Genomic DNA, 279,720 nt, shown 5'->3' with positions numbered 1-279,720 from the left:
ATATTTACATAAGTAACCTTTTCAGTGTGGCCTTTTACTTGTAAAGGAATAATTTTACAGTGTGGATCTGAATACTTCCTCCAACCTTGCTCATAGTAAGAAACATCTTTACTGCTGTTATTTTGCTTCTGCAGAGTCAGAGAATTGTTACTGAGATGTTGCAGTAATTGTTAGTGGCCTCCAGATGTCATACTAAACTGAAGCAGGGGACGACAGTGAGCCTACACACACACACACACACACACACACACACACACACACACACACACACACACACACACACACACACACACACATTTTTAAATATTCTTGTTAAATTCAGCAGTTGCATTAAAAGTATACTGAATGAGTCAAACAGTTTTTCACTTCATGAACATGCTTAGGGCTCACTGATACAACATATTTACATCCAGGGACTTCATTGATTTATCAGAAAAAGATTCATGTGCAGCTCGACATATCCCGCCATTACAATTAAAAAGTCAGATTACGTTTACAAAGACAACAAGGAGTGTTTGAGATGTTACAGGGGCAGGGGATATAATAAAATATCCTTGCCTTGCAGGGGGACATGTTGTTATCACTCTTACAGGTAGCAGCAACAATTAAATCAACAACACAGTAGAAGAGTTACAACTATTCATAATGTGTGCAGCTGATTCAGAGCTGTTCAGTCAGAATGCATCAAACAGTGTGAACAGTGGTGTGCAGGGTACCTAACTTGGGGACAAAAAGTAGAGCCTGATGTAAAATTTGATTAGAGTCGAGGTGTGTGTTGGTATGTGTCGTCTTCCTGAGTGTGTTACCAGATGTTTGGCCCCACAGAGTGATAAATGCAGGCACTAATAGAAAGGCCATATGAGTCAGACAAACGCACTGATAGCTATGCTGATATTTAACAAACGTGACAAAACAGGACAATAATGATGACAAAAATATACAATGAGTGATTCAATAATTTGTTAGTCACATTTCAGATGTTGAACTCAGATTATAGTATAATACAGTGTATGGGGGTGAAAGGGTGTGACATTAAGATGCTCCCATAACACAAACATGATGACACCTTCTATGAAGAGCAGATTATTTTACCCAACAGTCTCCGATCTGAATTAAATTTCATTATTCTCGCCCTCTTATGTACTGAATGAAGATTTCCACATTGTGATGGTCTTTTTGCAGATCCTTTCAAGACTGTTGATACAGTTGTTCATAAGAATTTCTTCAAATCAAGTCCTCAGACAGTTTCAAAAGGTGACTTACATGGAACATCACTAGGAAGCCTGGTATTTACTCTATACATAAATTATATGTATTTTCAACTAAATATTGCAATGTCTATTTTTATGCTGATGAAATCATCTTGACTGAACACTGAATCAGGCCTTCTCTGTAGGCCTCAGTCTGTTTTTTATGACCTTCAGAGCTGTTTTATAGATTTAAAACCTAATCTAAACTCCAAATAGATCATAGCATTTCACAAATTCATGGAGATTTGATGTTCTTACGTCAATCTTTGCTCTTAACCCTCCCGTTGTCCTTGGGTCAAAATGACCCGCAGCTGTGTTCAACCAAGTTCTATTTTATTTTGATATTTTTTTGGGATCATTGGTGACAAGGAGGCTGTGAAGAAACCCTCACAGCCTCCTATACAAATAAAAATATAAAAATAAAATAAAATAGAACTTGGTTGAACACAGCTGCGGGTCATTTTGACCCAAGGACAACGGGAGGGTTGAAACAGTTGGTTTTGGTTTGTTTCTGTAGATTTTAATGTGAAAACAGTAAAGTTGTGCAGCTGCATGAAACCTCGGTGCTACAAGGATTGGGCTGAAGACATTATTCAAACTAAAATAATGGCAGTTTATCCCACTTAGCAGAAATACGTCAACCTGCGCACGGCCTTAGTGAGTACATACTGTAGTGACCACAATCATTTGCTGGTTGACTGAGAGGTTAAACAGTCGGCGGGCAGCAACAATGTAGATGTAAAGGTTGTGTGGAAAAGCTCGATGAGAGACTGATTATTACAATAATAAAGCTTTGTCCTCTTATCTTTAGCTTTTGTGGCTCATTCTTTGTTTTAGACCTTTATGTTTTACTCCATATTACGTCAAAAACATCCCCCTCTTCCTCTGCTGAAACACAGCACAATAAGGACCCGAGGACAGACTGCAGTCCCCACACAGATTCTTCAGCTGGGCAGAAATTAAAACGTTTGATCAGAACTCTGAAGCTGTTTGTTTGGCCGGGGTAAAAGAGGCTATTGTATGCAAATTCTTTGCACAGAAGCATATGACCTCGCCAGTGCAGGGCAGTGGCTAGTGTGAGAGAAATCATTAGCAATGCAAAGTCATGGTGCTCTGATACTCTTGTTCACAGTCATAAACTGAAAAAAAAAAAAAATCTGCCAATGTCGACGTAAATGTTTCTGGATGTACTGTATTCAAAGCTGCAGCTGAAGGTGAGTTGCTGTTATTTCTCACTTTGTTTACAGATCATGTAGCAGAAAGGTTGGATAGTTTGTTTTCAGTGTGTTCAGCAAGTTTTTTTTCTGTGCTACGGTTAATCTGTGCTTTACTGTTGCTTTGCTTGAAGGGGAGTCTGGATAATAGGCAGGAAGAAATGTCATGGATAATCAATTCAACTAATTTATATGCAGTCGGTGTTACTTATTTTTATATGCAGCCATACACCTGGTTACTAAATAAAGACTGACCAATCACATTGCTTGAATTCTTGTAAGTTAAGGACCACATGAGTCTTTCTTTATTGATCATCAAGACAATTTTGGAGCCCAAAAATATTTTCTTGCCAAAAAGTGTTGCAGACGTTACGTTGGGCATGGGTGCCCACTTTGCATGCTCCACCATGGCAACTGGTGAAAGCATGTCACATGGCACATGGTGCCAGACCTCAGTATTGCACTCTTAAGTGGCCTGCCAGCAGCAGAGGGGGGCAGAGAGGCTTCCTTCTTCTCTGGACTCACATCCATGCCAAACCAGCGGGCCAACATCGTCCTTCACGCTGCCTCCTATGCCTCTTACACCTCCAGCTGAGCCCGGTAACATCTCTGACATTTGTACTTGACCAAGAATTTAAACATGTTGGGAGGTCACAGAGCTATCACAGGAGATAAAACACACATCACTTTTAAAGCTTGAAATCAATTCTGGACTCAGAAATTTGGGGGTTTATTCATTTAAGATGAAAAACTAAAACGCGTGATTGCACAAAGTGCTCTAACTTAAGGTCATTTTGTGATAATTTCTCGACTAAACTGTCCCATTGACACAGGTACAGTATTATGTGATTTAATATTTAAGTACTAATTTAGACTGAAGTTGTGCATTTAAGTTTGCTTCTAAATATTTGAATATAATCCTTTTTCAGGATTGCAGGTGCAACTACTATTTATATATTCATTTATTATTATCATTTTTAATTAATCTTCAGATTATTATCCTATGTGTATTTCATGACACTATAGTGTCATAAAATATTCAAAAATAGCCATCATAAATTCTTTATAAACGATGATGTCTTGCGTACTTGGTCTGACTGACAGTTCAAAACCCAAATATATTCAGTTTTATGTCACAGAAGACAAAGAAAAGTAGCAAATCCAAACATTAAATAGAAGCTGGAACTAGAAAAAGTTTAGCATTTGTAATTCAAAAATAATTTATTTCTGTTACCTAACTGATTAATCGTCTAATCGTCATTTCAGCTTTAATTTTTTTTTAAACTGTTCAATTAAATCTGCTGTAACTAAGGATGCTGGTTTGAGCATAAAAGGACTGAAAGCACAATTATATAATATAATGCAAATTATAGCACAATGTCATTATAGAGATACATGGAGATAACCTAATAATTCATGTTAAATAACTTTTTTCTTCTCTTGTAAAATAATCACAGTCATACAGTCAAAGTAATCATTGTGTCCGTCATATCAAAAAATATTTGCTAGTGATTTGTTCTGAGCGCGTCAGTCTTTTCAGGAGCTTTAAGATGGGTTTTGGCTAAACGAGCAAGAGTGAGCTCTGCTGGTACCTATGAATGAGTACCGAGTGTAACGAAGAATAAATGATATGTATTTATGTACCTTCAAGGGCACACTCAGTCTTAGTTTTGGTGATTGTAAAAAATAAGTAAAGGTGAACCAGGTACTTTAGTGCATTTAATGACCGATTGCTCTTCTGTATTTCTTTTTTGGAAGTGAATAAAGTAGTGCTTGAATGCCACTTCTAGCTGTCTAATCTTAAGAAGTTTTCTGAGCCTCTAAATTATTGAGCGAGCTGCCTGAGGAAATCATGTCAGCAGAGTCTGTGATAGCTCGTCAACATATTTCTATTGGAGAGCCTTTCCTGATTTTAGTTCATTTTAGTGATCTATTTTTACCCCGTTTTATCGCTACTTCTGGGATTATATGTTATTCTATACTGTCACTATTTTACTTTTTAAATGGTTATCGCACAAGGTCATTTACTTTATACGATTATTTTGTCACTGGATGTTACAGCTTATTGAATTTAATGGTTTGTTTTTGTGTGAAGCACTTTGAAGATGAAGATGATCGTGATGATGATGATTATTTTAATTTGGTCAATTTTTTTTTACACATTTAAAAGTAAATATTTTTTTTATAACTTTTGCTTGTATTTGGTAATGTTATATTCTGAAAAAAAAATTATGTTTTATGTTTATTTTGTGTTTATTGTGTCGCCTGTTATTCGATGATTTATTGGAGGTTTGTTATGTTTTTAATGTGTTGAAAAAAAACTTAAACTCTAAAGACAGAAAATCATATCCAGCAGTGTCCTCACGGTTGTTGCCCCTTTTGTATGTGTTGTTCGCTTCAGACCCGGAACCAAAGATGAACTGGGCATCGTTTTATGCTGTCATCAGCGGTGTGAACCGACACTCCACCGGCATCGGTCGCATCTGGCTCTCTGTCCTCTTCATTTTCCGCATCCTGGTCCTGGTGGTTGCAGCCGAGAGCGTGTGGGGCGACGAGAAGTCTGGCTTCACCTGCAACACCCAGCAGCCGGGCTGCAACAGCGTCTGCTACGACCACTTCTTCCCCATCTCCCACATCCGCCTCTGGGCGCTGCAGCTCATCCTGGTCTCCACTCCCGCCCTGCTGGTGGCAATGCACGTGGCCCACCGACGCCATGTTGACAAAAGGCTCTACAAACTGTCAGGCAGGACCAATCCCAAAGACCTAGAGCAGATAAAGACGCAGAAGATGAAAATCACAGGGGCCCTGTGGTGGACGTACGTCATAAGCCTGTTGTTCCGCATTATCTTAGAGGTCACCTTCATGTATGTGTTTTATATGATCTACCCTGGTTACAAAATGATCCGGCTGGTGAAGTGTGACTCGTACCCCTGTCCCAACACGGTGGACTGCTTTGTGTCTAGGCCCACAGAGAAAACTGTCTTCACCGTGTTCATGCTGACTGCGTCAGGGGTTTGTATTCTGCTCAACATCGCAGAGGTGGTCTTCTTGGTAGGGAAGGCCTGCAGTAAGCATTTGCACAATGCTGGAGACTCAAGCATGGTAGCCTGGATCCAACAAAAGCTTTGCTAGTACTAACAACACACACAGGGTTCATACAAAGGGACATATAGGTGACAAGAAGCATCCCATTCCAGTGTTCAGAGATTAATGCAGCAGTCCAGGAGTCAGTATCTACTTATAGAACCAAAACACTGTACAAAGCAGCACTTTGCACTTACATGATATAATAGCTTGGTATTTGACCAACTAAACATCACAAGTAACTTTTTATGAAAAAATATCAGTGTTGAGCAAATTGTAGCCTTATACATTTTTTATCCTAAAATGACAGTATTAAATTAGGACACATGCTATTTTATATTATACAAGAAAAGTGTGACAATGTTGTAATTGGGTTTTTTTGGGGCGGGGGTGGAGGGGTGGGGGTGGGTTGAGGGAATTAAAATTAATATTTTATATTTTACTTCAAATATAATCACAAACATGATGCTTCTGTTTAAATGTCTATGAATCTAATGGACTGGAGGATTTATTCCTTTTCATCAGCTGTTATTTGCGAGATGTTTTACTAACATATTGTAAACTTATTACATTTCATAAATGTTATATGTAACTTTAATTTACACATTTTTACTTAGATAAGTAAATATACTGAGACATAAACAAAAGAGCGACTTGAACAAACTTTTTTTCTGAAGTTTACTACTGATTGCTAAACATGTGGTTTAAATGTATTTATTTTAAAGCTGGATATATTGTCTGTGCACAACAGAATAAAATCAACCAGAGTTTGTTTAATTGTGTTATTTTTAATTAATGCTAAAGTAACTTGTGAAATATTTACAGCCTCATATATCCGGTTGACTGTAGTGAAATTTATTAGAGCACATTAGTTTGAAACTGTTTTAGTGTCTTTTAGCATGATTTTCTGAATTCTATGTGATAAATTAGAGCAGAGCTGCAGTCATTAAACCGCAGTCCCCACGGTGCCACTTTGTGATTCTTCTCAGCTGCCGTCAATGAGACTGAGAGAAAAACAACAGGAAAATTCATCAGTCATTTCGTCACCATCTTCAGACGTGAGAGCCCGTGTCGCCACTTGTGACGAAACGTCTCAGGCCAATTAAGTTTGTCTTGTAAAGGCCAGAGTGCAGAGTTTTAGGGTTATCAATAGCATCGTCACGTAAAGGGGTCAGTGTAAGGGTGACAATAACTGACCCAGAGGACAGCTGGACCTGCCATGGCTGAGCACTGAGGGCGCTTCTCTTTTTATGGAACATTCACCATCAGTAGAGAAAAGACTGATGAGCAGTGTACCAACAACAAATTCATGCTACCTCTCATTCCACTTTATGATTGGTATTAATGGTGAGTGTGTTTCCAAAGTCCAGATAATTTGTGGTGCATTTTAGCCCCTCTCAAACATTGAAAGGTTGATTTTGGAGGTTGGTCTAAACACCCTTGTAGCAAATTATCAATAGCTAGGCCGTAATAATGAGGTCAGCCATAACACTGCTTGGCTTTTTCATTAAAAGCTGTCAAATGAATTTACGGGTGTTCAGGTATAAAGCTACTGTAATTGGAAACCACAAAATTCCACGCGTGTACAGGTCAGTAAATATAGTCACTGTTCTGTGATTTGCACCAGAGCTACAAGAAACTTGGATTTGCCACAACAAACAGAGGAATTTCAGATGAAAGCCAAAATGTGATTTGGTTTTGTATAGCTATAATACCACCATACATATGGCCTGTGTGTTACTCACTGAGCAGTATCCCTCACTGGAGCACCGAGGACCAGCTCTTCGGTGTCTGAAGCTCCTCCACACAGTCAAGGGTCAGATCACCATAAAAGTGACAACAAAGCCACTCCCTTAGCAGTGAATTATATTTAGAGCACACTGACATGTAAGCTTAACCTGCATCCTCACTGGACTCCTCAGCTGCCACTCAGTCGAACAGAAACACCTCTTGGGAGAGGGGTTTTAGATTTTTCCCCAGATGGGAATGTTTTCATCTGCGCTCACACTGAGAGACAAGACAGGGGCTTGGCTGCGGTGGCTTGTTGAACACTGGCCATTGATAAGGTCAGAGAGGGAGGGAGGGCACCAGGCAGGATCATAGTCTCAAACTATCTGAGAGAGAAGTTTATCTTGGAGCTGCAGTTTTTTCAGTGGCTCAGGGAACAAGGCCTGTCACCGAGAGACTCTGAAGGAGATGATCATTATCAGGTAGGTCTTTCTTAATGAAAATACAAAGAGAAAGATCTACGATGTCTTACTTAAAAATGTTAAATTCATACTATAGTTAGAAATACTAACAGTTCCAACTTGTTATTACATAGTTATCTTACAGTACTTATTGTATTGCTTCACTGAATGTAACGATATGAATGAGGTCAATTTTAAGATCATTTTTTAACGATTACAACTGTATGAAAAGTGTTTCTTTCAGTCCTGGTTTACAGTCTGTATACATGTTTCAAACAGGTGCTCAGATTCCCAGTTAGTCTACTTCCGATCACTGATCACCCCGTTACTGAAAGGACAAGTACAACTACTTGTAATTTGTTTTTCTTTCTATGCTGTAACAAATAGGCCCTGAAATGTAAACGAGAAACCTAATTCTGGAGTTGGGTGGTAATGTTGGGTACTGTGTCACAAGACCCATGCTGAGGCCGGGAGTCTCGCAGACCCTGCTCCAGGCTTTCTCTCACACACAGTCAGCTGTGTCCTGTGTCTTTATCAGCACACACTGGATAGGACACAACCTTTAAGAATACAAACGGTGGATTCATGATGGATCAATGTTTCTATTGGTAAGTTTCCGATTGGGTTGTCAGAAGTACAGTAGCCTTTGGTTGAGGGGTGCTTAAAAACTTCCAGCAGTAAAAATAAATACTGTATTATAATGATGTGCATGCAAGGAATGTCCTGAGGTCATGACACAACTGACTTGACCTGTTTATTGGATTGAATGTGACTATAATACGTGAAGAGTTTCACTTTATTATGAAGAAGATTTCGATGAATTATTGCACTTGACTGAATTTATGTCATAGTTCCTACATTTAAGTTTGTGGCACAGTTATAGGGCATAAAAAGTCTAGCCTAATCATTCAAACAGATATCATTTAATTCATTTAAGCTCAATTAGAACCAAAGAATCTGTTCACTGCCTTTGTATAAAACTCTTAGTAACCATGTTGGGAGATTAAGTGACATGACATCCTGAACTTTGTGCTTGCTAGCCGAAACACAAGTGTCACTATTAATTACAGAGGTGTATTTGTGTGTCAATTACTTATTCACAATGGCATTATTACTCACCCTGACTTATGACATGTTGTCTCAGTGTCCCGATGGAAAGCTGTGTGCCAACTATAGCCAGACTTGGGGAGGTCAGTTTGGATGCCGACATGTTTGAAGGGGACGGACTGCTGTGATGTACCCTAAAAAATACTTCTCTCATCAAATTTTCAGTCAATAAAATTTCTCCATGCTACACACAGTATAATATATATTACATATTCGTAGTTCATTTATGGGTTGCTGATTTTTAATTGGTCCAAGCAACGTGATCTGTAACTTCTTCACAAAACTGAGATTATATTGAGGCAGATTGAGGAGGAAGCAGCCAGCGCTGAAATGAGCCAAGCAGGCTGTCACGTTTGGACTAAATGACTGCGGTATTTCTGAAAAAATAAACTTAAGCTTCTGGTCTTTTAAATTACTGTCCTTTGGCAGGCTGTGCTGTGGCAATTTATCTTCTGTACATCCAACAACGGAGCAGAATTTCCCTGACATTTTGGTCGTTCTTGCAGCTTGCTGGGTCCGGATGTTAGGTCTGGTTGCTTGGTCCGGTTGCTAAGGTGATGCGAGGACTCGGCGGTTTCTTCCATAGCAGTGTAGGTGTAAGGGGGGTGGGGCTTAGTTATGTACTTCCGTCACGATATGATTTCATAAAGTTACGGAAGTACAAACGACACGCTGAGAGGGCACATATACTGGATTAGCGCTGTGTGCATTAATGAGCTTATTAATAGTTTTGACATTTTCACAGTGTTTACCCAGCACCCATACCCTCGTTACTATGTAAATTGCAAAGAAAAGTTGAATGTATACAATATGGGGCCTTTAAGTCAATTGAAAAAGGTCAGAAAACCCAGAGTACACCACAAACTACAGGCAACATTTGAGATTAGCAGGCCAACATAGTGTTGCAAGCTGCATTTAGGGGCTGAAGGACAGACATTTCTTTGGGGAATTGACTCCAAAAGCACAGCTTAAAGAATAGTGAATATTTACATTCAAACCAGGCTGACAGGTATATCTACTTAAAAGGTCCTAAATAATTCCCTGCAGGTTAAACTTCTTATATGTTATTATGTAGTGATTTTTGGAGTGTTCAGCGAATTAGAAAATATACAAAGACATGACTAGACCAGAGTCTGCCACATTAGTTGTATATTTCATTCAACTAAAAATACATGTCCCCTCTCCTTGCAGGCTTTTCTCCTGGTTTTGCCGATAAAGCTGAGGGTATATTCGTGAGCCAGCATGGGAGACTGGAACTTGTTGGGGAAGCTGCTGGAGAGTGCCCAGGAACACTCCACTGTTGTGGGCAAAGTCTGGCTCACTGTGCTGTTCATCTTCCGCATCCTGGTGCTGGGAACCGCCGCCGAGAAGGTGTGGGGCGATGAGCAGTCCGGCTTTACCTGTGACACCAAACAACCCGGTTGTCAGAACGTCTGCTATGACAAGACCTTCCCCATCTCGCACATCCGTTTCTGGGTGATGCAGATCATCTTCGTCTCCACGCCCACTCTCATTTACCTGGGCCACATCCTTCATCTGGTCCGCATGGAGGAGAAGCAGAAAGAGAAGGACCTTGCCTTGCAGAATGAAAACCACCATAGCAACAAGGCCAAGAAGGCCCCAGTTAAAGACAACCAGGGCCACGTGTGTTTGCATGGAGCCCTGCTGCGAACCTACATCCTCAACATTATTTTTAAGACCCTGTTTGAAGTAGCATTTATTGTAGCTCAGTACTTCCTTTATGGCTTTGAGCTCAAGCCGATGTACACCTGCAACCGCTGGCCTTGCCCAAACGTGGTGAACTGTTACATCTCCCGACCCACTGAGAAGACAATCTTCATCATTTTCATGCTGGCCGTGGCCTCTGTCTCCCTTCTGCTCAACCTGGTGGAAATGTACCATCTGGGTTTCACAAAATGCCACAAGGGTCTTCGCTACCGGCGATCAAAGGCAATGACTGAGGCTACCAAGGCCCTACCTGAAGCGGTCATGCCCTTTGTCCCGAGCTACAGCTACTGCGCTGGCCATCCTGCAGTGCCTGAACCTTTCCCGACGGACTCAAAGTACAGCATGGCAGAGCCCAGCTCTGCTTACAGCCCCTACAACAGCAAGGCGGCTTACAAGCAGAACAGAGACAATATGGCCGTGGAGAGGAAAGGTAAAGCAGAGGGCGATGATTATAAGGAGAGGAAAACGTCCAGTTCGGCCTTTGAGATGCCCGTTGAAAATCAGCGCAGAAACAGTCAGTCAAGCAAGCACAGCAACACCAAGAGCAGGCTGGATGACCTGAAGATCTAGGAACCAGCTGTGTTTTAACCCAAGACTCTGGATCAACAGGAGAGGCCGCTATGCATGAAGAGTTTTGGGTATGGGAGACATTAGGGACAAAAAAAACCTACTGAGCAAACAAAAATCAGACTGTAGATTTGAGTGAAGATTTGAGAGAACACAGGGACACATTTGTGAAGGCAGAATAAGTGCTGAATAGACTTTTATAAGAACTCACCAGCTCACAGGACTTTTTATTGTGAGAGTTCATAACCAATGGGCGTCAGCAGAATCTACCTAGAAACTGGGCCATTACTTAATCATATCAACCTCCTTTTTATAATCACAAGTGAACCTGAAAGATCAAGTATTATTTAGAGGCCAGGGTTATGAAATTGAATCTGCTCTCGCGATGAGTTTGCATGTGACAGTGAATTTTTCCCTCATAAAAACCACATGAATTTCACATGTGCAAAAACTCATGTGGCCACATACACATGTGATTGTGTTGTCTTGTTGTCCATATCCATTGTAATTTGTAACCAGAATACTGTAGTTTTGTTTGTTTGTCGGTTGTTTACAAGTGTTTACTTGAAAAAAATTTTTTGTTTGACCAATGTGTTTCAGAAAGCAAAATCTTACCTGTTTTATTGCCATATTACTGTTTGTTGCTTTCATCTATCAAATATTGGCAATAAATGTCAACATTAATTTAAATATCCAACAAATATCACAGACAAAAACATCCAGTTCTCATACTTACTTATTTGTGACTGGGTACTTTGATTAAACTGATGTGCAGCAAAGGAGTGTTTCCTGTGTTGATCGCTTCAAATATCAGATATCCTGTGATCCTTGAGAGGCTACAAATAATTCCCATCTCTTTCCCACCTGCGATGTAGATGTCACAGATACTCTGGAGGTATTTATTCTGCTCCCAAATGGAGCGCTCCACACTCCCATGCAGCTAATTTGCTATTTATCCACTGCTCAGGGCAAAGAGATGATCGTGTGATTTAAATAAAAACTGCAGCCTTTAAAAAGTGATTCATCCCAGCAAATATCCCAGCTCCAGAGCCAAACTAAAGCAAGTAGATATTCACATAAGTCTCTTAGAAGACAAACTATGTGTATAATACTTAGGTTTCAGGTGGCTTCAATATGGCTTCAATATGATCTGCCAGTGTCTGAGTGCAGACCTGCTATTTTAACCCAGAATCTGCCATGTTAGCTGCTCGGCTTCCACCAGCTGCAGCAGACACACACAGAGATTGAGTATGGATGGTGTGGATGGTCCCATTTCCAAAACACATGCCATGAAACGCTGGTGAGAGCTGTGCTTCAAAGGCTTCCTCTCTGCAGCCTATAAATAGCACTCATACACACTTGGAGGAGCATTGTAGGAAAAATGGGGGTAGGGGACCAAAAGTTTCTTCTGCATCAGTAACACAGTGTCTACTAGTTTGGATCATATTCAGCATGTGGAACATGAAACCTGGTTCTTTACCTGCATAGATCATTACATTATGCAGGTTTTGGATAATCTGTGTACAGTTGTGTGTAACTTCTCACCATCTCAGCCACGATGTTGTCCAGCAGCAGAGTTCAGAAACCTGGATCAAGTGTTTACATGTCACACAGTCCCGGTTTCCATTGGAGCACTCCTGGTAGCACATCCAGGCCTCTCAAAAACAGGACATCTGAAAGTAAAATAAGATGTTTACATGAGCAAACAATTCAAATCCAGTCATAACCAAGGTACTAGTGTGCATGTAAACACTCTCATTAATAAGCTGTTGTCAGCAATTTTTCCTCAATAATAAAAAGGTGGCTTGAAGTTTATCAAATCATGAAGCAGCACTAATATTTGGGAAATTATGTCACACAAACACCCCAAAAAATGATTGGACATCAGTGCAGTGCATCATCTTGATTAATCTTGACGGGGTGAAAACCGAACAGGTGATGGGGGTTTAGGGTTGTGAACTCTGGGTTCCAACCATATGCAACCAAATCTCCGAGCCAGAATAGTATGAGTGACACGCAGAGGCCATTCGTCAGTGGGTCCCACTGCACCTCATAAATCGGACAGACAGAGTTAAGCTATAGGCCAAGTCAGAGAGAGGACATTAGTGATGAATTACTGTGATCCCATGTTTTTGTCATTTCATAGAGGTTATTTTTGTAACTGCTGTGTTGCAGTGAATTTTAAAGTGTCCATTATGAAGCTTGTTTTCCAGGTAAAATCGTAGCCTACTAATGAACGAGACTGATTTGTGCTTCTCTTTCTAATAAGTACAATTTTGTCTTTAGTACAGACTTCCAGCATAATTCATTGATCTCTGTCTTCATGTTCTACTACTCATTTACATGTAAACTTACAAAAAAGGAAGTTTTGGTTTGACATCCAGCTCTTACATACATGCCATATAAAGCCTCATTTACTGGCCATGTTATGTATAATGTTATATAAATCCATATAACATAACCATTGAAACATCTATGTGAGTATTTTGCTTTTCAACCGTTACACTTACTGTAGGTTCAGTGACCACATGAAGTGGTAAACCTTCAAGGCTTTTGTTGGGGACCAGATCTGGAGGGGAACATGCCAGGAACTGTAGGTATTTATTGTTTGTTGTTGGTGGGGAAGTCAGCTGTTGAGGGGCGGTTGAGAATTTCCAGACCTGTGGGTGAAGCCTGAAGTCCAGCCTGCACCGGCTGTGACACATACAATATGCATATACTGTGGTTGGTATGGTGCTGAGCATACAGTTTTTGAATAGTAACATGGGTCAGTCAGTCCATCGCTCTGATACAAACTAAAATATCTCAACAGCTATTGGATGGATTGTTGTGACATTTAGTCGACATTCATGGTCTGCTCCACTCGGCACGCAGCTGGGCCACGTCTCATCTAATTAGGCAGGTAGCAGTTGTTTAGTGCAGGTCGTGATCATTTGGGCTACTTTTCATGACACTGGTGCTATTGGAAGTAGTTTGATTGAGATTGTATGCTCAGCTAAAAAGCAGTGACGCACGACTGATGATCATTAAAACCAAATTTGAGTTTAGTTTATTACAACTTTTAACTTTTTTTACTTATCATAGCTCTGCGATGAAATAGTTTTAAAACTTTACAATGGAAGTTCATGGACGTGAAATAATAGACCCTCTTCCTCACCATTTGATTCTCTAATAAGCAATACTACGACGGTTTGACTGTTACACAATAAAATACACAGAACTTTACCCACATAGTAACATGCAGACGAATATAAATGTGACAACCCAATCAGATTCAAGCCAACATGTCATGAGTCTCATTTCCAATTAATGCTGGTGTGTGTAAATACAGTGAGCAAGCTCATAATTTAAAGACACTATAAGTAAGAATGACCTAAACTGTGTCATTCATAGAGGCATCGATCTTTATTCTGGTACATTTTTAATGAAATAAAAACAAAATCAGAATCAAGCAAGTAAACAAATATCTGTGCTTCACATATTCAGTCAAACAAGCGTTCAATCAAAAGCCAGAGAGTTTAAAATCTGTTGACTGGGAGGATTTGATTAACCATAAAGTGCTGCTGCAGCTGCAGCATTATCCATGGCTACTGTAAACACTCTGATGTTTACTGGCAGAGCTGCCAGCGTGCCAGGGGGATAAAGGGTTCCAACCCTCTGACTTCTTCTGTTCCTACAAAGTCATCTCCTTTTCATTTATTTCCCCACCGAGAGGAAACCGCAAACTATAAAAATCCCTGTCGTCCCCGAATGCCACTTTCCTGAAGCTGTGCCTGAAGACATACAGTGAAGATACACTGTATTGCGCATCAAACGGTTTCATCTTGACCACCCTTTGAAATGTTTTGGATCAACAAATTAATTATTGAAAGCGAACAACTTTTTTTTTAATGAACGCTAATCTTATAAGATCATCAAATAAGAAACTGGCCAAGCATGCAGTAACTCAAAAGCAAAACGTCTTCTGAGATTAGAGGTTTTACATCGTATTTCCTTGTAACGTCTTGAAGTCATGAGGAGTTACAAATGCAGTGTGAAACTGTGGGCAAACAGTTGTCGTGAAATAGTCAAACCACAGTCGGATGTGACGGTTTTAAATCATGAAAACAGCTGATTTAAAAGATTGCCGTATGATGATCTACTCAGATCCTGAAGCCCCAGGCTGAGCTCTCCTTGTTGAATCTCTGTGCTGTTTCATCATCACGTTCAGCAGAGAGGTGATGTCACCGCTCAGGCTTTGGGTTGAAGGAGTCAGAACATATCAAAGATGAGATTTTTTTTTTTAATTTTTTTTTTTACATTAGCTATCTAAGAAATGGCAGATTTTTTTTCAGCTCCAATAACAAATCCTTATTCTCAGTAAGTTTGTACAACTTACTTCAACAAAATATCTCAAATTGACCCAATAATTACCGTTTCTAAACTTCTGATTGGTCTTACAGTCCTATAGGTGAAAAATAAGTACTTCAAGAAAATAAATCATTCCCAGCAATGGCAAAATAATAAAAAATACAGTGAACAGAGTTGCAGTTGCATTTAACAAATATTTAAAGCACTTGTTTCCCAACACAAGCGGAGATAAAGCTTTGTACATGTGCGAATTTGGCCCCTGGAGACGACAAGCTGCAGCTGAAGTAGTCGTGACCTTTTGGAATCCAACGCCTCTGAGATCTGGCCGAGATACAGGCATATCCAGAGCTTGTGAATCTCAAACAATTGTGCAAATTACTCAGAGATGGTAGCAAGAAGAGAGAAAAGAAGCAAAAGAACAACAAAAACAAACAAAACATAATAAAAACAAAACTGAAATACTGTCAAATCTGTCTTTCTGTAGCAAGCTGTCGTATCTGTTCCTGATCCTATAACTATGCCACACATGCTCTTTATTTTAGCGTTACAGGTAAGATGTAACCTATCATATACTTTATATGTCCCAGGTTGAAAAATATCCCTTTACTCCCTTTCATTTTACACAAATGTCACCCTGAGATTGAATTTAAACTAAATGTCCTTCTAAAAAGGTTGAAGTTGTCCACAACAGTCCACAAGCTCATATATTACATTTTTCAATACAGGCCTCTTAAATACAATAATCAAACGTCTACAGAGCTGACCTTAAATGTACAAAATACTGCACGAGAGCGGGACATTCTATATGTACAGTAAGACGGACGTAAGCAGACGAAACATGGACCAATCGCACGGTGAAGGTCACGCACACACACACACACTCACGCACACAGCACTTATAGACAATGCAGGTGATCTACCTACGGCAGCAGTGTGGATTCTTATCATATGTTTCAAGTATAACACACGTCATGCTATAATGTGGTTACCATGTGCTCCAATGAGTGTGCTGTGGCAGTACGGCCTCCTCTGCATGTAGATTACTGCAAACGAATCTTTTATACTCCCATTAAAATGCGTCTGACATCTTCACTCAGATAAATTTCTCAGCTGAATTTATGGCTTTCAGGGGCAACATTACACCTCGTCCTTAACTTCACTGTACTGTTTGCTGTGTGCCTGTACGAACTTAAAAGCTGGTGTTTCTCACAATAAGTTGATGTTCAGAGGGTAACACACACCATAAGACACCGAAGTCACAGGACATACGAGCACTTACAGTAAGTTTCACTTTAAAGCAGTGACTGTTAATCAGAGAGAGAATATACATCAAGATATGCAGATGGAGGATCCTCCTGTGGACTCTCAGTCACCTTGTCCAAGTCATTCTTCATGGAGTTGGACCTCACCGTGACATCAGACTCTTCCGTCATGTTTCTGCAAGGTGCCTTATACAATACAAAACTACTCTGTTTAAATTGAACTTGAAATCTGACGAAACTGCAGCTACATGAGTGAATGAATTTCATCATCGAAGTTGAGAATGCATAGTCCGGTTTGAGGAAAGACAGCCAAAATGCCTGAAACAGGACGAAACATGGAAATGCACCGAAGGTCAGCGGACTCATACAGAACAGTGGTTATAGTGTCTTAAAGATGCTGCGTCTCTAATGTTTCATCAGCCTGATGCACTGGTGTCTCCTCTTCATTCATGGCATCAGTCATCTTCCTGTCTGCCTCGGAACATCCGCAGCCCTGTCCGAGTGGAGACAGGAAATTCATGGCGACCTCTGAGGTATCAGTTCACTTCTGCACCCGTTCACTTACTTGCCTTCAGCTTCAGCTGGGCGACCCTAGCTTGTCCCAGTTTAGTGTGAACATCGACAGGCCTTTCGAAGAAGGTGACTATGGATGGCTCGTTGAGCAGAGACGCCAGGACCTGCTCGAACGAAAACGACCAATCCGTCTCCGAGAGGTCGGCTCCCGCGTCCTGACTGTTGTGGGAGCTGGCGGTGTCAGAGCTCTCTGGGGTGGTGGAGGCCTCTTCAGTTGAAGACTCCGCAGCGGCGGCGGCGGTGCTGCTGCTGCTGCTGCTGCTGGCAGGCTTTTTAGACTCAGACGGGCTACTCGGCTCCTGCAGCCTCCGTCCCACCTCCTCCATCCTCAGGAGGAGGCTGGTCACGTGGGCCACGGCTCGGTACAGCGTCTCCTCCTCTGGATCACCGTGAAAAATGTTGTACAGGGTCTTGGAGAACTGGATGAACTGAGTCTGAAATATATAAAATGGGTAATTATTGTGAGAATGTGATGTTAGATTCTCTCTTAGGTAAATAAACATGGATTAAATTACCTGATTAATTCTGGGTAAGTCCTTGATGGTTTCCTCTTTCTTCAGTATTTCATTTTGCCACTGTTTCAGGTAGGCCTGAAGATCAACCTTTCCTCTCCCTGTCAAAGTCATAGTTAAAATGTGCACTGTCATACAAAACTAAAACATGGACAGTAATGTTGTGCAATAAATGTGGGTGTAATATTACCTCTTTCAGGGCTCTTTCTTATCACGCCATCTTCTGGAAGATCAAAAGCTGAAAAATACAAGAAATATGTGAATAAAACTGCACAGAGAAATTCTTCCAAGCAAGTGTCAAGACAGAAGTATTACAGAATGTAAGTAGAAAGGGGGAAAGTTAAATCTGAGTTTTAAAAGTAAAGGAGGAGTAAAGAGGCTAACCAGCGAGTCTACTCAAGTGAGAAGAGTCTTCAGTCACTGGAATAAAGTGCTGGATTCTTTGCTCCTTTACGTGCAAAGGACTACCTGTGAAAGCTAAAAGATACTGACTGTTAAGAGCACTGAAAGGAAAGAAGAAGAAGAGACAGAGGTGACAGAGTAGCACATGAACAATGGAGACAAAAGTTTTGTTAGAAAGTTTGATTAGGGAAATCACAGACATGGAACAATATCAGTTTATTAGATACAGTCTAATGCAATCATATCCAACTCTTTCAATACGCTCACAATGACACAGCTTTTTGTTAACACTGGTAGAGACTAAGCTCTAACTAGTGATGATGCATTTAACATCACACATTAAATGCGTTTCTAAAATTGAACACACGAGGGTGATAAACTCGTAAAGTACGGGATCATTACACGTACATAGAAACAGTCCTATAATTTTCCATGTAATTTCCATTTTAAATAAGGCATTCACACCAGCAGGACTATATTTCGTGATACAAACAAGAACCCTCCACCTGCTGGTAGGTCACCTTCAACGTCCAAGTTCACCCTGGCAAACATGCGTCATGACACAACTGGAACCAACGCAGTCAAGTACTCGGGTATAATTTAGAAAGGGGACTTTCAGTGTACAGACCATTTTAGATCTATAATGACGACTTGTCAATGCTTCACACATTCTAATGATTGTAATGGGTTCATTTACCACCTTCTGCACTTATGCCTTTTTCATGTATGCATGGAGGTATTTTAATTTGTGTTCATTGAAATGTTCTGAAACTGCATTTTGTTTTCTAAATTTTTTTTTTTTTTTTTTTTTTTAATTAAACCTACTTCTGCCTATTTAAAATAGTTGCTTTATCCTCAAAAGTTACAAAGGAAGGCGGTATGCTGGGAAATTTGAGGGGAGGAGCCTAACAAATCTATGCATATGGGCCAATCAGAATTACTTGACTCCTGTATGTAGCACATCTATGTCTACTAAGCAGGCAAGTAAAAGAACAAGAGCGTCTGATTCATTTTCTTTTGCGCAAAAGTGAACGGACACAACACGCACCATAAAGCTCTGGTTAGCCTGTTTACCAAATTCAAAAAAAAAATCATTTAACAAAATGTACACAGGATTACGGCTGCCAACACCACTGACCTGCATCATAATAATGTCTCATTCTGTTATTTGAGATGTGCTATACTTCTATGCTCCAACCCCCACGAATAACCACATGTGGGTGCATGCATGCGCGTTGGTTTACATGCCTGGATTAGACAATTACCCTCACAAGCCAGTGGTGTCATTGTATTTGCCTGAAAGCTTTGCACTGCATTAGCCTCTGAACAACCCTAAATGTCAAACGCTCACCTTGGTACACAAGGTAACTAATGATCAGCTGTGAAAATGTTCATATTAAATTTCGCGTGATAATATTTAATCACGTGATGAAATAGTCTATTTGCCTGGGGATAATTGTGTTCCTTCTCCAGGAGAAATCCTCAGCATGTTTATCCAACATTTCATACATTAGAGCAATGCAGACTTCAGCAGGGCTGTGACCAAGTTGAAAGCTGTGAGACATGTTGCCGCCTCTTCAACCAATCACAGCACAGGTGATGTAACGAGGCAGTCGCTGCTCTCTGATTGAAGCGTTTAAGTGAATACAGCTGCTGCTCTGTGTTTGGAAGGAAAAACCTGCAGACTTTCAGCTCTAAATAGCACACGATTTCATTTCTCTGATCGATGGGGTGTTTGGCTCAGTCCCAGCGCCTTTTGAAGCATACGACATGACAGCGCTTAGTGCCTCGGAGATGGATTGGAACCGAGCCTCTGCCGTCTTGTTTGCACTGTGGCACCAGGATGTGACCTGTCCTTGGTGCTGATGCAATGTGCGCTCTCCATGAGACATAAAGCACGCTTTGCTGCTTGACATTCACTGGCCTGGTATTTCACAAACGGTGATTCAGTGGTCGTCTGCTGCTAAGCTATCAGTTGTAATTCGAGCAGTTCTTCCTCGGCACAGATCCTCCTTTTTAGAAACTAGCCCACTGCAAAATGCCCTTACAGCACCTCACAGCCATCGTTGCCATGGCGAGTTCTCACCCAGCATACACTATTCTTACCCCTGCCTTCAAGCAGTGCCACATAATGCAGATAAGAGCCACGCTTTCAAGGACAGCTTCTTCCCCCAGGCAAAGTGCTCACTCAACAAATGCCGAGTTATGAACCGGATTATTGAAATGACAACTCATAAATGTTTTTTAAGCCCTGTGGACCACAGACTGATGTAACTATATTTGTCCGTGTGTTTTACTTTGGGCTGCTTCTCGATGTCTGCTGCTGTAAGGTGAGTACATTTGGCAGAATATGATATGAGATATGTTGTGAAAGAAATGGGTCAGAGGCTGGAGATACTCGTATAGTTTACAAGAGACTGACGCCCCTGAGACAACATAATGTGTTAGGGGGTAAAATCATCATGTCAGACATGTTAATAATTTTCTTTAGATTCGCTACTTTTGGCTTTATCAGTTGTTCGTTACTAACCTGGTGGCAGGTGTAGCTTGAAGAGAAACTTCAGCTTATTTGTGAAAGATCCGCTGTATAAAGTATCTGTGGGAGAAGCAATATGCAGTTATAGCAGCAGGGACGCTGAATGTGAAAAGCCGCATTAGTGGAGAGGGACGAAGGACCTCACCGAGGGCACAGCAGAACTCTTTAAAGTTGACAAGGCCATCCTGGTTCTCGTCTATCAGGCGGGATATCCAGAGGGAGAGGGTGCTCTTGGTGGTGCAAAAAGCCCAGGGCTCCAGCAGCGAGAAGAGCACGCTGAACTGCTGGAAACCCAACTGGTACTGCTCCAAATAGGCCAGACTGGGGTCGTGATGGAGCAGAGCTGGACTTTTCATTGTCCCGTAACAGCTGAGGAAATGTTGCCTCTGAAATGAGAGAAAGAAAAAAAAAAAGTAGCAGAACCTTTAGATTTTTCTTGTTTTCTTATTTTAACTGGCATTTATTTAAGATGACAATAAAGAAGCTGTATTATGTTTTGAACTCACTTTGAACAAATTATAAAGCTCGTCGAGCTGCGAGACATTGAATCTGACTTCTTGGGACACCACCCGGATCTGAAAACAGATTTTACATTAACTTTAAAAGCCTTAGTAACGATAGAAATATACAAATAACTCTGAACTCACTTACAACATTCTGCTTGGTTGTATCCTCCAGTGTCTGAATCACGTAGAGTTTGTTTCTTTTCCGTGAGCTCTCGACTTCCTCTGAACGGATGTTTCCATATTTCTGTAAAAAGACACAAATGAGTTAAATCAACCACAACGCTGTCCTCGCTGACTAAAACCGACGTGGGAAAGTCTTGTAATACCTCGTAGGCCTCTCGGATCAGTTCACTGATATCCACACTGATGTGGGATGCTTTATCATTATTGCTCACTGAAGCTTGCTGCACTGTGGGAGGCAACGGGCTGTCTTTGTTTGTCACATTGTCAAAAAACCTGAAACGCCATCAGGAAAAGACAGACAGCAATTTACAGAGAGATAACGTTTAAAATATGTCAGTCCTGGTTTGTTTGTATGAACACAGACTTGTTGAGGATGGTGACGGCCTCGGCGTCGTCACTGCAGCTGATCAGAGCCTCCATGTTGTAGTCCAGCACAGCCAGGCCAAGCTGCAGAATAGCTTTAATGCCGTCGTAAAAGAAGCAGTCCACCACGTTCACGGCACTCTCTATGGGCAGGACGCTGATGAAAAGAGTGAGAAACCAGGACAAGGACACGGACGAGAAGAAACTCAGGTCCGTCATGTGCTCCACCAGCTGGGGCAGGTTTTCTCTGATCAGATCCTCAAAAACAGCCTGGTCAACCAAAGCACCTGAAAAAGTATTGGCAAACATGTCAGGGTGAGGTTGTTGTTGTTTTTTTCCAGAAATCATTAAAATGTTTTTTTTTTACCAGCAGAGACAGCATTAAAATCCAGTCTCACCAATAATCCGACGGTTAAAGTAATCGGGCAGCATCCGTTCACAGACGGCTACTAGCAGCCAGAAAGCCTCCTCTTCTTTTGCGTACAGCAGCAGAACTGAGGTGAGGATGTTCATGGCCTAAACAGGAAGAGAAGGAAACACTAATGTTTTCAATGAGCCTTTGTAAAAAGCCTCCACCTCGGAGCCAGCTGACACACTTCCCAAGCAGTGGAGAAATGAAACACACCTAGCTAAAAGAAACGCCTCCCTCAGCTGCAATCAGTCCACTCAGGAGACTACACACTCTGCCTTCCATCCTCTATTCTTCCTTTTGGACTTCAGCCATTTGTTTTGTTTGTCATGCAAGTTAATCATGATTTGATTTATCTAACACAAAATTTATGCTCGACTTTGTTGATGTAATAATACTTTTGTTCTCTTTGCAGAGCTTAAACCACATAAACACAAACCAAAAACTTCAAAGAAAAATGAAAGTACTCTGCATGGTATCCCTGGAGTTTGCTTCATCTTTCTGCCATCAGTTTCTCAGTCACTTCAGGCTACTCAAAAGTTTTAAAATATGACAGCTTTTCTCTTTCAAAAGTACGAAAAAAGTGCTGCGATTCTCAATGTCACAAAATGACAAATAGAGGAGACTGTCTGGGTTAAATCTTAGCCTCGTGGTAATTGTGTTTTTATTTGCATATTCATCATATGTTTTTCTGTGATAAACATCTCCTGGCAGCACACAGTAATTGGCTGCATTTTAATCACAGAGTCTTAAGATCTTCTCAGTGTTTGTTATCAGCGTCAATCAGTGCATTCTCGCCACTAACCAACAAGCCTGAAGAAATCCAAGTACCTGGCAGTATCCGATTTTAGGGTTTCTGTAGGCATAGGCGGTGAGGACTCTGCGAAGAGCTGAGATTCCCGTGTCACTCTGAAAGGCTGGGTGCTCGGGTAGGGAGCGGTGCAGGTCTCTTTCGATCTCATCTGTAGCCAGAGTGCTGGTGCCCAGGGACTGCTCCACCAGCTCAGTGTAATAGCCAGGGTGAGTGGCCATGTCGTTCACAGCTCCTGCAGAGTCAGAACCACAGTCAGTCCAAAAACAGCCACCTTTTACTTATTTACATTGAGTGGGGCAAGAAGGACGTTTGATGTACCTGAAAAAAGCATCCACAGCTCTCCCCTCAAGGCCTCCGGGACACCACGAACAATCAAGTCTCGTGTCTTTTTGGTGAAGAACATACTCGTGCCGCGTCCATATTCAGAGAAATGGATGTTCCACGACTGCTCCTTCATCTTCTCTTTAAGCTGTTCCAACATACGGATATACCACACAACACAGTGATACAATAATGCAACTCTATCCAACCTTGTTGTAATTTCTAAACTGATGCTTGCTTCATTGTTATTCATGTTAGTGCTTTGAACCGGATACTTGCACACTGCAGTGCATAAGAAGGTTCTGGTAAATTATAGCTACATTAAGGTAATCCCTTCAGATTGGGTTGTTTTGTGGAAAATGCTGGTGAAAACAGGCTTTAATTTGAACTGAACTCTGGTGTTTACCATTTTGGGATCCAAGTTTTCAACATCTTGGGGATGGAAAACAGTCATGAGGGCCTCGGTGCTGACAGCCTTGCTGCTGTCCTTCTGTCCCACCATGAGAGTTACGTCCTCTGGATTGTCATCGAAATGGTTTATGAGTGACTGACATTCGCCTCGTATGCCCTTGGTGACAAAAGCATGTATAAATTTCACCGTCAGAAACCACTGCAAAATACAGGATGAGCAGGGAAGAGAAGTAATGAGCACACTGGCACAAATGAAACAGTCAGCACACGTTACCTCTGAAGAAGCAGAGTGCTGTGGGCTGGCACTAATACCACATCGGCTACGGATCGTGTTGGCCAGCCGCTGGTAGTCCCGCACCTCAGAGAACCGCAGCGCCCTCTTGCCACGCACACACACGGTTAAAGCCCTGCTGCTCGAGTCTGGCTTCTCAACATTAACAACCTGGAGGAACGTTGGAATACCAGACAGTCACACATGGAGTTTTTCTGCTCATCAGTACACAGGGTTCTGTTTGAAACTGTCAATTATTATTAATTAAACTGTGTTTTGAATCGATCCAAACTTTACCTCTCGCATTGGAATGATGACGTGGCATTGGCTGCCATCCTGACTGGCGAAACACAGGTAGTTCTCCGACAGGCAGATCTTGCCAAGCGTGTTAAAATGGCAGAAGGGCACCCACAGGAAGCTCTCATGCACCTCCAGCAGGTTTTCCTCTTTGGGAAGCCTGAAAAATGTCCGGAATTGCTCACTCCTTGCATGAGCCTCGAGGCCTCTGTGGGGAGAGTAAAGCAGAAAATCCCATTTTCAATCTGTAATTTAGGTTTATATATATATATATGTATTTATATTTATATTTATATAAACCTAAATTACAGATTTTAAAATTATCTCAAATTACAATATGATTCTAGCAGATTAACATCAAGTCAGAAGCTGGAATATTTATTCACAGTACTCAGGTATGTGGCAGATTAAAACAAACACAAACACTAATTGACTTAAGCCAGACTTAATGTTTACTCAGGCTCTTCAAGCTGGCAGCCAGCCCTAACAGGCTCATGTGAATCTATGCAGTGCAGCAGACAGTCAGACAGCACCTCTTGGTGATTTGCAGAGGGTCAGAGAGTGCCGGTTCTCGCTCGAAGGACTCTTTATCAAAAAGACGCTTGATGGAGTAGTCGGCCAGCTGCTCCATGATGACAAATGTCTCATTAAGGTGCAATAGCATGGAGAAGTAATGGTCCTCTCTATGAGCCAGAACGTGGATGCTCTCAGTGAGAATAACATTAGAGGTCTTCTCCAGCCGCCAGACCTCGTCCCAGGAGATGACCAGTTTCACTGCAGAGTGAACACAGTAAATTAAGATGAAAACAGTGATTAAAACAAATAACTGACAAAAAAAAAAAAAAAAAAGAAAAAATGTTAATGGCATCATTGTGCAGTTATGAGGTCAGTTGTAATGGCTTTTTCACAATTTCTGAAGCTGTCATTACCAAGAGCTATTTTCGATTGGAAAAAAAATAAAGAAAAAAACAAACCTCAAAGAACAGTCTTTTCAGGCCATAACAGCCCACTATGAAGGCCATTAGGAGCTGCCACCCTCTTTGTTACCAGCAATCAATATTATCAAGACAAGTGGCGGCATGTGTTAATAAATGGGGCAGAAGTGACTGGCTTACCCTCAGCTCCCAGAAAGTATGAATAGAAGCACATGAAGTTTGTGCTGAGGTAGAGCCAGCCTTGGCAGGGCACTTTGCCTTTCCAGTAGCTGCATGAGTAATACGTGACCAGCTTTTCCTCCGGCGGCAGCTCAAACCACTTCTCAAACCTCAAGAGCGCTTCTCTGAACTTCTCAGGATCGTCCTCCAGCACCAGAGACGTCTTTCCCTCCTCAGCAATAAGACCCTGACACATGACACACACACAGGGCAGATACAGAGCGATACAGCATGTTCAATAAAGCAGCTGTAATCAATGTCTGCATTTAAATAAAAAGATTTTCATAAATTCTTACTCTTATCTTGCCCTGCACAAAACTGGTGATGTCTTCGCTCGAGTCGAAAACAGAGAGCGTCCTCATGATGTTCTTCTGCAGCCAATCCCAATGCTGAACAATCTCCTCTTTGGTGACACCTGACCAACATCGAGGGTGAAAAAGTGATAACAACTCAGGTCAGTTATCATGTTTAGATTTTGTACCCTTATTTTATAGCTATAAGCATCTTAGGTGACCACAAAAACAACAACTATTTACTGCAACATTTTTAACTTGAATTTGGGAAACCTAGCTTCATTGTAGTTCTGTATTTAATTTTGTTGCACTTCAGCACATTAACAGTGAATGTTTTTATGCAGTTTCATGTGTTTATTATGCACTTAATCAAAGAAATGTTGGAATCTATAATCCTTAAACACCCTATTGAAATGTTTACCAGACTGAGAAGAACATGCAGTGACCTACCGCATGCTATTGACCAGGACACTTGCGAGTCCGGTGTGTGGTGCAGAATGCGGAACGGAGCCACTTTGGATGTGGAGTCCAGCACAGTATCCAGAGTTCCCACAAGGAGACCTGTAACATACAGGACATTCATATATTTTTTAACTTGTACTGTTACACTTGATCTTCAACCATGGAACACCTCTGAAAACCAGAAAGACAAACATCAGATTTATCTAAGACATACATTTGGACTTCCTGATTCAAAACAAACATTATGTGTGTTGGGTCATTAAACAGCATTCAAGTTAATCTGCTGGTGTTACTCGGTGCGGGAGCGCAGGCTGTGCGTCTATACTCATACTGACAGTGGAAATGAATGATCCCCCAGGTCCATGTCGGCACTAAAATTAGCCAAATCTGTTACCTCTACAACTTCTCTCTGACGTGCCCTCCGTGAATAATTAACAAGGTCGCAGTGAAACCACTCTCTCATGCACTGCATCAGCATTATACGGGCCTGTCTGCTGCTCAGCTCTCCACATGTTCGAACAGTGAGCCAAGTAGTAACGCACTCAGCGGATCAAATGTGGTTCACATCATTTATGTTGTCGTCAGTACAGAACAGCAGTAGCACACAGGAGAGAAAAGGAGCAGAAAAGCTGCTTCAGATAGAAAAAGGCTCTCGTGCTGGATGGGTCTTCAGTTGCAGCATGCTGTGTACCACCACGTAGTATTTAACCTCCACTATCATTACACCAACCAGACAGGCCATCGCTACTTTTGTCTTCATGTGGAACACCATTCATTATCAATAATGATCTATTAATGACCTTACAGCTGTCACACTGATGTGTGGTTAGTAATCTACAATGACTGGCTGCATTACGAGCTCTACTTTTATGTTGTCAGGTGACAACGGGTCTCAAAGATCGTAGTTGCATGTTGCATCTAAATCAAAAACTCAATGGGTGTTCAAGCTGGAGTCGAGGACCTCAGGGGATGCATGTATAATTTAAAAAGTGCTGCTATTATCCAGAAATTCTCATATTACCCGTGTTAAAAGTATTTCTGACAGGTCAGCTAGCTATGATAAATATGCAGCACCAATACATTAAGTTCTATTACTAAAATGTAATTGTTTTCAGTCTGTTTAGCTTATGACCTTTATCACTGTAAATTCAATAACTTTGGGTCTTTAAAACAATTAGAACTGCAACAACTAGTCAATTAATAGATTTGTTGATTGACAGAAAACTAATCGCCAGGTATTTTGATTATTGATTGATTGTTTTGAGTCATGAAAATTATTGGGGGAAAAAAAATTCAAAAAAAAAATATTTGATTCCAGCTCCTTAGATGTGAATATTTTCTGGTTCCTTTAGTCCTCCATAATAATAATCTGCATATATTTTGTTTGTGGTCTGTTGGTCGGGGAAAAACAAGACATTTTAGGCTGCACCCTGGACCCCGACACTGGTCGGTTGAGATCTTATGCCGACGACACCACTGTGGTGGGACTCCTCACTAACAACGACGAGACACACAACAGACAGGAGGTCACACATCTGGCTGAGTGGTGCTCGTATAACAATCTTGTCCTCAACACCACCAAAACAAAAGAGATCATAGTTGACTTCAGGAGAACCAGGAAGACCACACCCTGGTGGACAAGGGTGGACAACATCAAATTCCTGGGACTCCACATAACTGAAGACCTAACATGGTCCCTGAACACATCCCACCTGGTGAAGAAAGCCCAGCAGAGGCTTTTCTTCCTTAAGAAGCTGAAACACTGTGTGGTATGCCAGCTGCACGGCAGAGACCTGGAGGGACCTGGCCTGGGTTGTAAGAACGGCACAGAGGATTGTGGGAGTTGCACTCCCTGACTTTGACACTGTGTAAGCTGGCCGCCTACAGAAGAGAGCCAGAAACATCAGCAGAGATATTAAACAGCCGGGTCATTCTCTGTTAGTTCCCCTGCCATCAGGAAAAAGATACTGAACAATCAAAACCCAGACTAACAGGCTGAGGAACAGCTTTTTCGCCAGAGCTGTTTCCTCCATCAACCCCCCACCCTCCCCAACACACACCTCTACACACACCTGACAATGCTGCTGAGGACTATAATAGGCAAGAAAACGTTCACACTTTGACACTGACTTGCACTTTAAAGTCAGCGATGCCCATTTAATCTTTTAAATATTTATTACACTTATTTCTATGTCTATTGTTCAATACCATGGCGATGTCTTGTTATCGGTTTTTAAAAAAAAAAAATTATATCCGTTACCTTGCTCATTGCTGCTGAACTGACGAGTTGTCAACTTAATGTTGTATTTTTTACAATGACAATAAACTGCCTTATGTCCTTAAGGACCTAGCAATTATTTGATTACTTAATTATTCAACAGATTAGTCAGTGATGAAAATAATCTTTAATTGCAGCCCTATTATTGTTAAATAAAAAGACAACAAAGATTAATCAACCCTAAAAACAACAAGTAGTTGCAACCCTAATCTGTGGAAACAACAGTTGTCTTGCCCAGCTAAAAAATATGCCATCTCATTTCAGCAAAGCTATGATATAACCTGATTTACAGGGTGACAACTCCAATGAGCATCATCGCTTCCCCCAAAGTAGCTGATCCAATATTATCCAAGGGGACAGACACTGACATTGCAGTGACATTACAAATGCAAGGCTTGTGTCTGTGGCCTGTGGGAGAAAGTGGTGCAAATATTCACAAACTGACTGAACCGTCCTCTGTCAGCTTTCAGAGCCAAATGTAAAAAGGGGTGGGATGTCCCAATTTAAATGTCCAGCCCTTTGACATAAAATGCTTGATCGTGTGTCCGTTTTTATAAAAAATAAATAAATTTTAAAAAAAAAGGTGGTAAACTATCACTTGGGTGTAAATATGACACAGTGGCGTACATTTTTGCAGCATAACCTCAGGCGGGAGTGAATTCAGTGAAACGTGTAGAGGACAGACTTATTCCGCCTTTCGCCTCCTCTTGGTCAACTCTGAGCTCTGACAAACATGAAACCAAAACAAATTAGCCAGTGTGCCGACAGGACCAGCGAGAGACACCACCTCCCTCCTGCAGACGAGCTTGAAAACCAGCTGTTCAGCACCTGAACTCCCTCGTGTCGTTACGACACTTGGCTCGTACCTGTTGCAACGAGGCTATTTTCCTCCAGACGGGTGTAAGGAAGCGTCACCCGCCCCGGACACGGTCGGCACGTCAGCTGAAGCAGTTATTGGGGGCGTTAACCCGTTAATGACGAAAACTGTTTTAATGTGGTCTGAGAAAGCTGCAGCTGCAGTCCCGGAACATTTGATGAAGCGATAAGAAAACCGCTGACGTTACCTGTCAACCCGCCGCCACCTTCCCCGTACCCTCGTCTCCTTTGCAGTACGAAGTACTCATTATCCTTCTCCGTGACCCACAATTTAAACGCGTTTTTCAGCAGAACCTCTTCGGGTTTGAGCCACATGTTTCCAATGTCATGAAGTTATCTGTTAAATCCAGCAGACATGTCACGGTTATGTGCAACGAGCTCCGGCAGAAAACCCGTGGACGTTTGTTTGTGTCCGAGTCCCTCCCTTCCCACGTCGACAAGAAAAGCTGCCAGAACCGCGGGGCATTGTGGGATTGTAGTTTCTGTTAGAGGAGGCGGGCCCGCAGGAGCTTCATTCTTAAAAACACACCAAAAAAAACAACCGAAAAGGAAAAGAAAAAATGCTGAATAATTGACGAATGTTTTCATTATAGTTACCTCATTTTAAATTAAGAAAATTAGTTTTTCCCCCAAGCTGTAATAATTTTCAAATGTGTTAACAGAATTGATTAGATTTGCTTTTCTGATCAATTTGTAAAATTACTTTCACATCCTATAGCTGAAACACTGTATTCGTACAGCAAGACTATATAGTATGGCCACGTATATATAACAAGTGCCAACAAACCAAACAGTCCCCACCTTTTCTAATCATGTTTAACCTTGGCATAAAATGGGATTTATAAAAAGAAAAGTATAAGAATATTACTATTTGCCATCTCAAAGACTAATGATTATAATTATCAAAAAGTTGACAAGACATGAGGAAGAGTATTGCTTTATCAGCACATCTCTGTAGTACCACAGTCTTTATCTAAATGCCTATACACCCACCATCCAAACATCCTCAGCAACCTTGGAGGAGCAAATTAAGAGTATAAGAGGCAGAGATGATCATAGACGAGAAGGGAAATCAGAGGCAGTAAAAAAATATAGATTTAGAAGTATTGCACAAAGGATTGCGCATTGTCAGCACCTTTGATCTGGTGACTGTTAAGTTGTAGGCCTGCAGGAACAACGCCCACCTAAACTTACAGATCTGATCTGTGAAGAAACACAACAGTGAGTACGGTCAACCTCCCACTTTCCAAGTACTTATCAAAACGTGGATCCCGGACGAGAACAGTGTCACAAACTGGCTCCGAGAATGTGACAAGTAGGGAGTCCACGCAAGATGGTCACTTAAAACTAGTTAAATTTATTAAAAATAAAATAACACAAACCAAGAATGCAGAGTGTGAAAATCAGTACCGTCAGTAATGCAAGCAATGAGTGGATGTGTGTCATATGGGCTGTGGAGCTGTTGACTGTATAAATAGAAAATAATGCTGATGCCAAAGGAAGGAGGAGAGAGAGTTTAATCACATGATCCAGCTTTTATAGCCTGGAAGGCCCAGGTGAACGGCATCAGCTGACAATGATGCTTAAATGAGAACATTTACTTACAAAGTATGTAAAAAAAAACATGAACATAACTTATGGCTGAACTCCACACAGTCTGTAAAAATTTGGCCCATTTTAGAGTTTGTAAAATGTAATACCAGCAGCGATAGATGTCTGTTGCTTCACTCAAGGAATGAATGATGCCATGACGCCTGATTCACTTGCCAGGAAGTTGCAACAGGGATTTTTTTTTTAAACAGGTCAGCAGTACAAAGAACTGTAAATCCTCTTTGCCACTTAATATTGATGGTGAGAGTGGCACAGATTAATGCCAACACAGGAATGCCTTAATCAGCTCCTATTCAGCCATGAAATAATTAGGGAAGTTGGCCATTGGTTTGGGTCACAAGTTTTTGTTTCTATTCATCCCAAAGGTGCAGGCCAGTCAAGGTCTTCTACACAAAACTCAGAATTTCTTTATGGGCCTTAATTTGTGGGGATATTGTCACTCTGAGAAAAGAAATGGTCTTCTGCAAACTGCTGCCTCTAAATTAAAAGTACAATGTTCAAATATCATTTTATGTTGTAACAAAAGATTTTCCTTAATTGGGACAAAGCAGGAAAGTCCAAACAAGGAAAAATATCCAGAGAACATGAATACAAAAAAAATACAAAAAAATTGCAGACATGTTGACCTTACACCACACAGTATAAGATGTTAAAAACCTCCCTTCCTGTCCAAAGAGTTTGGTTTGCAATAACTCAATTTGGACAACAGAGGATGTGTTTGAGCTCTTGGAGCACTGATGATTTTGCAACAGTGAGGGAAAGTCCTCCCCCTGCTGGCATCACAAATCGCAAAAAAATACCTTCACAGCATCAAATATGACATTGTAAGAGTATGTGCCATACAGCGCAAGCTAAAAATGTATAAATAAATGTGACACAAAATGAGGCGTATCAATACTTTCAGGCAATTGTTCAAATGAGTAAAAAGTAATCATCGATACGTTTGCTTTTTTAAAATGTAAGTTTTTAAAGGGGGGTCATCTTCAGGATGTTTCCTTCAAAACAAAGGCTCAAGAGTTTTTGATAAATTGTCAAAGTCAAATATCTGGATGATCCAAATCAGCTCTGTGATATCAGGATGTTTCTAAGAAGTTTACTTCTATGCCTCATTTGGCCAAAGCAGCCAAACTACATACAGCATTTACAGTAGTGGCAGTATAGTACATGACATATAAATGTGACCAAATGCAACAATCTGAATGCAACAACTTTAACAATTGATTTTGAAAGGAGAAACACATTTTAGTACAACAACTGGTAGCCCAAAGATGAAAAAAAAAAAAAATGAAGTTGTCATTGAAAGCAGATTTGACATTCTGTGGATACGGCGTGTTGGAAACTCACATTTGGGTTTTAGTATAACATTTAAAACAGTATTTGGTGAGGAATAGTAAATAGGATTTCCTGAAAATAAACCTGACTTCATAATAAAATAGTGGTTTTACTGATAATCTGGTTGTGGTTCTGGGTCACTGCGGCTGTTAGCAATAGTTGATCATATTGATTAAATCTAAAGAATAATATGTGTTTTTGATGACCATATTATTTGAATTCAAAGACAATTTTAATTATCAGATCAAGATTCATTCCCCATGAGTTACAAGCTTTTTGTACCAGATTGCAAAGTGTTATACCGTTTAATTAATTCAGCTTTTACGAGTCATTCCTGATTCATTCCTCTCTGATTGTAACTACTAACAATTTTGCTTCTGTATTATAAAGCGTTCAGCCAACAACCAAAGGTGTTTCCTCACGTCATTAATGTGTAAATGTTTACACAATAAATTAATTTGAAAAAGATAAAAGATCAAATTAAATTTAAAATATACTATATAATATAACATTTTAAATGATATATTTAAATTGATAATTTGATATACTGTATTTAAAAAAAAATGTGTTGTTTTTTTTAAATACTGTACGCTGCCCACAATGCACTCGTCGCCTTGATGACGTCAGGTCAACTGGTCCTCTCCTCACTCTGCTCAGCTCAGCGCGGTTTTTAAAAACAGGAATTACCCGAGTACATCCACGGACTCTTTTTGAGGTCAGAGTAAAAATAATTGTTTAAACGCGTGAATTCAGTGCGTATCAGCTGATCTTCTTTCCCTTCGTGCGCGTATTGTTATTCGGGCAGATAGTGACGTAATCAAACAGCACCGCCGTTGTTTGTATCGCGGAAACTGTAATTTAGCGAGTAAAAACTAAAAACTACAAAAAAAAAAACAAAAAAAAAATATGCATGGAGGATAACTCGTCCTATTCCTCGATGGTGGCTGGTCTCGGTCCGGCGTCTTTCCTCCAGAGGACGTTGGAGCGACTATCGCAGTGCTCGAGAGTCCAAACAGAGCAGGCGGCTCCGGTCGCTGTAATCGCGCTCCAGAGGTATTTATCTGAGCAAAGTGACGAGCAGCAGCAGCAGATCCTCCTCGACAGCTACAGCTACGACGTGACGATCACCGACGGAGTCTGGCGAGCTAAATGTTTGGTTCATCCCAGTTTAAACCCGCTGGTGCACAGAAACGTCCTGCGGACCGGGACCGACATCAGCATCGCGCAGTGCTCCTTTGTTTACAACGAGAGGAGACTGGGACACGGGTACATCTGCATCGAGAAGATCAGATGTACCGGAGAGAGGTCGGCCGTCCTGCTCCGCATGCGCGATGTCAGTTCACTGCCCATGCTGGTCAAGCACGGCATGGAGAGGAGCGTGTTGCTGCAGAGTGATGTACCTCTTCAGGTGAGCCGCAAACACTACCTGTCTCTGTGGAACAACGACGACCCGGAGGGAGACGTCTGGACCTCGGGCTCTCCCTCATCCGACGCCGTGCTGGACGGTGAGATGCTGCGCTCTGATCCCACCCTAACACACCCAGAGACACATGTCTTTCACATTTTACCTGCCTTGTCTGCAATAATTAGAGCTCGGCTGATGCTGCATTTTTTTTTTTTTTTTTTTAGCACGGAGATGTAGATTTGTAAGTATGTTTAACAGACAAATGTAGGAAATCCACACATTTTGCAAATCTACAACTACTAAATGTCAGGCTTTTTTTTGAAAAAATTTTTTTTTGCCTTATATTAATTTAAAATGACTAAACTGTTGTCAGTTTTGTCTTTAACTTTTCTATCGATTGATTACCACAAGTATGAGAACCAAGCAGGCAAGAGACATTATTGTTCACACAACAATCTTGCATATTTAGACAATCATCAAATTAATTCAGGTTTCAAAACATTTCACTTCATGTCTCCCCTTTGTAAAATTATTTTTATTTCATTATTATTTTTTATTTTGTAAGAGAGAATTGAACTGGCTTTGGCTGATTCTCAACAGTGTCCAAGGTGACTCTTCTCAGCAGTCTGGAGTCCTCCTTTAAAAACACATGGAAACCTCTCCCGCTCCTGGTTAAGATAATCCACAAATCCAGATTAAGGTACTATGGGAAATTTGGGCTCAAGATTGATTACCCCTACCAGGTGAGTTTGACCTTCTCATAAATGTTGTGCATTAGTAACAAGATGTGAACAGGATCTCACTTTCATATTTCCTGTGAACGTTTCTTTCTCCTGTTGTGACAGAGTGCAGTTCACACGCGTTCATCTCAGACTTTGTCATATTTCAGGCGTACTTTGAAGTTGCCGACCAGAGTGGCACAATGTCCCTCGTGCTTTGGAACGACCTCTGTCCCGAGTTTTACCAGACACTGAATGTCGGCACGGTGTTGTACCTCCAAAAATACACCCTGAAGCAGAGTTACGTGAACCGATCACGGCCGCAAATAGACCATCGCCGAATGAAGACCTTTGACTCTGTAGGTACGTACAGAACTACTGATCACTGTCGCACTTTCATATTTAGTGTTAAAACTGGAGAGCATCATTGTCAGAAAGAATCATAGTGTACTTGTCTATACAATCTTTGCATAGTCAAAGTATACATCAACAATTCATCTACTCTGCTGTCTATTTATATAAATTTCCCTGTTTTAAGAAGATTAATGTACTTCCATCATCTCTTCCACTGATTTATTTGTACTGTATCTGAAAGGTCTGATGAACTCGAACTTACACTTTGTTATGTGCATGTGTTTTTCTAAGAAATCTGCCTGAACCCTCACAACCCAGCTTCAATCATCACTGTGGTCTCACCGAAGACTGTTCGGCCTCAGTGGGGACTCCCTGAGGTCTCCTACCAGTTCACCACCAGGTGATGATGACTCATCATTTTATTACTCCACAGTCTTACATTTGTCTCTCTTTTATCTCTTACATGCCATGCTATTTTTGGTTAATACGAATATGAAAGTCTCTTTCAAAATATTTTGTTTTATGCTGCTCTTTGCTCTGTGATCCATGTGTTATTCTGATTTTAGTTTGGTTAAAAAAACAGCTCCATGTTATTGTGCCATAATTCACCCAGGTCAGAGCTGGAGAAACTGTCCAACAACGCTGCATGTGACATCATTGGTTTGGTGACGTTTGTTGGCCGTGTTGAAAGAGTGAAGAGTAAAGGGAACAAGGGTAAAACCCGTTCATATTTTATCTATCAGCCGAAATTTGTTTTGAAAACTGAAGTAAAGCTGCTGGCTTGTGTGACTGACCTAGCTCACCTTTCAGGTCCAGAAAAATTTTGGACGTATCGCTGGATCCACGCTTTGGATGGAACATCAAATCAACCTTTTATTCTGGAGCTTTTCTCCTCGTCTCATGCAGAAACCTTCAGTCAAATTTGTCCAAGTAAGTCTGCTGCATCAGCTCATGTCTGATATCTCTCTGGACACTTTTTTCTAATACATCATCCTCTCCTCTGTAGTGACCTACCTGGTGTGCACTCAGATGAGGGTTTGTCATGTGGAGGGCTCACTGCCGTACCTCACGAGCAGCTGCGAGACCCAGACGTTCATCACAGGTTAGCAACAAGTACCTGATGATATGAGGTGATTTTACTGGTGGCTGAAGGCGGAAGTGACCTGCGTGTCATCTGTGTCCACAACAGGCTGCCATAAAGGTCAGCCATATGTGAGTGACCCCAGCGTGAAGAGCTTCATCCAGTGGACCAAGAAGCTGAAGGACAACGTGGTCCTCCAGAGGACTGCTGTCGGTGGCCATTACTGCTACCCTCCTCCCCCACAGATGTTTACTCAGTCGATGGCAGATGCTTCAGGTGAGAGGAAAAAAATCTGAATAGTTTACAGTTTTTGTAGTATTAATAAATCATGTGTACTGTGCACCTTCCCAGTGTGTAATTTTACTCCACGGTAAAAGTGATTAGACGTCATTTAAAATTTTAACTCTTTACCCTTCATCTTAAGCGCAAGTTCCTCTGGTTGCTGCGGCTGACTTGAAGAAGGAGTTGGAGACCCTGCAATACAGGGAACATAAGAAACTTGCAATTCAAGGACAGATCACAGCGGTGCGCTACATGCAAAGCCCACAGACCAGCGAGTCACAAGGAACAGAGGAGGAGGAGGAGGAGGTAACTGACATTATTTCAGAGCATCTTTCCAAGACTAGTGATCATTTCAGATGTAAAACAAGTCAGTTGGTCTTTCTGAAGGTTTCCACTGGTGAGTGTAAACAAGCTGTACCAGACACGCACCTCTTGACAGCTGAGAGGACTTTGGCCGACAGTTTAACGTCTCCCTCTGCTGACAAAAGCTCAGCGAGCAGAAGGAAAAGAAGAATTCAAACGAGGTGTGATTTGACTGACAGATTTAAGTGTGTGATATAAAATCATGAATTGTAGTTTTGTGAGTTTAATGCTGCAGTTTACTGGTTAAAATAAATGTGATGTGTTTTTCAGTGAAGCCACGCAGTCGTCCCTGAGTTGTAGAAACACTCCAGCTAAAAGGTAGTTAAGATTCATCTGGTAGTTTTTGTCAGTAAACCATTTGAACTCGTCTCAGCTCATTTGTCTCTGCTCCTGCAGGACGTCTGGACATAAAAACACAGACGAAGGAGAGCAGGAGGAAGAAGAGAGCGACTCTGCATCTGAGGAAGTTCAACATAAGGAAGTCAGCCGACCAAATCCGAGTGGTGAGTAACTGGAGTGTCACCTTCACTGCAGCGCATCTTAACTGTCCTGTCACACACTGATGTGTTTGTCCTCTACACAGACTCTCATGCTTCCTCTTGGGAGAGCAGCAGCTGGCTGACGCAGCGGCAGGAAGTGTCCGAACATCTGTGTCGAGGTGGTCTGTACCAGGACAGCATCTCCCGGAGGTTCACGTTCGACGAGAAGAGCATCCTCCTGCAGTGGAGCAACCTTCAGCCAACACGGTGGACATCAGAGCACAATGCAAACACTATCCCACCGGCGCCGTGCCCAGGATACTACCAAGTGACAATCCTAGGTAAAGGACGATCACTGACCTCGGATGCACAAGAGGGTCTCGCACTCTGTCGGTCCTGTCAGAACGTCCTCTTGTTACATAATACATATCTAATATTCTGTTTGAGTTATTCAGCCAGTGTAGGTCGCTGCCTTCTTTCTTCTGAGTACGTGTCACACAAATCTCTGTCCCGAATAATCATGACTAACTGAGCTTTTACGTTTTTTTTATTATATTACCTTTACGTCATCAATGAGTCACTGTGAGGTGGAGACCTGCTGTCAGCGGTCACAGTCAGAGGGCTGAGTCACCTTTAGAAAACACCAGAATTCATGTGACGCTGTAGTATTTAGGTGGAGCTGCTTCTTTAAATGTTTGCTCTGTGACTTCTGCTCCATTTCCAACAAGACGGGTAGTTTAACATGTCTGAACAACAGCTTATAGGATGAATGCAACATAAACCTATGAGCCCACACAAATGGTCAAGAGGGCCGGCCTTCAGTCACGGCGGAAAAAATTACCCAAATCATCTTAAAACTCTTTTAAAGGCCTGTGTTTCAACGTCAGAGGAATAACAAATATTTAATTTTTTTTTTTTTTTTAATTTTTTTTATCTTCCCGACAGGCATCAACAAGCAGATAGCCGTCGACGCTGCGTATTCTCCCGTGGTGAGCTGCGATGAGCCCCGGGCTGTCGGCCTTCCTCAGGATCCCCACGGCAACACGCTGCTGTCCTGCCTCTCGTCAGGTTTTCTCTGCCCTCTCAGCGATTCAGCCAACCACAGTGAGACAACTCTTCCTGAGCCAGGTAGCCACCACCACACTAAACCAACTCAGGAAGCTGCTTTCCCAGCAGTCACTCACACATTTTATTTAACATGCTTTTTTTTGTCTTGCAGATGAGATCTTGGCGACTGCCAGTGAGCTGGAGGACACTCATGTTGTGTGCATCTTGGATCTTTGTCATCTGGGTGGAAATAAGGCGGAAATCCTGATCAACAAGGTGTACAGAGTGACAGAGGTTTCTCTCGAGTAGAAGATAAAATGAAAACATTATCAGCATCAATCATGTTATTGAACAGTTATTTTGGAGGATACTCCAGGCAGTTGTTTTAGACTAAGCCTCACTTTCATACTTGTAAATTCTCTGGTTACTTATGTGCAGTAAATGTCACAATATTTTTGCTGCAAACATTTGAGAAGACTAACTTTTCTTGTAAAAAAAACTGAAATACATAAAACTGCATCTTCAATTACCATCAGCCTTCAACTGTATGTTTACTGCGTGACAGAAGTTGTAATATAATATAAATGTCTTGATGCCCAGAGGCCTTATTAATCTTTTTTTTTACTGAGAAATACAATCCCAGCTTTCTGATGTGAAGATGGAAATGTCCATAAATAACTTTCAAAGTAAAAGATCTTGCTCAGAATAACAATACATATGTTTAAAAATATTTATTTTCAAATATTTCACAATATCCAGGTTGATTTTTTTTAATATATAAATAATTCAATATATAATTAATATCAAGATATTTTTGAATGTAAACTTAATTTGTTAATTTCTTTTCAAACAATGTTAACAATATTTTTTAAAGCTTATTTTGATGGTAAATACAGAAAGAAAACAAGCCATACAAGTGACTGTGCAACACCAACTTGAACACAAAAAAGCCTCACCTCCTCTAATAAGACACTTCATTATCTGTTACAAAATTACTTTAATTTTAAAATCATGTAACATACATATGTAATCTATTAGACATATAAAATAAACAACTATGTAGCCTAAAGGTTTTTTGTTTTTTTTTGTACATTCTATTATACAATATATTCAATGTTTGTTTCTGCACTGAAACTGCAGAAATAGCTGTATACCAGGTTTGTTTTGTTCAGGTCCTGGCAAATATCTCACAGAAAGCATTGATCTGACCTCCCACGCTAACACTTCAGGTGTCAGTCGGTATTTTACAAATCAGAAAAAATAGAAAAGAAGTATGGGATTAAATTCACATACCTTCAAAAAGAACAGTGACACTCAATGAAAAAAAAACTCATAAAGAGAAAGAAAAGCATTCTGAAGGTTGAAGAAGAAAATAATAAAAGGTGCAGCGACTACGGTTGAGGAGAGCAAAGAAAAACGGTACCGACTGAGCGGCACGATTATTTACAACAACTTCTGTGAAGCAAAGCAAAACACACCTAAAAAAGAAAAAAAAAAAAAAAAAAAAATCATCTTAGATCCAAAGCAAAAATAATTTAGGGTGGAGCAGAGTGGAGTTTAATGAGCAGAATTTCCCTCAACCACCTTTACAAGGCAAACAACATAAAAGCAGTTATTCTGTGTACAGAGAAATAGACTGAGATCTGAATGATGTGTTTCTATGGAGTTTTACTACCACTACTTGAAAGGTTGATATTTGGCTAAATCAGATTATTTTCAATGATTTTTTTTTTTGTCAGTAGTTGAAATAATATTGATTAATAAAGGAAACGTAGTTGTCTATGGCACCTCTGAGTTACTGGCTGAACTGAACCTTTATGAACCATTTTACTTGTGAAAGCACAGAGTCAAACAAACGCAGGGAGACTTGCTATAGTCATGTAAAAAACAAAGAATGTTTTGATGATGATGTACAATTGCACTTTTTTCTGTTGACTTCTTTCAGTTTTGGCTGAATAACTTTACTATGACTGGACAGCTGTTGCTGTCATAAAGGATTCATCTTTATTTAATCTTTTTTTTTTCATCATCATGCTGAACATACAGTATGATCCTTTACTCCAGAGTTTCTGTGTTCCATGTTTCATCTTGGGAGGAACTAACACTGCACCACAAAGTCCTGTGTAATCATAAATCTTCAGTGGACAAATCTTGTACCTTTAAAAAAAAAAAAAAAAAAAAAGTACTGCTGCTATCAACAGCTGAAGGAATGTCAGGACATTTTCATTAAAAAAATACTTCCATATAATTTACATGGTACAACGGCTTATTATACACCTCTATACACATCTGTTCTGAGACATTTAAAACAGTATAAATTAACATTCTTCTCTTCAAATTGACATTGCACATAGAAAAGTGTAAAACGGCACTGAACGTACATGCTCCATGTGTTCTGACGGTTGCGTCGTGTCGTCCAGTATGAACAGCACCAGTCTTGAATGGGACTGTGACAACTATTTTAATAATGTGTCCAGATTGAGAATTTTAGGAAACACAGAGTCATGATGCCGTTTCTATTGCTGTTGTTCACCATCTGTCTGATTGTCATTAACAAAAGAGAGATGCACACATGTTTCTTTAGTTTGAATTCTTCCTGCACATTGTTCATCTGCTAATCTGGCTTCACAAACACACTCCAATCCTCTTTCTGTTACAACTGTCATTGCACGATTAACACAGTGCTGCAATCTGACAACGCTGTCTGCAAAGAACACACCACGCTGCATCACAATGAATATGTTTGTGTCTGACTGTTTGAGAGGAGCGCAGCTGCTGGAGCTGATTAGTAGTTGCACACATCGCAGCAAGATTTCCTTCACCAAACAAACATACGATAGTGTCTCCCAAAAAAATATAGTGAACATCAAAGATTGGCATATGAAAAGTTAAAATTAGCACAGCGTGACCTTGACATAGTGGCAGGACTGACTTCAATAGGAAGGAACAATCAAATATAATGTTGTCCTCATCACTGCAGCTGTATAATACTTAATGCAGTGGAGACAACCATGTTTCCAAGGTAAATTAAATATCTGCTTCCATGATTTTTGTTTTTGATGATATCCATAATAGAGCTCACTTGGTCATGGTTGGAGTCTATCTTTATCTGCTAAAATGTTCAAATAATCACAATAAATAATTCCTTGAATAACAATAGGGCTTTTGCACCTTTGGTGCTCGGGCCCTAAAAAAACACTGAGCAGACTAGAATAGAAACTGTTATTTTGTTCAGGTTACAGGCTCCCAAATATATTGTCACATTTCCAAGATATTAAAATCATCATGACCTTTTATTTTTACCATTGTGTTAAACTACAATTAGCCACATCCAAGATCAGTGGTGTCATATTGAGAACAGTTTGTATTAAAACATGATAGGGAAAGACATAAGGACCAGTGTTGACCTTCCAATGTCTAAATGAACACACACAAAAAATCAATTATAACTTTAGTGTATAAAACTTGTTCCTTAATCCCATATTGTTTTGAATATATATATGTAATAAATAAACATCAAATTATTTAATTAGGGTTTAAGTAAATAGATCAATGATGGATTACTATCATTAGAGAAAGTGTTTAAAAAGTCGGGACTTACTGGACATGTAAAGGTTGCAAAAACCATCCATTTGTAATATATCCAATACAAATCTAGATGTCTTTTTGTTTAAGTCTTGATGCGGAAAAACTTAGGACCTTATGAAAATAGAACTTTGTATCCCAAATGGACCTGAGCTGGATTTTTAAAGCCATAATCAGACGAAACCATCAAACCGCACCATGGACACGCCATGGTTAAAGGCACAATTTTTTTACTCCCCCCGCCTCTCTGGTAGCTGTTTATCTCTCTCTCGAGAACTCATCGTGCAGCACGATGCAGCATCAGAAGCACCTGAAATTACAACTTCAGAGTTTCGTTGTTGTCCTCTGTGAGAAGTGGTGGGACAGTAGCAGCAACCCTTCTTCAGTCCCAGATTGAGGCTTTAAAAATCTAGATAGACCTTTTCTAATATTTGGAGAAATCCCCTCCCCCAGCTTTAAATTCTTACCACACCTGATTTTTGATATGATGGTCATCTCACTGCATGTTTCACAACGAAACGCCTCTCTAGTGACTCGACAACCAACACACTTGCAAATACATGTTGTTTTCTGGACAAAATAGGAGCCATCTGATCTCTGCCAGCTGAAATATCAAGTTCTCATGTCCTCAAATGTTCTCAAATCCCTTTTAAGAGATGAACCATTTTCATCGGAGATACAAATCTTACCAGGGGTCATGATGTTTTATCACTGGGGAGGGGTGTTAAGTTGTAGATTTGAAAAGCAACCTCACTAATGAGCTGTTATTAGGGGACAAAATAGAACATTGACTCATGGGCAAAAATAAATATTCTACTTTTAGGTAGGAGGTGGTTCCAAAGTGCAAACAGACACTTAGAAGGAAACTGTCAAATGAAAACTTCCACATGTAAACATGTAAAATTGTCTCCTTAAGAGCTTTGATAATCCACTCGTTCCAGCAGTCTCACTGATGGCCACAGTGGGATGACGGCCCAGCAGCTCTTCTGATCCTGCACCTGACATCAGGTCAGTGCCGTCTCCGCTCGTGGTTTCACTCCGGTGACGTCCGGGCCGGCTCCTTCTGACCCGGCAGCTTCACGTCAAAAGTAAATTCACTATAAGCATTTTTTTTTTCCCCACTTCCAAGCATTCCCGCTGCGGAACTTGTCGTCAAGTTTTTGGACTTTTTAAATGCCGCATCGCTGCTGCCTCCTACACGACTACGTCACAGACGCAGATCTCAGCACTCTCCGACAAAGTCCACAGCGCTACCGGGTCAGCAAATTTCGGAAGTCTGAAACGCTGCCAGTCTGGTTTTGGGAATGTTGGTACTGCCGTTGTTGCTGCTGCTGCTGCTGTTGCTGTGATTGCGGCTGCTGCTGAATGTATCCCACAGTGTTCTGCTGTGGGACATTAGTGGTGTGTAAGAAAGCTGGAGTAGATCCACCGTGTACAAGTCCTTGAGTCATCTGTGGACACATAAGAGAATATGAATGTACAAAGCTCATTTCATTAGAATTTAATTGTGAAATGTAACCTACTCCTGAACTGAGATGCATATAAAATAGTGTAAACAGTACACGAGGGCCATCTCCGAATATTAAGACAAACTCTGCAGGAAGTAAAGATGCTTATAAACACATAAAAGCGTCAATATAAACTGTAGTTTTAAAATAAAACATGAATTTAGGTTCTCATTTTAAGGCTTTAAAACCTTTGGGAATTGCACAGTAGCTTGTTGTTGTGGTATAAAGTATTCAGATGTAGTGTAATACCTACAATGGTCATAAATTAATAAATAGAAAATTATGGATAACTACACTGTGCAGCATAATGTAACAATCCATCACAGATTACTGACATTTAAGTCAAAAAATATGTTTCTAGAAACACTGTTTTATACGTGCTGAGTGATACTGCTGCATCACGACATGGCCGTCGTACCTGAAAGAACTGCTGCGGCTGCTGGAGCTGCAGTGAGGGATGCGAGGCCTGAGGCTGAGGTTGGTAGGTCGACTGGGACGGCGGCGTGATGAAGCTGTTGTGTGGGATCATTATCGGGGATGTGAATACCGGCGAGGGCACGAGGACGGCGTTGCAGTTGACCTGCTGCATTGAGAACGAGGGGGCGATGATCTGCTGCTCCAACGTGTATCTGTACGGAGGGCACGGAGACGAGCTCAGGCATCACGCCACGCAAACAGACAGGTGTGTGTGTGTGTGTGTGTGTGTGTGTGTGTGTGTGTGTGTGTGTGTGTGTGTGTGTGTGTGTGTGTGTGTGTGTGTGTGTGTGTGTGTGTGTGTGTGTGTGTGTGTGTGTGTGTGTGTGTGGGTGATTACTCACATGGTTTGCGAGAGGCCCATGTTGCACTGGGAAGGCTGCGAGGTGACGCTGCTGGTGGGAACCAGCGTCTGCATTGGTTGGTTGAGGAGCATTCTGCTACAAATGACACGTGTCAGTGGGAGAGTTCAGTCTGTGCAGTGGAAAAAACCTCAAAGCTTCATCAAACAGCAACTCCTTACAATCAATACACGTATCCCATTAAAACATTTTAGAAATTTGATATTAAACTTCCTAACCTCTACTTTTACATAAATGCTTAACTGCAACATTTTAAGGCTTTTTATACAACTGTATTTCATTTTATTATTTTGTTTATTTTGTGGTAAACTTTGGGTTATCGTCCTTAATCTAAACGTTAAATGGCTTTTTATAAGCTAAACTGTGGTAAAGCCTCATCTCTGTAAGTACGCTTATTGTTATGTTTCCCATTTTCTTTGTTTTGTAATTGAATCAACTTGTTTTTTGTTTTTTTATTGATTTACCTTTTATTGATTTATTGTTTGTTTTATTTTCCTGTTGTATTTTATTCTAATATTTAATTTGTTTTGCCTATTGTGTTTTAAATGTATGTAAAGCACTTTGTAACCTGTTTTTGAAAAGCACTGTATAAAAAAACATATTATTATTATTGTAAACAAGGGTGACGCTCAAGGACCTCTTGAAAGGTTGAACGAATGAATAAATTATGTAAAGGAGCATGATGAGTGTACCTTAATATATTTTTTGTCCAACTGTTTAATACATGCAAAATTTATTTCGACCAGTTGAACCAGTTTTTCCTGCTAATACACTGCTCTGCTATTCTTAACCCTGTCTGTATATGTGGTCTGCCATGCTGCCATTGTCGATTGTGGTTCTGACTACCGTGCATCTTTTTTCGGGGCTCTCACCGTAGTCCGTCTGGGCTGAACTGGTTGTCTGTGTGTCTTTGGTTTACTTCCTGCTGAGGCCTCGTGTTGGTCTGGGAGAACATCATGGGGTTGCTGTAGAAGGGCATCGTCAGACTCGTGTTCGTCTGGACGGGCAAACTCACCGACTGTGACTGCGCGCTCTGTGCGATCCTCTGCTGGACCTATGATGCAACACAAGGAACACAGGCTGATCAGAGACACTGTCCACCTTTTAATAACTTATAAAACAACATGATCCAACGGTCTACTTAACATCAAAACCAATTTGCCCGTGAAAATAGAGTATAATGAGGAGGAAGCAGAATAAAACCCTGTGGTTATTAAATCCTTTTCATCTCCTAAAACGTCAATAATCTTGACAATGAGGGTTTCAGGTTTCTGTGTCTTGTGGTTAAGAAACTGAAAACCAATCTATGTTTCAGTAATGTACTGACATTTATGGCTGAATCCAAACCTTCTCTTGTATTGCTAGTTGCTAATGACTGAAAGTAATTTCACCCTCTTGAAATTAGCGCACGGTTTTCCAAACAGCTGTGTTTGACTTTGTTGTTTCAGATTTGGGTTTTGCGCTCTTGCTCCGTACCTGCGTTGACGGTGAGCCGTTCTCTCTCAGGAGTGAGTGAGGAGATGAACTGTGAGCCCCGCACGACGGTGGTTTAGGGTGGGCTGAGAGCTGCCTGATGACCCCTGCCTGGCTCTGCTGGGCCGGCCTGCCTGGGCCCTGCTGCTGAGGCGGCTGCTGCTGCGCCTGGCCAAAGTCATTGTGGACAGGCTGCTGTAACAACATCTAACATACAAACATACAAATGAACTCACTAAAGAAACATATTCCTTTCACAAACAACGTTTGCTTCCAGAGTGATTGTTCTTGAATATTGCTGTGTTATTTTATAAATAAAAGATAAAATATAGCAAAAAAAACATTATTTAAATGCTGGGTTGCTCATCATATAGAAATATTTGAGTTTTTCTGTTTCAAGGTCTGCATTGCCTCAGATTTACTCCTGAACACCCACAGTCTTTTTGCATGTTATGTGGGTCATCTAGGGGCAGAGCTGACCACTAGGTGGGGCTATTCCGTTACTGCCATGGATTAAGTAATATAAATTTAAAACCTGATGTTGACTTCTTTTAACAGCCTTTATGTAGATGTCAAGTATATTCTAAATATCTAAATGAAATTCAGTGTTTTCCCAGTACACTCTATGTCTTCTGTCTTCCAATAAAAAGATCCAAGCGTTGTAGATAACACTACTTAATCCACATTCAACCGAAGAAAAGTGGGACTGCTACCTGTAGGTTAGCCAGATGAAGCTTCTCCTTAATGTCGTGCAGCTCCTGCTGCTGCGTCTTAATGTCAGCTTGCAGAATGCGCGTCCTCTCCTCCAGCTGCTCCTTCAGCTGGTTCATCACACCGAGCTGAGGCTGCGGCAGCTGATACATGGACGACGACGACGGCTGCTGCTGCTGCTGCTGTGTCTGCTGTTGCTGGAAAGAGAGCAGTGGGGAACAGGCGTAAGAAAAATCTCTTCAGTACTTCACTTATGTTTTTTTTTTTCCCCAGAACTCCCAAATGTGATTAAAATAAGTTAGCGTGAGTCATGGTGGTGACAGCACATCAATCTTGCAACTTTTCCTACAAAATAGATTTTAGCAAATTAATACATTATAGAGATGACTAATTTCCTCTGAAACATACACGTAATACGTGGAAAGCGCCAACCAAATTTTTTTTTTAGATAAAATCTTTCCTACTGTTTTTTTTTTTTTTAACACAATCTTATAAGTGGGCTGAGAGGCACTGTACACAAAAAGCAGATCAAATAAACACATACAGTAGCAACAGTCATAACAGTAACATATTGTACACAAACAAGGGAGAGGAAGGTAACCGGCACGAGAGGAAGTCTAAACACTAACCATTGCGGAGTGCTTGCTGCTGGTAGGAGAAAGGGGGAGGCTCATTTGGGGAACAAGGTCAAAGGAATTTTGTCTTTGAGCCAAATTCTACAGGGGAAAAAGGGAAAAAGTTTCACAAAACAGCCCAAGGTTCAACATGATATTGTGTCATCTTTGTTTCCTACTGGCCATTTTATTTCCAAAGACACAGAGGCTGACGTAAGCGCTGTGTAAACTGACCTTTGAACCACTAGGTTGGAGTCTGGCAGACGTCTTCTCGGGCCCGATGGAAGCAGACTGCCACGATGGTGTGCAGGCCTCTGTGTAGGAGTTAGCTGCTGCAGAAGAGACAGATCACATCTAAACACAAGGTACACTGAGGATCTGTTCAGTTACTGTTTTTCTCTGTCGACTGAGAACTGCGGGAAGGGTTAGTACATCAAGGTCTCGATGCTCTGCTCATTTCTGTGTCAGCAAAAGCTTTGGAAGCATCAGCTGCATTTCCAGACCTTCAGTCATTTGTTAGAAATGAATAAAGATCACTCCTGACCTGCCTTCAAAGTCCTAATGAGTCAATCAAGGCTTGATGAGTAAATGTTTTAATGAAGTTCTGAGGGTTTTACAAATAGATGGATGCCGAACATTTGCAGAGGCCATTATTGCGATATCTTTTAAAGCTCAAGGAAGAAAGATTGCCAGTACATTTGAGAAAAAGGCTCCTTTTGATCTCCGTTTGCGGCAGGCATTAAGACATTCTTTTCACCTAAAAAAAAACAGTATCAATATTAATAAAGCACAGCAAGACATATCTTCTTTATAAGTTATTTTTCCTTGTCAAAGCTTGCTGCCTATATTACCCACAATGTACCTCGGACAATTTGGTCAGAGATTCATGTATGACATGCTAATTTTACCTCAAAGCTGAGCTCAGTAGCTGGAATGGAGCAGTGGTCTACTTATTTTTTTATTTTTTTAAACTCAGAACCAGCTTCTGCTGACTCAGATGATATCACTTCATCACAGTTCCTACTGGAGCCACAAAGCCCCTTTATACAACTCTTTTTCATATAGCTGCATCACTCCCCAGGACCTGCAAACAGACTTAGCTCTGTTCCCTTTAAATGTGACTAACTTAAATAAAAATAGGTGCAGTTCTCCCTCTTTAAAAGGGAGATACTTGTGATATTTATTTTCCGAAATAGAGTAACTATAGCCTTTCGAAGAGAAAGGCGAAACAACTTATGAAATGCATTTCTTTCTTTTTTTTGGTTGTATAACAATAAGGCTGATTCACAAGCACTTGATTGCCACCTCATTCTGCCACTGACTTAAACCCACAAACTGTTATGCATTCACTGGATGTTTTTTACTGCAACCAACATAAAATGACAACGCAATTGACAGAAGCAGTTTTATGAATGCCTTAAAAATAATGAGTGTGGGCTGTTTACTTTTTATAAACAGGAACTGTAATGAACCTGCCACTGCTGCTGCTGTGTGTTCTTCATATTCATATATATGCAGACAGAGTCTGATCACTATTAGATAGATGGTGGGTGGAACAGCAGCAAGGCAGAGAGAATGGGGGCTCAAACAAACAGGGCGTGCTAAAGTAAGCCTTGGAGAGCTTTCGTCAGAGATACGTCGTCACCCACATATTTTAAGGTGGGCGTCGTCATAACACCTGGTCTGCTTAGTTGCTGGAGTTTTCACCACAGATCAAAAAGTCTGCTCAGATTACATAAAAACAACAATTGTAGGATTTTCACAAAAACTGAAAAAAATTGAGGATGATCGACTATTTCCATTTTTATTAAGAAATTTGTTAAATACAGTAAATGAGCATCATCATCGGCGTTGCATTGTTTGTTGCCATATCAGCAACTTTTTGAAGCTAAATTTAAATAACAGGTGCTCCAGTCATACAGGAGCAGGATTTCTGTACATAATGACCTGCTGTTGAGTGAGTTAGCACTTTAGGGGAGCAGACGATGACTCACATGCAGAGTCCGACAGCGCTGTGTGGGAGGACTTCCGGGAGCTATGGGAGGACACCGAACGTGCACCGCTGTTTCTGTCCCGCGGAGCGTCCAGCGTGGAGCAGATGTCCAAGTACAACTCCTGAGCCTGGAACATGGAGTAATGTTCACCACAGTAGGTCAGATCTGAAGCTGACCTGAAGACTGACGTTGTAGACTTCACATAATTGCCGTAATAGGGCTCTCAACTCTTACCTTCACAGAGGAGGGTGCTATCTCAGGTGGAGACAGCTCTTCAAGGCCAAACTCTCTCCTCCTTTCAGCACGCACTTCAGCATAACTGAATAACAACAGGCACAAAGAGGTATGTGAGGTATGTGGCAAGAGGTATATGTCAGCACAGTGGCAAAGTCTCCACATCATTGCATGGACAGACAATAGAAAACCTTACCTGACAACAGTGTGAGTGCAAACAATGAACTCAGGTTTGGAGTTCCACTGGTGGTAAGTAATGTAGTAGTGAGTCTGCAACCAAATCCACTGCTGACCTTTGGTCAGGAAGCGATAATAGCAGGATTTACCCTTTCCAAACTGCATTACTAAGGAGAGGGAAAAAATGAGTACATCAGTGCTGCGTTCAGGTATCACTGAAATGTTTTGTGCCCTGGCAAAGTTTACACATTAATCAGAGTTGGATTCTTGGACCTGGTGGTGGTGATGATGAGTTACTTACATTGCTTGTGACACTGGGCTATGAGCTCCAAGTCATCCACATGATAGTAATCATAGCCAGAAGTTCCAAGAACCTCAAAGGGTAAATAGCCTATGATTGGCGAAGCCCTGAAACATAAAAGATGATCAACATGTAAGAAATACTTTTATTTTCTGATAAAAAAAATAAAAAAAAATAATCAACACTGATGATTCTCATGATCATAAAAATCTTTTACCTGTGATCCAAAAACAAGAACTTCCATTCAAGGCTGTGTCTGGAAGTGAACTCATCACAAGGATCTTCCACATTACACAAATCCTAAACCAAAACAAAGTCACACCGTGAGAAAGTCTCCATGAAGATTTCACAGCAAGCAAAGTTTGGCTATATATTATTTTGCCTCAGCTAATGTTCTCAGATAATCAATTGTATTCATACACAGTTAAACTCCTAATTTCCAGGTTGTTAAATTGCTTACATCATGAAAGACATCACAAAATGTACAGTGTGCGGCTCTAGCATCAAGCACTTAGCAATAGTTTCTGACAGTTTTATCATCTTGTGATCCTAATTATGTGTCACAGCTGAACAGTTTGTATTTTCTGAATACTTCCTGAGACCTGCAACCTTAAACATATAAGTGTACTATAACAAAAGCATGCAACAGCTGAGATAACTCAGTGAAATGATAACTAAACTAGGATCTCTAAAGGATTCGTCTCGAGTCTGAGATTCCGAAGGGGAAAAAATATCACATGTCATTTGCTCCAGAAGTTATTGTTACAGTCTTTCCATCTGGTGAATCAGTGTAATCAGTGTCTTTTTCATTTTGGAGTACGTCTGTCCGATGGATCTGGTTCTTCTGAGTGAGAGAGAATTTAATGGCACTTGTCCACGGTGTACACAGTATTATTTGTACTCTTGGAAATGCTGGAAATGCTACAGAAGTTAATCCTGCCTCAGCATTTACTGAATATGTGCCAGTTTATCACTTTCCTCTTTGGAAATGGAAGCAGTAAGTATAACATCAATTGTGATCTGAGTTGATCTCAGAAAGGTTACAGGAGTACAAAAGTGACTTTAATTTACTCCTAGCAACTGAAAAATGTCCAGGTTTAAACTCATAGAGCAGTTTTGGGTTCATATGTATCCTCATGAAGTCATCAGCTGGAAGGTACATAATGTCAAACACTGGGCCTGTGTGCTACAACAAACTTCCAGACAGTGTGTGACACAATGGAGTGCCATTGTGCCTGCTTTCAGTGCCACATGTTTTATTCCTTTGGCGGTAATGGCACCAGACATGAAACACAAACTGAGAAACTACGACACAGATGTTGTTCAGATCCAAGCTGCTCTTACCTTTAGAAACTGTGGAGTGACTAATCGTACAGTAGCAATGAGGCAGACCTGCTCCTCCAGCGTTGACTGCAGACTTCTTGGTAACGTCAGTTCAAGCCCGTTACAAGAAGATGTAGGCACTGTGTTGAGAGGGATGATGGACATTTAATTCCATGAAGTTTCATAAATTAATGCTAAATTTAGAGGATTCAGAGAACTTAATTTACATGAAATAAAACCATCATTAAACAAGAAAAACAGAAAAAATTCTTACCATTGTTATGAAACTTGAAATCTCCAACAAACTTGACATACTCATACACAGGTGGCTCCTTTGGGTCCATGTTACCTCTGGCTAGATGACAGCAAAATTCAATATGTGCCTCACCTAAAAACAGAAGATTCTCATGGTTAACAACCTACACAACACGGTATACATGCATTTTTGTAACACAGTCTCACACTTGATAATGAGGTCCCACTTTAGTTTTTTTATGACTCTGACAATACAGCATTTACAGATATGAACTTTCTCTTTTTAATGTCACACAGTATAATCCATGAGGGATCTCGTATTCTTTATACTTCACACTGTTACAGTAGATATTGTTCACTATGAAGCATTAAAACAGTCTGAGAAGGAAGAAAAGATTCACACCAACAAAAGTATTAAGACATACTGCTCATGTAATATTTTAATAGTCATTCGTGTATTTCTTAAATCCACTGGAAGAGTCAAAAGAGCGGATTTTAGGTTTGACAGCACATCAGGCGCACTTTACACTTCATATGATTTCCAATATGTACTCAATGAAATATTTGAATTGTCTGATTCTGATTATTTATTTACCAGAAAAGATCAAAATAAAATGTTTTTGGGAGGACAGGCCAAGTAGTTTGGGCAACGCTTAAAGTTATCTTTTGTTTAGCCTGTGGAGGAAAATAAAGAATAAAAATCCTGTTTTATCCAACTAGATTCTGCATATTTTTCAAAATAAGGCAGTGATGTTGTTAAAGAGCAAGGAATCCTTTGCCCAAGAGATAATGATCACTCCAGACATGACTTCGTGACAGTTTGCTATTTAGGCTTCTGAAAATAGACAGAGACACTAGTAACTCAATCTCTCTTCCCCAGAAAAGCCCAATAGTAACACAGGATTAAGGTCAGTGTCTTAAACCTACCATACTACATTGCTTTGGATTACCGTGCTAACATAACAGTGATTTAAAGTCTTAACTATGATACAAAGCTAGCACCTATTATTAGCTAAAAGTCTAACATAGAAACCCCTTAATCAGCAATCCAATAAACTACAGACCCCGATTCAGTGTCCTGTTCTATATATAATGAGTTTAGTCGGAACAATCTTCTGAGATGTCCTGAAACAACCGCGTGCAAAACTCGACAAGACTGATATCAAGAATCAGGTGAGTTGTTCCACTTCCATTGTGCTTCAACACGCTGACCCAGACACAATGTGTGCAGTGTGCAGGCTCAGCAGGATACTCACTGTCAAGGAAGTCAGCAGCAACGGGGTCAGTCATCAGCATGTGGGATGATAGCAGCTTATACACCTCCCCATGTTCCCGCTCCGGGAGGAAATTCAAGATATTTTGGTCCACCATATCTGACTGGTGCAAAAGGAAAGACGAATGATGGTCAGCCTTTTGATGAGAGCGTCATGTGCAACATCATCATTATACACTGGGGAATATCTCAGTTACTGAACTGTTCATTTTAATGAGTGGTCTTGGCCACTTTTTTTCATTTAATAGCACTTCTTACTTGGAAGCGATGGCTAGTTGTAATGTCAAACTTGTGTTCTGTTGAACACTTTTAAAATTAAGTCTCTTCATCAATCTGTAATAGAAATACTAATAGGAGCATCAAACAAGTGCTTTTTCAGTCGTTTACAACTGGAGAGACTCCAGCGGTTCACAGCAGTCAGTCATCAACCAAAACATACAGAAATTGATGTCACTTATTTTAATTCATTATAACAAAATTGTTTTAAAAGCCATAAACTGAAATATCAATGCCATGATTGTAAGATTTGAATTTGTCATAATAATTCAATTAATAGATTGGATGTGAATTTATCAGTCCAGGTCAGATATTGGCCACAAATTAACATGTACTGTAACTGGTGTGTTTCTAATACGGAGACATTTAGACTTAAGTGGCAATGCGATGTAAACAGAGAAATGTGTTTGGCTGTTTGGATGAGAATGAGCCTGAAGCTGAAGCTACCAAAAGAAAAAAAACATAAAAAGGACAACAACAAAACAATGCAGTGTTAGTGAGAGAGTGAAAGTAATGTAAAGTTATTTAAGCTCTCTTGACTTACCGGTAAATGGCCAATAAGAGAAGACACACTGTCAGATACGTATATGATGTTTCCATCTGTAGTTAATGCAACCAGGAAACCATCCAGGGCCTGTAAGAAGAGGGAGAGCATTTACAATTTGACAGTAAGGTTAGAAGGTGTGACAGTGTGCTGAAAAGTAGACTTTATATTGCCCCATATCTGTGGAGGTAAAATGTATTATAAGATTATATTTACATGTTGTGGATGCGCTGTAATTTATTCTGTTTGTGCAACTTATTCAACTCAAACTTATGAGTGCTTCCTTCTCCAGCCATGTTTTCATAATAAATCGGAAAAATATGTTAACTTGAACAACAGTGAAAATGTAATTTAGATGAATGTATATACCTCATCATATATCATTTTGCGCAGCTCTCAGTGGCCATTTAAGCGAGTGTGTTTCTTTGTTGTTTATTTACAATATTAGTCAATGTCAGATAAATCGCCTGCTCGACAGACTCATCCTCCCGAGCTTTACCTCCAGCATTAGCTGAGTGAACTCCTCATTGCTGAGGAACGAAGGCTTCCAGTCCTGCCTCACATCACACGTTTCATTCTGTGCAGTAATGTCTGAAAAAGACAGCAGGTTGATTAAAAGATGAGGATTAAGTCGGCTGAATGACTCCAACTAAATGTTGAGATTAAGAACAAATGCAGTACACGGACCTTTCTGTTTCTGCAAGAAGTCAATAGTCCTCTGCAATATGGTGGATTTATCCATCTTGCGCGGATGGCCTTGACCCTGCAGCATGGTGCATAGCTCCTTGATGAGCACATTGAATTGGTCTCTTCTTTTCTTTTCAGATTTGTTACGGGATGCCCTGCAGCAGTCAGCAGATGAAAACAATTACAAATCAGTGGACGTGCTCGAGCAAACTCCGCCAATGAAGCAACTTTAGTTTAACTTTTATTTATCCTGTTGTCACTGGAGATGGAAGAAGGACAGCTCAGAATAAACAATCGCAGCACAGCAGCACAGTCCTGAAAACTAGTCTGAATTTGTTTGAATCTGTAGGGAAACTATGTCATAAAGACAAAGAATTAAACCAAATTTAACTCTAATTGCAGACTAATCTTATAGAAAATACAAATTAATGTTAACAAACAGTGGTGGATTTTCTACAAATGAATAAATCCTGTTCATCAGCTGACATTGATTTCTACAGCCGACGTCTGTATTTTTCCATCTTTCCATACTAATTTGCACGATCTATGTTTTCTTCTTTCACGGCTGACATCTAAAACATTAAGTTAGCAATCAGGTTTTTTAAAATACATGACCATAACTCTTCCCCGGTCAGAGATCAGATACTGTAAGTAGTAAGGAATTAATTCTCCTCTAAACAGTATTAAACTAAAAAGAGAAAATCTAGCAGTGTGCAAAAATACAGAATATTAGAGAGACAAAAGAGAACAGCGATAACAGGTGACAAAAAAGTAATCATCACTTGAGAATGATTCTCAGGTTAAGTTGAAATTGGAGCTTCAAGTTTCATTTTTATTGATTAACCACAAGAAATGCATATTTTTTCATCCTGATTACAATTAATCAGTTTAGGTAAATTGCAGCTAAATGAGTAAAAATGCACTGTTGATATAGTCCACACTGACAAACACAAACATATAGTCAGGACTGGGTACCTTTTTGCCCTGTCTTTCTCATCTTCATCCATTAAATCGTCCACGCAGCTGTTGGTGCTTAAAACAGAGGGAGACCAATTAAAATGTGAAGTTTCTTTGATCATTTTTAATCAAACATGGCTAACATTGACAATGACAACAGCATTTCCATTCCAGCACTGCTGCTGCCTTTACATTAGACATTTTACATAGTAGAAATTTTGACATTTCATAGTAGGTGTTGCTAATAAAGTCAACAATGGCTCTGCTCTGTTTAGGTGTCCCATTAAGACCTGACAGTGTGACAGTGAGCCAGCATGCTCAATGCCAGGAGCCTGAAACCAAAGCAAATAATTGAAATCTAGACCATGTTTATTCTATCATTTAGCCCTGTGCTTTTCCTACTGTGACTTGTCAATGTGTACCCTGTAAAAAAAAAAAAGGCATGTGAGCTTTAACTTGGATCCTGAGTTCCAGGATATGTGAGGGGAAAGAGAGAAAGAGAGATTGCCGAAGGAAAACGTTGCACTTTCCACTCTCAATGCCATGATTCTGTTAGCATAACCTGGTGACCCAGTTGAAGCTGCTGACTTTCTCCAATATTTAACAGGTCACTGTGGCATGTAAACAACTCCATATTCATATTTTTGGTTTACACTGCGAGCACGCGCGTGCACACACACACTCACACACACACACACACACACACACACACACACACACACACACACACACACACACACACACACACACACACACACACACACACACACTGAAAAGCGGGCTCGCATGGTTTGATGTTTAATGGCGGAAAGTTTAACATGCAGAGTCACCGTTTCTGTCCCTCGTCAGTAAGCAGGGGGACGGCTTAGCCGGCAGCTAGTGTTATCTTTACTATTGGTAGATATTTACTACTTACGATCACAACAAGTTGAGTGGATATATATACTATAACTGGTTCATCAATGGCAACAGAGATAATCAGTCATAAAGCATTGCGTTATGTGTCAACAACCACACCCAAGTAAGACTTTAACCTGAGTATGGCAAGTGGCAAGTTGTCAGGGTCGTGTTCAGGGTTTGGTTTTCCAAAATGTAATTTATCTTGAAATGTACCTCTTTCTCTCACTGAGGGTGAGACTGTAGCAGTACTTTATTGAGCTAACTGTCAATAATGCATACAAAAAAGCTGAAATATACAGTAGCTTCCCCCAAACAAATCTTCAAATTTCACTTTTAAAGAAAGCAACACGAACACTAATGCACCGTTGCACTGGCAGGTATATGCACAGGTATATTAATGGCCGGCCGTATATTTTGCAACCATTTTTCATTTTTTTTTATCTGTTCGAGAGAACCACGTCGTCCGTGATGGATGAACTAGTGGACAATCTCCCCTCACGGTACCCTTCTCGTACCTGTTCGTTCTGCTATCTTGAGGCGTTTGGGGTCGCTGTTTTCAAACTATTTTGTCCACACACAAATTTTGTGTGGACTACAATTCAATTCAATTTTATTTATAGAGCGCCAAGTCACAACACAACAGGCTTCTCTGTGCACAAAACTTCCACCATCAGCCTGCATGTGAGCTGTTAAGGGGACATCTGTAAATTGTAGTAAGAGAAAACAACTTGGGTCTCTCACTCCCCCTTAAAACTGCATGAGTCTCTACATGCACATCGGCCACATGCTGCACCACTGACCACCACAAGTAAGTTCTCACCCTGTGGGAAACATGTTATGATAATGTGCTAATTTAGTAACAACGTAAGCATTCCCTTTACAATGGGCACACAACAGGGAGGGAATGTACTGCTTGCACAGTACATCATAGAGAATAATAAGCAACCACTGGAGAAAGTTTAACCCAGAAATAAGATGCACGCTTGTTCTCCAAAACTCCAGATTCTGTGTGAGTGTGACTTTTTATATGTGTTGGATCAGTATCAATACAGCCACACATTCAATGATTTAAATGCTTCATTACCTTTCATGGATGTGAAACGGTCTTCACTGAGTGTACAGCCTGAATATAACTCGCAGTGTATGAGAAGTTGTTTGAATCCAAAATGTACTAAATGTCTTCTCATACTTTGGTATTAAAGTATATCCAGAGAATTATAACTGAATCATTGTCACACATACACGTGTCTCCATTCATCTCATTCCAGAGTTCATAGTCAATCCAGATTCTCATCCATTTATCACCTTGCCATAGTTTGACAGAAAAACTACCAAAAAAACCTTCTTTTTTTTTTAAAGACAATCTTTCTAAAATCTGCTTTTCACCACAGAAATAATAACTTCTCTGTGCAACACACTGAACCAGTGTTCAGAGGCTTTGAGGAAAAATAGTAACTGTGAACATATTTTCTGATAACTGATGAAAGAAAAAAATACTCCAACCATTGAAGAAAGGAAAGTGAAAAGCTGAGGTATTTTGAGGAAAAGTATAGGTGGCCTCCAATACATTTACATGCACTCATAGTACATGCCTGCAAAAGTTTTCTTGTATATTTTGTATGTACTTATTCAATGTCTTTTATATAAATAAATACAATATTGTAGAAATATTTTTGCACAATAGACCTCTACTGTAAAATGTGTGGATACAAAGCAGTTTATATAGAGCATAAATTAACTGATTTGATACTCACTCCCATTCCCTGCGTGTGGACGGACAGGGGCCCCCGAAGTCAGAAAGGTTGTCCATACTCACTCCCTCTCCCAACCAGGCCCTTTCTGAAGTCTTGTAAGTCCCATCCGCGCTGACCTCGTCTGAACACTCTTTTAGAAAAATCTACCACGAACCAGTCGCCCACCACCTCCTCAATTCCACCAAAGAAACGCCAAGGCCTGTGGAAACACAAAAAACAGAGCATTTTGTTGATTAAACTGCATTAAGTCATGTCAACATGGTATTTCCACAATGACTTGTGTTCAGGAAAATACACAAGCTCCTCCATTTATCTGTAAATACAATCAGCTATGAGGACTTAATGTGTTTTGCTAGAAAAGCATTAATAATGCAAAGCAAAGTGAATCGACCATCTTCACCTGGGTACAGTGCTTCATCACTAAAGAAGTGTTTTTGCACGGGAGGAGCTCCCCTGACCTAGAAAAATGTCTGAAGCGGGCAGCACTTTTGATAACCCAGCATAAAATAAGAGAGTGCGAAGAGAACAGCCACCTTCCTCACATCCTTTGTATATGACCAACTTAAACAACATGGAGCAGACACCTCTATTATAAACCTAACTAAGAGCTCACAGAGTGGCCAAACGCAATTAAACAAAAAAAGACTGCATTCAATTACAGATATCAATAACATGTCTGAATAGGCCAATTTCAACAGTCTAAAATAATCATAATAGCAAAGAGCAATTATTTTATTCCACCATCGCTTTCCAGTAGGAGAGCAACACACATGCTTTCCTTTACCCTTGATGGCTTTGTGGTTTGGAAATAATTCACATTATGTATCAATTATATTCAAGGTATAATTAGAGTTAATGGGCCATCTTAACTCAGGCAGTCATCAGTGTTTGTTTTATTCCAAGTGTACACTGAGCGGCTTCAGGCGAAACTACCAGTTATTGCGTCTTCCATCATTTTTAAACTAAAGGAGACTCTTTGGCAGGGGGAGAACACTTTAATGGAAATGCAAGAGAGAAGTGATGCAGCCCTGAATAATTAACGAATCGAACGATTAGAAGTCTTTGTCTTAGCAAAAAACTAATACGTATGAAAGTCAGCATCCTGCAGTTGCCATCAAATTACTGAGCTTTTTTTCAAATAGAAAAGCAACAAATTTTTTAAAATAAAATGAAGGTATTTCATTACAGAAATCATTTTATATTTTGGGTTTTAAAATTCTTTCTCTTCTCCCACAGCATATAAAAACATAAGTTTGTATGTAGCTGGTCTATAAGACACCACTTCAGCCAAAATTACTTGAACCATTGACCACTAGAGCACCAACACTGTCATATAAAAATGTGATTACATGCATATCTTATCTCTGATTTTAGAAACTCATTTGACAGTTTATATCATCAGCACCGGAAAAATTGGGTTTATTCAAAATCATTTTTAACTGTTTGGAAGGATCAATCTCATTCTATACACAAGTATCAACTTCATCACAAGATAAAAGTATAAACTCATGTCTAATATCAAACATTTGCATCATCAAAGTAATGATTTTAGAATTTCACACTTTGATTTAGACAAATTATAAAATTTACATATATCTGTTAATGGAACAAAAGTAACTGTTAGGCTAAAAAGCATTTCACTTGTGCGCTTATTTCAAACAAATTTATGCAGAAGTCCAAATGTTACTTCAGATTCAGGCCCTGCTTTTTACTGTTTTGCTCCTTTTCTTTTTATTTCTGTAACAGTGGCAGCACTGCTTTCTGATTGGTTGTCTTTGTCTGTGTTTTATCACAAACGCTCCATTCAGCTTCCTCTGACTGCTTCACAATTAAACCCTTCCAGTCCAAAAGAGTCTAAAATCCTGTTCAGGAGACAAAATCAAACATTTAGCCATAATTTATGTTTCATACTGCTTCAGTATTGTGCACTTCAAAGTGTGTACTGCTGAGAGCATCACATGGGTCAGGGATATATTAATAAAGTAAAGATATGAAAGGCACAAAGCATGGAGACGTTCCTGGGAAGCTTTTACTGTGAAGCTGTGTTGATTTTTGCAAAACACATTCACCACAAGGGGAAACAACATTATTCAACCATGTATTCAATAAATTAAATTTTAATATAGCTAATTAGCAATTTGTTAAATTGTAACTCATAAATCTAATGCAGCAGGATGGATACACTTTCAAACAAGTCTCCAATTTCAAGTCAGTAGATTTATATTTAGTTGACTAAACATATTCCTCTTTTTATATATGTTTGGTTGTCATATCAACAGTAATTTATTAAAGCTCAACATTAAGTTCTACCTTTCCGTGACCTCTATGATGCACATGCTGTCATACCGCCTTTGAGATTAATAGCTCAAATAAGGAAAGACCAATGAATTCAGTGGAAACACAGATTTCCATCAACATCTTAATTAATGTAAACAAACCAGATTCTCCTCCTTTCCACTCCTGTCCACAAAAACACATGAGGAAGCAGTAAAAGCAGGCAAGAGAAACCAGACCGTTGGACCCTCATCAGTGTTGACCAATCCAGGGTGGAAATTCTAAACTGTTACAGAAAATTTAAGTGATTATTTAATTGGGTCATTACAATTAAAAAATTTCCCAAATTGATCTTGAAATTCTGTTCATGTTCAGCAAGAAAAACATTTGCTACCACTGAGGGAGACAGTAATGCTTAATTAGAAACATAATTTCTGCATTCACAGTGTTTGAATTTACTGCCAAACAACTGTCTAGACCATTTAGACTTTCAGTGTGAGACCGAAGCCAAAAAAAATATGGCCCTGAGATGTTAATACAGTAATAAAATGCAAAACATCTGTTTCAGATGCATGTTGACAGAATTAAAAAAAATGTCCCCTAAACAACACAAATGAATTAATACTAATTATTTGAGCTACCGCTTAAATGACATTTTGGAAAATTAACAAAATAAAATACACCATTTGAGGTGCATTAGGAAATTACTTTATGCAGCTATAACTTATGTGCTGCGTGAAATGAGACCTCAGATCGGCCTGAATTCTCTTAACATATTGAGGTTAAACCACACCTTGCAAGGTTAACAGCTAAAAAACATCAGAGTCCAGTTACACTCGTGCCTTAGGGTATTTAAAGCCTTTAACTAGAAACCTGAACTCACGATACAAGTCTCTTCGCTGAAGTTCAAGTTTGTGGCCAACCGTGGATATATAGTAAAGACGGCTGTAAAAAGGATTCAGACTGTAATAAAGACAATAAATTACTTTGTTATTGCACATAAAATCCCCAAAAGGAAACTCAATGCATGAATTGCTGATTTCTTTGAGAGAGTGTAGGTTTTATTTTACAGTTTATTGGAGGGGAAACTGCCACACTGAACCACACACCCTACCCGGCAGCTTGTTCTGGAATGCAATATGCTCCAATGGTGAATGTATTTTAAAGTCTATTCACTATATTTACAAACTTTTTTGTTATTATTAATCCTTTAATATTAAAACTTTGCATCTGGTGTTTTAGTCCTGAATATTCAGCACATTTTTAAAGTTACTTTAAAAGTAAATAAGTCTTATTTTTATTTCAAACATCAGTGTGTGGTCATTAAAAAAAAAAACTATGAATGGCTTTGAAGAGAAAAACCATGCTTTTTCACTTTAGATGTTTATTCTTACTGATGAAGATGTGCAGTAATCCTCTACTACAATAAATGACTTCTGAAAAACCCTCGCTTCCTCTGTACTTTTTTACCTTCAGCTGGATACTGGTGCTGTTTTTTTAGAGTTACAAAGAGTATGTGCTGACGTCACACTCTATCAGGTGGTTGTTTATCATGTAAAAGCAGAATGTAAAATATCTAAGATGCTACTACACGGTCATGTTATCTTAGTTGTACCTCTCAAATTAACTAGGTTGTTCTTGATACCATCGGTAACTTTAATAATGGCTTGGAGATGTTGCCATTAGATAATTTCATGTCGCTGTCAAAGACAAAATACCAGTTTGACATCAATGATTGAGGTGTGGCCAGCAAGCCTGTCAACACCTATCTATAATGTGTTGAAGCTTTAAACATTTTCAGATACAAGTCATTTGGTATAGATTTATTTAACCCTTTTCCCATGTTGATGGTATGCACATGTAGATGTGCACGTCACGTGATGAACAATGTCGTCCGATTTTTTTTTTTTTACTTCATAATACTTGGAATTGTTTTAGCATATGGTGTTGACATGTTAATTCATGTTCCTCTTCATCTTTAATGTGTAAGACCAAAGATATGAAAACATACTGTGGTGATTTGTATCAAACTGGACAAGAACTGTGTAATTTTCATGCCTGTAATTTATTCCACAATTCACAAATTAGAATCAAGACTTGTCCAATTACTGAGCATCTTAATAGACCCAGTTTATAAATATTTTAATAAGAATCTTAAAAATTCTTTGGACTTTTGTTTCAGTTGAGAAATGGACATAGTTAGACTGTAGAAATATGTCAATTGGCAGATATTCTAACACAATATTTTCACTGATTCAGCTATTACATTAATGTCTGTTGGCGTATTAGACCTTTGTAGGCAGTGTTGTAAATCAAAAAGGAGGAATGTGAAAAAGCACTTTGATTTTAATGTATTCATAAACAGTTTCTCGTTATCATTTCCCAGCAAACTTATAATAAACCATCTATATCTATTTGATATATAATGAAACCATATCACCGTCTCGCCTTTGATTTTTTATTCCTCACAAAAATAACCAGTATAGGTGGATGACACCAGTGAAATTGCTTAAAACTCACTGAGAATACTAAACATTTCAAACCTATGAGCTGTGGGTCTGATTGTGAAAGCCTAAAACACACAAAACTGCAGTAACTCATGAGCAAACCCAGTAAGAAAACTCCACTGCATTGAAAAAGAAACTCTAATGAGTGCAGGTTGTAAATAATGGCTCATTAATTGTTCATAAGTTATTTAGCAGTGCAATATTGAGCAGGAATGACACAGACGTAGAAAACATAAAAATAAATCAGGTGCCAAACATGAGTAAAGACCTATTCCCCGGGCTGAAAGCTCACAATGAAACAAATGTTTATCATCACCATAATAATGTTGTTGACTGTGTTTTTGCAATTCATGATTAATTGAGAGCAAGACCACAAAAACAGACAAGACTACAGATAAGAGAATGAATCCGGTGACAGATTGCTAACGGCTGAAAGCAAACCACAAACTACTACTGTATTACAGCCAAAGAGCTCTCGTTATTTTGTTCTGTGCTTGTGCTGAAAGACGACTTTAAGGCACCTGCTAATCCAGCTGCAGAGTCTGGCAGACTGACGCCTGCTATCTGCTTCTATAAAGGTTTACATTTGCCACCTCCACCTGCATCTAGTTTTGAGCCGACAGCTCAAGCTGTCAGGGAAACACGAACTGGGCCTGAACAAGCTTAGTATCAGTCAAACTGGAAATGTTTGTGTGAGCATGTCTGGTTGCTTCAGCTTAGACCGCACATAATCTAAAATTAACAGAATTACACGTGAACCCATTTGCATCATTACCTCATGATATTCATATTAGAATTTTGTTATTTGTTTCAATATTTAACATCTATGTGATTACTGGTCCTTTGGTTATATCAGTGTATTAGTCTACATATAAGCTACAGCATATGGCATACACACAAACAAAAATTCCGATTCAAAATACTTTTTATAATCCATTGAGGCCTTGGTACTATTTAAGAGTCTCAGTTTTCTGTTGTGATTTCTGCTGTGGGCAAAGCTCCCCTTAAGAGATAAAGTTGCACACCTACAAATAAAAAAGTGAGAAGGCCGCTGAGTGCATTCACTAACCCTTTACCTTACCGGTATGTACAGGGTAAATAAGTACTTGTGCCACACTTCAAGCCCAGGGTCAAACAGAGGAAATGTCTCGCTATTATAAACCAGTCAGCTGCACATGAGAAACCCAATCATGCCTTGAAAGAACAAGGAAACTGTGGCTTAGTGGGAGAAATGGGAACTCCAGTAGACTTAAAGCTGCCAGGTTGGGTAACATCAGCCTGACCTAAGCCTGCTGAGAAATTATTTAAGCATTTCTTTTCCTCTGAAATTTACCATTTTTCTATGTGGCGTCTAAGAGGAACCAATGACGACAATCCCTCTCGTGTTTTGCCATGAATGTCATCAGCAGTGGCACAACGGGGGGGGAAATAGGTTATTTCAACCTTGTAACCAGGGCACTTGATGACTGAGCTGAAAACATGCAAGCAGCGTTCAAGAGCGCAGGATACATGTAACGTTTCCTAATACAGACTTCGGTATTTGACCAAATTCATCGTCAGCCTTCACAGTTTGATCTCGTGGAAAATCATTAACTAGGTCTAATCAAGTCCACTTCAAAATTGAAAGAGGCCAGCGGTGAACTTTGATGAAACAAGCAGTGCGATCTGGTGGCAGCAGTATGACAACATCTTGCGCTCATCTGTCAAGAGTGACGCGAAACTGAAAGTTAAATCTCACGTACCTTGAAAAGGGTTATCCAGCAGAAATAAAGCGCCACACCAAACTTTAACCAAGCTCGTCATTTTCTTCAAGAATAATATATAATAAAAAATAAATAAAAAAAAAAAAAACTACAGCACAGCAGGTAACCAGCAGCTCCCGACTGACCAGGCGAGAGCGTTCAATTGCATAACAACGCCTGAGTTAATAACGCGCTGCTATTAATCGCCGGTGAGCTGTCTCCGGCCGTGACAGTCCTAATTTAACGACAACACACGACCGAAAACGTCCCTCATTCGTGCTGTGTGCTCGTCGCAGGCTGTGTCCGTGTATTTTCCAGGCACTGTACTCCACATCCTCCGCTGGCAGTGGCTTGTAAACAGGACCGAGTGGCTGGGAGCGGAGAAAGTAGGTCAGCTCGTAGCTCAATACTCGGCTAACGACGGCAGCAGCATAAGCAGTCGGCTGTGCAACACAAGCGAAAGAAACCTGCGCTGACTGGGGAGGAGGAGGAGGAGGAGGAGGAGGAGGAAGGGGGGATATACTGTAATCTTTAACACGTGCTTAATGCATAATAACACCCCCACTAAATGTCATTAGTTTACTTTTAAGGGAGAGCTGTCTCGATGTGCGATTTAGGTTTGCGATGCAGTTCACTCGGGCCGTGAAATTATGAATGGTAGTCTGAAGTAAAGCGTAATACCACCTGGCCATACCAGCATGACTAACCTTTAATCTATTAAACCCGGTCCACGTTTTTTCAGAGGGGAATACACTGGTGTAAAATCAGGACCTAAAATGACAGGTAGGGCTGGTGTCGTAAGGCAAATCACACGTAGAGGAGGTGGAGGGAAAATGGTGCCTCCTCCCCTGCCATCAAGAGGGAGCAGCCTGTCTGAACACAAAGTTTATAAATTATAAATCTGGAGGTAAAAGAGAGAAGAAGAAAAAACTCGGCCATATTAAAAGATGACACTTCAACCCAAAAGCAAAACAAGAAGCCGAAGACAATCGTTTTCCCTTTAAGTACTTCCCCATGCACTTCCTATGTTTTTGTTTTTTTGTTTTCTTTACAACTTCCCTGTTGCCTCCTGCCTCAGATGAAGTCTCAAATGTGGGTCAGCAGTCTGCATGACTAATTTCAAGAGCTCACAATGGACAGGCTCCAATTTCTTTTGCTGCTGTCAAATTATTACACCAAATGACTGCAGATACAGGCATGTTGAGGGCTTTCAAAAGTGAGCGCTTAAGATGACCTGTTTGCTTTAAGACATTATGGGGAGATAAGACTGAGGTGAAACTTTAAACTCCAAAACAACCCTATCAGTGTTTGATTGTCATAATTATCAGGACATTTTTCAGTCAATAATTAATGTAATTTGTTGAGTCTCCACGGAGTCTATCAGAGCGTCAACAATTGTAGGTAAATCTTAAATTTAATAAATACAGCTTTTGTTTTGAGTGGCTAATTCCAGAATCTCACTGCTCCTTATTATAGACCTCATTTTACTGTGATAACTGACTTTCATTAATTAGAGGGTGGATATTATTGTTATTTTTATGACAAACCTGAATGGGATCTGTATTTTAAAGATTAAAGAGCAAAACCTTAACAGAAACTATTGTAATGATGAACAGTTAGTTGTTAAATATGCAACAGTTTCAACAGTTTCAGTTTAGTGTCCTTCTAAGCAAAACAAAAGGGTATTTTCAGGCCATTTTAAAGCTGTTTGATGTCTTCTTTTTGATCATCAACAACTGAGAAAAACACATTTTGAATAAACACGTTGAATACTAGGCCAATTTACCAGAAACAAAATTTCAATATAAAACTTCCCTTGTTTTGTGTCAGCTAGCTATTCTTCAAGTTTGTTTTTTAATTACTTTGGGCATTTTTCTCTTTTTTAGTAAACGCAGTGAAACAAGACCAAGAGTCTGCAGCCATGCCAGCATTTGTGTGTACTTAGATACAGCAGTATGAGCTCTGAGCTAAATGCTAACATGCTCACAATGACAACCCCACACCTATTGAATTCTTCCCTCTAGTATGTCCATCCATCCATTATCTATACCCGCTTTATCCTGAACAGGGTCACAGGGCGAGGGCAGGGTACACCCTGGACAGATCGCCAGTCCATCACAGGGCCAACACATAGAGACAGATGGAAACAAAGACCCCGAAGGGCAATTTGTACAATCACCAATTAACCTGAGACGCATGTGTTTGGAGGAAGCCGGAGTACCCGGAGAGAACCCGCACAGGCACAGGAGGAACATGCAGGCTCCCCATGGAGAGGCCCAGGCCCGGATTTGAACCCTGAACCTTTTTGCTGTGAGGTGACCGTGCTAACCACTGCACCACTGTGCTGCCCCCCTCTAGTATGTGTGTCACCAATTCAGTATCTGACCAAACATTAAATATGGTCCTAATTCTCTGGAGATTAAAGGTCAAAGGTCTCACAACTGTCCCTACGTCTCATTCTCGTGAACGTGATATCTCAGGAAAGTATTGAGGGAATTTCTTTATATGTGGAACAAACGTTCACTTGGTCCCAACAATGAACAGAATAGATTTTGGTAGTCAAAGGTCACAGTTGCCACACAAAGCATGTTTGTGGCCATTACTTGATGACATTTTATATCCAAAAGATCAAAGGTCAACTTCATTATGACATCATAATGTTTTGCAAATATACTTTTTAGTCCAACAAAAGTGGCGACTGTGACCATATTACACTTTTGGTCTGACGCTGTACTGGTGAAACGACTATTGAATATCGGGTTAAAGATGTGAGTGAAGCATCCGCCTTTAAAATTTGTAGCTTCTTTGCAGCAACATCCTTACTCGAAGCATTGTCTATGGTCGTGGCTCGACCTTTGTGTTGTGTCAGAATCACTTTTCCACAGATTCCTTTCAAGTCTTCACCAAATACATTATATGAGTCTGGACAGACATGGATGTAAAAAATTGACTGGTTAGTCAAGGCGTACAACTGCAAGGCAGTAAATTCAGTTGAACTGAACTAAACTATTGACTTAGTAACAGATTTCTGACAAGAGGTCAGTACTTCTTACACAGTCTTTAATATTTACACAAAACCTTAACACTGTCTGTTATAAGACAATTAAACTGCCCATTTTTGATGCTTTTACGTCTCATCGTCTCATATCGTCTGATATCTAAGCATTCAGGATGCTTTGATAGCACAGACACATTTCACTAATGGTAGATGGTCCCCAGACAGAAAACAACAGTCTGTGGCCATGGGATTTTAAAGTCAAAACCAACCAAATGGTCCCTGTTACTCGGCCACTCCTCATTATTTGACGGATTATAATTGCAGTTTCTCTTCAGACGTCCATGAACTTGAGACACACAGTTGAGGCCACACGGCATTTGCAGACCATTTGTCTCAATGACCATCCTGTTGTAATGAGTCAGATTTTCCCCACTGCTGATTCAGACTGCAGCTGCTATAATAGTCCCGGTTTTGATGACTGATCTGGCTTATGAGGTGGTTCCAATCTGATGCCACTTTCACCAGATTGTGAGACGTGGAGTCACAGGATCACAGCCAGTCTCTCCTCTCTCCAGTGCATCTTTGTGCTTGAGCGAATCGGCATGGCACCATTTGTACCAAAGTTATAGCACTTAACTTGTGATTTCTCTGTGCCAGCTAACTTCAGTAGCAAATTTACACTGTCTCACTTACTTAGTCCTTCACTTACTATAGATGAAAGTGATGGCTGATCAACTCCGGTGTCTGCAGAGCGTCGAACCAAACACCCAAAATATGCTTTTCTTTATGTGGAAGTATAAGCAGACTATTTATTAGGTTGGCGTTTATGAACCAATTAAAACGCGAGATGAAATGTCAGTTCTACTGCTCTGCATCGGCTGAAACCCTCAAGCTTGTTACAATTCAGCCAGACCAAACACAGCAAGGCCCCCACTGCATTGGCCACATTCAATTCACATTCATTCAACGTTGGCCCTTTCTGTGAGGAGCTCCCACAGTGGGATGGTTGTACTGGTTGTACTAGTTTCTCTCATGTGAAAGACAACAAAGACAAGCACATGACAGTTACTGCGTGGTAGGTTGGGCTGAACAAAGATGAACTGCAGTCAAATTTGAGTCAGTAACTATATAATACACTGTACAATACAGCAATAATTTATGTTTCGCTGTCGGTGCTGATAGGGTTGCAGCTCATCAGGTTGCTTGCAGCCAACCATGAGAAAAAAACTGTCCGGGGATTAGTAAAAACAACAACAACAACAACAACAAAAAAACAATAAGTAGAACAAAGTACAACAGATATGATGTACAGTGAACCCTCGTTTTTCGCGGGGGTTACGTTCCAAATAGAAACCGTGATAGGCGAAATCCGTGAAGTAGTAACCTTTATTTTACAATTGAAATAGATAGAACTGGACATTAAACATATCTACGTTACATATAGTCGTAATGTGATTTCAATGCACGATGCAAATCCGTGAAGCAGCGAGACCGTGAAAGGTGAACCGCGTTATAGCGAGGGTTCACTGTATTGCTAATGTACCCTGAGGAAACCAATGGTAATGCATTCTGCTAAAAGAGGCAATTATTTGCAAAAAAAAAACTTGAAAGAATGCGGTGACTTAACTGTACTTAGAGTAAAGCAAGACAGGACACAACATTTAGTTGGAATCACCCAACGTATGAACAACTCACCAAGTGAATGGTGAATGAAAGATTTTTTTTTTAAATTATAATTATTTTCCATTAACATACAAGCAAATGACTTTTTGTTCTTAAAATTGAAATACATTAGATTTAAAATATAATGAATTGTAATGGTTTCTGTCACTGTTTGAAGCGGCAGGCAGCGACGTTAGAGTCATGTTTTTTGTTTCTTCAACTGCATTTAACACCATACAACCTGCCCTGCTCAGGACTGAGTGACTGGACAAGCAGGTGGATGCTCCACTGGTGGCCTCGTCACCAACTGTTTCACTGGTTAGAGACAGTGAAGCAGTCACACGCTGTAGTGTGCTGGGGGCAGCAGGGCGAGGGCCGCCGATGGTAATAGACTCAATAAGGGCATCAGGGAAGCGATTTCTCTCCTGGGAATGGAAGTGAAGTCTTTCATAGAGGTGTCAGAAAACTAGCAGGGCTCCACCTACCTATTGCTCACAGCCTTCAGCCTTACATCTTCAGTTTGATTTTTGATTTTTTGATTTTATACACTTTATTAATCCCCGAGGGGAAATTTCTTGATGACAGTCTGTAAACCCTTTTCGCATTGAGGTTCGAAGGAGTAGAGGTGGCTGAGTGTGATGATGTTGAAGTCAAGCGTTTGTTTAGTTCTAACAAGCACGGTGGTGGGAGAGCAAGATGAAGTGATACACGCACACATAGGAACAATAGCAATTATGAAGGAATTGAAGCTGGCGTCTGCAAAGTCTGCAGTTGTCATTTACCAACCTGGCGCTGCACTCTCCTCCCATTGGGGGAGTGTCCTTGTTGTTTACAGCTTGATGGGATACGACGCACATCATACGTCACATGGTGGTCAATGCCGATTGGTTTCAAAATTAACATGAGGTCTACGCCCAGAGGATACAATGACTAGAAACAATCTCTAATGGAGCATAGTCAAAACCCATATTTTAACGCAGTGAATCTGGATCCAGGCTTTGAGAGAGGACAATGCTGAGGAAACTGTTCACTATTATGGACAATTGCTGTCATTTAATAATTATTAACGTAGAAATAATAAAAAAGCAATTGAACACAGGTTTTATCATCAAATGTAAAGCAGCATAAAGAATTCATAAAGCAAGATCTGACTTTGCTGTTACTGCTATCAGATCTCGCAAACCAGAAGCCAACGAAGAAGTATTTTAAGTTTACAAGTGCTACGAATGGACTAATAATACACTTTACTTACAGAGGACTATAATTAGACCACAGAGAGGCATGGTGGCTTAATGGGGTGATGAGCGGTAAAATGTCTAAAAACTCTGACTATCAGCACACAAAAATCATGGAACACGTCAATAAACTGCACAAGCACACTCATATTTACCAATCTGTCTGGTCTGGGATTGCTTTACTCCAAAGGGGGTGGAAATGTAAGGAAGCTAAAGTTATTGATTGTAGCTTTATTTATGAACAGAGAGCTGCATTTTAGGACTTCTTTTTCTCTTAATAGTTTTAAGCAAACCTATAAATGATTTTTCCCTCAAGCTCCAATAATGCAAACATAATAATTGTGGAAATTGTAGTTCTTCAATTGCCGAATGAGTTTATAAGCTCTTATCTGAACATTTTACAGTACAAAGACTTCCACCTGTGGCCCTTCATAGACTTTGGAAAGAAGTGTCTGTTCCTGACAAATGCTTTTAATTGGGCCAATAGAATCATTTTAAAGACTGTTATTGAACAAGGATGGGACACACTGGTCTTCTGCAGACACACTTGTGGTTTCTTAGGCCCAGCGTGGCTCTAAGGATGTTGGTCCGTCCATCACTTTGACCCACACTTGCTCATGGTTCCCAGACATGTCTCTTCATGACTTTGGTGAGTGCCGGACTTCTTTAAGCATGACAGAGAGTGACATTAAGTGAAACACTCGATAAAGTATACGGACATTCAGAATAAATTGTAATTGTTTCCCAAAATAACTGTTTGTGGTGCATCAAGAGGTGGTCAGAGTTTACATTTGTTATAACAGCCTCAGCAGGGGTTTGGTTAGTGTTAATTAGCAAAGAGTAGCATGCTAACACGTGATGCTATGATGGTTGTCATGGTAAACACATCAGTATGTCATTGTGCCAATTTTATTGTTACTGCTGTTCCAAAGTGCAGCCTCTTCTGCACGGCTGTAGACTTTTTTCTTACATTAAAAAAAGCTGCACATTATTGACAGAATTAATGACATATTAATGCAGAAACAGGTGATACTTGTTACGTGACAAAAGAATAAATAAAGTCAACTAATGAAAGACTTTAAAATAAATCTGTCATCTACTCATTTCTACAGCAGCTTGCATACATACTACTGTAATATAGAGCCAAAGGAAAGTAAACAATGCCAGAGTGATGATGCAGAATCATTCTGAGCTAAATTGTTAATTTGCCAGCAACCAACAAGTGTGAGACATCTAAGATTCATAAAGATCTCCCACATTTTACTGCATTATTCACCATCCGCCTACATAGAGATTAGTTCCGCTCTTTTATGTAGGTCATGCTATTGGATAATGAGATGACATTTAGTGCTCATAAGCAGGCGCCACTCCATAATAAATGCTCTTTGTGGCGTTCTTTACATTTCATACCTTTGTGAACACCGCTTGCATTTACATTAGTGGAAAAAGTGGATTATTTGTATAATCACTCAGACAGTGAGCCATATTGCCTCTCGATACATCTGTGGTGCTGGTATTGATGATGTCATCGTGGCCCTCTGCTGAAGCACTGACTGTCATTAATTAGACTGTGGCACTGCTGTTCACTCTGTGTTCCCATGGTAACTATGTGTGGTGTCTACTTTCTCCCAACCAAGGCAGCTATGTCCATCAAGCTGCTGGTTTCCATTTTATTCAGGCTTCTGAGATTTTCCATACACAGCTCAGAAAGCCATTTCTTAATCTGATGAATATTTATAAAGTGGCAGGCAACCTTTATACATGTTTTAACACGGGTCTCAAATATGGGCTGAAATGATCTACTGTTTATATTTGATCAAATGATGTAAAGATTTTCTCAAATGTCACTAAGAAAAAAGAAAATAGGACAAGAAATTCAGCACAAAGTTCTGAAAATGTGGATAGGTATAAAATAATAAGTCCCATCATTCAGAGCTTATCTTATAAACTCCAAACCTTTATTGTAGATTCTTTGAAAAACTGACACTGCTAAACGCTTTACGCTCCTGAGGTTTGTCCTCTCCCACATCAGTGGTTGATGCTCTTCCTGCAACAAGAAAATCACCTTATAACAAGAAATTATTTCTCATTTCCACATAAGCATCCTTCAGTCCACTCTAAGTTGCACAGTGTCCGGGTCAAGGACATTATTCACCAAGTAATTCAGTATAGATGGAGCACCATTGGCTAAAAGTCTAGACCTTATCCAACACCAGAGCAGAGACATTGGAAACAAAGAAAATCACGGAAGGGACTATTTGGGACATTCTCGCCCCAAACAACATTTTCTTCCGTTGAGTACCCAATGGAAAAAGGCACCGGTCAGTAAAGAAACAAATCATTATGCCCCTTCTCGGCGGCGCTTTCCCACCAGCATTGTCTTTCTGAACCGAACAGCAGCTTCACACTAATCCTCCCCTGGGCAACAGCTGAACCCTTACACTCTCTGAGCTATGCTCTCTGGACAATCCTTTCACAGCACAGTTTAACACATCCTCACCTGCTGTGTCCTGGAAAAAAAAAATCTAAAACAAACACAAAACACATGCCCTTTCACCCTGTTCTTCACAACTGCACCTGTTGAATAATCATGTAATCGTTTGAGAAAATCATCGAGCAAAAATACCACTGATGTAATATCTGCTGGCTACATTTGTCCAGTTTTTCTTAATAAAGTTGATATAGATATCTTGAAAAAAAATCATATATGATAAACACTATTGGATTTTGCAGATATTTTATACATGAAATGAATACAATTTTTTGAACTATACTAACTGATTATTTAGCAATAATATAAGTGTGCAGTGAGTTCAGACCTGTTCAGTCTAACTGTACGTTTTATGTAGGTTTCTTTCACTTATTCTGTGTTTACTTTTTGGGTGACGCTTTACCCCAAAGTGCCTTGTAATTACACATTCACCACGCAGCACAGACTCAGTGTGGGTGGCCGTATCCTTTCAATGAGAAAGAAGGCCTATAAAGCAAACATCCTTTCACCAGGTACATCTACTTTCAAATTTCCTCATAATTATATTCTTTCAACAATTCCAAATGAATCGCCAAATTATGGCGGCCCTGTTATTGTCTGCCGCTGCTAAGGAAAAAGATGCAATTACCTAAGGCAGTGTGTGAGCAAATATGTGGGTCACAATTCTAGGGCATGGGTGGAAAGGGCAGTGCAGCTCTTTCTTTGTACTACTCTCTCAAGCTCAGATCGTAGGTTACATCTTTTGATTAAATTCCTGGCTGTGGAAGCAAGCTGATTCTTTCACTATGCACCAAAAAGAGACATTTGGAGCTGATAACCAGAATAATATCATTGTTGTGAATTCATCAGTGAGTGTTTGTAAAAACACCACCAGCCACTCTGTTATATGCGCAGACTCTGAAGTGAACTCAAATAGCCTTTCGTGAGCAGTCCATGGAAAAAATGACCTTATGTCTCCATTCCTATCTATTGCTGTTTCATTTTCCTTGTTATGAAACTATCCTCCATATTTCCAGAGCTCTGAAAGCACACAAATATCTTATATTCGAAGATTTAGCTTTGTCTTAACAGGAGAAAGCAACTTGCAATAAAAATAATTAATTCCTTTGAGGAAACAGGTGAACAAATGTTGAGTTTGACCATAGCCAAATATCCATTCGGTCTAACTTGTAATCAAAAGAAACCAACTCAGTAGATATATCTTTGTTTCCAGATTGAAAGAGCATTTGCTGGCATTATTGACAGTTATGCATTAATGTTTCATATACTTCCAAGGTAATTAACAGTTAAGGTGAACTGTAGGACACAAAATCAGCAGTAGATCACATTTTTTATTCACCTGAGGGCCTGTTTTGTGGGAAAAATTAGTTTAATCACAATAGATGCCTGACGAAGAAAGTGGGTTAATAACATCTACATTTTTATGACAAAAGGCTGGATCATTAGTACTCTGGAAAAAAAATTATCACACTGAGTAATTTTCACTTTTTATGCTTCACGCCTGATTAAAGTACAGTATAATACAACTAATTTAAAAGCCACAATATTAATGTCAATAATAGTGAATTATGTGTGCGCATTACTGAGGATCACAGCGCACACTAACAGGAAAGCAGTTCGCTATAGTGAGTGCAGAAACCATGCATTGCTGCGATAATAATTCACGATTCAATAACTCGGCTGAAGTGTCCTTAAGTAAACCCTAAATCCCTTCTAGCGCTGTAAAAACAGAGCATGACCTATGAACTCCCTGTCAATAAAGAGGCAGAATTTCCCTACAAATTTCCAAACAGTGTCCTATGTTTATGTGTTCTTGTGACATGCATATCAAACCTGTAAAACGTTCAAAATGCTGCAATAGACGTTGAATATAAATCACAGAAATCCCCAGGAAGTGGGAAAACCTGTACGTGCCAGAGCATCCAGATTACATTAAGTCTTAACTAAATATAATAATTCAGGTTTCTGGAGCCTAGCCTGTTACTAGCAGATCCAAATTCACTGTATGAACAGATCCACCAGGGCTTGCCTTGGCTCATTGCATCCAGTGGGGGTACACTTTGGAATTAGTCTGAAACTACTGCAGCAGCCTTTAACCAATTACCATGAACCACCATATGATGCACGCTGTGCGCTGAAACTCACCAAGCTGTGCAGAACAGAGACCCTCCCCCAAAGTGAGCAGAATGTACCGCCATGGCAGTGAATGACCATTACAGACATCCACTTTTAAAATTTTAAACATTGTTCTCACTGCAGCTTTAATTCCTCGACATTTGCCACAAATGTTCGTAACAATTTTGTTTGAACTACCATCTGAAGCAAACATTTGACCTCAAAGTCATTGCACTTAGCTGCCACCGGTCGCTGATTGTCCTCCCTTTAAAGTGGCTGAGCAAAACTTCAGCAAAAAAGGGCTTCCAGACTGTTCAAGCAAAAACTGAAGCTGTGAACAATAGGTGGGCGTAGCCAGGCTGTTTGGACCCAACCTTCAAGTAAAGTCAAGTATCACAGTGGCGAGTCAACCCTCCAGTTCAGTGTCACAAGCCATGAACAGGTTTTGCCTCTTGACATCAGAGATTGCAGATGACCTACTGTACATTGAGAGAAAGAGAAATCCGCATGGGAGTGCTCTTTTCATTTCAGCATCAAACCGTGACATGATATATATTTGCCTCCTCAAAACCAAACAACGCTGTAATGCACATGCAGCCAACACCCTGAACTGAAGAGCTGAATCACATCTAGGTCACACACATGGGTCGGGCACACACACACAAACTGTGGAGCCAATATTTTTTCTTCATCTAAAACACAAAGTGTAGCCACACCCGTTTATTGAAAGTAGCCTTCTCTTGTGGAGGAAAGATAAACGCTGAACCTCACGTCCTGTGAATCAGCTAAATTAAACAGACACAGCACTTATACAAAGTCAAAAGAAAAATATCTGTTTTGGTGCAGCAGACTGTGTAAAGCTCAAATAATGACAACAACAATTTATTCAGCACTGAATTAATTTCACCTGCTACTAAAAGAACCTAATTTATGCAGATCTTCACTCCTTTGAATGACGAGAACTTCCGTAAAAGCCACTCTGACGATTTCAGGTCAACTGTGTAAATTTTGCTTAACAGAGATTGTCATTACTGCATTGTCAGTGAAAAGGTCTCAGATATAATATTCAAGTTTATCTTGGTTAAAGCTCGTCATGTCATGCCATAAATAACAAGACAGGATGCAAAGTCACATAATGTGACTAGTCTGAGAGCTGGAAGAAGGAACCTTTAATAAAGAAATACATTTGAAAAAGCTAAATGTCTTAATCATGCCTCAGTGGATCTGAGCCCGAAGCTACTGAGGACAATCAGTGTGTGCTTTGGAGCAAGAGATCAGCAACAGCAGCAAGGATGATGACGTCTGTAGAGGCAGTTATATAACTGGAGCTGAACATTTTGTCTGTCATAGTTGCAAGGTTAAAGAGGGTGACATGAATACCAGTCATAGTCTCCGGAGTCATGTGCAACATAGTTCCACTGGTCCAGTGAAACAACACTTAGCAAGGCAGGCATTACGTAGTATGGCGCAACAAGGAAAGTCCTTGTTTTATGTTCACTAGCAGCATGTCTGCCGTGGCTTTAAATGCTCCTCCAAAAGCACAGTGCCTTCTTACTGAAGATTCATAATTCTAAATATTTGATCACAAGCCATGTGAGACCAACAAGTCAGACGTTTCTAAACATTGATGCTACAGTATGGATGACAGAACAGGTAGTAATTAAGAGCAATATGTTACTGACTTTGTTGAGGTTTGACTGAACAAAGCTGATCAACACATATTACAGCATGTAAACGTTCAACTACCATACAGATGGACATAAAAACAACACATTAAATATGAACAGAAACTTTATCAGCAACTGTTTTTGTTTCTTTTAACCATACAAATATGAGGCGTAAAACAGAAATGCTCATGCTAATGTCGACATTAGTATGAAAAATGATTTAAGGGCCATATGATGTACCTGTCGTTGCCACATTAAACCCACCAGCTATCTAATGAGCTACTCTCTGTGAGTATCTCAGCGAGTTCATTCAAAGAATAAAAGGTAGCTGTAGTCCAGAGTATAGCAACCTAATACAAATGACAATACAAATAAAACAACATAAAGTGAGTAAATAAAACAGTCCTCATTAAGATGAGCCTCAGGTTTTCATTATCTTGTCAAACAGGGAGAAGCTCCTGAATTACTAATGTGTTTTCCATTTTAATGAGTATTTCATTTTCTTTGATTTTTACAAGCTATACATTGTTTTTCATTAATCTTATCAAGCTGAGTGGAGAGTAAGCCCTAAAACGATAAATGAGCTGAATGTTCACACTAGGCTTTTGGCATTAATCCAAATATAGCACACAAAAGACGGGGAGAGATTGTTCTCTGAAATATCCTTGTATAAGAATAAAATGTACTGGACCCTGCAGTGGTAACATAATTATGATTGGCCCCGGGCAAAATATTTTTCTTGGGCCCCTTTAATAACGCAAAACTCCCCACCTACATAACATATCACCAAAGATATGTGATAGACAGACAGTAAGGTTATTGGGCAAACAAATTAGCACTTCCCGGCCTTCTTCCTTCGTAACTTTTAAGAATGAAGCAAACAAATTGAATAGACCTAAATTATGGGTAAAAATATTTCTTTTTAAGTTAACATAAGTGCACAAGATGGGAAGGTGGTATATGTAGGCATCATAATGATAACAAATATTCCTTAAGAAATTGGTTAAATACTTGAAATACTAAAGCAGTCTGTGCACGAACAGGCCCGCTTTGTAGCAATACATGGGCCCCTGATAGCTTCTGGGCTTCCCGGCAGGCTGGCCTTTACCTTGAGAAAAAAGTGGCTTCCACTTTAGGGTAAATTTCCACTTGCAATGCTTTTTAAGTGGGTTTTTTAAAGCTGTTTAAGTGCAAGGTGATTAACAACTATTTTGATAATCAATTCAGTCGTTTCTTGAACAAACATGACAATTACTTCCTGATTCCAGAATCTCAGATCTGAGGATGTGCTGTTCTTTCCTATTTTACATCGCATTGTTGGTCAGACAAAACTTTTGGTTTTGACCATTTTCTGATCGTTTCATGAATTAATCAAAAAGAAAATTATCAGCTTGTGAACCAACGGTTACCTGCAGCTCTAAATAGCATGTCAACTTTAACAATATTTAGCATTTTTAGGAATTTGTTCATGCTTTTTATCACATTTTGGCAATACTTATTTTATCCAATACTCATTTTTATGAGAGCCTTCAACTCCCACGGTATGCTATTGAAATATAAATAGAGAATTTAATAGCAGCCTCTGCACTGATCTTATTTGAATTCAAGGATTATACTTAATTCTTGTGCTCCAGAGAGTCTCAAGAGTCAAGAGGGTAAGGGTAGAAAATGGTGCTGAGATTTTATAGCTTCACCAGTACCAGTCAAAGATTTGGACACTCCTACTCATTAAAGGGTTTTTCATTATCTATTGTATTTTACTTTTTTTTTTTTCTACAGTTTACAACGATACTGAAGTTATCAAAACTATGAAATAACACAAAATTTAATTATGTAGTGTGAGTGTAAACAAGGCAAAATATAGTTTATATATTTCAAGCTAAAAAAGAGCCACTGTTTGCCTTCATGACAGCTTAGCACACTGATGGCAGTATCTTAACCAGCTTCACGAGGTAGTCACCTGGAAATGTTTTCAGTTAAGAGGTGAGCCTTTCCAAAATTTAACTGGTGGAATTTCATGCCTTATTAATATGTCTGAGACCATCTGGTGTGTTATTAAAGTGCATGCTAATATACAGCAAAGAGCACTATTGAACTACTAAAGTGATCCATATTACAGCAAGAACTGCTCTACAAAGTAAAGGCAGTGCAACATTACTTCAAGGCATGAAGGTAAGACTGGAAAATTTGAAGCACTTTGAAACTTTCTTCAAGTGCAGTTACAAAAACTATCAAACACTATGATGAAACTGGCTCTCATGAGGGACGGAGGACAAAGAATTACCTCTGCTGCAGAGGACAAGTTCATTAGAGTTACCAGCCTCTCAGATTAGAGCACACTTCAATGCTTCCCACAGTTCAAGTAGCAGACACATCTCAGCATCAATTGGTGGAAAGAGACAGCGTGAATCAGCCCTTCATGGTTAAACTGCTGCAAAGACACCAAAACTAAGTGTGAAGAAGAAACACAAGGGCCAAGAAACACAAGGAATGGACCATTATTTGCTTTTCGACCGCACAATGAGCCAAAACACACTTTGAGGCTCTGTGAGGGCTAGCAGACTAAAAATCAGAGCTATGGAGTGCTGCATCCGATGACCTGACCTCCACAATCACCCGACCTAAACCCAACTGAGGTGGTTTGAGATGAGCTGGAATGAAGAGTGAAAAATTGCCAACAATTGCTCGGCATATGTGTGAACTCCTTCAAGACTGTTGGAAAAGCTCCAGGTGACGATCTCATGAAGCTGATGGAGGGAATGGAGAGTGTTCAAGACTGTTATCAAAGCAAAATATGGCTGTTCCGAATCTCACATTTAAAGAATATTTTGTCTTCATTTACATAATTTTTTTGCTTCCTACTTGAATCCAAATATCTTATTTGATCGATTTGAGGTCTAAAACCTTAAATAAACTTTTGACTGATATAGATAAACTGGCTTTGCTGGATTTGATTTTTTTTTTTGGAGTGAACTGAATTTTGAGGGGGTATGTAAGGGACAGCTATGATCAATTGGTCCTCACCAAAGACTAAAGGTCTACCGTAATAAAAAAATATTTAAATATTATATTTTAATAAATAAAAATGAGGATACCTAAACTTTACACAGAACAATCCACAGACAATGGTACCAATTAGTGAGTTGTTGCCTCCAGTCAAACTATGTCATAAACACTACATTTTTACATTAATGTAACTATTCAAATATAGTCAGTTGATTTAATGGCTATTATTTATGCTCCAAATAAAGATAAATGTTATAAAATAACTTCCCAATGACTTTTAATCTGACTTTTGTCATAACACTAACAGAGAAGAATTTTGTTTGGCAATATTATTTCTGCAATAAAGAAGGCTGTGCAAGGTCCAAACTAATATCCCCTATAAAGGCTAGAAATGCAGCTCTTTCCTTACTCTGCTCAAGAGTGCTTGAAGAATGTGTTCATTTCTGCAACCATTATGTTTGTTCCGTCTTCCTCAACATTCACTGCCCGTTTGTTTTTAATAGTCTTTGTTACAATGCCACAAAACGTCTTATCTTCACTTATGCAGGACAAAGTGTCTTATTTGTGGGACAAAGGGTAAAATGTGTGAGACATCAGGAACTGTTGTTAAAGGTTGGCGGAGCATTGAAAGTCTAATTGTGATGGGAATACATACTTTACATACCTCATGAAGGGAAATTTGACCACTTTTTACATGGAAGTCCACCATAAACTGTATATAAAAATGGCAGTAGCTTCAGGGTCTGAAAAGTGAATGAACCCTATGCAGAAGTGGCTCAAAGTTCAGTACCATTCAGGGCCACTGGGGGCTGTCTCCAATAAGCCTCTGGCTTCACAGACTTCAGTTTAACTTCTATCACAAAATACAAAGTCAATAGATTTAAAAAAAAAAAAAAAAAAAAAAAGTCATTATGGTGTCAGTCACTAAATTCAGTCCTTCTGATTACTTTTCTCGCAGTCTATCTGGGAAAAAGTCCCATAATGAATCACATTTTGATTAATTATTAATAAGCAGTATTAACTGAGGGAGTGTCTGGTTTGACTGACATGCCTGGGGTGCAGTAATGTTTTTCAACTTTAGGTAGACAGGTGTAGTTACTGGCGCCTAACCCCACAACACATCCAAAAACCAAGTCCCTTTGCCAAGTCTTCCCCCTGTAGCACCCAGAAAGATAAGCAGCGAGACGAGTCTGCAGAAAGCAAAAGACAGGAAAAAAGGTGGTCATTTATTAGGAAGCTACTACTGACCATAAACTATAACATTAGCAGGTATTGTAAACACAAACAAAAAAACTTTTCCAGAAAACTGCTTGCACAACGTTACCGTGTAACACCACCTTATAGCTCACTTTGTTCGCCAAAACAGTGTTGGGTAACAAAAACACTCAATGGTCATCTGCCCTTTCTATCCCTGCTGGTTTGGAAGAACAACAGATTTACAGCTGCTTCCCTGAGACACATAGAACATTAACAACCGTTGTTGTTTTTCACACTGCACCCCTAATTCAGGTAGAGATGAGGCCGAAAATCGGCAAACTGGTCTTTTAATATTGTCAGGCTGCCTATTCTTCCATTATTCCCTCAGGCTCTTTTATTATTTTACCTTGTACTGACCTACTGAGATGTTTTGACTGCTGCTCTCTAACTAAGCATGCCTCTGATGTCCAGGTGCGGTATTTCTTGTATTAAGGATGACTGATCTCTCTGGCAGTGACCTGGGTAAATAAAAGTTTCACATTGTTTTTTTTAACCTGCAATTTTCTGTAGATTACAGGTTCAATTTTAAATCAAGTTGTATGAAAGACATTTGACTATTTAAAAAAGCAAAACACTGTGATGAGACATGATCCAAGACCTAGTTGTGTTATTCCCAATGGAAACTACTGTTACAGCTGAGTGTGAATAACAACCTTATTGGCAATAGGTACCAGGAAGCAGGTACAAAGGCATTTGTGTAGAAGTAATATGAGAGTTTCAAGATAATACTAAATTACCGCTCACGCCATGAATCCATAGGTTCAATTATTTAATTTTTTTTAAACAAACACCCAGATCCCTTACAGTCAGTCATAACCAGACGTTACTTCACCAACACCAACATTGAATTTTAATTTCTTTATGAAAATGAACACTGAAGTCACTGTCAGTAAGTAAAATAAGAATATTAATACAATACACACTAAAAATGGGCTGCTCATACACAAAAAGAAGACACCAGTGATGTTTAAGGTACTGTAAGTAGGGCTGAGTAATTTGTAACCCGTGACGTTCAACCTGTTGTCAGGTTTCACTCCATTTCATGTATGTTTGAGATGAATCAACAGGAGTTGAACATTCAACATTCATTCTATGTGGAGCTCCGCTCTGTTTTCTTAAAGAGACAGAAGGTAGAAATGATCCCTTTGCTGTTGCATAGACCTGCACCATTTGTGCATGCCCAGTCACACTAAGCAGCTCGAGCAATATTCAGACTAGCGTTCAGTTTAAGCTTGCAGGACATGGCCCAGTAACCTACTTTCCCCACAACATGCTCTGTAACATCAGAGACTAGGCTGTGTGTCATCAGTTAACTAACCTTTACCACAGCATAGTTTCAGCAAAGAGATGCAAAAATCCAGAGAAGGCACAAAAAACAAATAGCAACGATCACAGTTATGTCTCAGAAAGAAATCTCCAGAAGGCCTCATGCTCAGTTTACTTTTAAAGGTGAGTGAACTGCTATTCTTTGCATTTGAAAATGCAAAGGAGGAGATTCAAATAAAAAACATTGACATAAAGACAATAAATGTCACACAAAAAAATTGGCATGAAGGGAGAAAAATGACAAATTATCACAGGCAATTGTGAAACCAGTGAGTGTGGAGAAAGCTAACCACGAGAATGAGTCTCATGAGTGTGATAGGCTTCATGAGTTAACAAGTGATAGTTCTAAAAAAAAAAAAAAAAAAAAAAAAAAAAAAAAGATAAATAATGTTTGTGGCAAATTTTCTTAAAATCATAAAACAAATCATGAAAGTTTGACCTACGATATAGAATCTTAAACGCTTTATATCTGTGCTAGCTGCCAGGACTACTAAGTGGCACCAGGACAATATCTTGGGTTTCCCCCTTTTTCAGTGCACATCCCATCCCATTACAGTCCATGTATCAGGTGAACAGCGCAGTAAAATGGTTAAACCCTACAACCTGATGCCCTCAAACCATTCTTATGAGTTTCTGGGTTAATACACTAAGTCAAACACCTACAGGGACTGCACAGGCTAACATCGTGCACATAGATAGAGCAGACACAGTTGGTGCATGCTCACTTCTCAGTAGTGGATCATGGATGACCCCTCACCTCTGTTCCCAGAGGGGTAGACCTGAAAATTCGGATTGTCCCATTTTAGTGACGGCACTAGAAATTAGCTGAAGGGCGAAGGATTGGCAGCATGAGTCATGAGGCTCGCCCAAATGTTTAGCAGCACGATGTAAAAAAAGAAAAGAAAAAATGAGCATATGGTGCAGTGAACACCCCAGTTCAGTCAGTCATGGAACAACCCATCCTGTCCCACTCAGCTGTCAGCACACATCCTCATCACTATTCATGTCTGCTGGGCCAACCTCAGCACTGATGCAGCAAGCCGGTAAAATGCTCCAGCCTCAACATGGAAATACAGAGGGGACACAGGAGAGCCATTTGGATGCTGACAACAGGACATTTTTGCTTTTTGTATCAAGGCTCTAAACAAAGTGGCACAGTTGCAGGTGTCAATTTGGCTTCAGTCATTTAGATGTTAATCAAACCTGAATTTATTGCGCCAAGATCAAACTCAATCACACCTCCCATTCATTTTAGAGAATTCCTAAGTATTCTTGTTTCCCTTTATACACAACTTATACCTATCACTCTGAGGCATCACTCATATTTCATTATCTCTGAAAACATATATTAAGTTTTGATTTTTGAGACATAATAATGTGTCTTTATATTCCCTAAAAAAATCAACATATATACACTTCAGTAATTGGGTCTAGTTTCACTAAACGTCACACAATATTAAGACCAGATGAAAAGGCATCCTCTTAATCCACTATGTTGCCTAAAATGTATAAAACTGGCGAAGCAAATAGAAATAGGATGTAGGCTATTTAACTCTGACATTGGCCTTTGGCTCTATGACATGAAATTAGCCCTTGTGAAACACAAACTGAATGTTGAAATAAAAAATGTTTTATCTATTTTTATGTTGCAGCAACTTTAACAAAGCCATGTAAAGAAAACTAGACTTGGATAAAACTCGGCTAAAAATAAAACGCTTTTCCTTAACTACGTGTTCAGAGTTTTTTTTAAATTATTTTCCAGCCAGCGTTAATCTAGGTTTTAAACAACCTCAACATTATAGAAGTTCGCCGTGATAAAAAAAACAACCAACAACAACAAAAAACAAGCTGGAAACTCACCTTATTCTACGGAATAAGGGTCAGCCGGATCCAAACGGGGTTATGTGGGGGGAAGAGGGGCTTTAACAGACCAAAAAAAAAAAAAAAAAAAAAAAACCGACGTCCTACATTCCAAAAAGTTGCCCAGAAATGAAACTGCGCAGCCGACTCTCTTAAAATGATTATTCCAGGTGAATGTGGGATACAGCCTGCAGAGGACGAGGGCAGAGATCCAGATCCGGACCGCACGCCTCAATTTATCATTAGATTGAGCCCTGATCAAGTACGGACCCTGTCCTCCGACAGATGAAGGCTGAATGAAGAGTCTTCGGCAACCAGTGTGCGTCCACCCTCTCAGTCCCGCCCACCGAACTACATACTAAATAAAGTTAGGTGAGCGCGTGTGTGTCTGTGTTGAGTGGGTGGGTTTAAATAGCCTACTACAAAATAAAAGACCCTAAAGGTGAATACAAAAACGAGGAGTTTTAATCTGAAGATCTGTTTCATGCAAAGTTCAACGGCGCTGACTCTGGCTCCGTGTATACATACTGTGCACTGCTTTGCTGTGATTTGCGTGACTCATTGCATTTTTCACTCTGGGTCATGCTTTCAAAGGCCATTAAACCTGATCATTATATGCTGAGCAAGACGCATCTGATTTGGGACCCTTGGTTTTACTTAATCCAACAAATCAGGACACGCTGTAGCGCCACCCTTAGGTCAATCAGTGCAATCCGGGGGTGGAAACTTTAAAGATGCAGAAGAGTTGCAATGCTACAAAAGAACAAAACAAAACAAAAACACAACTCCATCACAAATAAAAGGGCTGCATTGTATAACATGTAAAAGGGTCTGTGCAGTAAAGTCCTGCAAGTTTTATTTAGACTCATTGGATTATTAATAGCCTTCTAATAATGCATTCTAGTGTAACTTGCATTTTTGTGTTTAAACTGGTAATTGTGGGGCCAGTTTCCTCTGTGTAGAGTTTTAATATGCTGGTAAACATGAACTAAATCTTACTAAAGAATATTAGGAATATTTCTTCTCTGAAATAGTATCGTAGAAATATATAGTTGCATAAAATTGCTAAATTAAAGTGTTTACCTCTGGTACTTAAGTATAATACTTAAACCTATAGTGCAGGACTTTTACATAGTTCATGGAATGATGATTAAGCCTATTATAGTCAGATAAAAATCTCTGTATTTTACAGTATCTGGAGTTTTAAGATCTATGTCTGGTGAGACATTCCCACACTCAATGGGCTTGCTCTAAGGGCAAAGCATGTGCTCCAGAGACTTCTGGCGGCCCAGTTGGGTAACTTCCGATTTAACTCTATTAACATGAATGGAGATAAAATCATACAATCTTAAGGCTATTTGAGACGTTCTGTTATCAGAGCAAATTCTGAAAAGAGTTTTCGCAATTTCGTAAAAACAATTTATCCATTATTTTATAGCTACAACATGGAATATGCTATGATGGAGGCTGATGTATGAGCGCATGTCGGCAGAAGGAGACAAATGTTTAACACTGCACGTATTTAAAACAATTACTTAAAAATGTCATCTTTTTCTTTTGCATTTTGGGTATTGTGTGTCAAATACACACGAATCAGTATGTTGTTTCTGTGGAAACTGTAAAAAAGAAGAATCGACTCAGTCAGATTACAAAACCGAAAAATATATACCAACTGTTTAAATAAATTATGCCACAACATACACTTTTTTTTTTAGCTTGGTTTCTTTCATTTCCCCATTGTTACAGCCAGGATCATATCATACTTGTCTTCCACAGACATGAACACAGTGTGTCTCTGATTGTTGACATACCACACATACTTAATGAAAGGGTAAAAATGACGACCAAAGAGCGTTTCTCACATGCTATAATTTAGTAACCAGGTAGAGATTTATGTGGTAAACTGCATGTGCTTTATAATGCTTTGTTGTGAGTCAAGGCTTTCAATCAGCTTTGGGACTTCAGTCATTGTACTGTCTATGATGAGTGCTTTTCTTCCATTGTGCACACAGTGGGCTCCAAAACGTTCAGACCACACCGAAAATCTGTCCCATCTCCATGTAAACCTGGAAATAATCAGACAGTTTGAGGGTTTTGAGACATTTAGAAACACATGAAGTTCTGACGTCAAATAAAAAAGTATTTAAGTTTCTGCATTGTTTCTAGGTCAGCTGAGGAAAATCTGCATTACTGACCATTAACGCCTTTGTTTAAAAGGTCAGATTGCTTTTCTTAAAGTGGCGTTCAGTTGACACTCACGTGGATTTGATTTACTCATCAGAAGCCAGTAAATCCATTTGCAGCTATTGTTCACCTGGTGTAAATATGTATGTGCTTCAAGTTTCCAGCAGAACACTTATAGGGAAACATGGCGTCAATCTATGTGAAGGTGTCACAAGTCGGTTTCTTATTCTAAGCAAAGAAGGGGCTACCTCATTGTCAAAGCCTGGCTAGATGGTTTCTGAGGTGGCAGTGCATCGTGGAAACTGGATCAGCTGGAGCCAAAGCACAATCAGTCAGAAACCACACAATTAGAAGATCAATACATCAAGCTTTGTTCACAGAGACATAGGAAAGCAAATTCATCTCAGGTAGAGAATTCCCTAAATAAGGAACACAAGACTCCAATCAGCAAAAGTTCTATGAAAAGAAGACAGCCTGGTGACCTCAGAAGATGTGCAGCTGTCTCTAAACCACTTCTCAGGAGGGCAAATAAGGACAAACACCTTGGGGTGGGCGAAGACATACCAGCATTTCACAGTGGACTCTATTTACTGATGAAGTTTGAGATTCATGGCAGTAACAGAGGGATACACATTTATAGACAAACAGCACATCGAATGATACCGCAGGGTATGAAATTATGAGTCCCAATCAAATTGTTTTCAGGCCCACGTGGATTTAAATAGATCTTTTCACTGTTTAAAGAAAAAGCCTTTTCGGTCAGCACAACTTTTTCCCAAATGAGTGAGAATGCTTGTGAGTCAGCCAGCTGCTGTTCATACTTTACAAAATAGAAAATAAAAATGTTCCCTTTCCCTGCTGAGGCCTATGAATGTGCGAGGTAAAGACAACGTGACGCTGTGTGAGAAGAGACAAGTCTGTTACCTGCAGCATGTTCACATCCCTGAGAGCTGCCTGGATCGTTGCTATGCATCTCTGGATTAGTCAGATGCTTTTTCTGTTTAGCTACTCACATAACTTCCCACTGTATGGCCGGCTGAAGAGCACCATTTTAAACCTGTGCTGGTTGTGAATCAGCAGGTGACTCAAGAGTCAGATTGAATAACACCAAACCTGAGTGGAAGTGTTTTGCCTCCATTTGCACACACCAAAGAGTCTGGAAATTTTCAAATTTGTGGGTCTTTGAATCGGGATGTGCAGTAGATTTTGCTGTCTGTGTTAAGTCGGTGAGTGTCCTCCAGTCATTATAGTGAGAATGAATGGCAAGTCTGCAGCATTCATTGAACAAAACATCTGCGATACGAGACATACATCTATTCATTGGAAACTGTGAGCAACATCAAAAGCTCCACCACAAGGTTAGGGTTAGATATTGAAAAATCTGAGTTCGATAGTTCATATTTCACAGCATTTATAAATAACCAGAGACACACAGTCAGTTCACAGAAGGCCAAACATATACTGCGTATTCTTTCAAGCACACTTAATGAACAAACTGCAGCGCATGCTATTCAAGAGAATTTCCTTTTTATGTCCATTGAAGAGAGCGAGTGAACCTTGCTGAGAGTGTATGCGTGTAGATGCTTGTGCAGCCACAACAATCAATCTGCCTTGCAGTTGTATCACCGGGCCATGATGGGTGTTATGAAGGTCAGGGTCTTCCTCTGTAGACAACAGTGATGCACGTAAATGTATGTAGCTTATTCAGTTGAGTTTCCTTTTAATACGTGATTTGTGTGTGTGTGAGTGTGCATTATATAGGCCTACCATTATAATACGGATTATACATTTAAAAACATGAGTGTGTATAATTTGTGTATACAAAATTGCTTCTAGAAGTATTTGTACATAACAATGCTTTATGTAGCTGTACTTTTCATCTTATAAACATATTTAAATAAAATAATACAAACAAACAAAAAAACAATACAAAAACACATTCCTCCTAAGTACACTGTAACATCTCGTATTAAAATCACATGTTCATGGTTCAATTAAATCTAAAAGATAGAAGATCCATGATGTTCATTTTCAATTCCCCATAATGTCACATCATCATAAAGCCTGAGTATCCTTCTCTGGATATTTTTGCAAGGGTGGTGTGGCTCTTACTGTCAAGCTTGAAAGAAATGAATGATTGACCACTTTAATATAACCAGCACCTTTTGTGTTCCACCATTAAAGTCAAGGAGGCCTCTTTCAAAATTAAACCAAGCTGCTATCCCAATGACAGTCTCCAAAAACTGCCCATGTTATCAAACAGGACACCAGTTTCTGTATTGTGGAAAAATTAATCAGTCGAGCGAATTTTTGTCCAACTCTGTGTGTTGAGGAAAAATGTTGGTAAGATTTCCCCGACAAGTTTAACTTGATATATATGTGCTGTTTATGGGCAACACCGTGGTAAACATGTTCACCCAAAGATAGTGACAATGCAAAAAAAAATATATATATATATATATCTTGGAAATGTTTCGTACAAACACGGACGCGTATCTTAACTTTATCTAAGACGTCGTGTGAAAATTATTTAAAATGTCAGTCTGAAGTTGTTGGGGACTGCCCGTCGTAAATGTGAATATTAAAATATTTGTTCTATGCATTCATTCTGGATATAAAATAAATAAAATAAACCGGAGTGCAGCGCCGCGGTGCGTCACTAGAGGGCGCTGCTGCAGAGCGCCAGCTGGCCTGAGAACAACTCGAGAAAGGAGGAGGCCATTCACTTAGCCTGGGTTAGCTTCACACACCTAGCTGCTGTTAGCTCGCCGGCGGCTAACGAGCGAGCTAAAACACCAGTTTGTCTTAATGTCGCCTGTCCTACCGAGTAATGGCAAGAGAGCGGTGTTCACAGACCGAGTCGGGTGAGTGCAGCGTGGCCCTTTCACTCGCGACGGAACCAACATTTTGGGTTTTTTTTGTGCCCTATTTTTTTTTTCCCCTCATAAGTTTGTTGCGGGTTTGTGTTGTTGTCAGCTAAGCGGAGCTCCGGTAACCGAGCCGGGTCTCGGTGGGGTCGGTACCGGAGCTCACGAACCGATCCCTGTTCTCTCTCCTTCACAGAGCTGTATTACCTCATCACCAGATTCCTGCAGTCCGGACCTTGTAAAAAAGCAGCACAGGTAGTAAAAACAACAACAACGAACAATAACTGTGTTGTTAATGGTCTTTAACGAGGAGCTAACCGAGGCTAACTGTGTGTTGTTAGATCCTGACGGAGGAGCTGGAGGAGTACGAGGTACCTCCACCTTTTATTCTCATCTGTGTGCTTTCCGTAGTGATGCATAATGTTGGAGAGGAAGCTTCTCGGTGTTTATTTGTTGTCGTTTTTTTTTTTTTCCTCCGGTGTTCATGGTTATTTCTCCGTTTTGCTCCTGACGGATCGACACGGGCTGTTTTTATCTTTAACAAGATTTTTGTTTTTCCAACTTTAGTTGGTTCCGCAACGATGGAGTTGGGACGGGAAGAAGTACAAACGCACCTTCCGAGACTGGGTGAGTTTATTTAATTCACTTCTTTAATCAAATAAATAAAAAAAACGTTTTATTCTCCTTCTTAATCGACAGAAGCCGCTTAGTGAATGTCAGGTTTTTTTTATTCTGTTAAACGCTGAGAAATAACGCGGTTTTAAATGTGTGTATATTTATTATAATACAGTTAATCATCGATATTGGTGCGGGCCTGTTCATAAATAGCGATATACGGGGCTTTGCTATTGTGTGGGCTAGTAGGCGGAGAATGGAGACGAGGGCGGGTGATGATAGGCTCAGTCGGATCCAGATAGCCGTCGGTCATCATTTGGAGCCAATGAAATTACAGTAACGTTGCTGGCGAACCGGAAGAATCGAAAGAGAGTGTTTCGATTGGCTGTTAGCTTCTCGGGTCCCTCCTCTTTCTTCCCATCGCCCTCCCTTTCTGTGGATTGTTTTTCAACTACCCGAATACAAAAAAAACATGCCATAGATTATACTTACGAGCAAATATAAACAGGAATGGGGGGAAAGAAGTTGTATATTTGTGTTAGATTGCGTAGTTATTTGTATGTTATCATTGAATATATGTTTCTTGTAACTATAATAAAAAATAGCTGATTTTTTTGAGTATTTTAATTTACAGAAAGTAAAAATGCTGTTTTTTCCATGCAGTGTCTATTTTATATTGCTTGTTTGAGAATGTAAACTTATAAAATAAGTTACATAAACATGTGGAGCAAACAGTGTTGCAGTTCAACTGCAAAGTTTTTTTGCATTCATAGATATATAATTATGTGATATATTATTTATTTTAAGCTAATGCAAAATAATTGGAAAATAAATTGATGGCTAAATCAGTCCACCCAACCTTTGAGATAATATTTCTTATTGATAATATACTGGGAAGTCTGCTAATAGATTGAAAACGCAATATGCAAATCTGTGATCTTTTTTTGTCCAATTCTAAAGCAATAATAATAATTGAAGGACTCCTTATTGAAAACGTTCATGTTTTGTCTTTGTGCAAAAAAAAAAAAAAAAGAAGACCGCTGACACAGTCTTAAATCTTTAAAGCTTTTAACTCACCTTTGTTTTGTTTTTTTATCCGTCTCAAAGAACCAGTTGTGGTCAGTTGTAATGATTGTATTGCTGTGTAATAAGCACTGGTTGTTTATTTTATTTAAATAAGCCTGAGTTTTTTTTGTATTTCTTAAAAGTTTTCACATTTTTTTATTAGTGTTTAAGAGTAAAACGGAGATTGTAATGTTTTGGTATGTTATTAAATGTTGTTTATATATTTGTTGTATGACATGGTGATAATTGTCTGTGACTCGTGCAGGTGATTTTGAACGAGCACATTCCTGCGGACTATCTGCTCCGTGTTTGCCAGCGGATAGGCCCGCTCATAGAGAAGGAGATCCCACCTAGTGTTCCCGGGGTCCAAACACTCCTTGGGCTGGGAAAACAATCCCTGCTACGTACAACCAAAAGTGAGCATTTTCCGCCCACCCACCATTGTTCTATTCTCTTCATACTTATAGACAGTCCTCATACCACAACTACAGTAGTTGTTAGATTTACGCTGTTTGAGTCCAATAGATCTGTTTCCAAATCAATAGTCGTTGATTTTTCACAATTATTTTTTACCCGCTGTCTGTGTACTTTAGGTTGTAGCCACAAAGTATGCAGGGGCACAGCTGTCGCTGCACTCCATCGAGGACGTCCTCCAGAACCTCCAGTCAGCAATGGAAATGCTCCGAATGTTGGTATGTGAAACCTTTTTTAATTAATTTGTACAAATTTGGAGCACTCTGTAGCAGCGTAATGCCTGTATTAATCATCCTGACATGTTTTTATTTTTTATCAAGTGTCCATCATGGGTGCTCGCCAGGCCACAGCCACTGCTCGCTTTGGCCAGGCCCTACCGTCTTCCTCCTACCAACACATGAAGATACACAAACGTATCCTAGGTCACCTTTCTTCAGTGTACTGTGTAGCCTTTGACCGCACCGGTCGTCGGATATTTACGGTGAGTGATGATTGCAATGCAGCCTTTTTTGTAATGTGTCTCAGAAGGTGTGCTTTCAGGTGTTGGGTCACATTAAGGCAAATTTGAGCTGTCCCAAAACAGAAAATGCTAAAACAGGCATCTTGACATCGGCAGAGTTGAAATTGGCTATCCTGTGCTGAAATAAATTAGAAACACCTCAACACATACAGACTATTTTTTATTTTTTTTTGTCACAAAAGTATAAATTTATATGTTAATTAATTTGTTTGCATGATTCACTTTTGCACGTGAAGATGACATTGAACTTTTGTTCACAGTTTTTAACAGTTAACTGGAGACTAACAAACACTCTTCATTTGTGGGTAGCTCCCAATGACACGGTCTTATTTATGTGTCCGTGTCTGATGTGTTTTAGGGTTCTGATGACTGCCTGGTGAAAATCTGGGCCACGGATGACGGCCGGCTCCTGGCAACACTCCGCGGCCACTCAGCAGAGATCTGCGACATGGCTGTCAACCACGAGAACAGTCTCATCGCCTCGGCCAGCTGTGACAAAACCATCAGAGTATGGTGCCTCCGCACCTGTGCGCCCATCACTGTTCTGCAGGCCCATGCTGCCTCCATCACATCCATACAGGTGATACACGTTAAAGGAAAAAAATGTAACATTTAATTCTCAGATTGGGAAGGTTTTCTTTAACTGAGCTCAACTGAAGGAGCCACAGAAACAGAAAAAAAACATCCGGATTTTATAGCCGAATAATCTCACCTGAAGTCTTTGTCTTATATTGACCATACTACCTTGATTTTCTGTTCTTGCTCTGAACCATGTCAACTTTAACCAGCTGTTTGCTGCTGTAATGTCATGTTAAATACTGGTCAGTCTTTGATCGTGACCAACCAACACTGACTTTCTCTCCTCTTAGTTTTGTCCTGCAGTCAAAGGGACAACGCGATACCTGGCCTCAACAGGTGCAGACGGCATGGTGTGTTTCTGGAAGTGGCACTCACTCAGCATGAAGTTCAAGTAAGTATCAAGGCATCAAAGCTCGTCATTGCTTTCTTTATCATTTGAATAACTAAAGCCTTTGTGTTTGTCCTTTTTCCTCAGTGATCAACCAGTGAAGTTTGTTGAGCGTTCGCGTCCGGGAGTACAAGTCTCCACTTCCTCTTTCAGCAGTGGTAAGTATATTTGCATGCCAGATAACATCTAATTTTTCAGATGTACAGAGATCACTAATTACATAACTTCTCGGTTATGTGTTTGTTTCTTCTTCTGTTACTAAAAGTAAAATACAATAAATTCCGTCCGGTTTATTTTAGAGCAATTTCTGCTACTTTTACTTTTAAGTAATATCATAATTGGCTAACTCAGGGCAAATGACCACAAATAATTTGTGAAGACATCATTTGAGTGACAGAATAACTGCTGCTTAATTGATAAAGACATATTTATTTTCATAGCTTAATATTTTCCATGTCATTCTGTTTACTGTTATTAGGTGGCATGTTCATGGCTACCGGGGGCACAGACCACATGATCAGGGTCTACTATCTTGGTGCTGAAACTCCAATGAAGGTGTCAGAGATGGATGCTCACACGGTAAGAAACGAAATCCAGTATCCTGCGTCATTATTGGTCCCCACTGTATTACTCTTAAAACGGAGTCTCAGTCTAACCTATATTCTGGTTCGCTTTTTAGGATAAAGTTGTAGTCGTCCAGTTTAGCAACAACAGTGACAGGTGAGTGTGTTTGCTGCGATCTACACAGACTTAAAACTGTTTTTGCGCGCTTTATGAGGCTCTGACGGTTAAATGTGTTTGTGAGTCCAGCCTAAGGTTTGTGAGCGGCAGTCGTGACGGCACAGCCAGGATCTGGCATTACCAGCAACAAGAGTGGAAAAGCGTCACTTTGGACATGGCTGCAAGGCTGCCCGGGTAAGACAGAAAACCGAGCTTCACACTGCCATTTCTGTCTTTTTGTGTTTGATGTCTGATGGGATATTTTTTTTTTTTTGTAGGAGCGCTGCTGCCACTGGGGATGATAAAACCAAGCTGGTGGTGACCATGGTGGCCTGGGATCGAGCGGACACCACCATCATCACAGCGGTGTCAAACTACCTGCTCAAAGTTTGGAGTGCAACGTCAGGACAGCTGTTGCACATTTTGTCTGTGAGTGACTGAAAGTTGCATTTCCCCTGTGCAGCTTCTTAATAATAATCATTTAAAAAAAAAAAACAGTAAAACATCTGTTTGACAAACTTACCACCCTGAATGTTTCTATTTTCAAGGGTCATGATGACGAGGTGTTTGTGATGGAGGCTCACCCCTTTGACTCTCGCATCATGTTATCTGCCGGCCACGATGGCAACATTAACATCTGGGATCTGAGCAAAGGAGCCAAGATCCGCAATTTCTTCAACATGGTAATTGATCTGCAATTATCAGATTCACCCACCGGGGGTGTTTGTTGTTTTTTCTAGTCTAGCATTGAGTTAATATGAAATATTTGTTTCCAGATTGAGGGCCAGGGCCATGGTGCTATTTATGACTGCAAGTTCTCAGCTGATGGGCAACATTTTGCCTGCACTGACTCACATGGCCATTTGCTCATCTTTGGCTTCGGTTGCAGCAGACCATATGAGAAGGTAACTGCATGTGACTGTTGGCACCAAACATATTTAACCTTAATAGTCACTTTTTAAAGGAGCATTCAGAATAAACACAGTTTGACAACATAGTGGATTTGTGGTTATACAATCTGTTCTTGAGTAACCATAAAAAAAAAAGCTTTGTACTGTAATATACTTTTTATACCTCACCACATCAACTCTTGATCCCCTCCAGATTCCTGACCAGATGTTCTTCCACACGGACTACCGACCTCTCATTCGCGACACTAATAACTACGTCCTGGACGAGCAGACGCAACAGGCCCCCCATCTCATGCCTCCACCCTTCCTGGTGGATATCGATGGGAACCCTCATCCTCCTCTCTACCAGCGCTTGGTGCCAGGAAGAGAGAACTGCAAGGAGGACCAGCTAATACCTCAGCTAGGATACATGGCAAACAGTAAAAATGCTCACTTGTTTACACATACCACTCTGAATGGTTTCACAGCCTTAAAATGACCGACTGAGCGTGACTCGTGTTCTGCCTCTTTGTTGCTCAGGTGATGGAGAGTTGGTTGAGCAGGTACTTGGCCAGCAAACGGCAGAAAATTCCGAAAGCCTATTGGACAATCTCATCAGACAGCTGCAGGAGGAGCAGGACGAGCAGCAGGACGTAGAACCGCAGGCCGAAGGGGAAGAAGGTGTGTTTTGTTTAACATTATGAAAGAACATTTTAGAGATATTTGTCTCTTTTAGAGATATTTACCACAAGGGTAATATACAGTATGTCTTTGGCTAGTTCACATCACCTTAAATTATGCATGAGATTTACTGCAAACCTCTGAGCATATTTCTTTTTCTATAGTTTTTTTTTTTTTTAATCGATATTTAGCAGTTAAGTGCTGTTAACTTTTAAAAAAATGCCGTATTTCCCAAAGAACATAAAATCATAACAAAGACATTTTATTGGTGTTTTTAGCTGGTGACGCAGCAGAGATAATGGCTTCTTCCCCAGCGGCCGAAACTCGCAGAAGTGGGCAGGTGGATGGGGTGTGGCAGATGCAGCATAATGCCCTTCCTAGTCAAGTGGCCACGGAGAGGGACCTGCTGGCCTGGAGCCGCAGAGTGGTGGTTACTGAAGTGCCACAAGGGACATCCAGGTGAGGCAGATGGAGGGGAATACATTAGTTTTAGGTGCAGTACACAGAACATTTTTAACTTCTTTAATCCCAAACGTTTCCTTTATAAATTTAACACATGCACACAAACTTCATGCCTTTTTTTAATTTTATGCTGGTCAAAATAGTAAAATATTAGGTTTTATACTGGCTCTCAATAGTGACCTTTAACAAATTCCTCTCATACCTCTTATGAGCGAAATATATACGCAGGAGTATAATTCCAAAAATATGTCAGTAGTAAAGTACGAAATATGATTACTCTATCTGTTAATAAGGTGTTATACTTCCTTTTGTAGAAGACATATTCTTGCAGAGGTGCACGTAGGAAGTAAACTGTTCTTGTGGGCTTTCACACTAAAGCACACACGACTTTGATGAATTTTAATCAAGACCATTTTTTTTCATTTGAAAGTTAAATTTCTTGCTCAAAGCAACCAACATAACTTTTAGAACTTCCAGAATCATGCAGTCACAATTGGGCTCAGTGGGATTAAACAACAACTTCTTATTTTTTTTTTTTAAACTATATGTTTTTTAGTAACATGACGGATTTCTTTTAGAGTTTCTGAGGAGTGCAGACGAGCCAAAGGCGACATGGAATGTTCTCTTTACAATGTAGAGAGGAGGAAGAAACCGGTAACCTGCGCATCCAAGGTACGCAACTTCTCACATCACTGTTGTTGCCACAAGTCCGAAATACTACAGATGCTAAATCATTCCTTCTCTTTTAATTTTTTACCACCCTTTCGCACTTCGTAGAGCGACCTGATGGCTACCCGTCTGCGCTCCCTGCGGCCGACCAAAAAAAAAAAGCAGCAGCGCCACACCTATCAAACCCGCTCAGCTCAAGTCCGCCGTCCCAGAAACAGAAGTCGAAACTCCAGCAGCCGACGTAACTCTGACAGCCAGATGGAATCAGACAGCGATGGAGATGTATGTCCCGTGTAGCGACTCTACATATCCAAACATGAGTAGCAATGTTACACATGCTATGAAATCACAACACAACAAATAATCTGTGAAGTGTCCTTTATAATGATCATAATGGTGCTGTGTCTTTGTGTTGACAGGCAGCAGAACAGGTGCAGCAAAACGAAGCCTCCTCTGATGGTGAAGCTCGGTGGCAGAGTGAAAGCAGCTCCAGGTAAATAGCTCATTTCACTGAGCGGTGTTTTTTAAGATGTTGTTCTGAACACCCACCTAACAGCACCTCTTCTTCGTTCTCAGTGACTCCTCCAGTGAATATTCTGATTGGACAGCCGATGCTGGGATCAACCTCCAGCCACCGAAGCGACCAACCAGGAGGCCTGTACAGTCCGTGGGTTACAGCAGCTCTGAGGAGGAAGAAGGCGGAAACGAGGCCAAGGAGGCAAAGAAAAGGGAAACTGAGAAGAGGAAGAAGCCCAAGGAGACCAAACAGGTGAGCTGACATTACTTTTGGTAAAAACATATCTTTGTCCAGGTTTTCGATGCGATCTCTGAAAATGCTGTACAAATCATTTCCACTCAGAAACCCACGTCCTCTCTGGCTGGACTCGATGCGGAGGAGTGGCTGCCACCATCGTGGATAATGGAGACCATCCCACGCCGCTCTCCTTTTGTTCCACAAATGGGAGATGAAGTGAGGACTGTCACTCTAACATCAAATAGAAAAATATATTACATTACATCCATTTTAATCTGGAGTCTCTTCTCCTTCTCCAGCTCATCTACTTCAAGCAGGGCCATCAGGCCTACGTCCGGGCGGTTCGCAAGGCCAAGGCCTACAGCATCAACCCTCAGAAACAGCCGTGGAACAGACTCAACCTCAGGGTAAGGCACAGTTTTATTAATACATGCTCCATATTAGCATTAGCTCTTTAGAGAACAGGAAAACAGACGCCAATTATTTTGACTCTCTGGAACTGGTAACCCGATGCTCTTTGTACTGAAAATTGGCAGACCTTTAAGACCTAAATCTTTTGTCTGCGATGCTTTATGATCTGTTGGTGTTTTTGTGGAGCAAAGTGAAGTGTGCAGAATTATCCAATTATCACTGCCACCAAGACCTTATTGGACTTCGTTTCAAATGATCTATAACAATAAATTCAGGTGGACGTGCATTGATCCTGAGTTTTACTCTTGTCTCCTCTGCAACCCCTTAAGGACCAGGAATCTGTGAAGGTGGTTGGAATTAAATATGAAGTGGGACCTCCCACCCTCTGCTGCCTAAAGCTGGCTCTCTTGGATCCAGTCTCAGGGAAGATGACCAATGAGTCTTTCTCCTTAAAGTGAGCTTTTATATTCGCTATATGCAGCATAATAAATGACTGAAATCTTCTGTAAGAACATGTATTTACCACTTTTTCACCCCCACACTCCCAAGGTATCATGACATGCCAGATGTCATTGATTTTCTGGTACTGCAGCAGTTTTACAACGAGGCTAAAGAGCACAACTGGCAGCCAGGTTAGTGAGTCCCCAGCAGTCATTTAAAGACTCGTGTTCATTGTTGTGGGCGGGTGTTTACTTATTTTTGATCGTCTCTTCAGGTATGAGGTTCCGCAGCATCATTGACAACGCCTGGTGGTTCGGATCTGTGGAGGATCAGGAGCCGCTGCAGCTGGAGTATCCAGACAGCCTGTTTCAGTGCTATGCAGTAAAGTAAGTCTGGATCTCTACAGTGTGGGCAGCTGCTGGATGAGTATTATACTCCATGTATTATGTGTATATATAGAGCTCTCTGTTAATACTATGTTCTTCGGCGCTGACCCGGTGACATTCAAGTTAAATCAGATAAGTGACTGTAATCTCAGACAAAGTGAGATTTTAATAACAAATGAATGTATTTTGTTTTATCAGGTGGGATAATGGTGAGCGGGAGAAAATGAGTCCCTGGGATATGGAGCCTATTCCTGAGGAAGGTCAGTGGTCGTGGTCACAAACTTGCAAAAGGATTTTTTTTTTATAATGTGATAGTTTGTTTGTTTGCAGACAAAATGGGAAAAACAACACAAGATTGCACAAATTTTAAAACATCATTGTAAAACCAAAGATGAATATAAATACTGTAAAATAACCCTGTTTTGTGACTATAACATGGATGTGTTTTTATTGCATTCTAATGCTTGGCATTTAACTAAAGGAAACTTTTCTTGACATGTAACCTCCAGCTTCCTAGAAAAGTATTTTGCAGCTTATTTTAAACTGGACCGGAGCAGCAGGGTCAGTCCTGTAAACACGAATGTGACTGACTGACTGACAGAGTGATCATAGTTTCACCACTGGTCGGCCGAACGCCGCGAGTGTCTGTTTCAAAAGCTCCTCTTGGTGGCAATAGGGAAAGCAGAGAAGGCCAGACATCCCTTTTCCCTTCAACTTCCTCCAGCTCGTCCCCCGGGTTCCTGAGCCGCTTCGTGATCTTATATTTTCAGTCATTACTCAGAGTTCATGACCAAAGGTGATCGTAGGGATGCGACTCAGCTCCCTCGTGTCCACTACACTCCAGTAGAACAACTGCATTACTGCTGCCGCTTCTCCCAGCCTAATGAAATGAAAAACCCTTGTTTCAAATTAAAAGCCCTCCAGCATTTCCTACACAGTCCAGTCATATATGAGGGTTTGACCTAGTCTTGTTTCTTTTTGACTTTTTCCTTTATGTTTGTTCTGAGCAGCCCACTAACTGCAGTTTCTGAAACATTTTGTGTCTCCATCAGCTGCGCTGCCAGAACGGGTCGGTGATGGGGTGGAGGTGGCAGAAGAGGAGATCATGGCTCTGCTCTACGGCCCTCAAGAAGGAGAATGGGGGGCTCACACTCGAGATGAAGACTGTGAGCGAGTCATCCATGGCATCGATCAGCTCCAGACACTAGGTTTGCCACCACAGGGTTCATAAGAGAAAGTCTTTCATTGTTCATTTTTGCCTTGTCTGACCTTTTTTGTGTTCGCCCACAGATGTAGCCAAAGCATTCGCTTTACCGGTAAACCTGCGGGACTACCCTCTGTACTGTACTGTGGTGGCTTACCCCACTGACCTCAGCACCGTCCGCAAACGAGTGGAGAATCGCTTTCACAGGTGAGGCAGCCCACATAACTTCACACAGTCACCTTTTTTTCTTTTAAGTTCTGATGTGTTGACTTCTGCTGATGTTCCTCTCTGCTGCAGGCGGATCTCTGCATTAATGTGGGAGGTGCGTTACATTGAACACAATGCCCGCACTTTCAATGAACCCCAAAGCCCCATTGTAGCTGCTGCCAAGGTGGTGACGGATGTTCTCCTCCACTACATTGGGTAAGACTCCACTGCAACACTCCCTATGTTATGGCCACGTCATTGATGCTTCAATACTGGAGTAACACTGATAAATACTCCTACACACGTGTCTGATACGTTGACCTGCCGTCTCCTTCAGGGACCAGAGCTGCACAGACATCTTGGATCTGTATCGCAGACTGAAGTCAGAGGTCAGCAGTGGAGGAGAAGCTGAGGTGAGACCCTTCAGTTGTGTGTGTTGTTGTTGTTTTATGGTGGATGATTTATTTATTTATTTTTTATTTTTTTAAGCTATTGTTTCTGCTGTAAATACTAATCCATTTTTGTATGTGTTACCCTGCAGATTGACCTGGATGTGGACTCCGACACTCCAGGGACTTCTACAGGACATCGGGTAATAGGGGCCAGATTCTACCTACAGCAGTTCATCTTTAGACCTTGACATGTCTTTTAAAATCAGCCGCAGTAGATCCGTTCTCAGTGCATTTTATTTTCTCTCTGCCAGGGATCCAACTCAAATTCTGCAAAGCGCGGTGTGGTTTTGGATGTGAAAGTATGGCGAGGTCAATGTCGAGAGCTGCTGCGTCGAATGATTGTCTCCTCGGATTCAGAACCGTTCAGACAGCCTGTGGATCTCTTTGAGTATCCGGTAAGTCAGTCTGGATGAACCACCGCTCATGCCTCTTCATACGATGTGAAGTAACGGGAGAAATACATGAATATATAAATAAATATATATGCTGTAGGTGTAAAAGTAAGAGTGAAAGTCTAATGGATTCCTTTGAACCTTTTCATTCAGGACTATCGAGACATCATCGACACTCCCATGGATCTGTCCACAGTGTCAGAGACGCTGCTAGTGGGGAACTACGAAAATCCCATGGAGTTTGCCAAAGACATCCGCCTCATTTTCAGCAACTCTAAAGCATACACACCCAACAAGAAGTCACAGGTGAAGTTGCATCCCTGAGATTAAAAGAAAAACATGCATCAAGTCTGAGAAAGCAGTAGCTAATTTTTTGGCCTTTTTTATTTTTTTAATTTGTCCAGATCTATACCATGACCCTCAGTTTGTCGGCCTTCTTCGAAAAACACATCATCTCCATCATGTCGGACTACAAATCTGCCATTCAGAACGAACGGCGGACCCGTCAGAGACTCAATTACAGGGATAGATTGCACAACGGAGGCAGCTCGCCGCCTAACAGTCCATCGCCCAGGTACTGAGACTCATTCACAAACCTCCACACTCTGTTATCAAATTTATTTTTTCATTCCCGTGTGCTCAGGGTGTCTAAAAATATCTCACAAGTGCTAAAGTTAAACAGCTTTAGAAATACTGAAAGTGTGGCTTCTTGTGTTTTCTCTTTGATGTCATTTCAGGTCCTGGATTTAAAAGTGTTCAAAGTTGGAGGCACCCTGCTGTTGTGTGTTGTCGATTATTCTGATGTGTTGCTTCTTTTCTCTGTTCTTTTTTATATGTCCAGCCCAAAAGGGAAGCACAAGTCAGGGAAACCAAAAAAATCCCAGAGCTCAACGAAGAATCGGTCTCAGAGACTATGTCAGGGTACGTCTGCACTGTTGTGCCTTACTGTGTTTTCTAGGACTTTTTCTTGTGCAGAATTGTGCTGTGAAATGTTGCTGAGAGAGACGGGGAAGTCAGAATTGTTACACTTCCAAAACGGCAATGGCCTTAATTTAGTCATTATCCAATGAGAAAACTAATCTCTTTACGCTATGAAGGTTGTATCAGTCCTCAAATGTCCCTGGTATGAAAATGTATGGGCAATATTTCCTTTGAAACGCAGCCTGACAGAAGTCTAGTTCTGTGTCCGTGTCCTGATTTCAGCTTTTTTCAACCTTTTTTTTTTTTTTTCCACTGTTGCCCCTAAAGAGAAAAATGTCTTCTGCTACCAGCATTAAAATGAGCTTTAATTTTTCCTCCGGCACCAACATCTGGCCAAAATTTCAATCTATCCATTTTGTTTCTGACCAAATAACCTGCAAAGCTAATCACACAAGCCTCTGCTAACGTTAGCATCCTAACACACGAGACGGTGAATATGGTAAACATGTCAATATGGTAGCTTGTTAGCGAAATGGCCTCTCAGCATTGTTCGTTGATGGTCATATATTTCAATGACCTCCTTAGAAAATCTTCACTAATAGAACTGTTGTGTTTTCTGATGTGATGACTTATCCGATTGGTGTAATTACCGTTGTTGTTTTTGTGTTGTTTTGTTTTTTTTAGTTCAGCAAAGCAGCAGTGTAGCAGAGGAAGAAGATATGCAGCCTTCTTCTCCAAGTTCAGGGACAAGCGTCGAGAGCAGTAATCAAGAGCCCCAGCGGGTGACCCGCAGCCAGGCTACTCCAGTGAAGAAGTCAGGTATCACAAGCGACCCAGTCCAACTGAATCGGTTTTCTCGTCAGTGTGTTGAAAAAGTTGCGATGCGGAAATGAACCATTGCTCTTGTGTTGCATCAGGGCGCCGGCGTAACGTCCATCTAAGCAACGGCTCCAAACAGCACCACGGCCGAGACGAGTCCGACAACGACGAGGAGGCATCCGGGTCCAACAGCTCCTCATCGGACTCGTCCTCCTCTTCGTCGTCTTCCTCTTCGTCCTCGTCGTCCGACAGCGAGAACAGCTCAGAGTCTGAGATGGAGAAGTTCGTGGAGGGAGGAGATCACGACTACAGCAAAGCCCCCTGCCTGTCGGTGTGCGTCACAGCGAAGGGCAAGATGGCGGCCCCAGGGAAAAGGAGACACAAAGGAGGAGAGGACATGATGCCTGGACCGAAAAGAGCACGAATACAGCTGCCGGTACCGGAGGAGGAGGAGGAGGAGGAAGATGAGGAGGAGGCACAAGAGGAGGATGAAGAAGAAGAAGACGAAGAAGAAGAAGAAGAGGAGGAGGAGGAGGAGGAGGAGGAAGAGGGGGAGCAGCAGCAGCAGCAACAACAACAGGTGGATGTAAGACATGAAGAGGGAGAGGAGGAGGAGGAGGACGAAGAGGAAGAGGAGGAGGAGGAGGAGCCTGAGGAAGAGGAGGAGCCCGAGGAGGAGGAGGAGGAGGAGGACGATGATGATAACAACTCTGATGAGGTGCAGAGGGGGCAGCAGCAGCAGCAGCAGCAGCAGCAGCAGCAGCAGCAGCAGCAGCCGCCGCCGCCGCCGCCGCAGCAGCAGCAGTTAGCAGTCCGAGAGGCCACCAGGTCAAGTCTCGGCGGGTCAACACACGCAACCAGGGCCGCAGGACAGTTCTGTACAGGGACGAATCGGAGGACGATGGCCATGGGTCGAAGGAAGACCCCCTCAACCTGGGCAGGTCCCGTTCAGGACGGGTACGCCGCATGACTGAGAAAGCCCGTGTCAGCCACCTCATGGGCTGGGGTCACTGACACGTCGCACCCCTTTTCAAACCTCAATAAAAAAACAAACTGTTCAACATGACGAAAACATCAGGGATTTTTTTTTTTTCTTTTTTGTAAAAGTGTATATATAAGAATATATATATATATATATGATTTTCTTTTTATTTGAAACTGCTTATGACTCTCAAACTGATAGCTGGTGCTCATAAATTGTTGCCACGGATGTTTCTTCCCCGGTCGACGGAGCCACTGTTCAACACGGACCCTCTCCAAACTGGACTAACTCACCTCGGCCTTACTGCTCGCTGGAAGAGCCTTTACGACACGCCACGGCTCTTCTCCTCCTCATCCCGTGCGTTTTTCCACGTCCAGTGCTACAACACTACATCGACTCCTCCTCGTCCCTCCCACGACTTTTTCTTAACTCCTGCTCACCAAAGAAGGATGCGGCGATGCCAAAAAAAAAAAATGGTGCTCATATTTCTGTGCTGTTTAGATTTTTTTTTCAGGCGAGGAATTCAAATAAACTGTCATGTGAGAGGTCACGAAGTTCAGTCACGGACACTGTGAGTCACGTGCAGCATCACTTAAAGGAGCATTGTGTCGGATTTAGGAAGATCTTTTGGAATGAATCCAAAATAATATTCATAATCAGGTTTTCATTGGTGTTAAATCACCTAAAACTACGAATCGTTGCGTTTGTGTTATGTCACAAGGAGCCCTTCGTATCTACACAGGGAGCGGGTCCTCTTCCCCAGAACCTGGCATGCTGCTGTGTTTCTATAGTGGCCCAGAAGGGACAAACCAAACACTGACTTGAGAGGGGTGTTCAGTTTACTGCAATCTGCGTCCTCGCCACTAGATGCCGCTACATCCTACACACTGGTCCTTTAAGGTAACTGATGTCCACTTTTTGGGTACCTTCAGCAGCAAGCCTTAGTTGTCAGAGCTCACCTCATTCTGATTTTGTTCTGTCTAGTGTCTCTGGATTGGCAATACTGGTGAAAAGTCAGTAGAAAACTAACATAGTAATGTCCCTCTTGATGTCTTTGGCCTGTGAATGTTAAATGTTTTTCTTCTGCTTTCTTTTTCTGGTGTTGACTGTTTTTTGGGGCTCTTTAATTCTGTTATTTAGGTAGAATCGGGTGATTTATTTGTTTTTTTTTTTTTTTTTTGAAGAGTTTATGGGTAAAAAAGCCACTGCATCCTTTTTGTATGTGTACTATTGTACACATTTGACGGATCCCACCTGCATCCATTCATGGTTACTTCTGCGACCCCTCCCCCACCCAGCACACGCAAAAGCAAAAAGGGTCCCTGGCCAACTCTCTTCCACAGAAATATTTATTTTTCCATTGTATTATACTTGGGTGACTTCGACTATTTCGTACGCTGATGGTTGAGGAAAAGGAAATATTTGCACATGTATCTACTCCTTGTGGCAGCTGAGTTTTAGAGATATTAGAGAAAGAGAAATAAGATGAACCCTCTCGTGATTTTTGTGCAAGAATGTTTGAACTGTGCCAGCACACTCTTGACTCCAGTCTTTTGGTTTGTTTTTTTTAAGTTTGAACTGTTCAATAGGACATAACTAGAAGTCTATTTCAACCTGTACATGATTAAGCCGAAGGTCTCCTCTGATTCTTGATTGTTCTGGTCGAAAGCAAAGGTAGCAGCCAATGATCAGCCCTTTGTTAATGTGTTGTGCCATTTTCTTCTCCCTTTGTTTCTAACCACCGATGGACTGATGGGTTTCTAACTTTGGGCAGATCAACTGCACACATGATGGCTTTTTCCATGTCATTATACAATCACTGTGTTTATTTCTTTTCTTCATACTCTGTGATTCCTGACTGATCTGAAGTTTTTTCGTGTTTTTTTTTTCTTCTATAAATCTCAGTCGTGCGAACATTGCACTAAATTATCTGAGGCGGCGTCCAGCCAGGAGATACTAGAAAAGAGGACTCACATTCCCAGATTAAACCAAACACACCTCCTCATCCCTCCCTCTGTGTGGGTGTGTGGGTGTGTGTGTGTGTGTGAGTGTGTGCGTGTGAGTGTGTGCGTGTGTGTGGTCACTGACATGAGAGGGAGGCCTTGGAGGTCGTTTTACAGTTTGGTGAGTGTCAGGTTTTTACAGATAAAACACACAAATCAGCATCTCTCTGTGCGGTGCTTGGAGCGGCAGCATTAACTGGTGTCTTGAAAGTATTGCGGCTGAGTGTGAGAAGACTACGATCTTATTTTCTTATAGTAGGTGGCGCTTAGTCTTGCCTCAAAGCATTAGATTAGTGGACGACAAATACGACAATAACATTCTGCTGTAGGCGGAATAAGCTTATATGACTGTCTTTTATACATGATGTTTTGATTGTATGTGTTTTTCTTTTTTTAAATAAAAAAAAATTGGATTTCTCTTGGAAAATTTTCCATGTCTAACCTAAGTGATGTCTGTTCGTGTTCGAGCCTGAAGGGCTTATTCACCAGCGCTGGGACTGACTCATCTGTTTTCTTTATGGTGGGTTGTAAACAACCACCGAAGGCAGGGATTCAAGAGTTTTTGCCGACTGTCTATTGACTGCGATAGGCAGGTAGTCATAAACCTGACTGTACCACTCGCAGCTGCCTAACTGCATTAATACACTGAAAGCTGGGGGGTGAGTCAGCCGAGGAGCAAACAAGGTTGAGCTGTGACGCATCACCACACCACACCTAGAAACTGCAGAGATGCTGGAGGATCGTTGGAATTAAAATGGATTGATGCGTAAAGAGGTAACGGTCACTTTTAGGACGATAAGGGGTCAAAGCAAAGTGTTGTGTAGTTAATGATACGGAGTTAAACAGAAATAAGAAGAGGTAAGAGGACATTTTAGTTGGTAACACCCTTGAAAGGAGGTGAATGCTCGTTTTTGGGGATCTGATCATATCAAGTGACTAAAATGTGATCATTAAAATGTGTTTTTACAACAGTAAGAATGAGAGTGATCAGGGTTAGTGCAGGAAGTATGGTCCAACAAAGATTGTGCTTCTTCGGTATTAAAACTAGGGTCAGGATTAGGATTACATACTCTGAATAGATGTATAAATGCAGCAAGATATAAATGCTTATCATCGGACTGTTGTGAAAACCAGAAAACAAGAAATAGGTATAATTTAAACTATAAAACACACCAAGCAACTGTTACGGGTCTCAGGATTGTTTCTCTAAATAATGTAACAATCTCATAAATATGTGCTGTAACAGAGATGAGACTAAGGGTGCGTCACCCTTAGAGCAGGAAGTAGTGACATTCACTGTGTACTGAGCATTAGGATGGGTGAACAGGTCGACCAAGCGTGCCGGCTGTGCAGCGGATGAAGCTGGAAAAGTGCAAATGATTTAGACAACAGCAGGCTGCTACTATTTTGTGTACGTTGCATGCCAAGTGTTGCCATGGCACCAAAATCACCTCCATTTGATGAGGATGCAATCGAGTAAAACTTGAAGTTGCCCAAAGTAGTAGCCCTGAAAATGTCCCAGTGTCACTCAGACCACCAAAGCAAGACTCCACACAAAGAGCGGCTGTGTTATATTTTATTATCACACAACAACGTGAGCAACTACACATCATATTGGAGCTTCTCTACTGGCATAACAGTTCCTTAACAATACACAACAAACCCAGAGTCTTACAATAGATACGACCACTTTAAAGTTACACGGGGCACGACTGCACACACTATTTTAGATGTCTTCAATATGTAGTTGGAGAATCACAAGCAGTTAAAACACCTTCATTACTCGACAACATCTAAGTGCATTTAAATTGTGCTTCAGTTTCAGACTTAGTGTAACATTTGCCCACATATCCTAACCTGTGCTTACATTGTCTGTTTAAAAAAATAATAATAATATTTTATACATGTACTTTGCATACACAATGAACAAACACGGGGACAGAGTGCAAGAACTGCCGGCTGCACTATAGACAGCTTAAATAATTGAAATGTGCAGTAACACTTTTGCACACAGTAACAGGCATAATCCCAACAGAACGTGCGGTCACTTCGTCCACGACAACAAACAACTGTCACCACGTAGTACACTGAGAGTCTGTGAGAAGAACAGGAGTTCGACATGCTCTCTGCATTTTCAGCTGTTCACTTCAAGAGATTTGTCAAATCAAAAAACGAGAAAGCCAAAGCAGATCCTGGTGACGATTCTCAGACGAGGAAGAGGTGAATTTATTTGATATAATGCAGGTAAATTTAATGACGTATGGGCACGGATCCAAGTTCATAATGCACTGTGATAAAAATGATTACAATACAAAAGCACAACTCAACATCTGCATAACATCTGTCACTGGTTGGGATCACAGGTTCAGTGTAATTGTCTAAGGGTCTGTAGGAAAGTTAATTAGGTGAGGAGAGAGGTCAGAAAAGATGGGGGTGGTGCAGTTTTATTCTCTTTTTATGTTAAAATACAACATTAAACATGTTTTCTCGATTCGTGTTTTAGTATGAATTATGAGGTGCCACATGTTTTTCTGCCTGAATTTGAACAGTTTTGGTTATTCGACAGGAAAGATTTCTGTACTTCCATTTTTGTAAAATGGGCAGTGCTCAGTTGGAGAAAAGCACTATTGACTATTCACATGATTGTTGTTGTTTTTAGCAACATTTGGATCACAATCGGTTAACAGTTGGATGGGTTGTTTGCTTAAGTTGCTCGTACACCTTTGATCAACTTTCCAATTCAATTCAATTCAATACAACTCAGTTTTATTAAATTGTATTTATATAGCTTCAAATCCCAACACAAGTCATCCCAGGGCACTTAACGCAGGATGGTCGAGATCTTGTAATTTTATGGAGAGAAACCCAAAAATTCAACAATTTCCACATTAAGAACAGTTTGAAGGACAAAGTCCCTTTTAACAGGAAGAACCCTCCAACAGAATCAGACTCAGAGGTGGGCGTCCATCTGCCTCGCTGGGTGTGAGGACACAGAACAGAACAGGCTGGATTCAGACAACACAATATTTTTGTCTGATAAGATGGTTACTGTGTCCCGATTACGGAGTCATAAACTGTTGACGTGACTTGGCCGAAGCACATGGTACACAACACATTAGTCCACCACAACCTGCACAATGTAAGAGGGAGAAAATAAAACTGTCGGTCCGTTGGTGAGTCGCACAAAGAGGACCGTATGATTTGTCTATCCTTTAGCTTTCAGTCTTTCATTTCACCATGTTGTGTGTGGAAAAGCTCTTTACTTCAGCTGTGACACAACTGGAGAGAGAGAGAGGGTGATTCACATATTTTAGTTCAATATCATGTAGTCTGAACTCGGCTTTGAAGTGTTCATCTCTTAGTAACCGATAAGATGTTTTTTTCCCCCAAAAAAAACTTTAACTATGATTGTACGTTTTCAGGACCTTTAATGTAAAAAGTCTTGTTTTATTTCCATCTAATAAAGCCCCTCTCACCAGCCTTATCATTTTCCCACAGTCCCTGATGGCACTGAACCTTGGAGCTCTCTGAAATGAGGTGTTTACATTCACAAAAACAACACTTACGATATCATGGAAATACCACAAGAGATTTTGTCTAATGTATACCCTCAGTAAATGTTGTTCTATTTCTATACAGTGAATACACAGGACTAGCCACATGTTGAATTTTACTCTACAGAGACTCACGAAACAGCTAAATGGGGCTTTAACCCCTCAGAAATGTTAAGGATTCATCATGACTCAAACTTTACCCAGAATAAGGTATTTGTTGCCAGCAGGTGTTTCATAGATTATGTTTTATATGATAGAGAAGTTTATCGCCTTGTCATAGAGAGTTATCACATGACAACATTCTCCTCAACAGGGCAGGGTGATCAGGACAGAGCCCTGCCAAAACCGAGCTGAAACAGCCATAAACCAAGTCCCTCAGCGTCAATAAAATCCTCTCGACAAGCTCTCTGAAAAGTGGACTCCCGGCGTTTCTTTCCTCTTCAAAAGTGTACATCTTGAAAGGGTCACGTGCTTTGCCTCCAGACCCCCTTTTAGTTCGGACCTTTCATCGTCTTTCAAGACATTAAACAACACTGCGCCCGTGGTTGCCTGTTGTCGCTAAAACTTCCATTTGTGCCTCTGCGTTGCAGAGCACCATGCTGAAAGCAGCCCGCATGCCTCCCTGTGGGCACGTCACCGTAGCTACACCAGGCCCGTGTGCATGTGGACGTGTAGCGGGTACGGGTGGTAGACGAGGGGGGGCTGGGCCTGAGTGATGAAGTAGCTGTTGTAAATGGGCTCCGTCATGTACGGCGCCGGCTGATAGAAGCAGGTGACGTTGGCCGTGTTGGGGATGGCGTTCTGCTCGCCCAGCACCCTCAGAGCCAGGACTGTGATCATGTTGAGCGTCTGTCTCCTCTCGTGTCCCATCAAACACACCGTGCTTTCGTCGATCACGCGCCGCAGGGTCATCAGATAGTCGTACTTGCTCGTCTCCTCGTTGCCGATGAAATGGCACTGCAAGTAGGCCTCGATCTTCCGCTGCTGCTCGCTCACGTCGGGGAAGTCGATGAAGAAGCGGGAGCACATGTATCGCTCCAAGGACTTGATCTCGATCTCGCTGGCTGGCCTGAAGTTCCTCACCAGCAGGTCGCTGTATTTTAGCAGGCCCCCTCCTCGGATCTCCTCCGGGTTGCGGGTGGCGATGAGGCGGTGGCGAAGGTGGTCCATCGCCTGCTCGAAGTCTCCGTACATGCACTCGGCTTCGACGGCGATGGTGGGCTCCCCAGCGGCCCCGACCGAAGGGCTTGACCCGTATATGTTTGGGACAGCGTCTGCCAGCCGGGGTTTTTGATCATCCACCTGAACCTGTGAGGCTCCGCTGGCTACACATGCGTGGCTTTGAGTCTCTGAATCAGGAGGCTTCTTTGAGTGTTTTGGCTTCACAGTTTGTTCGACAGTTTCACTAGAGCCAGTCCCTTCCTGAAGTGTACTGCCTGGACTGCATGTGGGAACTGTGAGGACGTCTGTTCCCTCACAGTTCTCTGCCTTGGAGTCATGAACTGGAGGACTGTCCATCAAAGGCGGTTTTGGCTGCAGTGGTTTGGGTATTTCTATGGGTGGAAACAGCTGTGTTGTAAGGTCCGACAATTCAGTCAGTAAAGACCATTTTTCAGGCTTGCTGATCAACTTCCGTGACATTTTCCTTTGTAACTTTGGTGAGGGGCAGTAGTCCAGCACAATGTCCTGTGATGTGCTGCAGGTCTTTTTAGCTGGAGGAGGAAAAGAGAACTCAAGGTGATGTGAATCTTGTAGGTTTGGGATATTTTCAATCCTGCTGATTACCATGTCTACTTTGAACGGAGGAATTTCCTCACTGTGGCCTATTTCCAGTGAAGACTTTTCAGTTTGCTCTGTGGACACGGGCTTGGAAACTTGTGGCTCGCACAGTTCTTCATTACTCTGGAGCTCTGAACATGCATGTGTCAGGAGAGGATCCCTGACATCTGTGAATAAAGCTTTAGGAGATGTAGCTGAAGGAAAATCATCATGAAACCGTCCTTTCTCTTCTCTATTTTCTTCACCCAGCTCAAACACGATGTCCTCCTCTGAATGAACATCCTCGATGCCGTCTGCCTCCGCTTCCTCCTGCTGCAGGTTTAGTTTCTCAGGTTCCAACACCTGCTGCGTCTCTTGCTTTCCATCTACAAGCTCATCCTTGTCCTGTGGCAGCTCTTTGTCAAGCACAGAAACGGTTTCATCCTGGCACGGACTTTTTGCGCTGGTTGTCATTGCGGACTCTTTTTCACCATCCTCTTCAACATCCCGAGGAATGCTCGATTGTTCTTGTTTTTTGTTTTCATCCTCTTTCTCTCTTTTAGACAGACTCCCAGCATTCAGCGCCAACTTTCCTCCTTGTTTCCTTTCAGTCTCCCAGTAGGACTCCAGCATACGATCTAGTATTATCTGGAAGGAGTCCACACTGAACTCAAACTGCCTTCGAAGGGAACTGACGAATCTGAGCCCAACGGTTTTAGCTCTGTTGTTCGAAAGCGAGATGAGGCTCCATCTGTCATGCTCGTTGAAAACTTTCACCATCTTTTGCACGTAGGCTTCCTTCATTGTCAGACAGGTGATCTTCCGTCTGTTGACCCCGCAAGGGAGGAGGTCTCGAAGGCTGCCCAGCACCACCTCCTTAATCACCTGAAAGTCCTCCTGCCTGGGCAGCTCCACTCCAAAAATGATGTCTAAATCTCTGTAGCCCACACCGTTATCTCTCACCAGGACGTGGCTGGCCGTCGCTCCGTTAAGACGTATGTCTTTAACCTGGATGTCTCTTTCGACCAGCCGATCCTTCACCACACGGATGATGTCTTTCGCTCTCACCTGCAGTGTAGGAAAATTTCCTCGGCCGTGGATGGGGATGACCTCAGTCAGGACTTTGTCGAGAGCCTGAACTTGCTCAAAGGTCAAGTTGTGGAACCTCTTCTCTGTTTGGAGCTCCATCGTCCTTACCTGTGAAATAAAAGATCTGAAGTTGCATCACATTGTGGCTAATGTCTCATAATGGCAAATGAAAAGTTAGAAAACATAAAGCACTAGTCTTGTCCTTTTGTCCTCTGTCAGTAGCATATAGATGTAGTACCATGTCCACATCCTCATCTCCGTATCGGTATCTTTACTTAAATGTTTAGGCCAGAGCAGCCCAATTTGGGGGCCCCGGGCCAAGTTTGGCCTGCACCCTCTTTGTTTTGGCCGACCACGGCATTTGACAAGCTCATGCTTATTCCCCTTATTCTCTAAATACCGTAAAATAATAATCATAATGATGACAAACTGTAAATTTAGTTTTACTAAGGAGTACATAATGAGTTTAACGGACAAGTACATCATTGTGCTGTTATGGTTCCCTATTAAATTATATTGGCCTACGTCTTAGCTACGAAGAATGATGATATTCTCTCTCTCTCTTCTGCTAAGGTTCATGTGCAGTCGCTGCATCGACGTCACTGATTTAGGGCTGCCAGTCAGGATGAGAGATCGAGGCAGTGCCACACTGACAAGAGAAAATTAGAAAGATGACTAAAGATTAAAGAGTATTGTTTAAATTATTCTGAAATTGTATTTTAGATTTATAATGTTAGTTTCCTGTATCACATTTTAATAAAATGCAACTTCACATAACATTAACATTTATTTCTGGCTCCTGGCTCTTCATCCAGATAAATTTGTGTCCCTTCATTGGAGAGAATTTGGGCACCTCGGGTCTCCGCCTTCGTAGACTTGGCATCTTCCCTTTTGTTTTCCTTTCCCCCGGCGAGCCTCAAATGCCCAAATGCAATCAAACATATACAAATAAGTGAGTTGAAGGCTTTTGCCAGAGATGTTTTCATCCTCATTCCTCTCTGTTTGAATACTTGCTAATTGTTTATTTGCTACATTTTGAAATTCAGCCAGTCAACACGCAGCGTAATGGGCAGCTCTGAGGACTGAGGATGTCTCTGTGGTTACCTGGCTGCCACTAGATGGCAACAAAATTATAACCTGTGGCAAAGTCAACTGAATGGCAAAGTAGGAGATTAAACCACTGGTAATGCACAGAAACAAATTCACACTTATTATGTTTACTGTAACAAATGTAATGTTATTATGTTGACCTTCTGTTTGCACTTGAACGAGGTAATTCAACCAGTTCATCTGCAAATAAAAATGTATTCTCACACTTATTTCTCAAACAGATCCAAACTGAATATACTGAAGATCAGAGGCGACCGATGACTAGTTGAGCTGTGAAATAAGAACATAATACCTCCTTCCCACAACCCATTGTGAGTTTTGAAAGGGACTTTTTTTTTCTGACGTGGGTAAAGTACATTCCAGCAGCATTATGAACTGCTCCTCACGTCATCTTACTTGTTTTTCTCCCATGATCACGTGTCCATCTGCTGTTCACAGGTGACTCACCTGTCTGTCATTCACCAGCTGACCGATGCAGGGACAACCTGGTTAGTAGACGAGACAAGCTGGACTCATCTATTTATGTTGCACCTGTATATCTGCCTCTGAGGAAGGAGTATGCTGAATCTAATTTCGACCATGCCAAACAGGGCGTATACATTGCTGTGATTATACACCAGACTGCATAATTTTGCTTATAATCGGCATTTGGTTAATATCCCTATTTCTGGACTGCTGATGTCATTGTATTTGCATGAATTTTGCAAAACGCTTACAAATAAGAGGGAAATAATGTACGTCATCATTATTGTGCACTGACTCATTCAGTACAGAGGCAAATGTCCGATTTTTAGCCTGTTACCAGCAGAGCTTAAGCTTGTACATATAGTGTAAATGGAGAAATTTACATTAATACAGTTTTGTTGTTGTGCTGCTACTCTGTGCTGCTTTTTTCCTGCTGCTCCATGATACTACCAGCAAATATGTTGTCCAAATTCATTAAAAATCAAAGCAGTTGTTTATGAAATGTAGTCTTTGAGCTACAGTGAATATGTAAAATTCCCTAAAGCCTGAAAATGTGAAGAGGCACCAACTTTCACCATCTGTTTTGTGCCTTGTAAATGTCAGAATAATCTTTATCATATTTTACTCTGGCACAATTTTTTTTAAATAATTATTTTCCTTCATTTTAGCATTTTTAGTTCTTGTTCGGATAAAGACAACAGAAAACATATTATTGCATTAAATATAATAAATGAAAATGGAACTATCGAGACAAAAACGGCATCACAATACTTTTAAATATATGTTTTAGGTCTGTTTAAAAAATATCAAACCGTGTTGATTTTTGTCTATTTTTTTTTAAAGTGGCCTGGGCCTGTTAAACAGCTCCTGCTCATCTGTTGAGTGCGCATTAAGTGACCAGCCCTGTGCATCATCAGTTTGTGTTTGACCGTCATCAGGTGCAAAAATGCAGTCAGTCAGCGGCAGCCTGCAAACTCGGGGCACAGGGACAGTGTGGCCCCACAGCAGCCTCTAGTGAATCTCAGGGGTTACATCAGCTCGGTCCTGCAGCAGGACCGCTCTTCTGCCACTTGGCTTCTTTATAGATAAAGACTATATGAGTCATACAGCCACTGAATGAAGCATCAGTCGTAGGCTCTCCTGGATTCTCTCCCTGTGCGCAAAAAAAACGACACGAAATGCACCACTTGCAGTGGCACCGGCTCTGAAACTCATAAAATATTTAACCAGCAAGCCTGGTGAGTGGATTGTGGCATTTTACTGACTGTATTGTGGAGCCATACGGATGGTCGTGATCCGGAGATACACATGCTGGTGGTGCCACTTTTATTCTTGAATGCTTCAATACAGTCATTGCATGTGGTTTTCTCAACTCAAAATGTTGGTAATTAGTTCCAGTGCCACCATCAGAGCCTGTTTATACTGACTGCAACACGCGGATGCAGCTCATAAGTTGACAGCCAGTCGGAGCATGCAGGCCAATATTTTTGGTTGAAACTGAACAATATGTTGAGGGAAGGAGGGAAAAAAAAATAATAATAACAGAACCTTTTAATTTTTGCCGGTATGAGATATAATAATAGAGCAGAAAAAACAAATTAAAAAAAAAACTCACCTGGTTTGTGGCGGAATGGCAGAGGAAAGTAAAGCCAGAGCAGAGACAAGAGAAAAGCAAAGAAAAAGAAAAAGCAGTCAGGTATCCAACAGGTTTATCCGACCCCCCTTTTTTTTTTTTTTTTTTTTTTTTTTAAGATTTGACGCTGAAGTTAAAACACGGACAGTTTTCGTCTCAGCGCAGGAGCACTGTTTCCATGGCAATCAGGCGTCACGACATTTACGGTAAATCACGACGCCCGGGTGTCTCTCTCTGTGTCTCTGTCTCTCTCTGTCTCTCTGTCTCTGAACTACCGAAGTGACAGCCGCTCAAGTTTAAACCAAACAGCGCGTCTCGGCGGCGCCGCGGGCGCGTCTGAAAGCAGTTTGGTAAAAAGTTTGACTTGTATTGGCGGAAGCACGGCGATAGTGTGTCAGGCTCTCGGGTCCCGGCGTGCCACCGCACTGCCGAGCTGTTGCGGGGTGAACATCACATCAGACGGGAGTGAGTCATCCTCCTCTCTCCACACCGTAAATCTAATCATTAATCAACCCGCTCTCGCCGCCCACCGCCCCGCCGCTGCAACGCCGCACGCACTTTTACCCGACTGTATTCACTCAGCGACCGCATTCGCGTCCTAATTCAAACATTTAAAATCTCTTTAATTTTAGCGGCTATTTTTTTTATTTTTTTATTTTTTTATTTTTTTTTATTTTCATTCACATTTTAGGAGGAGGAGGAGGAGGAGGAGCTCCCTCGTGACGTTTGACTGGAATACCGTCACCACGTGACAATGACGTCGTTCATATTTTGGTAAGACATCAGGAAGTACGGAAGACGAAGACCGAAACCCCGAAAAGGCTGAAGTTTGTACCGACACGTATTCTTGTATTTCACGATTTTTTTTTAATTATTTTTTTCGTCTGTAAGGATTTGTAGTTGTTCAGGCGCCTCCAAATGCCTGCCATGGAAAGTATCCTTTTTTTTTTTTTTTTTTTAAACGGTGGCGACAGAAGAGACTGGTGGTGAAACGTCAACACAGGAGCTAGAGGAGAACAACACAACACGATACTCTCTGACGGGGCTGGAGGGGGGAGATTTAGGTGTGACAGACGTCTGAAACGTCGCTAAATATGTCAAATATCGACCAAAGTACGACCTTTACTAAATGTCCTGACTATTTACACGTCGCTTCAGGCGTCGGAAACCGCGACAGGACCAGGCTGAAGGCCTTGAAAGCTTCCTTTCGCTAATAGCTGGAAACACAGCACCTGAACCGTGAAGTCAGGGTGTGAGGCAATACCTCTAATATTAAAGTAAAGACACGGTAAACATGTTTTTATTTTATTTATTTATTTATTTATTTTTAACTCCAGAGCTACGTTGGTGTTTCGGGAGCGAAATAAACAAAGGCTAATTAAAAGGAAACTCCCAAAATAGCTTGTTATTACATAACGTGTGCTTATATCGGCGTGGCTATTAAGTTCAGACTAACAGTCGTGGTAAATAACAAATGCCAGCTATTTCAATTGTCACCCACATCCAGACTGATACTGGAATTTCTAGGCCAATAATGAAATTAGTGTGTGTGTGTGTGTGTGTTTATAAAATTTCATGATGGCCCATATTCATTTCTTTGTATTATAAACAATCATCTCAATACTTGCGTATATTTAGTAAACAGGATATTTGACTACTTTGACTGAAGTTATTTATTTAAATGTGAGCGGTGCTACTCCAAAATATTCTACCCCCGATATGGATTCACACACCTCAAGTTAGAGTAGAAAACTGATACCAGTGCTGTATTTTTTTTTTTTTTACTACATTTAAAATCTTTATGCCTCATTATGAAACTCTGGAAAATCATTTTCGTGCAAGGCCGGGGACTGCTATGGTACTCGTTAGTGGACTGACACAATGAGCTTGAAAGCAGCGACGTTGACTTTTATTGCGATGTTGACTGCATCCCTGAAAGTTTGTCTGCTAGTATTGTACGCGCCACTGAAGTACGGTGAAAGGCGTGAATGCAATTTCATATAAATAAATTAGTATTTAATCAAGTTATCAGGATTTGAGTTGAGGCAACTAAGTGACAATAAAGGTCAGGAGTCCCTGCTGCTGTAAATTCCTCCTGCAACTTTCACAGTTTTTAAAGTTGCCCACAGTAACCAAAGTGGTCAAGTTTGTTTTTGTTTCTGTTTAGTCCTTAACTTAACATCCCAGAACATCTCTTCAATTTAAAGTTTGTCGCCAAAGATCTCCAAAGAAATTCTAAGAAATGCGACAAAGAGGAGAAAATCGAGAAGGCCAAAGTGAAGAAGGTAAGCAGCTCTTCTTCTGAAGCCAGTCGTCAAGATAAGACCGCTGCTGAAGATGTGACTGAATCACGTTTACTCTCGTGTCACCTCCAGGCCATCCAGAAGGGCAACACTGAAGTGGCGAGGATCCACGCAGAGAACGCCATCAGACAGAAGAACCAGTCAGTGAACTTCCTGAGGATGAGCGCTCGGGTCGATGCAGTGGCAGCGAGGGTCCAAACGGCGGTCACGATGAACCAGGTGCAGAACGTACTGCTGTAGAGGCCTAGAAAATCCGTCAAGAGGCTGAAGTTCAGCTTTTCATACTTTTTAGAAAAACATTTTAGTGATGAGGTTTGTTTTTCTCAGGTCACAAAATCTATGGCTGGAGTGGTGAAAGGAATGGACGCCACTCTGAAGAGTATGAACCTGGAAAAGGTGCGGCGCCTTCCATGTCGAACAGGGACATCTTTGAAACTAAAAACAATGTCATTAACTGATAAAACAATGCGTCAATCCTTTTTTTTTTTTTTTTTTTCCAGATCTCAGCTCTCATGGACAAATTTGAGCACCAGTTTGAAACTCTGGACGTTCAGACAGCCCAGATGGAGGACACCATGAGCAGCACAACAACTCTCACAACACCACAGGTGCTTTGTTCTCTCTGTTGTCTGACAGCAGCTTTGAAAGACTTTGAGTGTAACCCTGACATGCAACGTGTGTTTCAGAATCAAGTGGAGTCGTTGATGCATGAAATGGCCGATGAAGCAGGGTAACCTTTTTTTTTTTGGTCTCAACATTCTTTGTTAAATAAGTTAAATCACATATAGCAGTACATCATTTGTACCAATACAGTTATATCGGCACAGACTCTGTAGCATGTGTTGGTATCATAGATATTTAAGAGCCAATCAAATTGTGTTTTTGACAGATATTTCCTTTTCATTTAAGTGTTAAATGTCTTAATTGTTGTTGTGCGCTTCATGTGTAGGTTGGACCTGAACATGGAGCTGCCTCAAGGACAGACAGGATCAGTGGGAACCAGCGTAGCCTCTGCAGAACAGGTACACTTGCCTTTAATCACATTTTTGTTACGACTACACGGACCTGATTGCTTGTAAATGTATATAAATGTGAAGCATTTACATGCTTCACATTTAAATGCATTGAATGAAAAAGATATCAGAAATGTGATAACAGCAAAATAAATCAGGCAAAGACTGTCAATGTGTGAATAGCACATACACTGCTCAAAAAAATAAAGGGAGCACTTAAACAACACATCCGAGATCTCAATGAATGAAATATTCCAGTTGAAAATCTTTATTCATTACATAGTGGAATGTGTTGAGAACAAAATAACATAAGAATGATCAATGGAAATCAAAATCATTATCCCATGGAGGTCTGGATTCAGAATCAAAATAAAAGTAGAAAAATCAGATCACAGGCTGATCCAACTTCTATGGAAATTCCTCAAGTCAAGTCAAAATGAGGGTCAGTAGTGTGTGTGTCCTCCATGTGCCTGTATCACTCCCTACAACGCCTGGGCATGCTCCTGATGAGACGATGGATGTTCTCCTGAGGGATCTCCTCCCACACCTGGATCAAAGCATCAGTCCACTCCTGGACAGTCTGTGGTGGACGTGGTGTCGGTGGATGGAACGAGACACGATGTCCCAGATGTGCTGGATTGGATTCAGGTCTGGGGAACGGGCAGGCCGGTCCATAGCATCGATGCCTTCATCATGCAGGAACTGCTGACACACTCCAGCCACATGAGGCCGAGCATTGTCATGCATCAGAAGGAACCCAGGGCCCACTGCACCAGCATATGGTCTTCCAATGGGTCTGAGGATCTCATCCCGGTACCTAATGGCAGTCAGGGTACCTCTGGCTAGCACATGGAGGGCTGTGCGGCCCTCCAAAGAAATGACTCCCCAGACCATCGCTGACCCACCGCCAAACCGAGACGGCGTCTCCAGACTCTGTCACGTCTGTCACATGTGCTCAGTGTGAACCTGCTCTCATCCGTGAAGAGCACAGGGCACCAATAGAGAAGCTGCCAATCTTGGTGCCTGCTGGAGGTCATTTTGTAGGGCTCTGGCAGTGCTCCTCCTGTTCCTCCTTGCACAAAGGAGCAGATAGCGGTCCTGCTGCTGGGTTGTTGTCCTCCTACGGCCCCCTCCACGTCTCCTGGTGTCTCCTCCATGCTCTTGACACTGTGCTGACAGACACAGCAATCCTTCTTGCCACAGGGTGCATTGATGTGTCATCCTGGATGAGCTGCACGACCTGAGCAACTTCTGTGGGTTGTAGACACCTCATGCTACCTCTAGTGGTGAGAGCACTGGCAAAATGCAAAAGTGACCAAAAATCAGCCCTAAAGGATGAAGACAGAGAAATGGTCTGTGGTCACCACCTGCAGAACCGTTCCTTTATAGTGGTTGTCTTGCTAATTGCCTCATTTCCACCTGTTGTCTGTTCCATTTGCACAACAGCAGGTGGAATTGGTTCACAATCAGTGTTGCTTCCTAACTAGACAGGTTGATTTCCCAGAAGTGTGATTGACTTGGAGTTACATTGTGTTGTTTAAGTGTTCCCTTTATTTTTTTGAGCAGTGTATAATCTCTCATCTTCCTCACTGATGTCTCTCTGTCTCTCTCTTCCAAAGGATGAACTGTCTCAACGGCTCGCCAAACTCCGAGATCAAATGTAAAGACTGACTGCAGGCGACTTGCACGCCCGAGCACTACCTGATAAATACACTCTTTTTATTTACATCATATCTTTTCTCCTTTGTACATCTGGTGTGTTTCTGTCAAGGATCTACTGTACCATTGGGTTTTTTTTCTCCCACAGTTGTTGGTTCTGTGCTTAAAATAACATCAAAGTCAATACAATTATTCCTCGGGCACCTTTTTTGGTGATAACAGAAACTAACAGATTGTTGATTATGGAAAACGTGTGCTTCTTAAACATGTATATTTAACGATAGAGATCTAATTCGGCCTTATTGTTAAATATGTCTATTTAAGAACTATATAAATTAAAATACTGAGCAGAGCGTGGCAGTTATTACCCTGTATTTAAAGGCTAATTTCATATACTTGTGGTGAATAAGCTTAAGGTTTTGGACAATAGAATTGCATTTTTTTGTTCATGTCTGCCTGATTGCAGACAGCATATATGCATTTTTTTTCTTCCTGTTATCAGTGTGAAAGACCTCCCCCCTTTTATTGGTCAATTCTTCTGTTGATTTATTTTATTTTATTTGTGATCAATATGTTAAGAAGATCCAGGATGATTAGCCTGTGTGTTTGTCTGGTCATCTTCGGTATCTTCGTTGATCATTTGGGAAAGGGTTAGTTTGGAGAGTAAACAGAAAGTAAACAATAAAATTTTATAATACTTGTAAGTCTTTTCCTTTTTTTATTGAACTAATTAATCAGTTGTAGGTAACCACAGATATTCCATCTGTAGGGAAAAGCCCATTTTGAAAGTGAATTCCACAGCATCACACGCTGTACATCCTCGACTGTTTGACATCAGAGATTGCATTGTGGTTTTACGTTGATGTATTGACACTTAGAGCCGTGGGGGGACGAACGGGAGACGAAGGGTCTCATCTGTCAACATTATGAACGTACCGACATCTATAGAAAATACAAACCACTTGCACTTTGATGCAACTGAATAATACACAGAACAATAATTTAAATATGTATATTATAATCACATAAATCCCATTGTGTGCATGAAGTGTATCTACCTGCCTTAGTTTAATATTTCTAAGTGCAGATTTTTTTCTTCTTGCCAATGAAGTCTCATTTGCTTCTCAACCCAAAGAAGACAAGTGGTCCAAATTAGCTACCCTATCTGTTGTCACCCCTGAAAATTATTATTCCCCTTAAACATTTTTAATATTCTGCTGTATTGCATGCAGAAGAAATCCAACAATGTGGCCTCTAAAACGTCAGTGCATTCATGTAAAATTACATTTTATTAGTGACTATTCATTCATTATACCTGATTATCAGCAATGCATTCTAACACAACAACCATAGATCCATAAATACTACCTTTTTAGATATTTTACCCGCTTACTCAATGTGCATTTTTGGAGTATTTATTTTTATTTTCAAAGTTATTATCAGGTGTGATGATAATAATATCCTCTGACTTGAGTGTGTTTGAAATCAACCGTTCTCTTCCCTCTATTGGCCACTGAGTGGCACTGCAATATTCATTAAATTTGCGTCAATGTAAGTGTATATATATATATATATATATTAATCATATGAATGGTATCAGTATGGATATGATAATAACTACAAAAAGGTATTGACGATAATTTACAGTAACCAATTCTTCTAACAGCATTTTTGGTCGAAATACCACTAGTGTAGAGTAGAAGGCTACTTCCCTCACAACCTTTCAAAAATAAATCCAAACATCTAAATAAAGTAAGACTACGTCGTAAACGTTATCTGTGATTGTTTATTGGGAGTTTCTGTGGTTTGAAGTTCTTCCGTCGTCCCTGATCGGTGTTACTTTGGTCGTTAAAACACGTGGCTGTCAGTGTAAACAGAAACGACCTTTATCTATTTACAAAAAGACTGAAAACTGTGTTATTTGAATGCTGTTTACGTCAGGGATTTCTTTGCGTGTTGATGAGTTGCCTAAACTCATTCATAAATTGCTCTGTAGCCACCAAGTTTAAATCCACAACACTTTAAACAATTCGTTGTAAATACGAATACTTAGAAGAACCCTCTGAAAAGTCTCGTAGAAACATCCTGAAGTTGATCTTCCAGCTGCGATGTCTGTAAACTTGTATTTATAAATGTTTAGGGCAATTTGATATTTAATTGTTCCTGCTATCTAGTAAAACTAGAAGAATTTGTTTACACTTAGATGAAGCTGTGGGCTTATTTCTCTCTGTATTTAACTTTCTTGCTCCCAAAATCTCAAACAAAATTCCTGATCTACTGTCCTAACCTTTAGCTTACATTTTACAACCCGAACCTAAACATTAATACATCATCCGACGTGTCCTTGAAGGTGAAAACAACCCGGTGACCAAATCAAAGCGTCTGTGAGACAAAACTCGGGGCTCGCTGCTCCTTCCAGCCGATCATGTGACTTTTGGCGTAAACAGGAAGCAGCTGATCTTCACTGCCTGCTTCTATAAAGTAATGCACACCGCCGTGTTGTCAGAAACGAGTAAGAAAGTGGTCGTCTGCAGTAGTCTGAACATATAACCGACCTTTTCTACCCTCTCGGGGTAAGTACGCGACACGCTGCTGGATTTCAACGTAACGAGCTCACCGTTTAGTTGAGCTAAGCTAACCCACCTGCCTTTTATCTTCAACGTGCTACGTTAGCGTTAGCTTCGGTGTTTATCCGGAGCGGAGAAAGACAGTTTAAATGAATTTAGAAAGCTGTTTACTGAGGCCTCGGGGTGTAATCCCACCACGGCTAGTTAAATATGCTCCGATGCGTCCATAATGTAAGCGTTTAATGCGGGTTTGATGTGGGTGGTGTACGTGTTGTCTCCGCAGCAGAAGGAGAGGAAGAGGAGAGGAAGAGGAGAGCCGCTTGCGGACGCGGACTGAAGTCACCTGACCTGCAGCTCAGAGAAGCGCTCAACATCGTGTCTGCCGAGGGGGATGTCAAGCACAGCCATGAAGAAAAAGGTCGTTGCCTCCTCGCTGCGTCGCAGCGGTGTGACTGTACCTGCAGCTCGTGCATTTACTGCATCCAGCTGTTCTCCGACACCTTTGACCGTACTCCTGTAATGTGTCACGACAGGTGGACAGCTTTTTCATTTGACGTCAGTGGTGTTGAATCATCGCCTGCGTTTGTGTTTCCAGGTGCTTCTGATGGGGAAAAGCGGGTCGGGGAAGACCAGTATGAGATCAATCATCTTTGCCAATTACATAGCTCGAGACACACGTCGCCTTGGAGCGACAAGTAAGAAAGTTTAAGAGTAGACCTACACAAAGATATATATATATATATATGTTTAATGCTGGGTTAATTGTCATCTTTAAAAATCCCGTCTTCCTCTTGTTTGATGTAGTTGACGTGGAGCACTCCCATGTACGCTTTCTTGGCAATCTGGTTCTAAACCTGTGGGACTGTGGAGGGTAAAACGCATTTGTTCTTCATTTGTCATTTTGGACTTTTTAAAGTCCCCCCCCCCCTCCCTCCCCCCACCGGTTAAACACTCCTCTGTGCTTTTCCAGGCAGGACACGTTCATGGAGAACTACTTCACCAGCCAGAGGGACAACATTTTCAGGAATGTAGAGGTTCTTATTTACGTATTCGATGTCGAGAGCCGGGAGCTGGAGAAAGACATGCACTATTACCAGTCGTGTCTGGAGGCCATCCTGCAGAACTCCCCCGATGCCAAAGTGTTCTGTCTCGTGCACAAAATGGACCTGGTGCAGGAAGACCAGAGAGATTTGGTGAGTTTAAGCTGACTTTGATACATCGTCAGTACTGCTGTTCTCCTCTCAGTTACACACTTTTGCTTTCTTGAATGAAAACCAAAACAAACGAGTGTTAAATTAATTTGAACTACAGTCCATAATAAGACGGACGTGTCACATTCAAGAAAATAATTTCATAGTTTACCTTTTCATGGCATTTTATCTTGAGGTCAAACAAAACTAATCCTTTGTTTCAGACAAACAGTTTATCTCTGGAGATTGAGAAAACGATATGGTTCATCTGCTCATCTGGCATAACAGACAAGAAAAACTTTTTTTTTTTTTTAAATCGAATTAAAACAAAATAGTCATAAAGGATGATTAGGAACCAAGATGAGACAAGGAGAAAATGTGAATTTTTTTTGACTGGGTGGTATTGTCTTTTTCAGCTGTCCAAAGCACCAAAGTAAAGGTGCCTGTAATGTTGACCACAACCGTAATATAAATATTCAAAGCCGAAATTATTTTCTTCACGTCACACTTTTATTGTTAATTTTCCTTATATTGGCAAAGTTTATGATGTTACAATTTCTCTTTAATGTATTTATTCATGTGTTTTTGATGTTGGGACTGCAGGAAAATGCATAAAGCGACCTGCTTCACTGCCTTTATGTTCATGTCTTTTCTGCCTTTGCAGATCTTTAAGGAACGTGAAGAGGATCTGAAGAGACTGTCCAGGCCTTTGGCTTGTACATGCTTCAGGACATCGATCTGGGATGAAACCCTCTATAAGGTTGTGAACCTGACTGCCTGCCGTCTTTTGAAAATCACAGCTGATGAAGTTGATGTACTAAAAAGCCTTTTAAAATGTCTTTGCAGGCGTGGTCCAGCATAGTGTACCAGCTCATCCCAAACGTCCAGCAGCTGGAGACAAACCTGAGAAATTTTGCACAGATCATAGAAGCAGATGAAGTTCTTCTGTTTGAGAGAGCCACCTTCCTGGTGAGAGCGACTGCTTTCTGTGACTCGGCAGTGTCTGGGCGGAAAAACCTGCGTCGAGGAGTGAAAGTAATTTGTTGTTCTTTTTTCCAATGTGCTTTGTAAACGCAGGTGATCTCCCACTATCAGTGCAAAGAGCAGCGCGACGCTCACAGGTTCGAGAAGATCAGTAACATTATCAAACAGTTCAAACTCAGCTGTAGGTAAGTTCACTCAGCAAAGACATCCCTCTTCTCTCTCTAGAGGCCATCTGCTGAATTTGTTTTTGACGTGTTTGATTCTTTATTTATTTTTTATTTCAGTAAACTTGCAGCCTCTTTCCAGAGCATGGAAGTGAGGAACTCCAACTTTGCGGCCTTCATTGACGTCTTCACCTCCAACACTTATGTCATGGTCATCATGTCTGACCCCTCCATTCGTAAGTAGTGAAGATAATATTTCTCTGTGGGGTAAGCACAAAGTGCAGAGACTGATCCTATTACGTGCAGCACAGTTCATGTTCACAGAGCAGGTGGAACCTTCATGAGTACGTTTTCCAAGTTATGTTGCTTCATCAAAATTAGCACCCGTGTTACACGCATTTTTGTGGCCAATGCTTCATGAACATTTGTGATTTCACCATGGATTTGACCAAAAAAAGCACAGATCAAAATTTTTGTCTAATTCAGAAAATTGGCAACGGAGACCTCTGAAATTCTTTAGAAGGTCCGCTGCAATGAAGCAACGAGCTGTGTGAAGTGTTTTGAGTGACATTTGCATTTCAAGAGGGGTCGATCATCACTCCAAGACCGAAAAAAGGTCCCATCAGGTCAGGAGCACGAGTAGGTGGGTTTTCTTAGACCGTCGTAGGGTTTAGACCCCTGAATTAGTCCGCCCGGGTCAGACCGTCAACACCGAGTTATACCGCGACACTGAAACGTCTGAGGGAAAACATGCGATGCAAACAACTTGAACTGTGCGATGGTACACAATCATTGCTCCCCGCCTCTCCTACTAATCACATTTGGCTCACTCTGACTCCTTTCTGTTCCTCAAACAGAACACAAACTTTGATATGCACTCTGTGCTTTAGTTTCAGGTGCATAGTGTCATCGCAAATGCACACCAGCGGTCACAAAAACATGTGTAACTGGGAACACTTGGTTAAAAAGGTCTGAGCTTCCACCTGGTTTGTGCACGTTGCTGTGCAACAGGAGCAGACTCAGAACTTTGTGATCGCTCCTGGTACTGTAAAGAAAAAAAAATCTGCATAATAATAATAATAATTCATGTCACCTTTTTTTCCAGCATCTGCAGCCACTCTCATCAACATCCGTAATGCTAGGAAACACTTTGAGAAGTTGGAGCGGGTGGATGGACCCAAGCACAGCCTGCACATGCGAATGCGCTAGCCCATGCATTAGTCCCAGTGGAAAGTCTCAGCCAATCAGTCCACGGACCGCAGACAGCACGTTGCGGTCTCCCAGCTCCGATACATACGAGCAGCCGTGCAGCGTTTCGTTTCCTCTATATCTTCACATTCAATCACAGTTCTTACGGGAGAAATCATATGTTCGTTTGCTCTAATTTCTACAGTGGTCACAGGTATCGAGACAAGTGCTACATTCTGTTGAATTATTTGTCCTAACTTGACACATTAAAGAAAAATGAATAGTTTTGTCTATACAGAGGGGGTTGGGGTACCTTTGCTGTCACACTTTTTGTCATAGACAGTAGATTCGCTCACACCATGCAGTGAATCCCAGTGATTGGGGATGTTACTTCCGAATGATAAGCCGCAGATACCGTTTGTAAGCTGTTACAAACAATATAGTTCTATTCTGAAACTATTCTGTGTGAAGTGTTTTTTTTTCTTCCAGTCCTTTTATTCCCTGCAGTGTCCAAGCGCACGAGGCCCACATGACACACTGCACCAGCTGTCCTTCACACATGACATACGGCGCACCTGTTGACACCAGTGTTCGGGCAGATGGAGCAGCTACAAGCTCAGCACTATCACTTCATTTCTGTGACTTTAACATAACAAACAGCTGCACGTCCTGTAAGGTGAGCCTTGATTTCCAATGTTGCTATTTGAATTAGCATTATAACGGTCATATGATAGCAACAATCAAGGTCTGAAACATATTTAGGTGTTATTTTTTAAGAGTGGAACTCATGTGGATGTGACCTGCTCAGATTTAACTGCCATTGATTGGTTGTGATTGGTGCATAAGAGCAACAGGGCAGTTGGGTCATTTTGTTTAAGTAAAAGTACCAATACAGCAGAGTAGAAATACTCAATTAATAGTAAAAGGCCTGAAAATAAAAAATCCTACTGAAGTAAAAGTACAGAAGTGTTAGAAGCAAAATATAGCTAAAGTATGAAAGTAAAAGTCCTATTGTGGTCCCTTTCTGATATATTATTATAAATGATTCATTAGATCATTAGATTATTAATAGTGAAGCATTAGTGTGTAATCAGTTTTATACACGGGGACAGCAGATAAATGTGAGAGGTTATCAGTTGATTATTGGGAGAAGGAAGCAGTTCTGATACACAAATCTGAGAGAAAAAAAAAAAAGGAAGTGAAATAACCAGTCAGAAATAATCAAATCTGTGTAGAGTTTAAATATGTATTCAGGTGCTTTAGATTACAGTTTTCATCCCGGTTTAAAATGGAGAAGAGGAGCTACAACATCTACTGAATTGGTTGAAAACTCTTCACGCAGCTCGTTCATGGACATTTATTCAATGTTGTTTTGTTAAATTCCTATTTCCAAAGTCAACCACAAACTTTTGTGCTTTTCTCATACAATCCAATACAGACAATAAAAGATCTGTAGATGAAATCATACCAGCTCACATGTCAAGGAGCTGTCTCTGACAACTAAGCAAGATCCATGTGCTGATGAAGATTCATTTAAAAACTGTTTGAAAAGCTAATTATTGGACTTTTACTTGAATGTTTTATCTATACTCTGGCCTTTATGCTGGCTGAGAAAATGTTGTCACCACTGTCAGATCCCTCTGAACTGATGGTACTTTAATCCAAACATAAAGCATCTGACTCCAACATCACATATATTCTTCTTAAATTCAACCTTTAAAAATTTGGACTTGTTTCATTCTGGATTACCCATGAAACACTGAGCAGATGCTATACTCTGGAATTACCAAAGCTATACATCAAGACCATGTAGGGGCTTCTCTCCACTTTTGCGTCTGATTTAGATTCAAACGTGTTCAAAAGACAGCCAGGCTAAATTTTGATGCAAACACAATCCATATATAGCAAAGTTGGCGTTGTCTTTTTGACTGTTTTCTGCTCTCAGTAACTACTAATCTAGGATAGTTTAGGCCAAAATATATCTCAGCGTCTTGGTTTAAACAAGTTTGGTGGTAAGGTGAAGTTCAGATTATAGAATAGCATTGTTTTAACTACATTAAAGTGACGCGTTTCAATTCGGTCGACCCTTATCTATGCCAAGATTGAGATCTACATGTACTGCTGACAACACAAGTTTGTGGCTATAAAGTGCTTTACCTCTCATCTGTGTCAATGCAAAAAGAGAGAGAATGTATTGACATTAAGCTGTCCATAGCAGGTAACTGGAGGCTTTTCACGGTGCTTGATACCACAAACTCCTTCAGGAGCTGCAGGGGGATAATGCACCCATTACCTCCAGCTATCTCTTTATTATATCCAGCTCTGCTGCAGAGGCATTGTTCCAGCTGCGCTTATCAACACTGCTCATGTGGTTGAGTTGTATCCTGGAATGCAGAGGCTGAATAACTGGAAAATCCCCGGTCCCTCTCCTCAGAGAGTGAGTTTGCATAAAATAATGAGACTAACTCAGTGCAAACAGAGGAGGCAGCTTATTCGTTTTTATGTGAGACTGATGAGGTTTATAGCAACAAAAATTGAAGCTAATTAGTGCCAAATAAAAAAAACTGCGTGAGTTTTAAAACCATTTCAATGCAAGAAAAAAGTCAGAAGGCTGTTTTAGTAAACATTGTCTGATTAAGATCTCATCTGGAAAATAGGGACACTGGAAAATAATTGTGTTTGTGTATGTGAACTCGGTCTACCATCTCTCCTTGGACTTTTTTGTTCCCAAGAGTAGCAGCAGAGTCAGAGCACAATATATAACATGTCGAGAGAACTGAATCCCTCCGCTGATGCAAGCAAACACATGTTGACGGGTGAGCCAAAAACTGTGACATCCAGCAGCTTTCAAAGCTTTTTAGTTCGAAAATGGTTAACCTCATATAAACTTAATTAGCAGGTTTTTAATTTACTTCTTACTTCATCAGTAATGTGTTCTCCACACTTTGATTTACAGCCACCCTTTAAAGGTCCCGTATTGTGTGCTCTGCTGGTATTTTTACAATCTTGATCGCCATAAAAATAACTTTTGAAAGTACCACCACCTTTATATTTCCTCTCTAGAGCTCCACAAAGAACAAACTGTTTTGTGTCTGTATCTTCAAGGCACATTGACATTAATGACCTCCCTCTCTTCTGATTGGCTGACTCTTTTCTGAGTGACACACGCCCAGACCAACCACAGGATTTCTTCGGTATTGTAGCTCGCTAGCTCTGCAGCAGAATGAGTGCTCAGTGCTTTCTATTGTATAAAAGGTTGGACAGTGGGCCGTGCTGAGGGCGGACATATGACATAATTGTAAGCTTGTGACATCACAAACTTAACAGAAGTCTAAATGGCACAGTTGACGAATACAGGCTGTGTACATTTCCCCATGAACCAAGTGTTTTGAAACTTTTACACTATTTATTCAACACCTAGATCTGCCTTGTAATTCAGCAGGAAAGGAAATCTGATTCTATCCAATATGGGACCTTCAAAAAGACATCCAATTTACTGGTTTTGGCACAGACAAGAACTCCAAGACTGCTTGGTCATAGCAGTTTTGTCCACTTTCTTTTCAGGTTTATTGACACGCAGACATCTCTTTACACTCAGCTTAACTCATAAAACTTTCTCACAATGGAAGTTAAAAAGGCGTCATGAGGTTTTCCTATACTCAAAGGGTTACAGGAAGTACGGCTCTAAAGTCTCCTTGGTGAGGCAGTTAATGGTTTAATATAGGGCTCTTTTTGTCCTCTATTTACACATTACTCCGTTGTGGCGATGTATCTATATGAGCAACAGGCACATGGTCAGTTTCATTGTTCGACTCTGCACCTGCATCCACGTCATTGTTCGCCTCTGCGCCGCAGTCCGTGTGATTGAGCTGCCGCTCCAGCAGAGTGATGCGCTGCTTCAGCCGCTGCTGAGTGTGTGTGTACTCGCTGAGTAGACGGGCAAAACGAGTCTGAAGGGTGTCCAGAGAGGACTCCAGCCTCTCCACCTTCTCCTCTGCGTCCTCTTTCTGGAGCCCGCCGCTCTCGCCGTTCTCATCCAGAAGACCCTCCTTCAACAGGATCTCCCGTCCCCTCTCCTCTAGCACAGTCTTAGCATCTGGGTACTCCGTCACTGCCTCCATCAAGTTGTCCTTGGAGAGGCAGAATAGGTCGGAGTAACCCAAGCTGCGAATGTTGGCTGTCCGCCGATTTCCCATTTTGCTGCCTTTTATATTCAAAATGCTGATTTCCCCAAAGCAGCTGCCATCGGTGAGGAGAGCGTACTGTGTGACCCCATCATCAGCCACCACAGCCAGCTTCCCCTCTTTGATGATGTACATCTCCTTACCGATGTCCCCTTTTCTGCAGATGTAGTCGCCTGGACTGAAGACTTGTGGGCGTAGTTTGAGTACGAGCTCCACCAGCAGTCCTGCCTCGCAGTCTTGAAAAATGCGTACTTTCTTCAAGGTCTCCAGGTGTACATTAATGGCAATCTCAGCCCGCAGTTTGTTTGGCAAGTTCTTTAGCACCTCCTGCTCATCTACTGCCTTCTTGTTGGTCCAGAGGTAGTCAAACCATTTAATGACACGGGTCTCTAGTTCTTTGCTGACTTTGCGGAAGTGCATGTAGTGCTTGATGGCATCAATTCGAGCTTGAAACTCGGCACGCGTGGCGTTCATGTTGGCAATCATGGAGCCAACGTTGCCTACAATTGTGGCAAAAATCAGCACCCCAACAAGAAAGTCAAAGACCACAAATAGGTACTCTTCATCTCGCACAGGCGCCGGCATCTCTCCGATGGTGGTGAGAGTAAGAGTCGACCAGTACAGACAGTAGACGTAACTCCGTGTCAACGAGGAATTCTCCGGTTTGGTGATGTTTGGAAACACCCAGGTGTCCGAGCCAAGTCCCAAAGACTTGGATATAGCATAGTAGATGCAGGCATTCCAGTGAATGATGACCAGGATGTAGAGCACCAAGTTGCAGATTCGGAAGATGTTGGGGTAGTTGGTGCGCGTCTCTGTGCGGTCAAAGAATTCAAACATGCGTGGGAAGCGCAGCAGACGGTTGAACCTGAGCTGAGGTGTGTGGATGCCGGTGGAGATGTACGCCAGGTCGGTGGGCAGGATGGACATCACGTCCAGCTTAAACTGTAACGTTCGGACGTAGCTGTCTCTTAGCTTCGCGTGGTCCTTCACCAGCAACCCTTGTTCCAGGAATCCTGAGACAATAAAAATAGCACAAATTCAGCTGAACATGGATCCCAGCTTTGTGTTTACATCATGAGATGAAGCTCAACCATGAATGAACAAGCTTAAAGGGAAACTTTGGCATCTTTTAAACTGGGCCTTATTTTCCCATCAGTTTGGGTCTAAGTGACCAACGGAGACAATTGTTTTTTTAATTAGTCCAGTTTTGGGTGAGACTTGCAGCCATAGAGGCAGCTGTGGCTCAGATGGTAGAGCAGCTTGCCCACTAATCATAAGGTTAGCATTTGATTCCCAGTTCCTTTTGCCTTGTCTAATGAGCATTTTTAGCGTCTTTCAACTTAGCTTTTTCCATCTTTAGAAGGCAGCTGTTTTTTAGCATAAAACTCCTCAATAAACCAGCCTGCCTCATCTGCCCAATACTATTAATGTTTACTGCAATGTTTTTGCATTTAAGATCAATTTACTGACGTGCAAAAGCAGTTGGACTTGTCACTGCTTTGATGCAACACTTTAACTGGATGACTAAGAAACTACACAGACATGAATCGTGCCAAGTGTTTAATACTGAGAGGATTCATACCAAATTGTGTTGCAAACGCACTTTGGTATGAATAAAAACACTGAACCATGGGAATATAGGCTGAAAGTGACAGACTGCACTAATTTTCACCAGCATTTGGCACATGTTTCTACAAAAATGAAAAACCCATGCCATGAGAATAATTTGAATATAAAGACTCTTTAATGAGGCCATTAGCTGCACTTTGAAATCGGTTACCTGTGCGAAGTCGGACACACGTGTCCATTAAGTACACAAAGTCGGAGAGGTAGTCCAGCACCAACCAGCAGATGTAATTGCCCACCTGTAACTTGTCAAAGCACGCCCTGTGAAAATAAAAAGAAACATGATTTAGTGCTCCGGTCCAAAAAGAGGACACTGCACAGGTTCACAACATCCATCATCCATCTCTGGAGGCTTCAGGGCCCCAGCAGATAACACTGTGGTGTTATTACCTCGCGACAACAATGAACCAGTTGTAGAGCACCGCTGTGGCGATAACAAATAACCAGCGGTAGTAGGCGTTATCAGATGGGGAAACCACAAACAAATCCCATTTTTTCCTGCAATCACGAGGGAGATTACAAATAGTATACTCAGACAAAATTGTTTGCAAGCATCATGACAAAGACAGAAAAACAGAAGCAGCTACATTAGTCATATAAAGCATATAATGCAATACAACAGCTCTGAATATAATTTTCTAACCATTTTTTTGTTGAGTCTATGACTTATTGTTTGTGTGTTTGTGATTCGCCTCTGCTATGTTGTTTAATAATGTATGATATTGAAAGTTATTTTGTCTCTTCTATTTCTTATATAAGCACGTTACACTATGTTTAAATCACAAACACAATAACATGAATTACAGCCTTAAAACTGCAGCATAGTTGAGTAAACACAGTCTCTAACCTCAGTCTTTAACCTTCATTACCTAATGAGACATTTCAATGACTAAGTGTTACTAAATAAACTTGCGCGAACCCTGTGTGAAGGAAAGGTGACCTTTAAAAAGTATATGTGTGGCACTGTTAACTATATATTTTTAAATATATGTTTCAGACAGGAAATACTGTGACTGAACTCTTGCACTGGTGCACATCAAAGTGCACAGTAATGGTTGAGGCTGGCAGCCGGGCATACCTGAAGATCCCTTTGGCATTGTTGCCATTGGCGTCTGGTTGCGTGTTGCTGATGCGGCTGGGGGCCGTTCTCAGCTCGGGGCCACGAAAGCGTTCCAAGAAGGAGTCCGGTCGCTCTTCCTCCTCCAGCAGACTCCTGTGTGCCCATTCTCTCAGTCTCACCACCAGGTTCACCAGTCTGATACACACAAGGACAAGTTAGTGCTTTATCAGTGTGTCAGGACAATGAGAGTACAGGCACATGTCTTGGCAGAGTCACATGATATTTTAGAAGCATATCAAAAACACCTTCAGAGAAGATTGACTCAAATTTGCCGACACAGCTATTAGTGTCTCTTACAAAACCAGACAATGGAAACAGTAAAAGTAAAAGGGTGATGGATAAACCCCTCACACTCACCTTTTCTCTCAGAAAGGTTAAATAGATGACTTTTAGATAAATGTTAAACATGCTCTTTTTAATCATCAGCAGTCAGGTATACAGGAAATACTGACAGTGTGGCTACAGTCTCACGATTAATACGGAGGAATCATGTTTATGTTCATCTTGGGATCTAGGAATTTCTCAATAAGTAGAATTTAAGATTGATTTTTGGACACTGCCTTTACTGTGACATATTTTCTACTTTTGCCGCATCCACAAATGAGTTATAAATCTGTATATTTTAAAAAGAAATCTGTCAAATGGGGCAACACAATTTCTGTTTCTTTGAATTATGGTTTTGCTGAAATTCTGAAACTGAAAAGTTTTGACAAAGCTGACAGTAGGAAGACACTAAATTATCACACCATAGGAGCCATATTTTTCTCTAGTTTTCAGCTCTTAATAAATGAAGCGATTTCTCCTGAAATATATGATTATCATATATTTCATCACTTTGCCCCAGTCTGAGACCTTGAAAGGACAAAACACCTTCACCTATTTTATAGTTTCTATAACTAAAAGTTTCTAAAACCTTTAACAGAAACTTGTAGGTTGCTTGAAAGGAGCTATGCTGTCACATTTCAGCTCCCCCAGTCTGTCAGTTTGAAAGCTCTCAGCTGTCTTGTCACAGATTTACCTTGAGATAGCTCTGCTCCCTTGGAAAGAATTTATTGAATTGCCTCCGTGAGGGTCAAGAGTGGCGACTCTTTGTAGCTCAGAGGATGTGTCATCACAGACAGATGGCACCCTTGAAGGAAAAGAGTGAAAACTCACCTGGTTTGTCACACATTATGGGCTTTTTTTTTTTTTTTTTTTTTTTTTACATAATCTGCTTTAAGAAAATGTTATGTTTTGCTTCTCTGAAACCAATCTGAGAAAAAAAGAAAAGTCCTGTTTACCTGCTCAGAATACTCTCGGCTCTCTCGATCTCTTCCTCCAAGGTGGTCTTCACTGACAGATTGTGGGGCGACCGATCTCTCTCCGCCACCTGGCCTGTCATCTTCGGATCTGACAGTGTGGACAAACACTCATATTAAAATCCCCACTTGCTTGTTCAACCCATGTTGTGACTGTTGGACATGTTTTTTTTTCCTGCAATGACAGTGTGGCAGCAGAGGAAAGTGTTTATGGTGCATATGACAGATTATAGTCAGGGGACGAGGTGGAGGAGGGGGAGGGACGTCTGGGACTGTCTGATGCAGTCCCTCACCTGGCCCATCACCCAGCAGGTGGTTGCTGTGGTGACTGAAGCAGCTACAAGAGAAACTCGGTGAACTTTACATGAGGCTGCAGTCTCCTTTTAAAGTTCACCTAAAAATCCACTTCCACCCACAAAAAGTAGCTTGAGGGGCCGTAAGACGTTTCCACCCTGCAGGGCAGACAGATGATAAGATGTTTAGATGACTGTTACCATTATGTGACTAATTGGTGGGTCATTAACAAAAACACACACACAGTCCGCCTGAAGCTCTGCGGCTTAGTGAGCCATTCAGCTGCTCTCCCTCAGGAGGTGCATCACTTTGGAAACCGGCGTGCTGAGTGAGAGCAAAGTGAGGATGGACGCGTCAGGGCTGCTGGGTTTAACAAACTGAGGCCACAAAAAATTCACCCCTACACTAATCCGAGCGCAAAGAGACACCTGCCCACACAGATGTTCTTTAAACTTCAGTAATGTGGGGACATTGCAAATTATTGCAACATGCTTTTTTTAAAAAACATTTTTTACCATCAACACATAGCTGTGGATGTTATTTATAAAAGAAGCAAATGTAGATGACCAACATCATAGTAAATTCAGTGCTTCAAATAAAATAGGGAAAAGAATAAAAAAAAGTAAATTAATTCACACATCTTTATTCCTACCTTTAGTTTACTTCAGTTACTCCAACAAAATCCTTATGTTGACTTCACACCGGCACACTCAGAGCATGTCTTTCCCAGACAGTCCATCCTCGGCTCCCGCAGTGGAAGTTATGAGAGTAACAAAATCAAAACTGCCTCCAACTCCCCTAAAACACGACCATAAGTTTCTGTTCCTGTGGCATTTTTCCTACACGTGAGCCTCCTTCTGAAGTGTGTTCCCTTTCAGATGTGTGAGCACGTGGTCCCCCTCAGCCTTAGATGGACTGAGTGCCCGCAGGAAGAGGAGGAGGAGGAGGAGGAGGAGGAGGGGGGGGAAATCTTTGAGTAGTGAATAGCCCAGATGTCAGCTTTAGTCTGAGGAGTCTTCTGGAAAAAGCTCTTGGTAGCACAATGACGATTCAACAGCTCATTCAGCTCGCTTTATAAATTGTGTTCTGCTTCTTTGATATTTTGATAATCTCTTGGATTGATATCATGTTTTATGTATATTTGACATCTCCTTAAGTTTGGTTAATGTTAGTATTGCAAATACTGTTTTAAGATGGCGCATTATATGAAATGAAACTGATTTACAGTATATTGATAAAGAGTAAACACGTTATTCTCAACCTTTTTGGCTTTGGAGTGTGACACATAAACAATGAGATGGTTTTATTTCAATCATAGTCCATGAAGCCCAAAGAGGTCAGATTATGTAATGTTTCATGAAGAAAGAAAGAAATATAAATGTCCAAAAATTGAAATGGAAGAATAAAAATGTGTGTAGAAAAACATTACTACTTTATGAATCAACTCACAACCGCTCAGAATTATCTTTTGATAACCAGTCTAATGCTTCTCCTGTAAAAAGATGAACCGATCACTATATATATATATATATATATCTTAAAGGTCAAAGGTTAAATCCACTGTGCCATCTGCAAAAGCACTTTTCTGTTTCTATGGATGTAAAGTGTGACCGAACAGGTTGGCAGCAACATACAGCCACGATAAGGTAATATCTTTATAAATCCAAACACACAGATGCAAATGGAGCTTGAAATCCTAGATGATGAAGGCCACAGGAGACAGCCATCCTCATCTTTCAGAGCCTGGCAGTCAAAGCTTTAATCAGATCCTTGAAAAACTGGAGACCTACTTGGAGTGAAACTCAGGGGACCTTACAACTGACTGAGATTCAGGCCAGTGAACAGGAAAGTACAATCTGCCACTTCTATCCCCTGTTGTACTCCAAGACTGTTGACGGACTGTGAAGAAAATCCTGCCTATTAACAAGAAACAGATCCACAGATATTTGTTCTAATTATGGAAAAATAGAATAATAATATTTCCCCAGTATTCGCCTTTGGTTTGTGACAAATGACAATCTAATGCCATATTAATTGATAGCAGTTTTTCATCTCTTAAAATTCATGTTTAAAGTCCTTTTAAGTCCAGCTATAAAAGTCAGCTATCAAAACAAAGCAGGGGAAAAGCACAAACAACAGCAGTTGCTTTTTACATAATGTTTTGTAAACCAGATGCAGGATTTTATGATAACAAATAGGGAAGAACATAAAAAGTAGAAGGCAGTTAGAGTGACAGAAACTGAGATAAGAGGAACGAGAAGCAGTAAAAAGAAAACAAAAAAAACGGTTGAAATATCGATCATAAAAGAAGAAGTCCCTACTGTTTAACTCCTGACAGTTCATTCTAACTCTCACGGTTCTATTGGTAAATTGTATATTATTTTGATTATTCTATGATATATGTCCACCACCAACACACCTCTCTTTGACATTTGTGTTTTCAAGTGTCTGCCTTTCACAGCACAAACACCACACATGTACGGTGCTGAAAACACCTTGATTTACCTAGGAAAAATTTTAACAAAGAACATAGTAAAAGTGAATATCCATATTATACATTCAGAGGATACCAAAAATGTGTTTGTATAAATAAAAAGGTAATTAAAAGGGTAATATAATGCATATAAAGCATTTTACTATACACAATCTTATATATATATATATATACAAACTATAATAAAGTTTTGACTTAATCTCATCATTTGTATTTTTATGAGTGTAGTTAAAATGTGTGGATCAATTTGACCACTGACATAACATTTTAATAATATCATATTTTTCTGCTAATCAGTGTAAAAAAAATAAAAAAAAAGTCACAATAAATCCCCTTGGAGTCAATAATAAAACATAAACACTTCCAGGAGTCCAATTATGTTTGATAGACCCTGTAGAAAATGATGATGCAATTTATGTGGATTAAAACAAAGATCAAGTTAACAGCTGAATTTGTGGTCCGCTACATTTGATGCATTTTCCAGAAATTACAAAGATCAAACACATGAGCTGTTTTCAAAGTCATATTTATTGTTACATGTAAAGCACTTTAAGAGTAGACATGAACAAGAGACCAAATCCAATTTGGCCGTTGTCATAGAATATCATGAAGCTACCTGGAATGAAGTTACTGTTTATATTTGGTAATGTTGAATACAAAAGAAAAATAAAATGGGGAAAAAAACTCAAAGCACGAGTACAAATGGTCTTTGAGACAAGAAGGCACAGCAGAAGCCAGGAGAGTGTTATCAGCCTGCTCCTCATCCAATGTAACAGACAAGAAAAAACAAACAAAAAAAACCAGAAGCCCAACATAACGAAGACTTAACACCCCAAAAAAAACCATTGCATTTACCTCGCATAATAATCCCAAAAAACAAACAAAGTACAAGGATACAGTCGCTGGTCATTGCTATAAGTTGACCTTATGGCTTCTGATATGTTTATGGTACCAGTTATTAAGTCATACTTGTACTTCATTAGGTGAGAGGAAATGTTTGGGTGCTTTTGGTCGTGTGCTCCACCGAAACATCCCGCCTCTCTCACTTTTTTTCTTTTTGCCTTCTCAAACATTTGGTAAGTATGGTATTCAGGAATGTGTTGCTTAGTCAAGGCTATAATTTACTTATCAGTCAGAGTAAAAATATGTAAACAATCTTGCAGCTGGAAATATGCATACACGCTTTAAAAAAAAACAAAAAAAAACAGCATTCTTATACATTAGGAAGTTCTGCATACTGAGAGTAACAAGTCGACGAGAGCCGCTTCTTCAGATGTTTTATCACTGTAGCCTCACTTTAAATAGCAGGACAGCACAATATTCTTCAGAAAACATCTCTTGCTAATCAAACGAGGCATGGATACATGCAAATGTAGGATTCTGACTCATTCCAAAACACATAAACAAAAAACCAAAATCTTCATTCCTTCAGGTGGGGGAGCTCTTTTAAAATGCTAACGGCTTGTGGGCAGGAGGAAGTGTCACAATGATCCCAGCTCAGACTCGCTTCATCCCCCGTCCCATCAAGCAGGCGAAGACCGTCATCACCATTTTGGGCTTGACCTCCACCAGGTCCTCTGGGAGCGCGTAGACGCGGGCTCCGATCTTCCTCGCCATAGAGATGGCGTATCTAGGAAGGACACCGATTTAGTTGAACTGCTCTCACATGGTCACTTACAACATGGCAGAAGGTGCTTCTCTCTCTTTCCTTACTTGGCGTTCTCCAGCTTGTCGTCATCGGAGAGGCTGCCGGTTTTTATCAGCTCGTTGTTGATGCTGCCGGGCTGAATGGCGTCGATCAGTTCCAGTACTGCCAAGCTGCTGCTGATCTCCTTGTCCTGATCACCGCGCGACAACACAGATTAAAGGTCTTAACAGGCAGCTTTTAACCACATCTCATGGTCTTCATCAGCAAATGGAGTTGTCTCAGTAAAAGGGGACCTGACCCCCCCCACTCCACTCATATCACCACATCTCTTCACGTGGCTCCATTTGCTCATTAAGACCTTGAAAGCTTGACAAAAATGTATAATAAGGCTCCCATTATTCAATAATAATCATTCATTTAATATACAGGGGGTTCGTTTACATTTACAGATTCTGAAATTCAACAATATTTTAAGCGAAAAATGCGACGGCTGGTTTACCTTAAAACTTGCAATCTTGGTTGACTTTCCCGCCTGTGCCAATGTTTCGTTCACCCACTTTACAATGATGTCATCATTTACTTTCTGTCCATCGCCCAGCTCCTCCAGTACATTCAGCGTATATCTGAAAGATTGGAGAGGCAGCATGTTTATTATTAAAATCAACTAAAAACTCCAGTCAAATGATTTTTTTTTTTAAACTCCAAGACCAAAAACAAAAAAACTTTCATTCTTGATTGTTTTTGCTTTTTAAGAGCCAACACTGAACACTGGAAGTAAAAATGAGGAACCACTAAATATGTCAACAAGCATCCATCGAGACAGGAGGCGTCATAATTTATGTAAATGTAGTTTCAACTTGGAAAAAAAAAAAAACACCACTGGCATGAAACAGAGACTGCCAACTAGAACTACCAACTCCCTACAAAGAGTTTACAGTAAACACACAGAGCTATCACAATGAAGCTGACAGTGAAGACTGATGGTGATTGTAGCGTTTCAAAATACCGTGCACAGACATATTAACTGAAACACTAAGATGCCAATCCTTGGTTATGCTCACAAAATATACAAATACGTTTTTTCCTTTTTTGAAAAGCTCATGAATTCCCTCATGAAGCTACTTTCATTTGACAATTCAATTTTTTTGATATTTTGAGAAGTTCAGTCGTGTTTTCATGAATTTAAAGGTCCCATATTGTTTAAATTCTGATTTCTATTCCTTTTTTTGATCATAGAGCAGGGATGGGTGCTATGTGAATACTGTGAAATGCTCACTCCACAGAGAATTGCACACAGCTCACATTCAGCAATGGTCCTGTTTGAATTCACCACACAGTCCATGCCTTGCATGCACTTGTTTACACCAGGTGAGGCAGTATTTACACTTCAGAGGAGCATTTCTGTTTTATTGGGACAGGTGATGCGTGAAGTGATGTAGTTGTAGTGGAGTTTTACCTCCTCATCAGCTGCCACACCACCGCCAGAGTCAGAGTAGCGTTGCCATCGTTCAGGTCCTGCCCGCCGATGCCAACGAGGGAGAACTTGGCTGTTTTGCCCAGATCCACTGCATAGTTACAATTCTCCAACTGGGGGCACAAAGTCAAACGGTTGGCACACAAGAGACAATTTTCTTTTCTGTTTCGGAACAATTAAAGGGAATCTAATCTACCTTCTTCATGTTGGTTCCCAGTTTGGGGTAAGGTGGCTTGTTGACCTTGTTGTTCCAGTCAACCACCACTTTAATCTTCTCGTAGAGTTGGAGGATGACCATGGCATCCTGTAGGTCTCTAGAAAAACATTCAACATCAACATCAAATAAGACATAGAAGCAGAATGTTAGTCATGAAAACTCTTCAGACGTCAAGGCACACAGGTGTGAGATAAACTGGGCTTTGTTGGTGGTATACGTACACATAAAGATGATTCACGTGCGGGTTCACTCCCAGCGAGTTCATCCAGTTTCTAAATGTCCTCTCTTCTCTCGTCTCACCTAGACAGCAAAGGATGGGGGGGATTTAGGGGACTTAATGGTAAATGTCAGCATGCAGTGCTGAATACTTGCTGTAAATATACGATCTGCAAACTAACTATTGTACTTAGTAGCAACTGGAGCCGGAAGTGGCTTGTCTTCACATTAAAATCTGTTTCTGTGCTAAAGTAAGCCTGTTAGCTGTTTGTTGAACTGGTTCTGTTCATTTGGAAGTTAGAAACACAGCTACAACATGAAAAGTTATGTTGTCTGTGGGATGGGATCCTAAAAAAACACCGTTTATTTTAGTTTTGTTAATTTTCTATGTAAGTCAAACTATGTTTAGTTGTTTTGTTCTTCTCACTGGTTTGATGTGAAGTTGCTTCAATGTGTCAATCAAACGTTTTAACTGCTCCTACAGTAAGGATGGTTTTCCTGAACTTCCTCACCGTTCCTGAACTTTTCATGCTTATTTACTCATGAATTATAAATAAATACTTATGATTTGATCCCATATTATTATGGGCGTTAAGACGAAGACCGCTGGGACAAAGACTGAAGACGGTTTAGCCTATTTTTCTCTCCACGCGCACCTTCCAACAGTGCCCAGTTAATGTCTTCATTCTCCGGCTTGGTGAGCGCTGGGTATTTGTTGAACAGATTAGCCACAAAGGCCAGGTTGAGTTTGGGGTTCCCGCTGACGACGTCAGCTGGTGTGACGAACTGCCGACAGCCGAGCCTGTCGGCCTGCTGCAGCATGGCCTCTGCCCTCTTCATGTCGTCTTTCTCCTAAACACACACACACACACACGCGCACACACACACACACACACACACACACACACACACACACACACACACACACACACACACACACACACACACACACACACACACACACACACACACACACACACACACAGATCACACATGTGCTCGGGTCAGAAGCGCTGCGCAGCTGTTACTGTGTGGTGAAAACGCTCAGCTGTGAGAGCCAACTTACACTGAAGCCTGCCATGTTGATGTCGATGCGCGGCTGATCTTCCTCCGTGCCCTTCGGGGAGATTTGATTCAGAAGGTGGAAATAGGCCCTCGAGTCCTAGAAAATAAATAAACAAACAAAAAATAGATTCTCACTTTAGAGCAAACAAGAAAATCCGCTTTGTAATTCATTTGTAATTTGTGTCTGATAAAGAGGGGTTTTGATACTGCTTGGGAACAACTTTCACTCTGACCACTATAACACACACACGTGCATTTGGTTTATGGTAAGTTAAAGCTTTGAAATTATTCTAACAGTGAATTTTAAAAGTGTATTTCACAGAATCAAGATGCTAAATGTTGAAATAATGAGCACCAATTAGATCAGAAAGAACAAAAGTCAGGAAGCTTTTGACATTTCTATGTAGTGACAGTCTGAGGAAAAATATATAAATAAAGACAGGTGCAGTGGCTACTGGTTGATTTATAAAGTGGCTTGTCATGGCTCCAAGAGAGTAATTAAATATTCAGACAAATACTGTAGATCCCACATCTTGAGTGCGACCATCTATCTGAACGTCCTTAAGAAAAGGCACATTGCCAAAGAAACAGAAGCGCTTTAATCCCTTCACACACATTTGACAGATTGCCGGTGTTAGCAAGGGACACTACCCACTCATTCCTATTTTTGCAGCAGTCGGCAAACACGAACACAAACATGAACGACCTCGCCAGATGTTCAGACAGAGGCCTGTGTTTGTGGACCAACAGTGTTGGGAAATGAACAAGCAGAAAAAAAAAAAAAAAAAAAAAAAAAAAAAAAAAAAAAAAAAAGTTTAAAAAAAAATACAAGCGCTCCCTGCAAGACCCTTATTTCCTCTTTTAGATTTTTAGTGATTTCCCTTTCTGCATCTATTGTTTAATGGGCTCAATGCCAGTGACTAAACCCACTTTGATGTCAGAGCTGAAGTTGTTGATCTTCTGCCAGCCAGCATTTTCCAGGTGAAAGTTTGCCCAGCGTAGCAGCAGCTCTTCTGGTGACAGCTTCATCAGGTCCTCCAGGGTTTCTCCATCTCTCAGCAAAGCTGCCAGCGCTGTCGAGGGGTGTTAATGATCAGTTAAATGACTTGACAACAGACCAGGGGAGCCCGAGTGTTAGGACTCAAATACATGTTTGGTACCTTCATTTCTGCTGAGCTCGATGTCGGCAAACAGGCCAATCTTGATGATCTGCCACAGCAGGCCCAGCACCAGATGGGGCTTCCCTTCTTTCAGGTCTAAAGCGCCGATGTTCACCACGTGGCAGCCAATGGCAGAAGCAGAGTTCAGGGCCAGGTTCAGGTTCTCCTGTAAAAGTACAAACCATCAGCTGTCTGCACTGCACGCTTGCACAAAAAAAAAAAAGACAGAATACAAAAGCAGCACTAGCATTAACTAACATTGACTGACCTGTACTGTGAACGGCGTCAGCTTCTTCTTATTTATGGTCCTCTCATCGATAGTGTCTGGCACTGACAGGTTGATCATTTTGCTGTGCCAACACACAAAACCATACTTTTATAATTTGTTTGATGCAGGATCCATGTTGTAAAATCATTCAGCAAGAGACGGCAACCCAAATGTTCACTGTTCACTGGCATCGAGCAAGTTGGTGTCAAAAATTCAACTCTTGGGAGTTTCCTGGTAGCTAAAGTGGTGCAACTATAGACTGTTTATAAATTCCCCCCTCCCCTCCCTCCCCCTCGAGACTGTCTGCCTGGGTTAAACCCTGTGGTCTTTAATATCCATATTAAATAAGCTGTATGGGATAAATGAAACTTCTTGAACTTAAAGTGTAAGACTGTTAACAAAAACGTTTCCACCTGCAGTTCAGGTACAAATAAAATTTAAAAAAAACATTATTAGGTGCCAAATGCAGAGTTTTAATTTAGAATTAGTCATTTTCTTTTTCAGGACAGTTGAAACAACAGGTAATCATGTCTCAATGGTTTTTTTTTTTTTAATGAATGTAGTAATAGAACGGTTTCCTCTGCCCAAATAACATGCACATATTTCTCTATATGTTTTTCTAGCCAGTATGTGACCATAGAATCGAGTGCAGGTATCTGCCACTTATTTCAGAAGTGTAGCAGGGTGCAGGAGAAGAACAGGAAGTCTCACCAGAGTACGATACCGTCTGCGACACACTTGAAGAGAGAGTCTGTGTTGGGATCCATGGGCAGGACATGTTGGCAGTCGGGATCTTTTTCCAGAGCAGTGTTGATCCAGTTCACAAAGGCAAATCGCTCTTCCTCTGTGAGGATGAAGACAGACGTAATTTAAAATGCAAAACACCAACAATAAACTGAGCCCATATATTGACTCATTTCAGAAAGCCACATGTTCCATTATGGCTTTCTCCACTTGTAAATGAAGCACCTGTAGCCGAACCGCAGAGAGTACAAAGTCAACATCTCATGACAAACATAGCAGCAACTGGAGGAAACAGACAGTGTCCATGACGTCAGGGCTCCGTGTGACGTACCAGAGAACGAGTGTTGTGTGCCTTCGCTCGACAGCTCGGACGTCCCTCCGATAGCCAGGATGCCTTCTTTTCTGTTGATGGCCTTGCGGAAAGTTTTTGCAATTTGAGTGCCCTTCAGCTCCTTGACGATCTGAAACAATATCAAAGACAACTTAGAGAACAATTTCGCCTCAAACCTCCTAAATTTATGTTTGAGGCTGAAGATTATGGACAATTTACGATATTTTTACAAACATTTGGTTTTGTGGAAAAGTGATTAGCCAATTCATTGTAATGGACAATTAATCGTCTTTGCTTTCAGAAGCGTTAACTATATTTTTTATGAATTATTATGAATATAATGCAGTCTAAAGAAACACTACCACCTTCTCACCTCTGCACTAAAATGTATGAATTAAACAACAGATAGATGGCAGTACGAATAAAAACATTATAGGTGGAATAAAAGTGAACTTTAAGAGAGAACAGTTGATAATTGGATTAAATTTGATTGTACAGGAACATTGAACGTAAAATCACAATCAGATCAGCCACATGTTGTTTTATTGCACCATGATTCTGGTGAATCAGTTTGTAATTCACTGAAAATGTATTTTTCAAACATGTAAACTTAATCAAAAAGTGATCAACAAATAAATGAGTGATAAAAACTATCTTTAGTTACTTCTGTGCAAAAGCCTCAATCATCTTCTCTCCTTTTACTGTTGTTGCCTCGATGTCTTATCGAGCTCCCGTGAGCCACCGGGGCAGCCAAGGTCACTCAGCAGACACAGCAGTGCCGCGGCATTTTCTCCTCACTGGCATGAAAACATAAAGCCAACCTGCCAGCTAAAGGGCTGAGAAGATATGGTGAATGTATCTTGGTGTTTTGAACAATATAAAAGGGCTGAAAAACAGTGTTTGTTAATGTCAACGGGTCCAGGAAGGCGTCAGATTGATGGAGTCACAACAGCGACTAATGTGTTGTGCTTTCAAATCCACTGCAGTCAGACAGTTCATTCACGACACACGTAATCTAAGTACAGTGTTCAGAGTGTGAGAGTCAGTGTGTCATTAAGGTAACAGTGAAACCTCAGCTACAAATCCTCCACAGTAACGACACACTCAGATTTCACTCAACATTATAACATCAAACAATTACCTCCAATCTTTAAATAGCTCTCAGCTAATGAGATCATGTAGAGCTATGTGGTGAGGGATACTACCGCATGTACATGAGCCACTCTGATAAAGTCTATTATATGGAAATATGTCTGATATTTCCTGCTGCTGAACTTATCACCGCTCCATCAGTGACCTCAGCCCTGTAGGCGTTGTTGTTTGACCACAATGAGCTATTCAGCCTGGCACAGGGCAACTTGTTTAAAAAGCACAGCACTCTTTACCACCAACATACACAAGGTCGCAGGACGCTTGCTTGCACTTCTTTTGCACTCCGTGTAAAAGAAGTGACCACAACAAGACCATCACGGCCTTGTGCTGATGATGAAGATTCAGTTCTACCATTCTAGCATAAATTTGTTTTTGGTGTTCATAATAGTGTTTCTTCAAAGCCTGGTAGTGAAGAGCTCACCTTTCTCACACAATGGTACATGACTGGGAAAATACTCCCCTTAGCCAAATACTACTCTATTCAGGGGAGGTTGAAAATAGGTTGATAGTGCGTTCAAAAGCTGAACACTCACTTGGTGTGTGAACTCAGTTGTGTGTGTGTGTGTGTGTGTGTGTGTGTGTGTGTGTGTGTGTGTGTGTGTGTGTGTGTGTGTGTGTGTGTGTGTGTGTGTGTGTGTGTGTGTGTGTGTGTGTGTGTGTGTGTGTGTGTGTGTGTGTGTGTTTATTTTCCCAACGTATATTTCAGCAAATCATGATGCAATTCGATGACATCGTCAAAAACCTGCTCACGCATTAGACTCTTAATTGGCCGCTACCGGCTCGACCGGGCCAGTGACCAGCCAACCAATTTGCCCTGCATAAACTTTTACTGGCCCCGGGCCATCGGGCCACTGGTTGTGTCAAACCCTGATATGTAGCTATATCCGTTATAGAAATAAGGGAGAATCATTGTCTTGCACTGACGTCCTTTTTTCATTTTCCATCTTTGATATGTCTTTGTCATTCTCTTTAAAATCTTATTTCATCGAGTAAATCATATTCTATTTCATTTTTCTTTCCCTAAATTGCATGATTCTATTCGATTGCTGTGCAGCAGCTTTAATCCTGATTTCTCCATGTGAAGAACTTGTTTTGAAAGGTGCAGTATCAATCAAGTTTATTATAATTACTGTATATGACACATTATGATGGCAGCACCTACAAAACAACAACGATGTTGCCATCATGAAACCTTAAAGAATAGCTGAAATTGTAACGTTATAAATGTAATTAAACAGAAACGGCACCTGTCTGGTCGACCCTTCTGATCTTGAGATTTAGCCTCATAAGGCCGGCCTGTGAGCGACTGCTCCTTCATCACTTCTGAAGTCAAAGTACTGCAACCCACTTCACTTTGCTGACCTCACTTCCACATTCCTGGAGTGTGTGTGTGCGTGTGTGTGGTTTGTGGGAGGCCTTGCCACTGCGTCGCGCGCATAGCTGCTGAAAAGTTGCTTTACATAGAGGTCCCACTCCGACGGGAGAGGTGCAGAAAACAAAGACTAAACTCACAGAAAGAAACGAAGGAGGAAACTTGACGGGCTTGAAAACTGCGAGCTGCTCTGAGCTCTGCTTCACTTACCGCCAAGAACTCTACAAAGCTGATCTTATTGTCTTTGTTGCGATCAAGTTTGTGGAGGATCTCTCGAACCATGTATCCAGGGAGGGGATGGCCGGCCTCTTTGAGGAGCTCACTGAGTTCATAATCACAGATATGTCCATCGTTGTCCAGATCTACAGAAACACAGGAGCTACAATTAGATACTAGCACATAATATGGTTAAACTGTAACATATATTTTAATAATCAGACCCATGAGAGAAAATTTGTACTAATTAATTAATTAACTTTTGGTCTTCAAAATGTCTTGAATAGAAAAAAAAAGGCAAGCAGAAGGCTAATTAATAGCATAGTCATAGTTACACGGCTTTTACTCACCAATTTTCCCAAAGATCTCCCTCATCTCCTCCTCCTCCTCTTTTGTTATCTTTCCAGACATTTTCTGTGATTGACCTGAGGTGGTCAGCCAGGGAACGGTGTGACTGTGGAGAGAGCAGAGAGATCAGCAAGGTCTTAAAACAAAAGCAGCAAGAACAACCTGAGACGAACTGCATCTTCATCTGCCTCTCATATGCAGCCCATCCAGACTACCACCACCCTCTGTGCGAAGGGGACTGCACTACCCCGAGTCAATAATCTGCGACTCAGATCACTTGCTGGTAAAGTAAACTTTCCTCTTCAGGCAGACCCAAACTCCCTCCTCATCTTCCGTCGGGTCTAAAAAACTAAAAATAATACATCAGTCACTCTCCTCACTGATCCCTGCTGATCACATCTACTGTTCTCTTCAGCTCTTTTCCTTTTACAAACACATTTATCCCCTAATCAAAGCAATTTCCTGTTAGCTCCATTGTACAGCAAGAAGCTACACTGCCGGAGGAGAACAGCCTGTGGAGGATTTGAGGATCTCTCATAGTTGTGCTTCCTGAACAGCACTTCTTTTAAATCTCCTAAAATTAACCGTTTTTTAACAATGCTCTCTATCTTTTTTTTGTTTTTTTATCAAAAAACAGCAGCTGTAACGAAAGGTATTGAGACCACATCCGGTTTTATGTGACAACGTAACATGTTGAATATTTGGGAGTCCTCTGAGAGGGCTATATTTCTGAATTTTTTAACAGAAAAGAGAAGAAGCCTCTTCCAGGAAAGAGATTTGCTTTAAATGTGTCACAAAACAAAACTATCAGCCAGTGAGATTCAGCCTCAGTTATTTTGCCTGACGAAAACCGCCGTGTTCCCGACCTCCTCTGAGGCAAAGCAACCATCTGAAAATCACTGAAAATGAGGAATTTCTCTCAGCGCCTGTTTCCCGTCCTGCAGTGGCGGAGGAATGCATGAGGCCTGGGCAGATTGGAGCTCCGCTTACAGAGAGGTGAGCTGGGTGTGCTGCCTCGCTCTCCGAGGCCAAACTGGTACGATGGCATTCCTCTCCAACCCGAGTGTTCAGAAAACAAAGTGAGGTTTTCTACTGCGGTCAACTGAGGATCTTTCCAGACAGAGACGGGTTCCCTTTTCCCAATTTGAAGTCCAGACTGTTTATTATCACAGCAGATTAGTCAGAAAATCCTGAGCGAAGCTTTGTCTGCTTTCCACAATGCAACATGTGTAAAACCATATGAGGGAACACTTGAATATACAGTCAATTAAATGGATCACAGCCCACCTGATCACCAACATCACACACAATCAGACAATGAACCAAAGCCCAGTATCTGTGCATCCTCTGTGATGAATGAAACTATTATTAGCACTCATGAAAGATGATTCAACAGCAGCCATGTGGTCTCTGAGACGTGACTCAGTTCCTGCAACGCTGCTCTTACAAACAAAACAAAGTGATTAAATAAAAACATGTTGTCTTGATAAAAAAAGAAAGAAATCAAGGAGTTTACCAACAATTTCATTCATTAAAACTCATGTTTATTATGTTCATATATTTAAGAAGACTGCTTCTTGCTGACAAGGACAAGAGCTTTGTCACTTTACCGAGCCACAACACAAACAGATTTGAAATGCCTCACCATGAATCAGAGACCAGAGTGTTTTTTCTTCCATAAAGTAACACCAAATCAGGGCACGAGCAAACTCCTGACTAAACGATTAGGAAAAATGACGATGCCAGCATTGCTATATTTAACCGTTTTCTCCAGAAATGTGGCCACTGAAGTCTGCCCAGCGGCTACAATGAAGGCCCCGACAAACATTACCTCATGTGCCGGCCCTTGTCACACCCGCGACAGAGGCAGAGTGGAAACAAGAAGAGGGGGTTAAGTACACGGGGCGAGGGCACAGATGGCAGAGGACAAATGTGAGACGTTACAAGAAGAATAGAGGGTTTGTAATCACCGGCAATAAATCCTGTGTTACACTAGGAAAACGGGTGCGGAGTGTCAGGCTCCGAAGACAGTTGGTGTCTTTGACAGCTGGACTGCGTGCCTGCAGAGGAGCGAGGACTCCTGCACTCTTTAGTGCAACATCAACATCCTAAATGGAGAGGCTCCTGTTCGCCTGAAAGAATACCAATACCTCTGATAGGGTTGAAGCACATTACTGAAACCTCAGTACTTAGCCGAGTTCGATAGATGAGAATGATACTGCCATAAATACAAAAACAATTATATAAAAAAAAAGAAAAAAAAAGAGGGACAAATACAATCATCTGTGTAGTTTTCCAGCCGTCTATCCAGCTCACGTAATGGCAGCAAAACAGGAGCAACTGGACTTGCTTGGTCCTCTTTAAGACATTTCACCACTCAGTCACAGAGCTCGCTCAGCTCTCGTTTTACAACTTGATATCAACCATACACGTCAATTTCTTTCCAAGCTTTTAATTGTTGAACCAAAAACAGCACATCGACGCTGTTTACAATCGCCTTTGATGGATCATTCAGCCCATTTAAAGCGGAGGGGCTGATCCCAGACTGCCGATTTAAATGTGCGACACACCCCATCCCGCCAGCGATTTTCGTCCACAGTTACATGGGAAATGTGAGGCACACAAATAGACCGGGCACCCTTCCCAAGTGTGGTCAAGTTCATGTGCACACACCCAACACAAGTCTGCAGGAACTGAACATGGACCTTTTTTCTTTTTTTTTTTTTTTAACACAGTCCCAATCGACTACAGATGTGAAGCAAACTGACTCATGAAACACTTATTTCCTGCTCAGGCTGGGTGGATAAGATAAGTAGAGCCACACTGACAGGTAAGGAGGAGGAGGTGACAACAACAAACGTTGTTTGTGGACTTTAAACAACTGTGACATCATGAACAGCTGCGAGCAGAACACCCTGGGCAGGGTTTAGTTTTTTTTTTAAAGCTTGAAAAACGTCCAGTGAATCATCGTGGAAATATTTAAATGAAATGGTCCCTTGACAGGTTTCCTAACTGTAACCGGCTCATCTTTGCTCACCGAATGGAAGCATGCAGCGGTAGTTAATGATCCAGCAGGTCCAGTACTAGTAAAGATGTCCATGCAAACCCTCAATGAGGAATGTCATCGGATGGGTTGCAGAGGCTGAATCAGTCAGCTCAGCCTGTTTCTGTCACAGGTGAGCTGCCACACCTCGGAGCACTACCCTTGACAAAGCATAATCCTTTGATTACCACATAATCACACACTACTACAGTAACTGACAAATACCGGCCCGTTCGCCTGAAACTGTTGAAGTGCCGTTGAGCAAGACGCAATTTACCTCAAGATCATGTTAACAAGTCGAGTCCTGAGCTCCCAAACAAATGACACAAACCTGACTGAGTCATTGAATTGTTCTTTTTGCTGTATTGACTGTAGAACAGTTAAAAACCTAACAAATATACATGGCCATGACTCAGCGATCATTACAGTGCAGTGCACTCAAGTTTTTTTTTTTAACAATTCATCCTTGAAATAAGACCCATAATTCACTGAATTTAAATAATGAAAAACAACTATCACTACGTCCCCTTTTTAATGGATTTCAGGATAAAAGCTTTAAAGCGTTCCATTTAGAAAGTTTTAAAAAAAAAAGGATTGTACGATCTGGTCGAGAGTGTTTTCTAAAATATATTTGCATCAAAACATCAGATGAAGCTAACATACGGAATATATATATATTTTTAATCATTATAAAACAGTTAGAGAAAGAAAGTAAGTAAAAATAAAAATAAAAAAAATAAAAAAGTAACTTGATCACTTTTACTGACTTCCATAACTAGTTAAGTCACCTGTTTAAATGTCTTAACAGTGCTGGAAGTGGGGCAACCTGCTCATGCGCACAGGTGTGTACAAGGATGGAAACCTCATTCTTGGCTGTCTGGTTTGTCTTTACGGAGATAACATCACAAGTATGACTGCGTTTAAAACACCTGCGGCAGGTGCTCGTACGGTTCCACAACATGAGCAAGGGAAACATAACATTTTACTTCATTTACTTTATTGTGCAGCATAGCACACATACCACACAGGTACGTTCACGGGCAATCTGATCCCACCAATCAGGTTAATGAGAGTCACAGTTAAAATAACTTGCAGCTTTTTTCTTACCCCGCAAAGGAAGTGCAAACATCAGTGTCCCTGCTGCTGGCACTATGAACAACACTTTGTCTCACGAGTCCTGATACCAGGGAAAGATGCTACACTTTCTTAAACATCTCTGCACAAGATAACGAGACTTTAACCAAGGGCGGACAGCAAGAAATGGTGCGCAATGTTTCTGGGAATCCACATTACTGTATTCACAACACACGTCTTGTTCCAAGTAACAATATTTATCCTGTTAAAATGAGGGTCTTTCTGATATCATCAGACAGCCCCTGTTGTTCAACCGTGATCCACAATCGGGATCCCAGATGTAAGTGTGCTGCGGGCCCAGATGGGCTCCAGGAAAAATCTGGTAAATCACTCAGTGCAGTAAACAAGTTGACATAGACCACTGTTGTTCACCATTCTGAGCAGAACAAAGCCGGTTTATTTTGGTGTTAAACTCAGGGTGTGCCACTTCACATCGTTCACGATAATATCAGCATTATTTTTGATATGATGAAAACAATCATGTCACGATAGTGGCAGTATTCCAACATATGTCATAGCGGGAGGTACCTTACATGTGTTACAGATCCGAATTGGAGAAATCATTTTTTGTTTTCGTTTTTACTGGATATTTCAAACTTATGCTGAAACATAAAACTCGGTGTGTTTCTTTTTAAATGAATTAGAAAATATGTGTCAGTATTTTGTCATCGTGTTAAAAAATATCGTTATCACGGAAATACCATAAAATATCGCGATATTATTTTAGGACCGTATCGTCCAACTCTAGTTGAAACATCAATGTTACCAGCATACCTAATAAAAAAAAAATATTATTATTGATTTTTTTTTGGAGGATCACTTTTCTAACTCCTGTACTGTGAGTGAAATCTCACTCTGCAGCGGTCTCGTACCGTTTTAAAGACACATGCACAGAGAAGGAGGTGCAGATCTATTAAACAGAAAGGATCACATTTATTAGGGTCAAATACATCCCAGCCCTCAGAAGAGCAAACATTGAGGTTGCACCCACGTAGCGTTACAAAAGATCTATTACAACAGGCGTTAGCTCGTACACCGGGAAGATAAAAAAAACAAAAAAACCCCCACAACAATAGTACAGACTCCACCTAGACGGCTTCCTCCGGTGAACTAAAGGAACGAACCTGGCTCTTTTTGTTGTGGCATTTTTGTAGTATTCACAAAATATAAAAAGATATATTTCAGAAAAATACGTGGAAACATTGAGTATCATATTCAAAGCCTACGTAATGAAACTAACATATGCCGAGTTACTAGTTTAGTTGTTTCCTTCTTTGAGCGGTAGTCGCTTCTTTAAAAAAAAAAATTAAAAAAAAATGTATCAGAGCATAAATCAACGCAGTCAAAGAGTACTTTGTTTCAGTATTTGAGGACGTGCACATCGCTGCGATGATGAATAAGGCTTCAGTGAAGGTGTAGCTGCGGCTATCGACAGACATGCAAGTTTTATAGGCAGGAAACTCTCCCCCTGTTTACTCCTGCACATCCTCGCCTCTGAACACAGGACAAAGGCTGTCACAGAGAAGAGAAGATGAGGACGAGGATGTTTGTTTTCGTAAAGCGCTGCTGAAACAAAAGTCTAGCTGTAAGTTAGTTTTAGTTGATGGTCTACAAGTTGCCAGGAAATTGGTACTCACTGTCGGTGCGCCCGAAATTCCAGACAGCGTCCCGTTTGGAGTCCTGCCTCCTCCACGTAGGGACAAAAGTAGACAGCAGGAATGTTCGCCCCGCCCTGTCGGTGACGTCACCAGCAGGCGTTACGGATATGGGATATTTTTTCCTGCCCCAAAAAAATTTAAAAAAAAAAAAAAATCAAAACCTGAATAAAAGATTTGAAGTTAAAACTAATCAAAATAGAAGTAAAATACGTTTTAATGTTCTGTTTTTTTTTTTTTTTTTTTTTTAACTTCAGGCAAAAACACTTCTGTCAGATTTAACCATCGTTTGCCGAAAGGCATACGTCTGTGTTTGTGATTATTCTCCAGAGTGAAAGCGGGAGTGAACAGTCCTTGAGATCACAAACTCTCATGGCAGAGCCTGACATTTAAAATAGTGGAATGAATGAACACAATATGAACGAAGACAACAATTTTTTCAAAATGAAGGATGAGGCGGGGAAGATAATTATAAAAAAAAGAGAAGAAAATATGGCCCAATTCAAAATATATGGAGGTTAGTCTGTCAAATGATGCCATCTAATATTTATAGGTTAAAGAGAAAGGTAAATATTTAAAGAGGGTTTCTTCAAAAACAAAGAAAGAATATAAACAGACTGGAATCATTCTTTAGTGTAGTGACACAGGGTTGTGTGCTAAATAATTAAGATCCACCTATCCAACAATGATGTGTCAGGGAGAGAGAGGGCCAGTGTTTCCTGCTGTGAGGACAAGAAATGGAAACATGCTATCAGTAATATACAAGAATGAATGGATAAGGTGGTTCAATGATCTATGATGCTCATAAAAGAAACTACTTTTATTTTATCCTGACACAAAACCAGGTGGTATACACCACAGAGATGATGAGTGTATTGATGGTACCACAATTGGTGGAAGCAGTTTAAAACAAATTGGGTATTCCTGTTGTGTTTAATTTAAGCCACCCCTGCAATAAACAAAATGCAAAAAAGCATTTGAAGACTTCAAACCTTCAGGGAGGAGACATGGGCAGGGATAACAAAACACAACAGCGGATAAGCCCTCCCGGGCGGGCGGTGGCGCTGGTGAGCGACACGTCATCGTGAGCATGAAACGCGGTTAAATAACAGAAGAAGAAGAATTGTTGTCAGTTTGAGCCTCCGCAGCGTCGCGCGCTGTTTGTTTGGGACGATGAGCGACTCATTATTTTAGTATTATGACTGAGAGCGTAACAACTTGAACGACTCGTGTTGTTCACCGGCTTCGCGACATGTCTACTGCGACGCTGAGGTAAAAAAAAAAAAAAAAAAGAGAAAGAAAAAGAAAGTGCGATGTGACGTGTTTAACGTTTCCAATAATAATGGCGAGCCAGTTTAGCGGCCGGCTAACGGGATCAGCTATCAGCTAAGCTAACCACAGATTTGTCCCAGCAAGACATACTTCACATTTAGTCGAGTCATCATTTGATATTAACAAGCGCTGACATCGCAGTTTAGGGGTTGTTAATGCATGTTTGACGTCTCGGAGCCGCTGGCAGGTTGCTAATATCGGAGCTAACTTTGGGTGAAGTGGACGTAACCTAGCTAACGTACACACGTACACACGTACACGTGGACTGAGCGATCATGTTTAATAAAGTTTATTTATTTTACACCTCGTAGGGTCAACACCACAGTTTACATTGATCTTACGTGACTCACACAGCTGCTGCAGAGCAGCTTTACTTGCTCCTGCTTTTGGGAACCAACCAGCCTCAACAGAGAGGAGTTTAGACTTAAATATGAATATAAAGATGTAGAAAACAGCCCCTGGTGTATAATTTGTATTATTGTTGGTAATACTAGTATATATTTAACAATTGCAGCGACCATATCCGTGACAGCATTCAGGTGTTGTTTTCTTTTCTTAAATTCCCAGTGAGTTGTTTCAGAAGTGAAATGTAAACAAGTTGGTATTAAAATCAGGGACTTATTTTGATGTTATATCAATATTGTGATTTGAGAATAGATATGGATACTAAAAATCCCAATATTGTGACGTGACATTAGTGTCGTCCTTGCCTAGTTTTAAAGGCAGCGTGACATGAAGTGATGTCATGTTTGAATTTAATAAACTGTTCCAGCTGTTTTTTTTTTTTTTTAATTATTTGCCTTTTCTCACTTAGTCATTACACCCACATCACTGATGATTATTAATCTAAAATCTCACTGTGTAATAATTATGTGAAAGCACTAATAGTCAACCCTACAATATCACTGCAATACTGATTTTGATTGAGTGGTTAAAAATATAATATTTGATTTTGCCCATTATTATCAGCCCGACTCAAAAGTCAACAAAGTACTACAACTGACAACAGTGAACAATTACTGAATCAATTTTAACATTTCACAACTGCCATCATACAATATTGATAAAATGAGCAGCAGGTCCATTGTAAACATATCAGTGTGACTTGTGTGTTTTTTTTTTTGTAACACTACAAACACATCTAGGCTGCTAAAGAGGATAGACAAAACACTGCTGTGGAGGTCTGACTTCTGTCTGTATATCCTGTGGTAACTTTTTCATTAGTCTATTAACTAATGTGTGATATGTTCATGTAAAAGACCATTTTCACAACAGACAGTTTGACTCGCCATCGCAGGGAAAATTCGGCTGTATTAATGATGGCTGCACTCCATGTAGAGGAGGACTTGTTCTTGTGCATGGTGGTTGACTGTCGTGGTTTACGTGCACACTTAATGGCACAGAGTCATCTTTAAGACTTTTTACTCTGCAAACTAGGTGAAAAGCTACTTTGTTTGAGTGTGTTCATGTGAGCCTTTGAGACGGGATAGTGTTGTCTGGCTTCATTCATCACTCGCTCTAGGAGGCTGACAGACGATACTTTGTGAAACGTGATCTTTCCAAAGTCTAAACTGAATGAGAGTGAAACGTTCAGGATTGGACAGTAAAAGTTGAGTTGTAGCTGCTAAAGCTGGATTTGAGTTGATGTTTATAGTCTATCATCAGAAATGATTTATTCTCCCAAATTAACTTTAGTAATCATTCACCTAATCATTCATAATTATATATTGTATTATTCAGGATTTTTAATCGATCACCAGCTACCAATTTTTGACTGATAAGTGCGTCACAACTGTGCTCTTTTGTCTTGACTGCAGCACCTCCACCAGCAAGCTGAATGTACTGGTCAACAAGCTTCATGAGTACTTGGCTCATTCCAGTATTGAGGACAGCAATGGCGCACCAACGTCTGAGGATGCTGATGGTACAACTTTCCATTAATGTGATCATGAGTAATGGGAACATCATTTTTTATAAGCTTTACAAACATATTTACATGTATATATAACATATATTCTGTTCACAGGGCCGACAATCAGGAGCTGTTCTGGGGGGAGGGTAACGGCTCATACTGAGACCGAGGTAACTGAACATTTGTGGACATGTTTTGGGTGTTTTTGTCTAATGCCTTATAAAGTTTTATACATTGATGACACTAATGTTGTGAGCTGTTAGCTGGATCCAGCTGAAAATTTTGTCACATTCAGAAATTTCCAACAGGTTCTCCCTAAAGTGTTAAAGCAGGATTAAATCAGCGTAGATTAAAGAACTAATCAAGCAATTTGTGTAATAAGTAGATAAATCAAGCCCCCATGCAAAACCTGCCTTATAAAAGTGGATAACCATGTCCTCAATTAAACCTTATGATTTTTATTTTTTTTCTGTTCCTTTAGTTTTATTTAAGTGATGACCCTTTACACTGTTCATTTGTCTGTCAGGGGGCCGTGATGTTTTTGCCAATGTGTCAAGTGTGAATTATTAGAATCTGGTTATGAAAACAAGGCAATTCTCTTCTGAATTCTTGAAAAAGTTTCAATGCAAGCTGCAAATACAAATGCTGTAAAAAAAAACAAAAAAACCTGCAAAGTCAACTCCCAGAAGGCACCTGTGCCACTGAAACACCATGTATGCCAGTTTTCAGGTTACTTTCTAAGGCGATAGGAAGAGAGAAAAAATGATGGACTTCGATAAAATAAGAAATTCTTTGCACTCTGCTTTGGGACATTAATGTGATAGTTTTGAACACAACGGAGACAATGATGACTACCAGCGAGAACTAAACCAACAAACTGTCTTGTTTTTCAGGCAGGTGTGGATACCAAATACTCAAGGAGGTGGGTTTACTCTTCATTTATACCAAGCGAGCATAGATAAAGCAGCACCATGGTATGAAACAGTCCAAATTAAACACTCAGATATTCAATGCAGATGATTGCTGAAAATATTGTTTGTTAATCTGCTCTGACTGTAAAGTATTTCAGTCATGATGCGCACCATTTGTCTCCACTGCTCAAGTGGGTTGCCAGGCTGTAGTAAATGTTTTTAACATCTGAACTTACTTTTTTTTTTTTTCTTTCTGTTTCACTGATGTAACAGAAAACCTTTAGTTGTCATCAAGCACTCTGGACTGGATGAATCTGGAGACTCGAATGCGAGCGAGGATGTGGAGTTACCAGTCAATACAAATGGTCACCTTGATGTCACTAGATTGCCTAAAGGTAGGATTTAAAGTGTCACCCTGCTGCTCCGACTCCAGACGGGATTTTTTTCAGTCCGCCCCATAAACTGTGTTTACTGTGTTTCAGCACCGTGTAGCAAAAGCATTTTTGTGTCTGTGGAAATGTTGGAAGGATGCATCTGGCAAAGTGTGTTCTGAAGCAGCTTTATGTACGTCTCACTGACTTTAAGACTAACAACATTTAGGTTGACACAGTTCAGTCATTATAAATGCGTTGTGTATTTTAGTATGTGTTGCCTGTCTGAGAACGTTAAGTCTGTCCTCTGCTTTGGGTCTCGATGACATATTTGATCATCACGGGATATCTTGAGTTTATTGTGTTTTGTTTTTACAGGAACTGTTCTGGTCAGGCCTGAACCAGTTGACAATGGAAGAGATGATTTCAGGGGTCCGGAGTTTCGCAGCCGCAAATCTAGTGTGCTGCGGAAAGAGTTTTCAAGAAGACGTGGAGGTGAGTCGCTACTGCAGTTAAATTGCTTCCAACTTCATGATTAGCTAAGGCGGCAATTTCAATACATGAAGCAAAATGAAGGCATTTGTCAGTTCATTGATTGCTTTGTCTGAAAATATTACAGTAAAATGAAAAAAAAAAATCTGCTAGTGCCTCACTTTCATTCTGTACTGCCAAGTTTCTGTATTCTGACAAGTGATTCGCTCATGTACGTCTTACCAGGAAAATGTGGTGGATTTAAGTAAATATCGAGCAAGATGCAAATGCAGCAAACCATATTTATGTTGTTGCTAATGACAGAATTGCTGTTTCCCAGCAGTTGGACACATGGGAATTGTGTGTTGCACCGCATGTGGCCGACAAGTTAACCACTTCCGGAGGGATTCCTTCTTTCGGCACCCAGTTCTGAAAGTACTGATTTGTAAGGTGAGTCTACTTATAGATATGTCCGAAACAAATTCTTCATTTTAAAAGGGTTATTCTGTTCCTTTTATTGTCTCTGACCATTAAGACAACATAGTAAGCCTGAGGCCTTGGAAAACATACCCAAATGCAAATCCATTCATTTTATTTAGAGTACTCAATATTTGACGTTAATTGAATGCAATTTTATTTATATAGCGCCAAATCACAACACAAGTTATTTCATGGCACTGAACACAGTAATGTCCTCACAGCAGAACTTTACAACATTATACAGAGAAACCCAACAATTAAACAATTCCCACATAAGCTAGGAGGGGAAAAAAAAAAAAATCCTTTTTCAGGGAGAATAACCTGAAGGCTGTGCCTCCCATTCTACTTTTGGAAACCACAAGCAGGCTAAGAGAGAAGATCTCTGTCAGGATGATGTGGTTCTATAAGATCTCTGAGATAAGATGGAACTTGGTCATGAAGAGCTTTGCAAGTCAGCAGGCGAATTTTAAATTCTGTTCTTAATTTAACAGGAAGCCAGTGAAGAGAAGCTAAAACAGGAGAAATATGATCTCTCTTGCTAAATCCCGTCAGTACTCTTGCTGCAGCATTTTGGATCAACTGCAGCGTTTTTAATGAGTAATTTGGACATCCTAACAACAAGGAATTACAATAATCAAGCCTCGAAGTATCAAACGCATGAATTAACATTTCTGCATCACGCTGAGGAAGGATTTTCCTGATTTTATTAATATTACATAGATGAAAGAAATGCATGCAAATGTAAAAATGCAAAGGAATCTGACAGCAGATGGCAGTCAGTGTGCACTTAAGCAGCTCAGCCAGTCATTTTATATTCTCATAAATAATACCTATACTGAGCTAAATTTGTCCGTCAAAAACACAACAGTTGCTGTCATCAAAAATAATTCATATTATGAAGATTCTTTGTTTTTGCCAAACACGTTGCTGTATTTGAAGTTAATCATTTAAAGGATCCATTACCAGCACGCAATTAACATAACTGATTTTTTTTTTTTTTTTTTTTTTTTTAAAGAAATTATTCTCCATGTTTCTTATGTAATTCGTCCAAGCAGTCTCTAATTGAATGTTTTGTTTCGGCAGTCGTGCTACAAGTATTATTCAAGTGATGACATCAGCAAGGATGGCGATGGAATGGATGAGCAGTGCAGGTAGGATTTGTTGTATTCCATATTTTAATTGAACTCTAAACATTTCCCCTTGCTCACTGTGTGCTCGGCTTTTATCAGCTGTATTTATCATGTCTCACGTTTTCCTCATGCAGGTGGTGTGCCGAAGGCGGCAACTTGATCTGTTGTGACTTCTGCAGTAATGCTTTCTGCAAAAAGTGCATTCTCCGAAATTTGGGAAGGAAGGAACTGTCCGGCATCTTGGAGAGCAAGTGGTACTGCTACGTGTGCAGCCCAGAACCCCTTTTTGACCTGGTGATGGCGTGCGACAGCGTCCTGGAGAACATGGAGCGTCTGTGGCATCAGCAGCGCCGGAGGAACCGAGTAGAGCCGGGGAAATCGGACCTGTACCACATGTTGCCAGACTCGCCACAAAACATTCCCCTGGATAAATGGGATCACACCGGCATGGATGGGAATGTGGTGTTCAACTATAGCACACTGCAGATTCCCAAGGACATTACCAAAAAGGCCAAACATTTAGTGGACTCAGCAAATGCCTTAAACCAAACGTTTGTAAATTTTATTCATACTGTGACAACAAACAAACAAACACCGGACGTTCGTAATCTGTATCTGAACTCTTTTTTGTCCGTAGTCAAAGGCTTGCGAAAGTCACTTACAGCACTGGAGGATAGCCTTAAGGAAGAGTTCACTGACTTGGATGTGTTGAACATCTGGGAAAAGTTCCTTAGCAATGAATTTGATTCACTTGTAACAGAAGCAGACATGGAGTTGGACATTTCTGATGAAAGATGCTTGAGCAACTTGCAGAAGTTGGCAGCCGAACATATGGACGATAATGATTCTGACTCTAAGGGCTTCATAGTTGGGAGAAGTCCACATGACTGCCCTGGGAAGGACATGGATTCAGATTCGCATGAAGCCAGACAGAGAGCGCAAAAGATCGGCCTGAAGCCTTCTGAAAGTACGGTTGACATGACTAAAAAACTGGTAGTGCAGCTTACACCTGTGGCTATGGAGCAGGAGCCTTCCTCTGAAGCCCCAAAGATGAAGGAAGACCTACACAAGAAGGAAAAGAAGTCAAAGGGGAAACATGTATCAGAGGATGAAGAAACTGGTAAGATGAGCAATGACGGCTCGAGTGCTTCTCTGTATGTAGAGGAGGAAAACGGCAACAGACGGTCTCCTCGCGTGAAGACGACGCCTTTACGCCGACCAAGTGATGTCAAGACCAAAACGTCTCTCTCTGCAGGGGACAGTGACAGTGACTCCGATCCTGAGGGGAGCCCTAAAACAGCTCCCGCCAAAACCACCGAAGAGCAAAGTCTGAGCAGAGCAAGAGACGACTCTGACTCGGATGAAGTCCCTGCCGCTCTGCTCGAGCGAGCAGCGATGACGCAAAGCTCAGATGAGCCACCGAGCGACGAAGACGGCGGTAAAGCGTCGCCAACTAAGGTTGCCAAGAAATGTCTCTTCTGGCTCACTAAGAACACGCCGATCTCACCGGAGAACATGCGGCGAAAACGCAAGATGCTGGACCACTCTCCTGACTCCAACTCGAGCAAGAGAAGAGCTCGACCGGAAAGCGGGACTGAGGACAGCTCAAGCGAAGATCAAGACTCGCAGAGGAAAATCCAACACTTGAATACGCTGAGGTCAATAGGGAAGCCTCACCTCGTCAAAAGAGAAGAGGAAGGTGTGGCAAGAAAGCAGAGGATACAAGCTGGGAAGTCGAAGGCCAAATCTCGGCAGGAGCCAATGGAGTCATCATCCTCATCAAGTGAGGATGACCATGATGACGACTCTGCGAGTGATGGAAGTGATCAGAAGATGAAGCCAATCACAGAAGATGTGGCCTTACTGGCAGCATCGTTTCGTCATTCATCGGGTGAGTCTTATTATTCTTATGATGATGATATATTGATATTTATAACTGGACCTGCAGTATATCTCGTCAGTGGTTATAATCACCCATTCTTTGACAACGTATGTTATGTCTACTGGAGCAACACTACTTGCTTAATTAAAAAGGTGTTTGCTTCTCATTTTTCGTAGGAGATGAGGAGCAGTCTGGGCCCTCATGGGCAGCAGAGGATGATGATGATCCCGAAAATAGGTACGGCTCTAAAAGCTCAGACGTAGAGTTTGTAAAACAACCTAGATGTGGACGAAAGGCTGCGACTTCAAATCCTGGCCTTTCTGCAAAATCTAGAAACACCCACGACATTAAGACACAGTTACAGTCTATTCAAACAAGACCGAAGCGTAGCTGCAGTAGAGCCCCAGCAGTCAAATACAAATACTAGAGACACAGTGTGAATGATAAGCAACACACTCAGCTTGTCTGTGTTTTATTTAGTATCTTGTTTAAATGTAAATGCAAGAGATACATATTCAATAAATTATTTCTTATACCATACTTGTAATCTCTCCCTGGTATACTTAGCCGATACAAAATGGGAAACCTTACAGTTGATCCAGTTTCTTTTTGAAGAGGTCTGAGCACAAGCTATAACATTGAATGAAACTGACTTTGCCTTCCAGGTCAGCCTGTTATTGCAGCACAGGATTTTTTTCAGTGACAGTATTCCAACATATTTAGAAAGTGTTGAGCTTCAGCGTGCTGTTTGTTATCTGTTTCTAGCGCCGTTAACTTAAGTAAATGAAATATAGTTATTTACGGGTGAAATATAATGTTTGAAACCTGCCCGCTGCACACATTTACATTTTCAAACACAAAAAACAACAATGAAGTATTTGGTTTTCATTTTCCATAACGTATTAATACTGAATATCAATATTTATTTTGTTACATATGGAATAGAAGGCTTGCAAAGTTGTGTGTATAAAACATGTATGCTTCACCTTTTTGATTGTCTGCTGTTAAATTAACCCTAAATGTGTCACAGCTGTTGCGTGACATTTAGATTTTGCCCTAATTATTATAAGATGGCAGATGGTTGACTTTTGAATAAAATATCCGATAAAAAAGCACATGGCTCTGCAAATGCACTTAAGATACATTTTTATTTGGCTTTTGCATTCTTTTAGGCACTAACATTATATTTTATTGTCTTTACTTGAAGTCACAAAATATATTTTGTAATCTTTCTACTGCACATAACTTGAGGCTGCGTTTTCACAAATGGGCATATATTTAATACTGCAGTGTTGGTGCATTATGTCAGAATCCAGGTTAACACTTTAAAAAAAAAGATGATGATGGTATAGAGAACTGCAAGTCTAAGGATTTGTTACAGTGCTTTTCTCACAGTCTAACGAACAAATAATTGGAAACTTTCCAAGCCTCAGAGTCTTTTCTGAAAACACAGAAAGCCTCTCTCCTCCAAACACCGTCAGCTGACAATTTATTTCCCATTCTCTTTTAATTTTGTGCAAATAACACAGTTTACACCAAACCGCAGGAGATGTGATTTGTGTTGCTTCTCGATTGAAATCCTTATTGTATTGTAAAGTGGTGCTTTGCATCAACATCAAGACTCTGGTATTGACACACTGCCACAATGAAGAATGATACATTTTACAATAACATAATATGACGTTAACCTGGTATGCAGTCTGTTGTGCAAAGACTCCATTTTAGTTTTTACAGACAAGTTTATTAATGCAGCTTCAGAAAATAGAAACGGTCCTACTGGGCCGCCGACCATCCCTTAAATCAGAGGAGGCTTAACGGCAGGTTGACACTCACTAGATGATTTGAGTGCTCATTTGTACCAGTGAATAAGTCAGAGCACGTGAACACGCAGACATCACACTGAATCAGGGTATTAATGGATTCATTGACTGTCAAGAGTCTCAAGTAAAACTTGTAAAGACTAGACCCAGGTACAGTTTCCAAAAAACATTCTCGATGCCAGGATGATGTTTCGATATTTAAAAGTAGTTTTTGACAATATTGGGTGGAGCGGTCTGTGAGCTTTCTTGTCTCCCAGTAATATTTATGGGTACTCGTATAATATTGCCTTTAATATTCACACATGCAGTACTGGCCTCGGTTCTTGTCTGCTTCTTTTAGTGTTGTAATTAAAATACAGATATAACTGACAGGCACAAATATAAGTGATCTTAGAGCTTTGGATCACACTCTATCCAATTGCATACATACTATATACTACTATAATATGTCTATTTTCAGGATTTGCTTCCTTTGGAAAAATACTTTAATACTTTAAAATTTCAGTGTCTTTTTGTTTCTCTGACGGTCGTAATTTTCAGAGATTCTCTGACATCTCGTACATATTTTCCACTTTTTTCACCTATTCCTCTTTACCTGCTATTAGTACCCCAAAAGGCAATAAATTCTGTTTTCTTGCCTTTCATGTGTGTGGGCAGTTTGCTTTCTCGGCCAGCAGTAGTATATATATATATATATATGTGCGATATTTACCTTGTGACCAGCTCTACCTGGAGATGCAGCTGTCTCCGGTTGTCATAATGCGTCTATACTCAAAGCTTTATGCTTTTCTTTCCAGAAAACAACTTCCAATTAAATTAATTTAATTAAATTCCAATTAACTTCCAGTTAACTGGAATAATTTGCACACCTCCATATTTACATTCATTTATTTGGCTGACTCCAAATATCCAAAGAGATACTGTCAACATTGTTGGAACTATACCCGTGCTTTTTATGTTTTGCCCCTCTTTCCATATACAGAGTAAATATTACTGCTGACCATTAAAACTAATAAATAAGCTGTTACCGTATTTAAACTTGCGGAGACTTAAACCCTGCTTAACAGATGAACCAGCTGTGAAGTACTGCAGATCTAAACAGTTCTGCTGGGTCAGTGCATTCGAATGTTGATTTAAACTTTGGATATCTGAGAACTGAGTGGGCTGTGAAACGACAAGTGTTGAAATGCAAAGAGAGACCAAACTCCCACTCTGCCTTCTAATGACACACGTTTGTTTCTCGTGTTTTTTTTTCCAGGTCGGATTTCCTGACAGCACAGCAGTGATTGCAGTGCTGTTAGGCAACACTCACTTAAATCTGGGATATTATCGGCAACAACTCGTTTTTTTATTTTGTATTTTATTCTCTCGTAAAGTCTGTTGTTAGCTGTAGTGATAGCACAACTTTAGCTTTAAAAAAAAAAAAAAAAAAAAAAAAAAATGGTCAGCAGAAATGTTTACGTTGTTTGTGGTTGATGGGGAAACCGTGAAAAAGACTGTTTATATATTATTTTGAAATCCACACAGCATGCTATTAGCAGTGGTAAAAATGCTAGATTCATTATGTGACAGTATTTTTCTTCAGTGTTTCTGCTTTTTCTGTTGCGCCTTTTTTCCCCCGAGTTGAAACATATCAGAATAGATTCAAGGCTCTGATCCGTTACTGCGCTCTCGACTGTACATCTGTTACAATACACTCCTGCTTGGACGTCGGGTTTAGAGTCAGTGAAAATGGCGGCTATCAAATATCCCCAAACCTGCATTAATAACCACTTTGAGATCAGGATCGGACCTGTACTTGAGATCATGTTAATGCAGGATGCAGCAAACTAAATGGAGCCAGACCTATGTCTTATATGAACTGTTTGTAATGACAGGAGTAAATAGGTAGATGCGTATATGTACATATTGATTGTTCAAAACACCATATGTTATTTAAACCATGGACTTTTTTTAACCAGTCATTGTAATCGTGAACTTGATCTCATTATGGGCATTATTTCGTAATTAAAAAAACTTTTTTTTTTTTTTTTTTACTCCGCTGTAGGTTAAAGGAGTTAAAAAAAAAGTTGTAGTGTTTCATCCTGAGTAAATAGTTATGTGCAGGCTTTGGTGTTTTTGTGTCTCATGCTTTTTGTCCCCCTTTTAAGACAGCATTAATTGGCTGCTAGCATGACTTGTGTTGCCTTTTCGTCAGCTCAAAAGATTGTTGGTCTTTAAGTCTGAGCTGTCATGATTCGAGGAATTGGATGAATTTAAAATAATTCTCATTTTCACACAGAAAAAACTGACAAATGTCTGTCAGACTCAAGCAAGCAAAACGTATTGTAGGAAAAACAAAAGCAAGTATCACTTCCTATTTGCCAAAGGAGAACAAACTACAGGAGAAGAGGAGAGCATGTCTCTGTTTTGGGTTTCCTGTGAAGAATACTTGTTTGTTGAAATAAAATCTTAATCTTAAAAATATCTCTTGTATTTGTATTTTTTGTGGTATCTTTTTGTTTACTTTAATTGGTTTGTGACTTGCAGAGTTTTAAATTGGCTCATCGTTTCAAGACTAGTTGGTGACACTTAATGTGAATCAAGCTGAAGTGGCTGTCTGAAGATATCTGCTCAGATTTATAGTAAATTATTTTTAATACCATCAGCAAAAGACCTGTTGGCATCTTTCCTGCACTTATACACTGATTTTATTCTTGTGATTGCATGTTGTTGTGATTTTTGCCTTGAAGTATAACTGTATCCAGCTGAAGAAGATGTTACTGATCATGAAATGAACTTCAGGTGCCTTTTCCTTCTTTTCTACTTTTGAAAGAATCGCTAAGAAATTGCTATTGGCCAAAATTAAAGCCAACTACTCCTCGGATGACGATGTCTCTTCGGATGAGGAGACGCAGGAGGATGAATCTGAGTCGGAGGGTGAAAAGGAGGTCAAGCAAAGCAATGAGGATAATGGATCAGATGATAATGGTAAGTCTTTTTTTTTTCACACGTTGGATTTTCTCTTGAGCAGCTCTTAATCAGCACAATCATTTTCCAGTTTTAGTCTTAATTAATCGCTGAGTGTGATGTGTGCTTCAGAGTTTTATTGTCAGGCGCCTTCTGTGTCACTGGGATGTAAAATTGGGGAAGTAATGATAGAAGAATATCTCTGCTGCAGGAGAAGACTTGGCTTCAGAATCAGCTGACACCACATCTAATGAACCCAACGCCAGGCACCATCTCCTCCGCCATAAACTCACCCTCGATGAGGATGACAAGGCCGTGCCAAATAGTGAGAAGGAGCACAAGAGAAGAGGCAGCAGAGACCTCTTCAGCTGTAAGCACACATCTGACATGAAACTGATCTGGCTGAACAGGGAATACCTATTGTATCTCGCCCTAATGTCTGATTTTGATTTCTGTCAAGCTGATAGTGAAAGTGACGTCATCAGTAATGAGATGGATGAAGCTGCTGGGATGAGCGAGGAGTTGAGTCATTCAGAAGATGAGGCTGGTGAAGACCGACTCAAACGGTACATTCATTTTGACAGTAAAAGAACCCAAAAATGTTTTTCTTTTGTTCTAAATCTAAATTTCAATTTCTGTTCCTGTCAAATTCTTCTCTGGTTTTACTGAAATGTTATCAAATGCAGAAGTGTGTGAAAATATCTGCCGTGAAAAAGAAAAAGCTTAAAATATAAAACATTTTCAAATACACAGTACAAGTCCTGCATTCATAATTATAATTTATGCAAGAGTACAGAATTATTCAGTCACACATCTATGCTGCTTTGCTGGTTTTATTTGTCTATAGTATACAGCTGGTGCTGTTAAGATGTACATTTTTTAAAACGGTCTTGCATTTGACGCATTTCTATCTTGATATTTGGACATATTTACATTAACATATTACTGTCTGTCACACTGGCAATATTAGAATCTAAAAATACATGTATTAGAGTACAAAGTGATAAATGTACCTCTGAAATATTGCATAACATCCAAAAACATGCACCTCAGGTCAGGTTACCTGGCGCCGCACTAGTGGCAGCCTGTTGCAGCAGCTCCCCCCTGATAGTCCCCCTGCTGTAGTGAAGAAATTTCCCCTCGGGGATTAATAGAGTACTATAAAAAAAAATAATAATAATAAAAAAAAAAAATAACATTACTGCAGTACTAATACTGAAGTGCTTGCACTTTGAGTACACACGTAGACAGTAGTATATACTATCTACGTATACTTTTTTTCAACTTTTGTATTTTGTTTTTAACTCCAGATTAACGCCAAAGGTTAAGAAAACACTCTGTAGTCAAGAACCAAAGAACCAAGTGCCCTGCATTTGGTTGTCGGACTCCAGCAGTGAAAAGGTAGCAGCGGATGATACATCAGCTCATCTGTTTATATCTGTTCATCCTTCTCGTCTGTACCTCATCTCATGCTCATCAGAAAGAGAGGCGGCTCCGGTGTCTCATCGATTGTTCTGTATTTCAGCAGAGCGATCAAGAGGATGGAAACGATATCTTAGGCACCCCCAAAGGACGCAAAAAGATCCGCAAAATTATTGAAGATGTGGATCTCCGTGCTGAGACGCAGGAAGCCCTCAGAGAGGAGGAGGAGAGGTGCAAACGTTTGGCAGATAGGGAACAGCAGATGGAGGACAGAAGAGAGGTACTGCAAACAGCCCGTTAATGTTCTCTGGTGATTACAATGGAGGCTTACAGTAGTTCAGCTCTCAAATTTCTGCAGCAGAATCTGCTAATGACACAAGTATACCTGCACAGAATAACAACGGCTTACTGACAGTAGAACTACTGAGGAAGTGTTTGTTTTACGTTTTTTTTTAAGGGTACGAACAGACAAAATACTCACTGTCTCACATTGTTTTCCAGATAGTTGTTATTTCGGATGAGCTGTCTCAAGTGCCGTGTCCCATCACAACCAAGCTGGTCCTGGATCAGGATGAGGAGACCAGGCAGCCTCTTGTTCAGGTCCACAGGAACCTGGTGACGAGACTGAAGCCTCACCAGGTGGACGGTTAGTTTGTGCTCTCTGGTCACTCGCACTATAAAGGACATTGTTTTATTGTGATCCACAATACAGGCATGTTGTAAGTAATAGCAGCAATACAGTTTCTGGTGATGTTAATAACACATTTAGATTTAGTTTTTTCAGACACTGTATAACAACTTCTAATGAGTTTGAATGCATAAATCTCCCAAAAATTGTGTAGCTTGTTAAACCTGACTTGCTCTCTTTTTGTTATTTCTCCCAACAGGTGTCCAGTTTATTTGGGACAGTTGTTGTGAGTCTGTGAAGAAGGCCAACTCTTCGTCTGGATCAGGCTGTTTACTCGCACACTGCATGGGCCTTGGAAAGACTCTGCAGGTGAAGATACACGCACATTCACTTTCATTCCATCTTATTTGTTTTATCTGATCAGATATTGCTACTAGCCCAAAATGATAAAGCATTCCCTGAGCTAAACATCACTCTCTGCTGATACGTCCGTTTAACCTGCTGTATGTTTGTAATATTTCTATTACTCTTTATTTGTGCTTCCATATTCATAGTTGTCTTATTTCATAGGTGGTGACGTTCCTCCACACTGTGCTGCTGTCAACAGTCCTGAAATTCAGAACAGCTTTGGTCGTGTGTCCACTTAATACGATCCTCAACTGGGTCAGTGAGTTCAACAAGTGGCAGAAGAACATGGGCAAAGATAAAGTCAGGGTACGCAAAGAATTTAAAATGTGTTCGATCACAGGAGGCCGGTAATACATTTTGTGCTTCAGATTTGTTGTAAGTCACACATGTCCGTATGTGGTTATAGTTCAAACATATGAATATTTCACAGGTCACAGAACTGGCTACAATAAAGCATCTCCCAGAGCGCCTCAAAACTCTGAAGACATGGCAGAGAGAAGGCGGCGTTATTATAATGGGGTATGACATGTACCGCACCCTGTCATTAGCCCAAATAAACAACAATGAAGGTTTGAAGAAGGAGTTGAAGAGCATACTGGTGGATCCAGGTGCAGTGACTTTGTAATGGCAGGATATTATCAGAATGCTTCGTGTTTTACTTTTCATTCCTTCATAGTTGCTTTTTTTTCTTTTCAGGTCCAGACTTTGTGGTTTGTGACGAGGGGCACATCCTGCGCAATGAAGCGACCAATATTTCCAAAGCAATGAACGCCATCAAGACCCAGAGGAGAGTGGTGCTCACTGGCACACCACTGCAGAACAACCTTGTTGAGTGTAAGTCTTCACCACTGCGTCTTAATAAATGCTGTCAAGCTATGCTTGAGGTGATGGAGAACATAATCCAAGAACAGCATTTCTGAAGTCACCCCATTGTAAACAGCATGTGTTATTTTGAGCAATGACATTGTCATCGTTCTCAACATACTACGTCCTAGTATACATTGAAATTTTGCTGTAGTCCTGGTGCCTTTAAACTACGAAGGCTGTTGACGGATTCATCTTTTGAGTTAACTGTATGCGTTTCCTGCAGTCTATGGTTTCCTGTTTCTGAATAGGGTTCCCTTATCGAGTCAAAACATTACATAGACACGAGAATTGGCAACCTGAAACACAACAAACGTAACGTTTGGTTTCTTAGGCTGACCTTTGTCTTTTAACCTTTGCTGAAATTGTTCTGTCCTTTTTTTCCCCCGTCATGTGAGTTTAACTCTTTGTTCTTGAGGTTGGTGATTAGAGTTTGACAGTGATTGGCTGTTTGTTTAGATTTTATGAGACACCGTATATATAAAAATAACGAGTCGTATCTTAATATCTTAGTACTTTAAAATGTCACTAATAAACCAATACTGCAGTGCTATAACAAATTTGTCTTCACTTTTGAATCGAAGTGACTAAACTAAGCGTATGCACGAAGATCTGACAGATATTTTATATTGAGACGACATGTTTTGTTCCCACAGACCACTGCATGGTCAGTTTCATCAAGAAGAATCTCCTGGGCTCACGGAGAGAATTCCGAAACCGCTTCATCAACCCCATACAGAACGGCCAGTGTGCTGACTCCACGCCGAAAGACGTCCGAATCATGAAGAAGCGAGCGCATGTTCTTCACGCAATGTTGGCTGGATGTGTGCAGGTAAAAGAAAATACTGCCAGCTGCGTGCCTTTATTGTTGTTATATTCCGTCTCTCACAACACAATTTTCATTTTTCCTAGAGAAGAGATTACTCCGAGTTGACCCAGTTTCTGCCTCCCAAACACGAGTATGTGCTGGCAGTGAGGATTTCCCCACTTCAGTACAAGTTATACCGCTTCTACCTGGACCATGTCACCGGTAAGAATGTGTCTCCACGGTCTGTTCTTGTACGTAGAGGTACAGTAATGAACTTATGTGAGGAAGATAAAATAATCATTGGAGAATCGGTGTGATTTCCCCCAGAATGAAGGTGTTTACAATAACTGTCTCACTGATGACGCGACTAACATTTCAGGTGTGGGGTCCCTGGCTAACAAAGCAAAGCAGAGGATCGGAGCGAACTTGTTCAAGGACTTTCAGGCCCTCGGTCGGGTTTGGGCTCATCCGTGGTGCCTTCAGCTCAGCTGCATCGGCAGAAACAAGAAGGTACGACTAAAAGACCAATAGTCCGCTCCTCTTTTGTAAATCTACAGATGCTACCACTATATACTGTATGTCCGGATATATTTCCAGAATTGATTGCTGTATTATATTTGAGCAAGTACTTGCGTATTCCAGAGGATAACTGGTACCTCTTAAATGTGATCTGTGATATGGAGTCATTGTATTTTGCCTATATTTTGTCACAACTGAATTTTACTACCATCTATTAGATTTGAAGATTTATAGCATTTATTAGGCCAAATATGGAAGACCGAATCTGCCGCAATAAATGACTCAATAAATAAATTAATGGGCAATTAAATTGCCCCCCAAAAAAAATCTCCTTAACTGCATGTTGATTCCTTATTATTCTGGCATGACATTGTGATTAATGCCTGTGTTGTTGTTGTTGTTTGTTTTTTTTTATCCTCGAAACATTTTGACAAGAAGAATCAAGTTCCAGGAGAAGCTCTGTGGCGAAATGTCGAAACACCTGTAACTGAGAGGTAAGGTCTGCAGCGTTCACAACAACACACCCTAACAAATTACTATCTCTTCATCTGTCACTCATGAAAGCCTCAGCACTTCTAGTGGCTCACACTTGAGGATATATTTTATGTGCCTGGAAAGCCGTGTTCAACCAGGTGAATCAGGTAGAGGAAATGCAAATTGTAGAGCCGTCGTCAAGCCAAAGAAACAGGGTTGAATCATAAGTAAATTACAAGTCTGCAGAAAATATTTAAAATTAGGCATTGACTATTGATGGCAGGAAGTTAATCGACTCTACAAAATGTGAAAAAAAACCAAACCAAAAGAGATAGGGGAGTATTTTCTAAAGCCACTCGGTGACATGTTATTCTTTTTTTTTTGACTGCTGTAGTGGACTGAAAGAGAACGCAGGAAAAGAAGGGAGTAGCACTGACAACACTGCGATGATCATTGACGTGTCCACAGGTGCCCCAGCAGTGAAAGGTATTACAGCTCCTTCTGTCACTAATACTTCAACCCTGTAGCTTGCAAACGATGTGCGACTACAGTTTACCGTGCTTTATATTGGTTGTAGGATTGAAAGCAACCATCGGTCTGAGGTCTCAGGGTCCAGATGAATGCTGGTTCAAGAATCTGCTGTCTGAAAGTGACGCCGGAGTCCTGGAGCACTCCGGGAAGATGGTGCTCTTGTTTGAGATCCTCAAAATGGCTGAAGACCTGGACGATAAAGTGTATGTTTCTCTTCTGATATGAAGCTAATTTAAAGAGACGCACTGTAAGTGGTCTTCAAATATGCTGGCACGGTCTCACGTCTAACTAAATCCATTTCTGCTTTCTTAGGCTTGTGTTCAGTCAGTCCTTGATCTCATTAGACATAATTGAGAATTTCCTTCAGATTTATCACCGAGCCAGAGACCCATCAATGAAAGGTATCATTCTGTTGATGGGAAAGAAAAATGAAAATTTAAAAATCATTTAGAACATGTCTGACTGGTTATTCTCCTTCCTCGTCCTAACAGCGGGCAGCTGGATTAAAAACGTCGATTACTATCGTCTCGATGGTACCATGAGTCCAACGTTAAGGTCGAAATGGGCAGATGAGTTCAACAACGCTGCCAATGTTCGGTACAGAAAAGTTGGCTGTCACGTCTTTTATATTTACTACACTGGAATAAGATGTGGGCAGAAAGTTTGACAGAGTCCTGACAATGTTTCTCTTCTGATTTTTATTTTAGTGGCCGATTGTTTCTCATCTCAACGAGAGCGGGGTCACTTGGCATCAACCTCGTGGCTTCTAACAGGGTCATCATCTTCGATGCCTCCTGGAATCCCTCCTACGACATACAGAGCGTATACAGAGTGTACCGCTTCGGGCAACTGAAGCAAGTGTTTGTGTACCGCTTCCTGGCTCAGGTAAACTTACCTGTCTTCAATAATAATTGTTAAAAATATGACTGTTTTGATAAATGTTAACGGAAATGTGTTCAGTCTGGTGATTAACTTCATGGTAGTATAGTGTGTGTTTTAAAGTGAAAGGCTTTTTGAGCTGCTCTATGTACCTTCAGTCAGTTATTCCCTGCCGGGCGGTCAGAGCTCCTCCGGTGGCTGCAGAGTCACAAGATAAATTTGAGGGATTAGAAAATGATCAATTGATTAACAGAAAATAAACAGATGTCCTGTTCTGCTACATACAGTGGTGTGAAAAAGTGTTTGCCCCCTTCCTGATTTCTTTTTTTTTTTGCATGTCTGTCACACTTACATGTTTCAGATCATCAAACATATTTAAATATTAGTCACAGATAACACAAGTAAACACAAAATGCAGTTTTTAAATGAAGGTTTTTATTATTAAGGGAGAAAAAAAATAAATCCAAACCCACACGGCCCCGTGTGAAAAAGTGTTTGCCCCCTCCTGTTAAAACATAACTGTGGTTTATCACACCTGAGTTCAATTTCTCCAGCCACACCGAGGCCTGATTACTGCCACACCTGTTCTCAATCAAGAAATCACTTCAATAGGACCTGCCTGACAAAGTGAAGTCGACCAAAAGATCCTCGAAAGCTAGACATCATGCTGAGATCCAAAGAAATTCAGGAACAAATGAGAAAGAAAGTAATTGAGATCTATCAGTCTGGAAAAGGTTATAAAGCCATTTCTAAAGCTTTGGGACTCCAGCGAACCACAGTGAGAGCCATTATCCACAAATGGAGAAAACATGGAACAGCGGTGAACCTTCCCAGGAGCGGCCGACCGACCAAAATTACCCCAAGAGCGCAGCGACGACTCATCCGAGAGGTCACAAAAGACCCCACAACAACATCCAAAGAACCGCAGGCCTCACTTGCCTCAGTTCAGGTCAGTGTTCATGACTCCACCATAAGAAAGAGACTGGGCAAAAATGACCTGCATGGCAGAGCTTCAAGACCAAAACCACCGCTGAGCAAAAAGAACATTAAGACTCGTCTCATTTTTGCCAGAAAACATCTTGATGATCCCCAAGACTTTTGGGAAAATACTCTGTGGACTGACGAGACAAAAGTTGAACTTTTTGGAAGGTGTGTGTCCCGTTACATCTGGCGTAAAAGTAACACCGCATTTCAGAAAAAGAACATCATACCAACAGTAAAATATGGTGGTGGTAGTGTGATGGTCTGGGGCTGTTTTGCTGCTTCAGGACCTGGAAGACTTGCTGTGATAAATGGAACCATGAATTCTACCGTCTACCAAAACATCCTGAAGGAGAACGTCTGGCCATCTGTTCGTGACCTCAAGCTGAAGCCAACTTGGGTTCTGCAGCAGGACAATGATCCAAAACACACCAGCAAGTCCACCTCTGAATGGCTGAAGAAAAACAAAATGAAGACTTTGGAGTGGCCTCGTCAAAGTCCTGACCTGAATCCTATTGAGATGCTGTGGCGTGACCTTAAAAAGGCAGTTCGTGCTTGAAAACCCTCCAATGTGGCTGAATTACAACAACTCTGTAAAGATAAGTGGGCCAAAATTCTTCCACAGCTGTAAAAGACTCATTGCAAGTTATCGCAAACGCTTGATTGCAGTTGTTGCTGCTAAGGGTGGCCCAACCAGTTATTAGGTTTAGGGGGCAAACACTTGTTCACACAGGGCCATGTGGGTTTGGATTTTTTTTTCTCCCTTAATAATAAAAACTGCATTTTGTGTTTACTTGTTATCTTTGACTAATATTTAAATTTGTTTGATGATCTGAAACATTTAAGTGTGACGGACATGCAAAAAAAATAAGAACTCAGGAAGGGGGCAAACACTTTTTCACACCACTGTACATTTGTGTTAATTTCTTTATGATCTTCCTCTAATGTTTGTTGTTTTTCTTGACAAACCCTGGGTAGTTTTTTTTGGTCAGTTAGAAAATATTCTAATGAAAACAATGTGAGAAGTTTCGAGAAACGATCACTCTATGCTGCTGCTGCTCGCCTCTGTGTTCCCACACTGTGTATCCGCTATGATTTTAACAGCTTCGATGCTTCCATAGATATTTCTGCTTTTGTCCCATATCTGTTGCTGTTTTGGTCTAAGTTTTGTTTAAAGTTGCAGTTCCAGTGCAAAGCCTTCTAAATCTCTTCTAAATGTAATCACTACCTTCAAAGCACGTGGACACTTAACTTTTAGATAACATTAAGGATAAATTACAATGTTTATTTTTGAATTTTGTTCTTTCTGTGGTGGTGCACCACTCCTAATGAATGTAGAGGAGACATTCACTAATATGTGCTCACTCACATACCCTGAGTGCTTCATTTTGTGGAGTCACACTGGCACTGTAGCACTGACTTAAATCTATGATATCCCAGATCTGCACATTCAAAACATGCAGGCGAGAAAGACTGAATGTTAAATAGTGAACTTTGACTTGAAAGGCTCTTTTTCAAATTTAATTCCATTTCTGCTAAATTGAAAGTCATGTTGATTAATAGGCTACTTGCAGGATTTTGTTTATGCACATGTACATAAATTAGCTGCAGCTCCGTTTAATACTTTGATCATTTTTGATCTCCAGGGCACCATGGAGGAGAAGATCTACGATCGGCAGGTGACCAAGCAGTCCTTGTCCAACCGAGTGGTTGATCAGCAGCAGATCGAGAGGCACTTCACTCTTCATGAACTGACTGAACTTTACACGTTTGAGCCAGACCTGCTGGACGACCCAAACTCCAGGAAAAGCAAGAGACCCAGCTCCGTTTTACCGAAGGTGACGTCACCGTCTTTATCTTCAGGTTTCTACTCTGATGCCATAAAAACATGACGGTAGTTAAAAGTTGCAGTATTGAATGAGTTTTTTTTGTGTCTGTTTGTCAGGATATGGTCTTGGCACAGCTTTTAGAAACCTGTAAAGACCAGATAGTGTCTTACCACGAGCACGAGTCCCTGCTGGACCACAAACAAGAGGAGGAGCTCAGCGAGGCCGAACGCGAAGCTGCGTGGGCCGAGTATGAGGCCGAGGTAAAGAGCTGCACGGTGCAAAACTGAAATGATCAAGAGCAGATGTTCTTATTCATACATTATATTACGTGGGTTTACTGTATGTAAATGTGCGTCATTGTGTTTTTCCCTCAGTCAAACCCAACCAGCCATCCCGTCAACTCCAGCCAGCACACCTTGGACATGATGACCAATGACGAGCTCATGGTATAGACGGCTATCATTTTCTAACCTTTTTCTCAGAATTATTGCTGGTAATGTTTGTGATTTCAACAACATATCACATCCAAATGTCTTTGCAGGAATTGCTTAACAAAAGCAGAAAAAATGTCTCAGTCGCCTTCGTGTCGCTGCAGAAAATGAGGTATCACCCCATCGAGGACTACATGTTGCAACTGGTGAGTGACCTTAAAGAGGACCGATCATATTTTTCTGTCAAATATATAATGTTACAGTGGCAGATGTTCATAATAAATGTTGCCAAAGTTCAAATAAATAAAAGAGGTAAATGTATGTAAAGTTTTAAACTTTACATACACTCAGACAGGAGTTAAAACAACTTGTTTCAGATGGAAGATTAACTGTCGGGCTGCATAACAGGCCAGTATTAGATAAAAAAAATATATATATATATTTTTTTTTACCTGTGAATAATACAAAGGTATTCCAGAGGATCCCCAGTATGAAATAGAAATCATGGAAATGGGCATAATATGTCCCCTTCAGGGTCTTAAGGTCACGCGGTAAATGAAAGTATTCAAAATGAGGATACGTTTTCAGCGTAGTGACAACAACGTCGCACAAAGAAAGTGCTTTAAATATTATTTTACTGTTAATTTTAATTCCATGAACTGAAAAAATAGAAACCCTAATAGTGACATTGGCAAATTTTGGTTACGGGTACAAAAACTGTCATCAGGAATTGCCAGCTGATAACAATGTCAGAACTTCTCAGTCTATTGAGTGTGACAGTTTTGAGAAGTCAAATTAGCGATGGCCATCTGTTGACTGACACATGAAGCAGAACTCAAAGTAAAGTGTTGGTTAACACAGTAGTTCATAAAATGATGCTCAATGTCAGAAGTACTTTCCAGTTAAGATCAGCTGTTGAAAGTCTTTGATTTTTTTTTTTTTTTTTTTTTTTTAATGCCACAGCGGCAGCAGTATCCCCACCTGCCCGAGGCCGTGGTGAAGACCAAAGCTGAGCAATGTAAGCTCTTCGATGAGAAGAGGCAGGAACAAATACAGGCCTCCTTTCGGGATTCTCTTACACAGCAACAATCGGTGAGTCATTTGTGCATATGTGAGAGTGTTCGCATGTCGGCACATACGTGTGCGAGCAGACCTTCTCACGTGTCAACCGTGTCCCCTCGTAGCTCACGCTCCGCATTGAGTCCATACTGAACAGTCGGAAGATTCAAGAGAACCAGACGACCGCGTCCACTGCGAGCCGGCCCGGACCGCCTTGAACAAAACCATGCCTTGGAAAGAAAGTCACGTTTGTTCTTAATCACTTTATAGGGTTATCTTAATTAATCACTGCTGTACCCGAACAATGAATGTATGTTTTAACAATATGAGAAGAGAAGAGTGAACTCGGCCTCCGGTTTCGTTGCAGCAAGCCAGCAGATGTACAACCATAGTTTCACTCCTTAAAGCTTGTAGGTGCACGGAGAGTTTGGTTCGGTCGTATACTTTCCACACTTTAACTGACACGTGAAATGTAGTTACAGTTTACAGATACTTTTTTTTTTTTTTTTTTACAAGTGGAAGTGACGACTTCATGCCTTACTATTTAAACTTGGGTCCGCTTCTCAAAATGTGTTTCACGTTTTATATTTTTTTCTGTAATAAATTAACAAAAGAACAGGACTTCATTCTGGATTTATTCTTAATTTGATAGCAGTAGTGGAGATATGGAAGAGAGATGTGGGGAGACGGCACAGGTGTGACATGCGACATGTTGTTACACCTTGAGTTACTTATTTTGGTCCATTTTCTGTGAACCATCAACAAGAATGATATTTTTTTTGACATTATTTCTGAAATCATATTAGATTTTTGTGTGAATCTGGCTTTAATGTAAATACGCTCAGCTCGCTACAGTGTTTGGTCCGTGTGTGCGGCACAAATTTCCTTCATGGCATAAACCAGGGGTGTCCAAACTACGGCCCGCGGGCCAACTGCGGCCCGTGGTTCTTTTTTAATTGGCCCGCGGCAAATTCTAAAAATATAATGGAATATGGCCCACACATGAAATTTGCACTTGACTGTGTTTTACTTCTCACTTGATTTCTACTCGATTGCATGTGATGAGAGCACAGACGCCGCGCAGCTGTTAATTTGTTTGCGGGGAGTTGACGATAACTTTCGCATTACGGAGGAGCTGCTTGATCTTGGGAGTCTAAAGGGCACAACAACGGGTAAGGACATTTTTGAAGCTGTGTCGGATGCAATTGACAAGATGGAACTTAAATGGGATAAGCTGTGTGGAGTTACAACGGACGGGGCTCCAGCGATGACAGGCGAGCCCAAAGGAACGGCCTCAATGGTGCCAAGGTGCGGGAGAGTGGAGGCCAGGCTGTTAACATGCACATGCGAAGCTTCGTCTTTGACGCACAACTACGCGACTTCAATGTTGCGCACTTCCCCACGTTGTCCAAAATCAAACGTGCTTTTCCAAAGGCCGACCTTTCTGCTAAAAGGGGGGAAATATGTGTCCGTGATCACATTTCTTATGACAGAATTCAGTCAGCGCTTCCGAGACTTTTCTGTCATCGAGAAAGAAATCGAGCTGTTCTCGACTCCCTTACACGAGTTAAAAAATATATTACACAGTGTTCATGTGTTGAAAAGCCCAATTACTTCATAAATTCAGCCAATTAAAGTTGATAACATTTTCTAACAAACGTTAGTTGAGGTGTTAACAACCCCAATAACTTATTTGCATAACTAACTTTAAATATAACCATCCCCTTGTTTCCTTTATTCAGGGCTGTGAAGGGAGATCACCATCTTGAATAAAAAGCAATCTGAGGCAGCTGTTTTGAGAATGAGCCGTTCACCCTTTCTGTAACAAAATGAATGAAAACCCTTTAATGGAAAGTTGTGATGGAGGCTGTTTTTTTTAAATTTTTTATTTAAGCATATTCAATTATCAAGCATAATGTACCTACATTTGATTGATTTTGTTAACTTTAATAGTGACCCAGCCTTTCGTGTATTTGGCCGTCAGAGAAAAAAGTTTAGACACCCCTGGCATAAACCAACATCAGGCATTCATGTCTCCCTCCTGAGCTTCCCACTGGGAGCACAACAGCTGTTCAGACGCTGCTTGGTTTCCCTGAAAGGACGACTCTATGCCCACAAGTCTATTTGTTAATTAATGAAAACAAGCCAGCTGCAGTGCTGCAAAGTCTTCCCGGTTTCCCTTCGGGCTCCACGTCAACTGACACCAGTGCAAAAAAAAACAAATAACAAGCAGAGTGCACAACGGTACAAAAAATAGTGTCTTTACACAACAAATATGTTTCTTATAAATTATATTTTCAGGAGGTAAAAAAAAAGGCATCACATGAGGAAGATTTATAGTAACAGTCTGAGCAGTTTTATAGAAAATTTGGCAGTTTCACAACAATGAAAAAGTGGTCAGTGTTCATACACTCGCATGCACGATCATCAGTAAAAGTGGAATGAATTTATGATCACAGACAGCGATATCCAAAACAAATTGTTAGTTATTTTTGACAAGTATTGTTCTCTTACACAAATATTCAATATATTTTCTGCTTGAGTTTGAGATATTTTCAAAAGGATATAAAGAAAATGTTAAACTTGAACCCACTATGTGGATGAGCTACAAGGTAAATCCCCATGTCTGAAAATCAAGCAGGAAAGAGAAGAAAACACGAAAAGATTTGGCAGGGACGACATTTGACCACCGACGCGTGGTGACGTGCATGCAATCAATCATTTCATCTACTTGATTATTGCCTCAGGGTACAGGAACTGGAATGTTTCCCAGCATGCACTGGGTTTTAAGAAAACAAGTCCATCTCAGGTTTAACAGTCTGATCAGCGTGTAGCTCAACTATCGCACAATATATTGACACACATTGACATTTCTGCAGGATGTAACCTTGGATCTGGGGACATTTAGACATTTTAAAAATCAAATAAATAAGTGAAGAATCACAAATTAACATTTTTAATTGATGATGAAAATAATTAGCTGCAACCCAAGAAAAGGTCTCCAGACATAAATGTGCTGTTAAATGAAAACCAAATGATCCACTCGCCTTCCCCACGCTGAAATGTGTTTTGAACTTTAAACATTAAAGTGACTCAACCCACAATGTCTGTCAGACATGTTTAAAAATGAAAGAAGAGAAAACATGAAGCATTTTAAGGGTAAAAATAAAACATTCACCGACTGAAGTACTGCCCAAATTTGACACGTGTAAGTAACCGTTTGGTGAGGTTTAAAAACAACAAAATAAAGGATAACATTACACTCGGACACAATCATATTTTTAAGTTAATTAATAAAAATGAAAGAATTCTAGTCCACAAAAAGCAGCCGGATGAGCTTCACAGTGATGGCTGTAGTTTCCTGACGTCCTGGAGGTCCGAGCCTCCAGCAGGACTTTTAGTCTCTCGTATGAACACGCACTCTGGTAAACTTGTCACTCGTGTTTGACTCAAGCTGTGCTCACTGGTCTGCGGACAGCTGACGGCCGGACCTCCATGCTGTGCAGTTGTCTGGTCACATTATGTAGGTGTGGCCTTCGCAGCGGGTTAGTGTCCTGTGTCCAAGTCCCTCATGTATTCCTGAAGTGCCTGCAGCCGGGCATCGATCTCTGACAGCTCAGCACCCGTGTCTATAGAGCTCTCTGAGTTTGTGATGTCAATTGAAAATTAGATATTAATTACGAGGTGGACTTTTTGTTTTTTTTCTAATCAGTTTACTGCAGTGAAAAATGTAACAGAGATTCATGACTTACCTTTGTCTTTGATTCTGTGTGTTGGAGTACTGCATAATGGCTTCCTGGACAAAAGGCCTCCTCTAGGCTGGAGACACACGGATAAGGAAACACAAGATAAGGCTGGTGATACTTTACGTATTCTTATTGTTAACAAATCCCACGAGAAAACCACAACCAACAATGACTTGATCCTACTGACAAGAACTGCCTGAAGTGGAAATTGATTGGTTTGTAAACGGGTGAGCGTCTGATGTCGGTGTTATCAATTCAGCCTCTTTAGTCTGAATTGGAGGAAGCTGAAGGAACCGATTCATTTAATTGTCGCTATCATTATAATCAGTATTATGACATTATTACCGTCGGCTCAAATTACTATTAAATACTTCGTCTCATTCTGTGCCCGTGTGCTACAGCAGCTCATTTTAACTTCTCTTCTGGTTCATTTCCTTCTATTTTTGTTTGTCGGGTGATGATAGCCTGCTTGGAGTTCCTCTAATTAGTCCAAACGTTCAAATTACAAAAAGTGTTTTCACGCTTCACACTATTTGAGCCATTGCTCGGTTTGATCCGGACCAAGAACAGCTCTTTGGTTCAGACCAAACCAGGTCGGTGTGAAAGCACTCATATCAAACGTGTATTAATCCACAGCCGCCGATAAAAACACCGTTTCGTGTTACCACGTGACACTACGGTGGCTGGATGTTTGGGGAAATTAAAATACAAAAATGAAACAAATATCTTGGTGAAGCTTTACATCTTCAGAAGTAACAAACGTGTTTGATGTTGCAGTTTAAAGACAAAGTCAACAAGAAGGACAGCGCTGAGAAAGACGAGCACGCGGCTGGTTTTGGTCTTTTCATGAGATTTGTTGGCGGCAACAAAAACAACCGCGTCGTTTAGAAACACACGAGACGGCGAGCAGCGATCATCAGCGTAGCCGGGTTACACTCATTGCTCACCACATTGGGTCCATTGTACGTCTGTTTTCTTCCTCTGGAAACACAGTAAAAGAAAAGACATTAATATAACCAGCTGCAAGAGAGACTTCACAAATCTGTCCAAGGCACGTTCATCACCTGAACAGAGTTTTGGACATTTCCTCCATATCCACTAATGAGCTGTCAGAGGAGTTCCTGCTCCCTCTCCGCTCCAAAGACAGACTCCTGCCTCTGCTGCCGGACCGGGCCACTGGAGGATAGAGGTCTCTGGAGCGGGAGCGGCCTCTTTCGGGGAGGACGGGTGATGTCAGTATGTCCCGTCGCACCTTCCTGTGTCTGGCGCAGAAGACAGGGGGGGGGGGGGGGGGCGTTGAGCTAAGCAGCTGAAGCATTAATCACAAAGTGTCAAAGGTAAAAGAATGGAGACCAACTTTTTGAGATCTGCTTCCTTCTGTCTGCGCTGTCTCTCCTGGATGTACGCAGTTGGGTCAAAGCGGGGCACCCGTGACCCTGGAACACAGTAGGTGCGAATATTGAGATCCAAACACATTATTGCTTTATTTTAGAAATGTGGTTTATAACTGATAAGTTAAAAAGAAAAAGAAAAAGCCTTTTGATCTACAGAAGGATCATCATGAGAGGAGCTACTACCAGTGGGAGAAGGTGACGGTCGGGGTATGCGAGCATGTGGCCCCGTTGAGTCCGCTCTTCTTCCTCTTTCCGCCGACCTTTGCCCTCTGTCCTCCGTCCGCTCTCTAGATCCTGAGCGAGCTCTGATCGTCCCGAAGCCGGACCGTCTCTCGCGGGAAAGGGAGCGATAGATTTCCCCGTCAAGCCGGGAGCTGATGTGACCAGACACAGGAGTCACCCTGCTGCAGACACACAAAGAGAGTACGCATTGAGCAAGTAACCCAGATTAAGGCTTCAAATGTTTAATCCACAATTAGTTGGAAGTGAATGAAAGTGAGAGAGAAAGTAAAGATATAGTACACGCTTAGATTGTCTAACCCTCTCCGTAGTAACGTCAGTTCGGTGGTGAGATTTTTGACACGAACACGGAGAACACACTCTGATGCTCTCAGCTCCTCCAGCTGGATAGAAAAGAGGGAGAAAAAAAAAAAGTTCAAACCTGCCGATACAAAAAAAAAAAAAATACAAAAATGTCCTCGAAGATTTTCACCTGCTGCATTAAGATCCGCTGCTCCTGGCATCTCTTGCTCGTCGAGCGTTGACTTTTGGCCCTCTCCTTGACGAGCTGCTCCTCCAGCGTCCTCACCATATCTTTTATCCTCCAGTCCTCTCGTCCAGATGTGGAGCCACTTCCACTCGTCTGAAGTCGCTCCAGAACCTTAGCCATGGCCTCCTTCTGTTCTTTCACCACAACCAGCCTTGAAAATAGTCATAGGCATAAAAAAAAAAAAAAACAAAGTCCCGTCCTTTCATGTGCGCCACAGCGAGAGAGATGAAATGTAACCTACTCTGCTCGTAGCCGCTGCACTTCTAGATCTGCAGATTGGTTGACTCCAGAAGAGGTGAGAGCGCTGAGCTCAGCTCTGAGTGCTTTGATTTCCTTCTGCAGGGCAGCTGGGTCAGGCTTCCCCACGTAGGGCAGAGGTAAAGGGTAGTGTATCCTACACATACAAAACAGTAGGCAGATCAAGACGGCTTTCACCGCACACAAAACCCGGAAATGCAATCTGTGGCCGGGAGGGGCAATGATCCAACAGAGGTACGAGACACAAACCTGTCGAACTCCACAGTGTAAATGAGGATTAGATATCTTTTGGCAGTGAGAGCAGATGACTGCTGATGGGCGTGAGGACGACTGACCACTCCTGCCTTTCTGTTGCGGAGCAGCTCCAGGTCAGCATAGGTCAAGAGGTCGAGTGTAACAGAATCACTCGCCTGCGGAGAAAAATCGAGTTCACTATGCAACGTCAAAAATAATACGAATAATAACAAAAAAAAAGATTTTATGCGATAAGCGTCCTCGTTTTATATTTATGACTTTTTCACCCGTCTCTGATACGTAGAGCAACAAACATTTGCATAAATGAATAAGCACATATGATATTAAGGTGTGTTCAGACGCGGCAGCTTACTTTAGCTTTAGTCACACACAACTCAACACAGCACTGACGCTTACTACACAGACACACAAAGTCTGAGTGTGTGTTGCGTTTGCAAGTGTGCGACGGTTCAGCTGAGACCGACTTTTAAATGCACCCAGAAATTCCCAATTGCTTCCCTTATTTTCCTCCAGGCTCTTTCAGTTTGGACCTCGTGCCTGTATGTTAATTAAAAAGAGAAGGGGAATAAGACAGCTCGGGATAACTGCGGGTTTTTTTTTCCGCTCAAGTGGAAAAATTGAACTGGAATGAACGAGTCTCTTCCTCAGCTCTCTCAGCCTCCAGCAAATCTGTCTCTTCAAATCTTTCTTGTGACCTTGAGAACATTTGTGCTGCCTCTAGATTTCTCTCAGCACTCTTGAATGCAGCGTCAGACATACCTTTCTAACAGCTGATTCCAACATGCTACAGAAAATAGGGAACTGTTTGAAGTTGCCAGTTTTGCGAGTGAGGTCTTCAATATCTGTAGAAAAATAAATAAATAAATAAGGTGACAGAAATCATTTGTGCCTGTGATGACATTTAATTTATGATAAATATTTGCCACTTACACGCCGGATCAAATTCCCCCCTCCACTGATCTGACGTCATTGAGTCGGAGATTTCGACATTCAGCAAACCCTTGTCCACCTCGATCTTCACAGAAAACTCGACTCCTCGAAACACAATATCCTCCATCACCTCGGAGCCCTCTTCCATCGCTCTGGGTCTCTGCTGGAGGAATAAATAGTTGTTGCAACCAGAAGAAACAGGACTCAACGAACTCCTCTACTGTAAGAAACACAGCTGGGTGTTGTTAGTGGACAATTTACAAGCTCTTCTATATAAAGCTGCAATGATTAGCTGAGGGATAGAAAATGAATCGCCAACTATTTTGATGATGATTAATTGTTACGAATCCCAACTTTTTTTTGTAAAAAAAAAAAAAAAAAAAAGAAAGAAATTGCTTTAATTCTTAGATTCAAGCCTCTTTAATTGGATTTTTTTTTTCTGGTTCCTTCAGCCTCCGTGATAATAAATTAAATATCTCGTGGTTGTGGACTGTTGGTCAGGACAAAACAAGACACATTTTTTTTTAGACACTTTAAAAGACCAAACATCTAATCAATCGATCGAGGAAATAATGGACAGACTAATCGATAATGAAAATAATGACTAGTTGCAGGTAAATTGAGTTATAAAAACACAAAACCGTAATTTCTACAGAAAACAAAAGGTGTCTGAAATTTAGCTACAGATATCACTCGTAAAATTTTAGTTAACAGCTACTTGCATGAGCAAAGTAATTTTAAATTGACCCATATTATTATTATTATTATGATGATGATGATGGTTTTCCCTCCTCACGCAGATTCTGCTGTTACCCAAACTCACCGCGAGGGGCGGTAGAGAGCAGAGTCCGTTTCAAAAGGTGTCATCGTGTTTTTTTTTATTGAAAAAGTTCTGCTTGATGGGACACATCACGTGTTGTACAGCGGAGCTCCGAGGTCGCGTCTAACAAAGGTAAGATGTCAACAGTGTCTCGTGCTGCGTCACGGCGCCGTTACGTCACGTTACATTACGTTACATTACGTTTCGTTACGTCTCGCGCTCGACTTCACTTTTGAAGTTAAACACCTTCGACCCGCGTTAGCTCGGGTTAGCTAGCACGGACTAACTATCGTTAAGTTAGTTCAGCTGACTCGCAAAGCCGGCTGACCCGGGCCGTCGGTGCAGTGAGTAGCCGCGTTAACGGTGTCCGGCGTGCGAAACGGAAACGTTACCGTCGGTCGCGGCGGTGCTCCTCGTCCCGGTGAAGTGTCAGCGCGCAGCTGCTCGCGAGTGAAACATCGCGGAGTTTAACTCGGTGGAGCAAATGGAGCAACTTGGCCGACTGACCGGCGGTGATCTGAAAGTCCCGAAGCGGTTTGTTGTGAGCCCCCGGGGCACCGGGGCGACGGGAGCGGTTCAATAACCGGGAACCGTTAAATTCTTCTTCTCCTGTTTGCGCTGCCTCGGCCGCCTCTTCCTCCTGCCGACATTTGACGCAGGCTCGACGCCTCTCGGGCGCATCGCTGCCCCCTACAGGCACCGAGCAGACACAGCAACGCGGGACGAGGTTGGCAAGTCGAAGTAGCGGAAGAAGTATCTCATACTTTAAAAAAAAAAAAAAAAAAAGTATGTAATAATATATAATCTCATATAAATAAGTTATATAACTCTGTTAAAGCTCCACTATTAGTAAAACGCCTGCATTCAAAACTTGACTGATGTAAAACCTGATTTATCGTCATCAATAACTACTGCTGAAAAAAAATGTGCCACAAATATGCAAATATTTATGTTAAGAACTATCTCAAGTAAAAGTTTCTGTTTAAGTGCCGATATTTACTGTTGTAATGTGTTTTTATGACTTAGCAGAAGTGTAAAATAGCACGTAAGTAAAGTACAGTACCTGTATAGTTTTAGTGTGGTAGTAGCCTAATGCTATAATAATTAGAGCCCGACTGATAAATCTGTTGCCTACACCGATATTAGAAAGTACAACAATTTCCGATATTGATATATCTGACAATATTCTTTCCAGTGTTTATAAAGAATTTTGTTTGCAATGATCTATTAAATGTGGTTAGCAAACACTTTTGACACTTGTGACAAAGATGTATAATGGAGGCAGAATACTTTACAATTTATTGTTCACATTGATATCAGTGCACTGAAACAGTAAACTTCACAAGAGGGTATAGAGAATAACAAAAACAACGACAAAAAAACAACACAAATAGAACAATTTCTAATGTGCTCCAATTATCTTTTTTTGCATTATGTTTTGTAAAAAAAACTTCTTATATTGGCCAACATAAGTGCCAATAACGGCATATCTGTGAGAGCCCAATATTAACTAAGATATTAGTATAATAATAATCTGACCTTGAATATTTTTTGGTTGTATGATCTGCAGTCAAAAGCATAAAAAAAAAGGTATTACTTCAAAACAGAACTGCTAGATTAGTATCTAATTCATAATGATGTGACGAACATAATAATGTTAATTTTGGACACATTTCTCTCCAGTCAACAAATCCATATATATAATTTTGTACGTGCTACATTTTTAGCAACATTTCAAAACTGGGACAGAGTGGTGACATTGTCTCAAGTGTGTTCAGTTGTCCACTGGTTGGTCAAGTAGTGGTTAAGATCAGTTTCCAGTAGAAAAGAAGTGCCTCCTGTAAATGTTTGATTAACCTGACCTCTGCATGTCTTCACTTATTCCTGGGGAAGAGCTGTTTCCATGGAGACATTGTGGATCCATAATTTGAGTGTCTGAGTCTGAAGTCTGAGATTCTTGCTGCCAGTGTGAAATAAAACAGGAGTGTGACCTGGAGAGAGAGAGAGAGAGTGTGTGTGTGTGTGTGTGTGTGTGTGTGTGTGTGTGTGTGTGTGTGTGTGTGTGTGTGTGTGTGTGTGTGTGTGTGTGTGTGCGCGCTAAAGAATAACTGACTAAGGTTGTTGTTTTTTGTCTTCTCAAGCAGAACTCTGCATGGAAGAAACAAAAAAGCTGTGGGACTTTATCTCTCCTTCCTATGACTCCCAACAAATCTCAACAGTGGCTGCAAGTGGTCGGACATGCAGGTTTGTTTATCTGATCTCTCTTCACTTTTATTTTGCTCCTTGGCCAGTGTTGTTCTGTTCCTAAAAATAGCAACAGTACAGTTATTGCAATAACACACATTCTGTGAGTCCTTTCCTCTGAGTCTCCTTTGTCTCGCTTGTCTCCACAGGGAGCTTTCATGTTGGGGACTATGGCACACTGCTGAAGAGGTTTTGTGAGGGGGAGCAGCAATGCTACCTGAGGCTAATGGAGGACACTTTGAGGCCCTTTGTTCCAGCCTATCACGGTGTAGTGCAGCGCAGCGATCAGGATTACAATGTCATGGATAACTTGTTGACCCATTTCAACACACCTGCCATCATGGATTGCAAGATGGGCAGCCGGTAACACGTCAGATTTTGTCATCAAGTGCAATTGAATCTTTCATGCAGATTTGAAGGGAGAGACATGTATTCCAGCACTAAAGTAGGCTCTGTTCTTTACAGCACATACCTCGAGGAGGAGCTGCTGGTGGCCCGAGAACGGCCTCAGCCTCGTAGCGACATGTATAAAAAGATGGTGTCTGTAGACCCAGAGGCCCCAACAGTCCAGGAAAGGGCCCAGCAGGCAGTGCTGAAAACCAGGTACATGCAGTGGAGGGAGACGCTGAGCTCCACGACAACCCTGGGTTTCCGTATCGAAGGATTCAGGGTAAGAAAAGTTCTGAGACGGTTTTGTCAGGTCGTTGATTCCTATTCATATTTATATAGGGAGCACATGCTGTTTGTGTAGGCTTTAAAAATGCTGTTTGTTTGCGCAGTAATTGATGTCCATCTTCATAGTCTAATAGCTCCAAATGTTGCATACGTGATGCTGTTATCTGTCTTTCCTGTGCAGAAGGTGAATGGAGAGTGTCACACAAACTTCAAAAGGACTAAAAGCAGAGAGCAAGTGGTGGAAGCTATTGACAACTTTGTAGAGTCCAATACACACATTGTGGTGAGTGTGACCTTCAGTGAATTACACACACTTGTCGATTTGTTTTATTTCTTTAAAACGTGCGTCTTCCCCTTTAGTGGGGCTATCTAAGACGATTGAAGCAGTTGCGACAGGTCTTGGAGGCATCGGAGTTCTTCAGAACACACGAGGTCAGTTTGTGTGACCGTTTTGTTGAACAGCGTAGTAGACACACACATCTACATTTGAAATGTGTTTGTCTGCAGGTTTGATATGACACACTTTGTCCCTGCAGGTTGTGGGCAGCTCCTTACTGTTCGTACATGAGTGGACAGGCAAGACAGGAGTGTGGATGATCGACTTCGGAAAGACAGCGACCTTGCCCGCGCACCTTACCGTGAACCACCGCACCCCATGGGCAGAGGGTAATCGAGAAGACGGCTACCTGTGGGGTCTGGATAACCTCATTGACAGCCTAGCCAACATGTTGCCACTGACCTCAGTACCACCGTAAAAATACAAGTTGAAATTTACTCTTAACCCTTCCTTCATAGTGAATGACTACACACGGACTGGCTTCTGAGATGGTTGTGTTTTCACAGAATTGAGGGAATTAACAAAAAAAAAAAAATACAATACTGATCAGAACACATTTGTTGGCTTGTTACAATACCAACAAATAATGCAAAAATGAACTTATAGCTAGCATTTGGTTTTATCAACTAAATACTTGTTTTTTTCAAAAATCAGCCTTAACTACTCCGGCAAAAGGACCATTGATGACCCTTTGTCCTTGTACAGGAAATTTAGCAGTACTGATGATTAGACCTACTCTTACCCACATTCTGCCAGATCCAAACTCAGTTTCCAACCTCAGCAAGTTTGACTTGACTGTCTTGATTTGAAGAGCTCACTTTTTTCAGGAAACACACAGCTCTACCAAGTATAAGCTAAAAAAAATAATGGACATCCCCTCTGGCTTGGGAAGATCAGTTTAAAATGTCACATTGTGTCATTAAATTGGTGCCAAGACTATAATGGTAAAAAAGTGGGCTTTTATTTTTCTGCATGTCACTGATTTATTTGTTTGTTTCTTCACTGTTATTAGACAATGGGCAGGGATGAGACCAGGCACCATCATGGCTTGTTAATTCTGGAAATATAAATTGGCAATCAAAGGGAAATTATTCGACAGTTTACGTATTGGATTTAAGATTGCTTTCCACTGTTTAGAAAACATCAGTGAATGTCAAGGTATGGGGAAGTTTTATTAAATCGACTTGGCTTTAGTTCTGGCCAATATGGGGAAGGATATTTGTCGTCCAACAAAATAAGACCGTAGCAATTTATGGAATTAATAGTTGAAATTTTGCATTGAATTTTAGGTAGTTTTCAGTCCAGTCTTTCTACTCTTAAATGTCCCATATTGGGGACGTTTCTGGTGCTTTATTTATAGTCCTGACATCCTCATGAAGATATTTTTGTGGTTTTCAGTGTCAAAAACTATTTCAATGTCATTTTACACCACCTCTCTGAAGGCTCATTAATTGTAGTAAGCATCTACTCTGATTGGCTGACTATTTTTTTTTGAGTGACGCCTGACCAGGACTGTGGTTCCCTAAACTTACCGCCAAACATGACTTTATCAGCAGAGAAGTAATGACAGCGCTATCAAACCTATTTGAGCTGAATTCAGACACCGATTCAGAGACGGCAGACGACAAACAACCACCTCGTCAACCTCGTTGGTCGGTCAGCGGAGGGGAACAGAAAGAGAACGGTCACTTCACCCAATAAGCAGAGAAAGCTGCACGGCAGCCGGACGTGGGAGTCTCTTTACAGACAGTAAGTAACCGATAGCTGAACAGGTAAGAGCTTAGTTTTAGTTTTAGATTTCAGCTAACTGTTACCACTGTACAATATACACTTTATAGACTTTTAGTTAAGTTACCTGCCCAGCGCCCGCCTTGTTTTTCTACTGACTGGTTCGAAGTGTAATTAAAACTGCAAGCAGTAATATGCGGGCCCTCGTCGGGGAGCCAGTGGGTCGGGGCATACTTCAAAAAATGGAGAAAAAAAAAAGTCATACAATAGCATGTCTTCTGAAATTTGAAAAACAAGTCATACTATAGTATGTAATCTGAAATAAAATTAAAAAAGTCACACTAAAGCATGTCTGAAATTTGAAAACAATTCATACTATAGCATGTAGTCCGAAATATGAATTAAAGTTATGCTTTAGCATGTTGTACGATTTTGTTTTCATATGTTTGACGACATAGTATGACTTTGTTTACTCTCTGGACAACATGCTACGGTATTACTTTGTATTAAGTACTTGTACAACATGCAATAGTATGATTTATTTTTAACTGACATGTATGTCTCAAATGGGAATTGAACCCAGGAACTTCTCACTGTGGGGCAAGTGTTGTAGCCACTGCACCATTTCATTGTCATCCACAATATGGATGACTAACTTATGCATGTCGTCCAAACTGTGAAAAGAAGTCATACTATGGACGACATGCTATAGTATGATTTATTTATTTTTTTTTAACATTTTGGACAACATTAAAGAAGTATGATTTCTTTGTGCTATTTCTGACGACATGCTATAAGAAAAAAGATGCCAAAAATGCAGTTGTTTACGGAGAATAATAATAATCGCTTGAATAACAATTGGGCTTTCGCACCATCGGTGTTCGGGCCCTAATAATTTTAACGTGCAGAACACTGGAGTTGAGTGGTGGGTAGGTTTTCCAAGAGGAGAGAATAAAGAATTCAAAGTTTATCCTGGTGCGCATTGGTCAATAGGAGACCATATCATTACATTTCCATGACATCTTAGGCAACATATAACACAATGACGTTTTAAAGACATTTTGGACAAAATACTATCGAATGACTTTTTTTTGACATTTTGGACCACATAGTATAGAATTCGATTTTTTTTTTTTTTTGACATTTTGGAGGACATCCTTGACATTTTTATGACTTTTTGGACAATATATTTTACTATGACAATTTTTTTTGACATTTAGGACTACATACTATTGTATGATGTTTTTTGACTTACTTCTTACTTCTCTGCCTTTATGCATGACAAAGCAGATGTGCTGTCTGTCTTCCACACCTGCCTGCTGCTGTCGTTGAGCCATCAGTGGGCAGGTGGCGGGAACCCGTGCCCTTACTTGCAGCACCAGACAAGATTAAAGGGATGAGCAGACAGAGAAACTGATAGTCATGAATCAACAAAACCTCCCACACAGTCTGCCACAACAACAAAAAGCTTTCTCAGTGCGTCTGGAAGCTGCATCTCAGTGTCGGCAAACACAAAGAGGAGAACTCTTATATTTCAGATTTATTCTGGCGAGCCTCTGGTCATTTAACTCCAGTGTTAGTTTTGGTTAATTCTATACTTAATCTGAGGATAATCTGAAGATATTCTTTGATCCATAGGCAGGTTTAACTAAGTAATTAAATTCCCAAATGTTTTATCAGTTGTAGCTCTTTTGTGCAAAGTGAAATTGAGGCATAAAGAGAAAGATCGTGCTTTTAAAACATTGAGATGACTGCACTGATCATGCTGTGCTTTAAAGATGAGGGGTGGGCAGGGGATGATGATGTCAGCGTGTGACAGCTGAAACATCAGACAGCCTCTCAGTTTGCACAAAAAAAAAAAAAAAAACCTGAAGAGGCTTCCTCTCACTGGTCATTGTTGAGCAGATCCATGTAGTGAGCACACGCAGGGAGTGAACGCTGCTGTCACCGAGACCAGGTACTGCGTGTTCATTACTTTTCATTTAGACTATTTGATGGGGAAGGATTTATTATATCACAATCTGCCAATGACTAAAGTATTTTGATGATTTAACAAAAGCTTTGCATGTGTAAGTGAGATTTTTGTATTGATAAGTGGATAAAATGAAGCATAAACGGTTACACAAAATAAAATGCTTATAGCATACACCTTTTTTTTTGTTTGTTTTGTTACAGACTATATTCTCCACAGATAACTTAAGTGATGAAAGCAGCCCTCCTGTGAGATTTTAGTGACAGATGTATAACTGCATGTAAACCAAAAGTTTCATATTGTCAGCGCTTGTATTTTCTGTGGCAAGTGATGCATATGTGACTTGGCAGCACTGGCGGAGTTGGTGCACGTTGTTGCACTGGTGGATCTGTGCTGCTGCTGCCGTGCTCATGGCTCAGAGGAGGGCTGCAGGTGGCTGCTGCTGCCCCAGAGCGCCTATGAATGAAGACAACGCTCGTTTCTGCCTGCTGGCCGCCCTAATCCTGCTCTACCTATTGTGCGGGGCGGCCATCTTCTCAGCCTTGGAGCACCCCTTTGAGCTCCGCGCCCGCCTTCTCTGGAAGCAGCAGCTGGACAACTTCACCAGGCGGTACAGGGTCAACCTGGGTGCCCTGCACACGCTGCTGCGGCAGTATGAGGAGGCCAACGGAGCTGGGATCAGAGTGGACACGCTTAGGCCACGCTGGGACTTCTCTGGAGCTTTCTACTTTGTGGGAACAGTGGTCTCCACTATCGGTAAGTCTTCAGCACTTCAAAACGTCCTTTTCTCGGGAGTTTCATTTTGCTAATGGGACTCGAACTCTGCAAAGCTACTGTTGACTTTTTTTTTTAAATTTTTTATTTTGTCTTCTCCAGGCTTTGGCATGACCACACCAGTGACCATAGCAGGAAAAATATTCTTAATCTTCTACGGTCTGATTGGTTGTGCTGCCACCATTCTCTTCTTTAACCTCTTCCTGGAGAGGATCATCACAATGTTAGCCTACATCATGCGCTGGTGTCATGAGCGTCGGCTGAGGTGTGCTGGAGTTGGAGTGATGGCGAGCAGGGAGGAGTCGTCCGGCGAGGAGGACAGCCTGGAAGGCTGGAAACCGTCTGTCTATTACGTGATGTTGATCCTGGGAGTGGCATCTGTTGTGATTGCGTGCAGTGCCTCCACTCTGTACAGCTCCATGGAGAACTGGAGCTACGTGGACTCTCTGTACTTCTGCTTCGTAGCCTTCAGCACCATTGGCTTTGGGGACCTGGTGAGCAGTCAGAGACAGCAGTATGAATCTCAGGAGGCCTACCGGCTGGGAAACTGCCTTTTCATCCTGATGGGAGTGTGTTGTATCTACTCACTTTTTAATGTAATTTCCATTATCATCAAGCAAACTCTCAACTGGATCTTGGGCAAGATGGTCTGCTCAGGGAAGCATCAGCTCTGTTCCTGCTCCACTCCCGGCTACTGGTGTCTCTGCTGCCCCTGCCTCCAGAACAAGAAGCACAGCCAGAGGCGTCCGCCTGCACACTTCAGGCCAAAACGCATGAAACGCAACGCGGTGCAGCCCGTCTCATCCCACTGCCACGTGGGAAGACACCACTACAAAGACGGCTCAGTGGAGACTGTGTGTGACAGTGAGACGGATGCAGGCGCCGTGGCTGAAGTATACGTGGGGCGTCGTCTGTCAGGAGAGATGATCTCTGTCAATGAGTTCATGGTGTCCAACAAGGTGTCTCTGGCTCTGCTGCAGAAGCAGCTGAGCGAAACAGCTCACCAGGGCCCACGGCAGAGTTACAGCCATCAAAATGGATTCTCTGGTGGCGTGGGGGCCCTGGGCATTATGAATAATCGCCTACAGGAAACCAGTGTGGATAGATAACATCTGAATAGCATCTTTGTTTTTCTCGTGTATTGCTTTGGGTTCTCTATATTGGAGCCCTAATCCAGCAAACTTCCTTAGGACGTGATTTTTTTTTTTTTTTTTTTAGAAAATCAATCATTTGTTCTCTCAGTTTGACAAAAGCAGAATCTGAGAATAGAATAATGTTCTTCAGTGGAACTCTATGGAGATTATAGCAGACTTCCAGCATGGACCACAAATAATTGTTCATAATTTGTTTGTGAGGAGAAAGTAAAAATGCGAATCCAACTGAAAGCATTCAACATCACTGTGAAGAAGGGTCTGATGTCCTGAAGTGATTGGCTCATACAAAAGCAATCAGATGAAAGAAGCAGTGAAGGACCACTTAAAGAGGACTGCTGATTTAAGAGAGCTTCACACGTCCCCTGAGCTCCTCAACAGATACGGTTGTATGTGAGGCGGTAGTCAGGGTTAGTGAACATACAGACATAATGTCTCCTCTTAGATAAGTAGTTGCTTATATATCAAACATTTGAAATGTGATTTGTATTTAAAAAGAGCTTCTTAAACACACTAAAGGACCTCACAAGCGCCAAGAAAGAGACATTTTTAATTTGTTGACAAGTCGCCGATCTTCTTTCATGTTAGCGTGTCATTGAAATTCATAGTCATCATGAAAGAGATCCAGACTTTTCAATAGAGAACATCTAATCAAACGTGGCCCGTAAAGGACGTCCTTATGTCAACAAGTGCTTTGCAAATAGTCACAGGATCACGTCAGCAGAGCAAAGAGAAAGAATGAGGCCCTCCATCGTTAACTGGATGAGATGCTTTGCTATGCAAGAAAACCAATCTGAGTCCATTCTGTGTCATGTATGTGGCAGGTTCTCATCAGCGCTTTGGATGATGAGAGAGATCTTACAAGAAAAAAAAAAAACATTGATTCTCATCTGACGGTCACGCTCGATGATTGATGTTCTCTGTCACTTTAGGTCTTGGTGAGTTAATAAAAGGTAAAAAAAAATACTGCAAGTCGTCAGTCAAATATTCTTTATTTAGGTTTAAAACAATCATGACTCTTATCATGTTCTGTCCATACACAGAAAATGTCTCACTGAAATAATGTAACAATGCAGTATGGTGCAGTTAAAATAACCCGTCCAGAACGGATCTGTTCTGATGCTGTTTTTGATCAACTATATAAAAGATGAATAAGGCAGCACAGTACATCGTCCAATTCACAGAAAAAATACATTTCACATACACTTTTTTTTAAAGAATGTGTTTAGAAATATTACAAATATATAGAGACATGTACATGTAGAATTTATTCATGTAAACTTTGATTAGTCAATAATAAAAGACTTGAGGCCGAATTTTGGATACTTTTAGTGCAGTTTGTTTTCACGATCAATTACTCCTTTAGCTACGTGGTTCTTATTCTAGATGTTTAAAAATAATGTAAACGCAAACAACTCTTCAAAAAGATTTTAGATTATCAGATTAGATTGTGAAATGTATTTTTTCTTGATGTGTTTGTTGAGTTCAACATTGAGTTTGTGTTCGTTTGCCTGCCACTTGCAGCAATGAGGGGAAAAAGATAAATGTGTGCCTCCTATGAGCTGCCAGACTATTCATGCTGTTAGCATTCCCTGTTCTCAAAGGTTGACTGTTATATAACTGTTGAACATACAGTTACCATCATACGTCTGTCCCGAATATCATCATCAAAAATAATAAAGACATGGTTAACGTTGCGACATGGTCAGAGTTTGGTTTGGTTTAGGGACCAAAAATACAGGAAACATCCTGATTTGGGTTACAACACGTAACTTAAAGGTTCCATATTTTACTCTTTTCTGTGTTTTATTTGCAGTTTTGATATCTATTTGAAGATTATTTTGTGGTTTTAAGTAACAAAAAAACATCTCAATATATTTCTGCTTCTCTCTGAAGCTCTACTAAGAACAGGCTTGTTTTGTGTCTGTCTCTTTAAAATGCAATAATGTCAGTGTCCTCTCCTGATTGGCTGACTGTTTTTTGAGTGACGCACACCTTGCCCAACCAAAATTGTATTTTTCAGTCTGGTCTGCCATCTGCCAGAGGTCACAATTAATTCAACCTGCCGGTCTACTCGTAGGTACAGTTTGTTTTAGTAGGCACTAGCCCATATATTTGAGACAGACGTGGGATGATAACAACATATTCAGTAGTCAGGTCAGGTGACCTGTTGAAACAAATGGACATATTTTAGCTACACGCTAGCTTTTTGCTAGAATTGACAATATATTAACACATTTTTCCTTCTTGAAGAAGAAAGGCAAACTTTAAATTAATCTCTTATCACATCTATTCTTAAAACATTATCTTTAAAATACAAACCTTATGTACCAACGTTTCTTAATTTATTCAGTGAACATGTACAATTGAACAGTTGGTTGTTATTCAGTTTTACAGGCTGTCATTTGAATGGAGCATCTGTACTTTCTGTTCACTGAGTAAGAGGCAGAGATTTGTTGCTGGGTCAATGTCTCTGAGTAACTTTTACAAAATATCCTTCTTGTATAAATATAAAGTGTCAGGCTTTATTAGATCTATTTTTGCAATGTCTTTTTTTTTATGACAAGATGCTGCTCGTTAGTTTGATGTAAACAATCATCATCTCCCTGTTTGTCAAGATTGGACACATAAAGAAAACAGTTTTAATATTCACATTAGTTACAGTTTCTTCACGAATCCTTGGAGACGAAATCCAGCTGGGCTTCTCAAGAGCCTCCCAGACCCTAGACAGACAGGTAATGTAGGAAACATTGGTGAATTTACGGCTCCTAGTAAAGGAAAATAGTTTGTCTCGCCAGGTTATAAGAGGACAGATGTATAGTTTGTACTCACATTTGGTACTGTGGGATTGTGTGTCTCTCGTTGTTCATAGTAAGCAGATATAATGCAGTTCCTCCTGTAACACACAGAAGTAATGTGTTATTGTAGAGCGTGGTGATGCACACGCGTATGCATTAACGTTGCTTTTATGTCTCTTACTTGCTCTGTATGCCTCCACCTGGTGGTAAGCCAGGGATGACAGTAGATGCGAGGACGGTGAGGACAGACAGCAGGTCAGGCTCTTCCCCTCTGGCACACAGCTCATCATAAATCTCTGCAAAAAGAAACACTCATACGAGCACATTCAGAGAGTTTCAGGCAATTCTTTCGAGCTTCACACGCAGTTTAAAGAATAAACTTGGATTCCCATGAGACATGATTTGTTAAAAATGGGTCACACACAGGTCCTTTTTGAAAAAGACAAAGAAACATATGGGCAATATATAGTGTAGTAAAGAAGACTCAAAACAAGGCTAAAGAGTGCTGAGCAATACACATCTATTCATATGGGTATTTACCATGGCAGGATAGTATATTGTATGTGGGATTAACAGTGACTGTGCTCATTGTAATGGAGGAACATACTGAAGTCAATACTGATGTGTTTTGTTCATTTACAGACAATAGTTATTTTCTCTATTGATCCCAGCTACACAGACAGTGCTCGTTGCCAGCATCACTGATTGATTATTTTGATCTGCTTTGACAACAAGAAAAATAACAGTCATAAAAGAGAAAAGAGAAGTATGGATTGACAAATTCTCCAAATAACTAATATGACAGTACATTGTCAACAGAGTCCCCTGCACTTCACACACCTGCCACTTTGGACTCCAGCAGGTCCTCCAGCTCGGCCTCCTGGTGTAATGCCTCTGCTGACAGCTGGGGGGCTCCAGGGAAGCACAGTAGGATGATGCTGATGTTGTCCAAGCTGCCCTGTGGAGCGAAGGTAGCAACAGCAAGGGGTGAGTAATGATGGACGACCTTACAAATGTCAACATATGAAGCATTGTTTCATCCTGCACGAACCGTTTTGGAAATTGATCCCTTTGCACCTCAAGGTTTGCACACCAATGTCACACAGATGCAGCGGAGCAGGAAAATGTAAATGGAGTGTGGACGTGACATTTTAAGGTCATTGTGCGTATCCAAGCTGAAGCCCTGTTACATAACAGTGAGATGACGGCCAAAGAGAGACCAGCATGGATGTTGTGTTTGTCTTAATCTAAAATACAAGATAAACCATAAACCCAATTTCTTTTATAACACTATGTTATAAATTGGGGATGAGCTTTATGAGGAATATTCTTTGACGAAATTGCAAATATGATATAAAGTAGAAGTATCGCACAAGTTATGAGTACAGCTTTACACAAATCTCTTAAATGTTGACAAATTAATTCCCCCATTTTACAGATTCGGCAATATATAGTTAAAAAAAAAAACTGGAACACTAAAGTATAGCTCCTAAATGGTGGAATGAGCTCCCCACCGACATCAGGACAGCGGAAACTCTGTACATCTTCCGCCGCAAACTAAAAACACACCTCTTCAGACTTTACCTTGAATAGTAGAACTTTAGTAGCTTAAAATGACACTTACTCATAGAACTTTGTAGTTTGGCTTTCTTGAAGAAATGTTATTTTCTTGATTCTTGTTGTTCTGGGTTTTGTATCCTCATGGTTGAAATGCACTTATTGTAAGTCGCTTTGGATAAAAGCGTCAGCTAAATGTAATGTAATGTAATGTAATATAGCAGCTGAAATTATCTTTATGTGTAATTCTTGAACAGTAATCGTCAACCATCCGACACACTAAGAGCGAGAGAGAATAAATGAGTCCTCATAGGACCTCTGAATAATCCCATGTAACCTGTTCTGACACCCCTGCAGTCTATTTTAAGGTGGTTTGACAGACTTTTGTACCATGAACAGCAGCAACGGCCTAAATCAGAGAGAAGCAAGGCAGAAGTCAGTGCTGCGCTTTCAGGCAAAATAATTGAATTACAACTTGAGATGCTATTTGCTGATTCTCTCTCTCCATGTGGGCAAAAATGTGTCTAAAACAGCTATAATCAATTTTTTTTTTTTTTATTGTCAGTCATGGTCATATTGCTACATAAATAGTTGTTTGGAAAGGTGGTCACTTAGATTGATCAACTCAATGACCTCTGCAGCTCCCTCTTAACTCCACAGTATAGTAGTGACCCTGGGAGCTCATCATACTGCAGAGCCTAACAGTGCCTTGGTTTTTTGGTTTTACTGTCTGCATCCTGACAGTTTTGGTTCAATCTCACTGCTCTCATAGTAAAGTTTCTAGTGGCAGACTGAGATTTGTTGTATACACACACAAAACATTCTCTTGGGCAGCTCCGGACTCTGTTCAATGCTCAGTATCCACAACATGAATCGTATCCTTTAAAGAGGCAGCCAAGTCCTTTAAATTAAATAAAAAGTCAATCCTTAAATCATGAAATAGTGGTTTGAATAGAAAATCTCCTTCGGTGATTTACTGAGATTAATTAGGTATGGATACTTTAGAAACTGTAATTACCTTTAAAAACCTGATGTAACTCAGTTTGAAAGTGATAATGTGTTCTTGGTTATTGATCAGTTAAAAACTACTGAGCAATAGAAGGGCAAAATGCGTTGGATCACTTTGTAAACAGAGGATTTATATTGTGCTCTGGTTTGAGTTGTCAAGAACTGACCTTATAGAGACAGAGGTCAATGACCTGAGTGCAGACATCCCTCAGGTCGGTGCAGACACGCAGCCGGTTATGGATGAAGGCGCACAGCTCCTCGTTGCTGATGGTGTCCCACACGCCATCGCAGGCGAGCACCAGGAACTCGTCTGCAGGTGAGCGCTCCACCACGCACACTTCCGGCTCTGGTGACACCATCTGCTGGCTGGGCGTGCGGTTCTCTGCCCCCTTGTAGCTGAAGTCCCCCAGGGCGCGGGACACTGCCAGGGAGCCGTTGATTCGTTGGAGGGACACGGAGCCGCCTGCGCTCTCAATGCGCTCCTTCTCCAGGGGGCTGTACGGTTTGTGATCCTCGGTGGAGAAGCAAACCTGCCCAGACCGGCACAGCATGGCCCTCGAGTCACCACAGTTGGCGAAGTAGATGTAATAGGGGGAGATGAGAGTGGACACCACGGTGGTGCCGCCTCTCTCCCAGCCTTCTCGACGGGCCACAGAGTGCAGGTGCTTGTCTGTCTGCAGGAAGCCCTCTATGATGGCTCCTTTCACTCTTCCAGGGTCGTCCTCCGGTCCCAATCCACCTGTGTGCGCACAAAGAGGAACGCAGTGTTTAAAAAATAAAAAATAATAAAAATAATTAATCCAGCAGCCATGAAGACGCAACAATACACAGAACAAGTTAGCCATTAGCAGTCATGATCTTGATCCCTTGATAACTGGGAAAAAACATCTCTGTAATCTCTTAAATATAGCTGAGCATCATTATGAGTAATCAATAAGGTGAAGTTTCTTATAAGATAATAAAACTCATTCATTATATTTATGCATTTTCAGTTTCCAGTTTTTCACCTGTGGCCAGGATGTGACCCAGGAGGTGCTGAGAGCAGTACTGTGCCACCGTGCTCCCTGCATGGCCATCAAACACGGCGAAGAAGCTCCACTCGGCGAGCTCTCCACCCAGCTGTGGCACACAGTTGTGGAAGTCCTCCATATTGGCCCTCCAGCCCTGCATGCTTCCCAGGGCGTAGGTGAGGCCCCAGCGGGCGCATCCCTCCTCCGTGAGCTTGTCCAGGACCGGCCGGTCCAGGTAGGGGCTGGGGATGACCTCCTCCTTCTCCCCCTTCCCTGGCTGCTCTCCCTCCGCTGCTCCTCCGCGGCCCCCCTTGAAGAAATGGCTGACCCTCTTCTCCGTTTCTTTCACCAGCTGCCGCACGAATGCAGGCATCTCAACACTGCCCTTCCTGGCTGTCCTCATGGCTCTTGCGCACAGCTGATGCGAGGGGAATCTTCTTTTGTCCCTGCCTCTGTGTTTGTGGCTGGGACGGAGGGCTGGCGTGTAGGCCTGATGCTGGGCCTGTGCAGTGTCTGCGTAGCCCTGCTGCTCCAGGGCTCAGAGCATGGCTGCCCGAGCTGATGGATGTTCTCTGTGCTGGCTGCTTAGCCCCCTCTCCCTGCTCATCTCCTTTCTCCCCTCTCTCCTCTCTGGAGATCTCACTGATCGGCGCTCTCTCCTCCACTCATCCTTCGTCTCCTCCTTTGGTTTGGTCTCTTCTCTGTGCAGCTGTGATTTTACCTTCTCCCTCGCTTTTTCATAGCTCTTCCCTCTTTCACCAGCTCTCCCCTTGCCTTGTTATTCTCCCTGCCTCTGCTCTGATTGGCTGGCTATTTGTGTGCACCAATCCCTGCCTGGCTTGCTCTGCCACTGTCATGTTGGAGCTCATCCTCTCTCTCTGGTCTCCTATCTGCAGCTCTGCCCCTCCCTTCATGTCTATAATCTCAACCTTTGATCGGCTGGGATTATGGGTTTGTGGATTACAGGACTGTCCGCCATTTAGCACAAAGTGCGTGACGGTGGGAGACAGAGGAAAGAAGGTTCATGATGATCCTTTTAAACTGATATTTCACATTTCACTTTTCTTTTTACATATAAACGTGGTGATAGTGCATGTACAGTATTGTACCTCCACGTGGATTCACTTCCTCAGTTAAAACCTGAAATCAGAGCAGCATTTATTCTTTTATTATGGGTCTGATTGGACTCAGAGTTGCTGCTTTTCTGTCTCTGTAATGTAATATAATGTTTGGCTTGTAGTAACCCTGGACATCTGGTGTGCCTAACGTGCATTTGACTGTTTTCATTATATTTGTATTTTTTGTTGTTGTTGTGTGTGTGGTTTTGTCTGACATTATTTAGTAATTAACAAGAAGGCTTTGGACTAAATATGACTTAATATAGCAATAGAGCAAAATGGGTTACAGGCTGGATTAAATGTTCAGTATTTTTGTTTAAACTCTTCTTGAAATAAACTGGCATAGAAAACAATATTATTAGCTACACATTTGTATGTTATATATCCTTATAGAAATAAGAAATCTGAAAATTGTACGTATTTCAATAGAGATAAATGGACAAATATTGCTGAATATTTTACTTTGAACAGGCAGAAATGTGATTTTGGTTGTGCATGATTATGCATGTCAGCGCAGCATGATCTACAGCTTTTCTGTTTGGCACCATTTCCCGAACAACTGCTTAAATCTGCAGAGTCAGCCAGGATGACATCGCCGTTCTCTGTAATTCTCCAAGGACTTTAATTTAGTTGCAGACACTCTGCCAGTCATGATGCTGCGACCAGACGGGGAAGGACAGATTAACTGTTTTAATGCATAATCACTCATGATGGTGCTGGGCTTGTCACAGAGGTAAACACAATAGAAACAAACATGTTAGTTTGTGTGAGCTCCTAAAACCGAGATGGTTAGGCGTGGTATGTTTGTGTACCTGCAAAAAAGTTTTATTTTGAAGGGGCAGAATTAATAAGACTAACATCTACATTCCCAGCTCCAAAAGGCAGTGCAGTTAAACAACAGTACATCAGTGAGGAGCCACATCCTGCAGGAACATAAATTATTTTAGGAAATTTCAGCAAATGAGAACGACATATAAAGTGTAAATAATGTACCATAGAATAATATGACTCTATTGATATGGATATCTTTGTAAGTAGACAGTATATTATAAACAGTGCATATACACATATTATGCACTTTATTATCATGTATCATATGCTTTATAGTACTTTATTATATGATTATATACTTTCATCTCATCACATATATCTTATCTCATTTCATTTGATCCTATATTCACTTATCTAATCTAATTGTATCTTATTTCATCTCATCTCATTTGATCTTGCCTTATCTCATCTTATCTTATTGTATCGTGTCTTTCATCTCATCTTTCTCATCTCATCTTTAGAACTATAAAGTGTGAGTTATAGTGTTGAATATGCAGATGGCGGCATGTGTTTGGTTCCAGGCTTTGGTCTGACTGACTCTAAAGGTGTCAGAGACATTTGGAAGGCGCTGAAATAAAAAGTCTCTGTAATTCTGAGATAATGAACTCCACAGAGAAAAATGGCCAGCTTCCTTGCTTGCATTTTAAAATGTGATAAGCGAAGTACCTCGTTTATTTTTCAATTACAGTGTGCTGTGTTTGTAGCTTTGCGTCAAGCTTGATTAGAAATGCATGAGTTTGTCATGAAGGCTGCAGTATACAGCTGGTGCAAACTGCAGCCCACTGACAGCGGTTGTGTTCTTATCAATCCTGATTGGAGATTAAACATTAAAAGCTGTTCCCTGCTAACTTGGCTGCATGGCCTCTGTGTGCAGGTCGGCCACCAACTGGTTGAGGAAGCATGAGAGTCTCTGAAGGCTGGGGGACATGTACATGCTGATGTCTCAGGTTCCCAATTTGTGTGTGTGTGTGTGTGTGTGTGTGTGTGTGTGTGTGTGTGTGTGTGTGTGTGTGTGTGTGTGTGTGTGTGTGTGTGTGTGTGTGTGTGTGTGTGTGTGTGTGTGTGTGTGTGTGTGTGTGTGTGTGTGTGTGTGTGTGTGTGCATATCCAAACTGTATCCAATACAGGATAAAATTAGGCCAGCCAGGCCTTATATTGCTGACGGAGCTGGGGTGGCCAAAAAAAGCCTGCCGTGCAAGCCAACAGTGGGAGTGCAAGGAAGCGAGCAAGCAGGATCACCGCTGAAATGGCCACCAAACGTAAGGAAATTAATCGTGACAGCTTTAAGTAGAGTGAATCAGAGCAGACGGAGGAACTGGTCAGAGTCAAGCTGTCAGGTGGAGGAGAAACAGGGAATTCCCCCCCCCCTCTGCTGGGGAGGTGTGAATATAGACAGGATGGCAGGTCAAATAGTGAGTCCAGCATGTCTTTCATTTGGTGGACAGATGGACAGAATGGGACTCAGCTATATGAGACCTCTCTGCTGATTGAATGTTGTTGTTTGTTTCATTCTTGAAGGTTCAGATTGTCCCACAGGAGAAGATTGATTTGTCTTTTCTTGTCAGGGCTTCTCTACTATATATGACTTCTGTTATTAGGAGTCAGGTTATGTTTGTGCCATATTTGGAAAATTACTTCATTGGTTTAACAGCATAAGTATAAGTGTCTCTGTTTCTGCCTCTTCAGCCTTCTTTCTAAATTTGTATTTTAATAAGACAAGCTGAAACACTTAGATATTTTTCAGGAATCCCGATTATGAACACATTACTTTGTTGCTCGCAAATTGTCTGTTGTGTTGTTGTGAGTCTCTGTTTGTACATATTTAGGCGTGAGGTTTCAAATTGTTTGTCTGAATCAGATAATTGAGATTAACACTGGAGCTAGGATGCTCCTCCAATTTGTGATAGTTGAAGATTTAATGTCTAAAATATTAATGAATGTATCAGATATTCATTTAAAATTGTAAATTGCATTCTTAAAGCAATCATTCAGAGATGTCTGTTTTCCTCTAATACAGTATGTTCTTATTTTTTACGAGAAACAATATAAATGTTTCCATGACTTGTTTTAAAATGTTCTCAGAGGTTTAAATTCTAAAGATTGTAGATTGTTTGGATGTTTCCTCCCCATAATGCAGCTTTGTTCCTGTTATTTTTTCCTTGTCATCCGTTCTCCAATGTCTTACTCACCGTTTAAAATAACTGTACAGTTTGTCTTTTATATAACTAAAGCGATAACTTCCAACAACATGTAGCTCAGAGGGGGCGATATGTGTCACGTTTCTGTCAGCAGCTGCAGGTTTGTTTGTAAAAAAAAAAGAAGAACCTGCACGTCGGTTGGTAGACTGAGGAGTGAGCGTCGCTGCTGGTAGCGTCACTTTCACATAATTTATAGAAAACCTATATTAAATCGTGAAAATAAGTCTGAGACTCTTTTTATGGCTCTGCCACAAAACACATAATTTCCAAGTGTCTGCAGGGAAATTGGGACAGAGCAACTCATATTATCTCTATTTGTTCAAAATCAGTGTAAAACTCAAAGTAGCATTTTTAAATAGGTTACTGCGTAATGGAGCAGGTTTGTGCTCAAACGTGGGACATGCATGTTTTCATGAGACACTTCTTTAAGACTGATTTGTTTATCTCGTCTTTTATAATCCAAAATGGATGAAGACCACAAAAAAAAAAAAAAAAAAAAAGCCAGCGCCTTCACAATTCTCTCCTCACTTCCTCCTTACTGTCATCTCACACTGCAACTAGTTAGCTTCTCTTCACTTCTCTTCTATCGCTCAAACACCCCTTCCCTCTGTCCATCACTCATTTGGTATCATTTCCCGTTTCTAAGTGTTCACCTTGTTTTGTAGTTGTGGATCTGGTGTACTGGCGGAACATGAGGTGGACCGGCGTGGTGTTCACGGGTCTGGTGATCAGTCTGGTCAGTCTCTTCCAGCTCAGTGCCATCACTGTGCTCTCCCACATCTGTCTGGGTGTCATGTGTGTCACCTTCACCCTCCGTCTTTACTACAAACTGCTGGAGCTGCTGCGCTGGAACCCCGGGGTCCATCCCTTCCAGTGAGTCCAGACTGTTCTCTGTGGGTCAGAACACAAAAGCATGTTGCATATTAAGCCAGGTGTTGGACCTGATTGGATTTATTTGACTTAAATATTTCAGTGCGATAGATATACTCCCTGTGCTCTTAAAGGCCTGTATGTGTGATGCTGCCCTCAGGTCGTATCTGGATCATGACGGCTCTCTGACAGACAAGGAGACAGTGATGCTGGTGGAGGAGGTGGTGCTGCTCATCGCATTTGCTGTCGCAGAGATCAAACGTCTTCTTTTCATCGACAGCATGATCGACTCTATTAAGGTCTGACATGATAAAGTAATGACAGATATAATAATATAGCTATACAAAATGTTTCATAAAACCCGGATGTTGCTCTTAGAAAGGTTATTTAGGTCATAAACTCAAATGTGTCAGATTTGACCATTTTGGACTTTGGTAGTCGTAGACTGGTAAAAAACCCAAAACAAAAAGCGATGCTGCATGGCTGCATTCTCCCCTATTCAGGTAACGCGGCAGCTTTCTGTAAGAGTCCTTTTTCTGTGACATCATGTTATAAACTTTAACCCCACTCAATCCACAAGGTGGCAGTAATGCACCGAAATGTTTTTTGCCAACTCCGAAAGAAATGAAGAAATTTAAGTTGGGCTTTTTCCTCCATTTCCTGTCCACAAACTCAAACAGAGACAAAGGAAGCTTGTTGCTTTGGTTATTTTGCAGCGTACGTAGATGTCAAAGCTTGAGTACAAGAAATAAACTAAGTTAGGACACAACTGGAAGAGCATCCTCCTTTGTTCAAGGATCTTCTTCCTGTGGGCGTGTTCCGGTCTGATCGACTGCTTACACGATTGGCCATCGCAGCGTGACGTCAGTTTGCATTTTAGAAAAGGTTGATTCTGGTTCAACTTCTTCCTGCACGTGTTTTTTTTTTCTGCGCCCCAGGCAGTCTCCACTCCCACTGCCTAAACCCACAAACACCCTTAAAATCAATGAGACAACTGATGCTTTTCCTGAATTATTGGATTCGATGTGAATGCAGCCGAACCGACCGAGATGCACAACAGTATCTGCTGCCATATGTTGTAAATTTATGAGCTTGTGTCCGTGAGAAACTTTCCATTCAAATATATTATTTTGTTTGGATACAAATGACCTGGAAGCCACATTGTACTGTTGAGTCTCAGTGGGATCAAACAGTCCAATCAACCCATTCACATCATGCATACAAGACATTTGTTAACACAGTATTATTCTTACTTCAATTTTTTTCTCTGCTCTTTTTTTCAGTTTGTTGTGCTGCTGTATCTGCTGAGCTACGTCGGCGTCCTGACCACCGGACTGACTCTGGTGATAACTGGTGAGTTTCACACTTACACAAGTCGCTAATAGATTTTCATCTGACAGTGTTTTCTTACAATGGAACAACACAACAGGGTGTTAAGCTGCCAGACTACTTCCAAAAGGGACTCTTGAGTGTTTTATGATCTGCCACCTCATCGGTTAAAGTCTGACGAGGTTTAGGCAACCAAAAGCATGAACACATCATGGGCATCGTGGTCATGGTTTAAAGAAACCAATTTAGGCAGAAGAAAGGAGACAAACTTCAGTCTCCTGTTTCAGAGTCACATGCCTCCAACCGTCCACCTGACCTCGTCACTAAAGACCCATTCCAACTGAGACATGTTGCAGAGAAAGGACTTTGTACACCATGCATTCGAATGGAAGAATGTATTTCATGAATTAAAACTTACCTGCATAATAATATTGAGGTAACATAAATAATTTTGCCTTTGTTCTTACTTTACAGCTGTGATCGCTGCTTTCTCCTTTCCTCTGTTGTACAAAAAGCAGCAGGTGAGTTTCGTTTGACTTTTCATACTTCAAACTATGATACAGATGATTTATATAAAATACGAGTACATATATACTTACTCTCTTTTGGTGACAGGTGCGGATTAGAAGGATGGTTAGAGCGGCCAAAGCTTTTGCAAAGAAAATCAGAAATCTGTGAGTTAACCTGCTCTTTTTTTCCATGTTGTTTTCTGTGCTCTCAATATCATGCTAACAAAACATGGATTTGTACATTGTGATGTCCCTGTTTTGTTGCAGGTTTGTCAGTCTGTATGAGTCAGTGAGACCCTCTACTGCTCCTGCAACTGACCCAAAACCTGCACCTCCAGCTGCAGCAGCCGCCAAACAGAAAGCCAAGTCAAAGTAACTCGTCGGTCGCACGTTGAAAGCACCCAGGATTTGAGGATTTGGAAAATGTTGGAATGGTACATCCTTTGTGGGGCCGCTGGAGGGGCAGCTCATTTCCATTTCTCCACCATGATATTTGTTTATGGGAGCAAGATTTAACTGATCCTGACAGCTGAAACAAAGCTGCCATTCAAGTCGAGGAGAGGGAGGGGAGGTGTATGTGTAGGGGAGTTTGATGTACTGAGATGCTCTCTGTGGGCAGCGTTTAACATAACCAATTCACACAGTCTCAAAGTAGGGACGGCACAGGACGGCACTGTTTTTTTTTCTTTTTCTTTGATAACGAGTCTATTTTTACATAACCGGTGAGCACTGTGTTCCTGTTGAACTACAGAATTATTCATAACCAAACCCTGAAGCAGGATAGAATAAAACTGACACGAAGGTCACTTGACATTAATCAACATTAATAGCGTTGCAATTGCTGCGTTGAAGTATTAGAAAAAGCTCTCTGAGTAGCAACTCCTTACAACTTTTATGACTCATATGATGAGAAATATTGAGAACATTGTTCCCTGCTCTTCATGCTAATCACATTTAATCAGGTACAAACAGTGACTTCTTACTGCCGATTTAGGGTACAAAGAGTTACAAAGCAACTCTTAACAAATGAGAAAAATCTTCACTTTCCAACTGAATTTGAACTGAACAATGCACGTAAAGACACTAATCTTTAATTTGTAAATAAAAGACAACTTTATTTAGTTTAATTTGAATATACAGTAGCAGGTTTTTGGCCATTAGGCAGCGGTGGAAACAAGTTGAAAAACAACATTAATGTACCGTCACCTTTTTGTAAGTCAAGTTGATGCGGGAAATTTGTTACCTGACAATTTAATTTATACATCCTGCTGAGACACGGCGCGACATTAGCATTTTTTTGAGTTTTTTTTCACCAAAAGAGTGGTGAGAGTAAACTAGTAGAAAAACAAAGAGCTGAAAGATGATAAACTGCTTGTTACAGCTGCAAGGAGGGATGATAGTTCTGTGCAGATTCGTCACTATTTGCGACCACTTTCCTGCACCTGTAAACATGCGATCCATTGTTAATATAAAAATAGAGTATATTGAGCCTTGTAAAGTATGAGCTTGACAGAAATGGATTTATTCTTGAAGTTGCTCTTTCAGAGTAATAACTTAATAAACTATGACTAACTACATTACTATTTTAATGCGAACATGCCATTTCTTCTCTGTTGGATAATTGTGTAAAGTGGATAAAACTACAGTCTATGTATCTTATACCATTTGTAAAATGTTTACTCTTACAGTCAGCCGTTAGACAGGAAGCTATCTACTTAAATACACAAGAAAGGGACTAATTTTGCACGATCGTGTCAGATTTCTAAAAAACGAACAAGTAAAGCAGCATCACAACATGCTACTGACGGGTTGTGAGGAGAAAAGTGCTTGAGGGGCATTTAGGGAGTGAGGTGGATGGAGGTCAGTGGATAATACAACGATATCCGCTTTAGGTGCCATTCACTTCCATTTATTTCCCCTTTTGGTGCAGTTTTAGGAATTTCATAGACATATCAACGTGCCTAATGCAATAAAGGCATCAAAAGAATTACATTTGACCCATGAACTTTCTCCTTTAAATTTTCCTACAGTTGCGGTCTAACAATGTAAAACCTCTGGCCGGGATCTAATGTTTGCATCAGTAGGCTACAGCTGGTTGCTCCATGTCAATATCTGACAAATCAAGCCAACACTTTTAGAATATGGTTGCCCCCACCTCCCCCCTATAACCAGCAAATCTCCATAAAATTATTTAAAAACTAAATAATTCAACAGAAAAAGTTGAAAAAGGTTTTCTGATTATTCAAGTATCAGTATTTTTAGCCCGAGAGTGTTGCAGATTAAACGCATGGATTGTGCTGCAACCTTTGCTTTTAGTGTAACTCTACAAACATCCTGCACACTTCACTAGTGATCTGACAAAGAGAGTCACGCTTATTAACTTGCCGTGTGTGTTAGTTGTACATTTTTACCCCCACTCTTTAGCAGGGAAATAGTCATTTATGCAAACTGTAACATCAGCCGGAAGACCAACATAGACAGACTGACATGAGGGTGAAGAGATAATGACAACAATTTTGGGTGAACATTTCCTTTATTCTGACATCTAGCTGCCAAACCTTAACCAGGGTGCTACCATGTTACAGACTGTGCAGACCTCTCTAGTGGTCAGTTTCACAACTTACAATGAAGCTGCTCTCGTACTAACATGTCTTAATGAGCTTAAATATACTGTATATATATATATATTTGAAAACAGTTTCTTTGACACCTCTATTAGGTGTTGGGTATTTAGGTCTGCAGATAGTTCCGCATTTATTTTCCCAGAATATGCTGTCAACACATTTTCATAAGCACTATTTCTGGTTGCTGCTGAACTCTTCCTTTTAAAATGGAAATTTTCTATGATCTCAGCGCCACAAACAACAATGGATATCTCAAAACGTGGACATACAAAACCAAAACTATCTGCTAGAAGTAAGTGTGAAAAAAAATTATATTGACCCTTTGCAACAATAGAATCAATCAATATCAGTTTTACTGCCTATTTTTGGCTGTTGATATGAAACTGGTCTTGGTGGTGTTTTTTTTTCTTTTTTTCTGAGGAGTCTGTTAATCTTAAAACAACTGTCAAATGCTCAACAAAATAAAATCGTAATCAAGGTCTTTAAAAAGAAAGCCAGCTGCCTAAAGCTGAGCATCACCTGTTCTAGTTGTCACTTTTATCTTTTGTTTTAGGTTTACTCCTATGTCTATAGGTATTTATTATTTTGTATTGTTATTTACTACTGTTATTTTGCTCCCCAATAAAAAAGTTATTGTAAAAGGTACCTCTTATTCATGTTTTCATATATTGTGTTTTTTTTTTAGTGGTTTTTTTAATGAGATTGTGAAAGAGCTTTTTCACTTAACATTTCAACTTCACAATACCTACGATGGCTCTGTAAGTCATTACCGTGGGACAATGAAATTGAAGCCGCTAAATAGCATTAAGGCATTAGTAATTTTATAGTTTATACTTTTGTATTGAGACGTGATAAAAAGTCTTCGGTGAAACTGGACACGTAGTTTTCCTATAACTGGGCTTAATGGTAAAATAACTGCTCCTCCCTCCTAAAATCTACAAAGTCTGTATTCTCTAAGGAACAGCTCAGGGTCCCGTCTATAAACTCAGCGACGGCGATACACAGTCCCACCAGGGGCTGCACTGACACATTTGACCACTGGGTGCTGCTCTTGGAAAGTGTCTGCTACACCCCTTAACAAGACGGAGAAACCCAGAGCACCGCCTGACCTAAACAAACAAACGATTCTTGTCAAACATTTCCAGGCATCATGACAACGTGAGCTCTGGCTTTTCAAACACAAACACCACATCACCTACTCAAAATGTCCCCGGTAATGATACAAAAAAAGAAAAGAAAAAGCTTTTCTCTCCCGTGAGAATCACATTAGATGCAATGTGACTGTGACCTTGAGATGATTCTTTTTCTCACCGCGCCGCCGTTCAAACTCTCTCTCAAATCTTCAAGGACTTCTTCTCTTGGTTCCCCGTGTCGTGACTCACAGGCTTCTCCCTCTTACAGTGTTCATTCTAAAAAGGTCATTGAACAGCTTCGTGGAGAGCTATCTGACTTTACACAACACTCTCTTCTTGTTTTCATGCGGGTTTTTTTTTTTTTTTAAATGTTTCTGACTGACGACACATTTGGCAACAATATGCACTTTAATGTGAATACCGTCACAAGAAAACGGCTCAATTCCATCTCCTCACGTTGGAGGAATGTGAACACTACAGCTCACTATACAGTAGAGGGAATATTCCCAAAATGTCAATATGGCACTTTAAAAAGGTTAGTTCTCTGGCTCTTCATAATGAAAGTCAGACATTGTATGTTTTACAGCAGCATGATGTATATAATCCACTCCAGCTTCGACAAACTGTCACCGAAAATAAGAACATGTTTCTACAACGGATATAAAAAGAAGTCACATCATGTTTCATATTATTATTTAGTGGTTACGACTCTACATAATTACAAATCTACATGTTCTGCTGCCACAAAGCATGGGTGTCATTATAATACAAGGCCAAATCACAGAGCTGGGACAGAAGTAGCTTAATTAATCCCTTTATGTCTGTGTTGCAGCTCGTATATTTAGTCTCAGAAGTTTGGTGTGGTGATGTGACTGAGAATACCGTCACAGATTTACAGTGTACTGATCCCTGACTTAATCTAGCCGTGTGTAGTGTACAAAACAAACTGATTACGGGGGAAGATACTGTGAGTTTTGCTGAAGGTCCATCTTGGTATCCCGAAGTGATATCAAACTGACAAATACAGGATATTTGCATAAAAAAAAAGAAAGAGAAACAATCAAGGGTATAGATTGATATTTGATATTGTTCTGGGTTTTGTACCCTCATGGTTGAAATGCACTTATTGTAAGTCGCTTTGGATAAAAGCGTCAGCTAAATGAAATGTAATGTAATATTTTGGGACACGTACTCGTATCGCCCTTTTTTCCCCCCAGTTTTTATGCTAAGCTAAGCTAACTGGCTAGCTACATAATGTCTGCACAGACATGAGAGTGGTGTCAATCAGCTCACAGCAAAGAGAAAGAATGTCCCAAAATGTTGAACTTTTAAGGGGCAAAGAGTAAAAGAAACTGCCTGTAAGCAGAGACTTATGCTGCCACCTGTTTCCTCCTCTGGATTGACGCTTCAGTGAGTCGGGTTGAAGTCTGTGCGCACGATGCTGCTCAGGCGGCGTGTCTGCCGGGCTGTGATCAAGATGGCTGTCACACATAGTGTTCACGGTGGTTGATGTAAACCCGATCTGTCCCACTTTGATGACACACCCACTCCAGCCGGGAACGCTGCTGGGCGGAGTTTCGCGTACCTGGCCGTACCGAACTTGTCGTGGGTTGCTGCGGCCCGTCAGCGGGCTCGAACCCGCGCTCGGCCCTCCGAGTCTGCGGATAAAAAGACAAAGTATCATCATCAAGTCGGCTGATGCGCTCAGTTTTATGTTATTGTATGTTATGTCATCATGAAGCTTTGGTATGCAGTTTTCTGGAAAAGATGTTTTTTTTTTTAAAAACACCAGAATTTGAAATTACAGCCCTCCTCCTGCATTTCTCCCCCCTCCCCTATCTGTCCTAAGCCCCGCCCACCAGACAAGCCCAGGCATACAGGGGTGGATCAAGAAATGCAAAGTGCGCACCATCTCCGCCTAAGCGACACGCTCTCAGAGGCCTGCTGAGGGCTGGTGGACTCCATGTTGGGATGCGTATGCCTCAGAGAGGGCAGAGCTGAACCTGGCGAGGTTGAATGTCTCCGAGTTGCTACCAAAGCTGCACTAGCAACTTTTTCTCCAGGATTTTCCACCGCTGAGTCAGACTAAATATCTGAAGGGACTGTACCGTCATCTACTTTTGTGGAACAGCCAATAGAAACGCCCACTTGTGTGAAATGACACGTGATTGGCTGAAAATCCCCATCATGGGCAAAACCTTTTAAGGTCTGAATACAGAGGTGCACAAGTCTTCTGTTCTCTCGGACCACTTGAATAACAATGCCGAAAGGATGACACGTAACTTTTGCCCAATAACAAACAGAAATAACAAAACCGTTTTCTTTTAGGCCTCTTGATGTGCAAGACTAAAAAGAAGACATACTAAACACAAATTAAAATTTAAACTATCTTGCATATTAAATGAGCATAGCAGTTAAACACCCCGGTTAAGAAAAGCAGATAATGGCATCGGTCAGTAGGTTGGTGTTACTGTGTGCTTAACATCAGCTTGCGTGTGTTGTCATTGATGTGTGGTGTGGAGACATGATGATCCACATACAGTACAGGAGTTTGAAGTGCTTGAAAAAAAAAAAGGGAGTGGGGGGGGGGTTACCTGACACAGCCAGGCCACTTGCGATGCGTGGACTCCCAGAGGGACGGACGGCGCTCTCTCAGAGTAGGGAGGAGGCGACTTGTGTGTCGGAGGAAGGTCAATCCTTCAGAGAAAGACAAGGAGGAAAAAGACATGGTGATGAAAAGAGGGTTTTAGTTTTCTGGAGCAGACACACACCTAAAAAGAGGAAGCAGTGTGATTAGGAAGAAGCAGAATAAAATAAGTGCCACGGTAACAGTTTACGGTTGGTGCAAAATTGATCATGGGATCAAATTTGAAGGGCGGCGGCTTAAAGGAACACCCCGAGTCAAATGAAGTCATATCGATGTTTTCAGGTTATCTTGTGATGTGCTTTAATATTACAAATTTATAATTGAAAAGCCTGCAAAACAGATTTGATGTGTGGACTTTTAAAATGTGAGCAATTTTCAGGCAGTAGGGATTAAAAAGGAAAGATGCATTGTGGGAAATGTAGGATCCAGCATTTTTGCAGCTTGACCGAATCTATGGAAAACACATCTTTATTTATTTAAATGTGTCTCTTGGAAGTCCACCAACTTTATGGAAATACAATCCTAAATGACCTGGACATCCGTCTAAACAGTGATGTAAAGTGATACTAATGGTGTCATGGCTCAATTAGGGTTTAGGATATCTGACAACACGAGTATAAAAGTGATGGACTTTCATGCATGGTAGTAAATCTGAAGACTTTTCTTTGACAGCTGTTCCTCTAAACCGCTGCGAGACGCTGCCTTCCGAGCCATTTCCTCATTTATTGAAATCCCTGTCCACTACTAAACCAAAACCTGGCAACTGACCTTGGCCATTCATAAAAAGATGTCATGACAGGCATTGATTTTGGGCGTCACTTAATGCCTCTCTTTCATATTTGGGATGAGAAGAGATTACAGTCAGCGCTCTCTGTGACCTGCTGTCCTACACTCCCGTCCGTGTGTGATGGAGAGGGACGAGGCCTACGTCCACACACACACACACACACACACACACACACACACACACACACACACACACACACACACACACACACACACACACACACACACACACACACACACACACACACACACACACACACACACACACACACACCTCCCCAATCATTCCACTGGGACTTCCAGCCACGGTCACACTTAAGATGCTAAGTTTGTCGTGGCATTGACCAGACCAACGCACGGCGAGATAGCCCGTCCTGTAGTGTCAGTGTAGTGATGCAGGTGCAGGGCCCACACCCCATCACGGATGTCGAGCCGTAATTCATGCGGTTTACTGCCGGCGTTCAGACCGTCAGTAGGGTCTTTGAAACTCAGCCTGAAGCATGCACAGTACATTTCTTTCACATTTTCCTGAATAAAGGGGCTGTCAGTGAATTTAGGATGCACATGTTGACATGGGAGGACAGGATCTGAGTAAATCAACAAATGTTTGTACACGAGTTGTTCATGAGACGACTCGGTGCTTTTATATTGGACAATGAGAGAAAATGTGAGATTCACATAGTTGGGCGGACTTCCTGATGCAATTTGTATATCCAATCAATTTCAATCCCTCTTTCCTGCACACTCACTGATTTATGTGTAGATTAAATTGATATTTTGGGAGGAATTACATTCACTGCGTGTGTTAGCCATATGCTGCCTTCCTTGACTTGGGGAAAGCAGCTGCAGTGAGCATGCTCACTAACAAGAATGGATGAGGGGATCAACCTGCAACCTTGCAGATATGATCCACAGCTTTGTAACAATGATTGTTATGTAAGGAGTTTGGAGGCTCATCAGTGGTACCTTGGCGTTTCCATGTGAACTGTAAAGTAAAATAGAAGCAGAGTTAATGTTTCATTTTAGGGCAGCAGAACACAAGAGATCTTGTGATGTAGCATTTGTCAGTTATCTAGAACAGATGAAACGGAGAGAGCACACACACTCGCACAAAGCATTCAACGTCAGTCACAGGACCGTGGCAGAGTGTGACCCAGCTCCTCTTGTAAATAATTTAACCTCAAAGTTATTCTTCTAACATTAACACGAGCGCTGGTGCACTATAGGAGCAGACTGAACAAAATAGGACAAGGGCTCCCTGCCAAGACAGCAATTATCTGCCACCCCTACCAACCTTGTCCCGCAGACTCCCTGCTCCAGGGCGCGCACCGCTGCAGCACTCTCCACAGGAGTGAGGAGCAACTCCCTGAACCCACCGGTGGGCCTCAGTCACCTCACGAGGTATCATGTCATTAATTAACCAGCCGAACATGTTCTGCAGCATCAATTATTTCTCACGGACTTACACTTTGTCGGTGAAGGCTGTCGTCGGGGCTTTGCGAGCGGTGAGGATTACAATGATGAAGACGACGATGAGGAAGACGGCGAGGACTGCACCCATCACGGCTCCGGCCACGGTAATGGAGTTTGACCTCTCCGCTTGAGACTGGTCTGAGACAGAGTAGAGAGACACGTCCAGTACAGCACAAACAGAAACATCAACATGGAGAGGAGAGTACAAGGGACAAATCACAGATGTCCGGCTGTTTTGTGTCAACAAGGTCCAATGATTCACTGTGCAACCAGTTTCAGGGCCCCAGTCCTGGTTTAACTTGTGCTCCCTAGAGGCAGTGAGAGCAAATCAGCAGCAGTTTAGACCTGGAGATAAAGGAAAGTAAACATTTAGACACTTCTGACACAAGGAAGCAAAGAATGTTACAGTTTGGTTGTTGTTTTTTTTGGGAAGGGTGTGAATTATTATTATTTATTTTTATGTTTGCAACAAGAAAGCTTTGTGCACAAGGACTATCTCCTGGTTGCTGGAGGAAAAGATGAGTGTAAATTGTCTTTTGAGTATCTTGAAATATGCTCTATATTTAAATGTATTGTCATTATTAATAATAAAAGTAACCAAGAAAGCATCTGTTTTGAACTTCATGAACTTGGGAAATATTTAAATAATGTACACATCTATTAGTCATTAACAAAATAGCTACAAAGTAACTTTCTCAACACTTATGTAAACTTATCTGACTGGCAAAATATTGGAAAATATTTTTTGGCTGCAACAAAACTTTGCAGAAGGAAACAATTATTTAAAAAAAACAACAACAACAACAACATAATGATGTGCATTTCCTTCATGCATTCGGCTCTTGACTGCTGTAATTACTTCCCTTTCCTCTAGGTGGCACAATAAAACGTAAATATGTGGTGTGACACTGAATCAACAGCGCCACATTGTGGAGAATCTCCAACCTGATTAACATAAATGAGTTACAGGAAAAGTTTGACATTTTGGGAAATGATGTAAACAATAATAGCTTACAACTGTAATGCACTAAATGTGAATATAGCTAGAGGCTAGCGTAGCTTAGTAGTCAATGTGGCTGGCCAATGTTTTGCACAAAACAAATGTGAAGTAAAACTACAAATTGCACGTTAATTAGCGAGCCGTGTCCAGTTGATGCTAAGCTAAGCAGCTGCATTAGTGGCACCATTGTTTCATCGAATTCTCTTAAGGAACGCCAAAAAGTATACTTTAGACTTTGTGTTTTAAATGGAGTTCAATCTCATCCCATTAAAAAACACACTAAGCTGCAGTCTAAAAATGACCTCTGTGATGCATCAAGACCTCCGAGAGTCTCAAAACTGTTTGTTTCATGTTTATTAATGCATGCAGATGCAAGTTAAATAATTTGATAATGTTCAGTTAGCACATCTCACTAATTATTCAAGTTACATTTTAACCTTCCACCATCCATCCATGTCTGTTATTGTTCCTCAGACTGCTGTGTGCGTTTTTGCACCGTGTGTTGAATAAGCTTCGTTAGACCATACGCTGGCATATGCTCCACGCTGTCCACTGAGGGGATTAGGATTAATAGTGATTAAAATGTATTAAACTCACAAACCGCGAGTTTTGGCCAATCAGCAGAAATGTGTAAAACTGAATGTGGGACACTGAAGGAACTGCAGGACAAAAGGTGACAGCGCAGTCAAAATGTGTAATGGTCAATTCCACTTGATTTAGCTGTTAAAATGAGGGGGGGGAAGAAATCAATAATGTGCTGAGATGAGAATCCTAAATAACAGTTCAATTATGATGCAGATTGAACAAACTGGGATTTCTGCACTCTCCCCTGAAAGACCACCTATTTCTCATTTCTTTCCTCCCTTCCCCCTCTTCTTCATTCATGCTGTCCTCTAACACTTAATAACCGTTCGATTACCCCTGATAGCTGCTCAGCTACGACAAGGGCCTCTTGAGTTGATCAAATTGCCTTTAAAAATGTAGTTCATCAAGCCAGCTGCTTTAATGCCTGGCGACAGACATTTTCAGGGACCTTCACAGTGCGACACAAGGGACACAGAAACTGTTTGAAACCCACAGTGCATGGAGTACCTTCAGGGGTCCGTAACTGCACAGTCTGTTCTTACAAGCTCTTACAAATCAGAGGATTATTTGGGAGAATTATTTTCATAATCATATTTCTGCATGTTCCATTTTGACATTTTTCTCCCATTTGAAGATTTTATTGTTTTTAATTCCATCTATTCTGGCGGGGCTTGGATTACTGGTGTTAGTGGTGGATCAGCTGTCCCCACACTGGGATCTGGCTCCAGGCTCTTTCTGGCCCACGCGAGTCTTTTAGACTTCAGCACTTAATCACACAAACATCATCACTGTGAAGCCGGGGGAAGTGCATGCTGGTGCTCAGCCAGGTCAGCGGAGCAGACAGACTTATTACGAATTAAACACAGCACACCGCATGGTCCTGAGCAGAAGTAAGGGAGCAAGTGATGGCAAGACAATCCCCCCCCCCCCCGCTCCCACTTAAACCTCAGGGGTCACGTTATTGCCTAGACAACAGACCCCACAGGGGGCAGATGCTGATGTCACGTCGGGAGGGGTTAGAGCACTGTTACAATATTTTCAGTTCGATGACGGTGACAATTTGATCCCACGTCTACCGGGGAGTTAATATCAAAGTCTCTCCCTCACATACAGTTGTCAGCGCTGCCCGAGACGTTTGCTCACTCCTTTTGTTTGTTGTGAAAAGTATCCTTGGAAACTGTTGTGTCGCAGGCAAAAAGCAAATCCGCTGATCTTCTGCACGACTGTCTCGAACAAAATTCAAGCCTTGCTGGCTGACATCATTACAGATACTGAGCTACTCCCTCCGCTGTGTATTTTCAGACTGAGCATGCCCCTGTTTCAAGGTCAGAGAGACAACTGCTGCGACCACGATAAGATCTGAGGAAGACGGAGAGGTCAGCTGAAATAAATACTTTTGGGTGGGTGTGGGTGTGTGGGGGGTGTCCTGAGGACCTGGAGTGCAAGCGTACAGCAATGTCAAGGTCACAGTGGTGTGATACGTCCTTATAGCCAGAGGAGCTCTCTGTAGTGCAGCAGGGCGTAATGGGCCACTTTGCAGTTTCAGTAGCTTATTCTCTGTTTCTGCTCAGCCTTTCACAGCAGCACAGTTAACCTCTCAGCTCCACGCAGGCCCCTGCATCCCCCTCCCTCCGCTTTCTGTGGCCAGGTAGAGCCCGTTAGGAAGACAGCCTCCATCAGCAGCTCCAGATGAGCTTGTTGCCATGGGGACAGTCAATGGGCTGGAGAGTGGGGACTTTGGGCCAGTCTGAAACACTCAGCGTTTAATTTTACCAGCTGGTAGACAGTGGGAGAAAGACATGGGGGTGGGAGGGCGCTGGATTCACAAAGGAGAGGAGCTGTAGGGGAGCGCGAGGGTCTTTTTGTCCTCAAACAAAGCAAACTGGGACCGGTGAGGAGGACACAGTGAGCGGAGGAGGTGCTGGGTCTCCCCCTGACCGTAGAGCAGAGGAACACTTCAATATTACAGCATTTAACCAAATGGCAAAAGCAATAAATCAACATCCTGAATCACTGGTTGTCACTAAAAAGTAATAAAGAAAAGATGATGTGAGGGGAAAATGATTCTGAATGACATCATGCGCGGCGTCCCACATATGCGTACTGGATTTGGCATGTGTGTGCGGGGGGGGGTGTTCAGCAGCGTTATGGGCACTCGAGATGATGTCATTTATAGATGAACAAAGAGGCTGAGACTGAGCAGTCGGAGTAAAGGCAAGCTCAAAAACCTCCAGAGAAAAGAACTCACAGGTGCTAAGGTGCTTTATTGAACTAAAGTATCTCAAAAAGACAAAATAATGCTCCACTGCTGTCACCGACATAAATATTTTTTTTTTCCTCTTCCAGAAACTTACATTTTCTCCCATATATACAAAAAGAAACATGACCACAAGGTGCTTTTCATGTGAGACCGAAGGCAATTCTTCAGTCCTTTGTACAACAGTGACTACAGAAACCAAAACCCCTGACAGATATCTGTGAAGTAGAGAAGATGCAACTAATTTTACATCCAAAATCATTCAAACTTTGTCTTTTTATGCGTTTTTTTTTTTTTTTTTTAATGCCTCTAGGTTTGCAAATATACTGCGTCAATAACTGTCATGGTGACAAGAGTGAATATGGCACTACGAGTTCCTCTCAACACAGTATGCACTGAAAATCAAATCCAAGGCGCGACAAAATCAATCTCACAGAGCAACAAAACAGGTCGTTACATCCATAAGTAAACAATAGTAAGAAAACACATACATTTCTTCGAGGTATCTAAGGCACTAGTTGTATTTCTCAACCCAAAGTGAAGGACGTTTCTCAAGGGAGGGATATTGATGAGTGATCTCTATACAAAACGTCACAGTACAAAAGAACTTCATTAATCCAGGCGCAGGGCTCCGAACTGTCGAGCCAAGCACAAATGTTGTATTGATTAGAGGAATTTCCGTCTTAGTGCATAGAAGCAAACACGAGGAGGGTTTTAGGCGTGCTTCCTGTTATTTTCTGCATTTATGTTAAAGTGACCAGAAAGGCAGAATGAAAAGGTGTCAGCGGCACAGCAAAACCTCAATCAATACTTTTAATTAATCACTCTAAACGCCGCGAACAAACCACAAACTGCACATTTCATTTGGACACTGCCATTAAAAGGGTCAATTCACCCAAATTACAAAAAAAAACAATTTTCTCACTTATAATCCAGCTGTCCAGAGAGGTCGGGATGGATTAGTCCAACTTTTTAGCTGTCAGTCTCCTCCTCTTCGTCAATGGAATGGAATATTGTTTGTGGTGCTCACGACACAGAAAACCAGCATTAAACAGCAAAATATCTTTCTAGAATCATTGCCCTGTTTCTTTATGTAATCCAGCTCATGAATGCTTTTTCATTCTAGCTACTTTCCACCAAAGAAACAATGCAAATGAAAACTTTTGACAGTACGTTGAATGGATTTTAGCCATGATAAGTTGTGCAACACATTTCAATGCTTTGAGCGCCACGAACAAACATCCCAGGTGTCACCATGGTACTGTGTTGGCAGGTGAAATATCAGAGGTGGAAAACCTTGGCATATCAAAGCAAAATGCTCCGTTTTTGTTTTAGTTTTTTTTTTTATAAGTAAAAAGACGCAATCTTTTGGTAACTTTCAGGAAGCTATTGAAATGTGCGCCTTCTGTCTACGGAGATAAACTACTTCTACGGTACTGCACAGCGAAAAACATGAATTGCAGTTCGGGGTCATATTCTCAGCTTGCAAAGTGGCTCATTATCAAATCTCATGACAACTGCAGCCTATTCATTGCACAAAATTCACACCCTGACAAATAATTAGTGAGGGCTCATAACGTTCCCATTTTGACAACTGGTACTGTAATATTAAAGCATCTTCTCATTTCTATTTCAGGCTACAAGACCCTGCATACAACAGTGATACGTTAGTCATTTATAGAAGCTGTTACCTAGTCAGTAATACTTGTGTGACACCGTCATCATATCTATACATACAAATTCAACAAATATTTGGCATCTGGCAGCAAATATTGTGGAAGTGACCCTACGACTAAAGTTGGCATTTATTCACAACGAGTGGACATGAAAGAAATTGTTGGATCTCCGCCATACAGTCTTTATACAAAAACTAAGAGTCATCTATAAGTCTATAATATCTTTGTCTACGTTTGACTCCTGTGGCTCCGTAATAACACAGTTCAGTCACAGTACTTGGTGTGTCCTGCATGGTTTGAGTGTTGATTGGCAATAAAATACAACCGATTACAATTAAACGCAGGTTTATGTGTAAATCCAGCCTGAAATAAAAAAATCATCATGGTAAGTCATTATGATTATTATTATTACGAGTCAAAGATTTAATGAGTGTAACTGAATATTGTCTGGTGCCGATAGTCACGAGTGAGTGTGACAACATCACAAAAAAACTGATTTGCGTTTTTAACCGTTAGTAGAAATAAATCTTAATTTGTAAAAGAACTAGTGAATGAAAGAACACTCAGCTGCATGACGGATAAGCGACAATAAGCCTATTAATGCCTCCGATTGTAGCTGTGACACAGTCATGTCTTGTTTCTACAGATTACTCAGACTAGTGAAATTAGACCATCAGTGGTTGAGTGGACCGGCTGCACTCCTGAATGATTTCTTTGTGCCACTAAATACTTTGTGACAAGGAGGCCAGCGTATGGTGGCTGCCATACAGTACCCTGCTTTAAACAATGCCCCTGCTGATGGCACTCGAGAATTTCCAACAGCCCTGGTTTGGTGCCAGAGTTTGAACTCTCAAACAGATCAGTTATCATCTGACTGACAACAGGATCATGTGGATATACTGAGGATGTGAAAAACTGAGGATGATAACTAACCTGAAACTCTTCCCATAAATCAGCAAATCACACAAGTGCTAAAAAAGCAAACACATATTATTCCTGCTTGCTTCAAATTTGGTGGCAATTTTGCATACCAAGGCTCAATCTGCATGACAAAACCAGCCTGTTGTTATGGAGGACTGTGCTCCAGTCAAGCAGTCCTCCTGCTTGCTCTCTCGCCATCCCTTCAACCTGGCGGAGACGAGCGGAGGACACGCAGGAGAAATATTCTTAAAGTTCACACATCGCCAGGACATTCTCGATCAAACCCTCGAGGTCACAAATCTTTCATTTAAATTTACACAAGAGCAGAGATTTCAGTGGATAACAAATGGTCTCACGATTCAGCCATCCATTATAAACTTCTGCAAGAGGCAGCGAGATCAATTTTATGCCCGTGAGTGTGTGGAGGTCATAAGAGGATCTTGATCTGTCCGGGAGACGATCTTCTTTTAAATCAAATAGTCTATTATGGTTCTACTGTGTCTTACTGAGTTTTGGGAAAAGGACCTGTGACCATCTGAATTCATCACAATGAGGTCAGAGATCTTTTAAACTAATGCGTGTAAGCAGAATCAGCACAAATGATTTTGTAGAAACAAACAGCTTTTTTTCCTCAGACAACCATATGTGATCTCAAAGCCCGAACGTTTCCATTCAAAAAGACATTAATAATGCTAAATAAATAGTGGCAGTCCGTGTAGTAAGGCCAAGACGACACGTACATCTAATCCTTTGTTAGTCTCTACGAACACAAACGAATGATATGCCCACTTCTGTAGACATGGAGCTGTTGTACAGTTCAAAGTCTGTCCACGTCAAAAACAGAAACGTAATATCTCAAGTGTCAACCAGGATGCTTGAACGAAACGAGGGAACTACAGAAAAGAGATTAGTAGAAGTGTATAGGAGAGAAATACGTTTTTTTTTTTTCCTAATTTAATAAACAAAACCTTCCGATATCTTCTGCATGTCCGCTCCTGCAGAACCAGCTTGTCAAACGTACCACTCCCTACGCGAGATGACCGAGCCATCTTTATGAGACACATAATCGCCCTCGGGCACGCTATCGTAGCAGTCGTCTGACAGGTAGGGGGTGCTGTTTCCCTGTTGTTTAGGTGGATGCGGGTATCTGGCGCCTCTCGCCTGCTGTGGACTAGAATACTGCGAGGGTTCATGGTGGTGGTTCTGCTGCTGATGGCTCTGACGATTGCTCTCCCTCATTGCCCTAGTGTACCCGTTCACGGGATACTCCTCTCCATTAAAGTTGCTATGGTGACGGCACTTCTGTTTGAGCTGGCGGTCGCCCCACTCCTCGCGGTCGTGGTCCCGATGGTTGGAGCTGCTGCCAGCTTTGGTGGGATGGAGTTCGTGCTGCGTGGGGGCCTTTTGGAGGTCATTGGGGCCCAGGTACTGCTTGGTGTAGTAGTTCCCATGAAAGGTCTGCTGCTTCCGCAGGTAACACACGCCAACCAGAGACAACAGCAGTAGCAGGAACAAGGCCCCTCCCACGGCCCCACCCACTATGGAACCAAGATTACTTTCAGGTAAGGCTTCAAGTGTGGGGGAGCTCAGAAGGACATGGCCCTTATCATCGACAAAGGTGGAGGAGGAAGAGCCGGTTAGGACAGGAGCAGTAATGGTGGAAGGCATGGTGGGAGGATCTAATGGAGGGAAGGAGGGTGAGGGGGGAGCAGAGGGTGAAAGGGAGAGATGAACAGACAGAGAAGCAGAGAATGTCAATGCCAACTACATCAGCATTTCACTAAGAAGGGACAGGTTGACAATACATCAACTAAACTACGGCGTATAGGCTCACACAGCCTCGGGTTTGCAAAGCCAATTCCTTCAGAGCTTCTGCGTGCAGCCGTTAAAAGATTAGTAAGTAACACATCTAGAATTTGGTACAATGGGGTGACACAACCGGAATATTACATGATGGACAAATGAGAAAGTTTATCTCAAGAGGGGTCTGAGCAGTGCTTCGTTCAAACAAAGAGCACCATATCTTTACAAGAAAGAGCACTACATCCCTGGCAAGTTCAAATTAACACGACAAGAGCGGTAGTTTAATATTCTCCCAAGATAAAACCCGCCAGTCACCGTAATGATAGATCTGACATGGCTCAAACTAAAATTTGCTGCCCTTTTAAATCATTAATCACATTTATATGCATTACTCCGCTGTGTTCAAAGGTCATGTTGTCTATATTCAACAATTTATATAAGAAATCCTCACAAATATTTGAGACTGTAGTTCTGCATAAGAATTAGCTTTTCTTGCAACTACAATTGTATTTGAGTACAGTTTTAAATATTTGTGAGTTTGCTGTTAGTTTTATTAGTATGGCATAAATACACTTCGAAAACAAATATCTTTGGAAATGTTGAGGCTAAGCAAGAGCAAACCAAAGAGTACTGAAGAAATCAAAGAGTCCTGAAAAGAGGACCTTGTACACAAGTTGTAAAACAACAACAACAACAACAACAACAACGGGGACAAAACATGGAAGGCATAGGAAGTTTTAAACTAAATTCTTCTGTATTTTTCTTTGGCTATCCAGTCATGCCACACACAAGTTCCGAACAAAGTCACTTGTAATGTATGCAAATATTTTTCTTTTGGCCTGGTCACCTGAGTAACATTTTCTCTACATCTTGTCACAATAGCTCGAGAAGATAATATTTGCAGGTCATGTGACTTTTGAAGCTGAACACAACAAACGGAAGAGTTAAAATTTGTTAAACAGGAAGTAAAGTATTTGTAAATGATTTAAAGTAAAAATTTTGAACGCAGCGAAAAATGTGACTTCTTCATGGGACATGAAGAGAAACACCAAATCAGGGATCTCCCTAAATGTCTAGACTATGTTGGGGTGATCAGTTTTTAAAAGGGTATGACCAGATTATTTTGTGTGTGTGTGTGTGTGTGTGTGTGTGTGTGTGTGTGTGTATATATATATATATATTTAAGACCCTTTTAAACAAGTATGTTGCTCACTGTGCCACAAAGAAAACACCAAACTTGAAATGAACTGGATTAGTGGTCATACCCTCGAACTGACGAGCTAAACGCTATAATCACGAGGAGCTAAAGTAATGGAAAGAATCGGAGTCTAAAAGCTTTAATTGTGCTGCAAAATTGCTCAGTGCCAGGGAAGATGTGAGGAAAAGATTCACATCTGAGAGAGCCGAAACACGAACCCGGAGGTTTGTAGTCTCTAAGTACTGTATATAAATTGTACAACTCCACGCAGAGGCAGTGAACCGACGTGAGCACACCCACGGCAACACATATAATGAAGAGTACAACAACATGAGTAAGCTTGTGCACACCCATACAGGTCCTCTCAAAGGAAAATGAAATATGGATGATAAATAATAAATAGGAGTTGAAAAGAACTAGTTAATGTTTTATGAATCTGGGACATCATCTCAGTCGGGCTGCAGGCTTTTGCCTCTTACTGCATGACACATGCAGAAATAAAAGAAACACAGAAAGGAGGCGAGAGACATGAAAAAGAAAATCACATCATCATAATCAGAACTTCATTCAGGAAGAGAGCTTCCACGGGCAAGACGGATTTTGGGAAACCGGAGGAACATGCTCAACACACAACAGAGAGACACGACATACCCATGTGTGCCAAGCCAGCAGGACAGAGCAGAGGCGGAGCACTGTGGGCTGAAGAGACCTTAACTATCTGCAGATGTTTGGCCCGGGAACTCCCCTTTAGAACATCTGGAGAGCTAATGTTAATCAAAGCTAATCAGCATGCAATTAAGACTAAGTCTGATATTATGAGTGCCAACACACTGTGCCATGGGTGATTGCTTGATAGGATGTCAGCATGTTCAGGATGGACGAGAGTGATAGTGTCACATTTCAGCTTGAAGGACAATGTCACAGGCAGCGATACCCTCTATGACGCGCATGCACGCACTCTGCTTCCTCAGGGAAGAGGAGGCAATAGGAGTCAGCGGTGTTCCCGTGTGTATACTCCGCTCACCTTGTATGAGAATGCGCACATCCCGACTGCGGAGGTTGATGTCATTGGCAACCTCACACCTGTAAACTCCCGAGTCATTCCGCTGGAGGGGACGCAGGAAGTTTAAAGTGCTGTTTATTATTTCCACCCCTTCTGGCATTTCACTGTCCAATCTGGGACGAGAGATACAAACATTTAGACACACAGGAGACGTACCTGCAACAAATATCTTGTTGTGTAATAATGCACACAGGACATTTTATGTGGAATATATGGTGAATTATAGTTTAAAACAAATATTTGAAGGTTGTAGGAGACTAAATGATATTTGAAAAGTAAATCTAACAATGCTCTTTAGTTGCATATCTTCTGTTTAGCCTTCGGTTGCATGTAAAAACTATATTCAGGTTTACGGAGCCGACTTCTCAGTATTTTGGGACAGATCTTTAACTAAAAAAGGTAAAACTGCGCATCTTTCTTAAATATTCGAGAGTAAAATTCACCATTTCTTTCAGCATTGGGCCTGTTGGGTGAATTTTAACTTGAGAGAAACAGAAACCGTCATACGCAGACAAACGGATAGACACACCTGATCCATCTGAAGTGATGAGCCGGTGGGTTCGAGTTGGCTTTGCACATCATTTGAACATTTTCACGGCCCACATACCAGTCTCCATCATAGCCCACGACCGAGATATCAGGAGCAACTGCAGTGAGAAAAAAACAAAACAATAATTGAGATATGAATGCAAACTAGCCAGAAACATATTAAACAACTTGTGCTGAAGCAAAAGAAAAAAACTTTTGCCATAACAACATCAAAGCATGGGAAACCAAGGTCAATTTTCAAATGTAAAAAATATGTCTGGTTTGATACTGTATGGAGCGTTTCACAGAAAGCTACTTAAACAACACAGTGCAGGGTTTTGTTCCAAAGAAAAATGTTACACTAAAAAAAAACTTTTTCTACTGTGGCATAAATTCAATGATCAAAAACTCCATCCATCCAACATCCATCACAAAACAGTAAGCTAGACCAAAGATAAATGCCTCTGTCAAACAAAACAGATTTTCCAGGAGGTCACTTTACACCTCACAGACACGTTGGTGTCGCAAACAGTACAGCACATGTACCGTACTGACGTTTTACTTTTAACACATATGGGCACATGCCAACATAAAAACTATTCAAAATATAATGATACAAAAACAGCCCTTTTAAAAGCATGATTAATACCTGTTAGTTGATGTCTTTTATGTAATCTGTGCTGCTTTTATAAGTGAATTGTACAAGTGCTTCAGATACATCAAAAATAACACTGCCAAGCATCATTAACTGCTGTGGTTGGAAATCAATATCCTTTAAGACTATCATCCTGTACTCTGCTAAATTCAGTGTTAAAATATTCAAGGAAAGTAACGAAAGGAAGAATGCAAAGACCTTATCTTGGATCTCAAAATTCAGTCCATTTTACAGTTTAGATTTTTTTAATCTTAAACTTGAATCCACTCACTGTGGACATCCAAATGAATTCTGATCTGATCAATATCACAGACCTGTCAACATTTATTTGAAAAACCTTTCCTTCAAATATTTATTGCTATACAACTCTCTTTCAGTTGTTAATTTGTCAGCCCACATGGCCACTAGACTAGTAAGGAACCCACACTGCACGTTGAGCTCGTAGGAGATCCTGAAGTCATTCTGCAGAGCCGGGTGTCGGACCACGCAGGTCAGCATGTGGCCCTGGACGTGGCGTGTCGGCTGCCAGATGTAGCGCACTTGTGTGCTGGTTGTGCCGTTGACTTCGTCGAATAGCTGCACTTCTGACTGGCCAAAAAGGTTGGACTCCCAGGAAACCTCAGCAGGGGGCCGGGCGCGCTCAGCGATGCAGGTGGCCACCACGGTTTCATTGGCACCATCGATCAGGGCAGTTGAACCAGCAGACACGTAGACTTTTGGCTCCACTGTGATCCATACAGTGAAAAAAAGATAAGGAAGGAGAAAAAAAAGTTTTCACAGAATCGAAAGACTCCTCTGAGGTTATTTTACCAAGTTAAACGCAGTATTTGAAATGTTTACATGACATTTGATTTTTTTCCTGCATCGTTAACTGCATTCTCTTCACTTCTGTCTCTCCACTACAACTGAATCCAACCCATCATTAGCAGCTCGAGCCAGGCTTGTGATTTGCTCTGTGAAAACAGGCTGAGTGAGTACACGCACTCTGTGTGTGTGTGTGTGTGTGTGTGTGTGTGTGTGTGTGTGTGTGTGTGTGTGTGTGTGTGTGTGTGTGTGTGTGTGTGTGTGTGTGTGTGTGTGTGTGTGTGTGTGTGTGTGTGTGTGTGTGTGTGTGTGTGTGTGTGTGTGTGTGTGTGCGAGCCAGCACTGACAACCTGTGATCCAAATGAAAACATAAAGGGGAATCCCTTCACCAAAATTGAAATCGCAGCACTAAAACCTGCTATTAGATCCCAGTTTAACAAACGGCTCTCTAACACGAGCACGAGTATCAAACACGGGATCAATTTGTGTTTTCTGGTGCGGCAGAAGGCATTTTTCTACCCACACTTGCTCTTTCCATTTCATCCCACTGATGACTGTAGAAAGAGTTTAGTATCCATCTGTGCAGGGGGAGGACACAATATCAAGAACACCTGTGAAGTACATTCTAACAATGGAGAGGTCAAAGTGTACTGCAAATACACAGGCTCGGAAATAATTCATGAGCCATTTTCATTCAAATTTATTGTTTAGATGTTTTTGTTTTATTTGCATTTTGTCTGAATTAACACTTACCAATGGAACATCTCATTATCCACATACATAGTCATACTTTGATGTATGGAAAAGTATTTAATCAATACTCAACAATTAATTTAAACCATACTGTCCAGCCCAACATCCTACATCCACAGATTGAGATCATGACAGAAACAGTTGTTTAATTTTCCATTATAAACAATTCTTCTGGTCTATAAAATATTTGAAACGAGCAAAAAAATTGTTGTTACAATTGTCATGTTTTGTCCAACCTGACACACACACCTGCCCAAAAACCCCGACAAAAACCTGCAAATATTCATATTATATATATATATATTCGATAAAGATTCGATAACTATTTGATTAGTCGATACATTGCTTCAGCTGTATGTGACATTATCTAAAGGAAAACTATAGTGCATTCTTGAAAAGAGCTGAATGTGTAACATAGAAGAACACAAACATACTCACCGATTACGTTAACAGTAGTGGAGGCCTGAGTGTTTCCCAGAGGAAACGTAGCTACCTTACAGGTATAGATCCCAACATCAGAGAAGCCCACGTTCTCCAGGACGATGGTGGCATCGTGAAAGGAGGGCGAGCGAAAATACAAGCGATTGATAAACTCTGGAGGGATGGAAGTGCCAAACTCGGGGTTGTAGACGGCCACTGTGACGGAGCCTGAAGGCAGACGGCGCTCCCAGGAACTCTGAGTGAGAGTGAGGTTTGTACCAACCTCCACCCGGCACTCCAACGTCACATTCTTCCCCAGCACGGCACTCACCCTCTGAGGCACCACCACCTGACTGCACCACACGGCTGACAAAGAAACACGCAAAATAACACGTTTATATACTGTACAATCACCATGTTCATTTGGAAACAGGCTGAGACAACGCAACACTATTAATAAACCGTCTTGAAACCTTAAGAAAATACTTCATTATCTAGAGGATTCATTTATTGATGCTGAGAAATGAATGAACACATTTATTCTGGCAAATGAAAAGCGTTCTGAAGCCAAAACTTTGAGATGACAAGTAAATGATTGCCATCTTGTATTGATGTCTTAGCTGAAACGATTAGTCAATCCACAGAAAAGTGATCTGCAGTTGTTTAATCAAGCAAAAAAGGCAGACACTCTGGTTCAAGCTAAATTCTTAATTAATCAGCTAATCTCTGGGTGTATAAATACACTGAAGTTTACTATTACATACGACTTTAAAAAAAACAGAACTGTACATTCATGTCAAGTTGATTTAGCAAATTTATGGCATTTCTGAATAGATAAGACATACAATAAATCAATTGCGGCTTCTTTTTTTTTTTTTTTTAAATGATCGACAAATTGATTTATCAACTAATTGCTGACGATTCAGTTCAAGCATTTCAAATGTGAAGATTTGCTGCTTTTCTTTTCTTCTGAAATGGAAAATCTTTGAGTTCAGAACTTGTCAGACTGAAGACATCCATCTGATTCTGAATGAGACATCAAGGAGAGGGTATTTCTGGTGTTACCTCCGACGTCAGTTGCTCAAATCTATTTCATATCTCTACAACTTCAGCACCATGTGACATCTGTGGGTATCAGACGGGAATCAAACCTTGATACCACCACAGCAGGCATTGGGCTCTTCAACAAATAATTAACAGCTTACTGTGTGACTCAGTGTTCCCTTTGATGAATTTGTTTTGTCTCTATAGACATCCTCCTCCTGACCTGAATTTGGGAATTAAAAGCAGGCTGTCTATTTGTCTTTTGTCCAAATATAACTAACCTGTGCACTCTGTCACCCTGCACTTGTCAGAAATGTGGCATGTCTTGAAAGCATGAGCTCAATGTCGTGCTGAGGAAGGTCAAAAGGATATGAAGAGAACAGACTGCGACCGGCAGAAGAAAAAAAAGAAAAGGAGGGAAGAGATATGCTAACATGATGATGACATCATCGCTGAGAGAAGAAAAGAAGGCTGAGAGTGAAGAAAGGCGAAAGCAAAGTCACGTATGAGACACAGTGGGAGAAACGCTTATCACCAGGACTCCGGTACACAAAAAAAAAAAAACAGAGGAATTACATTACTGATTTAAAAAGAAAATACAACAGTGTGAGACAGCCAAAGGCTTCAACTCGATCACTAATTGCAACAAGCTGCCAGCAGGAAGACATCATCATAAATCAAAACCTGCTGCGCTGCTTGGCAACTGACTCCAAATATTCTATTGTTGTTTTGCCAAAAAACAGCTCTGTGTCTGACCAATCTCCCTCTAAAAGGCCATGTCCTCCAATATTGGCAGAGTACAGGGAAATTTCCCTGCCCTAAAGTATGAAGTGCAAATGATTATTTTTCTCATTTTACTGCCAATGGAATAAAGTCTGATTTTGTGGAAACATTGCACTTACAGTGTTTGTCAGTTCTTCTAGTTCTAACCAATGTGTAGGTTTAGTTAATTCGGGCTTCCAGATTGTTGCTGCAGCTAAAACAACAACAGCGTGACTCCTTTGTCAAATTTGGGAATAAATTATTGTACACGTTGTAAATCGAAGCTACAATGATAATTAAATATTTAGTCAACAGAAAATTAACTGCAAACAATTTTGATAACCGATTTGAAACTGAATTGTTTTTACGCATTCGTTTAATGAAAGAAAAAAAAAAAAAAAATTCTCAATTCCAGATCCTGAATATTTTCTGTTTCCTTTAATCCTTAGTGATAATAAACTGAATACCTTTTTGTGGACAGTTGGTTCGCTTTGCACAAACAATTTAGCTGCATCAATGGCTTTGGGAAACAATGGTCAAAATGTGTTCCCTTTTTCTGACATTTGAAAGATCAAAAAGCTCACTGATGAATTGAGAAAATACTCAATAGATAAATTGACATTGTTTGCAGCCCGATTGATTGATACACTTGTGAAAAGTAATGATTGACATGGTAAACTTGAGCACTTTTTATATGTTGTTAGAGATGGGGCTGAAAATAAATAATATAAGGCAAACATTTAATTGAGTATATTAAATACAAGATTTTCTGCAGACTCTGTATCATGTACACAACACCATCTGATTTGACTAACACAGCCGCATATAAACTTCAGGTAAACTTTGGAATACATGTACACAAATGGAGGGCTGTGGATTTTGTTGTTCATGGTTTCCATTGGAAAGTCATGAGGAAGGAATTTTTGAATGTGGACAAGAGGAATGATTACAGCTCACAAAAACTATTTCAGTGTGCGTAGAAGGACATTATGTTCAGACAGACTGCATCATGGCATCTTACATCATTGGAAAATGAGCCGGGTATTATTTCAGGGTTCATTCAAACATAAGTGAATTCAGATTCTGTTGATATTCAAACAACAAAGTTGTCAAATCACTTCCTCATATCACTGTGATTTCATCATTGCTGTCACGTGGTTTGCACAGAAATACCGGCTGCCAATTGTGGCAAATTTTTCTGCCAAACCAAACCACGATAAGCCAACTCCAATCTGGATGTGCTTTGAATGATTCATCAAACGCGTGACGGTATGTGGATTCTTTTCCACGAGCATAATGTTAGCGTGCAATATCTATCAGCCCTTTGACAAGCCCATGGCATGACATAAAGAAGCCAACACATCAGGTCGGAACTGAGTGCTGCTCGTATCTTTTGAGTTTTGAAAATGAAAAAAAATACAAAAATACAAAAACTAGACAGGCTGGATGGGTGGTTTGAAGGAGCCACTGGCTGTAGAGCAATGCTACAAGACACAGAGGCTTTCCCACATTTCACAGTCAACTTCCAAAAAGAAGAAGAGCTGCTCTGAACATAAAGGGGGTAGCCTCGAGCGAATGTTTGCTATTGGTTCAGTTGCCGAAGTTAATTAGAGGCTCACCCCAAACAGAATATGCTGGGAACAAGGGATTGAGTCAGGTGAAAGCACGGAGGCAGAGAGCTGAGAACATTTAAACAAACTGGTATCTAATTAGACACGCTGTGCATGCCACCATAAATGCCCCTTGGCAAGATTTAAGAAAAAGGGCCTGCCTTAAAAAAATATAAATATAAACAAAGCACAGCACGTTTTGATTTCTAGACACAGAAGAAACACAGACACAGTAGATGATTCAAACTTTCTGAATGAAAGCATAATATCTGTCCCTCTACTTAAACAGTTAAGTGGTTTGTATAAAAAAAAAAAGAAGTGAATCCTGAATCCGCATGGTAACGACTGCACAACACCGTAAACAAACGTTTTCCTGGAAGAGAGAGCTGCTTGTCTGACTTTTGAGTGATAAAGACGAGATGACAAGAATAGCATCATAGTGAGAGCAAAGAAAGCAGCGTTCTCCCTGTGCTGAATACGTAATGGAAGAGGTATAGCGACTGCATTAAAGTTTTATCTGTGACATGACGACAACCTTACATAAGCGTGCCCTCCTTTTCTCCAACTCGAGTAAAAATAAATAAATAAAAAAATTGACGAGAATAAGGGCAAACTGACTGATCTTATGTGCTGCATAGCTTGACACAGCAATAGCGATTCTTTCTTTTTATTCTCGCCAAGACAAAGAGAAGAAACTGGTTTAAGTTCTTGCCGTCCTTATAGCCTCAAAAAAGAGCAGCTCCAGCACACATTATCAGTTTTGTTCGCAAATTCTACACAATGTTTCTAATTGACACACAGTGTGGAAGACAGATTATAGATATCCTGGCATCAAGGACACATTGCTCCCTGGGGACACTCTGCTGCTTGTTCCCACTTTAGTCAATATTACCTTCACATGCACCACTTATGTGGCAGCAAGTGTATTAATATGTGTATCTTGCTAGAGGGCAGCGTGCCTCGTTAAAAGTGGAAACCGGAACATAAACGGTGACGGCGTTGGGGTGAAGTGGCAGAGCCAGCTGTGCCGAGGAGGACAGGAAAGGACTGAATAGGCGTTTAACAGTCTGACCTTATAACACCTCCTTATCAACTCTATGCCTCGAATGATTCACACAGATGTTGTTAAACTGGCTTGGTTCTGTTGAGCTGTCCATTAGTGGTGAATCAGCTGAGGACCCATTCATCCGAGTCATCTTTTTAATAAGTAGACTTTTTGCTGTTAGTCCATCGCTGTGTTAACTCCTCATTATGTGCATCACGGGTATGCACACACTTATTTGCCTCTTATGATCTACTAAACCTGCACACAGACACACAATGTGCATTAAATAGGCAACAGTAGAGGGCAGTAATGCAAGGTGTGGGAAAAGTCATTTTATGACATAAAAAAGACCTGATCAGCCACATAATGTCACAGAACTCCATAAAGGCAAGTGTTTTATGGGAGTAAGTTCAACAGATTTATTTGATGGCCTTAAAACCGCATGAATTGAATGACAGTTCAATAGTCTGGAAACCCTGTTCACATGGAGGTTCACTCAGCCGCTCTGAAGGCCGGCCCAATCAGCGACGTCGGTAGGCTGGTTTGCAGACCGTCATCACAGTGAAGACTGAAGCTGTGAGCAACAGTCAGGCGGAGCGGAGCGGAGCTAACGCGTGTACTCATTTTGTTCGAAATGCTCTGACACCGATTGCATTCTGGCTTCTGGTCATCTACAACGAGTCCCTGATCATCCGACTCCAACACAAAATAACTCCATACACGACGCTTGGTGTGGTTTTTTTTCCACAGGTTGTAGTGGACCTGTTGCACTTGCCGCTGCCATTACACCTGTTGATGCGTTTGCTTAGTATCTCCAGGACCTACGATACCTCGGCTACTTTTAGTACCTCGGGAAAAACATGTATTATCAACATTTTCAAAATTGTGGTATTGACTTGTTGCCAAAGAATCGGTTCTCGTGGTCCAGAAATAAAATGAATGCAACGCATTATTGAAACACAGTGTTTGTTGAAAAAGATTACAGTACAAGAACAGTGTTTGTTCCCCTTTAAGGCCTAGACATTATTAGCTCTAAGGGTGTGTGCATCTATTTTGCATTCAATAACTGCACAAGGTCAAACCCTTCATTGAAATGTACAGCAGACTTAAACTGAACATAAACAAAAATACACCGGTCCCCACTACTTAACTTGAACTCCCGATTCCTAAATTGGTACGGAGCGGAGTTTGGGATCTTGGTCATGACAATGACAGGACATTAATAATGTGGCAAAAGATCTCTGGATCACCGGGTTTTGTCCTGGTAGAGGAGCCCGACGCGTCTCTTTTCGGCACACTGTCCTGAGGCTTAGTTGCGAGAGAGGCCCTCAACAACATGAAACAGTGATGTAGTGCTGGGGTCGACACGCAAGTGATGTGGGATGTGCAACGTGCCCACATCTTGTCCACTGGGCAAACAATAAAGGTACTAATGTGACACTTCGTTGCATTTACCTGACTGAGAGATGATCGATCAACATATTAGGAGTCAGATATGGAATTTAAAAACAACAACAACTGTGTAGGGGAGAAACATATTGTCTGGTCTGATTCACTGTAGCTCAGAGAGCGTTATACCCGACTGAAGAGGCATGCCTCTTAACTATTCATAATCCTTGGGCACAGCAAATATTTAATTAGATGCGATTGACATTTTCCCAAAAGGTGCATTCTGTTCAGGGAGGCTTCAGCCGGATTTTGTGCGTTACATTTGATAAAAGCTTGACAGGGAGATGAATATCATTTTGAGAAGCTTCTTCATAATTGATCTGATTTATAATTGGTTCATTTCTTACTTTTTTTTTTTGGTAAATCAGGTTGCACAGAGGAGCTGCCTGTGAACATCGCATCACATTGTAATACTAAGCCCTGCATGTTCACCGGTGTCTTTAAAACGCGCAATGAGCTCCCTTGAAGCAGATAGGAGGACAGTTTTGAGGCAGAGCTGGCGCCCAGCTGTAATATTGTTGCTTTTGAGTTTTTAATAAAGCAGCAGTGGAGCACCGGGCATAAAGTTGGCGTGTTTCAGGGTGGAGTTAGGAAACTGCCCACTCCCTGATAGAACCGTAATGAGCTCAGGTTGTACTGCAGGCACATGGTACCATGGCTGACCCTCATCCCGACCTGGGGGGGGGGGGGTGCATGAGCATGGTCTTCTCTGCCGACACGAATTTAAGTTTGTGCAAAGAAAGCAGGGGTGACACACATCGCAGCATCATTTTACTTAAATAGAAAATATTTCTGGATAAGCTAATATGGCTGCCACTGAATCTGCAATGACCCAAGTGTAGGTTGGGTATATATATATATATATATTTATATATTGTTTCTATGGCAGCCTCGGGTCGCACCATCATCTGCGGCGGCGGTGCTGGCTGACTGCTACTCCGAAGGGGTGAAGTTTACTTAGACCCAAGTTTTGGTCTTTAAATGACACCCGCTGAACTTGCTAAACTTACAACTTCACATAATCCCCACTTCAAACACACGGTGGAGGCTCGTTCTGCAAAACTCGTTTGCGCGAGACAGTCGGCGCCCTCACAAAACTTCTGTGCAACGCCGGTAAAACTACCACACCAAAACCCAGGACTCACCTGTAATACTGCACAAAAGGTGAAACAATGCAAGCTTGCTCCGGTGTCCGCGGTAACTCCGGTGAGACGACGGTAACATTTTTAAAAGCGGTGCAGTCTCCTGCTCCAGGACCGAGGTGTCGGATGCATGCCAATTTAACGGTATGTGCCGAACAGTGGAACCTCCTCAGCAACAACTCCGAACTGCATGTGGACTGTACCATCTGTGCACCGCGGAGCGGGGGGGAGGAGGGGGGACCGGCAGCTCACCTGACAATTGATTCAAACGGTCATTTGTCGAGGTTCTACAGCGAACTCCCCCGCAGGAACGAACCATTAGTATACACATTACGTCATCTCTGTTGATAACCCGACATATATTGATCTATCAAATCACTTGTTTCTTCACTGGGATTGCCGATTAAACAGTGGAAACACATCTACATGTGTTACCACGGTCAAAAACAGAATATATTCTGTATGTCTCAATTGATTCTCTGTCTGTCAGTCAGCAGGATTACACATTTCTGAGCACCATTTGATACAATTTGATGTAAAGTTATGCCAATTAATCAGAAAAAAACGGATTTTTTTTTATTATTATTATTTTTTTTTTATGCAGATGGGGCCATCATGTGAACCGTGACGATGCTCAGTTTTCTCCTAAATCTCTTGAACTTTGAAGGGTAGAAACAGTTTTTCTTTGTGGTCCAACCATGGACTAATGCTTTCTACACATTCCCTGCCATTTTGAATTTGAATAATACATCTGACTGACTGTGTAAAATGTTAAAGGGGACCTTGTGTCCTCATTTTCAGTTTTGTTATATAATATTCTGTCTCCAATATAGTGGATATCCATAATTCACAATATAAAAAACCAACAACCTTATTTATCTTAAACTGGTCGTTTATGCAACTCCTTTCATCCTGTCTGAAACAACCCATTTTAACTCCTGTCCCTTTAAAAAAAAGCCTACTTTCTTCTAATTGGCCAACTTCCAGGAAGCTTGCTGAGAGCACAGCACCCAGTACTTGTGATCTCATGGCCCTCATCGTCTTGGCAGAGTGCAGGTACCAAAAGGAAACTGTAGGGCTACTAAGTGGCATAATTTCATGTTCTTGATTGGAAATCACATTGCAAATCTGCACAAATTCAATCCTGAATGTGATCCAGAATATGAAAATGGACAGCACGAACATCCACACGAACAAGGACCTTTCAATCACGGGCCAAATATCATTTTTTTCCCCCATATATGCTCTGAAGAAGGGGCTCCTCTGCACTGTCGGGCTGTGGTTTGTAACGTTGTGTACACGAAGCAGATGACAATATAAAGAAATCTGTGACGAGCTGATGTCAGCTGGTCAAGTGTTGAAGGCAGTCTGAAGCCTGAGCTGCTCTCGCAAAGGAATCACTCTTACATGCATTACATCATTTTTTTTAAACTTAGGCCAAGTTCAGTATAAACATTCAAAAAATTTTATCATTATATGACAGAAAATAGGAAAAAGCTGACTAGTTCCCCTTTAATCTTTTTTATAAGTATATATTTCCATATGACCTGTTCAAATTCACGTTAGTATTATTTAATATATATTGCCATAATTCTTGCATCATGCAACTGCAACTAAATAAATAAAACTTGCTGTCATCATCTCTGAGCTCGTCTGACTCCTTCTTGAATTGTGATGGCATTTGGCCTGGAGGTGGTGTCATAGCAACCCCCAGCATTAATGACAGCTGGCTCACAATAGTTTTTTTTGGTTGTTGTTGTTGACGTGTATGTCATAACAGGGAAAGCACAGGTGTAATAACTGACATTAATGATGGGTGCGTCCCATTTAGCTTTGCCAGTTGCCTGGCTCTGGTGCATTACCACTGGCCTCCTGGGACATTTAAACTGAACAAAGCCATCGTTAACGTTATTACTTCAAATAGAGTCAAAATGTCTGTAGTAAAAAAAAAAAAAAGGTCTCTGCTTTTCATGCTGGAAGCGATCCACAGTAAAAAAAAATCATGACATTTATATTCTGTGTACAATCTGTCTGTGATATTCAAGAATTTATGCTATTTGATATTTCAAATTTGTGATGGTATCATGACATATACATACAAGATCATACAAGATCTTTAATCTTTAAGAAATTGTGTTCTTTTTTTTCCGCAGACTTACACTTGAATTACTGACGGCCGCTTTGTTTTGTAGCTCGAGTTGCATCTCATCGTTCAGTCAGTTAACAAGTTAATCTTTGGAGAATAAATGTGGGTGGGGGGCCAACCTCCCACCACCCCCCCGTTCTTGCTGACAGAAACCTAACCAGGTCAGTGCTTTAATTTGAGTCACAGGGGACACAATTACTCTCCCACCATCCCATTCATCTGCAAACGTTTGTGCACGTCTCCATAACAGCATGTCTTTTTGAATTGGTTTTGAAGTGGGTAAAATGCATTGAATATTCCCATTGTTCTTAAAGTCAGGCATCGCCTTAAGTGCAATGCATCAATATGAAAGCTATATGTTGCTATATGTTCCAAGAATCTGAGATGAGGGAGAGAGAAGACTTAAAGAGCTAAGAGACTGTATAATTCATTTAAGGGCTTCCTCTATATCAGAATTTATACATTATGAAGTTCCCCCTGGACTTTTCCACAATCCCTTCTCATGGAGAGGCAGACTTTCCCATCCATTATTCCACTATTATGCTTGTATGCCTTTCATTTCATTTTTGTTTCATACTTTCTTTTTCTTCCACCAGCATCTTACTTGTGCAATTTAACTTGCATTTCTTCGTAATCTCTTACAAATGTTTCTAGAAGTCAGCGAACATGCCAAATCAGCAAACACAAACAGATGTTTTGTATGCAAAGGAATTTACATGGACAAAATAACATTATAAGGGGTATATCAGTCCCCTTTATGAGCAACAGTACTAAGTTTTTCTCTCCCAGCACATTCTAGTTAACTGCCAAACACCGAGATATCTTTCTGACTTTGTATATAGCAATTGTTTGTGCATAAGGCTCTTTTCTGTATCCCTGTGAACACAGTGGAAACGCTGATCTGACCTGTGTGATCAGAAGTAAAACTGAGAGTGCAGAGAAAGTTAGCATTATGAAACTAAAGCCACAGAATCAATTTTCTTGTTTGAGGATGTGAGGGGGTTTTGTGAAGATGATAACAACCCTCCCCTCCTACTCTCGCTCTGAACTAAAGCTGCTCTCTGTCACCAGGTACTTTCTCGCTCTGGAATGTTTTTCAAGCCCTTCAAGTGGTCTTTCATGAAGGCCAGAGAGGTATTGAGAGGGCTTCAGGATTGTGATGGAGTAAAGATCGGTTAAATTAGTCCACCTCCTGCTCAGACGCTTCTTTTCTTCTGCGGGTCAGCGCCTCCCTCCCTGTTTACCTACATAAATTGCTCCCTCTCTCTGCGCTCTGTGTCAATCCCTTCTCCTACACAAGTGTCCATCTGAACTGTGAGAACGAGGAGACGAAGGGAATTTCATCAATAATATCAACTGTCAGAATAAAGCAGACTAAATTTAGGGTGATTTTGAGACTGTTTCCCACAGTTAATGAGACATATGCTTAAACACAGAGTAAAATTAGAGGGCTGCAGTTGGAGCAATAGTTTTAGAAACATTTACAATCCAAAGGTGACATCTGCTGGTAAAAATGATGAACTCTTTACATGCAGATTCAGAGTTAACATAACTCCCTCATCAGTTTGGCTTTAACTTAATGACTTTTAGCTGAGTTATTGTGAAACATGTTAAATATATCCTACATTCATTTGAAAGCAATGACAGTTTTCAGTAAAACTGCCTTAAAGCAGACATGTTAATATAACTTGTTCAATTCATTTGAAAAACATAATGTGTGTCACCAATTAAAGTCCATAATACTTATGGGGGATCGGAGAAATGTCCCAAACATTATAACAAAAGACCATTATATAATAAATAGTAATTTGTCCTCAGCTTTCAGGATAATGCGTACAAGGTTTAAATATGAGACATTTTCATCAAAAGCCTGTAATCTGTTGAAAATATATACTTAAACTGCCATAATTATGGACTTTATATATATTTTTTTAACATTTATTAGATCATTTACATAGAGTCACAAAGTGTGAACCGATTGCAGATGGAAATTAGCTGGCAGCTAAATCTGGCAGAGCATCTTTCCTCTTTTTGAGATTAATGTCTTTTGTACATGGATCATGATATGAATAAATCTAAGATTAAATTAAACTAAACAGCACCAACACCACCACTTGGAAAGTTTTTTTTTAAACAATTAACAAGTCATGAAAAATAATGCTGAAAAATAAGAAGAATTACTTTCTGGAAATAGGACACTGAATCATTTTCATTTAATTAAAACTACTATAAAGTCTTCTTTTCATACAGTTCCCTATATACAGATAATGAATGCTTGATCTCAGATACAGATTAAATTTAGATGTGTATCCCATATCTACTTATAATGTATTTTTCATATATTTACTTTGAAATTACAAATGGCCAAAATGCCTTTAGTTTTATTCAAATTTATTAAGCAAAGATGACAGGCATTTATGAGCTCAACATAAAATATTTTCTTTCTGTATCTATAAAGAAAAATGTATCACTGACTCTTGACAAAAATTTGAACAAAGAATAATAATAATCAGTGAACAGTTAATTGTGCAGGTTGAAACTGTGATGATTTTGTTGTTGTCATGAGCTGAAGCGAAAGGATTCGAATAAAATAATAATATTATCGGCCAAATCAAAATTTTAGAAAAAAAATATATAAAAAATTGATGGTAAGGTGCTTGAATGATTTTCCTCTAATGACACAACTTTAAGAGAAACGTTTTTTATTATTTTTAAAATAATTTTTCACCGATTTAAAACACATTGATCATTGTGCATATATATATATAAATAAAATAAAAACGATTCTCATAACTTGTCATAACGGGGACAACTCTTTCAAACATCATGGAATCAAAAGTTCAAAAATCTTTAAAGAGGGATTTACTCAAAAACATTCACATTTAGACATTTTTTTTAAATAAAATTTGCAAATAAGCCATGGAGATGAATGATTAGTTTTACAAAATAGACTGGAGTATCACACATATTTAACACAACAATATGCTACTGTCAGATTATCAAATCTCTGTTAACATATGACTTTGTACACAATTGATTAAAAACTGTCCTGTTATCAAAAATAGTACACGGAAAATAGCGAATCAAACAAACAAAAAAAGCAATGTATAATGACTTGTGTTCATAAAATGAAAAGAGATTGGAAGTCTACTGCAGTTTATGTCTTCATCACTAAACAAAAATAAATGGTGCATCAGGAACACCTGATTTTAGACCTTAGTTCTCACACTTTAAATGAAAAAACAACTCCTTAAACTCAAAGTGACTGACACATATTTTGCCAACTGCAAATTATGGCACAATTAAAATAGCTGAAATCAAGACTTAGGACATGGACTAACAGAGGTTTTAATGCCAAAGGTAAAATAGTATTTGAAGACTTGCCTGAAGGTTGGATCTCTGAGGCCGTATATAAGTGGGCTCAAACACTTTGGGAAAATGATCAGACCTACAAAGAAGATGTACTGGAAATGAACACCCATCACAGAGTTACAGTTCAACAGGCTGCTGGATTTTATCATGTTGAACAGAGTGGAGATGATACACAGGCACAGCTGAAGCAGGTGCAACAGCACCGTCTTATGGGCCTTACTGGCCTTACCAACACTAGAAGAGGCTGACTTCACAGCGATCATGATGGCAACATAAGTGTAAATGATAATCATGCTCACCAGTAAAAAATACACAGTGGTGAAGGCCCTGTTTAAAGTTGTGTAAACCTGCAGCCGGAAGACATTGTTTATGGAGCAGAAACTTTGCACGGTGAAGCTTTTGGTCTCCAGACTGATAAACAGGAAAAGTTGTGTGAATGAGTCTATAGAGGCCATTGTCCATATGACAGCGATGGCTACACCCGTCCTCCTGGACGTGGTAATGTTTGCATGCCTGAGAGGAAAACAAATGGCAACGTATCTCTCCAAAGACATGACAGCCAGGTTGAGGGGACACATCCTAACAGTCAAGGATGCAAACAGTGTGATAATAAGGCAAACATAGCTGATCATTTTGACCATAGTCACAGCAAAGATGTACATGGCCATGGTCACTATGAGCTGCAGAGAGTCTGTGAAGAGCAAATGACCGAACAGGATGTATCGGGAGGACTCCAGTAAGAGAGGCTTTCTGAGCAAGGCAAACACCATGACACAGTTTACATAGAGGAAGAAGAGACATGGCAGCATGGACAGCAAAACTTTGACAGACATCTGAAGTGTCATTGCCTGGAGGAAATCTACCGTGTCATTCATGACCACGGTTTCCAGCAGTGTCTGCAAAGGCATGACACACACAAACACACAAACATATAGCAGACTAATTACTAATTAACATTGTGAATAGACCTGAACTGTGAGGCCTGCACAAGATGATTCTGTCAAATGTTATCTTAAATAATAATGACCTGTACAAAAAGCCACAGTTCAAAATACTTTAAAAAGTAACACATGATGAGACAGTGTTATAATAAATAAGATAATTCAGATCTACATAGAATCAATGAAGCTACATATTAATAATAATAAAGTGCTCTAAGCGCTTTACAGGAGGTAAAATCAAACATAAAATAAGATAATGCAGTAAGACAAGTTAGCAGAAATGTTTTGTGAACAGATTTGCTGTATGTGCAAGACATATTACTTACATGACACCGGTTTGTTCCGACTTCATTTAGCATCAGGTTCTTTAGTTGACAAATCTGAGGAGAGAATCGACCTCCAGCCATTCATGTCCTTTTTTATAAGTGAAGTGTGTCTTGACATCATCACCCGTGTTGGTTCAACAACCAGTCAAAGAGCTGCATTTTGTTGTGGTTTCTCTGAGGTGTAAAAGTTTGGTGAAGTTATGTTATTAAAGCTAATCCATCCATTATCTAACCTGCTTTATCCTGAACAGAGTCACGGGGGGGCTGGAGCCTATCCCAGCTCACTTTGGGGGAAGGCAGGGTACACCCTGGACAGGTCCCCAGTCTATCACAGGGCCAACACTTATAGACAGACGGAAACAAAGACCATTCACGCTCTCATTCACACATAAGGGCAATTTGTAGAACCACCAATTAACCTGAGACTCATGTTTTTGGATGGTGGGAGGAAGCCGGAGTACCCGGAGAGAACCGACACAGGCACGGGGAGAACATGCAAACTCCGCACAGAAAGACCCAGATTCAAATTCAGAACCTTTTCGCTGTGAGGCGACAATACTAACCACTGCACCACTGTGCTGCCCCCTATTAAAGTTAATATTAAAGTAAATATTATGTACCTGCTTTATTGTTGTTCCACAATATGAACGGTTTGCAGGTTTGAGTTCTTTTTTCCCCCTGTGTTTGAAAACATGGAGAATCATATTTATCATATCTGTGGTTTACATTATAATTACTGAATTTAAACTCATCAACAATATAAAGGCAACACTTTTGCGCAAAAGGAAAATTAAACAGCGAACTAAAAGTCAGACTATTAGTTCAATCTAAACCACAGTCAAAGTTCATGTTTGTGAAACAGGCCCTGGAGTACATTCGTAAACTGTAGACGGTCCAAACGTCTGCAGGACCTTTGTGATTTTGCGTGCCATGTTAACAAGAAGATATTCTTAACTTTGTAAGCAGAAAGGTTTTGAAAGGTCCTTGTTCAGTAATTTTGACGTGTTTAAAAAAATAAAGAAATGCATTTCATTTGTTGTCTACGATTTTCTTATCCTTGACATAACACTGAAATGCAGAAAACATAGTATCAATGATAAGATTAGACGCAGCATAAACACGCCAATACACAGTTTGTATTTCAACCTGCATAGAGGCTGCTAAGTTAACATTAAGCACGCTAAATGTAATACGATTGTTCAGCATTTAGTTTGCTCGGTTAGCATTAGAACCAAAGTAGAGCTGTGATAGACTTGAGTGTTGGACAACTGCAATTTGTTTTTACCCCTCTGGGAGCACTAGATGAAGTCAGCATCACCAAAGTCAGTGTTTAATAGTGACAGATATTGTTCTTAAAAAGTAGTCGTTGTACTTGAGTCTACATTTATTGTCAGAAGGGAAAAACCCGTTGTTCTTGTCCGTATACAAATATTTCAGCACCACAGCACCGTGGACAGCTCCTACAGGTTTCAACAGGCCCAACATGATGCAACCAAAAAAAACGTTACGCCCGTTCAAAACATCACACGTCAACTTTGTTTACAGACTCAAATCACAAAATCATCTCGGAGGCTTTAATCCTTTGGAGGACAGTCATTACGGTTCATTAATAATTCAGATGTGTATATTGCACAGCCCCGCAACACATTTCTGAGTGTGTTGATCCATGGAGGGACAATTAAAGGCCATGTTGTACTCCGTGTGGAGGAAATCAAGCAAATTAGTAAAAATATGTTTAGGAGCTGCAACCCTGAATCTCATTTGCAGAACAACAATAACACGAATCCTATATTTATGATGTTTTGAAGAAGGAACTTGTATAAGAAGTTTTTTTTAAAAGTTGTGTATAAAGATGCAATATAAAGGCTTTTGTTTGTGTTCTTTTTAACGATACATTTTATGAAATATAATTGTACACCAGAAAATGTATTTCTTCACCAGTGAGTTCCAGCAAAACAGTATTTTTGGGCCTTAAAAAGGCAACACTATCAACATAAATTAAACATATAGGTATAATATATATGGGATTTGTGCAGAAAAGTGAATTGGAGCCTTTTCCAGTGACACAATAATGCTCTGGTGACAAAAAGGATGACTTTCAAATTCATACTTCTCATGGCATAAACATACTTTTAGCATGCTGAAACTGAAATAAGATAAAAAAAAAAACAACAACAACATTGTAGTAAAATAAATGGTCTGTCTGCCTAAACTCTGGTGTCACTGATTGTCACAGAGACATTTCGAACAGTGACTCCAGTGTGAAGAGCAGAAAACTAGAATATAAGAATAAAAAATATAAGTAGAATAGGTTTTCATATTCAACTTCACCATTCATTGTCATTCGTGAGTGCAAACTTCAGTTGCATTTATCTTGCATGATAAATGTAATTGATATTACATGATGTAATAAACTACCCCATTAAAAGGTTATCTTTTAAGCACACACACACCAAATATAAACACATGGGTGGCATTGCTGGCTGCATCCATCTTTAATCATTGTTTGAATTGAAACATTATAAACACACATTAACAATGATGCAATCACTCAAAATAAACAATAAACAAGGAGAGCATTACAGTTCAGAAATTAAAAAATATATATTTTACTGTAAAGGAAAAGTACAATCAAACCCCAAAGCTTTCAAATAAAAATAAGGCAAAGCTGAAAGGCAAAATGTAACAAAATAATAAAAGCAACATAATAATAATAATAATAATAATAATTTATAATTTCCTTGATTTGTTATTAAATGGACAATGGTGTCGATGAATCTTGAAACATTTCTTCTACGGCTGCTGGCTATATTTAGACTGAAAACTGGAAATTAGCTGTAAAAAAAAAAAAAAAAAAAAGACAGTGGTGTGAAATGTGGATTCTTAATCTACCTTTCTGCTTTTCTATCTCTGATATTGCCGGCTGGGTTTGTCTAAAGCCTCTTTTTGACCCTCAAGAATAAGCAAGTAAAGCTAAAAAAAAAACCTTTTCATTCATCTGTCAAATGTTGAGTGTCGAGTGAGTGCAGAATGATGTCTGTGCAGTTTAAAACTAGAAGGATGTTTTCACAATCATCTTCTTAAGGAGGAAAGTTTCTCTGCTCATTGAAAATCTGATTTTAGGGGAAGGCGCCTTTAAAAGTATGAGCAGGGAATTTGACACCTCCAGTGAGCGCAGACACACTGAGAATGGACTTCAGTGAAGTGAAGCTTAAGTGCGAATTGTTGAATTGTTTGGTTTCTCTGTGTAATGTTGTAAAGTTCTGCTGTGAGGACTTTAATGTGTTAAGTGCCATGTTGTGATTTGGCACCATTTAAATATAAAATTGAATTGAATTGAAACTGAAGTAAGAGACATCTTGTGACCTGCAGGTAAACTTTAGATATCAAATAAATTTGCATATTCATAGGTTTCAGGAGTTTTACAAGATAAGCGTATTTCTTTTTTTGTGGACTAACCATAGATACAAATTATTCACAGTAGAGTATTTCATATATAGCATCAAACCGGAGGGGATCTCGTGATACTGAATTTTCAGTCTTTTTCATTCTACACAAAAACTAGGTAATATGATTTTATGCTACATGCTGTGTGATCAATAAACCTCTCACAAATCTGACAAGCACATTGTTTGTTAGGGAAGTTGACTTACCACAGATATCCTTCCTTAAACTCAGTGAATTTGTGCCGGACCATAAATGTTGCTAGAGCATCTGCTACCTAGCAACAGATAACAGAGGACAACATTTAAAAACAGGTTACAGACTGGATCTGGATCAAACAGACCTGAATGAACAAACACACAAGAACAGATGAGCAGATGGAAAAAGGAAGTGTGTTTCTTCTTATTGAATTTGTTGAGTCAACCTGCTCTTGGATGATGGCAGAACAACAGGCATCGTACAGTGATACTGAAAAAGCTACCGGACAGTGTATTAAGTACAGACCATGTTCAGGTGAGAACCACTTACTTTTTCAGGAGCGTCCTCGTGAACGGCATGCCCACACTGAGGGAGCACCTGCATCTGAAACTTCCCTGTGCACAAACGGTGGAATTATTTTTGAGGCCAGAATATATTATTAAAAAAAAAAAAAGACCAACAACTAAACATAGAAGAAAAATGGAAAAACCGCTCGGCCTCTTTACCTTGCATCTGCCCAATAGTAAGGTCTTTGTCAAGCCTGTCCACTCCTGCACAATGGAACAAGTCAGGGGTGAAATTGTGCCGTCAATGGCATAATAGCTTGGAATAAAACTTCAATCATTTGTGTTCAAACTATCCGTCCAGATATTTTATATTATTATTATATTTGACTGTGAGGAACTGGGAGATATCGAACCTGCGAGCAGGAGCAGTTTTGGTGCCGGGCAGGTGAGGAAGAGGGCGGACAGACCCCTGAACCAGCCCTCCCAGTATTTTTCTGTCTTTGACAGGTCCACCCTCCAGGTGAAGATGCTCTCCTTTTTTATCTGTGTGGAAGAAATCAAGGTTGTTAAGGTAGTTTTCAACAATAGACATACAGGTTACATAAGAAAAACGAAGACTGAGAGAGACTGAACCTCTTGGTCATCTTCCTTCATTCTTTTCTTATTGGATTCTTCTTCCCCTTCTTCCTCCTCCTCTTCTTCTATAATCTCTTCACCGATGCTATTAGGGACACCTGGACTGCTGCTGGATTCCTCACATCTGTGGATGTCAGAACAGAAGACAATCAATAAAACTTGTACGTGCATTCAGAAATTAATGTATAAAACTAGAAACAAAGCAGACTTACTTTTTCACTTGGCCTCCCATTGACACTCGTGCTGACTCTATGTTTCGAATCTGGCCACTTTTCACACTGAAAGCAGAGGTGAGGAACAGTTTTGAAGACAAGTGTACAAAAATGATATGGATGATATCATATACCTGCTTGAAAAATCATAACTCTTCACAGTAAAGCTGTAAAGTGGAAATAAAATACAGCAATTTGTTTCAACGGGGCTCCTTTGATTTGAGTAACTATTATTGGACAACACTTGTTAACATTAACAAATTGCAGAAGAGTACAATGTAGTCTAATCACTTCCCACATCACCAGCTGTTTTACACCTACCTCCACTCAATGGCATTCTCCAGAGATTTAAATGTCTTTGGCCGACTTCTGAGGAAATTCTGCATACTGTTCAAAGCATCCATTGCTGTACCTAAATGAAATAAACACAAATACACACTTTTTCACACAGGGCCATGTGGGTTTGGATTTTTTTTTCTCCCTTAATAATAAAAACCTTCATTTAAAAACTGAATTTTGTGTTTACTTGTGTTATCTTTGACTAATATTTAAATGTGTTTGATGATCTGAAACATTTAAGTGTGACAGACATGCAAAAAAAAAAAAAGAAATCAGGAAGGGGGCAAACACTTTTTCACACCACTGTAGTTGTAATTAACAAACCCAGTAATACTGAGCTCATCAGTTTGACATCATTTTTAATTATCATTTAATTTAATCAGTCAAAGCCTGAAAAGTGAGCTAAAAAGTAAGATTAATATAAGCATGTTTGTTGCTCCGCTAAAGTGGAAGAACTTACCTTCTACAACATCAATGACACAGAGACCGAGCAGGGAGGGTATATGATTAGCAGTGGCGGTGTGAACTGCAATGGCTCCACCCATGCTGTGTCCAATGATCATGATTGGAGGTGGGTTCTCTCCATAGAGGACCTCCACCACTTTGCCAATATCCCTTTACAAAGAGGAACCATAGATAACCTGTTATCCTACATTTCTATGCAACGTGGCTGTGGTTTTCAGTTAAAACTGATTCCTTATTTAACAATAAATAGGGAAACAAGTGACATAAAATCATTCATAGTTTTATAGCCCATTAATACAAATGTTAACAATCACAGAAACCTGCCAAACTCTTAAAATCATGTTATTACTATGAGACTAAGGTGTGAAATCAAGAATATTAAAGGATGAAGATCTTTTCAGGATAAAATATTCACCGAGTTTGGGTGGGAAGTTGTAGAAATTGACTTAATAGTCCTTTAGCCAGGTCTGCTGGATCATCACTGACCTTTAAAGAAGCAGCTGTCTAAAGTGCCTCCTACAAAGTCAAGCTTTATCTGAACTGCACACACAACAACTTACTTGGCCATCGTGTCTGCAGAGAGATCCTCTGGGTTTTTCACTTTGGTGTCGCCTGCAGGTGAAGACAGAGACAAATTTCAGCATCCTTTTCCATCTAAGCTCGTGGACATTCAAAGACTGACCAGCCAAATACTGAGTGGGGAATTTGGCTATAATCTTGCAGGCAGGGCGTGATCGAGCTACTTCAGTGCAGCAATTTCCCTTCTTAACAATTTGTAGCATCTTTGTAAAATCAAGGGATGGAAAGGTCTTCAAAACATAGGGTTTAGTACAAATCAACGTTTTATGGTCAAAGTTTTTGTTCCTGTTCGGTATGCTTTTGATACTCAATGACTGCCTTTACAATGTTTTCTACATTGCCTGTGGTGACAGACATTGATCTTTTTTCCTTCTCCAGTTTCCTGTCGCTACTTGTGTCCATGCATAAGAGAGGTGCTCGCTTGTGTTACTCTCAAAGTGGGCGTATCTGCAAAACTGAGCTTTTCATGTCCTACTTCCACGTGACTTTCAGTAGCTCTTAGTCTTAAGGTCCGTCCGTCTGTAGTAGACGAGCTGGGTAGGACGATTCTTTGACAACTCCTCGTCGTGTCTGTTCATGAACTTTGGGAATTACTGAACTGGTGAAGAGTCAGTGGGATGTAATATTGTAGTGCGCCTCAAGTACTTGAAACATATGCTGAAATCCTGCATCCTCAATGACTGCATGGGGCTGCATATCTTAATAAATAAACATCCCTCCATGCATGCACTATTGCCTATTGCATATGGACTGAACGATACAGACATGGTACGGACCATCTCCAGAGGACCGAACGGGACCGACATTTGACACTTGGACCGTTCCAACCAGAGTAAAATCTGATAAAGGACAAATGTCATGTTGCTGTCTTTAGAGAATAGTGACCGTTTTATTTCATCACTTTATAATGTTTAACAAAACTATAGTCTTTAGAATTCAGTATGTAATGAATATTAAAGTTATACTACAGAATGCAGACAATAAGCTGAAAGTATTGGGATGCTGTGACCGTCATACTTTTTAAATCAACAGATAAACAAAACGTCCCCTTTTGAATAACCATAATCACAGGATGTAAATTATATACTGCATGTGCATGTATGTTTATATGAAAATAAACTATTAATAATATATGTCTAATAGATCATGTTGTCCTGCAACTTCCAATATATAATATTACCATGAGCTCGAAGGTCCATCGCCACCACCCTACAGTTGATCCTACTGTATATGACGGCCTGCGAAGACACATAAAGAGAACATTATGTGATAAAACAAAAGCTTCATATATTTTCCAGTAGCAATGGTGTGTAAGTCAACATAGGATTTTTCAGAGTAAAGGGGGCAACATTTCTGAACTAGTGCTAATAAGAAAAATACTCACAGTGAACACGGCCCAGGACAGCGCAGAGTGGCCTCCTCCGTGGAGCAGCAGCAGCACAGGACCATGGGAGCCACTGCAGTAAAGTCTGAATATGTTCAAGGTAGTCAAGGAAATACAAACCAGAGCCATGCAAGAGTCACAAAGTAAACAGCGGCTGCTCAAACAGAATAAATATTATCTGTATAAAGTGATTGTATTCAAAGGTTCGATAGCACGTTGAAGTTGTGGCTGAATATTAACTGACCTAGTTGGATTTGAATGACACGTCAAAATATCAGTCAATCATGCTGAATTTCCTCCTGACAAACAGGAGCAGCAGTCAAGGATATATCTTTTCCATTTTCATTTTCCACCTCAACATCTTCCATGGTTTCAAAGTACTGACTCCAGGACAGAGGGGAGAAATCTCTCTTCCGCCCAGGTCTGTAAAACAAAAGACAAAAAAAAGCAAGCAAAACGTGAACCAATCTGTCTGTGGTGTGATGCAATAAAGCAGCAGGACTACTCGAATATAAAGAGAATGAAATTATCAATGACAAGACAAAAATCTGTGAATTGTGCATCTGTGAGGAGGACAAACTAGCTCTCGGGTCCATTGCCACAAAGGGAAGGAAATCAGATGATACGGGCCATTTTCAATGAGCTGATGAACAAGTCAATCAAGCAAATTTAAACTCTGCATCTCCTCCACTTTGGTCATCAACTCATAACACTTCAGGGATGTGCCAAGTGAAAGATGGGAACCTCAAACTCAACCAAATCTACAAAACATGTATTTATCATTTACCTGTCTTTACCTTGAACTAAAAACAGTACTACGGTTACACCACAGTTACACTACAGTTACAGTTACACTACAGCTACACTACAGTTACACAGTTACACTACAGTTACACTGCAGTTACAGTTACACTACAGCTACACTACAGTTACAGTTACACTACAGTTAGATTACAGTTACACAGTTACACAGTTACACTACAGTTACACAGTTACACTACAGTTACACTACAGTTACAGTTACACTACAGCTACACTACAGTTACACTACAGTTACACAGTTACACAGTTACACTACAGTTAAACTACAGTTACACTACAGTTACACAGTTAGACTACAGTTACACAGTTACACTACAGTTAGACTACAGTTACACTACAGCTACACTACAGTTACACGGTTACACTACACAGTTAGACTACAGTTACACAGTTACACTACAGTTACAGTTACACTACAGTTAGATTACAGTTACACTACAGTTAGACTACAGTTACACTACAGTTACACAGTTAGACTACAGTTACACTACAGTTACAGTTACACTACAGTTACACTACAGTTAGATTACAGTTACACTACAGTTACACAGTTACACTACAGTTACACAGTTACACTACAGTTACAGTTACACTACAGTTAGATTACAGTTACACTACAGTTACACAGTTAGACTACAGTTACACAGTTACACTACAGTTACACTACAGTTAGACTACAGTTACACTACAGTTACAGTTAGACTACAGTTACACAGTTACACTACAGTTACACAGTTAGACTACAGTTACACAGTTACACTACAGTTACACTACAGTTAGACTACAGTTACACAGTTAGACTACAGTTACACAGTTACACTACAGTTACACAGTTACACAGTTAGACTACAGTTACACTACAGTTAGACAGTACACTACAGTTAGACTACAGTTACACTACAGTTACAGTTACACTACAGTTAGTTACACTACAGTTAGACTACAGTTACACAGTTACACTACAGTTAGACTACAGTTAGACTACAGTTACACAGTTAGACTACAGTTACACAGTTACACTACAGTTACACTACAGTTAGACTACAGTTACACAGTTAGACTACAGTTACAGTTACACTACAGCTACACTGCCAGCTGGCTGTGTCACGTGTGTACATGAGTCCACCTTTACAAGAGGCAGCTACTTGAACAGGGTGAAGTAAACAAACCAGCCCTGGAATAAAACACGTTGTACAACATAACCCTGAAGATGTCTGAACACCTGCGACGTCACCTGGTTAAACGCATCAATGTGTTCAGACGCAGCTTTTCTATGTTGTGATGAACGTTTCCGCCCTGAAATATCTCCGCTAATATTCGTGACACTGCCAGACCGGAAGTGAACAACTATTAAATATAAAACGCTCACATGTCAAAGCGACGATGCTCAAAATCTTTCACATGATGCGACACCGATGGTTTAAAAACAAATAAAAAATCTGGTAGCTGCAGCAGCTAACGTAGCCCGGCTAACGCGGTCCGGTGACGAGCGGTCCGGTCTCTTCCGGACAAAATACAAAATCTCATCACAAACACAAACACGAATGAAACGCTGACGGTCAAAAAAAAAAAAAAAAAAAAAAAAAGCCCAACACAGCTGTAACAACGTCCTGTTCCGATGTTAGCTAACTCACCCCATTTTCATTTTGGAGCTGGACTGGAAACCTCCTGCCATCGGAGGTCTGGACGTCAGCAGGTTCAGATGCAACTGTTTCTCCATGTTGTTCAAAGAGGGGCTTCGGTGTCTGTCTGTCCGTCAGGAAATGTTTGGTGTGACTTCCCCTCGCTGTCGCAGCATATGATCGTCTTCTTCCACAGCTGCACGGTCGTCAGACAGACATCGGATAAAATTGCGTTTGCCAAACAAGCTCACGACTGGCGCTCTTCTTCTGCTGCGACTGTGATTGAGCTCCTTCTTCTTCTTCTTCTTTAGTTTTTCTGTCCTAGTAGGTTAACGAAGATATTTTAAAGCATCACCGCCATCTACTGACTACACTGTCATCAGCGTTACATCGCAGCCTTTTAGTTTTATAGGTTTCGGCGATTCAAAGTTAAAAGAAAAAAAAGTTCAGGAAAAATAAATAAACACACAGGAAATTGTGAAAAAACAACAACAACAACAACAACAAAACAAGCAAATCAAGCAAACATAGACAAAGTTAAAAGAGGTATCCACTCACCGAAGATTGTGACAGATGCTTCATATTAGAGACACATTTATAATACGTTTTTATTACACGATGGTGCATCCAGTTCAATAATGTACCTTCATATCGATCAGATTTCAGTTGAATTCTCTAAATGATTATGTCTGCTTAGGGACTTTAATAATATACACATGTCCAGATCCCATGTCTTCACATATTCAACATTTCTGAGTTCCCACTTAAAATCTCACTTTATACATCAGCTATCAGTAACAAAGTGCAGAAAATTTGACAAACAAAAATTCACATTAACGAAATGTTTTTTTTCTTCAGGTGCTGCAACTTGACATTAATATAAAATGACTACATTACCACACAAAAAAATATATCACACAGCAGCACTTTAATGGTACATACTGTAGCTTACAATACAATGTTTGCACACAAGGTGACAGCAGTGCACTCTTCACCCATGCAATTGGTACCCATCCATACATAATTTTGTGCACATTTTGAGGCTATTCTGTTTGTTCCCTAGATATTAACCCAATATAGTTGCATCTTAATTGTTTAGTTATGACAGTATAGGTATTATCTGATAACATGCAATTTAGCTTTTGCCAATAATCCCAATAATTGTTTACAAAACCTGATTTTGAAACATTCATGATGGCCCTGTGATAGACTGGCGACCTGTCCAGGGTGAATCCTGCCTTCGCCCAAAGTGAGCTGGGATAGGCTCCTGCCCCCCCGTGACCCTGTTCAGGATAAAGCAGGTATAGATAATGGATGGCTGGATTCATGATGGATCAGTTGTTGTTGTTTTTTAATTGGGAGTCACAGTTCAGATCTGGTTTCTGTTTCCTCTGATGAAAGCTCAAATCAAAACCTCAGCTTTGAGAAATCACAATGTAATCCAAAGATAAGTAGGGACAATTAGCAAAGCATTGAGTCATTCCTGGCATGTGGGACCATTTGTTGTCTCAGTGAAACAATCTCTTCATGTGTGATGAATTCCAGAAGCTTTTGATGAGGTTGGAAAGACGCCCGCTGGAGGTACAAATAGTAACGTTTTTTTAAACAGTAGCCTATTGAAAAATAACAATACAAAAATGAAAAACAACAGCTGAACTGAGAGATGAATGAACAGACATGATGGTTCAGTGTCCGTTCCTGGTATCAAATAAAATGAAGACAATCTAAGCTCACAGGTGAATGGATCTGTTCGTGGAGAAAACAGGCACGTTGGGCCGTACCACTGTGCTCCACTAACCTTTAAATGATGCAGCGGCTGACTCTATTTTTAGTGTAACGGTCTTTATTTATAGTGTAATGGAGATATGGGTTTCGTAGCACTGATTCAAGGTTCCCCGTATTCAAAGTTCACGAGAACACAGCAGTCTGTCTTCTCGGTTTCCTTTTCAGGGGATGTAGGGGACGTCACTGCAGACTGGCAGAAGCTGGAGCAGTGAGTTGTTTACTGGTGTGCCTGTGTGCTCAAAGGTTACTGACGCAGTGTTCCCAGGCTGTTTTTAGTGCTGGGTGAAGAAAGCAGCCCCCTCTTTCTTCTGTACATTGCGGGTTATGAAACTGAGGAACAAATAGATTATTTTCCTTTTAATTTATTTGCCTAAACAGCTGTGCACTCTGGACACAGTGTAATTACATTTTATTAAATGAAACTAACACACACACACACACACACACACACACACACACACACACACACACACACACACACACACACACACACACACACACACACACACACACACACACACACACACACACACACACACACACACACACACACACACACACACACACACACACACACACACACACACACACACACACACACACACACACACACACACACACACACACACACACACACACACACACACACACACACACACACACACACACACACACACACACACACACACACACACACACACACACACACACACACAGTTCTCACTAAACTAATTTCTATTGTATGCTTTATTTTAGAAAGAACATGTATGATTGTGCATATTGTAACTAGCAGAAAATGTGCAGGAGCAGATTGTTCTCAGATTCCACTTCTGCCTTGTTTACAAAAACAACCTCAGGTTGAGACATGGCATAGAAATATCAGTATACAATAAGGTCTATACATCTTTACGATAAAGCAGCAGTATATAGAGAAAAAAAAAGCGGTATCGTTTTGGGAATAGACAAACATTCTGACACGTGTAAAAGAAGGTGAAACCTTTGATATTTAACGGAAACGGTTTTGCATGTGTGACTTGACGTAAGCTTGCCGGGGTCCATGACCTGGAGCTGCTATGGAAAGTCACATGTTTTAAGGCATGCACGGACAAATTACCTACAAAGTGTCTCCCCTTTCGAGCATTTTCCATCCAGGTGCTAAATAGACGGTGAATGATTGCATTCAGATGCTTGTGTGCATCCACCCACCCTTGTTCAAGGTATGGATTGGCTGAGAAAGCATGGCAGGCCTGGACTATTACGTAACTTTTATTACTTACACAGAGGAGGAGGAAATGAGGGAATTCCTCAAACTCCTGAACTAGTTTTGAGTTTTGTTGTTGGGCATTAACACCATGAAAAAGATGCAAATGTTATCCAGTACAGAACTTTTTGTCAGCCAGTCAAATTTAGAGAATCCAGACAGGCGTCTCAGTCTGATTGGCTGCAAATATCAACCAATAGAAAAATGAGGTATGCTCTGTGATGTCAGTGAAGTAATATGAGCTGCTATCTGACCACATTAAAGCTGACATTTTACAATATGTAAATTCCAAACTCTGGGTTTCACACTTAAAATATATATATATATATATATATATGATATTTCAAGAAATACATTTTACAGTGAAAATAACAGCAAAGGGAAAATATCCTTAATGTTTATGTGTGCTCATAGAGTCCCTACCAGGCTTTCATAACACCATTAAGTGCAGATCAACAAGGGCTCAAATATCCGTCTGTCTCTCTCAGACTGGAAAACATGGGATTCACAGAACAGGTGTGTACGACTTATTATGCCACCTCGCGGTCATGTGCAAAAGGTGCTTATAAATTCAGGGGCTTCTCCCGACTATAAGCACACAGCATGAGAAGAGGACACTAAATGGACTAACTCCCGAAAGGATTGTATATTTCTGCCTCTTTGCTGGATTATTACTTTCTTGAGGAAACGATTAAGGTACATCAAGATAACAGTGATTTTGTTTTTAAAAGGTGTCTACAGGTTCAGACTTAACCGATGTCCCAAGTAGTAAATTAATAATGTGTTTAAAATATATACATTTTATGTGCTATATACCTGAATTGAAGTATATTGTTTCATTCATTTATGCTGAATTAAAAAATACTAAATTAGAGCACAGATAAGTGATAAATGCTTGTTTTTTCAGTGAGCAGTGGTACTGAATGATGGCTGGCTCACTTCAAAAACAGTTTATGGCACAAAGCATTTCCACAACAGAACCACCTCCAAAGATTAGTCTACTTCTCGAGAAAACTTGAAGCTTGTCGTTATCCTCCCTTTCAGGTGTGCACGACTTTCTGCACTTTAAATATCACTAATGCACTGAGTACACTAAATATGAACTCCTTTTCAACCAAGGTTTTATAAATGTCGTAATAAAAAAAATTAAAAAAGTTATATTCGATGTGTGTCTGTCGTGAGCAGAAGTTCTGATCGTTGGTGTGTTTGCAGTGTGTTGTATGCTGTACACAAAGGCCTTGGGCAAATAGCATTAAGAGCACATCTTTCCATTTACGTAATCAGCCCAGGTGCAGAAATGGTTGGCATGAAACCCCAAGACGTGATGCCCTCTGCAGCAGTCAAATTCTTTGGAGCGGGCACAGCGGCCTGCATTGCTGACCTGATCACTTTTCCTCTGGATACCGCCAAAGTCAGACTACAGGTTAGACGCACTGTGTTTAAGAGGGCTTGGCACTAACTTCGGATTTGCTTGCTTTTTTAAAATCAGCTGCTAACAGTCCTTGAATGTCGCCCTGTTGCCCAGATTCAGGGAGAATCTCAGAAAGGTCAAGCGGCCAGCGTAGTAAAGTATCGAGGAGTGTTTGGCACCATCACCACTATGGTGCGCACCGAGGGGCCCAGGAGTCTTTACAACGGACTGGTTGCAGGACTGCAGAGGCAGATGAGCTTCGCCTCTGTCCGTATCGGCCTTTATGACTCCATGAAGCAGTTCTACACTCGAGGCACTGAGAGTGAGTATCACGTGTCCATCGTACCGCACAAACAAGGCACTTTCCCTCCTTCTGCTTCAGTGTGACTAACGTATATGCTGCACAGGTGCTGGGATTGTTACTCGGCTCATGGCGGGCTGCACCACAGGGGCCATGGCCGTGGCATTTGCACAACCAACAGATGTGGTGAAGGTGCGTTTCCAAGCTCAGGTGCGACTGGCTGAGGGGGGGAAGAGATACAACAGCACCATAGAGGCCTACAAGACGATTGCCCGAGACGAGGGTATACGAGGCCTTTGGAAAGGTACATGTCCTGCTTGATAAATTTCCTTTTATTATGACGATTTCCTCTGTTGATTTTGAAAAAAACAATCCTCTGTTTGTTCTCCAGGCTGCATGCCAAACATCACCCGCAATGCCATTGTGAACTGTACAGAGCTGGTGACCTATGACATGATCAAAGAACTCATCCTGAAGTATGACCTCATGACAGGTGAGGCGAAGAAGCAAGCGAAACACCACAGAAGGATATCAGTCCAAAAAAGCTCACACGTTCATCCACATTACAAATGATCAAAAACTGTGTCGGGATGTGACTTTGCTTTCTGTTCTTCCACAGACAACCTGCCGTGCCACTTCACAGCTGCCTTCAGTGCCGGCTTCTGCACAACAATTGTTGCTTCTCCTGTGGACGTAGTTAAAACACGCTTCATGAACTCAGGAACTGGCCAGTACAGCAGCGCCAGCAGCTGCGCTCTCACGATGCTGAGAAACGAAGGACCCACATCCTTTTATAAAGGGTAAACACACGCCAACATGACACCGAGGCACACACCAGTGAAATAACCTCATTGGAGCACTTCTTTACTTTCCTCTTCTTTCACTCCTTCAGGTTCATGCCTTCTTTCCTGCGGTTGGGGTCCTGGAACATCGTGATGTTTGTGTCTTATGAACAAATTAAAAGAGGTATGACCAGAGCACAGCAGTACTGGGAGTCACCGTTTTGAAAGCAGCTTGTGAGGCTCTTTTCAGTCAGGACTGCACAAACTCAACGGCCTAATCTGCACCACGATGCAGTGGTGACTACTACTGACTCAAGGTTTGAAACGGAGGCCCAACAGAGAGCTCCATACGGTTTAAGAGCCCATGGTCACATTTCCGACGTGGCTCAGAGGCGGACTTCATGAGTTGTAAGAGCTCACGTGTTATAAAGACTCGTGACAAGAAGACTCTGCGGGCATTGTTGCAATACCAAAATGATTTAGAGTATAAAGAGACATTTTTTGAGTTGTAACGGTCAATACTTCCGTTACAAGGAGCTCCTACAGGTGTAAAAGATGGACATGAAATGCTGAATCCTGAGGGGGTAAGACTTCTACACGTACAAATTGAAACCTTGATAAACTGGGATTTTAAGGTTTACACGAATGAACTTGAAGATCACATGAATCATATGATGTCATGTTCTGTGTTATTTAGGTTTTCCATTAAAGAAGAAGAGCTAAGCAGTGACCACTTCTCTAGTATGTCCCTTACATTGTCTTCAGTATTGTAGATTGTTTATGTTGTTCACCATTGTTAGTGGTATGCATTCAGGGGTTTATAGTTATTCTAAACAGTATGATTTGTTGCTGGTCGATGAGTCATATGTATGTTGCACACAATTAAACATAATGTTACAATTAAAGAAATAAAGTGGCAATTTTTCCCCTTTTTGTCTGTTATTGAATTGTATTGTAGCTGCTTAGTTTTTCTACAACAACAAAAACCTGGAGTATACTTTAAATACTGTGATTAAAAAAATCTCACTTAAGAGAAGAAATGAATTACACTGCTTGATATATTGGTGCAAGTCATTTTGAGAAATTGAAGTATGGTCAGTTTTTCAGTTTCCTTGTGGTAGAAATCAGCTTTTTAAAGTCTTTGTGCAAATGTGAAAATTAAACAAAAACACATCACATCTAATATGTTGATGGTTAAGGTAAGATAAGCCTCTGTGACACGAACAGAGGTGACACTCACTGAGTAACTGAAGGTGCCAAACAGAGTATAACGTTAATGTTGAAATAAATATTCTGAATTCTGAATCTTATAATCAAACTTTGCAATAAGCTGTTGAAAAATACAAATTTTCAATAACTTATTGTAAATTCAGCATATGACTGTATATGAAAAATTACATGCATTTGAAAATCTAAGCAGACAAAGCTGTGAAAAGAGAAAATGTCTGATTGACAGAAAGAAGGAAAGGTTTTCCTTCGACACTGTGTCTAATGAATAAATGCAGCTTTGTTTAGAGGGTCTCAGAATATTTGTTCCTGTAGACGCAGTTTCACAGTTGTCTCAGTCAGACATACAGGCACGGCACGGCACCATCATACAACATGACATGTCTGGAACATGTTGTCCTACATGTGAGGTCCATATGTTCTCCATATGTACATGACATACACCAGCACTGACTCGTAACATAGAAATGTACAATCCATATATTCTATATAATATGACAACCTTGTCTATCATACTTCTTAACTAATAATACAACTGCATCACTTTGCAGAGCCTTACCAAAAGAACATAGTTGGATATGAACTGCACTGCTCAGATAAACAATACTGTGTACATTTATTTTCAAAATGACTTATTACATTTTTTTATATTCTTTTTAAAACCTCTTTAACTGCTTCACAGTATTAACCAACGGTAGGTTTCAAGGCCGCGCCTCATTAATCAATGCAGGAACACGTTTTCACAGAAAGCTGTGGTGAGATGATTACCGGTCTGAACATATGGCTCTCATTTGGTGTGCAGTGCACGATGTCTTTTTGTATTTTCAGCATGACTCAGCACTTACTCTGGTAGTCTAGCAAAGCTGTGCAGACCTCTAAACAAATGAATGAATTAATGAAATTTGTTGAAGCAAGTTAGACAAATAATTTTCTACAGATGAAGCAGTTATTTTTACAAAATAAAATACAATGAATGTTCTGATGTTTTTGTACGCGTGAAGACATAAAAGAGAGGACGCCTGATTATGAAGTTAAGAAGACAGAGGGGCAGCATGTTCTAAAATCTGTGCCTTCACACACCAGACAAATCCAACCACAAGCTGTTTGTCACGCAGACACACAACTTTACAGTCGTCCCATTTGACCAGCAGACAGCCAACATGCCCCACCTGCAACACATGCCTGACTGTGATTTAACTGCATCATGGCAGTATTTAAAGCAGTGGCTCTCTTCCACACACTCCTTCACCCCGTCCAGTCATCGTTTCAGACTCAGCAATTCGTTTGGATATTATCAGTTGGAGAGCCCTTTCAACTTTCACACATCAGATTACGGTACAACTAAAGTCTTTAATGATTTTTCCTTCGTGCATTATTGTTAAAGCTTTGTTCCACTGCTGATTTTGTTTTGAACTTCTTTGTGTTTTCTAGGATTTGTAGTATGATTTTAAGACTCATCACTTTTGAAAAATATTCTATGGAAAAACAAGGAAACCAATTTATAGGTGGAACGAAATTCAGCCAACGGGACACCTTCAGAGAATCCTGATCTCTAAGGTTTCTGTCCTAAACTGCATCAATAAAGGTAAGAACAACGAACCAAAGTTAATCATTAAAAAGATGTGTAGTAAAGTGGAAGAAATGATTCTGTGCCAAGCTTTTTTTTTTGTTAATGTGAGGGGACAGGATGTACTGAAGAGCTGTTTTTCATTCAGCATCAATAAATCCTCTACTTAAGGATGTTGCTTTTGCTTAATGGAGGTGATAAATGAGCTCATGACACCCACCAGGTGGAGACATAGTTAGTATAATGAGGCAAACACAAGAGCAGTTATGATCAGGTAAGAAAGTCAAATTCAAAGAAATAAAAAATAAATAATCAACTGCAAGGCAGGTTGTAACTCTTCTGTGTCACTTATATACAGATGCAGTTTCACATTCATCTTTGGATTGAATGTGTTTAGGAAACTTTTCTTCCAGATTTTGGAGAAGCTTCTTGTCCTGCCCTTATTAATAAGCTGCTCTTCAGTCCTTGTATTGATCAAAAGACTCCTGGAAAATGGTTGGGTTTGCACCGGCAGATGTGCCGCCATCAGCAGCTATAAAGTTTGTGGGAGCAGGAACTGCAGGGTGCATCGCTGACCTGTTCACCTTCCCCCTGGACACAGCCAAAGTGCGGCTGCAGGTGTGAAACTATTCACATGTACTACATCTACACAGACAACTAAGATTCTTTAAAACATGTATGCATTACCCAGAACCGAAGGAACTAAAGAGTCTATAATAAATCTTATTCTCTTGTCCTTAGTCACTTGAGTTTCTGTTCTGTCCAGCACAGATTCAAGGAGAGGCCCGAGCCTCAGCAGCCACAGAAAAAGGCCCTGCAGTGAAGTATCGTGGAGTGTTTGGTACCATCACCACCATAGTGCGTACAGAGGGACCCCGGAGTCTTTACAGTGGACTGGTGGCAGGACTCCAGAGGCAGATGAGCTTTGCTTCTGTGCGAATCGGCCTCTATGACTCTGTTAAACAGTTCTACACTAAAGGCTCTGATCGTGAGTATCTACGGAAGTACTCTGAGTTGATGTAGCCGAGGGAGCCCTACACCTGTCAGGGTTGACATCTTCCTCTTCACTGGTTCAGATGTTGGCATCGGCAGTCGGCTGCTTGCGGGAAGCACCACAGGTGCCATGGCGGTTGCCTTTGCTCAGCCCACAGATGTTGTGAAAGTGCGCTTCCAGGCAGAAGCCAAATCTCCTGGGAACGCTCGACGCTACTGTGGCACCATTGATGCTTACAGGACCATTGCCAAGGAAGAGGGCATCCGTGGTTTGTGGAAAGGTAACTTGAGTTGAAGAAATTTCTGTCTTGAATGTTTGTCTTTCATTTTTTATAAGTCTTTTATATAACATTGTCCCGCAGGTACAGCTCCAAACATCGCACGCAACGCTATTGTCAACTGCACAGAACTGGTGACATATGACTTCATCAAGGATCTGCTTCTGAAGTCCACTCCCCTGACAGGTGAAACAGTATAACACGATCCAGTTGAGTGATATAATACCTGAGTGTTTTCCCTTCTGGAGTTGTAACGTTCAGCCTGTTCTCTGCAGATAATCTGCCCTGCCACTTTGTGTCAGCCTTTGGAGCAGGGTTATGCACAACGGTGATCGCCTCTCCTGTTGACGTGGTCAAGACGAGATATATGAACTCTGCTTTTGGCCAGTACAGCAGCGTACTCAACTGTGCTGCTGCCATGATGAGCAAAGAGGGTCTGAGTGCCTTTTATAAGGGGTAAGCACTAACTGCACGGATAATATCGAAAGAATTAATGAGGACATAAATCAAACATTCATAAAGGAGGCTTTAAGAGTCTGTAAACAAAATGACAGGTATTCAGATAAATGGGCTGCAATCTATCATGTTGTTTTTCTCTCTCTTGAGGTTCATGCCATCTTTCTTACGCCTTGGCTCCTGGAACGTGGTGATGTTTGTCACATATGAGCAACTGAAACGAGCCATGATGGCAGCGAATCACAGCCGCACAACTTTACTGTAATTTTCATTGATGTTGGACCACAGTTTTGTTCAAAACAACTCTCTTTACTTTTTGTTATCTATTCCAGTGTATATTTCAGCTCAAAGTATTTCAGACTGTATCAATACTCTAGACAGGAATGTAACTACATTAGTCTGAGGAGTCCAACAGCTGCGTTTAAAATGATCAGTATTTAAGCATTAGACCTTGTTTGATGAGGCACTTCCCCTCAGTGGAGAGCTTCTCCGGGAACTGGGTGTCAAAGGTGATGATGAGGTCACCTCTCTGGGAAGGATCCTTGGACAGCAGCATTCCCTCTCCAGTCACCACTTTTTTGTATGTAGGGCTGTTATGTTATTACAAACAAATCAGAATCAGGGAAATGATAACTAATGCAGGTAATACACAAAATCAAAAAAGAGTTCTATAATTGTACCAGTTTGAGAGTTGTTACAAAAGAATTGAATTTTTTGTCACCTCTTCTCCTCCTTCTGATCTTTAAATATTTGAGATGAAGGTCAAATTAATGGGATTAAAAAATACAGTATTAACTGACTCTTATTCAGTTTTTCACTTTGGTCTCAACATAGGAAAACACTTACTGCACAATGTCATTGATAGGAATACAGAGAAGCCTGCCATCTAGTGTCTGCACGTCCACAGAGAAGCCGGTCAAGGCCTGAGGGGAAGGGAACCAATTTTCAGCTTCAGTGTTTATTCTACTGAAACCAAAGTGTGAGTAATATATTATACAATAATAATTTTCAAACTTTTAGGGGACTCACCATCGCCAATGAGATCTTAGTCTTGTAGAGGAGGTCATTGTGTTGTCTTACGAACAGAGGATCACTCTTCTGTCGCACTATGAACACAATATCTGCAGGGATGCTGTTTGGTCCCTGAAGGTAAAATACAGCAAAATACAGCAAGATGATTTCCATGCATAGTTTGATAAAGAATAACTTTGTAGATGTATTTTCTTTTGGCCAAAATTGATAAGATCATTTTAAATAAAAAGCATTATCCAGCCATTATCATGGGTGAGCTATTTGAAGGAGACCTCCTTAAAAAACAATCTGCGAGAGCAGAAGACATTATTGTGGTAATGAAGAAGATCCAGTTGAAATTATAACACTTCATGCATGAATATTAAAATGCTATCTTTGCTTACATGTTTATATCAAACCCTTATTAGCTATTATCTATACGTCATTCAACACGACCCAGTCCTGTATTCTGTGGCCAACAGTCAGAGCAAGTTTACAGTTTCAAGAGTACCATTAAAAAAAAATTATTCTTCAGTTATACATTTTATCTAAACATGAAGACATTGAATCTAAAAATGTGATACAAAATGATATGTTCAAACTTGTTGAAAGCAAGGCACAGATATATGTAAGACAATTAATAATTCCCTTATTATTCATATCATCCCATACTGAAACACTGAAAGCTACAATTGTCTAATATAATTTCCCATTTGTTGAGAAATCAGCTCTTTGGGGCAACGGTGAGTTAAACCAGCACCAGAGACAGCGCCATCCTCCCATAAAAAGATACAAATAAAACATCATATCTGCTGATGAGATCCCTCTCCTACATCACAGACATCAGACTGGGTGAGTATTTAGTGAGGCAGATTCATGGCTGTCTGAAATCTTAATTGAAAATGGTGTTCGAGCAGTTCAGTTAACCTGATCTCCCTCTCTGGAGAAAACGATTCTCGCGCCTTCATCCCATCCAGGCTTTACATCTATAGTGAGGATCTTGTCTTTGATACTGGATGTGTAGCCATCTTCATTCATAACCTGTGAAATAAGTAAGTCATTGCACAATGTCTAAGGCATAAAAGAATATGTATTTGATTTGGTATGTTTGTTGGTTAGTCATATCTATATGCCTTGAATCAGCTCTCAGTCAAATGAATGTAAGAGTTATTTAACCATTTAAAGGCAACGGGATGTGAAAAGATAGTCATCTCATAAACAGTAGCTGTTACCCTGCGAGATATCTTAATCTTTTTTGTGCATCCGTGGAAGAGATCATCGAGGGACAAATGAAGATCTCTCTCTATCGGGGGATCCTGCGCCTTCACCACTCCTGGTTGTAGACCACCGAACTGAAGCTGCGTATCATATTTATCGAAGTCTGACAACAAAAATAAATTGGGATGAATGCAGCTGGTGTGAAAGTTGAAGACCATTCATTGTATGGTCTTTGATTCTGTTTTTCCTCACCTGCAAAAGGGTTGTCCCCTCCAAAAAACTGTTTGAAGGTTTTGCCTGGATTCCCGTGGTAGATATATTTTGATGACCAGGCCCCGCCGCTGCCAAACTCAGGCGGGATACCACCTTTTAGACCCCCCTCTCCAAACTTGTCATAGGTTGCCTTTTTTCGAGCTGTCAAGCAGAAAGAATGGACCTTGTTCAAGACACATAATTCCAATCTGCACACATTAAATACTGCCAAAGGTTGATTAAAGGTGGATCCTTGTCAGATAATTTTAATGACATGTAGCTGTAGACTTTGATTAGACAAAGTCCATGCATACCACACATTAGCTTTATATCATCACATCTGGGTTAGATCACTTGTTAATGCATCGTTGAACATATAGTTTCCTCTCAGTATGAAGGTGCTACTGCATTGTTGGATTGTTTATTTGCTTTTAAGATTATCTTGAGGCATAAGAGCAGAGATCAATCCGTTTTCACAACATTAAAAGCTGTAAATAAATATGAAGTTGGTTAATTCCCACTTTTTCTTGCTGTACATTACTTTTGTGTGATTGTCAGTAATGTTTCCATCGATTTTTTTTTCCTACCTAGTTTAAGTTGTATGTTTATCTTTAACCTCATTGAATATTACAAATTTCGACTTCAATATTTCAATCAAACACATTAAGTTATTAACACGAGTACCATAGATAATTGACGCAAATTTGCTATTACAGCAAAACTATATAACGCGGTGGGTTGCATTTGTTAAATAAATAATCTAACGTCAACATACGAAGTAAAATAAACTTCAGGCTACTCACGGTCGCTCAAAACATCGTAGGCTTCACCCAGCTGACTGAACTTCTCGGTGCTTCCCGTTTCTCTGTTGCTGCTCGGGTGAAACTTCAACGCAAGACGTCGATATCTGCGAAGAGAAAAGATGAAAACTGCGGCAACAAGCACAAACGGCCTGATGTGCTTTTTACATGAAGTTTTAACATCTATTAAGTAACTTACGCCTTTTTGATAATCGCATCTGTTGCGTTTGTGTTTATTTCCAGCGTCTCGTAGTAATCGCCCGTCATTTTGAAATCAAATACTCAAAACTACATTCAAAATTCAAAGTAAAAACCAATGTGTCGGCAGGCTTGGACACAATTAAGTTGGCGAGTTAAAACACCGAGCAGCAGTTGTTTAACTTGGTTTCTAAGGTAACGGCCGTTCGTGAGAGTCTCGCGAAGTTTGCAGAATTGGCTGAACAAATCACGTGCAGGAAACCACACAGTTCAATGATTAAAAACAGTTTTTGACTCCTATGTTAAAATCCGACAAAAACACAACTAAGTTATAATGCGTTTGTATTATTGCTGTGTTGTAAAGTCACAGTGGAATAGTAAATAATATGAATAGGAAAAGGCATAATACTTAACTATCTAAAGTGGTTTTCTGCTGTATCAATGCCAGCATTTGTTTTAAACTGAGTAAGCATCTGGGGTGCCAAAAATGTTCAGTAGTTTATATTTAAATATTCACTAGATGTGTAGAGCAAAAACCAAAAATAATTATGACCATGAATCTACTATTTTGACAGAGGGGTCCCTTTGAAAGACATGTCCACAAGATAATGATCCTTGCTCCACCTTGGTGACCGTTGCTCAAGTCTGTGGCCCTGGGTTGCTCTGCTTTTGCAATGCAGCCTTGCTACATGTTCATACACTTTTAATGCTCCCTTTCCATGAATACTTGGGCTACATCAAACCTTAGCAGACAATCGGGTATGAAAAATTGCTAGATCCCAATTAAGTGCAACAGCTCAGAGCCCCTGATGTTGTACATGCTGATCTGCTGGCTTGGTTTGTTTTCTGAGACCGTCATTAGTTCGATCTGTGCTTTTCCTGCAGGGACAAGTCAAAATGTCAGCAATGAAAAAGACCTATTACTGTAGTTGCCGCTATAACCAGGCTGATTATAGTCAGTTAATCATTACATATGACTGAGCGTCTTCCTGCTTTAAGACCACAGGAACAGCATTCAGTATTTGCTCTGAATAGAAGTCACAGTAGTTTTGATCTGCATCTATGGTTCCCACAGTGTTGCCACAGCTGAGACTTAAAAAGATCACCATCACCATCTCTGTACTACTGAGAGTATTAAATCTTTGATTTATAATTCAATGTCAATAAGACGCTGATGAATTTCTGCAGCCGTGACGGGTACATTTTTATTCTTTCATTTAAAATCATTCCAGACAGAAACGTTAAGGACTACTATGCTATACAAATTGGACTCTCCTCCATGAGTTCACACAAACATTGCACAACATTATCAGTATGATGAAATTACCACTTAGAGGTGGTAGAGGAAACGGCAGATGCTCTCCATTGATTCTGTTAAAAGGTGGTGCAGGTGGATGTATATTTTATTAGCGATTCAGGACTCATACCAAAAGTGAAGATATTAACAGCCATATAAAAGAAACATGAATCCAATAGAAATAAATATTACAAGTCATTGTGGATTAAATATACATGTAGAATCATCACTAACAAAAGATCAATGCCAAAAACAAAACGAGCAAAAGAAAACAAAGTCCTTAAAATGTTCATTAAACCCCATACCAAACTTAACTAGATCAGCCCAAAGCCAAGTAAGCCCTCTACAATGTAACTCCAAAAGGCATATATCTCCATATCTAATGTTTACAGTGGCCTTCATGAGAAAATCCTCCTCAATCACTATCATCAAAGAAATAGTTGCAATCTACGATATATGTTTTCTTCAGGAAGAAAAAAAATAATAATCAAAGATCTATCCAAATAAAAAAAGTAATAGAAAATGGAAGCCAAGGTAAAAAATAACCCATCTCAAGTGATATGTGTGGGAAGAGGGGAAGGACGGTATTGTAGGTGGTGCAGTCATGTGTTTGTGTGCTGGTTTGTGATGATGCGAGACTGTGTGGGTTCAGTGTGTTCACTGGTCATTAAATGCTGGTGCATGTTGGGAGAGCTGGGACTCAGCTGGTACATCAAAGATGAAAACAAGCTCATGGCTGCCATTCCCAACTTCAGCTGCAGCGTGGGTGTAGAGCATACGTGCCTGCACAGAGCTCTCCCAAATGTTACCAATATACTTCAACACAACTCAAATGCATGCCTTGCCAATCAGTTGCAACAGCACAAAAATTGGTAATTGACAAATGCACACAACATCCACATCGTGCTTATTACGCTTAAAGCAATAATGAAATTTTTAAAGAATTTCTTTAAACACATGAATCTCGATTTGAAGACCTAGAAACACATCTGAGTTTGATTCAAAAAAGTCCTCTTAAGATACAAACTACACCAAAGTGACTGATCACTCTTGCACCACTATCTGTGTCTGAGACGATAGATGGAGAGAGTTGAGCTCCAGCTGTAAATACTGTTTTAGTGTGTGAGCGTGTGTGTTACAGTGCAAATATTCAGTTTAAGGTGGTTTCGGACTTTCCGAACATCCCGATGAGAGAACAGGTTTCCACAATGGTGAGAATAACGGATGTAGTGTTGTCTTTCAGGCTGGGGAAGGGAGGTGAGTGTAGTGACGGGTACATATACAGAAAAACTGAATGGGTTTCACGAGATTAGCAGGAACAGCCTCCTTCACTGACGGGCTGCTCTGGTGGCTTCTCCAGTTTAATGTCAATCACTGAAGGGTTCAAGAGTTAAGGAACATCACAGAATGGGAAAAAAAACAACATACTGGACTAAACTAAAAAACATAAGTAAACAAAATGAATAAATACAAACAATACTGACGGTGTTAATATGTTTAGCAAGCTGTTGGTTGATGTGTGATTCAGACCAGTTAGAATACTCAATTAGCTCATCATCAAACTGTCTACCAAATGAGGCAACTTTATGTAGAAAACAAACTAACTGTATTGACCTTGCTTGGACAATTCAAAATTAATCTTTAGTGGTTCTAATGACAACACTGACCGAACCAAAAAAACTATCTGAATGGCCTTAATGGTTTAGCCTTTTTCTTGGTACTATGGTCTTGCTAAAAATGGAGATAAACATAAACTAGAGACTTAACCGATGGCCTATTCATTCCATCCAACTTTACAATCATTAGTTATACAAACGGGGCAAGAATACACCAAATTCAACCAAACTGCAGAAACTCATAGTTGGACTGAAGGCAAACAGTCTGGACGCTCCAGTGACTCAGGATCCTAAACCTCTTAACGTACAAAGTGGAATTACAACACAGGAATAAAATCTTACATATTGTACCTTTAAAACTCAAGAGGGGGATATTTTTGGATTTATAAGATGGTGATCTTAAATATTCTTTACACGATAATTTAGGCTGTATTTATCAACATATTGTACATTGTATTGTGTTTTAATTCAAGGTTGAGGATGTTCCTGAACGCCATGTTGAACATTGTTTACACCACCCTTGAAGCATATCAACATTTTGGTAGAGATACAAATAACTCTTTATTAAATACATCTATTTGGGATTTTTTTTCTTTTCTTATTTAATAAAACCTAGAGCTACCACGCAATTTTTTTAAATTATTTCGGAACAATTTTCATTCATCTCTAAAAAGGTTTTGATATTTAAATACTCAATGGTCTGCGGTTATGTAGTTCTTCTTTGCCATAACGGTCTAAAAAGCAGTTTACAATGTTTCCAATTCAAACATTCAAACACTGGAGGCGACACAGCCACCAATCAGCTGCTCACCTGTCATCGGCAGTAACTTGGAGTTCAGTGTCTTGCCCAGTGACAAAGAATCATTAAGACGAGTGTGCAACTCTGAGCCGCACTCACTTTCACTACTACGGATACATTTCAGTCGAGAATTGAACAACCTTTTATGACGTATTGGAGCGTCTGTAGATCCCACATACTACAAAACCTTTCAGAGCAACCTCTCAAGCCTATTTCACACCCAAAAATATAGATCTTTGGAAAAGAGTTACTTTAGTAATCGAGTTGGACCACAACATGTGTCTGTGCTGGTAAAATAAATCTAAAGGGACATGTGGGTTAAACAACAATAACGAAATGTCACCATGAAAGAGACCGTTTACATGACATGACACAAGAGAGCGAGGAGACTTCCTGACTCTGTTCTGTCACTTCAGACACTGACGTGTACACGAAGGATACTGTCCTCTCTACTCTTGTCCTGCGTGGTATCCATGCCAGGGAGGGCGGCTGCCACGCGACGGAAAAGCTGGAAGGGAAGAGAACCAGACGTATTCTGTCAGACGAGGAGTACACTTAAAGCATGACAACAAATACAAAATGAAACCAAGATGGGCGTGCTGTGTGTAATCCCATGACATCATTCAACACAATGTCCACTTGAAGCTCGCACAGAAAAAGACAGCATTTCCACATTTGATCTGAATTCAGCAGCTTGTGACTGAACCACCTCAAGGCCATTTCTGTGCCGAGCAAGTGGCTCGAAAAGGATGTAGTTGTGCCTTACTGATGTCTTCCGCTGCTAAAGCTTGGCAGATTTTAAGTGATTGATGGATCTGAGATTTGATTGAGATGTGAAGCATACACGATGATGCTGAACATGCCTAACCCCTTGAAACAGTTCATATGGAACTAGACTTGATTTCATGCAGATTTTCACAGCAACCAAAATACTGTTACTGTGGGAATCAGTGGAGCGCAGGTAATTGGTTTGCAAGCTCTGACCCCCCCCTCGGGGTCTTTGTGATCGAAAGTTGCTCAATACAAATCTTTACTTGTAGCAGGTGAGGAAGAGCTTGAAAAACAAACCCGTAGGCCTCATTCACGACCAGAGGAAGCTGATGTTTGAAGCACACCTTCAGGCGCTCATGCGTGTGTGAAACAGAAGCCGATCAGAAGAGAGCATGAGCACTATGAACACGCGTGTGCGTGCACACACGGGCACGCACACACACACACACACACACCCCTAAGGTGCACACGCTCTACCTGTTTGACATTGTAGCCTGTCTTTGCACTTGTTTCAATAAACAGAACATTCATCTCTTTCGCTCTCTGTTCTCCCTCCTCTGTGGTTATCTGTCTGTGATGAGCCACCAGTCAAAGCCAACAGCACACAAACACAAACACCCACCGGGACACGCACATATTGCCAAAGACATGGACACAAAGACAAGGGGGGGGGGGGAAACAAAACAGACTGTGATTAATTTTGAAGCACATTAACAAGCCGTGCCCCTTCCTGCTGTTACTGCCACCATTGCTCAAAACCAAAAGCCTCCCGATGGACCTTCAGGCTGTTCAGTATGTCATCCGATTCAAAGAGGGCTGAAAGTAACAGCTCAGCTTTTTAGGAAAAACATATATTCGCTTTCTTGCTGAGAGTTTGCTCAAGAGATTGATATGTTTCTCATATCAGTAATGTAAATATGTAGCTGCAGCCTCTCGGCACCAAGACTGGGATTAAAGAAGCTCTACCTAAAAGGTAACAGTCTGCTCAACAGCACTTTTAAAGCTCACTTATTTTAATGTCATAGCTTGCATATTTGCATACCTGCCAACACTCCCTTTTTTTTCCAGGTTCTCCCATTTAAAACCATTTCGCAGCATCCTCCCGCAATTTGCATAGCCCTCAAACTTTATTTGGATACTCAACATACAGATGCTTGTCTGACGTTACCAATAGGTGCCAGATGATCTACAAAACACAAGGTACGCACAATCCATACACTACAGACAATATTAACCCAAATGTCACTCGTAGCCCGACTCGAACAGCAGCTTGGGCGTGGCTGCTGGTTAACGTGTAGTCTTAATGGGCCGCATTTCAGTCACTATTTCATATACGTCCTGCTGTCTGACGACAGATACAGAAAATATGTAAAGGAGATTATTTTCATAGCTAGAATCAGTTCACAGTTCCCGAGCTAGTAACCTTTAGAGGTGCTGGTGCTTTCTTAACCCTCAGCAACAAAGTGAAAAACAATTTCCAAAAATGTTTAAATATTCTTTTAAAATTAGGACAAGAAAAGATTGACGATCTAAGAGTGATTACCAAAACTGGTAAATACTTCTACAAAATGATTATTTAGGAGGTCAGCCTCTGACCTCTGTTTTAGTGGGAGGCCTTTGGAGGTGGAGCCCAGGCGGCAGCATCGGCAGCAGGAGGACAGAGCACGACTCACACACACACACACACTCTTACCTGCTTTACGTTGTAGCCCGCTTTCGCACTAGTCTCAATAAACATTACATTTAGTTCTTTGGCTTTCCGCTCACCCTCTTCAATAGAAACTTGCCTGTGGTAGATAAAGGGGTTAATAGATGCACAGCGAAGAAGACAATGCAATTTCATAAAACAGGTGGATAAAATATATTACACAGCAGACACTTTCAGATCAAATATAAGACAAGTCAGTCAGAGCTTTTACATTCATGAAAAAAAAAAGTTGTTCTAATCCCATGCTGTTTCAGGAAAAGCTGAGGACCTCAGTATTGACAGGTCAGCGGCAACAATCAATTACTTCATTGGTATGCTCCTAATGAAGAGCCCTCTCACAGAGAGGCAGGAAGAGGGAGGAACAGATTACCTTTTGTCTGCAAGGTCTGTCTTGTTTCCCACCAGCATGATAATGACATCGCTTCCTCTTTCCGTTCTCACATCATCGATCCATTTTGTGGTTTGCTGGAAAGAGTTGACGTCTGAAAGAGAGACGAGGGGGAAACAGGAGGCAGGAGATGAAAGACCTCAGCTGTGAAAACAGACGGGTTTGTGACAGGAAGACAATCAGGAAGGGCGACTACAAGTCATACACATTTTGACCCAAATCCTTTGTGTATAATTAGAATCTTTCTTATATGAAAAAACCTTTACTATCAGTAATTATTACTAATCAGATCGAAATTTGTTCATAAACACATGAAAACACAGTGCACATAACAGAGGACAAGGCAAATGTGGCATGTTTATGAAACATCCCAGTGGACGGGCAATCCACCTACTTGTGATGTCATACACTACGACAGCAGCGGCAGAGTCTCTGATGTAACTTGGGATGAGGCTTCGAAATCGCTCCTGCCCCGCCGTGTCCCACAACTGCAACCTGATCTGTGGGGCGGGAAGAGGAAGGGGATGGGACGAAAAACAAAAGAAGAGAAACAGAAAAGAAAAACAAAACAGAAGGGATGAAAATAAAACAAGAAAAAAAAAACAAATAGACAAATGAGGTAAGGTAATTGTGACAGAAAGCAAATTGAAAGGAAACTAAATAAAGTCAGACTAATGGGAAAATATACAGAGAGAGCACAGTGCATGCAGGTAGTGAATGATCACCAGAGAGAGCAAGCTGTCTGGGCCTGGGGGAGAAAGAAAGAAATAATCACCCTTCACTTGTCATCAACCCTCCTCTCTTGATCAAGTAAGGTGTCATTTAAAAACAGTGATGGGAGAATAGATGGAGGGGGAGGAGGGAGAGGAAGAAAACTTGTGTTGAGGGAGGAAACCAACAGAGAAAGGTAGGACTGTCCAGAGGGGAGGGTACAGCAGCCTGATCACAGTAGCAGGACACTACAAATGCAGAGTGTGTTAGAGAGAACATAACTCAACCGTTAAAGAGAGAGAAACACGGTCACGCGAGAGATCAGTATCCGAGTAGCCTTTAAGATTCTGAGCACCAAAACCTGACAGACACACAGACAATTTGTTCTGGACAAGAACAATAAAAACAACTGGTTTAGTGGTGGTGATGAAAAGAAACTTACTGTTCTGTCTTCAAGGTACATCGTCTTTGACAAGAAGTCTATTCCTATTGTGGCCTGAGGATAGATCACAATTAGTCAACTGTACAGAACTACCTTCAATCAGCATTAATGATGATATTAAGATATTGTTGTCAAGTAATTACAAACAAGTGGCGGTGTTAGTCTCACTTGATAAGTATTGTCGAAGCTGTCATACATGAATCTGGTGATCAGCGAAGTCTTTCCCACTAAAAAACAGAAAGAAACAATAAAGTCCTGAGAGTGCAATGATGACAGTCACTTTTTTAGGTGAATCAGTTCTTATTTAAAATTAACAAAATGATGTGGCTTTCTAAAGAAGGGCTGCAAAGAATCCATGTACTTGTCGATTAATTTACTGATTTTAGACTATATTATTTCATTTTATATTTCTATTGATCATTAATTGAAAACTAAAATACTGAGGATTGAATTCAACATTTCTCAGAGCCCGAGCTGACGTCAAACAACTTGTTTTGTCCGACCAGTGGTCCAAAATGCAAAGATATTCCATTTATAATCACAGAAAAAGACATGCAGCATTCTCACATTTGAAAAGCTGGCTCGTAGCTACTTGGCATTTTTCCTCGATAAACAACTTTAACCATAGTATAAATTACTATAAATTATATCAATAAATTTCCTGCTTATCAACCAAGTGGTTAATCCAAAAATGATTGCGAACTTGCTGATATTTCCAAGTTCGATATCACTTACAGCATAAGAGTACAAAGAGGGACGGTCATACGGTTGCTCCGGGACAGAGCTCCCCAGCCTGGGACTGTTTTTGCTGAGATTGAGTTACATTATCAGTTACAATGAGCATAGAGTGATGGTGACATGGCTAAAGCCAACACTGCTGTTTACAAGACCACAAGGAGCCTCAGCTGATCACACTGTCGGACAAACACAAAGTCTGTCTTATCTTGATGGGAGGGGAGAGTCACATTACAGGACACAACACAGCCGTCACCTTTTCTACTCAAATTTAACTTGTGTCTATGTTACATATGCACAGAACTGATCAACTACATGAGTATCTGTGTTTATAATGACCTTATTATGCCGATCATTTATTTCCGACCCGACGATATGAATCCACTGTTAATTAATGTCATAAAATTCCTTGTTTCCACTTTCATTCAGCTGTTTTAGCACCACATCAAAGTCTGGCTTCATATTAAAATACACAAAAATGACCCCAACAAGTGATGCAGTCAGGAATGTCGTTTTTGACATGGGCTTTTCCTTGGCTTGGTTTATATTTGTTTCGTGTATTTGTCTTCAGTATTTAAGTAAAAAAAAAATAATAATTCTTTAACATAAACTCAATTATTTGAGTTATTTTGGTTTGTTAATCATGTCTTCTTCTTACTATTATTATTTGGGGTTATCCTGCAACTTTACACAGTTACACAAGTATAGGACCAACATGCTGTTGGAGAGGTCGGTGGGTTTTTCTGTTCTTTTCTTTAATCAGAGCAAGAGAGGCGGCGGGAGCCATGGGGTTTGTTTTTGCGTTTCATTAGCTTGCTTGCAAAGGATGAACATATGGATGTGAAACCTCTGTATCAGCAGATTCCACATGTAGTGGAAAAAAAAAAAGTTGGATCAGTTCATTTATATTCTACATAAAACGCCAAATTCAGCTTTCCCCGTGGACTTTGTTTCCGCAGACTGCTGTAGAAACCATGTAAGCATTGTATTGGACTACAACAAGCAACGACCCCACACCTTTACCTCTGGAAATAGACACGTGATCGTTAACTACAGGCCTGTACAGAACAACCCCCCCTCCTACCTCGCTCGTATTTCTTCCAGTGTAAGTGAGCCCTGTGTCCATTTTGGCTGGAAAAGTGGGGGGTGAGGAGGGAGACTGCAGGAATGCTGCCGGGCAGGTTTGGACAAATGGGGAGCGTCCCCCCCGGTAGAAAAACTTGATCTACGTCATCGTTCAATGAATTTGTGGACTTTAAACCCGAGGCTGAGCAATACTTCAACACACTGCAGTAAATATAACAACAAACACACCATGCAATATGTGGTGAACTTAGCCGGTAGCTGAAGCCTCTAATTACCAAGTGACACTTGTTCGTAGCTTTTGTAATCGCTGCTGTTCCTTCATTTAAAACCGCCTCAGCTCGCCACGCGAGTTAACTAATAAGACATCGCTCGCTTTTTCGGAAGAACATGAATTTCATGTCCGTACAGAACAGCTGTTCAGGTGCCAGGTCTGACGACACGCAGCTAATGCTAGCGAGCTAACCCGGCTGACGTTAATCGCCCGACCGACCGAACACGTCCGGCCATCCCGCATGACGTCATACTCACCACTCTGCTCCCCGAGAAAGACCAGTTTGAATTTCCTGAGCGGGTTTCCGAAGTCTCCGGCCGTAGACATGACTGGACCAAACAAACCCTGGCGCTGCTTGTCGGGAGCTCCGCCGGCTAGTCGGCTAATGCTGAGCTACCCAGTTGTTGACAGCGATCAAAGGTCGGGGATGTGTGACGTTTTACCGGCTCGTTTACGGTCTCAGCGGGCCACCCGGCGGGGTTTCCTGCTCCACGGTCACTCCCGAAAGCTTCAAGATAACTTTTCGGTAACTCACTAACTACAGCTACAAGTCCGCCTTGCTCTTTACTTCTCTGACATGTCTACCGTCGAGCCGCCCTGGGCCACTTCTTCTTCAGAGGCGAAGTTAACACCGTCGAACATACCGGGAACACCGTTATGCTGCCCTCTACCGGTGGCGGAGAAACAGGAGGAGCGCTGTGGCGGAGCGCGGCGTATTTTTTTTTTTATACAGCCACTAGAAGGCGTACTCGCACCACAGCCAAGATTTCACGTGTTCAGCGAGTTTTATGATCATCTTAATTAAGAATTCTCTTGAAAGTGGCCTTAAATGATGCTGAAATTACGTGCAAAAATCGGTGAGCGTCAGTTTTCTTATTGAGTATTATCCGTGCCTCCTCGGTGGAGGGCAGTTCATTTTAGTTTTCTTGGTTTGCTTATTTTTCCCTGTTAGACACCCGTAATTGAGTCTGCACGCAGACACAGTTGGCATACACTCATGATGTACTCCAATGCTACGCAACACTTGTGGACAGAAGAGGTTGAGTTTTGCAGCACCCTCCCTTGACTATTACATTTGCTGTTGAAAGAATGGCATCTCTTTTTGTTCAGTTCAGACTATTTGGAGCCATCACTTAATGTGCACATGTACCGTGTTATATTCGCTGTGTTGTGTTGGTAACCTCTCCACGTCAAGCCAACTGGCATTAATTATTCCTGCGAACAAAATTAAATCACAGCTATGGGTAGCAGGGTGTTGGTGTGAAAGTGGAGGTCCCAACTTGTTCTAGGTCTATTATGTTAGACGAGTTTTTAAAAATTTGCATCAGACCGTGATGTTCACAGCAACCACTGTAGATCTTCTTGGGTCGCTCATGACCACCAGCTCAAACAGGAGCTGCCGTCCCGTCTACTGAAACCCTGTGGCAACATACAAGTTGACTTGATTTGTTACCCAAAGACAGACATCTGGTATGAACAGTTCAGTTCTTCCTTATATATTAATTAGTGTTCAATTAATCTATCACAACATAACAAGAGAAGGTTTAGAAACATGCTGCCTTACAAATTAAGAAAATGTTAATAGTGCCTCAGAAACAGTTGGTCTTTTTTGATTATACTAATTTGGCCAGAAGGTGCACTGACAAAGCTGGGCTCTTCTTTTCGTACCTGCATTCATTTGAATAACAAACCAGGATTCATCTTCATCATCCTCCCATGTATTAATAATCACCTCTGCTTTCCATATTTTATCAAGTGTCCTTGTTGGGAGGATAATTTCACACTTACATAACTCTTATAAACATTACATGGGCTTAACTATTGATTTTTTTCCCCCTGCAATATATGTACAGTGCATCAGGGCATACACGCGTTATGTTGCCACGTGCATCTTTATGAGATCAAACTTGAGCAAAGAAATATTGTATGTGGTAAAATGGTGGATCCCTACAGACTGTGCATGATACAACCATGCCACATATTACACTTGCATTTCTTTATGCACTAGAAGAAACACATCTGGCAGTTCCCCACTCTCTTGCACCGACATGAATTACATTTGTGTTATATTGATGTAAGTATGGTGATGCATTATGAGTGCTTCGTAGAGTTTACGTCTGCTTGAGCTGGATGTTCTAGGTCACTGAAGAGGAGACACACCTGCACCCCTTTCATTCTCTCGTTCATGTGCCGTCCAGGTCTGAAGTCTCTTCTCCGAGTGCCGACCGGCTGATGCCAGCACTTCAGCTGCTGTTTGCGGCCCGAGCCTCGCTGAACTGGATCCATCACACACCACGGCCAGCCCGACCCCCGCCGCTCTCCTCAACGGCACTCCTACTCTATATGTCCTTGGTAAGGGAAAGACCCCAAGCCCCCCACCCCCACCCCATCCCACCCCACCTACCCCCCACTGCGTAAGATGCTGAATTAACTAAATCTTTTTTCCTCTCCGTCTCCCCCACTCAGTCTTCCTTTTTCTCTTTTTGTCGCACACACGTGCAGGTATTTTGTGCACATCTGTATGAAGGCACACAACGAGATTGATTGATCTCTAATACACTGGGGTTGTTGTGTAAGGGCCTGCCTATTTTACCTTGTGGAGAATTACACCAGCACACAGGATTTAAGGATGTTAAGGTGGCCTCAAATTTTTTCCAAGCACCCGAAAGGCATGCACTGTATTCTGCAACAAATGACCTGTCAGCTAGAAAAGCATGTAATCCAAAATCAAAGAGGCGTAACTAAAAGGAAAAGCAGCGCAAATGAATTGAACTTGTCACCTTAAGCCATGACTTCATCCTGGTGTGCTGGTCTCATGTCATGCCACTGCATCATTTATTTCTGCAAAACTTGACTCAGTCTTCCAGATGGGGAAACCTTGCTATGACTCACATCATGTAAAAAACAAAAAACAAAAAAACTTGTGGTTCTTGATTTTCTCCTGTTATACATCCTCAGTTTTCTTTGCTCTTGTAGATACACACAACATTTATGCAGTGGTGTGTGAGCGTGTTAATCACATGCCATATATGTGCATCTATCCGCGGCTGTAATGGAGGGAAAACCATCACATTTCCACACCACCTTAATATAAATCTAATGAATGCAGTTTTCAATGTCACAGCAAAGTACAATACTGCTCATCTCATCCTGAAGGGGGGGGGGGGGCACCGTGGGCTGCAATGGAGAGGGGGAGGCGGGGGGAACGAGGAACAGAAGGAGGAGATGAGGAGAGGAAATAGAGAGAGGGCATGAGGTTTGGGTCAGGGTAAAATAGGTGTGTTATCAGCTCCGATATGGTAAGATGGAGCAAGGGAGGAGATAGATGGAGGATGGGGAGGAGCAGAGCCACAATTCTCCTGTAATCCTCCTCCTGGAAGCA

The 279,720-nt window shown here is 40.8% G+C and overlaps 24 protein-coding genes across 39 annotated transcripts; 12 read left to right on the top strand and 12 right to left on the bottom strand.

The window, feature by feature from the left end:
* The first annotated feature begins 2,314 nt into the window (after nt 1-2,314).
* Nucleotides 2,315-5,932, top strand: gjb1a (gap junction protein beta 1a). Of its 2 annotated transcripts, none has more exons than XM_069700519.1 (2): nt 2,315-2,464; nt 4,866-5,932. In XM_069700519.1, the coding sequence occupies exon 2, from the start codon at nt 4,880-4,882 to the stop codon at nt 5,594-5,596; it is 717 nt and encodes a 238-aa protein (XP_069556620.1). In that variant the 5' UTR covers nt 2,315-2,464; nt 4,866-4,879; the 3' UTR covers nt 5,597-5,932. The 2 variants fall into 2 exon arrangements, with proteins under 2 accessions (XP_069556620.1, XP_069556621.1); XM_069700520.1 differs by lacking the exon at nt 2,315-2,464 and adding an exon at nt 2,966-3,064.
* A 1,745-nt stretch (nt 5,933-7,677) lies between these two features.
* gja2 (gap junction protein, alpha 2) lies at nt 7,678-11,908 on the top strand. 2 transcript variants are annotated; one of them, XM_069700517.1, is made up of 2 exons: nt 7,678-7,758; nt 10,036-11,908. In XM_069700517.1, exon 2 carries the CDS (start codon nt 10,087-10,089, stop codon nt 11,140-11,142), a length of 1,056 nt encoding a protein of 351 aa, XP_069556618.1. In that variant the 5' UTR covers nt 7,678-7,758; nt 10,036-10,086; the 3' UTR covers nt 11,143-11,908. The 2 variants fall into 2 exon arrangements, with proteins under 2 accessions (XP_069556618.1, XP_069556619.1); XM_069700518.1 differs by lacking the exon at nt 7,678-7,758 and adding an exon at nt 8,306-8,345.
* A 2,251-nt stretch (nt 11,909-14,159) lies between these two features.
* Nucleotides 14,160-29,830, bottom strand: tbc1d8b (TBC1 domain family member 8B). 2 transcript variants are annotated; one of them, XM_069700515.1, is made up of 21 exons: nt 29,601-29,830; nt 26,247-26,357; nt 25,800-25,918; nt 25,465-25,690; nt 24,883-25,123; nt 24,350-24,557; nt 24,056-24,223; nt 23,777-23,938; nt 23,368-23,518; nt 23,067-23,281; nt 22,225-22,342; nt 21,828-22,113; nt 21,607-21,736; nt 21,426-21,524; nt 21,281-21,349; nt 20,920-21,160; nt 20,769-20,834; nt 18,221-18,313; nt 18,027-18,074; nt 17,840-17,937; nt 14,160-17,758 (listed from the first exon to the last, which is right to left on the bottom strand). In XM_069700515.1, the coding sequence occupies exons 1-21, from the start codon at nt 29,725-29,727 to the stop codon at nt 17,309-17,311; spliced, it is 3,426 nt and encodes a 1,141-aa protein (XP_069556616.1). In that variant the 5' UTR covers nt 29,728-29,830; the 3' UTR covers nt 14,160-17,308. The 2 variants fall into 2 exon arrangements, with proteins under 2 accessions (XP_069556616.1, XP_069556617.1); XM_069700516.1 differs by lacking the exon at nt 18,221-18,313.
* A 3,125-nt stretch (nt 29,831-32,955) lies between these two features.
* radx (RPA1 related single stranded DNA binding protein) lies at nt 32,956-39,870 on the top strand. Its single transcript, XM_069700513.1, has 15 exons — nt 32,956-33,860; nt 34,361-34,503; nt 34,650-34,842; nt 35,125-35,233; nt 35,447-35,547; nt 35,644-35,763; nt 35,840-35,935; nt 36,023-36,190; nt 36,339-36,502; nt 36,584-36,720; nt 36,830-36,877; nt 36,956-37,062; nt 37,143-37,379; nt 37,984-38,166; nt 38,258-39,870. The coding sequence occupies exons 1-15, from the start codon at nt 33,266-33,268 to the stop codon at nt 38,392-38,394; spliced, it is 2,538 nt and encodes an 845-aa protein (XP_069556614.1). The 5' UTR covers nt 32,956-33,265; the 3' UTR covers nt 38,395-39,870.
* Nucleotides 39,871-41,359: 1,489 nt separating this feature from the next.
* Nucleotides 41,360-64,420, bottom strand: npas2 (neuronal PAS domain protein 2). Of its 3 annotated transcripts, none has more exons than XM_069700510.1 (22): nt 64,011-64,420; nt 57,488-57,686; nt 54,852-54,908; nt 53,877-54,031; nt 53,689-53,780; nt 53,190-53,279; nt 52,353-52,473; nt 51,116-51,229; nt 50,863-50,981; nt 49,736-49,818; nt 49,519-49,625; nt 49,237-49,384; nt 49,041-49,125; nt 48,807-48,933; nt 47,047-47,144; nt 46,828-46,914; nt 46,201-46,395; nt 45,491-45,694; nt 44,887-45,068; nt 43,997-44,092; nt 43,597-43,807; nt 41,360-43,121 (listed from the first exon to the last, which is right to left on the bottom strand). In XM_069700510.1, exons 2-22 carry the CDS (start codon nt 57,541-57,543, stop codon nt 42,921-42,923), a joined length of 2,628 nt encoding a protein of 875 aa, XP_069556611.1. In that variant the 5' UTR covers nt 57,544-57,686; nt 64,011-64,420; the 3' UTR covers nt 41,360-42,920. The 3 variants fall into 3 exon arrangements, with proteins under 3 accessions (XP_069556611.1, XP_069556612.1, XP_069556613.1); XM_069700511.1 differs by having other exon boundaries at nt 43,997-44,089; XM_069700512.1 differs by having other exon boundaries at nt 47,047-47,141.
* Nucleotides 64,421-88,525: 24,105 nt separating this feature from the next.
* brwd3 (bromodomain and WD repeat domain containing 3) lies at nt 88,526-105,143 on the top strand. Its single transcript, XM_069700509.1, has 40 exons — nt 88,526-88,675; nt 88,875-88,933; nt 89,020-89,049; nt 89,246-89,305; nt 90,624-90,774; nt 90,952-91,050; nt 91,153-91,313; nt 91,711-91,932; nt 92,222-92,322; nt 92,407-92,477; nt 92,798-92,898; nt 92,999-93,039; nt 93,130-93,234; nt 93,318-93,468; nt 93,588-93,722; nt 93,816-93,944; nt 94,144-94,369; nt 94,470-94,610; nt 94,889-95,069; nt 95,651-95,744; nt 95,850-96,023; nt 96,161-96,234; nt 96,318-96,510; nt 96,601-96,711; nt 96,795-96,902; nt 97,236-97,360; nt 97,456-97,538; nt 97,622-97,733; nt 97,932-97,993; nt 98,786-98,941; nt 99,024-99,144; nt 99,235-99,360; nt 99,482-99,557; nt 99,686-99,736; nt 99,848-99,991; nt 100,142-100,294; nt 100,393-100,562; nt 100,830-100,909; nt 101,594-101,728; nt 101,827-105,143. The coding sequence occupies exons 1-40, from the start codon at nt 88,642-88,644 to the stop codon at nt 102,696-102,698; spliced, it is 5,418 nt and encodes a 1,805-aa protein (XP_069556610.1). The 5' UTR covers nt 88,526-88,641; the 3' UTR covers nt 102,699-105,143.
* Nucleotides 105,144-106,280: 1,137 nt separating this feature from the next.
* Nucleotides 106,281-114,552, bottom strand: LOC138622052 (terminal nucleotidyltransferase 5D-like). Its single transcript, XM_069700507.1, has 2 exons — nt 114,305-114,552; nt 106,281-111,222 (listed from the first exon to the last, which is right to left on the bottom strand). The coding sequence occupies exon 2, from the start codon at nt 111,211-111,213 to the stop codon at nt 108,910-108,912; it is 2,304 nt and encodes a 767-aa protein (XP_069556608.1). The 5' UTR covers nt 111,214-111,222; nt 114,305-114,552; the 3' UTR covers nt 106,281-108,909.
* Nucleotides 114,553-115,065: 513 nt separating this feature from the next.
* On the top strand, nt 115,066-120,001 carry LOC138622053 (charged multivesicular body protein 1b). The gene is made up of 8 exons (XM_069700508.1): nt 115,066-115,256; nt 116,510-116,607; nt 116,698-116,844; nt 116,953-117,021; nt 117,126-117,233; nt 117,312-117,355; nt 117,575-117,647; nt 119,258-120,001. Exons 1-8 carry the CDS (start codon nt 115,241-115,243, stop codon nt 119,300-119,302), a joined length of 600 nt encoding a protein of 199 aa, XP_069556609.1. The 5' UTR covers nt 115,066-115,240; the 3' UTR covers nt 119,303-120,001.
* A 1,728-nt stretch (nt 120,002-121,729) lies between these two features.
* rraga (Ras-related GTP binding A) lies at nt 121,730-125,849 on the top strand. The gene is made up of 10 exons (XM_069700505.1): nt 121,730-121,870; nt 122,148-122,282; nt 122,460-122,559; nt 122,669-122,735; nt 122,835-123,057; nt 123,719-123,814; nt 123,901-124,023; nt 124,132-124,223; nt 124,323-124,438; nt 125,308-125,849. The coding sequence occupies exons 2-10, from the start codon at nt 122,256-122,258 to the stop codon at nt 125,409-125,411; spliced, it is 948 nt and encodes a 315-aa protein (XP_069556606.1). The 5' UTR covers nt 121,730-121,870; nt 122,148-122,255; the 3' UTR covers nt 125,412-125,849.
* A 3,096-nt stretch (nt 125,850-128,945) lies between these two features.
* cnga2b (cyclic nucleotide gated channel subunit alpha 2b) lies at nt 128,946-134,642 on the bottom strand. The gene is made up of 7 exons (XM_069700457.1): nt 134,568-134,642; nt 133,604-133,712; nt 133,342-133,452; nt 132,282-132,458; nt 131,594-131,701; nt 131,358-131,464; nt 128,946-130,590 (listed from the first exon to the last, which is right to left on the bottom strand). The coding sequence occupies exons 2-7, from the start codon at nt 133,702-133,704 to the stop codon at nt 129,134-129,136; spliced, it is 2,061 nt and encodes a 686-aa protein (XP_069556558.1). The 5' UTR covers nt 133,705-133,712; nt 134,568-134,642; the 3' UTR covers nt 128,946-129,133.
* A 2,277-nt stretch (nt 134,643-136,919) lies between these two features.
* Nucleotides 136,920-152,516, bottom strand: pls3 (plastin 3 (T isoform)). Its single transcript, XM_069700504.1, has 16 exons — nt 152,435-152,516; nt 146,623-146,726; nt 146,267-146,418; nt 143,533-143,662; nt 143,169-143,301; nt 142,458-142,539; nt 142,190-142,355; nt 141,960-142,102; nt 141,031-141,126; nt 140,621-140,816; nt 139,970-140,048; nt 139,728-139,845; nt 139,514-139,644; nt 138,557-138,680; nt 138,123-138,247; nt 136,920-138,039 (listed from the first exon to the last, which is right to left on the bottom strand). The coding sequence occupies exons 2-16, from the start codon at nt 146,681-146,683 to the stop codon at nt 137,907-137,909; spliced, it is 1,869 nt and encodes a 622-aa protein (XP_069556605.1). The 5' UTR covers nt 146,684-146,726; nt 152,435-152,516; the 3' UTR covers nt 136,920-137,906.
* A 1,085-nt stretch (nt 152,517-153,601) lies between these two features.
* LOC138622047 (transcriptional regulator ATRX-like) lies at nt 153,602-177,177 on the top strand. 2 transcript variants are annotated; one of them, XM_069700499.1, is made up of 35 exons: nt 153,602-153,724; nt 155,602-155,708; nt 155,811-155,866; nt 156,590-156,618; nt 156,881-157,002; nt 157,357-157,473; nt 157,793-157,899; nt 159,013-159,080; nt 159,194-160,950; nt 161,118-161,178; nt 165,577-165,731; nt 165,922-166,080; nt 166,171-166,276; nt 167,021-167,111; nt 167,236-167,412; nt 167,634-167,778; nt 168,020-168,129; nt 168,331-168,474; nt 168,599-168,776; nt 168,865-169,002; nt 169,689-169,864; nt 169,945-170,062; nt 170,220-170,350; nt 170,798-170,853; nt 171,228-171,319; nt 171,411-171,567; nt 171,677-171,765; nt 171,856-171,961; nt 172,072-172,249; nt 174,871-175,062; nt 175,170-175,313; nt 175,428-175,499; nt 175,595-175,690; nt 176,448-176,576; nt 176,669-177,177. In XM_069700499.1, the coding sequence occupies exons 1-35, from the start codon at nt 153,705-153,707 to the stop codon at nt 176,759-176,761; spliced, it is 5,676 nt and encodes a 1,891-aa protein (XP_069556600.1). In that variant the 5' UTR covers nt 153,602-153,704; the 3' UTR covers nt 176,762-177,177. The 2 variants fall into 2 exon arrangements, with proteins under 2 accessions (XP_069556600.1, XP_069556599.1); XM_069700498.1 differs by having other exon boundaries at nt 157,790-157,899.
* Nucleotides 177,178-178,871: 1,694 nt separating this feature from the next.
* Nucleotides 178,872-185,357, bottom strand: ccdc61 (coiled-coil domain containing 61). 4 transcript variants are annotated; one of them, XM_069700494.1, is made up of 13 exons: nt 185,108-185,357; nt 183,896-184,058; nt 183,725-183,807; nt 182,960-183,120; nt 182,694-182,846; nt 182,396-182,603; nt 182,206-182,306; nt 181,867-182,087; nt 181,647-181,725; nt 181,354-181,551; nt 181,237-181,270; nt 180,296-180,362; nt 178,872-180,184 (listed from the first exon to the last, which is right to left on the bottom strand). In XM_069700494.1, exons 2-13 carry the CDS (start codon nt 184,041-184,043, stop codon nt 180,090-180,092), a joined length of 1,548 nt encoding a protein of 515 aa, XP_069556595.1. In that variant the 5' UTR covers nt 184,044-184,058; nt 185,108-185,357; the 3' UTR covers nt 178,872-180,089. The 4 variants fall into 4 exon arrangements, with proteins under 4 accessions (XP_069556595.1, XP_069556594.1, XP_069556596.1 ...); XM_069700493.1 differs by having other exon boundaries at nt 183,896-184,055; XM_069700495.1 differs by having other exon boundaries at nt 181,867-182,084; nt 183,896-184,055.
* Nucleotides 184,771-188,917, top strand: itpkca (inositol-trisphosphate 3-kinase Ca). The gene is made up of 7 exons (XM_069700497.1): nt 184,771-184,847; nt 186,860-186,959; nt 187,109-187,322; nt 187,425-187,629; nt 187,816-187,917; nt 187,995-188,066; nt 188,171-188,917. The coding sequence occupies exons 2-7, from the start codon at nt 186,911-186,913 to the stop codon at nt 188,387-188,389; spliced, it is 861 nt and encodes a 286-aa protein (XP_069556598.1). The 5' UTR covers nt 184,771-184,847; nt 186,860-186,910; the 3' UTR covers nt 188,390-188,917.
* A 3,194-nt stretch (nt 188,918-192,111) lies between these two features.
* On the top strand, nt 192,112-193,554 carry kcnk12l (potassium channel, subfamily K, member 12 like). The gene is made up of 2 exons (XM_069700456.1): nt 192,112-192,427; nt 192,548-193,554. The coding sequence occupies exons 1-2, from the start codon at nt 192,130-192,132 to the stop codon at nt 193,552-193,554; spliced, it is 1,305 nt and encodes a 434-aa protein (XP_069556557.1). The 5' UTR covers nt 192,112-192,129.
* A 1,017-nt stretch (nt 193,555-194,571) lies between these two features.
* Nucleotides 194,572-200,751, bottom strand: ppm1nb (protein phosphatase, Mg2+/Mn2+ dependent, 1Nb (putative)). Its single transcript, XM_069700491.1, has 6 exons — nt 199,967-200,751; nt 199,127-199,698; nt 197,235-197,352; nt 196,576-196,690; nt 196,429-196,492; nt 194,572-196,319 (listed from the first exon to the last, which is right to left on the bottom strand). The coding sequence occupies exons 1-6, from the start codon at nt 200,370-200,372 to the stop codon at nt 196,302-196,304; spliced, it is 1,293 nt and encodes a 430-aa protein (XP_069556592.1). The 5' UTR covers nt 200,373-200,751; the 3' UTR covers nt 194,572-196,301.
* Nucleotides 200,752-203,092: 2,341 nt separating this feature from the next.
* rtn2b (reticulon 2b) lies at nt 203,093-210,092 on the top strand. Its single transcript, XM_069700503.1, has 7 exons — nt 203,093-203,176; nt 204,781-204,988; nt 205,146-205,284; nt 206,269-206,338; nt 206,789-206,835; nt 206,930-206,988; nt 207,091-210,092. Exons 1-7 carry the CDS (start codon nt 203,164-203,166, stop codon nt 207,197-207,199), a joined length of 645 nt encoding a protein of 214 aa, XP_069556604.1. The 5' UTR covers nt 203,093-203,163; the 3' UTR covers nt 207,200-210,092.
* A 23-nt stretch (nt 210,093-210,115) lies between these two features.
* nectin3b (nectin cell adhesion molecule 3b) lies at nt 210,116-236,361 on the bottom strand. Of its 2 annotated transcripts, XM_069700500.1 has the most exons (8): nt 236,205-236,346; nt 229,168-229,515; nt 227,598-227,897; nt 226,519-226,636; nt 225,951-226,102; nt 215,480-215,624; nt 213,175-213,277; nt 210,116-212,238 (listed from the first exon to the last, which is right to left on the bottom strand). In XM_069700500.1, the coding sequence occupies exons 1-8, from the start codon at nt 236,281-236,283 to the stop codon at nt 212,065-212,067; spliced, it is 1,419 nt and encodes a 472-aa protein (XP_069556601.1). In that variant the 5' UTR covers nt 236,284-236,346; the 3' UTR covers nt 210,116-212,064. The 2 variants fall into 2 exon arrangements, with proteins under 2 accessions (XP_069556601.1, XP_069556603.1); XM_069700502.1 differs by lacking the exons at nt 210,116-212,238; nt 213,175-213,277; nt 215,480-215,624 and adding an exon at nt 219,316-223,604 and having other exon boundaries at nt 236,205-236,361.
* A 4,788-nt stretch (nt 236,362-241,149) lies between these two features.
* On the bottom strand, nt 241,150-242,659 carry LOC138622013 (odorant receptor 131-2-like). Its single transcript, XM_069700455.1, has one exon. The coding sequence runs from the start codon at nt 242,625-242,627 to the stop codon at nt 241,665-241,667; it is 963 nt and encodes a 320-aa protein (XP_069556556.1). The 5' UTR covers nt 242,628-242,659; the 3' UTR covers nt 241,150-241,664.
* A 2,798-nt stretch (nt 242,660-245,457) lies between these two features.
* Nucleotides 245,458-253,274, bottom strand: ppme1 (protein phosphatase methylesterase 1). The gene is made up of 14 exons (XM_069700490.1): nt 252,987-253,274; nt 250,850-250,953; nt 250,531-250,613; nt 250,327-250,384; nt 249,128-249,179; nt 248,563-248,717; nt 248,085-248,175; nt 247,764-247,829; nt 247,549-247,675; nt 247,329-247,458; nt 247,135-247,179; nt 246,959-247,023; nt 246,640-246,707; nt 245,458-245,821 (listed from the first exon to the last, which is right to left on the bottom strand). The coding sequence occupies exons 1-14, from the start codon at nt 253,070-253,072 to the stop codon at nt 245,818-245,820; spliced, it is 1,134 nt and encodes a 377-aa protein (XP_069556591.1). The 5' UTR covers nt 253,073-253,274; the 3' UTR covers nt 245,458-245,817.
* A 332-nt stretch (nt 253,275-253,606) lies between these two features.
* Nucleotides 253,607-266,662, bottom strand: dnajb13 (DnaJ heat shock protein family (Hsp40) member B13). Of its 3 annotated transcripts, none has more exons than XM_069700485.1 (9): nt 266,516-266,662; nt 266,320-266,423; nt 265,517-265,678; nt 265,279-265,427; nt 264,974-265,087; nt 264,065-264,178; nt 263,882-263,958; nt 263,486-263,625; nt 253,607-254,257 (listed from the first exon to the last, which is right to left on the bottom strand). In XM_069700485.1, the coding sequence occupies exons 1-9, from the start codon at nt 266,581-266,583 to the stop codon at nt 254,091-254,093; spliced, it is 1,095 nt and encodes a 364-aa protein (XP_069556586.1). In that variant the 5' UTR covers nt 266,584-266,662; the 3' UTR covers nt 253,607-254,090. The 3 variants fall into 3 exon arrangements, with proteins under 3 accessions (XP_069556586.1, XP_069556587.1, XP_069556588.1); XM_069700486.1 differs by having other exon boundaries at nt 254,179-254,549; XM_069700487.1 differs by lacking the exon at nt 253,607-254,257 and having other exon boundaries at nt 263,466-263,625.
* Nucleotides 256,609-259,443, top strand: LOC138622039 (dicarboxylate carrier UCP2-like). The gene is made up of 7 exons (XM_069700484.1): nt 256,609-256,716; nt 257,305-257,443; nt 257,546-257,753; nt 257,839-258,036; nt 258,124-258,225; nt 258,352-258,532; nt 258,625-259,443. The coding sequence occupies exons 2-7, from the start codon at nt 257,318-257,320 to the stop codon at nt 258,737-258,739; spliced, it is 930 nt and encodes a 309-aa protein (XP_069556585.1). The 5' UTR covers nt 256,609-256,716; nt 257,305-257,317; the 3' UTR covers nt 258,740-259,443.
* LOC138622041 (dicarboxylate carrier UCP2-like) lies at nt 261,003-263,300 on the top strand. Of its 2 annotated transcripts, none has more exons than XM_069700489.1 (8): nt 261,003-261,076; nt 261,173-261,326; nt 261,771-261,926; nt 262,080-262,296; nt 262,385-262,582; nt 262,664-262,765; nt 262,855-263,035; nt 263,186-263,300. In XM_069700489.1, the coding sequence occupies exons 3-8, from the start codon at nt 261,801-261,803 to the stop codon at nt 263,298-263,300; spliced, it is 939 nt and encodes a 312-aa protein (XP_069556590.1). In that variant the 5' UTR covers nt 261,003-261,076; nt 261,173-261,326; nt 261,771-261,800. The 2 variants fall into 2 exon arrangements, with proteins under 2 accessions (XP_069556590.1, XP_069556589.1); XM_069700488.1 differs by having other exon boundaries at nt 261,706-261,926.
* Nucleotides 266,663-267,691: 1,029 nt separating the features above from the next.
* On the bottom strand, nt 267,692-276,962 carry rab6a (RAB6A, member RAS oncogene family). Of its 3 annotated transcripts, none has more exons than XM_069700482.1 (8): nt 276,596-276,962; nt 274,415-274,473; nt 274,247-274,300; nt 273,488-273,593; nt 273,076-273,187; nt 272,691-272,784; nt 270,668-270,734; nt 267,692-269,185 (listed from the first exon to the last, which is right to left on the bottom strand). In XM_069700482.1, the coding sequence occupies exons 1-8, from the start codon at nt 276,663-276,665 to the stop codon at nt 269,121-269,123; spliced, it is 627 nt and encodes a 208-aa protein (XP_069556583.1). In that variant the 5' UTR covers nt 276,666-276,962; the 3' UTR covers nt 267,692-269,120. The 3 variants fall into 3 exon arrangements, with proteins under 3 accessions (XP_069556583.1, XP_069556582.1, XP_069556584.1); XM_069700481.1 differs by lacking the exon at nt 272,691-272,784 and adding an exon at nt 271,475-271,568 and having other exon boundaries at nt 276,596-276,961; XM_069700483.1 differs by lacking the exons at nt 272,691-272,784; nt 276,596-276,962 and adding exons at nt 271,475-271,568; nt 276,066-276,375.
* Nucleotides 276,963-279,720: the final 2,758 nt, after the last annotated feature.

Source organism: Brachyistius frenatus, unplaced genomic scaffold, assembly GCF_029030835.1.
Source record: "Brachyistius frenatus isolate BFR_SWC_R1_liver_20210118 unplaced genomic scaffold, ASM2903083v1 Contig_34, whole genome shotgun sequence".
NCBI lineage: Eukaryota > Metazoa > Chordata > Actinopteri > Embiotocidae > Brachyistius > Brachyistius frenatus.
The sequence above is the reverse complement of the archived record's forward strand: the minus strand, read 5'-3'. Positions and strand labels throughout refer to the sequence as shown.

Coding starts and splice junctions, on each gene's coding strand:
- dnajb13 (XM_069700485.1), bottom strand. CDS start 266,583: ATGACGGGCGATTACTACGAGACGCTGGAAATAAACACAAACGCAACA. Junction 265,088..265,278: donor AGATTAAGATATCTCGCAGG/GTAACAGCTACT, acceptor CTTATTTCACAG/GTTATGAATGAAGATGGCTA. Junction 263,959..264,064: donor CTAAGATCTCATTGGCGATG/GTGAGTCCCCTA, acceptor CCTTCCCCTCAG/GCCTTGACCGGCTTCTCTGT.
- ccdc61 (XM_069700494.1), bottom strand. CDS start 184,043: ATGGAAGAGGGCTCCGAGGTGATGGAGGATATTGTGTTTCGAGGAGTC. Junction 182,847..182,959: donor TACACTGTGGAGTTCGACAG/GTTTGTGTCTCG, acceptor TTGTATGTGTAG/GATACACTACCCTTTACCTC. Junction 182,088..182,205: donor GGGTTAGACAATCTAAGCGT/GTACTATATCTT, acceptor GTGTGTCTGCAG/CAGGGTGACTCCTGTGTCTG.
- ppm1nb (XM_069700491.1), bottom strand. CDS start 200,372: ATGAGGACAGCCAGGAAGGGCAGTGTTGAGATGCCTGCATTCGTGCGG. Junction 199,699..199,966: donor GGGTCACATCCTGGCCACAG/GTGAAAAACTGG, acceptor GTGCGCACACAG/GTGGATTGGGACCGGAGGAC. Junction 196,493..196,575: donor GGTGGAGGCATACAGAGCAA/GTAAGAGACATA, acceptor TGTGTGTTACAG/GAGGAACTGCATTATATCTG.
- LOC138622053 (XM_069700508.1), top strand. Junction 116,608..116,697: donor AGAAGGCCAAAGTGAAGAAG/GTAAGCAGCTCT, acceptor TGTCACCTCCAG/GCCATCCAGAAGGGCAACAC. Junction 116,845..116,952: donor CGGCGGTCACGATGAACCAG/GTGCAGAACGTA, acceptor TGTTTTTCTCAG/GTCACAAAATCTATGGCTGG.
- tbc1d8b (XM_069700515.1), bottom strand. CDS start 29,727: ATGTGGCTCAAACCCGAAGAGGTTCTGCTGAAAAACGCGTTTAAATTG. Junction 23,939..24,055: donor AGCACTCTGCTTCTTCAGAG/GTAACGTGTGCT, acceptor TTTGTCACCAAG/GGCATACGAGGCGAATGTCA. Junction 17,759..17,839: donor ACTTACCCAGAATTAATCAG/GTAATTTAATCC, acceptor TATATATTTCAG/ACTCAGTTCATCCAGTTCTC.
- cnga2b (XM_069700457.1), bottom strand. CDS start 133,704: ATGACAGGCCAGGTGGCGGAGAGAGATCGGTCGCCCCACAATCTGTCA. Junction 132,459..133,341: donor GGGAGCAGAGCTATCTCAAG/GTAAATCTGTGA, acceptor TGTGTGTATCAG/ACTGGTGAACCTGGTGGTGA. Junction 131,702..132,281: donor AATGCCAAAGGGATCTTCAG/GTATGCCCGGCT, acceptor TCGTGATTGCAG/GAAAAAATGGGATTTGTTTG.
- rraga (XM_069700505.1), top strand. CDS start 122,256: ATGTCAAGCACAGCCATGAAGAAAAAG. Junction 123,058..123,718: donor AGGAAGACCAGAGAGATTTG/GTGAGTTTAAGC, acceptor CTGCCTTTGCAG/ATCTTTAAGGAACGTGAAGA. Junction 124,024..124,131: donor TTGAGAGAGCCACCTTCCTG/GTGAGAGCGACT, acceptor TTGTAAACGCAG/GTGATCTCCCACTATCAGTG.
- LOC138622013 (XM_069700455.1), bottom strand. CDS start 242,627: ATGCCTTTGCAGACACTGCTGGAAACCGTGGTCATGAATGACACGGTA.
- ppme1 (XM_069700490.1), bottom strand. CDS start 253,072: ATGGAGAAACAGTTGCATCTGAACCTGCTGACGTCCAGACCTCCGATG. Junction 250,954..252,986: donor AGCTCCAAAATGAAAATGGG/GTGAGTTAGCTA, acceptor TTTGTTTTACAG/ACCTGGGCGGAAGAGAGATT. Junction 250,614..250,849: donor TGGAAAAGATATATCCTTGA/CTGCTGCTCCTG, acceptor ACATATTCAGAC/TTTACTGCAGTGGCTCCCAT.
- radx (XM_069700513.1), top strand. CDS start 33,266: ATGGAGGATAACTCGTCCTATTCCTCGATGGTGGCTGGTCTCGGTCCG. Junction 35,234..35,446: donor TCCTACCAGTTCACCACCAG/GTGATGATGACT, acceptor TAATTCACCCAG/GTCAGAGCTGGAGAAACTGT. Junction 36,878..36,955: donor AGAAACACTCCAGCTAAAAG/GTAGTTAAGATT, acceptor CTGCTCCTGCAG/GACGTCTGGACATAAAAACA.
- pls3 (XM_069700504.1), bottom strand. CDS start 146,683: ATGTCTGGAAAGATAACAAAAGAGGAGGAGGAGGAGATGAGGGAGATC. Junction 140,817..141,030: donor TCAACATGGCAGGCTTCAGT/GTAAGTTGGCTC, acceptor GTGTGTGTTTAG/GAGAAAGACGACATGAAGAG. Junction 139,645..139,727: donor TGGGAACCAACATGAAGAAG/GTAGATTAGATT, acceptor TTGTGCCCCCAG/TTGGAGAATTGTAACTATGC.
- gja2 (XM_069700517.1), top strand. CDS start 10,087: ATGGGAGACTGGAACTTGTTGGGGAAGCTGCTGGAGAGTGCCCAGGAA.
- npas2 (XM_069700510.1), bottom strand. CDS start 57,543: ATGGACAACCTTTCTGACTTCGGGGGCCCCTGTCCGTCCACACGCAGG. Junction 46,915..47,046: donor TCCAACCTAGTGGTTCAAAG/GTCAGTTTACAC, acceptor TTTCCCCTGTAG/AATTTGGCTCAAAGACAAAA. Junction 43,122..43,596: donor AGCCGCAGCAGTTCTTTCAG/GTACGACGGCCA, acceptor ATGTGTCCACAG/ATGACTCAAGGACTTGTACA.
- rtn2b (XM_069700503.1), top strand. Junction 206,836..206,929: donor TGTTGTACAAAAAGCAGCAG/GTGAGTTTCGTT, acceptor TTTTGGTGACAG/GTGCGGATTAGAAGGATGGT. Junction 206,989..207,090: donor GCAAAGAAAATCAGAAATCT/GTGAGTTAACCT, acceptor GTTTTGTTGCAG/GTTTGTCAGTCTGTATGAGT.
- gjb1a (XM_069700520.1), top strand. CDS start 3,037: ATGCCTCTTACACCTCCAGCTGAGCCCG. Junction 3,065..4,865: donor TACACCTCCAGCTGAGCCCG/GTAACATCTCTG, acceptor TGTTCGCTTCAG/ACCCGGAACCAAAGATGAAC.
- itpkca (XM_069700497.1), top strand. CDS start 186,911: ATGACTCCCAACAAATCTCAACAGTGGCTGCAAGTGGTCGGACATGCA. Junction 186,960..187,108: donor GCAAGTGGTCGGACATGCAG/GTTTGTTTATCT, acceptor TTGTCTCCACAG/GGAGCTTTCATGTTGGGGAC. Junction 188,067..188,170: donor AGTTCTTCAGAACACACGAG/GTCAGTTTGTGT, acceptor TTGTCCCTGCAG/GTTGTGGGCAGCTCCTTACT.
- LOC138622052 (XM_069700507.1), bottom strand. CDS start 111,213: ATGGAGCTCCAAACAGAGAAGAGGTTCCACAACTTGACCTTTGAGCAA.
- LOC138622041 (XM_069700489.1), top strand. CDS start 261,801: ATGGTTGGGTTTGCACCGGCAGATGTGCCGCCATCAGCAGCTATAAAG. Junction 262,583..262,663: donor CATCCGTGGTTTGTGGAAAG/GTAACTTGAGTT, acceptor ATTGTCCCGCAG/GTACAGCTCCAAACATCGCA. Junction 262,766..262,854: donor GAAGTCCACTCCCCTGACAG/GTGAAACAGTAT, acceptor TGTTCTCTGCAG/ATAATCTGCCCTGCCACTTT.
- LOC138622047 (XM_069700498.1), top strand. CDS start 153,705: ATGTCTACTGCGACGCTGAG. Junction 155,709..155,810: donor AACGTCTGAGGATGCTGATG/GTACAACTTTCC, acceptor TTCTGTTCACAG/GGCCGACAATCAGGAGCTGT. Junction 172,250..174,870: donor TGTACCGCTTCCTGGCTCAG/GTAAACTTACCT, acceptor TTTGATCTCCAG/GGCACCATGGAGGAGAAGAT.
- LOC138622039 (XM_069700484.1), top strand. CDS start 257,318: ATGGTTGGCATGAAACCCCAAGACGTGATGCCCTCTGCAGCAGTCAAA. Junction 258,037..258,123: donor TATACGAGGCCTTTGGAAAG/GTACATGTCCTG, acceptor TTTGTTCTCCAG/GCTGCATGCCAAACATCACC. Junction 258,533..258,624: donor CCCACATCCTTTTATAAAGG/GTAAACACACGC, acceptor TCACTCCTTCAG/GTTCATGCCTTCTTTCCTGC.
- kcnk12l (XM_069700456.1), top strand. CDS start 192,130: ATGAATGAAGACAACGCTCGTTTCTGCCTGCTGGCCGCCCTAATCCTG. Junction 192,428..192,547: donor AACAGTGGTCTCCACTATCG/GTAAGTCTTCAG, acceptor TGTCTTCTCCAG/GCTTTGGCATGACCACACCA.
- brwd3 (XM_069700509.1), top strand. CDS start 88,642: ATGGCAAGAGAGCGGTGTTCACAGACCGAGTCGG. Junction 88,934..89,019: donor CTTGTAAAAAAGCAGCACAG/GTAGTAAAAACA, acceptor GTGTGTTGTTAG/ATCCTGACGGAGGAGCTGGA. Junction 94,370..94,469: donor GCTAGGATACATGGCAAACA/GTAAAAATGCTC, acceptor TTTGTTGCTCAG/GTGATGGAGAGTTGGTTGAG.
- rab6a (XM_069700482.1), bottom strand. CDS start 276,665: ATGTCTACGGCCGGAGACTTCGGAAACCCGCTCAGGAAATTCAAACTG. Junction 274,474..276,595: donor CTTTCTCGGGGAGCAGAGTG/GTGAGTATGACG, acceptor TCTGTTTTTTAG/TGGGAAAGACTTCGCTGATC. Junction 269,186..270,667: donor GGACAAGAGTAGAGAGGACA/GTATCCTTCGTG, acceptor TGAACCCTTCAG/TGATTGACATTAAACTGGAG.
- nectin3b (XM_069700502.1), bottom strand. CDS start 236,283: ATGTTACCGTCGTCTCACCGGAGTTACCGCGGACACCGGAGCAAGCTT. Junction 227,898..229,167: donor CACTACTGTTAACGTAATCG/GTGAGTATGTTT, acceptor TATGGATCACAG/TGGAGCCAAAAGTCTACGTG. Junction 223,605..225,950: donor TGTGCGCATTCTCATACAAG/GTGAGCGGAGTA, acceptor TCCCTCCATTAG/ATCCTCCCACCATGCCTTCC.